The sequence below is a fragment of the Nyctereutes procyonoides genome, unplaced genomic scaffold, assembly GCF_905146905.1.
Source record: "Nyctereutes procyonoides isolate TBG_1078 unplaced genomic scaffold, NYPRO_anot_genome, whole genome shotgun sequence".
Lineage (NCBI taxonomy): Eukaryota > Metazoa > Chordata > Mammalia > Carnivora > Canidae > Nyctereutes > Nyctereutes procyonoides.
The window spans coordinates 23,106,472-23,394,829 of record NW_026575139.1 but is presented as its reverse complement, the minus strand read 5'-3'; the positions used below and the strand labels follow the sequence as shown (position 1 = coordinate 23,394,829).

The window sequence follows — 288,358 nt, the reverse complement described above, 5'->3', positions numbered from 1 at the left end:
GGGGGAAGGCAAGGGCTAAACTGATGAGCCACCTGGGCTGCCCCACTAATCCTCTTTGTGCAGGTGTTTAAATATTCCTGCAGGACTAATGCTATATGGTAAGAGTTAAAGACCTACTCCAAAGGAGCAACCACAGAGTGCAGCACTAGGTAGAACCAGGAGTATTAGCAATTGGATGAGTTTGATTGAGACTCTCAAGTGCCAAGGATATTGTGGTGGGGGCTAGGGGTGGGTGTTGGAGGTGGCTGAGGTTGGGAAAGGCCAGGTCAATACATTGTTTTATTATATTTAGTCTTCTCTTTTACTACAGAAAGATTTTCAATCACCCCCTACAGCTTATATATACACGTGTCAGATAATTTCCCTAAAAAGTAATCAGTAAACCAGAAATTGATTTATAGCTGAAGTCAGTTTCTATGTATGTTGCTTGGTTCCAAATATATATTTCAAAGCTCTGTGTGATATATAGAACCATACAGAGATCAGAAAACATACAAAGATCAGATCTTGTCATTTGTGAATTTGGTGATTTATGCCATTTGAATCACCACTTGAAGGTATGTTGTCCTACAACTCTTAAGCACTTCTCAAAATAATGGTGGTCTTTACCTTTATTTTGAACAGTGAGCTCCAAAGTGTCCAATTGCCCCTTCATTTTAGCTACCTCATATAGTTTGTACTAGTCTCCACTTTGCCTTTCTTAATCCTCGGTAGCTAAGCATTACTCTAACCGAAGTCCCAGTTGATTATTTTTTAAACAAGTGTGCTTGTGAAGGTTGCTTATAAAGCTAGTTGCACATCCTGAGCTCCTGCAGGGCATCATAAGATAGAATTAGACATGAGCCTCCCCTTCTGTGCTCACCATGAAAATATTAAATAGGGTAGAGGCATGAGGAAGGCACAAGAACACACACCTTTGTAGTTGGGTTTTTCCACTGGAACCTGCAGATCAGTGTTCATTTTGTGGAATATTTTTACAAATGTGTTTATTGACTGAGTTTTAGAAAGGTAGGTATGCCTGTGGTTTATCCTATGTGAGCTACCAGTAGGTTTAGGATTTCCTGCCTAATGTGTTAAACTAGGTGTCATGAACCTGTCATGCCCAATAAGCAATAAAAGGCCACCAGAACCTGAGGAAATGCCTAGTGCATAAATCATAATTGACATATCTAGTTTGGGTTTGGATGAAAAGTAGACAAATTTAGAAATTCCGCTTTATTTCTGTGGTTGGTATGTCTTTATTCTTTACTCTAAACTGCTAAAGAATCTTCTACCAAACAACAATTTTTAGCATTCCAACGTGTGGTAGTGGCATTAGAAATCGTGCAAATATTCTTTCTACCCCTATGAATGGAACTTTTCAACAGAGCCACTTTCTATACTGGCAAGGGGAAATGTGAACTTGGCTATAATTACTGCTCTAATATCTTCTACCCTCCTCAATGTTTGGGGTCACCCAAAGCCTGATTGAAATATACACTTGGTGAATATGGGAGTCTACCAGGAATGACAAGTGGGAATGAGAATTTTGGAGAAGGAAGACAGAGAATTGAATAGAGAATATAGCTGTCTCAATGATGGATTCAAGTCCTCAGAAAACTGGAGAAAGACCAGATCAGAGAACAAGCAGTGATGTAGTGACACACCTTGAGGCAGGAGGAACACTGGGACTAAGAGCCTTTGGTAAAAGCCTTCCCCTTACTGTGCATAATGTCACATACCCAGTAGCCAGGGTGCTTTTGCAGTCTAGGGAAAGGAGAGATCACCAGATAAGCAACCAGAGACACTGTCTCCTTCTCCAGAGACTTTTGTACCTGAAGGAAGATGACTCTCTTTATAGGTTCTTGGAGCTCACTGCTCAGAGTTGGTTATGGTTGGAGAAAGAGCAGGAGGGGAAGGAAATGTTGCTGTCTCTATATTCACCCCAAATGTCCTGTTACCATCTCTGTTTCCGTCATCTGAGTGACTCCTTTTGTTTTTATAAAGTGTGTTTGTTTCACGGAAGGTCTTTATCTTCATGCTCCTTGCAGATAGAGCTTCCTACTTGTTTCTAACCACACTTTAGTGGCAAAGAATCCAAGAAAGATGATGAATTAATTAGTGTTATTGACTTCCTAAAAGGGTGAGCAGTTCATCTTAGAGTCCAGTAATTTTCTAAAGTGAGAGGAAAGGGTTTGTGCACATAGAGATGTGCATATATAATGAACTTTCAGATGTATAAAGTGTTAACACACACTAGAACCATTCTTAAAAAATTAAACAGATCCTCATTTGGTTTTGTCACATATCCAACCAAGCCTGGAAAATGGCTGATATGACTGGTCAGTTAAGCAAGCACTAGTTCTGGTTCCAAAGTCAGCGTAATGGTAGGCTTTTAACTGTGTGAAACAAACACACAAATAGTCCAACAACACACATCGTTTTACGGAACAGATTGAACCTCATCTTCTCCGGCCAACATCTCTATCTCAGGCACTATCTCCCAATTCTTCAATTCAAGTCACTGCAATAACATTAATACAGTTTGGCCTCATTTCCTCTCTCTTTTTTCTATCTATTCTTTTTTTTTTAAGATTTGATTTATTTATTTATTTATTTATTTATTTATTTATTTATTTATTTATTTATTTATTTATGAGAGACACACACAGAGAGAGGCAGAGACACAGGCAGAGGGAAAAGCAAGCTCCACGCAGGGAGCCCGATGTGAGACTTGATCCTGGGACTCCAGGGTCATGCCCCAGGCTGAAGGCAGGCGCTAAACCACTGAGCTACCCAGGGATCCCCTTTTCTATCTATTCTTAAATGGATATTCTGGGGAGTGGGGAAGCAATCAAAAAATATCGTGAGTGATTTTCGGAGAGAAAAAGATCTAAATAGAGTATGAGTGCCTTTTATATTGGGATTAGTTATGTGTACTCAGGAAGTATGAGGCCAATCTCTCATCTCCCTCCTTCTCCTTTCTCCCCTACATCCAATTCCCTTCTCCCAACACTACCCCCAGACTTATTCACCGTTGGTCATCTTAAAGTAGAAATTGTGGATGGGAGGAGAGAGTCCACCTGCGCACATAACTAGTCTTGACCTTGTTTGCTTATGGTGTATGTGCTAGTGCGTGTACCTGCATGTGCGTATTTCTTTATTCTCTTTGCATGTACCTCTAATTGATCTTGAAAAGAAGGGACAGTTAAAGAAGACGTTAAGGTGAAATGAAGCCATAACTGCAGCTGGAGACTTTTATTAAGTGTGGCAAAGTTCCCTGGGCTGCGCTGAAATTGTTTATTGATTTTGGTATGGCTGGGTGCTCGGGAGTAATCGCCCAGAATGCCGCTAGAGAGAGCGTCTTGTTAGCTCACGCTCGGCGTCTCCTCAGCACAGCGTTCACTCTGGAGCTTGCCTCTTTAACCTGTAAATAAATACCCCTGGTTAACTCCTGAGATGCCTCTGCCTGAGACCAGAGCCACTTCTGACCTGAACATGCACACCCCCAGCAGCATTTAAAGACCACGAGGGTTTAATTTCTTCTACTGGAAAGGGTTGTCTTGCCAAGGAGAGAAAACAGGATTCAGTTTGATGTTAAGGACGCATATCATTTTCCATTTTTTTGGTGCGTATTTGGTCTGTTTCTTCTCATTTGACTTTTAGTATTAAGGTGGGAAATTTGAAGAAACAAAGTAAATTGAGATTTTTTTCAGCAGGGGTTTCACTGTTCCATCCCTGTGTCTTTCCTTTGTGTTTGTCGGTTGCATGCCAGTGCCTGGGTCTTCCTGTTTTCCCGTCACTATAATTAAACTTTCCCCAGGGTCCCAGTAGGGTAGGGGTGCCAGAGCTGCTGTCCAAGCAAGCAATCCTGAGTTGGGCAGTTGTGTGGCATGAGTAAAGTGTGCACAAGGTCCCATGGTCCGTGCTCTCGAGCTAGCAAGGAGATGGGATGAGAAGCCTGGTTCCAGGATCATCCAAGGGAGGGATCGAATTGTGGGAGGAGTACAAGGGTGTCTGGGAGAGTTGGGAGAGGGTTGGCTTACCCTGAGGACATCCTGACTCCCGAGATAGGTAAGGTTAGTGTCTCTTGGGGTCCCCAGGTTGACTCTGAACAGAGTCACACTCCTAAAGATATTTTGCTTCAAAATTAGAGTTGGTGGTGATGGTGAGTTGCATTGGTGGATATTATTCCACACCATCCAAGGAAATACCCCCACAGTTGTTCTCTCCTGGCCTTTGCGATCCTTCTGCAATGCCCAGGCTCTATTTTTTGCAAGCTCTATGACCAAGCTACTTGCAGCATTATATAAATGACTCCAAAATAACAGACTTCCAGAGCACCTGGGACCTGGGACGTACAGTGGTAATCTTTGGAATGAGTAGCTATTAAAAAATTACACTGTGTGGATTCCTTCTTTCCTAGTTATCCTTAAGCAATCTCTCTCAAGAAGCTTATATAATGTCATCTCCTTTGTGAATCCCTCTGTATTTCTCTCGTCCCCCACTTAGCAATTATTTTTTTTCCTGAAGTCAAATAGTAGTGTATTTCCTCATTCCATTCTGACCACAATGAGTGTTTCCCGCCCCCTCTGAGTTATCAGTTACCTGTTCCTATCAGTTATCCTATCTATTCCTATCAGTTTTCTGAGAGAAACAGAGATTCTTCAGAAAGCACTACATTCTGAATATTTCTAGTTTGCCACTTTCCTCATCCTGAGTATTGTATTAGCTGTGTCCAGTGTCTGAGGGGATGACTCTGCTTCCAAGGAAAGGAGGCCCATGAAACACAAAGCATTAAAGACACGGGTTCTATCCTTAACTGCTATTGGTTATGCTTGTCATGGCTTTTTTTGCCTCTATGGAGTCCCCTGTAAGAAAGGGTTTATAATTATTCTCCATCCAACGTGTCAGTGTTGGTCAAGACAAAGGAGGAAATTGGAGCTGTGAAGATGAAATGCACCAAAAGTTAACTCGGTGACAAGGGCCATCACCCTAAAATCTCAGTATAACCCAAAGGTTTCTTAACCTAAGAGGATATCTCCCTTAACCTCAATAGCTACTCAACTAATGACATTCAAGTGATACAGTGGGATTTGAACAATCCTTGGGCCAAATTTAACTCGTATAGACATGTGACTTAGATATTTGACTTATACAGATGACATTATTCAGAGTAAACATAGTATTTTTCCCTTCTCCTAGCACACGTCCAAGGGAAGATTTTGTATATCAAGCAGACGTGTATTCAAATCCTAGCACTAATTTTAAATCTAATCCTGAGCAAGCTATTTTACCCTTAAGAATTAAAGATTACTGGGATCCCTGGGTGGCGCAGCGGTTTGGTGCCTGCCTTTGGCCCAGGGCGGGATCCTGGAGACCCGGGATCGAATCCCACGTCGGGCTCCCGGTGCATGGAGCCTGCTTCTCCCTCTGCTTGTGTCTCTGCCTCTGTCTCTCTCTGTGACTATCATAAATAAATAAAAATTAAAAAAAAAAAAGAATTAAAGATTACTAATATAAAATGGAGATGTGAGAATTAACTAAGAACCTAGAAACTGTTTCTGCAAAAGGCCAGATAGTAAGTACAGCTTTGCAGGCGACACAGTCCCTGAGGCCTCTACTCAGCTCTTCCACCATAGCAAGACAGTCATAGACAATACATAAATGAGTGGGAAAGCTTATGTTCTGGTAAAACTTTATTTACAAAAACAACCAGTGATTGGATTTGGTCATAGTTCACTGATCCCTGCAATAGGTGAAGTATTTGAGGGTGATCTGGTCTTCATAAATATGAAATGCCTTCCCTTTCACTGATCATAGAATAGTTAGCTGACACTTAAAGATTATATTCAGAAAACTGGTCTGGCCAGTACAAAAAACTGATTTTTAAAAATCTTCTACAAGCTTGTTCTGGGTGTCGATCCTGAGTTGTAATCCATTTTATCTTCCTAGTTAATTTTTTCTTGTCTCCCTAAGCTTGTGTGTCACAGACCTCATCCTGACCCTCCCTCCCCAAAGTCTCCAATTTGGCGTTGGGCTACCTCGGTCTTCCATTACTTCCCCAGCCCACACCTTTTAGAGAATTTAGAATTCCTGTTAGAATTCCTCAGTCTGTTGCCTCCATTGGAAAGAGTTATTTTTGACCTACCCTGACCCCGTCTTGAACAACAATAAAATGGGGATTGGGAGAAACGTGACACAAATCAATAGGTTATCCCAATAGACGTGATCTTTGAAACTGTTTTTTCTCGGACACTTGCAGCAGTAACAAAGATAAATAGCAACTCCCTCACATTGCCATCTGAGCAGTAGGTGGCTCGACAGATCACAACGTGACCTCTAGTCTGGGTGAGCAGCAGGTTTGAGCAGGATGAGGGATGGGAGAACAAAGATTTTGGTCACAAGGAGAGAAAGGGGGACAGCCAAAGGACAACTGGTACCTCAGTTTCTCATCACAGTTGTTGGTGCCCATGGGTTTCCCACCTGCTTTGCAGTTTTTCCTCTTCCCCTACTTTTTTCATTTACCCTCATCTCCTTATTTTACAGCCATTCAATAAACATTTATTGAGCACCTATTGTGTACAGGGCACTGACATGATAACTTGGGCATCATAGTAGCTGTAGTGTTTCTTTGCCTGATTCTGAGCAAAGTGAGGTTGAGAATTGATTGCTATGGCTGATTCCAGGATGCTGTGGGGAGTGAAGGGAAAATATGGGGAGTGAAGGGAAAATAACCCAATGCCTTCCTCTTCCACTTTTCTGGGTGTATTAGCTGGCTGGAGAATGGTCATGAGCACAGAGAACAGATGCAGGAAACTATTGCCTCTTGTTTGGGTTGTGTGCCCCCACGTGAGCTCCTGTGATACTAACAGTTGCGGTACCTGCAGTGATGGTAATAAGTGACAAAAATATGATCTATGACTCTATGCCGAGTGTACTCTAGCTTTATTACCTCTATTTACTCATCTAATTCTCACAACAACACCATGAGGCAAGTATGGTTATCATTCCCATTTTATATAAGAGAAAGAAGCCAACAGAATTGAAGGCACTTGTCATCGCATGGCTAGGTGATGGCAGTGCTGGGAAGGGAAGCCAGGCAGTCTGGCTTGCCATCACATTTATCTCATTGTGTCATAGCGCCTGTTTGTTTCTGCTTCTCCAACTTGACTGTGAGTTTGTTGGTGGTATGAGCATGAACATTTTTTTGAATTTTATTTTGTAAAGTAAAACACATATGCAGAAAATTGCATAAAACATGAAGTGTAAAGCTCAATAAGTGGCTATGAAACAAACATCTCTGTATTCACTGCCTATACATTACCACCACCCCAGGAAATCCCCCAGTCCTCCTCTTAATTGTTACACCTCCACTTTCCCCCCAAGTAACAGCTCCCCTGCTCTCTGGCACCACAGATAGTTTTGTCTGTGTCTGAATAAAGCTACATGGGGTATCATACAAATTCTCTTTTGTGTCTGGACTCTTTTACTCCACTTGATATTGTCACATGTGGCTGTAATTCATTTGTTTTCATTTTGGTATAGCGTTCCATTATAGGAGCACTATTGGGTCTATTGTTGAGGGACTTTGGGGGTGGTTTCTAGCTTTGGGGTGTTATGAAATCCTATGTCTTTTGGTACCCATGTACACATATGTACACATATTTTTCTTGGATGTAGATCTAAAAGTGAACTTTCTGAGTCAAAATGTATGTCTATGTTCACTGTAGTTTTACAAATTTCCTTTCCTCAGCAGCATATGAGTCCCTGTTGCTTCATGCCTCCTTAGCACTAAGGATGTCACATTTTTAAAGTTGATAGTGGTAACTTATTCTGACCTTAATTTGCATCTTTCTGATTTTTAATGAGATGAACATTTTCATATATTTATTGGCTCTTTTGAATCTTCTTTTTGAATTGCCTGTTCAAACCTCTTACCCATTTTTCTTTTTCATCTTTGCCTTTTTAAAAAAAACTGATTTTGAGGAGTTATATATTCTGAATTCAAGTCTTATGCTGGTTATATGTTTGGCACAGAAACTTCTCTTAATCCATTGCTTGCTTTTCACTCTCTTGATGGTGTCTTTTGATGCACTGAGGTTCTTAATTTTAGTAAAGTTAAATGCATTGATCTCTTCCTTTGTGGGTAGTGTTTTTTTGTCTTATCCTCTAGAAGCTTTATTGTTCTGTTTTCTTTATAGAGCTATAGTCTACTTGGAATTGATATTTGTGTATGGTATGGGATAGGGGTTGTCTTCTTTCTTTTTCTTTTCTTTATTGATATTGAATTGACTCAGCACCATTTATTCAAACAACCATCTTACCCCACTGCTTTTCAGTGTCACTTTTGTTGTGAATCAAGTGACCCTATATGTGTGGGTCTGTTTATGGACAATATTTTGTTCTAAAGTTCCATTTCCTATCCTTATGCCAATATTATACTATCTTAATTACCATAGATTCACACTAAGCCTTATATTCAGCAGAGGAACTCCCACCTAGATCTTACCTGAATTCTATCTTTGTGTCCCCAGAGCCAATCTCATTGCTTGCCACATTATAGATGCTCAATAAATACTCATTGGATGAAAGGGCCTCTGGTGCTGGTTTCTGTGGAGTTACAATTGCAGAAGGCAGTAGGAGGAGGATCCTGGGAGGATCCTCTCCCAGGATGGAGGTTGGATTTGGAGGGTGCTTTGAATGCATGGGTGGGGTTTTGGGAGTAGAAAGACCACCATGTCTACATTAGGCATATTCAAAGAGTGCATGGGGGTTAATGGAGCTGGGAAGCTCTGCCAGAGATTGGCATTAGAGATAGGGCAGAAATGGTGGAGTGGGTTAGCTGGATGCCCTTACCAGTGACAATGGCATCCAGCTGTGTCCCTGGCAAGAGGCAGAGGCTTCTGTAGGAAATGTAGGAAGCATTAGCAAACTAAAACTTCCACCAAATCTAAAACTTCAACCAAACCTAACCCCAATGCATTCCATCAGCCTCCCCACCACCCACAGAGACTGCTCCTATGCCTGGAACTAGACCTTGGTGTCAAGCAAATTGGTGGGTTGCTTCCCACTCTCTTCATCTCCTTGTGGGATTCTGGAAAGGTCCATATTTCAGAGATGCCTTCCCTGACTCTGGCCTCTCCCTGTTGCTGCAGGCAGCTAAGCTTCCTCAAACACCACCTTCAGGCTGTCACCTCTCCACCTCAAAACCAACAATGAACTCTGTCATTTGCAATATACATTTCAAACTCCTCAGTTTGGATTTTAAGACCCTCCATATTCTAACTTCTAAATACCCAGTCTTCCTTTTTTCTCCCACCCTGGTTAATTATCTTATTTCCCATACATAAAATGCTCATTCCCAGCTGAGTTGTTCCTTCCACTTAAATGCCTTTATCTTTTCTTCTATTTCTTCTAGTATTCTTTAAATTCAACCCATGTTTTGTCTTTTTCCTCCTCCAGTCCCTTCTGACTACTTTAGCACCCTATTCTCTCCCATCTCTGAAACTCCTGGCATATTCATATCTTGTTATTGAAAGGTTGCTATTTACAGTTCTCTTCATAGATTGTACGAAAGGAAAGCTGTATTAGTCAAGATTCTTCTGGTAGCTGTATTATTTTGCTAGGGCTACTGTATTAACCAGGGTTCTCCAGAGAAATAAAGCCAATAGAATAGATGATAGACAGATAAAGAGATTGGTTGCAGGAATTGATTCACGTTGTTATGGAGGCTGAGAAGCCCCACAATATGCCATCTGCAAACTGGAGAACCAGGAAAAACTCAGTCCAAGTCCACAGGCCTGAGAAGCAGGGGAACTGATGGTGTAACTCCCTATTCTAAGTCAAAGCCCTGGAGTCTGTATCCCAACTCAAGAAGACAGAGAGAATTCACCTTCCTTTGCCTTTTTGTTTCATTCAGACTTCCCAACATATTGGAATGTGCTGCCCACATTGGTGAGGGCAGATCCCTTTATGCAGTCCACTGAATAGAATGCTAATCTCTTCCAGAAACACCCTCAAGGACACACCCAGAAATAATGTTTTACAACTATCTGGGTATCCCATAGGCCAATCAAGTTGACACTAAAATTAACTATCATAGCTGCCATAACAAAATACCACAGACCGGTAGCTTAAATTACAGTAATTTATTTTCTTATGGTTCCAGAAGCTACAAGTCTTGGGTCAAGGTGTCAGCAGGTTTGGTTCTTCTGAGGCCTTCTCTCTGACTTGCAGATAATTGTTTTTCACTGTATTCTCACATGCCTTTTCTTTTGTGCATGTCTGTGGTGTCTCTCTGTATATCCAATTTTCTCTTATGAGGATACCAATCATATTGGCTTGGGGCCCATCCTAATGGCTCCATTTTAACTTTATTACCTCTTTAAAAGTCCTTATCTCTAAATATAGTCATATTCTGAGGTACTAGGGGTTAGGGCTTCAACATATGAATTTGGGAGAGACATATTTCAGTCTGTAACAGTAGCCAACTCACAGTGGATAAAGCCAAAAGAAAGAATTTTTCATCTTCAGTATCTGAAAAATTGAGGTTGATCAAATTGTTAAAGCTGGATCCTAGCCCCTTGTCTAGAACCTTGTGCTTTCCCTTTTTCATCTCCATTTTCTTCTGTGTTAAAATCATTCTCAAGCAGGCTTCCCTTCACTTGTGCCAAGGTGGCTGACATAGCTTTTGGCTTGTTATTATACCAACTTATAAACTCTAGGAAAAAGAAAGCTTCTATCCCAGTGGTACTGGAAAAAGTCCTGGAGCCAATTCTCATTGGCCCAGATTCAGTCATGTGCCCATCACTGAACCAATAGCTGAGATTCTAATTAGCTGGATTTCGGCCTATAACACCACCCCCCCGTGATTGCTCACTCTGGTCAAAAGGTAGAGTCAGGGGATCCCTGGGTGGCGCAGCGGTTTGGCGCCTGCCTTTGGCCCAGGGCGCGATCCTGGAGACCCGGGATCGAATCCCACGTCGGGCTCCTGGTGCATGGAGCCTGCTTCTCCCTCTGCCTGTGTCTCTGCTTCTCTCTCTCTCTGTGACTATCATAAATAAATAAAAAATTTTAAAAAAATCTCTTTAAAAAAAAAAAGGTAGAGTCAACTCAGTCAAATCACATAGACTAAGAGTGGGAAGAGTGACACCATACAGAAAACCCAAGGCATTGTTCTAGAAGAAGGGGGGACAGGATGCAGAGCAAGAAAAATAAATAACCATTCCAGGCTTTCCTATTCATCTTATTTTGATCCACACACTAACCCTAAGAGGTAGCTTTTGTTATTCTCATTTCATAATAAAGAAATGGAGGCAGAGAGAGGATACTTCGATCAAATAGTAAATTGAGAGCTAGATTTAAGTACTGATCTATGTGACTCCAAAACCCACATCCTTTCCCCTACTATACCGTTTCCTTCAGCTTCTAGGCAAGGATTTAGCTTCCAGCTTCATCAACAACTGGCCGAGTTGTAAGAAACCATAGGAGCTCGATAGGTGATAGAGGCCAGAGGTTAATTATAGTTGGTTGCACATTGGGCATGCTGCAAAGTGTGTTAAGCTTCAGGGTCTGAGGTGGGGGCAGGTAAGGCTCAGGGCTGAGTACAGAGGATGTGTGAACAAGGAATTCTGGAGTGAGAGAGTGAGGGGGATGGGGAGGAGAGAACTGGGAAGGACATATAGCTAGCAAGTTGGTGGATGAAAGAGGTACAATTTACTTCCCGTGGCTTTGCCTGTGTACATGTGGCTCTTTTGGGGGATTCCCCTGCTGTGTCCCATTTACCCATTTCTCCCCTCTAAGACTTGAGTTCTGCTGTATGAGTAAGTAAGGGTGGGTCTGCCTGGCTCCTTCAGATCTTTCCCTTTGTTCTTCTTTGCAGACACCTTTCCAGAATTCCAAACCCAAGAACATGAAATTCAGAGATTGCTTAGTTCATTGCACTGGAGTGGAGTGAGAGACCAGCCTGAAAATGATCTTCCTGACTCTCTGCCATTAGTTGTTGTGTGACCCTGGGGAAATTATTTGGCTCTCTGGGCTTCAGTTTCCTTATGTGTAAGATAGGGATAGGAAGAGGTTGGCCTTTTAGAGCAGAGACAAACTTCCAAAATTTCTCAGGATAGTGTCCTATTCACTCTACATGCTCAGAAATGAAAATATCAGGCATTACTGACTCAAGGCTGAGAAGCCTGGGTGGACAGGGGCTGCTAAGCCCAGAGCAAAGGCTCTGAGAAAGGTAAGCTGGCTCCTTGTTCAGAATGTTTCTGCAAACTCAACTCAGAGTTATAGTGTCCTTTGGGAGAGAGCTCATGGGCAGGCAAGCAGGGTTACATCTGAGTTTGCTTTCCTTGAAGAAGGCTTAGAATAGGCTTCTCAGAAGAAGTGAGTCATAGGGAGTGATTTTAAGAAAGGGGAGGGACAGGTGAATGGAGTGGCATGAAACTTCAAAAACTGACCTCCATAAAAATGTAGCCAGTAAAAACGGAGCAATTTTACACCCCCACCCATATCAATTGAGAGTTCCTTTGCCATGGAAATCTATATCCACTGATAATCCCAAATGCACCTTTGATTTCAGAATACATTTATGTATACGTATTTGACAGTAAATCTACTTCCTAATCATGTTTATAGCTTAAATTAGTATGGAAATTAACCCTGAAACCCCAAACCATTTCAAAGCACTGGATTTTACAGACCTTGAACTACTTTTCAATAAATGTTGAAAATGTGCACTGCATAAAAAAATAAAAGCTGATAGTATTAATTTAATTTCATTTCCATTAAAGATATCACAAAAGATTTATTGAGCTTTTAAAAGTAAAAAGGCATATGCTCTGTTATGGGCACGTGCCACTTAGAGATACAGGTTGTTTGAATGAAAAATAACTCTTTCGCCAGATGCTAGGTTATGGCTAGATCCCAACTGCAAATAAAATTCTGTGAGTTTCACCATAATGATGTCTATAACATATGTCTTTGTGCAGAAACATCTCATATCTTTAGCAATATATAGCTACATACCAGGTTTTATCACATTCCTGGTTCTGGAGAGATTAGATTAAGTTTCAAACTATCTTTCTGTGATTATGAATTTGTTCATTCGCAAATTGAACACTCACTATATGTCTTAAATTGTGTTATGTGCTTGCTGAAAATAGTGGGTAAAGAGAGCAGATTTGATCTTTGCCTTCATGGAACTCTAGTAGCCTGGGGACCAGAAAGCCATGAGATAAATGAGCCCAAAGGAATATATAATAATAGTTTGGGATAAGTGTACTTCAAATCAAATATGGAAGGGGCATTTAATTTAGTTTTTGAGGACTAGGAGGGCCTGGCATTTAGCCTGAGATGCAAAGGTGAGGACTGTGGTGTTCATATGTACACAGACCCCCTTTACACATGTGTTACTGGATATCTGTGGAAAGATAGAAGAAGGTCTGCAAGAACCCTTTGCATACCATGTATTAGCTCAGGGTGAGGGTGGGTAGGGACTTCATAGGTAGGTGTCTAAGTGGGCACCATTCCCAGCTCAGAGAGGCTGTCACCTACTCCCAGCCACACTCCTGGTAAGTGGCACAGCTGGCATCTGAGCCCATGTCTCTGCCTCAAAGCATGTATACTTTCTCTCACAAGACAAGGCCTCTTGGGAGAGACCAGTCCCCTCCACCCCCTCAAATTCCAAATACTTCATCAAGTGCTTCCCTGCAGGCGGTTGGAATTTCAGCTGCCTTCTTCAGTTTAGGCTGAGACAAATGGGTCTTTTTCCCAGAGGGCCGCCCTGGACCAGAAGACCCGAGCTGTGGCTTCACCCTCGGAGGCTGCATCTGTCGGCGCTGTCAGGATGGTTGGGCAGCCTACACAGAACAACTGTAACCAAAGCCGAGGAACTTCTTTGGATGTTGAGAGGTTTCTGTAGCTCTTCTCTTCCCAGCTAGAAGCCTGTGGAAATAATTAGATCATTCAGGGTGATAAGGCTGGAGGCTCAGTATCCCTGGACTTGCCTGAGGGTGGAGAGCAGGTCTGGGGAGCACCAGGTGTCACCTGTGGTTTGGCCACCCCTGTGGGGGAGGGGGAGATACATGGCCTCAGAGAAGAGCAGCTTCTGGACTTTTTCCTTCTTTTTTCTTAAATTGACATTTACAAAGAATAACAATTCAGTTATAATATATATATATAATAAAATGCATGATCAGCTCAGTTCCACAGATTATGACAAGGTATACACTTTTGCCACCCAAACAAGGTATGGAATATTTCCATCACCCCAGAAAATTCTCTTGTCCCTTTTTCCAGTCAGTCCTCTGTCCCCACCCCACCATAGACAACCAGTGTTCTGACTTCTTTCACCATAGATTAGTTTGGTCTGGTCTTGGATTTCACTTAAATGGAATCATACTCTATGTAGTCTTTAGTGGCCAGCTGCTATCACTCACCTAATGTTTATGGAGTTCATCCAACTTGCTGTCCATATCAGCAGCTTGTTCCTTTTTTATTGCCAAATAAAATTCCATGGTGTAGATCTACCATAATTTGTTTATCCAATTTTAGTTGGTGAATATTTAGATTGGTTTTGGTTTGGGGTTATTATGAGTAAAACTGCTGTGAACATTTGTGTTGAAATCTTTTTATAGACATATGTTTTTATTTCTTTTGGGTAATCTAGAAGTGGAATTGCTGGGTCATAGGGAAGTTGTATTTTATGTACCTTTACTCTAGCTTATATTGGAAAGAGCAGCAGCATGGAGATGGAGTCTCCTGTGCTCATGGCTTTGCTGTCTTCCCTGATAAACTTCAGTGGGTACAGCATATTTATGACCCAACTCCACTCAGATGCTGATTAGGCAGCCTTGAACAAATGCTGTGGACACTGGTCAGCAGGTGCCACTGACTGGAAGGGCTGGATTTCACCCTAAAATCATCTTTCTTTTGGCTCCACATTCTGTCCATTCTTGGTTCCTTAACCCCAATAAGTAGGTCCTTCTCCAGGTATCTGCTCTCCCTTCTATAGGAAGGCAGCGCTGTGTTATTGGAAAGCTCTGGAGTCAGGCAGATTTGGTCTGTCTCCTGGCTCTGCTATTTGCTAGCTGAGTGAAATGAGTAAGTTACTTAATGTCTCCAGGCCTTGGTTTCCTAGAAACTGTGGGAAACAAGTGTTTTGAAGAGTAGTTATAAGAATTGCATCAAGGCTGCCAGATATGCCTATGGAGGTTGTCCTTGCCCCAAGGACCCACCACATGTTCTGCTGCTGAGCCCTGTGCCTCCTTGCGCAGCTGTATCAGCATAGAAGAAGGGGCATCTTTTACAATTTATCTGCCAGAGGGGGAAAATTTTTCACATTTTTCCACCCAGATGAGATGTCTTGTAGCTGTAGTCCTACCATTAGATGTACAATGTTCCACATTCAGAAAGTACTAAATAAATGCTAGCTATTATAATGCAAATTGCATCAAGCAGGATTCTTGGTTGCAAGCAATAGAAATAGGCTCTGGCTCTCTTACAGATAAAAGGGAATTTTCTGAAGGAATACTAAGGGCTCACAAATGTATTAGGAGAGGGGGAAAGCCAGGCTTGGGAATGTCAGGAAGCAGTGACAGGAAGCTGTTTTGACGATTGAACAACAGGAATTTCAACCAGTCACCTAAGCAGGAACTGCCTGGTCTATAACCTGCAGTATTTGCTGAGATAAATATGGCCTCCAACTGTCCTACATCTTTGTCTTACTTGCTCTGGGGAGAGAGTATCTGATTGGCCAATTCAGATTCATATTCTTGCCTACTGTTGGGGATGAACTGGAAGAGTCAGTATTGAACTCCAGTTTCCTTAATAATGGACAGCCCCTCACTATCCAGAAGATATCACCCTATGGGAAATCCCCATAGGTTCTCACTATCCCCAAGATGTCACCCTCTGGAGGATTATCTGATTGGCCAATTCAGATTCACATTCTTGCCCACTGTTGGGATGAACTGGAAGAGTCAGTATTGAACTCCAGTTTCCTTAATAATGGACAGCCCCTCACTATCCAGAAGATATCACCCCATGGGAAATCCCCATAGGTTCTCACTATCCCCAAGATGTCACCCTCTGGAGGATTCTCCATTATGATGGGCAGGAACTCTCTTACCCAAGAAGGTACCCCATGGGTGATTCCCTGTAAATGATGGCAGATCCTCCTAAGAAGGCACCCAATGGAGACTTTCCACACTGGGATAGTAATGGTTAGGGAGATTTTATGCTGGACAGCCAACAAAATGATGAATCCACTATTTAGGTACATTTTGAGGAGTGAAAAATGTTCTGATTTATTGCCAGGAGTTGTCATCACTTGGTAAACCAAACCTTAAAAATGCAGGATACCATTAAGCCAAGTCTTCTCTTAAATTGATAGAGGGATAATGATCTCTCTGACAGAGCAGGGCACAATGCCTCAGCCTTTCCATTTTCATTTTTGGAAAACATACTCATTCATTGTTTTTTGTTTTTTTTTTTTTTTAAGGCGGAATCACCTGAAGAGATACCATTTGAGTTCTGGGAGAGCTGCCTGCTGACTTCCAGAAGATTTATTCCTCACATTAATGACAGCATAGCAGAGTGAAATGTGCTTGAGAAGCTGTGAAAATGTAATGATCATGGTGGTGATCAAGGCTGATAGGAAGATGCTCTTGGGGAGAGTTGAAGCTTTGATTTATAGCTTTAGTACCAAGGAATCACAGGAAGCAACAGGAAGCATCTCTGTTGCAAGCCACACTGGCACCTGATACTAAACCATGGGGCAAGGTAGGGTCTTGCATCTAGAAGGTTGCAAGATGACTAAGTGTTTGGAGGGGCACAGATGCCAAGGAGAATGTATTATACATTCTATGGTGGGGCGATAATGCAGTGGGGTAGGAGAATAAGGTAAGGTAAGCTTCATGGTCTCAGTTCCTAGAGAAAGAAAGCCAGCTTTGTGGAGCAGAGGAGAAGATGTGCATAATAGTTGGCCATTGGGGCACCTGGGTGGCTCAGTTGGTTAAGCATCTATTTTTGGTTCAGGTTATGATTCCAGGGGAGTCCCACACTGGGTTCCTTGCTCAGTGGTGAGCCTGCTTCTCCCTGTCCCTCTGATGCTCCCCCTACTTGTATGTGTGTTCTCTCTCTGTCAAATAGATAAAATAAAATCTTTAAAAAAAATAATAGTTGGCTATTGTGCCTGGAACTTCACCCATGTCAGCTTGTTTAACCCTCACCATAACTGGGAATAGTAGGTATTATTATTTCCATTATACACATGAAGGAACTGAGGCTCAGAGAGATTATGTAAATTGTATTATGGTCTGATTTATGTGGAGTGACTTGTGGCTAGAAGTTCTAAAGGAAGCCTTAGAACACTGCCACATGGTTTAGATCTTGAATCAGTGGGAGGAAAGAATATTCTAAACTGCCACATTGGCCAGAAGAGAAGACACCTTCATCACCTCATTTTGATGACTTTTCATGATCATTAACATGTCCTTAGTGGACCTCCACACACAAGTTCTCGAGGCAGATCTCCCCTGATGGCAGGAGAGGGCATAGAGCCTCATCCCCACCACTGAAGGCTGCTCCTACATGGAAGGTCCAGCTGCTGCTTGTCAAGGAGAGGTGGAAGATGGAGGAGGGAAGAAAGGTGAGAGCTGATTGGTACTCAAGCCACCCAGGCTCTTTTCTCTAAGCAAACAGCCCCAGCGGAGCCACAGAAAGGCCTGGATTTCAGTGATGCCCCTGGCCGCACTCCTACTTTTATCATTGGAGCTATAAACAGAAGTGGCTGATTCTTCCACCCCATACTTCCCATGTCTCATGTGCTCTGAAGAGACACCCTGTCCCAAAGATAGGACACCCCCAACTAGCTGGAGAGTAACCATAATTATTTGGTTAGTAACCGCCTCCACTGTTGAACTTCCAGGAACTTGCTCCTTGCAGAAGCTATCCAAATAATCATTCATTCCCTCACTGATACCGTCAACCCAGAAATACTTACTGAGCACCCACTATCTGTCACGTACTGTGAGGCCCCATGGGTGCGGCAAGCAGTCTTTGCTCTCAAGAAACTTACAGTTTGGTGGGGAAGACAAAGCATTCTCTTCTGTACCCTTCCCCACCCCACATCCATGCCGTTCTCTCCCACATGCCCCATGCTTACAGCTCCTGGGTCATCCCGGCAGGCCAGACACTATGATGACAAACACTGGGCTGCCCATCAAAGACTCCATTGAGAGCTGGTTACCACATGCAGAAAGCGGCAGTGTTAGTCCTGAACCTGACCCGGGAGGATCTCAGCTATGATCAGTAGCGTTTTGACAGCCCTTGACAGCCAGTGTCTGTCAGCAATCTAGTCCTCCCTGGACCCCCACGCCACTCCCCAGGCTCAAAGTGTCACTTCCATTTGGAAGGCATGGAAGAAGCAAGGTGGAGAGAGGAACCTGCTGACCAGGGACGGAGGCCCGAGGGCAAAGGCAGCTGTGCTGAAACATCCCAGAGTGTGATACAGCCCTCTGCCCTTGAGGATGAAGGCAGCTGAGGTCACAGTTGGGGTCAACCACAGCACTTCTCTCTGCCTGTGCTTTTAAGAAGGGGTTTTCTTCCATGCAGCTATCATCAAAGCACACCTTTTCAGTGTCTCACTCAGTGGAAATCACATTTCTCTGTGTAGGAAGAGGGTGATAAGTGGAAGGGAATGTTCTCGTTAAGGGTTTGAGTTGCCAGAGACTGATTTTAAAGGAAGAAGGCAAAAATGAGCATAGGGTAGTAAGTTAAAGACAGACCTAGACTCAAGTCCAAAATATGATCCAGCGGTATCCACTCCTAGGTATCAATCTACCCCAGGGAAATGAAAACATTTGTCCACACAAGGACACAGATGCAAGTATCCATAGAAGTGTTATTCGTAATAGCCAAAAAGCAGTAATAATCCAATGTCCATCAACTGATGAATGGCTACACGCAATCTGATAGATCCATACAGTAGACTACGATTCAACCATAAATAGGAATGAAGTCCTGATACACGCTATAAACATGGGCAAACCTTTCTGCTAAGCAAAAGAAGCCAGAATGCAAAAAGTTCACATGCTGTATGACTTCATGTATATCAAAAGTCCAGAAAAGGCAAATCTCTAGATACAGAAAGCACACGAGTGGTTGCCTCGGGCTGGGAATAGGGGGTAGGGGATGAACAGGGAGTGAGAACAAAGGAGCACAAAGGAGATCTTTTTAGGAGAGTGGAAATGTTCTAAAACTAGGTGGGGAGGGTTGCATAAAACTTATTAAAATCACTGGATTGTACACTTAAAATGGGTAAATCTTATGGTATGTATATATTTCAGAAACAGCTTTTAAAATCCTAATTATGCCACTCACTCCCTGACAGACTCAGGGCAAGTTACTTAACTACTGAATATCCTCACCTATAAAATGAGTATAAAGACATCTACTTAACAGGCCCATTGTGAAAGTTAAGGGCCTGATTCATAGTGAGCGCTAATGAATGAGAGCAGCTGTTGCTATAACTTCTGTTTTTGTTTTTTTTAAAGAAGTGATTTGACTTATAAAAAGAGAGAAACAGTTACCAAGACCCATAGGTAGCAGTGAAATTAGATGATAGGGTTTAAGGGTATAAGATGTGACCTCCTCTTCCTGTACCACATAGATTTTTTTTTTTAATGATCTGCCTCCATATACATCTCTGATTATTTCTCTGAATGCCAAGGAGTCTGGTTAGAAACAAAAACAAAAGCAAAGTCACCTCAGCTAGAAGCATACTGGAGATGCATGTGTTCTATTAATATTAACAGCAAGGGGAGTGAACTATGTAGAAGGGGTAGTGAGGGGAATCTTTGGGGTTCAAGTGGTGTCTAGGCTCTTCATTTTTGTTTATGAATTCAGGAATGTATTTAGCATCTACTAAGAGCCACAGGTGGGCTGAAAGATCTTTCTGGATCAAGACCCTTCTCATTGCAAGTGCTGAAACGCAACCCAGAGTGGCCAAGGGAAAAAAGAAAACAAGAAAAGAAGGAAGGAGAGACAGAGAGAAAGAGAACAAAATGTAGCCCCCAGATCTAGAGACAGAAAGGGCTTTACGTTTGCCTGAATCTAGGGTCCCAAGTGTAGTTGATTCTGACGCCTCTACCTCTTGGCTCTGCTTTCCTTGGATTCATTTCATTCCCAGGAAACTGCTCCCCTAGTGGTGACAATAGGGTTTTCAGCAACCCCAGCTCCTGTTCCTTCAGCTTAACGCCCAGGGAATCAACAGTTCTTTCCCAATAGTTTCAGTAAAGGCCCCAGGGGTTACTCTCCTAAAGTGTTCTCAGATCCCATGCTCATTCTGAACCAGTCACTGGCCTAGAGAACCAGCTGTGCTGATTGGCCAGACCCCGTCACTTGTCCGTGGGTAGCCAGGGTCAACCCCACATAACCCACACTGGTAGAAAGAAGGGAGGTCCTCAGAAGCAGCTTAAGAGACTCTTGCTATGGGAAGCGATGGGCAGATAAAACCCAGATGTCCACTGTGACCATCCATCTTGGGACCTCCACCTCCCTGTGCAGATCTCGGGGAAATGTTCAGACTGTCGTTTGATGAACACTTTGGCTCTGTTTGATGGGTTTCCTTAGTCTGCTGTTTTCTGTTCAAGCATGAGTACTGGTTTAGCAACTTCACTTCCAGAAGAGGTTGCTAATCCCACCTCCTGTCTGGCTCATTTTCAAAACATATGTTTCAACACTTAACTAGAAACACAATATCTGCATTATAAATTCTTGATAAGGAATATAACCTTAAAGATTTAACTGGCCAACGCTTACAAAAATAAAATGTAAATCTCATGGAGAACTGTTTGGAGCATTTACAGTCTGATAGTTTCTCCAGATATTCTAAAACTGCACCCATAGGTCAAGCCAGAACTACCCAAGAGCTATGTACTTTGATGGATGGCTTTGCAACCCGCACCCCTCCCCCCCCATACAACCATCCCTTGGGAATATGCCCGTGGCTTTAACTGCATATGCTATTAAAAAAAGCAGTTGTATTAGTCAGGATATTCCATGCCATGATGCAACAACAAATAAACCCTAAAGTCTTAGGAGTTTAACATGGTAAAACTTGACTTTGCATTTACCTTACAGTCTAATGTGGAGCAGATGGTTCCCCTCCAAAACAGACTCAGGGATCCAGGCTGCTTCTGCCTGGCTCCCCAGCTATCTCTGACTTCTTTCATTCTTGAGGATGAAGGTGCGGGGGGGCGGGAGGGTAGGGAACAAGTGAGCAGAATGCATTGAGCTTACATTTCCATTCCTGAAAACTTGGCTACTTAATCCCAAATGACGAGGGAGGCAGGGAAAGCTAGTCTCCGAGTGCCTAAGAAGAGAAGATAGGCTGGCAAAGGCACAAGCTCTGTCTGTCACATTGGTTGTAGGAAAAACACAAGCATATTTATTATAAGAAGGCTATTGAGATGCAGGACTAAGTACAGCAACCCAGAACACTTCTTTATTACCATTCCTCCCCACAACCCAGCTAAATGGGTAGTAAATGGATTTTCAAGAGGTGTGGATCCATAAGGATAAAGAGAATGAGGAGGACATGATAACAATTAAGTATTGAAAGTGGGAAAACAAATGAAAAGTGGTTCCTGACCACTTCAGGGAACCCTGAAGCCTAAAGTCCAGAGTGGTGGTCGAGGTAGGGGTTTTAGAGAGGAACCCAGGGCAGGTTAAGTGGAGCCCTCAAAGAGCTTAAGTATTAGAGGCACCAGGTATTTTGAAAATGAGAAGATAGTTGTTACTAAAAACAGAGGCCTGGGGTGCCTGTGTGGCTCAGTCAGTTGAGCGTCTACCTTCTGTTCAGGTCATGATCCTCAGGTCCTGGGATTGAGCCCCATGTTGGGCTTCCTGCTCAGAGGGAGTCTGTTTCTCCCTTTCCCCTTCCCCCCAGCTTGTGTGCGCACATTGTCTCTCTCCAATAAATAAATAAATATTTTTTAAAAAATAAAAAATAAAAATAGAGGACTGGCTTAAAGGTGGAACAGTACCTTTAGACAACCCATCCAGGTGGGTTGGACAAGGGATTTCTCTACCCCACCCCAGAGAAAGAAGAGAGATTCAATTTCTAGGGAAACTGAGCCAGAAAGGCTCTGAACTCACACGTCTGGAGCAGGAATCACAGCAATCGGTTGTAACCCAAGCTGGAGAGTGGAAAAGTTCCCTCTGAGGGATTCTGTGAAACCAAGAGAAAAGACCCACATGAGCTTGATATTTCCTTTATTGCTTGGTGCCCTCTTGATGGGCCTCAAAGTTAAAATTTCTCTCAAACTTTAGTTGTGCTTCTGTTGAACAGCTGAGGATCACTATCTTAGGAACATTGTGGACTTTATAATGAAGGAACTTTTCCTTCTTTGTTTCGTCTCTAGGGAACTTAACTCTAAATTTTCTACCCAGCTCAAACAGTTGTATGTGACATTCTGGTATATATTTTTGGGCCCTGAATTTATTCCAGACGTTACTCTCCCCCTTTATCTCAGTTTCACCCTGATTTCCATCCACTGCTCCACTGACTCACTAATTCAACAAAGATGGGTGGACTGAATGCATTTTGTGTGCCAGACAATAGGCTCAGTGTTGGGGCCTAGGGACCTGCTCCCAAGGACCTTACACACTGGCCTTGTATGCATTTTGGTAAATGTTCTCAAATCCATTTTGGAAGTATGTGTGGGTATATAATTGTTACAAATAAATACATATATGAAGAATAGAGCTGATCATTTCACCATGATGCTGGAAAATATGCCTCATTGCAGAGGCAAAATTCCACTGGGGTGGAATACATATATATATCTTCAGGGATGATATTTAGGCATGGAGGGGTCACGGTGTAGAGGGGAAGGCCTAGGAATGGAGTGCCTTCTCATGGAGGGACCCCATACTTCAAGGAATCTAAATAAGAGAGAGATGAAAGAATGAGCTCTTATCCTTACTGCTTGGGTAAATCTCCAAAGAGTCTTTATTCTGGATTTACACCTCTGAGTACCTAAGTAACCCCACAAGACCACGACATTGCAGAACATCCCTAGCTAATTTCAGGAACACCGCATTGGGTCCAGTTCCTGTTCTTTCCATATTGATCTCTGCTATGAATGGGGGTCTCGCTGCCCAGGTCTCCCCCTGTCCCACCACCCCTATTGGGTGAGGCCAGGGAGTGCAGAACTCAGGTGACCTGCCTCCAAGATGTACATGCCCTGGTCCAGACCAGTCTGAAGATCTGTGTCACTTCAGGGCACTGTTAACAGGATGCCCCCACCCATGCATGTGCACACACACACATGCTCACATATGTGCACACATTATAGGGAGGTTAATAGAGATCTACAACTGTTGTTACCATTTGCTTTCATAAATAAATATATTAAATAGGTAAGCCAAATTTATTTCCAGCAACAGCTTGCTGGCTACACCTCCCCCTCTTATTCACAGTTCCTGCAGCGACTCCAGCCTCTTCCACCCCACCCCCAGGCGTGACTTTCTCTCTTAAAATTTTATTTTTAATTTGTTGTGATGAATGAGTGACACCTCTGACAGCCGATTCGCGGAGATTAATAGAAACGACACAATATTTACGTCGGCGCTACGAACAATTATCCCGCCATCTATCTCTGAGATTATCTTCCTGATTGAAAACTACTCATCCGTGTAATCGGAATTATTTGGAATTAGAAGGGAATTTATAGCCTCCCTGGAGCACACTCTCTCCCCTCCTGTCTATACCGAGGTCTCCATCATTCTCTTGTCCCTCATCTGGGCCTTTGGCCTTCTCTTCCATCTTGGTGATGGGGCAGAGAAAATTCTCCTCTCCTCCAGGAGGGCTGCTCGTCAGGGCACCCAGCATCCCATTGATGTGGTGAAGGGTTGCATGATCAGGGGTCTAGACCTAGTGGTCAGTGGGAAGGAAGGTCTCAGTGATGTTCAAAGGATTCGAGGTCAGCAAGGCCAGCTCATGAGCTCAAGATAGATGAATATAATCTCAAGAAAGAGGTTTAATGTGAGGGTGGAGAAGAAAGGTGACTTTGGAAAGCGTGTGGAGTCAGATTGTGTCCACTTCAAGAAATCTAAAGGAGTAGAATAGGGTTTTCATAGCCATGTTGAGATTGCTTTTAAGACAAGTGATGTGAGGGGCTGAGGGGGCTGAGGCTGGTTGACCGGATCTGGACGTAAGGGACACATTTGGGTTGTGGGACTGGAAGAGAGGAGGCTAGGTAAGGGCATGTGCAGATCCGGAGAGGCCAGAGAACCTGCTTGTCACACTGAGAAGCCCAGGGCGTGGGATTCAATGCATTAGAGAATGGAGATACTGTGAGTGTGTTCTCTGTTCTCTGCTGCCTGTTAGTCCAGTGGATACTAGCTTTGAGTCAAACAGACCTCAATTTGACTCCTTACTATGCCACTTCAGAGCTGTGTGACCCCAGGCAAGTTTCTCAACCTCTCTGAGCTTCAATTTTCAAGCTCTAAATCTCTGATTTACAATCCTCCCCCAAAGGAGTATGCACCATGTATAAATTGAAGGTAGTAATAGTACCTACATGACAGGGATGTCATGAAGATTAAATGAGATAATTCCTGCAGGGCACTTTGCACAGTCCCTAGTACATAGGAAAGGCTCAAAGTACATAGATGCCACGAAGGAAATAAACTTGAACACTGGGCCTGTTTAGGAGGCAAAGACCTGGGCTCCAGGAGTAGCCCAGCTTGCCAAGTTCCTCCCTCTCCCAACTCCACTCCCCCCCACTCATCCCAACATCCTCATCCTGATGACCTGTCAACTTGCATCCCCCCACCCCCATGCTACTGGAAAGTCATCTGCAGCAGCAGCAGAGCAGGCAGGAACCTAGTTTGATGGGTGCACACCAGGATCTCAAAAACATTCTCTGTCGTTTCTCCTCTCCTCTCATATTTGCAACCGCTGGCATGTATTGAGCACATGCTCTTCCCAGGCACTGTTCTGAGTTCTTTACCTGTGTTCATATACTTAATCCACACAATATCTCCAGAGGCTAAGTGCTATAAATTATCAACATTTTACAGACAAAGAGACTGAGGCCCTAAGAGGTTGGATAACTTGCCGAAGTCAAATGACTAGTTGGGCAGGCCACCTCTAAGATGCCCTCACTGATTTTTACCTCTGGTATTCATACCCTTGCGCACTGTTGGGTGTAGGCTGGATCTAGTGATATTCTGTTCATCTAGCCTCTGATGAACAGAATATGGCAAAAGTAATGGGATGCCACTTTAGAAATCAGGTCACAGAAGACTGTACCCTTTGTCATGCTCACTCCCTCCATCCCCTCTCTTCCCAGCTCTTCTTGGGTCAGTTGCTCTGGCGAAGCAAGCTGCTACATTGTGAACTACTCAATGGAGAAGCCTCAGGGACTTAGGGTGGCCTCTGGCCAATAGCCCGCAAGGAACTGAAACCTGTCAACGACCAAGTGGGCAAGTTGGTAGATAACCCCAGTAGATACTCAAGATGACTACTACAGCTGGTTGGACATCTTCCCTATAGCTTTTTGAGTAATGCTGAGCCAGAGGACCCAGTGAGGTGGGTCCCAGACCCATACAGCTGTGAGATAAAAAGTGTTATTTGAAGCTGATGAATGTGATTATTGGTTATGCGGCAATAGATAACCTCTGCAAAAAGTAATAGCTGAGCCAGGATTTGGATCTAGGCCACTAGACTCTGGAGTCTACTCATGACCTCTTTGCTATGTGGCACCTAAGGGGTGATCCACTCAGGTTCTTAGGTCATCAAGTGAGCTTACATGTCTTTCTAACATCACCTCAGACATAGAGTCAGACTGAAACTAAAGTAACAACTTGGTGGTGGAAAGAGATTCTCAAATACCACCTGGAAAATGTCTCTCTCCCCCCTCGGAATAAGTTAGCTTTCTGTACAAGAGAACAATGGGAGCTATCCGTTCTTTAGGTCTGGAGGAGCTTTATTCTTTAGGTAGCTGGTAGCTAAGGAAAGCAGTGTCATCAAGAGAGTCGTGGACCCTGAGCAGGTGAAAATAATCTCTGATGGTGTTCTCAGGAAATGCTTCCAAGTCAAGGAAGCCTCATGTGGTATAGAACATGGTCCTGCCTGGAGGGTTGGCAGGACTTTGTCTACAGCAGGAAAATGATCCAGGCTTTACCTCACTAGCACTGGAAAGAAGTGGAACCAATCTGCATTTTATTAGAGTGTTCTTTAAATAAAGAAATTCTGCTGTGTCTCTTCTGGAAGTAAGGGTAACATAAAGTTGTTATTAGGAAATTATTCCTCCCTTTTAGTGAATCCTTCCTTCAGTTCTGGAAGAATTGGCAAAGCTCTCAGAAGGAGACTGTAGAACCTTTAGAATTTATTTATTTATTTTTAAAATATTTTATTTATTGATTCATGAGAGACACATAGAAAGAGGCAGAGACATAGGCAGAGAGAAGCAGGCTCCCTGCAGGGAGCCCAATGTGGGACTCGTTCCCAGGACTCCGGGGCCATGACCTGAGCCAAAGGCAGATGCTCAACCACTGAGCCACCCAAGCTATACCACCCTGAATGTGCCCAATCTCATCTGAACCTTTAGAATTTAGTGGAGTCCAGAACTCATCCTTGAGAACAGTGGAAGTCATGGTTAAGGCAGTGTAAGGCTTTTTTTTTTTTTTTAATAGGTGGAATCCAGATGGAGCAAGAAATGCTTCCAAGAAATGCAACCAAATGCTTCATTCAGATACTAGAAAGCACCACCTGAGGGAAGGGAAAGATAGCCTCATAACTGAGAAAACATTACTTTTTTCAAGTTGGCTTTAGACTGTGTTATCTCCCCCAAAGAATCCTTTGGGGAACTATGTGTCTACTTTAATGGGCCAGTGGATGAAGCAGCCACCTTTCCTGTAGCATATGCTGATTTAGCTACTAAGGAGGGGTTTCACCTAGAAAGATCCGCCCATCCACCATAGGGCCCAGAGTCCCTTTATCCTCCCAGTTTGCGTGGATAGCACTTGGGTAGAATCAAGTCCATCCTGACCATCTTGTCAGGTCTTGGTCTACTACTCCGGAATGATAGGCTCAGACTGGGGGACATTGCACAGGAATAGGAAGGATGGAGCCAGGAAAGAGAGCCCTTCCTGCGTGGGCTATGGTTCCCAAGGGAGGTGGAGAAACTTCCTGAGAAAGTTTCTAAAAAATACTCTGAGAAGAAAGAGACTCAGAGACATGATAAGGAAAAAGGAATGTTAATTTTCAACCGTCTATTTCATAATTTCCTTCTAAAATTGCCTGACATCTGAGTAAAGAACATTCCTACCAACTGGTCTTAGGAAATAAGAGGGAGGAGGGAGGTTTAGACTGTCCAGGTTATGTAGTCATCATCTCCATAGCTGTCTGGTTGCAAACAATAGAAAATGACCGAACAAACGTAAGCAAAACTGGAATATACTGGAAGGATAGAGGAGCTCACAGGAAGGGCCAAGCCTCAGGGAGGCCAAGAGCTACAGCAGCTAAAGATCTGGATGTGCTTAGCTGTTTTCAGACTTAGGGGCACCTGGTTCAAGACTCAGCACCATGGAGAGAGCATCCTGTTGGCCTAGCTTAAGTCCTATTGCTGATTGTACCAAGGTTGCAAGGAATGGGCATGGGACATCTCTCCAAAGCTAAATTGGAGTGAAGTTACCAGGAAAAGCGTATGCTGAGCAAACAAAAATAATAGGTCATCTGCTCTATTACAATACACACACATGTAAAATCTTTGTGTTTGTCTGAAAAGTTAATATTGGGCAAAGAGTGCTTTCTTTCAATCGATCCCAAGCTCATCCAACAGAAATGAATTCATCACCACCTCATTGTAGATGACCCTCCATCCCTTCACAGACACTCATCAACACCAAGTCTCCCTTCTCACTGCCCTTGTCTGGTGTGCATTCTGGAGACCTAAGTGGAAAGGGCAGAAGCTAATAGGGAGAAACATGTGTGAAATGATGTGTGTGGTTGCCCCTTTCTTAGGAACTTCTTTGGATGCAAATAGACAATCCTACAGAGGACCAGGGCAGGGCCCAGGGACAGAAGCTGAACCTTATTTAAAACGACAGTGAGATGTCTGTATTTGTTTGGGAGTGTGGATTGTGGGGGCAGGGGGCACTGCAGTGAGGTGTGTGCTATCCTGATGGGGCCTGGGAGCAGAACAGACAGGGCCACTGGTGTCTCATCCACCCAGAGCTGAGGGGCGTGAACTCGTCTATCCTTGGGCATCACCTGATGCTGGAGAAAAATCAACCCAAAGCAAGTCCTCAGAGAACAGCCTCTTCATGAGAGGGGCCACCGGAGGGCATGTGGGAAAGTCATCAGGGTAACCAGCCTTAATAAAGGTAGAAGATGAGATGCGAGAGGGGTGGGTTGGAGCAGGGGGAGTCAGGGGAAGGAAATGATTGCAGGGAAACAGATGCAATTGAACAAGACTCGTGGAGATGGATTTCCCTGCCTTGGTCCAAACTCAAATCCCTGTGCTCAGATTAATTAGCAAGGAAATATTTTCCTGTCTGCAGAAAAAGGCTGCTGGATTGCCAGTGGGACATGAGGGTGGGCAGTCTATCAAATAACTACTAATTAGGTTACTTCCCACTGCTGTTGACATGCTGGGGACACATTCCTGGGCCAAAATAAAGCAGGGAGGAGGGGAGAGGAACAGAAATGGAGAGAGAGGTACAGGCCAGGATCCTTTCTGCTCATTGTAGAAAATTGTTGGCTGGAATTCAGAAGGAGACCTAGGTCCAGAGTCCAAGGGGAGAGGACACAGGAGGAGCAACGTGCTGATTAGTAGACAGCCTATGGCCGGGACCCGCACTTGTGCTTGTTCTTCATGGCTGTCTACCAAAGCTTTGAAAATGTGCACAGTGTGGCCAGGCACAGATAAGCCCTGGGCGGGACTGACATCAGTGGGGTAGGAATTTGGGTGGTGGCAATAATCACAAGAGGCACTTTTGTAGTGTTTACTACCTGTCAATACCACCGCACTCATTCATTCCCTGCACAAATGTGAGAAAGGGATGAGGAGATTAACATACGTTTGCCTCATTGATTCTCATAACTATAGAAAAGGTATTTTAGCCCTTTTTTATAGATGAGGAGATTGGGTCCCGAAGAGGTTTAATAATTTGCCCATCGTTACACAGCAAGTAAAAAGTGGTAAAACTGAGTTTGGAACCCAAGGGTAGCCTGACTCCAGCCCTGCCCTTAACCACTGCTCAGGGGATAATGCACATTGGACAATTTATATTGTCTTCTTTTGTGTTCCTTTGCCTAAATTCCCTAATCCTGCCCTAAAGTTCTTAAGGCATATTCTTCGGTGTGTCATATGCAGGAATTTTAATTCTGCCATTTTTCCTGATATCTGAGACTCTGAGGTTATCACCTAGTTCCCTATCTTAGAGACCCCAAAGGAGGGTAAAACAACCCATCCCGGTGGCAACACCCCCAAGCCTGCTACATTGTGCCTGTGCGGGGTTTGCCCACTTCCTCACATCTGTCTTCACTAGAGACAGAGCAGTAAATCAGTCGCTGTGCAAAAGGGCCCATGCTTTTTCCTAGGCAGGTCCCCCCTCACCTCCCTCCACCCTTTCCTGGTAAGCAGAGTTGGACCACAGGGTACCCCACCTCCCTGGGTAAGCTCCTACCTACTGAGACCTGTTCTTCACTGTTGTTTCTTTTCTCTTCCTACTGTTTTTTTTTTTTTAAGATTTATTTATTTATTCATTCAGAGAGAGCAAGAGAGAGGCAGAGACACAGGCAGAGGGAGAAGCAGGCCCCATGCAGGAAGCCCGATGCGGGGCTCGATGCGGGGCTCGATCCTGGGTCTCCAGGATCACACCCCAGGCTGCAGGCACTAAACCGCTGCACCACCGGGGCTGCCCTGTTCTTCCTACTGTTTAAGTAGTTATCTATGGCCCACATATTGGCTTGTGAGTTTCTTGAGGCCAAGCACTCTGTCTTACTCATCTTTGTGTCACCTGCCCATAATAGTGTATCAGGGACCTAATGATGAATTTTCCACAAATATTTGCTGAATGGGGGAGTAAATGCCTGAACAACCCTATTTGGCTGGCATTCAGCCTGCCTCTAAATGTTTCTCTAATTTTTAGCAGTCCCCCAGACACCCCATGGGAGTACTGGCAGCCAGGGGCGGGAGTCTAAACATTCCCTGTTAAGTATGGCAGAAAGATGACAGTGCCCCCAAGAAGCCACTTGACCATGCATGTGTCCAGGTAGGTATTTAGACATTAAAACACCTACAGAAGGTGCTACTCTTGCTACAGATGGAGATTGGAGGTGAGATACTGCTGCTTTCCATCTCATATCTTTGAGAGCTAGACTGAGACCTGAGGGTCTGGTCATGGGGACACCACGGGGTTGTATGGGGACACACACCAGAGTGGCTGGGAAGGAAAGAGTGTACAAGAAACCTGCTTCCTTCAAGCGAGTCCTGTGCAAGCAGAAGGAAATCTATCCACAGAGGGGTGAGATAGCAGAGCAAGTGGGTTACCTAAAAATAGCAGTGCTGGTTTTCCCACGTTTAGAGATGGGTCCTCTGCGATTCATCTTGGCTAGTTTGTGCAAGTTTGCTTATTTGTCGAGAGTCAGAGAAAGGATCAAATCATTCACCCTAAGATGGAAATCTGCAACCCCTTCTACAATGAGCAAACATACAGGTGAGCTGAGTAAGAAGCTCCTGAAATCCTGGAGGCCTGGGGTTGGCTGTGGGGGATGTCAATATGTCTAGCAGCTTTCAGCTGGTCTCTGCCTTCATGGCACAGTGGATGGTAGGCAGAACCTCACCCTTGTCTTGGGGAACACCTCTGGAAAAGGCACACATTGCCATGCAAGTGCATATAGAGACATAGAAGTGTGTATCTCTCTGAGGAAGTAGATGAAATACTGTGCATAAATCACCTAGCTCTGCACCAAGCGCACATAATAGGGACTTGATAAATGTTAATTAGGGAGTCAGTTAGGTGGGAGTTGAAGTCAGGGCAAGAGGTGGCAGGGAATGAGGAATATGATGTAAAATAGCCTTCGTGTTTTTGAAGAAAAGGGATGGATTTTGAAAGCAAAAAATTGTATGTTCATATCCTAACTCTGCCACTTACTAACACTGTAACTTCAGGCCAGTTACTTTATATCTCAGAATCTCAGTTCTCAACTATGCAGTTAAAAAAATGAGGGTAATAATACATGCCTCATAAGATTTCTGGGATAATTAAGTCAAATTATATAGAGAGAGTATCTGTACAAGGCTGAGTTCAATAAATTATTGCTATTTTTCTTTTTTACCATTTGGTATAAATATCTTCAACAGCAAAGATCCTAAGATTAACAGTTAGGATGTTACTTTGAAAAAACATTCAAATTAAAGATGCCAGTTTCCCCAAATCTATCTATAGATTTAATGAAATTCCAAAGTTTCAGTAGTCTTACTTAAAATCAAAATAGACAAATGTATTCTAAAACTTATATGAAAATGCAAAGACCTCATAATAAACCAAAACAATTTTGAAAAAGAACAAAGTTGGAAGAGTTATACTACCATATTTCTTTTTTTAAAAAAGATTTTATTTATTTTTTCATGAGACACACAGAGAGAGGCAGAGACACAGGCAGAGGGAAAAGCAGGCTCCATGCAGGGAGCCCGATGTGGGACTCGATCCCAGGACTCTGGGATCATGCCCTGGGCCAAAGGCAGATGCTCAACTGCTGAGCCAACCAGGCCTCCCTATACTACCATATTTAAAGACTTAAAAGCTACAGCATAAAATACTGGCCTAAGGATAGGCATACAGATGAATGAAATAGAATGGAGAGTTCTTATACAGACCCATAGACATATGGTCAGTTAATTATTCTACAAAGGTGCTAAGTTTTTCAATGGAGAAAGCACAGTATTTTCAACAAATGGTGCTAGAATGGTTGGCTATCCATTTGGGAAAAAAAATAATAAAAACTCCATTCTTCTTACTTTACATCATACACAGAAATTAACTCAAAATGGACTATAGATCTGTGATGATTAATCTTATGTGTGAACTTGACTGGACCATAGGATGCCCAGATATTTGGCCAAACATTATTCTGCATGTTTCTATGAGAGTATTTCTGAATCAGATTAACACTTAAATCAGATGGACTGAATAAAGCAGATTTCTCTCCTCAACATGGGTGGGCCTCATCCAATCTGTTGAAGGCCTGAATAGAACAAAAAGGCTGATGGTCCCTTAAGAAAGAAGGGATTCCTCCTACTTGACTACCTCTGAGCTGGGGCACTGGCTTTTTCTTGCCTTCAGACTTGAAACCTCAGCTTTTCCTGAGTCTCAAGCCTGCCAGTTTTAGGACTAGAACTACACCACTGGCTCTTCTGGATCTCCAGCTCCCCAGCTCACCCTGAAGATCTGGGGACTTGTCATCTCCCATAATTGCTTGAGCCAATTCCTTATAAAAAAATCTCTTTCCATAAAGATTGATCTATCTATCAGCTATCATCTATCTATCTATCTATCTATCTATCTATCTATCTATCTATCATCTATTATCTATCATCTATCTATCATGTATCTATCTATCTCCTATTTTTTCTGTTTCTCTGGAGAAACCAGACTATTATAGACAAAAACTTTTGCTCATTGAAAAACACTGAGGGTTGAATAACGGCCTCCACAAGATGTCCATGTCTTAATCCTGAAATCTGCGAAGATGTCACCTGGCATGGCAACAAAGACTTTGCAGCTAGGATTAAATAAAGGATCTTGAGATGGGGATGTTTTCCTGGATTATCCAGTGGGTCTAATATAAAAAGGTCCTTTGTAAGAAGAAACCAGAAGAGTCAGAGTTGGAGAGGAGATATGATGATGGAAGCAGAAGTTAGAATTGTGCAGAGCCACCAGCCAAAAAATGCATGCAGCTGTCAGACACTAGAAGAGGCACAGAAATAAGTCCTGCTCTAGAGCCTCCAGAAGTAATGCTGCCCTGCCAACACCTTGATTTTAACCTAGTGAAATTGACTTCTGACCACCAGAACTACAAAATAATAAATTTTTGTTGCTTTTACCCCCTGTTTGTAATAATTAGTTACATCATCAAGAAAACTGATACATACACCATTAAGAAAATACACACACACACAGGACTTGTACCAAGAACACAGAAAAAAATCTTACAGATGAATAAACAAGCAAACCAATTTAAAAATTGAAAAAGATTTGAACAGACAAAAAGAAGATATACAAATGACCAATAAGCACACAAGAGGATGAATATGATTAATTATAAGGAAAATGCAAATTAAAACCACAAAGATACTATCTCATGCCCATTAGAAGGGCTAAAGTTAGGAAGATTGCCAGTACCAAGTGTTGTTGAGGATGTGGTCCAGTTAGAAGTCTCATACATTGCTGGTGGGAATAAAAAATGGTCAACCACTTTGGAAAATTATTTGCTGGTTAAACACACACAGGATTCAACTTTATTTACCCAAGATAAATGAAAACATATGTCACTGCGAAGGCTTGAGCATAAATGTTCATAGCAGCTTTACTTGTAATAGCTAAAAACTAGAAACAACCCCAAATGTCCATCAACCAGGGAATAGGTGAATTATGTTATAACAATATAATGGAATACTACTTGGCAATAAAAAGGACCAAACAAAAAAAATAAGGACCAAACGACAGATTCACGCAACAACATGGATGAGTCTTAAAAACAGTATGACAAATTAAGTCAGACACAGAAAAGTATGTACTCTATGGTTACATTTATATGAAATTTTAGGAAAGTCAAAACAAATGTAGAATATCAGAAAGTAGGTCAATGGTTGTCTGGGGTCCAGGGGGATTGGACAAAAAGGGAGGAGTTTTCTGGAGAAGACAGAAATATTCTATATCTTGATTGTAGTGGTGAGGGCTAAAGGTCAGCAAACTTTTTTCTATAAAGGGTCGGATAAGAAATATTTTGTTTTGAGGACTATATGGTCTCTATTACAACTACTCTGCTTTATCACTTAGCATAAAAGCAGACCTAAATAATAAGTAAGCAAATGGATGTGGCTGATTGGCTCAAGAGCCATAGTTTCCTGACCCCTGTTCAGACTCATCAAACTATCCTCTTAAAATGAATGCTGGGGTGCCTGGGAGTCTCAGTTGGTTAAGCCTCTGGCTCTTAGTTTCAGCTCAGGTCATGATCTCAGGGTTGTGAGATTAAGCCCCACCTGGGGTCTGCGTTCAGTGTGGAGTCTGCTTGAGATTTCTTCCCCCGTCCTCTCCCCTCTCCTGACTCCTCTGCTTCTCCCCCTGCTTGCATGCCTTCTCTCTCTAAAATAAATAAATAAATAAATAAAAATCTTATAAAATAGGTGCATTTTATTATATATAAATTTTACATTAATAAAGTTGATAAAAATAATTTTTAAAATGACTTGTAGCGGGATCCCTGGGTGGCGCAGCAGTTTGGGGCCTACCTTTGGCCCAGGGCGCGATCCTGGAGACCCAGGATCAAATCCCACATTGGGCTTCCGGTGCATGGCGGCTGCTTCTCCCTCTGCCTGTGTCTCTGCCTCTCTCTCTCTCTGTGACTATCATAAATAAAAAAAAAAAATAAAAAAATAAAAAAAATGACTTGTAGCTATTTTTGAAGTTGGTTTTTTTTGAAAGCTACATGCAGAAAATGTACAAAGCATATGTATATAGGTTGATGAATTTTAATTTTAGCCATTCTGATAGGTGTGGAGTGGTATCCCAATGCGACTAATTTGTATTTCCTGATGACAACTGATACTGAGCACTTTTTTTATAACACCTTTATATATTCTGGATATAAGTCTCTGTTGGATATGGGTATTGAAAATATATTCTTCTAATCTACAGCTGACTTCACAGTCTCTTAATGGTGACTTTTGATGTACAAATTTTAGCCCTTAAATTTAATGCAGTCCAATTTATCAATATTTTCCTTTATGGTTAGTTCTTTCTATGATCTGTTTAAGAAATATTTGCCTACTCCAAGGTTATAAAGATATTCCCCTGTTTTCTTGGAAAATCTTTATTATTTTACGTTTCACATTTAGTTATTCAATCTGGAAATGGTTTCTGTGAATGGATATCCAATTGACCCAGTCCCATATATTGAAAGGCAGCTGTGTCCTATTTCATGGAAGTTACATCATCATAAATCAAGTAACCCTATGTGTGTGGGTCTGTTTCTCTATATTCTTTCATTGGTCATAGAAATCTTATCTTCATCTCATAGAACCAATACCAATATCTTTTCTTGTAATATCTTTGATTTTGATATTAGGGTAGTGCTGACATCATAGAATGAGTTAGGGTGTATTCCCTCTGCTTCTATCTTCTGAAATGGATTTTAGAGAATTGGTACTATTTCTTCCTTAGATGTTTGGTAAAATTCATCAGTGAACTCATCTGGACCTGGTGTTTTCTGTTTTGGAAAGTTATTAATTTTTTATTAATTTTCCTTAATAGCTCTAGGCCTGTTTAGATTGTCTATTTCTTATTGTGTGGGTTTTGACAGATTGTGTTTTTCTAGCAGCTGGTGCATTTCATCTAGGCTATCAAATCTGTGGGCATAGATTTGTTTATAGCAGTCCTTGATTATTCTTTTAATGTCCATAGGACCTGTAGTAATGTATCCTTTTTTCATTTATGATTAGTAATTTGTATCCTCTCTTTCTCTTTTCTTGTTAGTTTGGCTAGACGGTTATTGATTTTATTGACTTTTCAAAGAAGCAGCTTTTGGTTTCATTTATTTTCTCCTGATTTCCTGTTTCCAAATGTCATTGATTTCTGCCCTAATCTTTATTATTTCTTTTATTCCACTTACTGTGCTTCTTTTTCTAGCTTCCTAAGGTGAAAACTTAGATTACTGATTTTAGATGTTTCTTTTTTTTTTAAATATGAGCTTTCAATCCTATACATTTCCCTCTGAGAGCAGCTTTCACTGCATCCCATGAATTATGATAAGTTGTGTCTTCATTTTCATTTCATTCAAAGTATTTTAAAGTTTCTTTTGAAGGATGCTTCAATGCTTAACAGTTGGTTAAGCATCTGAATTCAGCTCTTAGGTAATGATCTCAGGATCCTGGGATAGAGCCCCACATCAGGCTCCGCCCTAGACATCAGGCTCTGCCCTAGACATCAGGCTCCGCCCTGAGTGGGGAGTCTATTTGTCCCTCTCCCTTTGCCCTTCCCCCACTCATTCTCTCTCTCTCTCTCTCTCTCTCTCTCTCTCACCTCAAATAAATAAATAAAATCTTGAAAATATTTCTTTTGAGATTTCTTCTTTGACCCTGTGTTACTTGTAAGTGTGCATACTGTCTTAATTACTTGAAATTTATAAAAATTCTTGACACCCGCTCATTGGTCAAGTTTGGTTTTTCTTAATTCAATCCTGTGGCTTTTATTGAGCCTTTGTATTTCCATATAGATTTTAGAATAAATTTATCAATTTCTTTAAAAAAACTGCTGGGTATCTCCACCATTTGCTTTGACGTGGATGGAATTGGAGGGTATAATGCTGAGTGAAATAAGTCAATCAGAGAAGGGTTTCACTCATATGGGGAATATAAGAAATGGTGAAAGAGATTATAAGGAAGAAAGGAGGGAAAAACGAGTGGGAAAAATCACAGAGGTTAATAAAACATGAAAGACTCTTAGCTCTGAGAAACGAACAAAGAGTAGTGCAAGGGGAAGCAGGTGGGGGGATGGGGTAACTAGGTGATGGGCACTGAGAAAGGCACTTGATGGGATGAGCACTAGGTGTTATACTATATGCTGGCAAAGTGAACTTCAATTAAAAAAATAAATAAAAAATAAAAAAATAAACAACTGCTGGGTATCTGATTGGAAGTACACTGAAAATATAGATCATTTCATGAACAATTGATCTGTTTGAAATATTGACTCTTATAATTCATAAACATTGTATATCCCTCCGTTTGGATTTAATTTTCTCTCAATAACATTTTGTAATTTTCTATGTAAAAATTTTTTTCAAATCTTTTGTAATATTTATTAAGAATGTGATTTTTAAATGCTATTGTAAATTGATGTCTTTTTAGAAAGTACATTTTCAAAAAAAATTTTTTAAAATAAAAAGTACATTTTCTAATTTTTTGGTTCTAATATACAGAGGTAAAATTGGTTTGTATATTGACTTTATATCCAGAAATCTTCCTAAATTCACTTATTAGTTCTAATAGTTTATGAGCGTGTGTTTTGTATTTTCCACTTAGACAATCATGGTGCCTGCCAAAAGTGATGATATTATTTCATTTTTAATTTTTACATTTTTTATTTCTTTTTCATGCATTGTTACTCTCACCAGTACCTCAGTACAATATTCAACAGAAGTAATTTTAGTGGCTACTCTTGTTTCATTTCCGATTTTCCTCTCTCTTCCTCTTTCTCCTTGTCTTGAAGGAAAGTTTTCAATAATCTATGATTAAATACAAGAGTTTTTTGTAGGCTTCTTTCAGATACTCATTTTTATTTTATTTTAAATATTTATTTATTTGAGAGACAGAGAAAGAGAGAAAGCATGAAAATGGCAGGGAGGGGCAGAGGGAGAGAATCTTCAAGCAGACTCCCCACAGAGCACAGAGTTCAATGTGGAACTCCATCTCATGGCCCTGAGATCATGACCTGAGCCAAAACCAAGAGTTGAACACAACTGACTGAGCCACCCAGGTGCCCCTGCAGACACCATTTTTACAGTATAAGGAAGTTCCCATTTATTCTTAGTGTGCTAAGAGGTTGTTTTTTTTTTGTTTTTTTGTTTTTTGTTTTTTTTTAATTTATTTATTTATGATAGTCACAGAGAGAGAGAGAGGCAGAGACACAGGCAGAGGGAGAAGCAGGCTCCATGCACCGGGAACCCGATATGGGATTCGATCCCGGGTCTCCAGGATCGCGCCCTGAGCCAAAGGCAGGCGCCAAACCGCTGCGCCACCCAGGGGTCCCTGTTTTTTTTTTAAATCATAAGTTTTACCAAATTATTTTCCAGCATCTGTTAACATGACCATATGTTTCCTCTCTTTTGTTCTGAAAATATAGTGAATTACATTGATTTTTGAATGTTAAAGTAACCTTACTTTCCTATAATAATCCTAGCAAGTTGTGATGTGTTTCCCTTTTTTATATAGTTCTGGGTTCGATCAGCATGTATTTTATTTACGATTTTTTGCATCTGCGTTTTTGAGGGATATGGGCCTGTATTTTTCTTTTTTGTAATTTCCTTATTATTTTGTATCTGATTATGCTGGTCAAATTATGTCGCCCCCCCCCCCCCCCCACCGCAGATAACAATTTGGGCAGTGTTTCTTCTTTTCCTATTCCCTGGAAGACTTTAGGTAAGATTGGTGCTTTATTTCTTCTTTAATCTTTGGTAACATTCAACAATGAAGCCCTTTGGGCCTGGAAATTACAGGTTTAAATCCCTTAATATATAAAGAGAATTATTCAGATTTTTCATTATTTGTTGAGTTTTAAGTTTTATTTTTAAAGGAATTTGTCCATTTCATTTAAATTTTCTACTATATCAGCACGAAGTTATTATAATATTTTCATCTTTTAAAGTGTGTAGGATTTATAATGGTATTCCTCATTTTATTCCTGAAATTTATGTACATATTGGGGGGAGGGACAAGAAAAAAATATATATATATTAGCCTTTTCTGAGAGCCAATATTTGGCTTTGTGGTTTTTCTCCTATCCACATTTATTTCCTACTTTAAAAAATTTCTACTCTAATCACCACTCTCTCATTCCTCTACTTTGTTAGGACTTAATTTACTCTTGATTTTTAAAATCTTGAGATGAATTCTTAGGTCATTTGCTTTCAGTCCTTCTTATTTTATAATATATACAATCAGGATACAAATTTCTAGACATAGTTTTAAATTTACCTTATAATTTTTGATTTACTACATTTTTATTATCATTTAATTATCAATATTTTCTAATTTCCACCACAGTTTCTTCTTTCACTTATTGGTTGTTTAGTAGTGTTTTACTTAACATACTTGATTTCTAAACATGTGGGGGTTATCTATTTATATTTGTGTTATTGATTTCTGGTTTACAATGTGATCAGAGAAAATAGTCTGATTTATTTTAGTCTCAGAATTTGTTGTGAGTTGCTTTTATAGCTTAGCATATAATTCTGTAGACACTTCATGTATTTTAGAAAATGGTATATTCTGAAGTTGTTGGATAAACTCTCCAATATATGTCAATTAGTTCAAGTTTGTTAATCACGTTGGCAGAGCTTCTGTATCCTCATCGATTTTTTGTTTGCTTGTTCTATATAATTGTTGTTGAGTATAAAGTCAATTTTTTAGATTTGTCCATATTTGCATTGCATTTTTCATAATTCTTTCCTTCATTTCCATGTTTATATAGGGGCTCTTTGTCCTTCTTTTTGAGCTGCCTTAAGTTATTTTACTGTGGGTCTTATTGCAAAAATATGTATTTTCCTAAAAATACCTTTATTTTATCTTTACTTTGAAGGATATTTTCAAGAGTATCCTAGGTTGATTATTATAGTCTTTAAGAACTTTAAAGATGCCATTTATTGTCTTCTTGCTTCCATCATTTATGTTAGGAAGTCAGCTGTCAGAATTATTGGTGCTCTTCTAAGTGTAATGTCTCTTTTTACTCTGGTTGCTTTTAAGATATTCTCTTTGGTTTTAATTTTCAGAAGTTTGAATGCAATGTGCTTGGTTGTGATTTCCTTTGTGCTTATACTGCTTGGGGTTTGTAGTTCTTCTTGAATAGTTAGTTTGATGTTCACCAATTTTGAAAATTCTAGGCCATAATTTCTTCAAATAATTTTCTCTTTTCTCAACTCTGGGACTACAAGTCTCTAAACTTTTCACCACACTCATGACTCTTTGTTTTGTTGTTGTTTGATTTTTCATCCTGGGTCTCAGTCTGATTTTTTTTCTATTGCCCTATCTTCTAGTAAAATAATCCTCTTCTCATTTTCATTCATTATGCTGTTAATCCATGTGTTCAGTTTTTATTTGACATTATTTTTTTCATTGGTAGAATCATCAATGTTATTAACACATTCCAATTCTCAGATGAAATTCTCCACCTTGACAATTATTTTCTTGAACATTTTTATCACATTTATTTTAAAGTCCATGTCTAATAATGCTAATATCTGGCTCATCTGTGAATGTGTCTTTGTCCACTCCCTTTGTGTGTCAGGAAATTTTATTCAGTACCAGATTTGTGTAAGTACAATCATAGAGGCTCTGGACAAAGTTATTTTCCTGCAGAATGGTTTTAGTCTATTCTCTGGAGGGTAGTAAGGGCATGGCAGATCACCTCAGTCCAATTAGGGACTGAGACTCCTTAAAGGTAGCCTGAGAATTTTGAAGTCTTGATCTACTCCTGATGTTCTTACTCTTAGGGTGTAGCCCTTCAAAGGTTCTAACCGGTTTCAAGACATCCTCTTCATGTCTGACATTGAGTGCCCCCAGACAGAATTTTGTATTTTATCCAGATTTTCTTTTTGGTTTTGTGGGTACATAGGTCTGATACAAGTCACTTCACTGTAGACAGAAGCAGAATGTGGCAAGTATTCTTTTTATAATCTCTAGAACTGTCATTTAGGCTCTGAAACAGAACTAGAATATAAACATTTTCTGAAAAATATTTATTGAAGTTCCACTTATAATTTCAGGCATTGTTCAGCACTGGAGATACAACAGTAAGCAAAGAGCAAAAATCACTGTATGTGTGGTGCTTACATTTTAGTGGGAAAGATAGAAAATCGGCAAAATGATTAAGTAAAACATATAATGTGTTTAATAATGAAAACTGTCAGGGAAAATACATGGAGAAAGGAATAGAGAATATTTAGTGGAGAGAGTTATACTTTTATATATGACATCCAGTTAAAGTCTCAATGGGAAGATGACATATATATATATAAAGATTTGAAGGAGGTGAGAGAGCACGTCATACACATATCCAGAGGAAGAGCATTCTAAGTGGATGGAGCAGTAAATGCAAAGTCGTGAGGCAAGGGGCACACCCAGTATGTTTAAGGAGCAGGAAGGAGGCCAGTGCAGCTGAGGCAGATGAGTGATGGGAAGGTAGAAGATGAAGTCAGCGTTGAGATTGGGGCACTTTATATAAGGGCTTTAGCTTTTACTCTGAATAAGATGGGAAGCCATAGGAGGGTTTAAAACATAAGAGTGACATGACTGACTTATGATTTACCAACTTCACTCTAGTTACTATATGGTGAATAGATAGAAGAAGAACAGTGGAAGAAGCAAGGTGACTTGTTAGAAGGCAATGATCTAGGTAGGAAAGGATCAGCGTGTAATGGAGGAATTGCTGAGATGGAGCACAAAGGACCAGATATGGGGTGAGAAAGAGGAAGTCAAGGCTACTTGAAGGTTTTTGGCCTGAGCAGTTGGAAGAATGAAAAAACCATTTACTAAAATGTGAAGAGCAGGTTTGTAGAGGTAGGAAGGAGGCTTTAGAAGCTCAACTTTGAACATGATAAGTGGAAATGTTTAGTAGCTACTCAAACAGAATCAGATGATTGGATATAAAAATATGAAATTCAAGGGAGAGGGCTGGGCTGGAGATGTAAATTTAGGAAGCATCAGCACATTTAAAGCTATGAGAACTGAGGATATCTTCAGAGGCAATATAGGTAGAAAAAAGATGAGGACCAGAACTGATACCCCAGGCTTTTCCAACATTTTGAGATCCAAGAAATGTGGGAAAACCAGCAAAGAAGACTAGGAAGGAGCATCCAGGGATGTAGCAGGAAAATGAGAAGTGAGTGATGTCCAGGAGGGAGTAAAAACTATGTCAAGTATGTTGCAGAGAGGCCCCACTACACAAAGATGGGCAACTGACTGGTGGATTTAGTGATGTAAAGGCCATTGCTGATGATGATACGGGCCTTTTGGTGTCACAGTAGGAAGGAAGGTCTGTTATATGTGGGTTCAAGAGTATTGGCCGAAGAGAAATTACGGACAGTAGTAAGTATGGGCAATTCTTTCAAGGAACATCATAATAAAGCAGGACAAAGAGGGGCAGAAGATCTCTCTTCCTGCATTGAGAAGAAAGATCAGAGTATTTTCAAATCGGGACAACAACTGGAATAGTCCAGTGGAGGGCAAAAATTAATGATGTGGGAAAAGGATGGGGAGAATTACAGGAGCAACATCTTTGAATGGGTGAGAGGGACTGGGATACAGTGCAATGTGGGGGCTACCTCATAGTCACACCCACAGCTCAACAATAGCAATGTGGTCGGTGTGAGCCAAAGACTGTTTTAAACAGCAGATGTGCAAGAAGAGGCTAAGATTTCTGACCTGTTCATCCTAGGACTTCCACATTTTAAAAGCATTTCAATACTAGAGAGTTGACTCCTCCAACAAAGATTCAGCAGAGAGGGAAGACTAGTGCCAAGGGAAGGAGGCACTTTCAGAAACACAGAAAGCAGGTTTCTTCTCTCCTTCCCATGCCCTTTGGTTCAGGCTGTTTCCTAGGAACTGCAAGGTAGCCTGAGGGCAGACCAAAGTCTATGGTTAGGATCCAGCCCTGAAGGTTGGGTTATCACTTTGGCCTCACCCTAAGAAGGGATGCATCATCTCTGCCATGATTCAGGTTGTCATTATCCACTAGGATCCCAGGCCAGAACTCTCACAGCTACCTTGTCTCTTCTCCTTCTGTCACCTCCATCAACTGGTCAATGATCAAATCTTATAGTTGCTATTTTAGAAATGTTTCCCCAAATCCCCATTTCTCTCCATTTGCTTAGCATTACCTAAATTGATACCCACATCCTCTTCCTCTTAGCCTACCTCAAGGCCTTCTACTGGTCTCCTAGCCTCTTGCTCCCTCCTCCTCCATCATTGTATGACCATGAGAGTTATCATCTTAAAACTCAAAGCTGGATTTGTCATGCATCTATTTGAAAGCTTTTTCTGGTTTGCACATGTCTAGAAGTAGGAATTTTGAACCTGGGGTCTATACAGTCCCTGAAATCACAGGTATAATTTTATGTGTATCATTATATATGCATTTTTTTCTGGAGAAGGCAGTGGCTCATAACTTTGTTCAGATTCTCAGATATGTCCATGACCTCGATAGCCTAGGAATCACAGGCCCAAAGGGTAATGCATGAACTCCCTGCTTCAGACTATAAGGTTCCCCATTATTTTTCCTCAGTTGACCTGCTGTCACTCTTCAACATTTAACACAACATTTGGCATTGTTGTACTACTAAGTGCTAGGTATTGTGTGTGCTGGGGGAGACAGAGATAAAGAAGATATGGAGCTTATCTTTCATTAAGGGATGGGGTTGGAGAGGATCTAGACATAAATAAATAAAAATAATATTTAAATAAAAACAGTAAGTACCATTTGGGGAATTAAAATGAGATTATATGAATGCTAGTGGAAGCTACTTTAGGTAGCGTTGTAAGCTGGATTAGCCAATTTGGTCAATGTTAACTCCAAGGTTCTTTCTCGTTGACCATGGGAGTGGCTAAAGAAGTTTGACGAGGATGAATATTAGCTACCCACTGCGATTTTACAATGTTGTTATAAGAAATTCAACGGCAGACCAAAAGAGAAATTCAGCAACTAAACTTTTCCAAGAAGCAAACACAAAACCAGTTCATACACCTGTTCAGGTGTATTAAGGAAATCCCAGCTCTCTCTGTCCTTTTAAGTACTCCAACAAGCACCAAGATTCCAGAGGCAGGGTTCTTACTACCTTGATAACCCACCAGCAACCAGAATCTTCCAGAGTTTATAGCTGGCTGATGATAGCACCTCTTGGGAATTGGCTTAGAGCATCACCCCAGTGGGTAAAGCCTATGGAATCCATTGGTTTCTCATACTCTGTGCATACAAAGGGCAGGAGAATGTTTCCAACACATTTCAGCTGGCCCATCTAATGTCTCTCCTTGGGATCTCACACAGGCAGACCCTGAGACAAGACCATGGGTATAACTATGTTATTTCAGGGATGATTTCAGGAAGTACAAATGAAGGAGTAGAGAAAATGAAACAGGAAAGAAAGAAGACAGCAAAGGGAGAAATCAAAAGGTTTGCTAAGGAGAGTTATTGCTATGAGTGACTGTGCCTTAATGCATCTGGGAACCCTCTCAGACACCATGTGAAGCAAACTGTGGAATCTTTCCACCAACAGACTGGGAGACTGGGGTATTTGTCCAATGACTCCTATCTCCTATCAGTTGAAGATTGCCCCCGGGGGTATTAGCTCTCCCGGTTAGACCTGTTTTTTAGCAGAGCAAGCTCCAGTAGTGGCTGAGTAAAGTCAGGCAGAAAGAAAGAAAAGATGGATGCTTGAGGTGGGAGGTGGCCAAGGTGTTGAATACTGACCATCTCAGAAGCAGTTGAACCTAGATGGTGGAGGGATCTTGAGGTGGGGCACCCACATAGCACCATTTCACATAGATCTTGAAAATTTCACAGAACTTACCTCTAATTTACCAGTAATAATTCATTTCTGGCATTCACTAGGCTACTTAGCCAAGTGTTGCTCACTGATCTAGACACAAATACCAGTCGCTCCAGACACGGGCCTCCTGGCTAATTACCAAGCCTCACCCTGCGCTGTGCATTCTTGATTGAAATGCTAGCAGCCCCTGCGTTATAGCTTAACCTAAGCCACATACATAATCTCACACTTACATGCTGGTGTCTTTTAAGGTAAATTACAGACACTCTGACCGATTGGGTGGCCAGGGAAGGTCCCTCAGAGGTGACCATGAAGCTAAGATCTGAGTGACAAGAAGGAGCCTGCCAGGCAGGGTTGAACATTGTAGGCACAAGGACTACCTCCTGCCACACCTTCCTCTCCCCCCTTCCTTCTCCAGGCTTGCCAGGACCTTGTATGCTTCTTGTTTGTCTACATGGAAAACAGCTCTTGCCCACAACCTCCTCTTCAGGCTTCAAAGCCTCGCTCAAATATCCCATCTCATAAACTCTCTTTCCACAATTTTACTGGAGTCCTCTGAGCATCCAAGGCACTTGGTCCAACCTCTGCTATGTTGTATTAGATCTTGTCTTTCTATCTTTGCCTTCTTAGGAGGGCTTGTTCATCTCTGCATCCCTGGTCCTTAGTCCAATGCCTGGCTTATAGTAGTGGCTCAGTAAACATTTGCTCAGTGAATGATATCAGGGGGCTTGTCAGGGAAGGGCAGTTAGTCAGAATGTGAGCCAGGGTTGGCTCCTCTTTCCAAGTCACTTGCTACCAAGTCCTCACATCCCGCCCAAAGGCTCATCCCCTATAATACCAGGAAGGGATATGTTAGTAATGTCTGAAAGGGAGAAACTTTCATCTACATGCTGAGCACAAAGGCAGGTCTTTGGGGCTATGCCGTGGGGGAGGTTTGGCCCTCTCCCATTCCATGGTTTAATGTGTAACTTGTCACCTTTCCTGAATGTCAGTTTCTTTTATTTGTCCATAACACTTTCACCTTGCTTGATCTCCTTGGTTACAGTTCCAGTCCCACTGCAGACCTGTCACTGGCTTAGCCACCTGCGCTCCACTTTGACTGACAGGGGCTTTGACACCCTCGTCTCTAGCCCCAGGTGTCTGACCAGGGCTAGACCTCCCAAATCCACCAGACACACCCCTCAACCCACCCTCACCCCAAGAGCAGCTCTTAGTAGCACTGGGTGTCCCTTGAGAGTAAGATCCTTGGGGGCAGGACTTGTCCTGTGCTCTTGCAGAGTCTTGTACTTTGGAGATGCTCAGAGAGTATTTGCAGAGTTAAATCAAATCACTGTCCCTCCCTCTGCTGAGATTCCTTCCTCTGAAGACTGTTTTCATTTCCTTAGAAAAGTCCATGCTAACCTATCTGCTCTCCCTCCTTCCCTTCCCCCATTTCTTCTACAAATATGTATTGGGCACCTAATATATGTCAGTGATGGAGGAGCCCATGATAAACAAGACATCCGGTATCTCTTTTATGGAGATGACATTACAGTCGGGGGGCGAATCAACAAATCAACAGGGTGACCAAAAATTGTGGGAAATTCTTTAAGGGAAATAAGCAGAGACCCCTGACAGAGAGGAAAGGAGAGGGATCTGCTCTGGAAAGGGCAGCCAGGGAAAGCACCATCAGAGGAGGTGACAGATCACGTAATGAACAGAGTCAATGTCTTGATGTAAACTTTTGTTTCTTTAAAAAAAAAAATCTAGGGGGTACCTGGGTGGCTCTGTCGATTAGGCATCTGCCCTTGGCTCAGGTTATGATCTCAGGGTCCTAGGATGGAGCCCTTCATCGGGCTCCATGCTCAGTGGGGCGTCTGCTTCTCTCTCTCTCCCTCTGCCCCTACCTCTACTTGTACATGCTCTCTCTCAAATAAATAAATAGCTAATGACACAAGGTTACCATTGATTCGTTTTGGCAAGTACATGGGTATTTATTACCTTTTGCACTTTTCTGTATTAAAAATGTTTTCTGCATGAAGTCATCTAATTGGAAACTTCTACTCCAACAATTCATAATTTGTAACATGAGCCAGAGCACATATGAATGATGAATAGCCACTTTGGAACATCATCAAGGGACTCTGTGGCTCTTGTCTTGTGGCCATCCTTGCCTTTAACCTTTTCTCTTCCTGTCAGACTCTTATTCATCCCTCAAAACCCAGCTCAAATACCACCTTCCCCATGAAGCTTTCCTTTACTTCCTCCTAGGGAGAGTCAGTTGCTCCCGATTGTGGTGGCTCAACACCTTGCTTATATATTTCTAGTAAGTCTTCTCATATTCATAGTTTATTTGTTTGCATATATAGATTTCCAAGGCATCCTCTGGATCTTGTTTATCTCTTTATCCTTCACTTCTAGCACAGAGCACATAGCAGCACGTTGTAGATTCTCAATAATGATTCTCCATGATGCTTCTTGGACGAATGAATGAATGTTTAACCTTCAAACAACAAGCTCTCAAAAGAGTTTTAATAGAAGATATTTGTATACAAGGAATGTGCTAATTAAAATTAGTTTTATTTATTCATTCACACAAACTCAGCAAGAACTCCATTTGGCTGCTATTAATGTTTAGTGTGATTTACTGTAAGTACCAGAAATGTAAAAAATGTGGTTCTTCTAAAAGGAAAGCCACAGTTCCCTCTGGTTTTCCCCACCACTCCCCCTGTTTGTCTGAATTACTAAGGCTTTACTTCAGGTCTTTTCCTAAGACTTGGAGGCTGGTTGTGCAGTAATTTAATTACTTCTAAATCTACTGAAGGCAAATACCAAGCAATCTATGGGGAAAGATTATGGAGTTCCAGATTATTTATTAAGTAAGGCTTATGTAGCCCTCACGGTGTTGATGGTGACCCAACCCCTCACCTCCACCCTGTGGGTGTTAGCCCTGGGAGGGAAGCCCAATTAGAAAAGTTTTGATCTTGGAGGTATCCAGCCGAAGAACTGCAGAACCCTTAAATAAAGGCCAGCCAAGACACAGGGCTGCTCAGCAACTCCCAAAGCTTTAGGTTCTTCCTGGAAGGACACGGATTAATAAACATAGAACCACTTTCTTTTTTTTCAGGAGGGAGTTGCCACCATCATTGTGGCATCGTTGTTGGGGGCAAGTGTAGGTATAGAGTGGGACTGACTTGGTTCATATCCCAGCTCTGCCTCTTTCAGGGTGGGAATATTACAGGGTCTCCCTCTGCCTCAGTTTCTGTATCTGTAGAATAGGGATGAGGAAAGTATCTCCACTTCATAGGCTTGCTGTGAGAATTAGATGACTTAACACATACAAAATATTTAGAACAGGACACAAAGGAAGTGCTCAGGTGCACAAGGAGCTCTCAAGAAGCTCACAAGGTTCAGTTGATTTAGAGAAAGAAGGGTGATCTTTGTTGTTGTCCCCTATCCCTTGGCTGGTTTCCTCACCCCTGTCCCATCTGTCTGGGGGCTATTGTGACTTAACCAATGGAAAATCATTTTGTAAAGTGCTCCAAAAAATATGCAGGAGAGTTTTGCTTTATTTTTTATTTTTTCTGTCCCAAAGACTAAACATTTTTTAAGGGCAGGGCTCGGATTACAGCTAAGGGGAGATAGTGCCAATGTATCATATATAAGATGGAGAAATGGAATAACCAAAAATATGAAAGAGAGTTCACACCATTGACATTAGTCTACCAACGTTTGCATTTAGACTCTCTTAATCCAGGAGGTCTGATTTCCTACTGATTTACATTAGTTGGCTGGCTCCCAGCTTGGATTGTCATATTTGGCATGACCCCTACTCTCTAATACATTGGTTAGGATGCTTTGGAATGTAATTAATGGAAACATAACTAATAGTGAGGTAAGCATTGAACACACACATCATCTCCTACAACAAGAAGTATATGGGCGCAGGGCTGGTTTTAGTTCAGCAGCTCACCAATGCCCTCGAGGACCCATGCCTATTCCCTTCTTGTGCTCCGCCATCCTCTGCATATTGGCTTTTCTCCTCCAAGCTTCTTGTGTCATAGTTACCAGGTGGTTTCTGCAGCTCTTTCCTCAAGTCTATCTCTCTGCCATGGAGGACAACATTGCCCAAATGCCCTTCTCTCCTGGCAGACTGCTCCTTAAAATCTTGACCCCGCCCCACCCCCACTCCACTAACCCGCTGCCCAGTCTTGGGCAAGTCACTTCACCCCTCTGACTGCCAGCTTCCCAGAGGATGAATGGGGAAAAATAATCCTTGCCCACTAGGGTATTTGTAAGGATTAAATAAGGCAATGTAGATCATGGGCCTTACCCAGACTCTGACACAAGGTGGGTGCTCAGTACAATGTCACTTATTTCCCTTCTGACTGCCTCGTTGTAGCATGAGGCAAAGACACAAGAGAAGTCAGCACGTGACTGGGGGCAAAATGGGGTGTGTGTCAGTGGCTCAGGTGAGCTGTTCTATAGACAGCGGGGGAGCCCTACAGTCAGGGCCTCTGTGGGCAGGGAGCACCTGGGACGGGATCATGCTCGAGGTGACCCATGAAGAATGAGTAGAAAGTAGGGGAGAAAGAGGACAGGCAGTAGAGCCAGGAACGCACCCAGCAGGGCAGCTGGTTTATGGGGCTCTGTGTAGGCTGATTGGGCAGTAGGTGAGGTCTCTTGGGAGTAAAGGGATGGAAGAAATCAGGCTTGGGAGTCTGGGGCCTTTGATTTGCTGGCTTGGCCCCACCATAGGTCTCCTATAATTCCCATTTTCTGGCACTTCTCCTTCCCCTAAGAACAGTATAGGCTCCTCCCCTGGTGGGAGGGGGGAGTTGCAACAGGTGTCACACTACCGGACCTGGCAGTTCCCGGTAGACTGAGTTCCTGGTTGAGGGGGAGGGTGGTATTTGCTTTGGTAGGAACCTGCTTTTAGGCCCAACCACCTAGGATGGAGTTGGAGGGCCCCTCCTACCTCCTCTTCCCAAGCAAGATGTCACCACCTTTTGAGCAGTATTACACCACCCCTCCCCAATCCCTATAGGGTGCCCTCCTGACGGAAGAGCCAGCAGTGTCCCTGACTCCAGCTGGCCCTCCTGTGTAAAGCCAGTGCCCACGATGGCCACTCTCAGGTCTCCTGCATCCTGGCAGGAGATGATTAATGGCCTAGCTGCACCGATGTGTTGTATTTAGTTCTATTCCCAAGCAGATAGATTTTTCTTTACAGATAAAACGAACGCAAGCCCTTCCTGGCCTGTGCCCACCCCTCTCGGTTGCAGTCTGTTACGGAACTCTGAAAGGTAAGTGAGTTGATAAGCTAGTGGGGGCGGGGATGGCTGTACCTTCAGTGGCCCTTGTAAACACTGTAAAGTCACCTTGATGTGCGGCACTAATGACGCCGGAGCAAGCCGAGTGGAGTCTGGTGGCACCCAGCCAGTGCAGGAGCCGGTGTCCCTACGGCAGGGAGAGGGGCTGTCAGCACTTCACCTACCAAGGGCCGTCTTTTCCACGGTGACACTCACTCAGCTGTGGTTCGTACTGAGTGCAAGACCTCCCAAACGTTCAGTTGCCTCCCCTGTAAAAGGGGATGTTATGGGTGAATTGCGTCCCCCTTACCAAAGGATATTGAAATCCTAGCCCCCAGTACCTATGGATGTGAATTTATTTGGAAATAGGGTCTTTGCCAGTGGTCAACTTAAAAAGAGGTCATTAGGGTAGGCCCGAATCCAATATGACTGTGTTCTTATAAAGAGAGAAATTTAGACACACACACACACACACACACACACACGAGAACACCATGCAAAGTTGAAGGGCAGAGATTGGGGTGATGCTTCTATAAGCCAAGGGATACCAGTTTCCCAGAAAACCACCAAAACCCAGGAGAGAGGCCTGGAACAGATTCTCCCTCATTCCCTCAGGAGGAACCAACTCTGCCAACATCTTGGGCTTCTAGCTTCTCGCGCTGTGAGAAAACAAACTTGTGTTGTTCTAAGCCACCCAGTTCTTGGTACTTTGTTGTGGCAGTCCCAGCCAACGAGTACAGGGCAATGATAATCCTCCCATGGGTTTATGGAAGCAGCTGGCACACAAATGGGTGTGTGCTCACAAAGAGTCATCAAATCTTGAGGTCAGGAAGCTCTAGCTTTGGGGGAAGAACCAAAGCAAGCTCCAGTAGTGTGGCTAACTAAGGTGGGCAGTGAGGGGTGAGAGTAAGGGGTACCTGAGGATGAGTGCGGGGACACGCATGGGGGCTGGAGGACTCTCCATGTGCTAGGCACTGCTCTGAGCGTGGCTTTTTCTTTCTTTTCTTTTCTTTTTTTTTAAGATTTTATTTATTTATTCATGAGAGACAGAGAGAGAGAGAGGCAGAGACACAGGCAGAGGGAGAAGCAGGCTCCATGCAGGGAGCCTGACGCGGGACTCAATCCCAGGTCTCCAGGATCAGGTCCTGGGCCGAAGGCAGCGCTAAACCGCTGAGCCACCTGGGCTGCCCTGAGCATGGCTTTACATTGGGCCATTTTATCCTCCTGACACTCTTAGGAGGTAGACCCTGGGAATTTCCACATTGTAGATGGGCAATCTGCCACACAGAGAAGTTAGGGGGTTTTGCATTTCCCAGTGGTCCATGGAAGGGGCAAGATTCCAACCCAGGGAGACCCGGTCCAGAGTCTGTGCTTTAACTGCTAGGGATGTGTGTGGGCACGTCTCTGTGTTTCCAGGGGCCCTTGAAGGCTCCTGAAAACAAAGGCGTCTGTTCTCCCAAGATGATGACCAGCATTCCAAGGGAGGCCTGTGTGAGCAGAGGGATGCCCACTGGTGATTGGCTGGTCCCCACCACAGGCTCCCAGGGTCACTTACAGGGAACAAACACCAAGGCTTAGTTCAGTTGAAAGAATTGTGACTGAAGCTTTGAAGTGATTCAGAGATTGGCCGGGAGGTAAAAAGCCAACACCAAGCTCCCACCATGCTTTCTAGGGAAGGGTACCTTCCAGGAGAAGTGGCTTGGCTCATCCCATTCAATGAGCACTCACTGCAGACTCGACTCGTGCCTCTAGGAGAGGCCACAGCCATGGAGAAGAAGACCTTGCCGGAAATCAGGGAGGATAGGCTGGAGAATTTGAGGAGAAAGCAAATAATGAAGGGAAGTCCCCGTTTGCCTCAGAAGTGAAAGGTTTTTCCCTAACAAGGAGCCTAGTGGTGAATGTGTGCTGAAGGGGCTATCACCTCAACGGTGGCACAGGACTTTTCTGGAACCCTGAAGGCCCACCCTCCATTCTCTACCTTCCTAGGGACACTTCTATAAAACAGACATTCTACAGTGGGTGTCTTAGTCCAAAGGACTAAGGTGGGTGTCTTAGACATCACACATTCGTGCACTCATTCATTCATTCATTCAATAAGTCAGTCAGTCCCTACTCAGGAAGGTCTTACTATGTGTCAGGTTCCATGGCAGCACTTGGAGAATAATGGTGAATAAGACAAACACATGGTCTTTCCCCTCTTGGAGCTTATCTTCCAGTGGCAGGCTACTCGTGGGCATGTTTGAGGTCCTACATATTAAATGGGCTTTGACTTTAACCATCCTCAGTTTCTGTTATCTTGGAGAGTAAGGGATCAGATCTGACATTAAAAAGAAATTCAACTTTATTTAAAAAAAAAATAGGGATCAGGAAGTTTCAAGGATTATAAAGCACCGATTCCTTCTGGAAGCGGCAACCTCACCTAAGCAGATCATCCAGGCAGATGTGACCAAAGCAAGTGGGTCTGCACGTGGCACCATGGAAGTCCATCGGGTGATCGGGAACTCACCCGGTTAACTGTTGGACAGCCCACATTTCTGTCACCATGACTCTTCGTCTTCTGGAAACTTTGCCCCGTGGCCCCTCTCAGAGTTGAGCCGGCCCGCCCTGGAGAAGCCATCCACCTTTGCAGGACTTTGGCAGAGCTTTGTTTCTTAATAGACCCTTCCGCATCTCAAAGAGTGGGATTCATTTCCCCCAAGGAGAAATTTTTTCGATGTGTTCTCCTAGGAAATCTTTCTGGAAAAAGACACCAACACCCCCAAGGCCTTTCAACCTTGGGCAATTCTCATGTCAGGAATGTCGTTCCTTGGCCTTTTAAAAACCCATTATGTGCTGCAGCTGGGCCCGCTGGACATGGCCCACCAGGCACAGGTGACTCCATGCTCTGTCCCAACCCTTCACCTGGACATTGTCCCTCACCCTCCAGGCACCTTCTGCAGGTCCCCCAAGAAGCCAGTCTGGCCCCTGAGCTAGGAAAACTCTGTTCCCTCCCTTCCCTCTCATCTGGCGGCAGGAATGGAAACTTTCGTGGAAAGCACTTGCACTGACCAAAGCTCCCCAGTTGGGACTTTGACTTGGGCCCTGACAGGGCCTTGGGCTCAGGACAGGATGGGGCCTCTCCTTCCTACTTCCCAGGGTCAGGACCTCCAGCCGGGCTCCTCCCCTGGCTCTCCCTGCCGACCCTCATTCCTCAGCTCACTGTGACCCCAAGGGACTGCTCCACCCCTAGAGGAATAACTTTTACACTTTCCCCCTTTGTGTGTCCTCCCCCATTTCCGCCTCCCTTTTACTGTACATTTCTCTTCCCCACTTTCCAGCGCTCATCGGTGGCTGTGCCGCCTGCCTGGGGCTTGGTGGAGCTGGAAGCCCAGGGCTCTTGGCTGTTTTGTTTAAGACCTGGTTATGGTTGTGGGATTTTTTTTTTTTTTGTCAGCTGCCTGTTATATCAATCACGGAGTCGGGATCTATTTATAGGTTGGGAGTACTGTGTCCTTAGTCACAAAGAGACACAGACAGGGGACTGTCAGCTGGTGCCGGAGTCGCTGAGCACCGAGTCATCAGCCCGTGGAAACACCTGAGTGTAGACGGTCCTCTGCGCGCCCCGAGCATGTAAGTACCGCCACTGCTCCCTGGTCTCTGCCCCAGCGCTGCCCTGCACCGGCCTGTCCTTTGCCCTCCACACCCCCCTCCTTTCCCTCCTTTTCTCTCTCTCTCTCTCTCTCTCTCTCTCTCTTTTTATGGATAAAAATATCTCCCCGCGCCTGCTCTTTCATTCTGGTTTTGGGCACAGGAAAGCATCCCTGCGGGGCTGGTGGGGGCAAGGGTTGCCCTGGGCAGGCTGTCACGGGAAGGTCAGAGGGACCGAGCGGCTGGGTGGGACTGCTACCCAAACTCATTCGCAATCCCGTAGGTTCCCGGTTATTTTTATTTGTTTTCCCTGAGAAAAAGTAAGTAAATCAAAAGGGCAAGGGAAAGTTTACATGCGGCTCCGTGGGGGAGGTTATGTCTCCCAGCATGAAAACTTTTATTTGCTGGCAGCTCCAGCGTTGGGTGAGCTGAGAAGGTTACAGAGGCAGGACCCAGTTCACCCAGGACAGGTGATGATGGAGGGCTCCCGGCAGGTTCAGGGGCACTCGGAGCAGTCCTGGTGACCAGTTTTGCTAGAGCACCTCAAAAGAAAAGGACTTTATTCTTGTTTTCTTGCTTTCTTTCTCCCTCTCTCCCTCTTTTTTTTTTTTTTTTTTTTTCCTCCACGGAGTGAGTTTGCTTTGAGGAGTCCAGATGAGAGCTCATGATTGGTCTTGCCTTCCAGGCTTTTGTTGGCTCACACCTTTGGTGTTTAGTGTATTTTCTTCATCCTGAAAGGGGAACTGGGTGGGGGTGGGGGAGAAAGAGCCTCTCGAAAGGACAGACTCAGGTGTGGCTGTGCTGTTGATGCATGGTGCTCTGTCTGCATCCTTCCCCCAAAGAGAGAAACTTAATATCGCAATTCTTGTCAAAAATCTGCTTGTTTCAGACAGTCGGGGTGTAAGCTCTGTGAGCACATCAGTGGCTCCCAGGGCTGACAGTCCTCAGACATTGTCATGTGTCCACAGGGCCCACGTGCCACCAGCTTCCTGTGGAAGATTTGGGACTTTGGTTTTTGGATAATGCAGAGTATTAACTAAGAATCCTGAGTTGGGGAGGTTTGCTGTACGTTATTTACAAAGGAATAGTAGTCCTAAACTTTAGGGGGGAATGTGATGATGTTTAATGTGTATCATATACAAATTTTAGAATGAGTAGTCTCGTAACGCCTGGATTTCTACTTACTAATACAATGGCAACCATATAGTTTATTGCTAAGGACTACTAGATTTGTTCGGGAAAACAATATCCTAACAACAACAAAAAATAATCTTTCCAACAATTTAAAAGCATTAAACAAAACAGATGGGCCTGCATTATTTTTGATTAAAAATGAAATAGTTTTAACAACAAATCTAACTTGGCAAAAGTTAAATAATATGAGCACACATATGTTTAGAGAGCCAGTTTGATCTCCTTTTATTTCGGACCTTTCTCAAACTTCTACTTTTGGTTCTTTACTCTCCGCCGCATTTTATTTAGGGTTACTGATGTCTTTAATCCATTCATTTATTATTTTGGAGGGGAACATGGGAATCAGGAAAGAATAAGAAATTAGAAGGTCAGCTTCACATGTTCAGCTAGTAAGACCACATGTACTGGTGGGAAAATTCAGAATAAGGAGTTTGGTATAAAATAGGGCGAGTGGGTTGGAGAATTGGTCACTATTTAAAACCTAGTGTGGAAGGTAAAGCCCATGAATCAAGAAAAAAATAAACAGAAGTTGAATGTCCTCTGTCTGTAGCATGATCGCTTTTTTCTATTTCAAGGCTTCCATTTTGATAAATATATCCTGCTAAGGTTCCCCACAATAATGTCGAAGTGAGATTTGGTGGGTTGTTGTTAATTAAGGCTCAAGCGAATCAAGCAATTGAGACGTAGCATTCAGAAATCGCAGCAGTCAGCTGTTTGCACAACTGAACTTCTAGCCGAGGACTCTCAGATCTCAAAGGCTTTTTAGAGAAAGTGTGACATTTTTTAATCTTTTAATGCAAGAGTAAACCACCCCCAGTGCCCCCCACCCCCAACATGCACACCGAAGCCTGCTGGCCCACGATTACAGGCAGTAGGAGAGAGTCCGGCATTTCTGAACAAGTGCTGTGTTCTCATCAGCAGGAGTGGTTGAGAATGTTTGTTGGAACATTTGGGCAAGAACCAGTCCTTCCTTTTGCTACTTGTGGATGCTTTTAAGGGGAGATGGAAGCTTTGTTTGGCAGTGTGATGGAAGGCCTCACTTTGACCCCCAACTTCAGGAGGGTGAGGGTGGTTTTTCCCTTTGGGCTTAGTTCTGGAGATGCAGTTGGGGGAAACTTCAATGCATTTGCCTAAGGCAGCCTCTGATTACTTAGTTTCTGCTTCAATAACGATTAATTTTGTGTGGACCCAGCTCCCGTCAAACTCATTTTTTTTTCCACACTGATTTCTTAAATGCAATTGGTCACGGGGCTGTCTGTGACTTCATGTCTGCAAAATCTAACCCGTTCCATCTTTGTCATTGTTTTATTTCTCTGACTGTAAACGCGCAGTCGCCTGTGTGCCTGCACTGTTGTTTTATGTGTCCCCCCCCCTCCCTTGAGCATGGAAACCCAGCCCGATCTCCTCCCAAATTGGGGACAGTGGGGCCAATGAACAGGTGCTTTGGAATACAGCAGGCTCAGGTGCAGGACCATCAATCTCCAGGAAGAAGGAATTGCAAATACCTGGAAAGCGCTCCCCTAATTCAAACAATTTCACATAGCTCAGGCCTCTCCAAATACCCCGTAAATAAAAGACGGCAGCTGGCAGGATTTTTAAACCAGAGACCATGCACCACTCTTTCTCCCCATCCCTTCATTTCTACAGTGTATCTGTCCATCTTTTTCTTATCTCTATTTTTACATTTCATTACCCTCCTGCTCTCTCTCTCTCTCCCTCCCTCCTCCCTTACCTCCCCCTTCTCGCCTTCCCTGAAAAACACATTTCTATCTGGCACAGAAAATAAACTCAGATTGTGGGTAGTTATGTTAATCTAATTCAATCCTCAGCGGGTTAAGAGTGAAATTCTAATAGTGGAGCTGTTGAGGGCTTTTTTGTTAATGGCTTGGGGATTACATTGAGTTAAAGGCTCATTTCCTAATCAAACAGAGAGGGAGAGAGTGACTCCGAATATTTATGAGTCTCCCAGTGAGAGTTTAAACATTCAACTCCAAAAGCAGGGTTTCTGCAGGAGGAAAGAGTTAAAACCCCTCAGGGCTGCTGGGGAAAAAAAAATTAAACCAGTTAAGCCATCAGCATTTTCATGCTGCTGTACAACTTCAGCAAAGTGGAAGATGGGGAGAGGGGAATCGTTCTACAAAGCAAGAATGGAAACTATGGCAGGAGCTCTGAAGCCACAGTCAGCTGATGTGCTCAGAAAAAGTCCCCAGCAGCACAGCAGATGCAGGTCCTCCGTTAACCAAGGGTCTGGAGGGGATGTGCGCCTCCAACTCCCCAAATCAATTCTCCTCCACCAGTCCAGAGGTGAGAACATGGAGACAGGAGTACGGCTCAATTTTCCAGCAACTGGAGAGTTCCCCTGCTGCCTAGTGGAGCAGGTGGAGAGGATTCGCCCCCACTTCGGTCCTGAGGCTGAACCTCTGTGGGCTGTCCCCCCTTCTGGAGTAAATTCACAGCTCACCAGCCCCTCCTTTCCCTTTTGCTCTGTGGTTGGGTCCGAGTCCCTGGTCCCCGTGCCCTGCTCTCTGTATACCAGGACCTCAAAGCCCATCTGGTTCACTGTGCCCGGGAGAAAGCTAGGTGGAGATCTCAGGGATCTTCAGCCAGAGAAGGCGAGGAGCAACTTGGCCAAGGTCGAGCAATGTCAAGGCAAAGCTGAGGTCAGGAGTCTAAGTTCTCCACACATTCTGGCTGCCCTCTCCCCTCGTTCTCTGGGGTACAGCGGAGGAGAGGGGAAAGTCAGAGCCATATGGCTGCCCAAACGTGCCCTGGCTCTCCTGGAGTGTGTGGTCTCTTGCTTGGAAAGGAAAGGCAGGAACCCCTGATACAGAAGGATTCTGAATGCTCTGTGGACACTTGCCTTTCTTTTCTGCCACCAACCAAGTGAGCACTTTCTAGTCCTTTCACCTGGGCCTATTTTCCCCGCTTCATGAGATTAGCAGAGGCTCCAGACAGCGGACTTTCTATCAGTGGAGGCCCCTGGCTTTCTGTTTCCCCCTTTTCCCTGGGCACTGCTCCTTCTCTTAGTACTTCATGCTCAATAGCCCGTGAGTCCTGTGTACGTGCCCTTGCTGGAGTCAAGATGGCATTTATAAGGACGCCTGGGTGGCTCAGTCAGTTCAGCATCTGCCTTCAGTTCAGATCATTATCCCAGGGTCCCGGGATCAAGCCCCTAGTCGGGCTCTGCTCAACAGGGAGTCTGCTTTTCTTTCTCCTTCTGTCTGCCCCTCCCTCCTGTTTGTGCTCTTGCTCACTGTCTCTCTCTCTCTGTCAAATAAATTAAATCTTCTTTTTTAAGAAAAAATGTGATTTATAGCCCATCTACATCAGCTTTGCTGTGAAAACTACCTTACATAGGTGACATCCCCCTCTTCCTGGAGCACTCAACAGATCTCCCTCCAGTATTGCATTCATCTCTAGGGTGTGATTGTGGGTCTCCCTCATTGCACCAGACACTCCCCAAGGGCAGCTACAATGTCATTACGTCCAGCTCATCACTGATCATTCCCACCCCTCCCCTACCAGGTGCCTCTCATGGATGGCACAGAGCTGTGGTCGAGAGCACACACTCTGAGCAGGCAGCCAGGGTCTGAACCCTGGCACCACACCTCTTCTCAGCTCCCAGACTTGAGCTAATTAACCCCTTAAGGCCTTAGTTTTCCCATCTGCTAGCTGGGCATCATTATAGAGCCTACCTCATAGGGTTGTCATACCACTAAAGACAGGTTCCCACACCTCCCACTACGGAGCTACATCTTAATCAGCTTGGGCTGCAATGACAACGTACCATAGCCAGGTGGCTTAGATGACAGGAATGTAGTTCTCATAGTTCTGGAGCCAGGAAGCCCAAGATGAATGTGGTGGCATGATCAGGTTGGGTGAGGACCCTCTTTATAAGCCAATGGCATTCTCATTCATCTTCACAGGGTGGAGAGAGCAAAAGCACTGGTCTCTTCCTCTTCTTAGAAAGACACTGATCCCATCATGGGAGCCCCCACCCTCATGACCTCATCTAAACCTAAACACCTCCCCAACGCCCCACCTCCTAAGACCATCGCATTAGACATCAGAGCTTCAACATATGAACTTTGAGGGAATACAAACATTCAGTTTGTAACGGGCTATTTTCCTGAATGTTGGTGGGTGGAATCCTGCATCGGCAAGACTTCCAGTCTCAACCGCCAATGAACTATTCCACAGGTAAACCAGAGATCAAGGCCTATCAGGACACCCACCACCACCACCAATCTGGAAAGAACTAAGAGCCTTTAAACCACTGTGGGAGGGGGTCTCCGGGTGGCTAAGCAGTTTAGCGCCTGCCTTCAGCCCAGGGTGTGATCCTGGAGACCGGGGATCGAGTCCCACATCTGGCTCCCTGTGAGGAGCCTGCTTCTCGCTCTGCCTGTGTTTCTGCCTCTCTCTCTCTCTCTCTCTGTGTGTGTCTCTCATAAATAAATAAATTAAATTAAATTAAAAAAAAACCACACTGTGGGAGAACAGAGGATGGAAACTGGGCTTTGGACAGCAGTCCTAGGTGAGGGGAAGAAAGCCAGGCTCTTTTTTGCTCCATAGAACCAGAGTCTGGTCAGCTCTCCTGGCCCTGCACACATTCAGACAAGCAGTTTTGTTCTAAGGTCCCCAGGTCACTCCTGCACCCCTCTCTACCCTCCACTCTTAGAGAGCAGTTTGGGCTTTATCCACCAAGCAAGGCCAGGCCAGTCTTGATTGTGAAGTCAACAGGGCTGTGTTGTCAGGGCAGCAGGTGCCTTCTCTGTCCTCCTCTCAACACGATTGCTTGACAAGTGAATCCAATTGCTGAGTGGGCCCCACCGCAGTTCCTGAAGAGTTGTCCTCTCATGGATGCCCCCGGTTCCAAAGTCCTCAGCACTCCTTCTGTTTCTCTGTGTAGGGACTTCCTATGCTGCAAGACAATGAGCCCTACTCCTTTTCTTTCCCCACTGATCAACCATGTATTTCCTGATTGAAGCAGGGATCCAGACTGTGAATCCCAGTGCCACTCAAACTGACGAAGTGCCCACATTGTTCTCACTGCCCCCTTCTTTGGTCTCCCTCCTAGATTTGGGGGTACCACTACTAAAACCCTGGAATCATCACTGCCTCCCCTTTGCCTCCTCACTATGCATCTTTGAAATTCCTCGGTGCCTAGGACAGTGCCTGGCACATAGTGTGTGTTCCATCAACACATGCAAAGTGAGTTGCATGGAGTTGCTTGTCTCAAGGGGGCATCTCTGATCCCTTAATTGTGGGAGGAGTGATTGGAAGTTGCAAATGTCCAGCTGCCTTAACTACATTAAACTGTGACCCATGGATTGTGGTCCTTGCCTCAGCACCTCTCCCCTCTGTCCCTCCTGCTTTCATGTTCCTCTGGCCAGATAAAAAATAAAAATAAAAAAAGAGGGATGTCTTTTATTTAGATGTGCACAAACCTTCCTAGGAATTTTATTCTGTTCTGTAAAGAAGCTTTGTCTAAGCCGATGTCAGATTTAATTGCTAAACTGGTATCTCTCCTGTGACTGTTCCCCTCGTTTGTCATGCCCTGTCCTCTCCCCTTTCTGGGCTATACTTACCTGCCTCCTCTGGCTGCTCACACTCTGGGGGGCCCTCGTTCTCTTCCTGCTTTAACCACGCTGATCCCAGGTGGTATACATAAGAGGGAGGCCTGCCTTCTGAAGTGTTCCAGAGTGTCTGCTTCCATTAGCATAGACAAGGCTTTTGAAAGGTGGCAAGAGAGGAACATCATCTTAGGCACCAGATTCTTCCCAAAAGAGTATTTCTGCTCTCTTTTGGAAGACAGTAGATAAAAACTCAGGCTGCTAAGAGTTAAATGATAGCAATGAAAGGTCTAGGCATCTCCTGGGGGCTGGGAGCTGGCTAAGACAATTGATTAGCTTGGCTTAGTGATCTTTCCAGCAATATTCAGGAGTGAAACTATTGCTGATTAGGCCATGTGTGAGTGTGTGTCTGTGTGTGTGTGTGTTAGGGTTCAAGGCAGTGATGGGGTAAGATAAGATCTGAGAAAGAAGAATTGTTTGCTCCTAAGTCAGTCTCAGAACTGACCCATCACCCCACATACATCCACAGTTATATTGAGACTTCGTGTGTGTACAGGTCAGCCGGGGACAGACAACTTCTGGCAAATCTAGAATTGTTTTGAAATAAAAAGTTTGAAAAGGGGAGAGGGTGGCTCCTGAGTGGCTCGTTGATTAAACATCTGCTTTTGGCTCAGGTCACGATCCCATGGTCCTGGGATCAAGTCCTGTTTTGGGTTCCCTGCGCTGGGGGGTCTGCTTCTCCCTCTACCCCCCCCTACTCACGCTCTCTCTCTTTCTCTTAAATGAATAAATAAAATCTTTTTATAAAAAGCTAAAAAACAAAGTCTGTTGGAAGGAGGTCAAATGTTGAGGGCTGCTTGCATCTACAGCTTCAGTGGGCAGAGGGGCAGACAGGCAGGGACCAGGTGGGCCCAGCCCAGGTCCCGCCTCAGACCATTGATAATTAATATGCACATGCTCTCAGGACCTCAGTTCCCTGATCATAAAATGGTGGATTGGAAGAGGTCTCTTGGACCCTCCCACTCTAAACATTGACCCTTAAAACTGTGGTTCATGACGGAGCCAACATATTGTGCTCCTAACTGAACCACAGGTGGCCAGCCTATGTCCCTTTAATCCAAGGCCACAGGCCCATGGCTTTTCTCTGGCTTCATGCCTTGACCGACCTCACTCAGTTCCTATTATCTATCATTTTCCTCAGTTTGTTCTTTCTCCTCAACTCCCCCTGTCTGGAAGTACAACTGGGCAGTGAGTGGAAAACTGGTCAGGCCCACTTGCTCCACAACATTTTATAAACTCTGCCTTTTTTATTTTGTTTTTAATTTGTAGAGACTATTGTTTCACGCCTCTGAGGTCCTGACATTCTTCCCCACAATCCTCCTCCCCAGAAGGTCTGGAGAAGCCCCAGTATCAGGGTGCCTGCTCCTTAGGGTTTGCTCAAAGTCCTTCTGTAGCCTCAGAAGAGAGGAGCATGCTGGGATTTGGAAGAGGCTTCCTAGTCAGGGTGACCTCAGCAAGTACCTAACCCCTCCCTGCCTTCACCCACGGAGAAGGGGGCAGAAACCTGCTCTGAGTGCCTCAGGGACATTGGTGTGAAGCTAAAAAAAGAATCAGAGTGTAAACATTCCTTTGAAATGGGACATGGGAGCCCCTGGGTGGCTCAGTAGGCTAAGCATCTCCCTTCGGCTCAGGTCATGATCTCAGGGTTCTGGGATCAAGTCCCGTGTCGGGCTCCCTGCTTGGCAGGGGACAGAGGGGGGTCTGCTTCTCCCTCTCCCTCTGCCCCTGCCCCTACTCCCTGCTTGTGTTTTTTTTCTCTCTCTCTCTCAAATAAATAAGTAAAATCTAAAAAGAAAAAAAAAACATTGAAATAGAAAGTGCTTACCAGTCTTAGACTAACTTGGTCCCCTAAGATGATCTCCATGAAGTAGTCTGGGTGGTGACTACATAAGGCTTTAGAGCCACGCTGGACTCCCGTCCCCCTGTACTAGTTATGACCCTGAGCAATTTCCCCAGCCCCTCCACCCCACACCCGACTTCCTCATCTGTATAATGGGCATGATGAGAGCACCTTCCCCATGGGGTCATTGTGAGGATTAAAGACCCAGGCCTTCAGAGCGGTGGCTCCTAGGTGATAAGCTCTCAGAACCGTTATTGTTGATGTTGGTGCTGATGACGGCATTCTGGCCATGGTAATCATTTTCGAGGGCCCATGCCAAAAAGGCCAAGACAAGGGAAATTTCTAAGTCCCTACATTCCTCCCACTGGACGGCTTACAGATACAGCAGAAAGTGCTCCTCACAAGGTGGTTTAGAGACCCGCCCCAGCCCTCCACAATTCCCTACACTTCCATATCCCGGAACCAAGTAAGCATCCTCCCAGTGCCTGCCTGGGTCTGGAGAGATGTGGCCAAGCTTTCCAGCCTTCGTGGAGACCTGCTCTCCATACCCTCGCAGAGTCCAGGAGTGAAAGTTGGAAATGGTTTAGATGGTCTTGTGCGTCTCTAAGTGTTGTGGAGTCCGTCACTGGAGTGTAGTTTCTGCACAGGGTGAATTCCTCCTCTTCGTACAGTGTGACCAAGCATGGATGGCTTGTCTTCCACATATTTAGGGGTGCATCTCTAGGGGATACTCCTCAAGGAAAGAAGAATGCAAGTAGGTAAGGACAATTTCTGATGTCTCCGAGGCAGTCCGATTTGTATACTTCAGGGGACTTGTAGAACTGATATCACACTCTTAGGGGCAAATTCCGAATCCAGGCTTGTGACTGGCCTGTGTTTCTGTGCACACGTGTGCACATTAAGGGGACCGTGGTCAGCCATCCATGACTCTCTTCTTTCCCCCACCTCAGGCTGAGAGTAATCTTGAAGGAACATGTAATTACTATTTACCCTAGGGCACTCAACTGAGAACACCCTCATGTAATGACTCTTGAGTTAATTCTGCCTTCAGATGCCCATCTGCTGTTGCTCCTTCGGAAACCAGTGGCAACAAAGCACCACTCTTTAGCCCGGGGGAAAAGATCACGAGGTGGATCTTAGTCCCTGTGAGTTCAGGCTTTACTCTTGGGCAACAGAAATATAGTGGTAGCATCCTTCTCGGGCAAAATTTTCACGCAGATTTCTGCACTTAGTGATAGAAGCTTCAAAGCAGAAGCAACGGTTAGTCTAATGAGCAGCGTTGGTGGATTTGGACAGTCAGCAGCATTGATAAGGGAAGGGCATTCAGAAAGATTCTAGAGACAGGACTGTAGCATTTGTATAAAGTTGAAACGTGCAGAGAAGCTCGGCATTGCCTAGGGGTCAGACATTGCCATACACGAGAGTGAGAAACACCAACTCCAGGAGAGGAAGGCTGAGGGCCTATTAGAGTGCATTCTTGGGACGCCTGAGTGGCTCAGTGGCTGAGCGGCTGCCTTTGGCCCAGGGCGTGATCCTGGGATCTGGGATCAGGTCCCACATCAGGCTCCTTGCAGGGAGCCTGCTTCTCTCTCTCTTTCTCTCTCTCTCTCTGTCTCTCATGAGTGCATTCTCTATGCCCAGTTGCCAAGTGTGCGTGCTTGCTTTGGCTTCCTTAGCCTCCTCTCCTGCTTTCTTCCCCCATTTATTTTTGGGGATGATTCTGCCTCATCAATGACGGTCGGGAATGGGGGCAGAGGGAAGGCAAGCAGATGCGTGATAATGAAACCTGTGGAATCTATTTGCTAAAAATATCAGAAATATTACCTTGAAATAGGACACTCTACTGATGTAGTTGGACACTGTTGTGGAGGCTACCAAACTGTTTACGGAAACATAACTGATTTTTATGGCAGCATATTGAGCAAGCCTTTAGAAGAACTTCCAGAAGGCCCTTGTTCTGGTCCTAGCTCTCACACTGCCTGATAGCTTTGTCCAAGCCACTTGATCTCTCGCTGCCTCTGTTTCTCTTTACCTATGAAAGGAATGAGTAGACTAGCTGACCTCTTCTGGGTGCTGAACTTCTGTGTCCCACCCAGGCAGTGATCATCTTCACAACAGTCTCACAACTGTTTGCAGGGTGGTTTCGTGGTTTCCCCTCCAGAATGAAGGCTCTGAGCAGGGACTGGTGGTCCTATCCCCCAGGGCAATCCCTCAGCATGAGTCTCTCAACATGACTTTGAATGTTCTAATGAAATAAAGGACTTAAGTAAATGCCAGCCCCCCAACCCCCGCCCAACTCAGTATCGACTTGGCTGTTTCAGAAATGCCATTATCCTTAATGGCTCCAGTGTCTACTTTCTGTGTCCCCCTCACTGGTGGTTCATGCCTCCATGGTGTAAATTGGAAAATCTTTTTGCAATATGTAAATTGAGCTGCCTAAAACCAACCCACCGAAAACACCTTTTAGGAAGGACATTATTTCCCATCTGCCACAACTACTTCTCTACTTGACGATTCTACTGTCTGTTTCTGTTCTTTCCCCCCCCCCTCTATCATATCCTATTAATTTAAAAATATTACATTTGGAGGCTTGCTAAATAAAGAGATCTCGGAGCACAAAGTGTCCTTATCCATTTTCTGGGTCCCTATGTGCTTCCCTATAAAGATTTTTTTTTCTTATTTTTTACTAAATGGCCTTGATTTCTATCATTAATCACTGTGTGACAATTCTTTTTACTGCATCTAACTTATTTCTAGAATATTCTCCCATAAATCCTTACCTCTACTTCGATTGAGCCCTTGTGCCACTTCTCACTTCTGTCTTTGCCATTTCATAAACTTAGAAAGGGATTCCTTTATATGTTGGACCCTTGATCCTGGCCCTTTCCTAGCCCCCCCCCCCCCAATTTCCCAGAAGAACGGCTCTTACAATTGGACTTTCACTGCTCAGGTGGTCTTGGATCTCTATCATTTCCATACTGAGCCTGGGGACATGCTTTGTTCTCTACTGCCTAAAACCTCATATTTCCTTCAACCAGCACCTTTCACACTGCGGATGAACCACATTAGGAATTGAAAGCCTTAAAAATTCTTCAGTATCTCTCTTTTGTGCTCTGTTGTGAAAGATTCCACTTTTCTCCCCTGACAATAATCTCAGCGCACGTTAACCGTACTATTACCGGATACCTAAGCGTGATATCTCCTTGAGACATTGCTGCTTTATTTTTCAGTACTTCATTCTTTTTTATTGTTAAATAATATTCCACAACATCAATACAAAACATGTTTGGCTTGCAATTTTAAAAAACAATTTTTGTTTTGGACATATAGCTGACATATGATGTTGTGTTAGTTTCAGGTGCACGATGCAGTAATTCGACAATTCTATACACTCTGCGGTGCTCACCACGGTATGTGTAGCTACCATCTGTCACCAGACATCATTACAGTATTACCGACTGCATCCCCTGTGCTGGACTTTTCACCTCCTTCACTTATTTATTTTATAACCACAAGTTGGTACCTCCTAATCCCCTTCCCTCCTTTACCCATCCCTCACTGCCCTCCCCTCTAGCAGCCATCAGCTTGGTCTGTGTATTTATGGGTCGGCTTCTGTCGTTGGCTTATTTGTTTTGTTTTTTTAAGGTTTGATATGTGAAGTGAAATCCTACAGTATTTGTCTTTGTATTTCATTCAGCATATGAATACCCTCCTCGAGACATCTCTTTACCATCGTGTTTTATGTTGTTGCTTAGTGCTTGCCTAGTTTCATGATGTTTTCACGTGTCCTACCTCTGCAACTACTACTCTTCTGAGTGTGGGAAAAAGAGGGAGGCATGTATCAAGGTCATGTTATGTGCCGGAAATTTTACACAGTTTATCGTCCCTGATCCTTATAACAACCAAAATATTATTATTATTATTATTATTATTTTACAGAAAAAGAAAAAGAAAAAGAAATAGAGACACAGAGGTTAGGGACCTTGCTGAAGTCACCCAGGTGGTAGGTAGTATTATCATGACACCATCTTCCACAATATACTACAGAGCTAAGTGCAAGAAGGCAACCAATTAAAAAAAAAAAAAAACAGTGCTCTTTGGTAGCATTTACATAAACATTGACTTTGGCCCAACATTTTCAACTTTGGCCCAGCTTTACAGACCATAAGAGAGTTCCTACAGCTTTTGCTTCCATCCGCCAAGTCTCTGCATCCTTGTTAGGTACCACCACACACACTTCCAGGGAGCCTCCTGTTAATCAAATCTCTCCTTTGCCCCTGCTAACCGTCTTGGGCCTCCTAAATAAATATTTAAAATTCTCTCCAGAGGGACACCTGGGTGGCTCAGTTGGTTTAAGCATCTGACTTGGGTTCAGGTCATGATCCCAGGTCCTGGGATAGAACCCCACATCAGGCTCCCTGCTCAGCGGGGAGAATGCTTCTCCCTCTCCCTCTGCTGCTCCCCACCCTGCTCTTTCTCTTTGTCAAATAAATAAATAAAATCTTTTTTAAAAATTAAAAAAAAATAAAGTTCTCTTCAGAGGAGCCAGTGACCATATTGGTAAAATGGAGGCCCACGGCTAAAATGGGTAGACTTTAAGAGCTCCCAGAGTATAGGGTCCTCTTACAGAAGCACATCCCTGTTTTCTCCTGCTTTACTATGGCTGCTCCTTCCATTCCCCTTCTGATGTCCCATCCTCCCTTCACTCAACCAGTAGCACTGTTTTCTTCTTCCCTTTGTTTCTTATTTTGTGTTTCTCCACCAACCATAATCCACCACACGGTTTTCTTATTGAGGGAGCAAGGCGAGGAAGGAGTGGTTTCTTGCCAATGCCATTGCCTTTGACGGCTGGTCTCCTTGCCCAATCTCCTGTGACCTTTGTCTCCTCCTGATCCACCCATCTGGGCTCTTGGGATGCTAATCACATCCCTGAGGACAGTTGTAATATTTCCCCACCTTGGATGAAGTCCAGCATGCGCTCACTCTTTGGGAGAGTGTTTGTCATCTCCCTGTTCGTGACCTTCCCTGGGGAGAGGTTCCTCAGGTTTCTGTCTTTCCTCTGGCTTCCCTGACTCTTAGGGGGCCCTCACCGTTTGCAGTCTGCTTCCTGACTGCAGTGGTGGGGCAGCCCGGGCCCCTGGCCTGGCCTTTGCAGTGAAACACTAATATCTGATGGTAGCTGGTACAATTTCCAATGTTTTATCTTTCCCTCATATCCCTGAGCCACAGTGTGGCACGGACAACCTCTATCTGGTCATTGAAGTTCCTTACATCATTTAGCAGGGAGATTTTCTGTCTCTGAAGGACTCGTATTCCTTGGGGACTTTGTTTCCCACCACGTCTGAGATTCTTAGGGTCTCCGGTCTCCCATCTCTCTTTTTGTGGGGAGAATATGAAAACTCTCCACGGTGGGAGGGAAGGCCTGTTTGATGTGACTACGGGTGCTCTCAGTGGAGGCCACTGGGTCCACAGCAGCATTGGACAGGGGATTCAGGTGACCTGTAGGATCTGTTGGTTTCCTAGCTGTGGCCTTGACCCTGGCCCTTGTTCTGCAGATTGGAGTGACCCAGAGGAGACCAGATGTTCTCCCCCATTCTTGGGGCCTTTGTAGATAGAAGCAGACATGCCCCCCAGATTGAGTGAGCCTATGGCTAAATCTTTGCCTTTTCATCTGATGGGCATGCAAATGTCTCTGCTAGATGGTTTTGGCATTTCTCTCGTTTGTGTGTTTAATCCTGGCTGTTTCAGGGAGACTCCTGAGAGGTGGGGGAGGGAGTGGCCCTGGTCAATGTCCCTAGAAGCAGAGCCTGAAACAGGGTTTCTGGGTAAGAGACGCATCGAGGGAGTGCTGTCTGAAGAAACCTGTCAAGAGCAAGGAAAGAGGGACTGGGCAGGGGAGGGGGCTAAAGAAGGATGAGGATTCCCATGGGGAGCTCTGGAGCATAAATGCCATCGCAGAGTGGTCCCGCCTTGATGTGGGACAAGCATACTGGGCCACTGTACCCTCGTATCAATCAGTTATTGGCTGCAAACTGCCCTCAGTAACCTCCCAGGCTCTTCTGGACCAAAGGGGCTCCCACTGGTCAAGGAAAGTTCTCAGGAGAAGGCTGCAGCCCTTCAGAGCTGGGGATGGGTGGCAAAGGGAACTGAGCAGAGCACTACCAATAGCTACGACACAGAGGTTATAGGAGGCAGGGGCCTGGTGTGGGCTTCTATGTGAGCCACTCTGGAATTTGATGATGAGCTCCCATCACTCTCTGGGTTGAGCCCAGGGAAAAGCCATTATCAAGCATCAGGACCGTGGGTGCTGAAGATGGCAGGTTGCAAAGACAGGGCCTCTGAAGATGCCAATGCCCAAAGACTGCATTATTGCTTCTGAGGACCACTGCAAGCCCTGAGGGGCTTAGTATCTCTGATTTATGGCCAAGGGAACAGATGCTCCCGCATCAGTCTACCTGGGGGCATTTCACGCCTACAAAATGGTAAAAATGAGTTTTCAACTCCAGCCTTGTTGCCTCCATAACTCCATGTCATCTTAGCACAAATCCAGGAGGGTCTGGGTACTAAATTCTGGGAACACTCGGGGCAGGTCCCTGGGGGCATGCTGAACTGGTGTGTCCAGGTTACCACAGTCATCCCTGTGCCCCAGGGCTTGATACTTCTCCCAGATTCTGCTCCTCACCCTACTGAAGCCCCTCCTCCCATCCACCCACCTATAACGCCCAGCCGTCAAGCTCCCTTCCCTAGGCCCAGGCCAAACCACATCCTGACGCTGCCCTGGTGAGATACAGCCCCCATCCTGCATGTCCAGCACCCACGAGCCCCGAGAACACAGCCGTTCCCACCCGTGCCCCTGGAGCTGTGCAGTCAGGCTTGGTGTGCCAGCTGCTCAGAGCTTCCTCGCACACCCACTCGGGCTGCCACTCGCAGGTCTGTCCTCAACACCTGCCCTGCGCTCTGCACTGTCAAAATGAGCTACAGAGTGACTTCAAAGCACCATGCTGTCCCTGTGCTCAAAGAACCTACACGCGCACACGGGAGCCTTGTGGCCTGATGCGGGCGCAGGGACAGCAAACATCCTGACCTCAGACTAAGACAAATCTGCTTCAGATTCCGGCTCTGCTGCTTACCCGCTTCATGGTCCTGGGACGATAATCGGTCCCTCTACGCTCAGTATTCTCTCCTGTGCAAAGGGGGTGGTCACGTCCAGGCTCCCGGGTGGTTGTGAGGAGCAAGTGAGATGAGGCAGGAGGAAGCACAAGGTCGGGGCTGGGCTCAGGAACTCTGCTGTCCTTGCGACGGAGGTGTTTAAAACTCAGAGACAAGGAGCATCATGGAGTTTTTAGGAGTACAAACTCAGGGGGATGGGGGGCAGGGAGTGGGGTTCTGATGATGACAATATTAGTCTAATTTAAAACGTTTCTTGGGACGCCAGGGTGGCTCAGCGGTTGAGCGTCTGCCTTCCGCTCAGGGCGTGATCCCGGGGTCCTGGGATCGAGTCCCACATCAGGCTTCCTGAGAGGAGCCTGCTTCTCCCTCTGCCTGTGTCTCTGCGTCACTCTCTGTGTCTCTCATGAATAAATAACATCTTAAAAAAAAAGTTGCTGACTCAAGAATTTGACAGTAGGCATGGGAAGAGGGTGGAAATGAGGTTTGCTTTGGAAGACATTTGGTGCCACATAATTGTCCACTCCTCTTCCACATTCAGGACCCCGGGACACTCGAAAAAGCCACACTGCTTTCTTTTCTGGCTGTGGCAGGCACAGAGTGGTGAAGAAAGCACCTTCCTGCCAACAGCTTTTCCCGGTGTCTGGCATGTTTGCTTCCCTGGGTATAGGGAGGCTCTGGGGTGCCCAGGCCACCATCTGCTGGAGCCGCCATGCCTGGGCCCAGCACCAGCCCAGCCTCCGGGAGGACCCCATCCCCAGCTTTTGGCAGCTACCTGGGCCAGGGGAGCCCAGGCCTGGGCTGGATGACCTCGCAGCTGTGCCTTCAGCTCCCCGGGCCTTGTGTCTCTGTCTCTCTCAGGGGCCCATCCCGGCTGCCGGGCAGAGGGCCCACTGTCCTTCAATACCAGAGGCTCACATTGCCTGGCCTGTGCCAGCAGTTGGCAAAGGATTTTCAACCAAGAGGCCCTGTGTCTCTTGCATCCGTGGCCACCTGCTTGTCCCACCAGAGGCATGGGGACCCCAAATGGGGGTAGGGCTTTGCCAGCTTTTCCATTTCTCTTTGACAGGTCTGGAAACTCCTTGAAAGATATCTAGTTTCATATGAGACAAGGGGGAAAATCATGCAGGTGGTTCTGAAAACAGAGACACTTGTTAAATTGTAGTGAAAAGATACTGACACTAAGTAAGGTATGAATTCTCTACCCTGACTCTGTGGAAGAGTGAATGGCTTATAATGAAGGGGGGGAGGAGGGGGGGAGGAGGGGGAGGAGGGGGAGAGGGGGAGGAGGGGGAGAGGGGGAGGAGGAGGAGGAGGAAGAGGAGGAGCAAGAAGAGGAGGCAGCCCCATGCCCCAGCACACACAATGAAGCAGGCATCACGTTTGGTGCCCTGCTCCTGTCGTTCCTGCTCATACTCAGCAACCATAGGAAATAGGTGCTGTGATTTCCCCCATTTTACAGGTGAAAAAGCTGAGGGCCAGAAGGGTTAAATGATTTGCCCTAGGCCACACAACTGCTGAGTGGCCACAAGGGATTTGAACCTGGGTGTCTCTCTCTCTCTCTCTCTAATATACACTCTTTTCTTTACATACTTTTATATATATTTTAATATTTGAACCACAAATATATACTCAAAAACTTAAAGAATTTCTAAAAATTAAGTGGTTGACAGCTGATGTTGCAGGTTTTTGTTTTGTTTGCCAGGGTTTTTTATTGTAGTAAAACACACATAACACAAAATTTACCATCTTAACCATTTTTAAGGGTGGAGTTCAGTGGTACTAAGTTCCTTCGTACTGTGGTGCAGCTGTCATCAGCATCCATGGCCAGGATTCTTCTCGTCTCATGAAACAGAAACTCTGTCCCCATTAAACACTAACTCGCCATCTTGCCTGCCCGCAGCCTGGATAGTCATCATTCTACTCTCCGTCTCTATGAATTTGATGGCTCTAAGTACCCCATATGAGCGGAATCCTACAGTGTTCGCCTTATTATAACTGGCTTTTTTCACTGAGCGTAATGTCCTTAGGGCTCACCCATGTTGTAGCAGGGGTGAGAACTTCCTTCCTTTTTAGGGCTGGATAATATTCCATTGTGTGCATAATACCACATTTTGCTTAGCTAGTCATCTTTTTTTTTATTTTATAAATTAATTTTTATTGGTGTTCAATTTACCAACATACAGAATAACACCCAGTGCTCATCCCGTCAAGTGTCCCCCTCCGTGCCCGTCACCCATTCACCCCCACCCCCCGCCCTCCTCCCCTTCCACCACCCCTAGTTCATTTCCCAGAGTTAGAAGTCTTTATGTTCTGTGTCCCTTTCTGATATCTCCCACACATTTCTTCTCCCTTCCCTTATATTCCCCTTCACTATTATTCATATTCCCCAAATGAGTGAGAACATACACTGTTTGTCCTTCTCCGATTGACTTACTTCACTCACTTAGCTAGTCATCTGCCAACGAACAATTGGGTTGTGTGTACATTATAGCTTTTTGAATAATGCTGCTACGGACATGGGTGTGGAAGTATCTCTTCTTGACTCTGCTCTCAATTCTTTGCGGTTACATACAGTGGAATTGCTCGATTATATGATAAATCTATCCCTCATTTTTCAAGGAACCGCTGTACTGGTTTCCCACCATGGCTGCACCATGTTACATTCCTGCCAGCAGTGAACGAGGGTCCAATTTCTCCACATCCTCACCAATACTTGTTGTTTTCTAGTGTTTTGATGGTGGCCATCCTGATGGGTGTGAGGGGGTGTTTGTGGCTTTGTCTCATACTTCCCTGATGATCAGCGATATTGAGCATCTTTCCATGTGCTTATTGGCTATTCATTTATCTTCTTTGGGAAAATATCATTTCAAGTCCTTTGGCCACTTTCTAATCGGTTGTTTGATTTTTGAGGCTGTTGAGTTTTAGGAGTTTTCTCTAGATCCTAGATCGTAATCTCTTATCAGACGTATGATTTGCAAATAGTTCTTTCATTCCATAGGTTGCCTTTCACTCTGTTGATGGTGTCTTTTAACACACAGAAGTTTTTATAAAGTTTTTTCTCTTGTCTGTGCCCTCCCTTGGTGTCATAGTAAAGAGGTCAGTGCCAAACCCAATGTCATGAAGCTTTGCCCTATGTTTTCTTCTAAGAGTTTTATCGTTTTATTTTTTATTTAAGATTTTATCTACTTATTCATGAGAGATACACAGAGAGAGGCAGAGACTCAGGCAGAGGGAGAAGTAGGCTCCCCACAGGGAGCCCGATGCAGGACTCTATCCCAGGATCCTGGGACCATGACCTGAGCTAAAGGCAGATGCTCAACCACTAAGCCACCCAGGTGCCCTGAGTTTTATCATTTTGGTTCTTACACTTAGGACTTGACACATTTTGTGTAGTGCTAGGTAAGGGTCCAACTTCATTTTGCTGCCTATGGATATTCAGATTCCCCAACACCGTTTGTTGAAAAGACTGTACACTCCTTAATTGGTCTCAAAACCCTAGTCAAAAATCATGCAAGGGTTTATTTTTGGTAACACCCATACCTTTAATCGCTTTCTTGCATTGCATCTCAAAATTCTGCAATGCTCAGTAGACTTTTGGAATATCAAAGCTGCAGAAGACCCCAAACAAGTAAGGAGCACGTCCCCATCCTGTAGCTGGAAAAATGGAGGCCAGTGGGCAGAGCACTCTCAGTCCAGTGCTCATGCCCATACAGGATACTGTGAGGGTCCTCACCTCCTAGAGTGAACTGAGGGGTCAGTGGGGTGCTCTTCCCGCATTTTAGCAAATGTCCCATTCTGTGGGTGAATGCTCTCATGTGCTTTGGAAACCTAAAGTGTAGAAGATGAGAGGGAGTGAGGAAGCAACTGGAGCTGGCCCAGGAGTGAGCTGTGCTGGTTTGGGAGGCCAGTTAAATCCCTCGAGTCAGGCTCTGGGACCACCCTCTTCTGGGTGACTGTGGGTGATGCCTCTAATCCACATGCAAGTGCAGCGGGCAACTTTAAGAAGCACGTATGTGATCACAGACTGGCGCTTCTCCACAGCCAGGGCTCCCCCTGCGCTCCATGCCCACCTCTACTCTTCCCTGCCCTTCACTGTCCTTGCGTCCCATGCTCCAGCTATGCTGAGACACTCTGTTTTCCTGAACAAGGGCCAGGATGGGTGACACTCCTGTGTCCCGGCTCACACAGATGCCTTTATGACTCGCGAGGTTATCCGCTTCTCAGAGCCACCTTCACTGCACCCGCTCTTGTAGAACTCATCTCTCCTGCCCTGGTCTACCCATGTACTGTCAGTCCCCTCCACAGTGGCCCCCAAGTTACAGTCCTGTGTGTATCTTTCTCCCAGGACTGAGATCTCTTGAGCCAAGAATTGTGTTGCAAATATTCAAAAGAATGCCCTCAAGAACGTGTGTGTATGTGTGCACGTGTGTGTGTATAATCCTCAGTGCACATAATAGTTGCTCAATATACTTGTGAATCCAGTTCAGAAAGGGAACGGTGGCTAAAAAGTCAGGAGAGCTAAGCACTTAGCATGGGCTGAGGGTGGGAGAGTGAGGAATGGGCTCATCAGCCAGTACTTTTTGGTCTTTAGGAGAAAGCAATTGGGTATCTTTTTGGCCACCACGCCCCACTAACTCTAGTGTGAAATTAAATTTTCATTCTGGGAAAGGGGCCACTAACGAACTGGTTTTCCTAGGGCCCAGGAAGGAGTAGGGACAAGAGGGTGGTGTCTGGCCCAAGAATAAATAATCAAGTCAACCTCAGGTTTATTTCCCCTTTGACCTCATGTCCCTGACTGTCACTGCCACCAGGTGGTCCAGGTGCCAGGCAGGTCACCTCTGCATGCCAGCTCCCTATCCTGGGCCTCTGCAGGGAGCTGGAGGCTCTGTGCACCCCAACACTGGCTGGCCCAGCTGGAAACAGCTGTGCACAGCACAGATGCTTCACATCACAAGCCAGGCACTGACCTATGCAAACACAAGCAGAATTATAGCCACCCATAAACAAATTAGCATCCTTTAAAAGGTGAAAAGCTCCATAAAATGTCTGGGTTTTGTTTACGGCTTCTAGGTGGGGGTGACAGAGCCTTGGATTAAATCACTGGGGTGCCCATGTGGCGCTGGCTCTCCTTCCTTCCCCGGCCTGCCCCCAGCCTTGTGGGCGCGCTGACCAGGGCGCGCTCTCCCGCACAGGCCCCGCCTCAAATGGCCACTCAGTCCGTCCTGCCGTTGTTCCAGCCAGCCCGGGTCCCAGCAGGTGTTCCCTAATTAGCAATCTCTTCATTTCCAATCAAAGCACAAAGCGGCCCCAAAAGCCTGTCTTTATGAGGGAGCCAGCAGCGGCTAGGGATGTGCGGGGGGATAATTGTCTTCGCCAGTGGCGGCAGTAAGCGGGCTGGCTAATTCATTATTGTAATAACTTTGCTTGTCCTTGGGGAGGTGGGGGTGGGGGAGGGAAGGAGGGGAGGGGGAGGGGCCGAGTGGCTGAGGGTGGGGCGAGGTGAGAGTCTGGGGCAAAGGGGTGGGAAGCAGAGGAGCGAATGAATGGGCACCTGCTGGCTCCCCTCGCCGCCCCCTGGCTGCACCCACTCCCACCGCGGGTGAGTGACTGGCCTCGCCAGCCCTCTGCGGCAGCCGCCAAGTGGCAAGAAGTCCAGAATTTCCCTGGTGCGGAGGGGGGGGGGTGGGAGCCCTGAGTTCTGGAGGAGGCTCCTGGCTCTGGGCTCTGGGTTCTGGTTACCCTCGGGGGCCTGAGGGGCTGAGATCTAGAAGAAGTCAGGGACCCCCCCCCCTGTGGTGGGGTCCAAGGAGCCTGCCCTCTATCCTACCAAGGGCTCAAGTCCTGTCAACTCCTAGACCTTGCCTGTCATCCCACCTGGGCACAGTGGCAGAGGGTCACCAATTAGAATGCCTCAAGGGGCCACCTCGCACTTGCATTGGCAGAATGGTATGGATGACATCCCCAAGACCCATGGGCTGGGCCCTCAGGTGGCTCTGTGGAGGGTTGGGACTCCAGCTGAGCCTCCATCCAAAACTGAAATGCAGGTACAGAGGTGGGGAGGGAAATGTCTTGGGGTGGGGCTGAAGGGGCAAAGGTGGAGGGTGAATTCCGGGATTGGGGTGGAAGGAGGCAGGTCTTGGGGGCGGAGATGGGGGGCAGGGCTTGCCAAGGACTCATGGGTGATTTGGGAATGGACAGTGAGGCCAGCCCATGGACCGACTGATGGGCTGAGGGCTCAGTCTTTATTTCTTGTGCCCCCAAATCCATAGCCACAGCCCCTGCTGGAGAGCCCTTGATTGGCCTTGCTCTGCCCAGGAGGGAAGGCATTAGGGTAAACCCTGGACTTTCCACGGCAGTAGCCCTTGTTCAGGAAAGGCATGGACAGGGGGCACCTGGCTGGCTCAGTTGGTAGAACATGGGACTCTTGATCTTGGAGTCTTGAATTTGAGCCCCATGTTGGGCGTAGTTTACGTACAAAAGAAAAGGCCTGGACCCGAGCAGGGACTTCCAGAGGACCAGAGAGAAAGGGGTCAGTTCCCCAGCCTCTGCCCTCACCCTCTGCAGCTGCAATCTCCAATCCCTGCCATGGGGTACTTGCCATGGGACATGAGAGATGGATGGCCCTTGCCTGACTCCTCACAGCCTGGCTCTGAGCTCTGAACATTTCCTTGGGGCCTTAGTGCACGGTGGTTGGGATCGAGGGCTCTAGAATCAACAGACCTGTGATCAAATCCTGGCTTTAGCAGCTAACTCACCACTTTGCCTGGTGCCCTCATCTGTGAAATGGGGGTGATGAGTCCCTACCCCACCTGGGTTAACACACTGTGCTAGTTCCTGCTCTTAAAGACTCAGGACAGGGAGGGGAGTGCGTGTGAGGGGACTGGGAGGGGGGATTCACTGCTCCTTCTTCCACCTGTTGTTTTCCTCATCTCTGAGGTGGGACGAGGGAGGCTGAACTTGGATGCTCTAAGGTTCTCAGGTTGAAGAACGCTGGGAGGGGCCGCGCTGCAGCCTGTCCTCTGGTCTGGGGCTAACCTGGGGGTCTCTACATTGATCAGGGGTTGGGGGCTGAAGCCCAGCCCTGCCCCTGTCTGTGTTGTTCTGGGGTGGGGGTGGGGACGCCTGGGGCTGGTTCCTGAGCCCTGCACCTGTGAGTCATGGGGGGAAGAGGGTGGCTATGCTGACTTGGGGGGTCCTCCTGGCCCTGGCCTGAGTTTGGGAGGCCTGGTGCCCAGCCCCCAGCTCTCTCAAAGGACATTTCCTCAGGGCTTTGATCCCTGCCTGTCACACTAGCTTCAGAGTCCAGAAAACCAAGTCAGCTTTCTTCTTCATCCACCCCTCGATTTACAGATCTTTCTACAACAGCCTTTCAACAGTTATGTAGGGAGCGTCTATTATGTGGTGAGCAAGGAATCCAATGCGAACAAGTGAATGAGGGGACGAGTTGGTGATCCCCTTCTCCCTGGGGAGGGAGTGACACAGGAGCTTCAGCCTGAATGACTGGGAGAGAGCCGATTTAGGAGCCATAGGGGCCAGAGGAATGCCGCCCTGTGGAGCTATAATATAATGCAAGCCCCAAATGGGAACCACTTGGGTAATTTTACATTTTCCAGTAGCCACAATTTTAAAAAGTCAAAAGAAACAGGGAAAACTATCTTTAATAATATATTTAATTTAACCCAATGTATCAAAATATTATTTCAACCTGGACTCAATATAAAAAATTATTAAAATATTCTACGTTCTTTTTCTTTTACTAAATCTTTGAGCTGGTGTCTGTTTTACACTCAGCACTTTGCAACTCAGACTAGCAGCATTTCAAGTGCTCAGCGGCCACTGTATCTGACAGCGTGAGGCTAGAAGTTCAGAGCACCACCACTTGCTGTGTGACCTTGGGCAAGTTGCTGAACCACCCTGTGCCTTGGTTTCTTTTTTCCTTATTCTTTTTTTTTGTATATATTTTTATTGGAGTTCGATTTGCCAACATATAGCATAACACCCAGTGCTCATCCTGTCAAGTGTCCCCCTCCGTGCCCGTCACCCAGTCTCCCCATCCCCCTGTGCCTTAGTTTCTCTATCTGTAAAACGGGTAGCGATAGAACCCGCCACTTAGAGCTGTTATGAGAATGAAATAAACTCATAAATAGCTAAAATAGTGCCTGGCAGGCAGAAAGTGCTATTTAAATGTTAGCTATTAATAAGAAGAATTAGAAAATAAGAATAATACATCTCTGAAGGAAAAGCAGTCATGGCGGACGACAGAGAGCAGAAGGAAGAGCAGGAAAGTGGGGGGCACACAGAAGCAGGGGTGGTGAGGGGGCACAGAGGAGGCCTGTAGGGTGGCACCCATCATACCCAGCCTTGAAAAGGGTTCCTTTTCAGCTCCAAGAGCAGAACCTGAGAAACCAGAAAGGAAAATTCTAGGGGGCCAGGACTTTGTCTGACACCTGTTGCCCTCCCAAGGGATGGGGTGTGAGTCCTGGGTGGGGGGCCTGGGGCACCCCTCAGTCTTCCCCATCTTGCTCTGCCTCTGAAACTGTTGCTTTCCTCCCCCACACAGCCTACTGAGAGGCCAGGGCATCAGCTGGAGGGGGAATATTAATGATTCAATTTTCAACCGGGTTCCACTCCAGGGCCTCGCCTGCGACATGCATTTTTAATCATAACAAAACAGAATGACAAAGGGAGTCATTTGCAGTGAGGCAGCCCCTGCTGGCTGCCCCCCCCCCAAGGGTCTGCCTGGAGGGAGGGGGAGCTGCTTCCCAGCCCCTAAGACAGTCCTCATTCTGGCCCCCAACTTCAGAGAGAATCTCGGGGCCCTGCCACGGCCATGCAAGTCATTGTCTCTGAGCAGTGACTCTCTTCCAGAAGGGAGCTACCTACCAGGTTGGGGAACCACCCACCCATGGGTGTCCATAGGTCAGTACTGGTAAGCTGGGGGTAGCAGACACTTGACCATCCCCCTGAGGGTTTTGGCTGTTCCACAGCAGGGACGAAGAAGCCTGGCAGTGGCGAGGGGCCCCGTGGAGATGGTGGCCACGGAGGAGGCTTCTCCCTGCCCATCCCCCTGAGGCCTGGAGTCATTCTTCTTTCTTCCAGTCCTCTGTGCAGCTTGGGGTTGGGGTACCCCAGAGCCAGCCAGGTACTTCTGAGCTGACCTCACCTTGCTGGTCGCTGGTAATGAGCTGGCCTCTTCTGATGGAAGCGGCACCTTCATTCCCAATCGGATCACGTTCTGTGGGCTGCTGAGTCCTGGCCCATCCTGTTTTGGGACTGGCTTTGCACTGAGTCAACCTGGAATGTTCTCTTTTAATCTTCCTGATGTCTCTGAGGGCCCAGCTCGAATCCCATCTCTGGGAGCCTCCCCTAACCAGCCGATAGCAACAGCAAGCAATCTGTCTCCTTTCCAACCATGTCTGCACCACTCTTGGCGCCTCTGCTGCCCTCCAACCATCACTCTGTCCACTCTTCCAATCTCTGGGCACCCAGTATGTATCTGGGGCTATGTCTGCAGGCTCGGTATGGTGGGGAAGGCAAACAACCCACAAACCTTTACACTGTATGGAAAGTACTGTAGCAGGGGCCGTAAGAAGCTCTAGGAGCGCAGGGACCAGTACACGCAAACGCGTCATGCTGTTTGTTCCACTAACATTTATGAAGGACTTCCTGCCTGCCAGGCACTGTGCCAGGTGCTGCAGCAACAGTGGCGAAGACCACGGAGTCTCCACCTTCACAGAGCTCACAGTTAGGCGGAGATTAAACAAACCAACAGGTGCCCCGTGTTTCTTTTTACATCCCTCCCTTGGGTCTTACACACAGCAGGTGCTCCATAAATGCTTGCTGGCTGGTTGGTTCCAAGTTGGCTAATTCTCTGACTGTGCTGCTTTCTTTCCCCCTTGCTCTTTGTTTGTAAGGCCAGTTCCTAGGTTGGGCTTTTTAGCCATTTGCCACCAGGAAGTCCCTATCCTGATTCTGACTAGCTCTGATCTCAGGTGTAGTAAGTTAGTAGTAGCAACCACTAACCTTTATGAGGTGCCTGGTACGTGTCAGGGGCTAAACACTTGGCCACTACAGGTAATACAGGTTATACAACCTTTAATCTTTGCAACAACTCTGTGGAATAGGTACTATTATGTCATCTCTTCTATCAAAGAGGAGAATTGGGTGCAGAGAGGTTAAGTCACTTGCCTGAGGTTGCACAATAAGCAATGGGCAGAACTGGGATATAAACCCAAGCAGTCCGGCCTCAGAGTCTGTGCTCTGAACCACGCCGGAGGATTCTGCAGCTGCATCCTAGCGTGTAGAAAACAGGTCAGAAAGACCTATTTTCACCCCATTTACAGAAACTTGCTACCTTTTAGTTGATAGGGAGCCATTGCTGAGTACATGGCCCAGGAAAGCATGGAATTGCTGGGGCCCTCAGAGGTCCCCTCCTGCATCCCTCTCACGTTTCAGCCAAAGCAGCCAAGGCCCAGAGATGGGAAGGGACTGATCCAGGGTCTCCAAAGTAAGTCCTGACCGAGGGGCTTTCCCAACCAGGCTATCAACAGCCCCAGGCTGACCTCCCGAGCAAGGTTTCATGTGGGTTCGTAGTGACTGGGCAGCAGACAGCTGGTCTCATGTGAAGAGGGCAGAAAGGCTTAGAAGCGGCCCCCGACTTCCTGAGCCTGCACCTGCCTCCTGGCAGTCCTTGAAACTCCAGGGACCCTCATTCCTGGGCAATCTGGGACCCATGGCCTCCTGCCCTTCTGCACAGCAGGCACTTTCCCTTCCTTTCCATTGTCTTCTCCCCGAGGTGGCAGGTGGCAGCACCTGTGCTTCTCCCCAGAGCCACCCAGGGCAGGGGTGGGAATCGGGACAGCTGCCCCCACAAGCTGAGTCTGCCCCAAGGGCTCTCCTCACTCTCGCATTCATTCCGACGTATGTGCTAGCATGTTCTGGGTGTCAGGGGATTCAACAGTGGACGCCATAGACCAGTTTCTGGCCTCATGGAGCTTACATTCATTTGTGTGTTGGAGGGTGGCCGGCAGATAAAAATAAGACAAAACAAAACCTAGGATGATAATATGATGCTAATTTAGCATATTAGACGGGTAAGTGTCATGGAGAGATAAGAATAGGGAGCGGGGGAGCCTCACTACAGTTGAGGAAAGATGTGAAGGAAATGAGGGGGGAGCCCTGCAAAGGTCTGGAGAAGAGCCATTCAGGCATAGGGAATGCGCAGGAGGTGCAAAGGTCCTGAGGTAGAAACAGGTCCAGCGCGTCTCAAGGTGGACACGCTCTGATGCCACGGACCATAGGTGCCAGAGAGAAAGAGAAATCACTCGCCATGGCCCAGACTGCTGGGGCTGAGGCTCTGTGCCCCAGCGAGAGAGGAAGGCATCTGGCATCAAACCCGATGGAGGCAGAGGCCTTCCATCAAGTGTCCCTGAGCTGCCCTGCTTGGCTCAGGATCCATACGAGAGGTTTGTGGAAACTAGCTGGCAGCGAAAAAGCACGTACCGTGGAAGATGTTCCTATTCTTTCCAAGCCCTGCCTCGTCACCAAGGGAGTTCCAGAAACAGCCTGGTCCACTCACACCCCCTCATCCTCCTCTCGCTTGCCTTGGCTCTGCGGGGGAATCCATAGAACTTTCTAGAGAGTAGGTACTGTGTACATGACGGGGTGGGAGGCAGGTGCCTGGTGTTTCATCTGGCTGAAGCCCCATCACCCAGAACTCTTTACAGTGGGAATTACCTTTCTCTTTGCTCCAGAGAAGGACTTCCCAAAGCTCTTGTTCCCATAGCTGCTTCCCGAGGAAGGAGGGCCACAGTCGATCCCTGACTTTTCAAGGAATTTAGGAGGCCCCGGTCATTGTTCTGAGGTGGGGCTGACCGGAGGGACTCGCTCAGTGGACGCGGCCTCCTGCTCACAGCCTTGGTGGGAGTCCTAATGGCACTTCGGGTCTGGTGGGGACAAGCCACAGGGCTAAGGCTCTTTTGCCCGGAGCCTGAGGCTTCTCCTTTCTGGGCTTCTGCTCTCTCCTCCTTCCTGCCTGCAGCCGCCTGTCTCTGATTTAAGGGCAGGTTTTATTCCCGAGCTGCCTGAGGGCTCCTCTTTCTGATTGTATTAAAGTCTCCGTAATTCTCCCCTCATTAATGATTGGCATATTTTTACCTCTCACTAAAGGAGCTTCAAGGCGCCTCCCGGGGGGCCCTACTCTCCGAATGAAACAATTTCATCCTGCTCCAGAAACGCATTACAAAGGGTTTGTCAGGATCTTATCGCCAGTTAGAGAAAGCTAATCAAATTACTTCTATTTATTAGCTGGTACAGCAGTGTGTCATTCTATCAAGCCCTGGTCCCGGCTCTGGCTGGGGAGGGCGCGACCAGAGCATCTGCCCAGCCTCTCTGCTCCCCAACTGACATCTTTGCACCTGCCCTGCCCGCCAGCCGAGCAGGGAGGAGCTGTGGCTGCAGTCGTCCCTACGGCACCACACGGGGACCTGGGACCTGCGTGCTCTCCTAGCCACAGGGCGCATCTCAGCCCCGGCCTGCCTGTCCTCCGCAGAGCTGGCAAGGGATCGCGGTGGATTTTATAAGAACACGCACACTCTCCCTACCTGGGGAGAAAAAGAATATAGACTATTTTGTTTTCCTTTGGGAAATAGGTTGTTTGTTTGTTTGTTTGTTGTTTTAAAGATTATTATTCCAGGAGAATCAGTGAGAGAGGCAGAGACACAGGCAGAGGGAGAAGCAGGCTCCCCGCAGGGAGCCCGATGTGGGACTCGATCCCAGGTCTCCAGGATCAGGCCCTGGGCTGAAGGCAGCACCAAACCGCTGAGCCACCCGGGCTGCCCAAGAAAATAGTATTTTTAAGGAAAAAAACAACTACAGAGAATAGTATGTATCTATCATCCCAAACTGACAAGTGATGATACGTTGTTATGTCTGTTTCACGTTTTAATAACAGAGCTAATAGTGCCTGCAAGTTAGAGACTCCTTTGCGCCTGTTCCCCAGTTGCATTATTCCTCTCCCCTCTCCAGTGACAAGTATTATGAATTTATTGTGTATTTTTCTAGGCCCTGAAAAATTCTTTTTAAATAACATATATCCGAGGATGGTACAATCTATTGGGTACAGTTGCCCACCTCCACTCTGCAGCATCACAGGTATCAGTGGGGACTCTGGCATCAAGCTGCAGGTTGTAGCTCTGGGCCCTTGGGCAAGTGACCTAACTTCTCAATGCCTCAGTCTCCCTACCTCTGAAATGGGTGTAATAATAGCACTACCCCCTTAGGATGTGTTGCGAAGATGAAATGAGTAAAGCACATAGCAAAGCGCCTGGCACGGGTGACATGCACACACGGCCATCCTCTCTCCCCCCTCCACGTCAGGCGGGGAGTGTCCACGTGGCTCCTGGGCTCCGTGTCAACTGTACACGGTCATGCCTACCCAGCTGTAGGCTGCTAAGGATGCACGGTGTGCAATGTCCAGACAGACCCAGCTTGTCAAGGAGTCCTGGAATTCTACGATTCACCGTATGGAGAAAGCAGGCTGGGTGGGAGAAGCTGGCCAGTCTGGCCCCTCAGCCCAGCATCCCTTGGGCCGACCCAGGCTGGTGCAGAGGAGCAGCCCCCAGCTGCTGGCCAGCCTAAGGGAAGGGGCTCTTCCAGCTGCACAGCCGCCTCCGTGGCCCCAGGAAGGGTTCAAAAGGCTATGCCGCATGCCCCATCACGTCGCACAGAAGGACATATTGATTGGTTTGTAGGAGCATTTCCTGGGGTCCTTTATATCTCACTCCCTCGCTGCTGTAATGAAGAGGCTGGGAGCACAGAGGAGGGGCTAGGCCAGCACACATGCATCCGGGTGGGATTTCTTCATCTTATCAATCAGGACTTTAATTAGACACGTCCGAGAGGGCAGTTCCATCTTGGGGCAGGCGGCAATCTTTATCAAGCGTGCCACATCTCTAATTACTGTGTACTGACAGATAACAATTGGGGGGCAGGGTGGGGAGCCCAAGAGGCAGGGAAAGGACAGCAGGGCCCAGAGAGTGGCCATTCACCCAAGGAGCACGTCCTTCCTAAGCAACCTGGAAGGAATCGCTCTGGCTCTGATGCCCAGGGGCAGGGGATGAGGCCTCAGATAAGAGCCCTCAGAGTGATTGCAGGGATGCGGTGTGGAGAATGGTCAGGTCAGTAAGATGGACAGCTGTAGGACCCCCTGGCCCCAGTTCCTGACACGCACTTCTTTCTTTCCTTTAGCTCTGAATTTCAGTTTTGCTCAGTGTTATGAATGACATAGTAAAAGAGCAAGGCAATTCTAAGTTTGAATCCTATGGCTTGGCTCCCTGTCGACCAATTTGTGTGACCTTAGTTGGCTGGCTTAACCTCTCTGGGCTCAGTTGCCTTCCCTGGTAAAGGGGAACAGTCCCACCTACTCATAGGATTGCTGAGGCCATGGAGTGAAATGAGGTGTGTGCAGAAATGTATGTTCTCCTTCCCTGCCTTTCCCTCCATCCTGTCTAGCTGGTGAACAGTTTTATTTAGGGACTTAGGGGACAGTTTAGGTCATCAAACGCTAAAGACAATGGCTTCTGCCTTTCTGGGGTGAGTTTTCTGCTCAGCAGTGTGGACCAATCATGAGAGACAATGGGCCCAGGAGTGGCAAATGAGGCCCAGAGCAGCAGGTTGACAGACTTTGACTCGAGTGACATCCGCTGGCTTAGAGGTGACGGAGAGAGCACGTGCAGAGGCATGGGCCTGAACTGGAATGTGTGTGCTCTGTTAGGAACCCAATGAGTCGAGGCATTCACTCTGAGCCTCCGGCTCCTCACAGGCGGCAGGGGTGTGATCATCCCTCTCAGGGCCGGCACATGCAGGGGCACACGAAGTACACAGACCAGGCTCAGCCCTGCACCCAAGTGGCTGCTCAGTGGGTTAAGCAAGATGGGGCTGCCCCAGACGCAGCTCTAACGCACGTGCTCCAGCCTCCCGCACGTGGAATGTTCCCTTCTCTCTTTCTCCAGGGGTTGGGACCTGTCATTTCTCCCAGGGAAGCCTGCATGGTGCTAACCCTGTCTGGACGCCTTCCCTCTTGGGCAGGGGCCTTGTGTCCTGCTGTCCCCTCCCCGGCCCCCACACTACAACCTCTTGCAGAGATACCTCAGAAGCTTACCTGTTTGGCTGAGCCTCCAATAACCAGTTTCTGTGATGGCTCCCCATGGCTTCCTGGCCCCTAAAGCTTCCTGGCTCTTCTGACTCCATCAGAGCCCTTGGTCCCTGGCTTCAGAGGCCAGTGTTTCTCTTGAGGGAGGGACTTCACTTGAAGACTTCATTATTATTTTTTAAAGATTTATTTGTTTACTGGAGAGAGAAAGACAGAGACTGGGGGGCAGAGGGACAGAGGGAGAGAGAGGGTCCTAAGTAGACTCTGCACTGAGCACAGAGCTGGACATGGGGCTCAATGTCACAACCTTGAGATCACGACCTGAGCCCAAACCAAGAGTCAGATACTTAACCAACTGTGCCACCCAGGCGCCCTGGCTTGAAGGCTTTAAATGCTTCTGGCCTCTAGGGTCTCGCACCAAGTCCTAGCAAGGAAGCTCGGGCCGTGGGTTGGGGAAGGTGGGTGGGGTGGTAGGGTCCCAGGGGTAGAATGGGGAAATGAAGGCTAAGTGCTAGTTCTTTATGAATCATTGAATCTGTCAAAACAGCCTTGCTAGACAGAGATGTCCATCCCTACTTAGAGAGATAAACCAACTCACCCACTATCTCCCAGAGCCATAACTGGAACCTAGTTCTAGTGGTTAAGCTGGTATTCTTTAAACTACTTAGGAAAGTGAGAGCATTCAAACCAGAATGAGATTGGGCAGCATAGGCTAGAGGGGGAGTCGAGCATGTCCCTGGAGAACTCTCATGAGAAGCATTGATAAGCCCACGCTCACATGTCTCCAAGCTGACAGCACACGATCTGTTGGGAGAATGGTATGGGAACACAGTACTCTGGGAGGCAAGAGTTACCGTGTCCCTGAGAGTACCCCTGAGGCCACTGGCCTGGACGACCCTGGACTTGGGCCAATGGAGACCCCAGGGAGGAGTTTCAGAACGCCAGGCTGGTTGGGACATGGGAGGACAGGCAGTGGAGGTGGAGATGGGGGTGTACAGAAGGTTGGGAAACAGCCCGACTTTAAAGACATCAGGCTGTGGGTGGGGACACAGAGCTAACACACAAGACCCTGCAGGAGAACAACGAAGGGCTCATGGGTGGTATCATGAGAGCTCACAGGAAGGAGTGGGCACCGTGGGGTGGGTGCTGAGCTACCTTCTCTCCTCTGCCTGTCTAGATCGCACACCTTGCAGAAGAGGTGTCATTCTAGAAGGGAAGAGGGATCATGATGAACAAAGGTGGAGGGTCAGCAGGGAACCTGGTGAGAGCCCTGGGCAAGGCTGCAGGCAATGCCCCCCGAGCTCTGGGACCTTTCCAGGGAGATGCTGCTGATCCCTGTAAAGGTGTTCCTTCACCTGACACGTAACACATTACACATACTTCCACTTGCATTCTTCCCGAGGCACCAGCCACCCTAAGGGGTAGGTGGTAAGATCAACCCCATTAGTTCAGATTTGGAAACCGAGGCAAGTGAAGAGGCTTCTGTAGGAGCAGGGGAGACTGGGTGTGGGGTGGGGTGGGGGTTGCAAGGAAGAACATGAGCTGTGGAGCCTATGAGTTCTGGTTTGAATTCGGTCCACCTGAGCCTTGATTTTCTCATCTTTAAAATGGGAATAGTGATACTTAATCGACAGAGTTGTCAGACGGCCATCACTAAGTGTGTTTCCTGGCACAGAGTAAAAACTTGATGAATAGTAACTGCTTGGATTCCTCATCCATCCATCCATTCATTCACTTGTTTGTTCATTTGTTCATTCATGGAGAAAAATACTTGTCAAGCACCTACCCCATGCCAGGCATGGTGCCACATCCTGGGATCACAGCAGCAGATGACAGCCAAGTCCGACTCTTGAGGCACTTATGTGCTAGTGGGGAGATGGGCGGTGACCAAGTAAACAAAGAATGAGATCATTACAAAGTGGAATAAGCAGTGATGAAGGAAAGACAGGGTGGTGGAGAGGGTGGTGGGGGTGGTGATGATGAGGGAATCTTCTAGATGAGATGCTCAGGGAAGGCCTCTCAGATCTTCCTGACCTCAGGCCTGAAGTGTAAGAATGACTCAGTCATACCAAGAGCAGCTCAGATAGGAGAAAGAGCAAGTGCAAAGCTGGGGATCTTTAGAGTATTCGAGGAACAGAAATGAGGGAGCCCAGTAAGGAGGAGGGTGGTCTCAGGGAAAGATGGTCCTGGGAGAAGTTGGACAGACAGACCAGGCAGGGCCTAGTAAGTCATAGTTTACTCTAAGCATGACGCAAAGTCCTTGCATGGTTTTGAGTAGTGCAGTGAGGGCATTTTGCAGGTGCTTGAGGGCATGGGACCTGGAGCCAGGTTGTCTGGATTTGAGTCCTGTGGAAACATACCTGCCCAGAATTTGTGTCTTAAAGCAACAAAAATCATTAATTTTGCTCACAAATCTGGAATGTGGGGGCAGCTTGGGGAGGGTGGTCCATCTCTGCTCAGTTAGCGTCAGGCTGGGACAGAGCAGGAGTCCGTGGCTGACCCCTACGTCTGGCAGGTGGTGCTGGTATAACCGGGAGCTCGGGCGAGGGGGGCTGGCAGCCACGGGCCTCCTTCCTCCCCAGGTGGGCTTGGGCTTTCTCATAGCCTAGTGGCTGGGTTCCAAAGGTGAATGTTCCAGGCTGCATGGCTTCTTCTGGTCCAGCCTTAGAAATCCTGCCTCATCCCTTCTGCCTCTATCGATTTAAGCTAGTTGCCAGGGCCAGCCCAAATTCAAGGGCACAGCAATAGGTACCATTTCAAAACAGGAGACGTAGTAAAGAATTTGTAGCCACATACTAAGGAGTTGGGAGAGGTAGGTCAGAGGTTAGGTCAGAGACAGGTCACGCAGAACCTCGTCGGGCGTGCCAAGGAGTTTTTAGCAGTGGGAAGTTATTGGATGATTTTATTTATTTTTTTTAAAGATTTTATTTATTTATTCATGAGAGAGAGAGAGAGGGGCAGAGACACAGGCAGAGGGAGAAGCAGGCTCCATGCAAGGAGCCCGATGTGGGACTCGATCCCGGGTCCCCAGGATCAGGCCCTGGGCTGAAGATGGTGCTAAATCACTGAGCCACCCGGGCTGCCCTGGATGAGTTTAAATAGGAGGTGATGGCGAGTGTAGTGGGTGATAACGCGGATTCTTGAATTAGGCTGCCTGGGTTTCGGTGGCGCCTGTGCTGCTTGTGAGCTGTGTGACTTTGGATTAGTGATGGTACCTGCCTCACAGGGTTGTAGTGAGGAAATCCATTTAATTCTCATAAAGGACTGGAACTGTGCCTGGCACATCTCACGTGCTCGAAACCTTCTCTGTTGCTATTAGATTAGTGCTTGGGAGTGCTTGTGCCGGCTGCCCAGTAGGGGAGGCATCATAGGGCCACTAGGGTAGGACCAGGGAGGCCGGCTTAGATGGTAGGGCCAAGACCTCAACGCAGACCTTCCGGGTGCTCTGCACACTTTGATTTGACTACCTGTTTACGAAGTGCAAGATACTTGCCAGTGTGAGTCTCCTGGGGCCGCTGTGACAAACGACCACCAGTTGGGTGTCTTAAAACATCAGAAATGAATTCTCCCGCCATCCTGGAGGCTAGAGTCCCAAATCAAGCTGTGTGGCGGGGCCGTGCTCCCTCCAAAGGCTTTAAGGAAGGATGGGTTCCGGGCCTCTTCTCTTAGCTTCCCGAGGCTGTGGGAAAGCCTTGGTACACCTTGGCTCGCCGATGCGCCCCTCGGGTCTCTGCCTGTGTGTCTAGGTGGCCTTCATCTCTGTGTGTCTGTGTGTCTGTGCCCAAGGTTCCCTCCTCTTCTAAGGACATCCCCAAGTCCGGGATGACTTCACCCTACCTTGGTTACGTCTGCAATGGTCGCATTCACAGGGTGGACGTGAACTTGGGTGGGAGAGGATCCAATCCAGCTCACTGGCAACGCCGTCCTTGGGGCCAAGGAGATTGAATCGCTGCAGGTCCTGCCCTTAAGGTTCAGGAAAACAACGACATCGGCTGCTGTCAGAACTAGTAGGAAAGGATGTGCCCCGTGGGGAAGTGAACAGCCCTCACCCGCTGAGCTGCCCAGAACCTGGCCTTCTCTAAACACCTCAAGACCCTTCAGACCCTGAAGTGACCCTCCCCAGCCAGGGCGGCACACCTGGTTTCCTGGGTTCAAAACCAGGAGATAGAGAGGATGGGAGTGTTTTGTCAGCCAGGGGGACCTCCTGTGGGGCTAGGCCTCCAGACCCCCAGCAGGAAGGCCCAGGGGGCCTGGTGGCAGGTGCGCTGGCAGGAGCCTGGCGGAGTGGGTGGCCGGCCGCTCCTTCCTGTTTCCCGGGCAGCCCCCTTTGCCCGCACACCCCTGCTGGCCCACCACCTCTGGGGCCCTGTGCCCACACAGCCCTGGGGGGTGTCGGCCCCCAGATGCTTCCGACAGGCTGTCTCTAGCCGGGCTGAGCCAAGACCCTGCAACATCTGAGGAGTATGCCCAGGATCAACCAGGATCCCATAATTGGACTGTTGTTCTTTCATTTTGCCACGTCGTAGCGTGTGGATTATAGACACCACATGCTATAGATTTCCTGTCAGACCTCATGAATCAAGCCCCACTGTCTTATTTACTGTTGGCCAGCGGCTGTGAATAACATCGCCCCAACACACACGCGCACAGGCACGTGCTGGTGCAAACACTGCCCGCAGAGCGGGGCCCTGCTGGGTCTGCAGACCCTGCTGCTGGGAGGTAGCGTGGGATGAGGCTCCCCACATGCCTTTCTCCCCCGCCCTGACCTCTGGAATGACCAAGGGGCCTAGTCGTCTGGGCTGCTGCCCCACTCTGTAGGGAGATTGCTTCACTGAGCCTTCGTTTTTCTGCATCCAACTTGGAGTTACTCTCTGTGGGCTTACAGGGGAGTCCCCGACCCCAGACTAGCCCATCGCCGGCCTATACCTACGCACATAGGCAGTGAGGAAAGGTTAGTATTGTGCATGGGCTCTGCCGCCAGAGAGATGTGGCTCAAATCCCAGCAACGTCGCTTGATACCTATGGACCCTGGGCTGGTTATGTGTTCCCTGTCTGAGTTTCCTTATCTGTAGGATGAAGTAATAACAGCATTCATGAATGCACACGTGGGGGGGATCTGTAATGGGAGAATTCACTGAGAACTCTTGAGAGCACCCAGTATGGTGTGGAAGGCCAGCCGCCATCAGCTATCCCCGTGGTGCTACGGGTCACGGCCTGAGTGCCGCCGACCATAGATGCTGAGCTGGCCCACCAGCCTGCCTGATTACTGTTCCAGGTGGGTATGGCTCCGTTTTGCCTATAAAGAACTCCAGGCTCAGAGGGGGTGAAGCAATTTGTTCAAGTTGCACAACTATGCAGTGATGGAGCCTACACTCAAATCCAGCTCTGTCTGGTCCTAAGGTCCAGGGTATCTCCAGTAGACCCACTTGGAGGTCAAGGACTCGAGGCAAACAATTCAAAAGGAGCTTCTTCCCCTTCCATTGAGCCACCAAACAGTCCAGTTGCTAAGGCAGCAGCCCCTTCCTTTCTCTCTCCTGCCCTTGCAGGGGCTGCTCGGATGGACATTTATCCTCCTTGTAGAGCTTAAACCCTTATCCTGTTGCTCAGCACTGGTGGGGGTCGAGGGTGGAGCTTAGGAGATGTTTGTCTTTTTGTATAGAGCATCTTTATCACTTATAGCACACACCCCAGACTGAGGTTCTGAGGGTGTGCAGCATGTGTGCCCAGCTCGCTGTTCTTTCTATACCTGATAATTGGACAAGGAAGTACCTGGATGGATGGATGGATGGATGGATGAATGGATGGATGGAAGGAGGGATATATCCCTACCGGCTTCATAAGAAAACTGTCTGGGTGCATTTTAAAATATATGCCACATTTCCCATTGAACCTCTCTTGTCCAGTTTCCTAATAATAGCCACTTCAAGGTGGCACAAACCTAGGAAAATCATCATTAAAATACACATTCTTTTGCTTCAATTGAAACAGAGATGCTGGCTCCCAGAAGAGGCAACACCATGACCTTTTATCCCTGGGTTCAGGGCCGGACCCAGCCCAGGAGTGGGTGGCTGAGGCTTGATGCCACTGCCCCTTTCCCATGAGACTTGCCAGGGGCTGGACTCAGCAGATGGCAGGCCTTTCCCCACTCGGGTACTGCTGCATCACAGCCACCATTGGCTGATTCCTTACTCCCCTCTCCTTGTATTTTCAAAACATAGGTCAGGAAAGGGGACCGAGTCTTCCATCTTTTCTGGGCTGTTCCCCAGGCTCCTATGCGAGACCTCAGCATCACTTTTGACTAATTCCATTCTTTTTTTGTTTTAGGTTTTATTTTTTTATATTTATTTGACAGAGAGAGCATGAGCAGGTGGAGGGTCAGAGGGAGAGGGAGAAGCAAACTCCCCACTGAACAGGGATCCTAACATGGGGCTCCATCCTAGGACTCTGGGATCATGACCTGAGCTGAAGGCAGATCCTTAATGGACTGAGCCACCCAGGCACCTGACTAATTTCATTCTAGAAGGCAGTGTGTTTCCTGAGAAAGCAGGTCGCTGTGATTTCCTGATCCATAAAATGAGACTAAGAACATCTGTCTCACAGGGACATTATGGGGCTTGGGGGTCTTTGAGTTCCCCCCAAGGCTAGGATAAAGGGTCATATTTCATTTCTTCTGTGTCTTGACAGGCACATAGAGTGTGTTAAATGCATGTACGTGATCGATTGTAAAGCTTTGGGTTGCCACCTGGAGCTTCCAGAATTCTAAGCATGGGTGCTTTCACCAGGGCCTGATGTGCCCCATGTCGATGCATGTATTAGGCTCCTTTTCTCTGGGAGGTGGGCACATTTTCTTCCTTCCCCAAGAAGAGAAACATCACAGGGTAATAAGGCCCAGGGACAGATAAGGGTTGAGGGAGCCGCACCTGCCCTTGGGGAACCACCAACCTCAAGGCCTATTCCATGAGTCATCTCCAAACCAGGCCCCTCCCTGCTCCCCCAGAAAAGCTTTCATTGGCTTGTTCTGTGCCCAGAGGAAATGCTTCATCCTCAAATGTAATTGTGTCTGAGGAGGTGTCCTCTGCAACCAGGCGGGTCACGGAGCCCACGAGTGAGTCAGCGCATCCGGGCTGAGTTAATTAAAGTGCAAGGGCTGGCGGGGCAGCTGGAGTCTGGGGCGGCCTGGCCGCTGGTCAGGAGATGACTCCCATTGGGAAAGGGGTCCAGTGCGGGCCAGGGCTTCTGGCTGGGGTCTGCTGGGCTGCAAAGGGCACAGGAGGGGCTGTGGTCATGAGAGGGGTGGTCTGGGTCTAGGCGGGTAGGTGGAAAGAAGGAGAGAGGTAGCTTTCCAGACAAGCTCAACACTTTGGCTTCATATTGGCTATTTCCATTTTCCTTTGGATTCTCTATACAGTATTCACAAACAATCAAAAGTTTTCTATGATTTCTCTATGCCCAGTGAGATAGACTAGTCTGGTGGCCAGGGGTAATTCTCTTAGACTTGCTATTCACCCAGGAAGGCATGCCCTCATGATAGGTCCTGAGATGTCCAGAGGCTAGAATGTGTCCAGCACATTGTAGGCACCTAATTGACTGCTTTGAATGAATGATTGAGATTTAGACTCTCTATTTGGTTTATTTTAGCTATCGACAGCTGGGCGGGTGGCTAGAGAAGAGCAGAAAGAAATGAGGTATTAAAAGGCAAGAGCGAAATGGGTCTACTGGACTGTAAGTCCACAAAGGAGGGCTTCGGTGTGTTTTCTCCCTGCTAGGTCCCTCGCATCTAGAACAACACCGGCTCAGTAGAGCTCATTAAAGATTTGTTAAATGAAGGACGCCTGGGTGGCTCAGCAGTTGAGCATCTGCCTTAAGCTCAGGTCATGATCCTGTGCTTCTGGGATCGAGTCCCACATCGGGCTCCCTGCATGAAGCCTGCTTCTCCCTCTGCCTGTGTCTCTGCCTTTCTCTCTGTGTGTCTCTCATGAATAAATAAATAAAATCTTTAAAAAAAAAAGATTTGTTAAATGCTAAGAGAATGGAGAAAAAAGAGAGGGAGGAAGGGAGGGAGGAGAGTGGGGTGGGGTGGGGACCCATGCACCTGGGGCAGATCTAATGTAAACCAGGGAAGCTTAGTGAGAGCGACACTGTTCTCTCTACCACCCTTCCCTTCTCACCCATTTCTCAGGCGCCTGTTCACGGGGAAGACAGATATTCTCTTTGTGAATGATACCGGAGGTTTCTTTTCTTCCCCCACACCCTTACTGCCACCTACCAACCTGCTCCAGTTTCTGAAATATCCACTCCAAAAGAGATTTCTGTCGAGAGTTGTCTCCAATCCCAGACGGGGCATCTAAATGGAATCTGCTTTTTTCCCTCCTTTGTAAAACTGGGCCGGACAATCCAGAAGGAACGTCTGCTTCTCCCAAAAGCCTGTCCCCCTTCAAGCCAGCTGAGGCTGCGGGGAGGGCAGGCCATGTGCCCAGCTTCCTTGATTGCATGGAAGGCTCTGTGCTAGACCGAGAGCTAATCCAGAAGAGCCCCTGCCCCGGCAAAGTTTGCTTGTCTTCCTAGAGAGACAGGGGACCTGCATATGAAAGCCCGGATGCCCAGAATTCCAGTTAGCTAGCTGAGGGGCTTACAGAGAGGCTTGCAAGCCTGCTCAGGATATTCAAAGTGAGCACGGCAGGGATCGTAGAAGCCACCAGCCATATGTATCCGCAGCTCCACAGTGAAGGACTGGGTCATTCCACAGTGCCACAGATTTGGCACTTTGTGTACTTCCAAACTGGAATATCCTAAGCCAAGTGAGTCAGTAGTCTGCCTTCCAGAACCTGGAGCCCTCAGATGAACCAGGCACGATGACAGATGTATCAAGGCACTTTTTAGGGGTAACTGCTGAGTGAGAGAGACCAGGCCAAGCATGACTCCCCGTGGGGCTGATGCCCTCTGTTTGCCACTGTGGTGGGCCACCTGGACACAGCTGGATGGACTGGCATGATACTGCCTCTCCCTCTGCCCCTCCCCTCTCCAGGAACCCACGAACAGTACATCAGTGACACGGGGCTTTGGCAATGCCGAGTGAGGCTGGCAAAGGGAAACTGACAGGTGAGGTGGGGGGGCCTGGGCACACCTGCCTGCTGGCTGCCCTGCTTCTGCCAACTAGATGCACCTTTGTCATCCTGATGGGGAACCATGGGCTAGTTCAGACAGGTAGAGGACAGCGATGAGACCACAGGCTTGGGACGGATGCCATCGCAGCCAGTGAGCTTTGTACTGGCTTTGCCACTTTGGCGTGGCAATCCCCTTGACCATGACCACTGCGGCCATGGGGTGAGAGAAACCATGGGTGGATAGGCGAGGTTCTTCCTCATTCATGAGAAAAAAAATTAAAGTTAATACTATTATGGTAGTTTCCTAGGGCAGCTCTAACAAAGTGCCACACACTGGGTGTTTTAAAATGACAGAAACTTGTTGTCTCCAAGCTCTGGAGCCTAGAAGTCTGAAATCAAGGTATCAGCAGGGCCATGCTTTCTCTGGAAACAGTAGGGGAAAATCCTTCCTTGCTTCTTCCTAGCTTCACACAGTAGCTGGAAATCCCTGGAGTTCCTTGGCTTACAGATGCAGCTCTCCAATTTCTGCTTCCATGGTCACATGATGTTCCCTCCCCTACACACACACACACACGTGTGTGTGTGTGTGTATGTGTGTTCTGTTCTTATAAGGACGCTAGTCACATTGGATTAGGGCCCACCCTACTCTCTATGACCTCATCTTAACTCGATTACATCTGCAAAGACCATATTTCCTAAAGGGGTCACATCCACAGTACGAGGGGTTAAGACTTCACAAATTTTAGGGGACACAATCCTACCCATAACGACTATATCTTATCTTCCAGGTGAAGGACAGGAATGTTATCTCCTGTATGGAGTCATATGCACAACGCTGGTTTTCCTTTCTGCTCTGTACACACGGCCTCTTCTCATAAGCTATCCAGAAACAGGACTAGGGCTAAAGTCAGCAGGGCCCTCCCTCTAAACCGACGAAGAATATAAGCTCTAAGAAAGGAAGGGTTTTCAGCTGTCCTGTCAATTGTGAATCCCCAGCATCTAACCAGTGCCCGGCACAAAGGTTTGCTGAGTGAATGAATGAATGAATGAATGGGTTTGGTGCTGGGAGCTCCAGAAGCTGTCAGGTTATAACTGTGCGACCCAAGGAAAATCACTTGCCTCCCTGACTTTGTCTCCTCCTGTGTAAAATGGAAATCGGAAGGAGCACACATAACTGACGCGTCATTGGGAGTATTGCGGGAGAAACTTTGTAAATGCACCAGCTCAGTGCGTGGCACACAGTAAGTAGTCCGCAAATGCTGATCGAATGGGGATCTGTCAGAGGCTGCGGTTTGGTCTTTGAGTTTTACAGCTGGAGTGATGCCAACCTGCTGAGTGAAAATGTAGCTGCACACTTTTCTGCAGGGAAGGGCTGAGCTGCTTTAACCAGAGAGGTCTGCTAGTGAGAGGTGATTAACCCTCCGGAGGAAGGAAGAGAATGCATCCCTGGAGAGGGATTATCATAGAGGGCGGGACCAGGGCACAGGCTCCGGGGTTCAGACCCCAGCGCCGGCTCTTGCCAGCTGCGTGGCCTTGGGCACACTGAGGCTCAGTTCCTCCGACTGTAAAATGGGGCAATAATAGCCGACCTGGTGGCGCTGTGGTGAGGACCAACTCCAGTGCGTGGCACGTGGTGACAAATGGGTAAGGTTAGTATTTTATTAGGATCACTGGCGAGTCCCCCGCCCTGCTTGCTCGGGGCGGGATGGTTGGAAACCCCTCCCCCTCGTGTTGCGCTGACTCCGAGGATGCAGGCGCTCGCTCGGGTCCGCGCACCTGCCCACCCGCCCCGCGCACCTGCGCGCCCGCCCCGCGCCCGCCGAGCTCCGCGCTCTCCGAGACCCAGCGCGCCCTCTGGTGGCGCTCGGCCCGGCGGCGGCCGCGCGGGCGGGGGCGGGGGCGGGGGCGGGGCGGGGCGGGGGGCACTGCCGCCAGGCGGCCCGCCCAGGTCGCACCCGGGCTCCGAGGCGCCCTCGGCCGTGGGCCTGCTCCCTGCGTGCGGTCCGGGGGAGAAGCTGCCTCCCTCGGCGGCCTTCCCGGCGAGCGTGCCGCGGTCCCGGAGAGAGCGCCGGGCAGGGAGCACCTGCTCGCCTGCCCCCGGGGATGCCAGGGTCGGCCCCCGGTGCCCGCTGCAAGGAGGAGGAGGGGTCAGGGCGGACGGAGAGCGGCTCTCTGCGCAGCCCCCACCCTGCTACTGTTCTCCCTCGCGTGATGCTGAAGCCGCGTGGGCCCCTGGAGGGCCTAGGATCCGCGCTCGCTGGGCCTGTTTGAAGGTTCGCACGGTGTATCCTGGGCTCACCAGCTATTTCCATCCGTGAGGCTGGAGGAGGGGGTTCGGGCTGCCTCTGCGGCTGGGGCTGGAGGACGGGTTTGGCATCTTGAGCAGCAGCGTCTCTAACGGTATTCGGCACCTCGCCCCGGCCAGATACTGCTCTAAGTGCTGGATGTGGGTGCCTTCTTTTGCTCCCACCGCAGTAGGACCCAGAGGTACAGTGGCCCCTCGGGGGAATGGAGGTTCAGAGAGGTACCTCACTTGTGCAGAGTGCGGCAGTCTGGCTCCAAGCTGATGTCTCTACCCCCCTGACCGTCCCCCCCGGGGGGCGAATTCTCCGTAGTTGGTCCTGCTCCCCTGCCCGTGTATCTGGGTGCCCTGATCTCCCATCGAAAGTGCCCCTTCCTCGTGCCCAGGATGCCTGCTTGGCAAGCTCCTCTGTGACTTCTCTCCTGCCTCTCTGTGGCCTCCAGGACCCCCATTCCCACCCCATCTCTCCATGCACCTGTCACCTTTGGTACTTTGCTAGCCTCTGCTATGAGGCCATGGGCTTGCTGACAGCCGGTCGTTTGCTAGGTGTCTTTGCTCCCCCACTGCTGAGCGCAGCAGCGGGCACACAGCAGGTGCTCACTGGGTGGAGCCAGGTTCCGGCAGCAGCAGGCTTTTCCCAGGGACATACCCTGCCTTCTGAAGTGGGGAGGTAAAGTGCATCAGTCCCACCTTAGAGATGGGAATGCCAAGGTCACGGGGGTGAGGGGTTCCGCCCACTGCACAGAGTGGAGCAAACAGGAGATGTTCTCACACGGTCCCTTGTTCTGTGCTCAGCTGCCTCAGGCCGGAGACCCCTGGGGGACGCCCCATGAGGACCTGCGGCATGGGTCATGGGGGTGGAAGCGTAGGGGTGTCTGTGCAGGGAGATCCTGTGCTTTATCTGCAGAGGCCACGGAGGAGAGAATTTGAAAGCAACATTTGTATTATTCTGCAGGGCCTCCCCTCGAAGGACCTGATCCTGGGGGCACCTCTTCTTTCTGGGTGTGTCTCCTTCCCAGGCAGCCTTCTCTGCAGTCTGAGGCAGTAGAGACCCTACCAGGCGCGGAGTTGCTGCTCCCCAGAGGCGGCTGGCGACCCAGAAGGCAGAGTGTGTGCCTGGGCAGGGCCTGGTGTGCCCTCACCCCTTCCCCCTTAGTGACTGTGATGTTTGCCTCACTCCCCACTACCCCCCCACCACGGTTGCCAGCCCTCGTAGTCCAGTCCAAGCCTCCCACTCCCCTTCTGGCCCACTCGCACTGCACCCCACCTAGCCCACTAGCCAGCTCACAGGGCACTCGGGTCTGTGTCAGTCTGGAGCACTGCAGGCAATTCTCACACCAGCCCTCTCGCTCCTGCCGGAGCGAGCTCTTCTTAGGGAGTATGATCAAGTCTTCTGTTCTGTCTGCCAACCCCTCAGTGGCCAGCACAATGCCAGGAGCTAATAGATGCTCCAGTGGGGGCTTCTCAGAGTCTCAGTATCCTCCTCCATAAAATGGGGACATATTTCTGCAAGTATGAGACCATGTGTCCGAGTACCTAGTACAGGGGCCAGCACCCGGGAGGCAATTACTCAGTGTTAGTTCCATGTCTTCCCCATCAGCACAGGCCCCCCTCAGCCCCCGACCTCCTGTTTGGACTGGGAATGACCCATGGTGAGTAGCAAGTGTGCTCTTTCCCTCCTCCCTAGACCCAGACGACGGAACAACCGTGTTCAGAGGTCCAAGGCCCTCTCCTCTGGATGCCGGTCCCCCACCTCAGAGGACTGACAGGAACAGGCCAGGACCTCAGTGGCTCTTGGTGGTTCCCCCAAGGCCCAGCTGTAGCCCTAGGAGCCAGAAGTCCAAGTTGTGGGAGTGGCTGTTATTGACTTGACCCATTCCAGAGTCTCTTGCCACCTTCTCCACAGGCGACAGATGAACAAACAGGTGGCGGAGTTGGGGACAGGGATTTCCGATGGGGCACTCGCTATATTTGTGAGCAATGGCACAAGGGCACGAGCAGACCCTTTGTACCCTTTCTCCACCTGGCTGTGTCTTCAAGCCAAAGCACTGGTTCCCGCCATGTATGCAGGAGCAGGTTTATTGAATGTGATTCTCTTAAGTGTTTCCTTGTATTAACTCACTTAATCTGTACAATAATCCTAGGAGCTAGGTACAGTATTTCTCACATTTTATAGACAAGATAACTGAGACAAACTAACTCTGGAACCTGTGCCCCCTACCATGGCTAGAACATGTCTCCAGGATGCAGACAAAACATTTTTGTGTAAACCCCACAGCCTGATTTCTTCTAGCCCCAGCCTGCTTTTCTGGCCCATGTCCAAGTGGGCCTGCCAGTCTCAGACAGCCCCATGCGAGTGCTCCCACCCCAGACCTCCCAGCTCTGAGCTCGCTGCAGACTCATCTTACCCTCCTGGCCCTGCCCAGCTTTCAAGGGGAAATGGCAAGTCCCCTGGAGAATGGAGAACAAGCAGTGCATGAATAAATAGCCACTCCTGTCCTGCCCCATCAGCGCATGGCCTCTCGATGGCTCTGGACAGCTGGACTCTCTGCAGGTTTGAACTCACTCTTACTCTCTTATCCACACTGCACCCCTCCACCACAATTCTCATTTCTCCTGGAGACTAGAGGGGCTTTGTTGAGCCTTTGGCTGGCCATTAAGAGCTCTTCTGGGGATCTCTGGGGAAGGTTTACATTCTCCTCGAACCACCCCCAACCCCAGGGGAAAGTTGTCCCAACTCCTGGCTCCTTCCTGTTGTCTGGCCATGCTGCAGCCCAGCTCATGTGGCTAATTTACTAGCATTCTCCACCTCTACCCAAAGAAGCCAGAAGTATTTTTCTGGGCTCACAGGAGGATGGGATTCCAGGATTCTAAGATGCTGGGAAGAGCTCAGAGATGCACAAAATATTAACAAGATGTGATGGCAGATGAGTTTGAAAAACAGTGTAAGTAATAAAGAGGTCTAATAAACCGTGCAGGGCCGTTGACTCAGGAATTTCACTTCCGAGAACTGATTCTAAGGAGATCATTCCAGGGAAGAAGAAGGAAGCATGAGGTCCAGAGAGGTTCACTGCAGAGGTGGACAATGAGAAGCAGCATAAATATGGGGGCAGAGTGAAATAGGTGGGCGCTTTGGTGCAATGGTGTGATGTGGGGTCCTTTTATTTTATTTTTATTTTTTTAAAGATTTTATTTATTTATTCATGAGAGACACAGACAGAGAGAGAGGCAGAGACACAGGCAGAAGGAGAAGCAGGCTCCATGCGGGGAGCCTGACGTGGGACTCGATCCCGGGTCTTCAGGACCTGGCCCTGGACTGAAGGTGACACTAAACTGCTGAGCCACCTGAGCTGCCTTGTGGGGTCCTTTTAAATGATGCTTATGAAAAGTATTAACCACATGGAATCTGTGTACATATAACTACATAATACATACATGTATGCAAAAGTACATAAAATATATGTGCAGAAGGGAATGAGCACAATTAAAATAATAGTGTAAGCAAGGTGATTGTGGACTCCTTCCTTAAAATAATTTTCTTTGTTTAAGTATCCCTACAATAAAAAATAAATAAAAGCAGGAGGGCGCGGATAGTGACAGGAAGGGGGACATCAGATTGCCAGCAGTGTTTGTTGTCTTGATCTGGGTGCTGGGTACGTAGATGTGTTCATTTTATGAAAATTCAGTGAACTGTACCCTTAGATACATGAGCATTTCTGTATGTGTACTTCAATGAGAAGTTGAAAGATAAAAGGAAAAAAAATGAAATCTTAAACAGAAAGGTGATCTCCTTGTGTTCAATAAGACACACTGTGAAATGCAGCCTATATGATCAGTAAAGGGTTTTTTGCCCCTAAAATGTATTCTTATTAAAAATTAGTTATGACTGTTTTCAAAAGTCCTTTTGTCTGGGCTTGTTTGAAGACAAGGGTCTGGAGACAGGGTCTGCAAGAAGATAGACTTATAATACTTAATATTTGAGAAACCTTTAAAGTAGTGGTTTCAAAACTGTGCAGCATCCAGACTTTCTGGATGACTTGACTCCTTGTTAAAATACAGATTGCTACCCCTGTCACCCCTAGTCTGGCCTGGGCCCAAGACTTAGCATTTTCAACAAGTTCCCAGGCAATGACGATACTGTTGGTCTGTGGAACCCAGTTTGAGAACCACTGCTCTGAAACAACCCCCTAGAATCCCACACATGATGGTAGAGGATAGGACCATTGCTGATGGATATCGAGGCACAGTCTTCCTTCTGCAAAGCCGAAACAGGTGCTAGGTCTTGATAATAATAATTCTATCATCCAAGAAGATGTAAGTGCCCATGATCATCGGGCACTCTGCTCTGTGCAGAACAAATTGATTTAGACCGGCCCTGTTGATGCCCTCCGAAACTGTTGCCGAGGCTGGTACTGGTGCTGCCAGGTGTGAAAGGGACATAGAGGCAACATTCTTCCAGCGTGGGGAACGTACAGAGTAAAACTCTGGCATTATACCTTTAAACACAAGCGAGTGCTTTTTGAGGGGTGAAGAAATAATAAACATTTATTGGGCGATTACTCTAGGCCAGGCATGAGACCGAGAGTTCCATATACCTTGTCTAGTTGTAGACAACATCCTCAGAGCCACCCCCGGAGAGTCCATACAGCCATTATCTCCATGGCCCAGAGACTCCGAGGTTTGAGTAGCTCATACACGGATGGAAAGCCACGTCCAGAGCCTGGGGCCCAACCCAGGCAGAGCTGATGGACGCACAATCACCCTCTCTTGGAACCACTTGTGGAAGTGGCCAGAGGAGGAGGGAGGCCAGGCCTGTCTACGTGGGCAGACTGGGGAAGGGATGGCTTCCCTGGGAGAGATGGTGAGGAGGTAGGCCAGGGGCACGGTAGGCATGAGGAGGGAGGAGGAGGAAAGGTGTGAGAAAAGATCCAGGAAGCAAGGTAGCATGGGCTGTATTTGCCGAGGCCCTGGGAGCGCAAGACAAGCATCTCACAGAAGCAGAAGCCCCAAAGCCTCACTTGTCTGCAGATCCTATCCTCAGCTGCGGCTGGATCCGGGGCCTTCAGAACTCTGCAGCTCCTTATTTTCTGACTGTCTACAAGGGGCTTCATAGAAAAAGAGAAATGAAGAGGGTAAAGGTGCCCCTCAGGTGGCCCTGTGGGCAGGATGGGGGCGGGGCTAGTTTTTAGCCACCTGAGGGTCCTGCTGCCCTGCCTCAAGGCCTCCAGAGGTTGCTCCTGTTCCCTTCCCTGAGGGAGCACGCCAGGTCGAGAGTGCCCTGCTGGCAGCTCGCAGCCCAGTTGCACCATCCCGTTGCTATGCTCCGTGTTTGGGATCACGTGCGAGGGTGCCAGTCCTGTCCCGTGGGCACATCTCGAAGCTCGTGTACCTTTGTAGGGCTCCTGTGGACCCCTGGGTTTCCTCCTGTGCCTGCTGCTCTTCACTCCTGCTCCCTGCTTCCTCCCCCACTGACTCCAAGATGCGCTGACCTTTGCAGCAGACCCCGCCCTGCTCGGTTGCAGACAGAGCAAGTCGAAGAATAAAGAGGGAGAGCTGCCTGTAAGAGGCCGGAAGCTCTGGAGATGGAGAGGGCAGCAGAGGGTCCTGGGCAGGCGTGCCTAGCTTTAACACGGAGCGGCCCTGCCTCTGGGAGAGCATGGCCCGGAGCATGTCCTGGGCGCTGACCACGGGATTAACAACTCTCCTGAGGGCAGAGGTGACAATGTGGGGCAGGGGGTTGAAAGTCTCCCTTTCTTTTTTGCCGATATCGCTGTGTTAGGCACCTCACCAAGCTCACTGCTCTGCCACTGCTTTATCCTGGGGCTCTGTTGTGTTCGTGGACACTGAAGATAACAAGACTTAACAGATGATAAAGATGTGCTATTGCCCTGTCCCACTGAGACCAGGCCCTTGCTTACCTTTTGGGGCTGTTCCATCTCAAACTCCAAGGATGTGCTATTAATCTTCACTATCTTTTCATTCCATAAGCCCCCCCACTAAGAAGGGACCCAGGAGTGTCACACAGAGGGTGGATTGACTTTATTTATTTCCCCCTTGCCAGATGGAAGGCACTATTCTGCCTCTGATCCTGAGCTAACAAGATCCCTGAGACAATATCCAGCGAGGGCTTTGAAATGGCAAAATGGCAAGGCAACTTACAGACAGCTTCCACCCGCGCTTAGAGAGGCTGCCACCTGGTTCCTCTTGCAGACATTGGGCAGGGAGCTCTCTCACGCTGTTGGTCGTAGAATCATAAAAGGACACATTAGGGAAGCCAACCCTGTGTTTTCATTGCACTGTACGTTCCTATAAGCAGAGATGGTCCCAACACATCCCAGATGTCTTAGCTGCCCAGCGGCCAGACAGGTGGGCTCAGGGCTTGTATGCCGCTCTGCTTGGGCTGTTGTCTGATGCTATTCAATGTGGCTGCATTAAAGGGTCCCCAGAGAGAGGAGGCTGGGGTGTAAAGGGGACCTCAAGGTAGTTAGCTTCCTCTCTGCCACAGCAGTGAAGTGAGGTGATCTCCCACCAGCTGTGGGAGATTAAAAACTCCTTGTCTCTCCATTACCCCCGAAAGATTCTTTGAGGGAAAAAATGGCCAGTGTTTGGATTTTTACATATTGATGACTCTAACGCCAAGATTAAGAAATGGAAGTAACATGCATACTTCCGAGGGGTGTCTGGGCAACACCTGATGTTATTAATAGGTGTGTAGCAGAAGGGAGGATTTCCAAGGATGGAATAAGCCTGAAGCTGCAGGAATGGCCATTCTTCTAAGCCCTCTTGAAGAACTCAGATCCCAGTGAGCTGTTAGGTCAGCATGGGGTTCCATGGTGTTCCATGTTTAAATCACAACAAGGACTCAGAGCACGCCCAAGCGAATCTCTCATGAGTGGTCCTGTGTGGCTTGACCATAATCTTGCACGAGCATCTGCAGCTCACCATGATGGGCCAGGCATTCGGCACTTGGGTTATGAGGTTAGGGAGTTAATGGTGAGGTGAGCAGAGGGTGGCTGGACCCTAAGGAGCCATGCTGCAATTATCACTAAGAAGATGCTGCTCCACATCCACGGGGATTTGGAGATAAGATGGGATAGAGAAGGAGCAGGAAAATTGAACATATATGGGTTGTCACAGTGGACAAAGTCAGCCACTGGCTGATGCCTCGGTTGTACTCTCCCCTCCAGGGGCTGAGCACAATGTGGATGATATGTCATGGGAAGATCACCGTGGGAGGCAGCTTTCCCCTTCTCAGAGTTGAGGTCAGGATCTCAGTTTACGAAAGCATGGAGTGGGACCAGAGTCTGCTGACCAAATACTATGTATGTGCCAGGCATGACGCACAGTACTGTATACACACTACCCTGCAACAAACCATTGTAAAGATTTAAGGAAACTGAACAGGGAGGAAACGTGTCCCAGAGTCATGAAGCTGATTATAGGCAGAGTGAGGATTTGAGCGCGTCCGCTCTTCCTTATTTTGCCAAAGCCTCTCAATTGCTCCCCACCCCCAGGTACTTGCAACAGGACACGTTTACCTAGAGACATTCTCCCATTGGCACACAGAGTGTTCCTTATAATTCACGAAGCATTAGTTAGTGTCTTGATTCACCCCTTGTGCTCCCACTCAAGAAAGCATGTCCTACACAAGCGAATGAAAGTGACATTATTAAATACTGTTTAATATCATCGAGTAGTTCAGGAGAGAGACCACTTTACCAATGTTAATACTCTCAGTAACTGTCTTCATCCTTGACAAGAAATCCACTTGTGTACATCCTGGTGCTGAGAACCCCATGCAGCACTGGCCGTGGTGAGGACTTTGGTTCTCGGTCACAGGGGTGCTGCAAGACCAGCCACCTAAGTAGGGTTGGCCTCTCATTCCGAATGGCAAAGGATGTGGATACAAAAAGCAGGAGTGTTTGGGCAGGTTGCTACTTTTTAACCATCACTTCTTCCCACATGGTCCTGGGGACTCCAAAAAGAGTTGTTGCCCAGACAACCCTCAGAAATGTATCTATTGCTCCCATTTCTTAATCTTGGAGGCTTGGTCAAGTTGGTTGCCTCCATACTGTTTAGAGAACACTGATTTTGGAGAAACCCTTTTGATTTTCAAAGTATGCTCCAGGGAGAACTAGGGATTCTATAGAGGTGGCCAGTGGATTTCCTATGGTGGGGGTGAAGGACCCGCTTGCCTAAACCAGAAAAGCTACTCTTTGGCTGTTTCATATGACAAAACTTCTGTGTACGTTTCCACCTGAAGAAAGACTCTTTGGGGCTCTTTTTGTAAAGTTTGAAAACCATTGCTTTAAAATGATGCTTTTGTGATCCCATAGGTAAAAAACATTCTTGCTTGTGGATGAGTCTCTCTGGTGGACCAGCTGGTTGGCTTTCATTAAGGAGTTAAGGAATAGAGTCTCTGGAAAGACCCATCCTTTGCTCCTGGGGCAAGAAATGAGTCTCTTTGCTTGAATGGCTAGTTTAGCTAGGATCCAAGGAATGAAAGGAAATGTGCATTTGTTGATGTTGGAAGAAACAGGGAAACAAAACCAACTCTTTGGTCTCACCATGGCCTTCAAACCACCAGGAGCAGAGAGGGAGAAAGTTAATAGGAAGTTATGGGAGCTCGTTATGCTCCCTCACCTCCCACCTATGGGGAGGACCCTCAGATTTCTTGGGTGTGACTGCAGAAATCATTGAAGCTCATCCAGCTAGTTTCAAAATTGCTGCCCATTTGAATCTGCTCCAACTAAGCAAATTGGCCCTAATGAGGAAATTTTGCTTGGCAGTAGATGGTCTTCCTTTTCGTCACCTCCTCCTCCTTCCGGCTGCCCTTCACCTTCTCCGAGTCATAGAAAGTTACAATTTACCCCTTGGCCTCATTCCGTAAAATCAGTTGGTTTCTTCCCCAATGTTACACTCCTCACATTTTCTCACTCCGGCACTGTGAGCACAGTCATCCTTATTTGAAAGAACTTCTCTATTAGGAATGAACATGTGGGGATCCCTGGGTGGCTCAGAGGTTTAGCGCCTGTCTTTGGCCCGGAGTGTGATCCTGAAGTTCTGGGATCGAGTCCCACTTCAGGCTCCCTGCATGGAGCCTGCTTCTCCCCCTGCCTGTGTCTCTGCCTTTCTCCCTCTCTATGTCTCTCATAAATAAATAAATAAAATCTTAAAAAAAAAAAGGAATGAACATGTGTTGGCTAAATATATAAACGTGGGGATAGGCTGGCCTTTAGTGACTTCCCAGAGGCTGTGTTCCTAAAGTCCTCTTACCGATCAGTTGATTGTACCTAAGCACTATTTTCCCAGTTACCCACTGCACCTTGGTTCTCAGGCTGACTTATGAAAGCCTCTTCTTTTGTCATAGGATGCAGCATTGGTATGGACGCCGTGAAGGGACATGGAATAGACAGAGAGCACAGGTTTTGGGGTGAGCCAGAATTGAGTTCTTTTTTTTTTTTATGATAGTCACACACACACACACAGAGAGAGAGAGAGAGAGAGAGAGAGGCAGAGACATAGGCAGAGGGAGAAGCAGGCTCCATGCACTGGGAGCCCGATGTGGGATTCGATCCCGGGTCTCCAGGATCGCGCCCTGGGCCAAAGGCAGGCGCTAAACCGCTGCGCCACCCAGGGATCCCCAGAATTGAGTTCTAATCTCAGATTGTATTCTGGCTTTTCACACTTTCAGAGCTTCAGTTTTTCTCTTCAATAGATAAAATGAGACAGATGATACACACTGCAGGTGTAAGGTGGGCTCGATGGCCATATGTGAGGGCAAGGTGGCAGGCCAATGCTGAGCACCTGGCACAGAGTGGGTGCTCAGTACCTGTCCAACCGCATCGCCCTGTTCACCCCTGGTCGTTGAGCCTAGAGCCTCCTAGTAGAGTTGGCATTCTCCAATGAACTATGAAAGAGAGGGAAAGAATTAAAATGTTACAATACTAGTGACAAAACAGGGCATCAACCAGGGAATAATGAATAAGAAATAGAATTTCTGTCTTCATTGCTGGGATTTGGTAAAAGGCAGAACTATTCAACTGGAGAGGAATGAAGTAGATGGGGGCATGGTGAAGATGCTGAGGGGATTTGGGAGCTCCGGGATGGTTGTCACTGATCTGTTTGGATATGATTTCCCTTAAAACTATCTTAAGGAAATGCGGACTTTGGTCTTTTTCTGTTTCTCAGGATGGCTAGCCCAGCAGAGGATGGGCTGAAACAAGGAACAATCAGACAAAAGGAAGGATGGTGGGCAGACCTTGAATATTTGACACCTGAACCCACTCTTCTCTGTGCAACAAAATTATCCTTAGTATAATCATGGAATAACTAATAGCATTATTTTCCAGATTTGTTAACTTTAAAAACAAACCATAACACTATAGAACACCAAAGATGTTCTACACCAAAGATATGATGCAAACCCAGTGAAACTTGTCACATGAGGACTATTCTTGAACTAACAAATATCACAACGCATAGTTCCCTTACACGCCTTCAAATGTTAGATGCAAATGAAAACTCCAAGTGGTCACATAGAAGAAAAGGACTGAAGCACTTCAAGTGACTTCTCAGTCTTTTTTTTTTTTAAGATTTTTATTTATTTATTTATTTGATAGAGAAAGAGCACAAGCAGGGGAAGCAGCAGAAGCAGACTCCCTGCAGAGTAGGGAGACTGCCGTGCCTGGGTGGGGGGGATCGTGACCTGAGCCAAAGGTGGATGCTTAACTGACTGAGGCACCCAGGTGCCCCCCTCCTCTTTTTAAACTTTCTCTGTCTTTAGAATCTCTGCCACTGTCATCATTTCTTTTAAATCCACCCGTCGAAAACAGGATTGGCATAGCACCACAGACACTCAGACACCCTTGCACTTTCTGTGACTGTGAAAAATTGTGAACCCCACTAGGAACTTACTCTTGAGGACCACCCACCTGCTGCCGCAGCCAAGTACAGCTAAGTTAGTGTGTGTGTGGCTGACTTTGTAACTTCCACACGGAATACAATTTGTATTGAAAACTAGGTAAAGAAAACATGCTAATTTGGAATTTACATATATTATTAAAATGCAACAGCAATCACAACTCAGACCAACAAGAAATTTTCTCAGGGAGAAGAATTTTTCACAGACATTATTTTGACTTGCTGGAGTAAGGTGATGACACAAAGGAGCTTTTACTCAGCTTTAGTCTTGTTTTTACATCTCTACAGATGATGACCCTCTTACTGTTTGCATTCAAGGTGGCCTGTTGCCATTGGTCTACCACGTTGCTAACCCAACAGCCATTCCTGCTGCCTCTTCTAACAGAAGTGGATTCGTTTGTCGCTGAATACTAATGTAGCCAGGAAAAGTGAGCCTCCCCTCAGCTTCAGGGAGTGAATGTATTTGAAACCAATCATGGTGATCCATTCCTTCTCTGACAGTGATGGGTTTGGGGTGAGCACATGCCTGGATTCTGGCCAAGAAGATGTGAGGCCAAGTCGGCTGGCCTAGGGATGAGGAATTCTTAGGAGAGATTTTCCTCTGGGCTAAAAGCAAATCAAAACCACCAAGGGAAAAACAAACTAATGACATCAAGATTTTTAAAAGTCATAAAGGTCAATATTTCCCCCCCAACATAAGCACACATATGCACACCCTCCCTTCCTGGATTTGGACACAGTTAGATGAGAAAGGGATACTGACACCCCAAGAAATATCCTTCCACTGTGAGGGAATGAGGCGAGGGTAAAAGCCAATATGTCAAAGGTGGCAGACCAAAAAGGCGAAACCACCTGCCCCTGGAATTTTGCTGTGTGAGATTGTAGACCTCGTCCGCCTGAAGCCATTGGACTCTTCTGGTGCTTGAAGCCAAAAGTCCCTTAGAGTTGGGGGGGTGGTTTATGAGGGGTGAGGATGGTCACCTGACAAGTAGCTGAGCTCAGTATGAAGAAAACCAGGGAAAGGGAGAGCATCATATGTGCTGGGTCTCCTGAGTATGGAAGGAGAAGAAAGAAAGGTGAGTGGGGGAGGGGAAAGGTTGGTTAGCTCCAGATGACACCATTCACCTGAACATTTTGGCAGCCGAATCAGAAGCATAATGTCTAAGTGGATGGTGAGTGGGTGGGTGTAACAGAGTCCATGTGGGCCTTTGTAACCTGGAGGGTCTGTAACTCATGTAGAGACGGGCCATAGCAATCCAGGGATCATTGTGCTTGATATGCTCCCTCTCCTCTCACCAAGGAAAGGGGTAGTAGATAATAAAATAATTTAAATTGAGAGAAAGTCAGTGACCCTAAACCATTTGCTGACTGTCTTTATCTGAGCCCCAGTCCCTGGAAAACAGAGCCTGAGGCAAGCATTAAAATGCTGACACTTCATTTGGAAGGCGCAAGCCCAGGAAGCTAGAAGGAGGAAGTAAGGTGAAGGCTGATGCCAAGCAGTGTGGCCTGGTGTCCTGCTATGCTGGCTGCCATTCCCTACCCAGCCTCCGAGAGACTTTGCGGGTTGCTTGGCACTCCTGTCTTTTGTAGAAGGTTTAAACAAAGAAATTACAGCATGAAACAGCAGACAGCATAAAAAGTGAGGAATTCACAGAGCTACCCCCTGTACTTCTAGGGTGCATTAGGTGGCCCCTCAGTGGGCCAGGTTTCATGCACTGGAAGTAGAGAGGGAACAGCCTGAGTGGGCTGCTGACCAAGAGAGAGAAAGGGAGGTGGTTGAGGAAATGGAGACAGCCCCTACAGAAAGAGAGAGAGAGAGAGAGAGAGAGAGAGAGAGAGAGAGAGAGATGGTGTCTGGACCCAAGCCTTTGCCCTGCAAACCCATCCCTCCTCATCCCGAGCTTGTCCCTCTTCGTGCGGGGCTCAGACACCTGCAGGAGGCCTTTGACACCTTCTCCAGCCCTCTCCAAGTCCTTTCCATATCACCTTTCCAGTCTGCCTTCGAAGCAAGTCCCTGAAGGCTGAGCATAAAATTCCATTTGTGCTTTTAGTAAAGGAGAGTAAAGAGGAATTATTGCTGCTCCTTGCTCGGCTGGGTTTTGTAGAATTACCCCAAAGCAGTGTTTGTCATGCCATTGAGCTGGAGGCCCATGCTTAATATGCTATCTGTTCTGACCCCAGATGTCTCTCTGCATCGCTGCCCTCCCTCCAGCTCTCCTGTGGGCTGGCTCACTCTAGGGTCACTGCTGACAAGTGTGTTACCGGTGTTTATCCATATTAAATCTTGTATCGTTGACTGCCTTTTACCCACCCCTGTAAACTCAATTTGGTTCTTCTGCAGTTTCCCTTCTTGCCTTGTCTTGTCCTTCTCTGGAAGGCAAACCCTCCTAAGTCAGGAGTTCTACCGAAGCTTCACATTCCCAACTGTTGATGAAGAATAAAGATGTTAGCGAATGTCCTGCTACAGAGCTCGGGCCTTCCTCTGGAATTGCTACTGACCCGTTTGTAATTACGCCATTCAGAGTTCACCAATGGGACTGGTTTCATTACGGTATACATTTGTGAAGGTAGTGGTTGGGTGGCACTTTCTCATATAAGAACACAGGTAAAAGCTATCATCTCAATCATGTTTTATACAGCGAGAGCACTTTACAGTTTATAAACCATGTACATTTGATTTTTTTCCTCAAACCTAAAAGCATTTGCTGTTTTTTCCCCTCTCCATAGAGCATTTTATTAGAGCAAAAATAAAATGCATTTTATTCTGAAAAAATAATGAAATCAGAAGCTCCACCTTAATTGAGCCATTAGGAAATGAAAACACATTTGAATGTTCCCAGTTTTGAATTTGGTGTCGTTAATGCTGGGGAGACAAGCTTAGCCAACATGTTTCTTTGTTCCCCCTTAATACTAACCCTTGACATGTGTGTGGTACTTTAGAATTCATTTTCCCAAAGTTTCATGTACCTTATGATTTCTCTAGGAAAATTATTCTTGAGAATAGAAATATACATGGAAGCATAATTTGTGAGTTGCAAAGCAAACTGTTCATTCTTTCTGTGGCCCGTGTTGACCAGGAGGTTTTTGCAGTTAAAACTACCAACAACCACAGAAGGTGTCTTTTTTTCCCAACAATGGGACCCTAGAAACAAACCGTGGATTCGACTATTCAAAACCAATTCTGTTGTATACTTACATTGATGAAAAAGTCACAAGAAATTGGATGATAAATTAATATGTGACACAGATGAAAATAAGGTCAAAGTTCTTTGTTATAAGTAAAAACCCCACATGCACTGTAATGGAAAATATTTAATTAGATCATTCATTCAATCAATAGCTAGTTATTCAATGCCTCTTAGGTCTCAGGTACTATCAAGGCATATTCTCTGTGTCTGCCCCCCACTCCTCCTCCTCCTCCTTCTTTTCCCCCAGAAATTTGGCAGAGGACAAAGCTATTACATTCCTGATGTGTTCCTATTCTCCTGCCAGTCAGAAGGGAAAAAGATCTTTGTTTCTTTGGAGAGACCTATCTCACCTTTCTCATCTCCCCAACTTGCCTGTTCGCTGTAGTTGCCATCTCACATAGGACCTGCGGGAAGAAGGAATCTTTTTGGTAGGCAGAGAACTTTAATATACTATTCAGCTGTGTTGGTGAGAATGGGATCTTGAGACTTAGAGAAAAAAAATGAATACGGGAGCTTCGAAATATCTGGAAGCAATTCCAAGATCCCCGGTAGGGATTTCTGATCATGAAATGGATGGTGGTGGTGAGAGGAAACCCAAGCATTACTCATCCAAGACATCTCCTTCATACTTTATCTTTGGTGTCATGGCGGCAGCGCTAATATACACGAGCCTTCTTGCCCCAATAATGGGCCATTACAGCTTCAGGAAAAGCCATCATGTTTCCGCAGCATTTATCTGTCAGCAGGAGACTATTATGGGAGCACAAGCCCACATTGTATTAGCGTTATCAGTTAATTATGATCCTTGGGACATGTGCCAGCCAATGGGCTGACGGTCTGCTGACCACCACTCAGGAATATAACCCCACACCCCAAATTCAGGCATGTGAGAAGAGAGGGGGCCCAAAGAGGTATGTGGCTGGGGACATTTTCCCTGGCCAGGAGTCCATGATCAGTGGAAATGGCCTGATCAGTGATGTACCCAGGGATGCACAGGCTAGGCTCACGGTCTAGGCCAGGCCCCCCTTAGTCACCGTGGATGGTCAATGGATGCACTTCCTGGACTCGCCTCCCCCAGCCCTTACTCTGGGGTGGATCAGAAACAGGCTTGGATTGTGACTCAGACACTTCTACGGAGACATCTTCTCCTTTCCGGGCCATTGGTAAGGCGTGGCTACCTGCCTTGTGTGTTTCCCAAGGTATCATCTCACCTGGAAATGTGGGTTCGGGGAATATGAGGGTGAAGCACTAGGGTGGCATCACCAAACAACCAGTGTCCTACATTCACTCCACTTAAGGAGTCTGTGGCCCACTCTTCAAATATTCTTGTTGGTTCTTATCTTTTAGTAATGAAGCCATCAGGTCCTCCACTCTCCCGGGGCCCATGCTGAGCTCACCAGCTCCTGCTAAGTCACCCCGCCTAAAAGATGGGGAAAGCCTCTGCTTGTGGTGGGTACAGGACAGCACACCACAGGGAGGGGGTTCAAGAATCTGAGAGACACTGCTTGCTGCTGCCTTATGTGTGTAGAAATGACTGATGTCAGGGGAGGCTGCCACGAGAGGGGGAAGGTACCACCAAGCCTAGGTTCTGCTAACGGTGGAGATTTTCACCAGGCCAGTGGCAAGGGCTCCTGGGAGGGGTGGGGGGACAGCTGCGGAGATTTTGGCAAGGCCACTCCGGTGGCTATCAAGGTCCAGGTATAGGCACAAGGACAGCCCATTTTAAGGACTCAGCCAGACTGGGGTGGAAGAGAGCCGATGATCAGTGTGGATCCGTGTTCAGCTATCCATGACACACTTGGTTGTTTTTTGTACCTGGAGGAGCAGAGTGGGCCAGGCTGTGTCTGGGTATGTTTTCCCACTTATCTGCCAGCTGGAGCGTTTCTCATGGTGGGACAGCAGGTCAGGAAATTGGTGTCCACCAACCAAGCAGTGCTTCCTTTTTCTCCCAGGAAACCATGTGGGGACACAGCAGCCTGGTCCCCATCATCTATCAGGTGGAAGTATGTATGGAGGGTGTTGCCGATGGCAATGTCCTTGTTTGGCTTCATATTCCTTAGCAAAGAGCAAGGAATATGAAGGGAGGAATGGGGAGGGAAAGTGAAGGGAGGGAGAGGAATGGGAGGGAAAGTGAAGGGACATGTGTACAAAGGTTTGAGAGTTGATAAGGAGAAATCCAGGCATCAAAGATAGGATACCTTGCCAGTTATTCACTGGGTGACCTTGTGTAGGTCAGTTCTCCACGCAGGGAAATTTCTAAGTTTCCTTATTCGTAAAGTCCGATGATGGTTCTCAATGATTCTCCAAGCCCCTCCCAGCTGTAAGGTTCTGTAAATGTAATAAATATCTATTTAAAGGAGTTTGTTGCAAGAACAAAGTGATTGCTGTCCCCATACACCATTCACAATTACTTTGTCTAATACCTTTCGTCCCAGTTCCCCTTGGCTGGCATGCCTATCTGGGGGTGCCAGTATTGAGACACAAGATAGTAAAGGGATGGGTGGCTTAGAGCTTGGGGCTCAGGGTGGATTACAAACGGCACCTGCTCTGGGTGAGCGGTGCCACTAAGAAATAACTGGTTGAATGAATTTCAGGGTTGGAGGCACCCAAGTGCCTCACCCACTCATTCTACCTCCACCCCTACCCCACCACCCCCACCTTCATGTTCTGGAGAAGAGACACCTTGGTAAGATCACACAGAGACGTCAGGAACAGATCGTGGGGTCTTTTGCACTCCGGATGGCACTGCCATCTCTCCAGGTAGAGGCATGGGACCAGCCTCTGGCGTGGGGGAAGGAACCCCATCCTCTGTGAGCTGGGTGAGGACAGAGTGGAGAAAGACTGGTCCCATGAACAATGTGGGACCCCATGGGGTTTGCCTGGAGAACCACAGGAAAAGCTGGCCCTGCCAGGCTAGATCAGGTCACCAGGGTCCCCTAGCTGGCCGGCCCTCTTCTCCCCTCCAGCTGGGTCTACCCGGCTCTCTTGCCAAGAAGGGAGAGAGAAAGAACTCTGCCCCTAGGCTATAGGTGAGGCAGCTGGACAAGCCCTATGGAGAAGGAAGCAAGTCTCAGGACCTCATTCCCTCCCTGGAGCCCAGTCAGCAATACCCAGAGAGAAGCCCTCAGGTACTTTCCTCCTTCTGCCTTGGACGCGGGCAGTGATTGTGTGTGAGCGGTAGCCTAGCTTTGAAAGCAACAAAACCTCCTATTTTCCCTCATTTGCCCCCAGCGGCTCTGAATCCACTGACCCGGGCTGTGAAGTTGTCTTTCTTTTCAGGTTCTATCAAGTGTGTTCTGTCTCTAGTTAAAAATGGTGCACCCACACAGAGCAAGGAGCCACGGACCCCATACAACCTAAGCCCCTTCTGGGGCGGCCAGCCTGTCCCCCAGCAGGCCCTACCATGCCGCCTCAAATTGCCACGCTTCTATTCATTCAACAAAATAGTCATCAAGCAGCTGCTCTGTACCCAACACCATTAAGCACTGGGGATTCTCTGGGAAACAAAAAGAGACATGGTCCCTTACCCTCATAGGGCTTCTAATCTAGTGGGGGGTGGGTGTTTCTCATACGGATCCATATATATAATCGCGCCTGAATAGCAGGGCTGGCCAGGAGGCAGCGAGTTCTAGGTAGCAGGTACAAACACTGAGGGAAGTAGTATGGCACGGGCTGAGGAGGGGCACAGAGGGACACACAGCCGTCTGTCCCGCAAGGCCTTCCCTGGGGGGCCTCTTTCCCAACTGCAACAAAGGCACACTTGGGTGCTGTGTGCTTGGAGAAGGGGTTTCAGGAGGCTGGACAGGATCCAGAGAAAGCAGTCACTGAGGTCTTGGCAAGACGCGGTGGTTGTGTAGAGGCCACAGTTAATGAAAGAGTCTCCGCACCCTGTTTCCGTCTCTAATACAACCAAGTACCTATGTGATTCAAAAAAAAAAAATCTGGGGCTGCTGGGGGTTCTGCTGACAGAGCAGACATCTTCATCCATCTCTCTGTGAGATGCCTGCCTGAGCCCCGAGCCTGGAGAATCCCATGCGTTCGTTCCTCCACTTCAGCACATATGAAAAATCTCAGCTCCGTTTCCCAGCCTGCACGCGCTTGCATTTATCCAAGTCAACTATCATCTGTGGCCCTGCTGCCCAAGCCCCAGCCCCTCCGGGTGCCTGGCCCCTCTCGGGCTTTCTCACCAGCCTCCCTGCTTTTTATTCCTGAAATGCTTGAATACTGCCTGCAGTTACACTCCATTTAGACCTTATTTTGATGATAAAATTATGTCTCCCCCCCCCCCACCGCTCATTATCTTCTGTAGAATGTAGGAGAATAAGGTGGTGGTCTCTCCTGAGGGCATCCCGCCTCGCGGCCACACACCCCCTCCCCCACCCCCCACCCCCGCTTTAAATAATTCTATACCTATCTGCTCCCCACACTCATTTGAGCCATCAAATTATTATCTCTGGGGCTGGCACATCTCAAAAGATGAAAAGCCCCAGAAGAAGGACTGGGGCATAACTTACAGCTTGTTTTGGTACCGGTGGCAGCCCGTCACATTCAGGTTCCTGGAGGGAGCAGCAGACAGGGACACAGGTGTGTTTGTAGCTGGGGATTCAGGTGTGTATGCTGAAGCGTCTGGTTGCGGGGCCTCCAAGTTCATGTGGCAGGTAAGTTGGTTGTTTTAACCACAACTGTATTTCCCTAAGCAGACAGGGATTTATTTGCCCATGTCTGCGTCCTCAGTACATTTCTGAGAGTTGCCAACGACGAGCGTCATTTTCTACATCTAGAGAGCAGTTTTATGGATGCACGTCCTGCATCCAGCCGTAGGAGCGCAGTTCAGGACCAACTGGCCCAGGTGACGCGGTGGGAAGGGAATCTGTGCCTCTCCTGCTCTGACTACGCCTCACCTGCCGCTCTGACCCTTTGCACTTCTGTGCACCAGGCACAGGGCTTGAGGCCGGGAATTCCCAAGGCCCTGGCCTCCACCGGGTGTGACAGTGGAGGAATGTGACTCCTTTTTAATTTGCAAGACAGACCCATTCTAAACGGCTGGGAGAGACAGAGAGAGAGAGAGAGGGAGAGAGAGAGAGGTGAGTTTGCTAGGCCTGCCGGTTAAAGGACAGGATGCAGGTGGGGGGAATATGTCAACAGCACATCTGTCAACCCCCCAGTCCCACTAGCCAGTTGGACAATTTTTTTTTTTCTTCCACGGCGAGAGGACAGGCCTTGTGGCTCTCCGGCTCAGTCCTCTTACTCCTCACTCAGGAGGTGGGGACCTCGCCCGAGCGTCTGATTCCACTGAAGTCTCCCCGGCTCCCCCCCTCCCCCCACCCCTGCTCGAGTCTGTCACTTTAAGTCCAGCCCCTGAGAGATAGCCAATAGGAGCCAAACCATACATCAGTCTCCCAGCCTTAAAGCTACAGTAGGGTTAGCGGGCTCCAAGTCGGTGGTGCCCGAGCCGCCTCCACGGCTTCGCGGCCCCTCTGCCCGCCCGCGCGTGTGCATGAGTGGGAGCGCGGGGCTGTGCGCAGCTCAGGCTCGGCCGCCTGCCGCCCTCGCGCCCCGCCACGGCGCTTGCTCCCACTCTGCCTTCTGCCGCTCCCGGTGCCCCTGCCCGGGCTCGCACCTCGCCCGTGCCCTTCACTCGCTCTTCCTCCGCCTCATTTCCCCGCCGCCTTTCTCCACCAGCTGGGAATGCTAAAACGGGACTGATGGACGTGTCAGAACTCTGCATCCCGGACCCCCTCGGCTACCACAACCAGTAGGTGCTCAGTTTTGCGGTCCGGGGGGCGGGGGTGTCGGTCCGTCTGCCCTTCTTGCCTGTCCGGCTGTCTCCGTCCTGGGTGTCGCAGTCCTCCTTCTAGGCATTTTGGAAGTGGCAGCAATCCCGGGGGCGCCTGGGGGGGACGTCGCGGGAGGGAGAGGAGAGGGGGCCGCACGCTTCCTGGGGTTCCTTCTCGCGGTGGGGGTGGGGGTGGGGGTGGGGATGGGGATGGGGGGTAAACCCGCCACTAACTTTTCCCGCACCCCCTTTTACTAAACCCTTACTTTTGGGTAAGAGCCGCGCCTTCCCATTCGCTCTTTCTCTCCGCTCTTCCCCCGCGGCGAGAAAAATATTTGAGTTTCTGTGGAATAGGGAGGAGCTGGCCCGGCACAGGTGCGCGGATGTCCAAGGATGTCCTGTCCCGTCCGAGAAAGCCTCCTCGGGGAAGTCCTTAGGACTTTAATGCCGATTTCCGTACTGGGAAACCAAAAATGGTCGGGGCGAAGGGGGCGAGCTCGAACGGGCGGCGCGGGCTGGGGAACCGCGGGCTGCGCGCGCTGCCCGGCGCCGCGGTCCCGGTGGGGCGCCCCGAGGGCGCGCACGCGGCGCAGAGGAGCGGGGCCCCCCGAGGTGCGCACGGTCCGGCCCCGGGCGCAGCGCGCTCCGCACGCCCCGCCAGGGGGCCCCGCATGCCGCCGGGGCGGGGGGGGGGGGCCGCCGGAGCGGGGCTGCGGGCGGAGGCCAAGTTGGCTCCCGGCTTTGGGGAGGCTGCGTGCGGCGGACCTGGCGGGGTGGTGTCCGCGCCCCCCGGGGCACCGTAGCGCTCGCGGCGCGGGAGCCCCGGGTTGTCCGAGCGCCGTGGGCGTGGGCGGCGGCGGCGGGAGCTGCGGGACCTCGACTCCCAGGCCCCGCGGGTGGTGGGGTCCGGCGGCGCGCCGGGCGCTCACACGGGGGAAAGTGGAGAACCGATCCCGCGCCCGGCGCGTCCAGCCCGGGCTCCCCGGGGTCCTGCCCGGGCCCCCCGCGGTTTCCCCGGCGAGGGGCCCCCGCGCGCGTCGCCGCACCTGCTCGGGGACCCGCCTCGCTTTCCCCGCCGGCTCCCCGCGTGCCGCCGCGCTCGGGGCTGGGTCCCGCGTCCGTGTGCCGGCGCGCGCGCGGAGGGGACGCTCGGAAGGCTTGCAGGGGTAAGAAAAGGGAAACCCCGGGTCTCCCGGACCTGCTTAACTTCGTGCTCTTCTTCCTCTTTTTGTTTTTTTTCCCCCTTTTTCCTGAAGCAGAACTAAACTACCAAAGTCAGTGCTGGCTCCACCATCCTTTCATTTTGGTACCCTACCCCCCCCCCCCCAAGGAACCACGACATCCCTGAAATAAACGCTCTGGATAATGTGGGGTTCCAGCAAGTGTGCTTAAACCCCTCCTGGCTGCACAGACTGCCTCCGCCCCGGTGGACCCCGCGCGAGAGCGGAGGCAACTTCACGGCAGCGGCTCCTGCCGATGACCCGATGCCCCAGCCTCCGCGCTGACCTCTTTGGTTGTAGTTTTCGGATTTCCCCGGGGCAGAGGGTCCTTTGGGCGCCGCCAGAGTGTCGGAAGGAGGATAGGACTTGGGATGGGCGATAAGGGGAATCTTTAATTATAATGAATTCAGCTTGCCATCAGCCTGAAAAGTGCCTTTTCGTTCTCTTTTAAAGGTTACGCTGATCCCGGCTACTGTGGCAGGTGGGGGTGGGGTGGGGACCGGGGTAGTGCCCCGCGGTGCTCCTCCTAACTAAGCAGGGAAGCGGGTGCCGCCTACGAAGCCTCCGGGCGGGTGGGTGCATGGGGCTGGGAACCGTGTTGGATGCTTGTGGGGGCATTTTCTCACATTAACATTAGCAAGTACCACAAATATTGGATATTTAAATTATTTAGGCTCCCTCTCTTCAGAGGTGACTTCTTTAGCCGAGCTTGAGATATCTATGTATTTGTCCCTGGCTCGCGTCACAGCCAATAAATATGAAAATTCGTATGGGGGAAGTACATCCTTGGGTTATGTTGACCAGAAAAGCAAGGAGAGATGGAGGATTTAGCAGCTGGGTAATCCATCGAGGTGACGGCAACCCTGGCTTGAGTTTGAGGAGAAATATGGGCAAAGAGGGAATGTCAGGGAAGCAGCCAAAGGGGAACGACGGGGCCGAGGTCCTGGGTGTCTGGGAAGGGTCTGAAGTGGAAATCATTTGTGAAGTAAGCCTGACAGTGCTTTGAATTCTCTAGCCTCCCGGGTTTCTTTGCAAAGAATTCACTTCTCACTCCACAGGACACAGGAAAAGCCAGAATTATACCCGCCAACTCTTCGGAGGAACTAAGCGTCCCTGTGAGATCCCATTTCTCAAAAGCCCGGGCAGGACATGCTGGACGGCAGCAGCTTTGGGGAGCTGGTCCCGTGCAGAGATGTGCGCCTCCCGGTGAGGGTTTGCATCTGCTGTGGTGCAGGGGTGCAGAATTTCCAAGGACGAGCGTGTGTGGAGGTCAGAGGCTGGAGTGTGGGGGAGGCGTCTTTCTGACCTCAGCCCCTATCCACCGCTGCCCCCCCCACCGTGGGGGGCTTCACGACATGTAGCTTTAGAGCCCTTGGTAGCAAAGTACCAAACCGGGGAGACTGCATTCTTTGGTTTGTTGGAAGGACAGGAGGAGGAACCATCCATTACCCTTGGTGATGATTGTTCTGGGGGAACATAGACATGAGTGGGTTCCTGTGCTCTCTACACACAGTTTCCACCCATGTGGCTTAGTTGACATTCCTGGACTTGAGAAAAGCCAAGAGCACAGGGACCACAGCTCAGCCAGAAAGAACTCTCTAGCCCTCTTCTCACTTGCTAACACACAGGGAACATTTTTTTTGATGCTTTAGTGTTATTCTCACTATCCCAGGTGAGAAATTAACACACACGCATGTGCACACACGCGCACACACGCACCCCACACAGATGCATCATACCTTCATACCTTTCTCTCCTTCATTTTCATTTTCCTGTAGCCAATCCTGTAGGTGACTCCATTACCATTTCTAATCAATATTTTATGTACATATATAATCAGCCAGGGTAGGAGTGAGTGTGCTGGCCTGCGTGTGCCTGTGTACAAATGTGTCCGGGACGCGACCAGCTGGAGACCTCTCGGTGTCGGCAAAACCAAGGGAGAGGGGGTGGGGGGGGCTGCCTCACCTACCCTCTGTCCATCCGTCCGATGACCACTTTGCTGTGGTTAAAGAAACAAAGAACAAACTGTCCTGAAGGAAAAATATGTGGGTTCACACGTAGGAAGAAATGCCACATGGTAATTCAGAATCAGTGACCCAGAGAAAAACAAAGGGGAAATTAATTTTTAATGGTACATTTAAAAATAAATCAGAATGAGGACATTAGTCTTGGTTTTCCAAGGGAGGGGCTCTAGGAAATAAACCTTTATGTGCCTGCCACCCTTCTGGAGGTGTGGGCTGCCGCAGAAGAGGATGGGGTGATGGGAGGCTGGACTTGTTCGTGCCCCAAGGCAATGAGCTAGGAGGAAACGGGTCAGCTTGGAGGGCCCCAGTCCCAGGGAAGGCCCTTTCCAGCTCAGTGAGATCCTGACATCAACTGGAAATTTCCTCTTGGAGCTTATTAGTTTCCAACTCCGTGTTAGAAACAGTCCTCTATTATACCAACAATCAGGAACTATGAAAAGATGTTTCGTAAAAGATAGAGAGAGATGAGGAAACACCTTGGCCCACCAAACAGGAACCTTTTCATTCTCCTGATTGGGAGTAATCAATAAATATTCCATTTAGGCTGTGAGAGGAGGGACAGAGGGGACCTTTTGGGGAGGTGCCAGGGAGGTGGCCGTGATAGAGATTTCGTGTTTTGTGGTCCACCCCTACCTTCTTGGGGTGCCTCCCGTCCTCCCTTCGGGGGCCCTTGTAACTTTGGAGTGTTTGAGTTCCTGATCACTGTACCTTTGGCCAAATGTTTTTTTTTTTTTTTTTAAAGATAATCTAAACTCATGGAAAACGTTTGTCTCCTTCTCTTTGGTCCTCTGCAAAATGCCGTGTGTCTTTGGAGCGCTTGGCACTGGAAAGATCTGCGGGAGTCGGGCAGGCCACAGGACAGGGTGTGTGAGGGAGAGCCAGACGGTGTGTGCGTCGGGGTGGGCCGTGGAGTTAGCTGTGGGAACCTGCCGATTCAGGAAACAATTCAGAAGACAGTCAAGCAGTTACACAAGACACAGGACGCTTTTGACGCAGTCCTGCAGTGCCCTTCTCTAGAACTTGTCTTCCCAGATGCCTGAAGTGGCTTCCTTAACATGACTGAAATTATTTGTGGTTCAATCTTCAGGGGAAGGAACAGCATCACTTAGACCATAACCTACTCCTTCCAAGCGATGTCCAGCCCTGAACACCTGAACCCCCCAAGCTGTCACCTTCCCACACCTACCTGCCAGCATAGGTCTCTGTCCATCCCTCCCCCTCCCCAAGTGAGAGACCCTTTGAGGGCTGGACCTGGGTTGGGGGGCGGGGAAGTTCTGCACAGAATCTGCCAGAACAACTCACAGCTCCACTGGGAGCTTGTCTGGGGGTCTGGTGGCTCTTGACTGAATGTTCCTGTGGGAGACACCGGCACGGCTTGAGCATTCCACCCCTGGTGTCCTGTGCAGCCACTCTCAATCCTAGAGGGTGTGCGGCCAACGAGGGAGCTGGGCCTGGAGAGTCAACACACTGTGCCAGGATGCCCTCGAGGGTGCAACCTGGGGACCGGCAGGGACCCAACGAATCTGAGCCTGTGTCCTGCCATTTGCCGATTTCTAGGCATAATCATATGTCTTTGTAAAAGCAAGTGCTGATGACCCCTGACTGGACTTCGGCTCCGGTGAGTTTCCCTTTCCCAGTCCCTGTGGCCTCATACCTCCTGGGAACTGTCATATTCCTGGCCATTCGGCGGAGGAGGGGCCCACAGGCTTCAGTGGTTGGTGCTGGTGTCCCCTGTCTGGCTGGGGTGGCCTGGGGTGGGATTATATCCTGGTGGCCCCATTGGTTGGTGTGGTCTGGTCTCTGTGCAGGGAGGTTGTGGTGTTTATAATTGCAAATGTAATTAGCAGACCAGCTCTGGGGGACTGGGATGCTCAACTTCTCTGCGTATCACGGTGACCCCTGTGATGGCTGGCCGGGTGGATTAACCCTAACCGGGCCAGCCTGTCCCTTCCTTCTGGTGGGGCCGCTGACCTTTCACTGATAATGGCAGAGCATCCTGGGTAACTGGTGGCAGAGCCAGACCCCTTCCTCAGAAGGGAAGTCAAGGCAATGACTGGGGAAGGTCCCTAGTTGCGGGGTTATTTCCTCCCAAGGCCACCGGGCAAGTGATCCTTGCCTCTTGTGACAAGCATGACCCTGTATAGTGAACCGCTCTGGAACATTCTCTCCCTCACTTTCCTGACCATACTAGCAAGATGTGCTCGGAAGACTTTGGGTCCACGCTGGTCGGTGGCTCTGGGGGCTTTGTGGGAGGAAGCAGGGCTGCAAAGGGGACACGTGGTGACTTTCAGCAGTGTTCCTGGCACTCAGTGGGCAGGGGAGAGGTGACTGCCTGCTGGCTCTCCTTTTCTGCTTGGGCATTCCACAGAACTGGACAGCCACGGCCGGGCCTGCTCGGGCCATGTGGGGAGCCAGGCCATAAGTGAGGGCACGGGTTTTAGTTTGGCCCAGAGACCCCCAGCCCATCATCTGACAAAAGACATCGGAAAACCAGACCAGTAGGGAGACAGGGAGCCACACGGCCTTTTTTGGTACTTGCCCATCTAGATCACCTTTCTGTACGGATCAGGATTAGAATAGAAAGGATCTTAACTGCACCTTTTTTATAAGCAATGGCTTACAGGAGTGTCAGGCCCTTTCCTGTTGCTGTCAATGCTTCTCTTGTAGAAGATAGCGCTGAACCCCAAAATATCGAAGGCTGCGTCCGTTCCTAGAAGAGCTTCCACTGTGTGCATATGTGAAAGTGTGTGTTACGGTGGAATTCCCCATGAAGATGGGAGTAACAGGGGGCAAGGGGCTCTGCTCTTGAAACACAGCCCCTGCTGCCTGCCACTGTACCCCTTGCCTGGGCTGAGGTCAGGCTGTGGCCACATTCCAGTGGGGGCTGCCAAGCCTTGGGGTTTTTCCATGGAGTGAAAGGCAACTCCATAGAACCCAAGGGCGGCTGTCCCTGCAGCTGGAGGAGTTCACTCTTTCTTAAGATCCTGTCTTCAGTTTTCCGGCCCCGGGTGAGGTGGGGAGACTCCAGAGAGGGTGGAAAGGCAGTGCTGTCCTTCTCTGGAATAACAGACTGGCCACACTCAAAGGAGCATTTGGGCAGTTCTGTTCCAGGTTCCCAACTTCCCCTTCTCTTCCTGCAGATAGCCACAAAGCACTGATAGCCTAATGAATCAAATGTTTTTCTAAATCGAGGAAAATCATACCCATTAGTGTGCACATGGGATTTTCAGTATGGAATTGGACAAGGTGAAAAAAATCTATTGGCTAAATGTCTTAAATTCAGAGTTCTGTGAGCTTGAGTAAAAACAAACCCCAAACAAAAGTTTTCCTGGGGGTCAGAGCCATTCATTTGTTTATCATCATTTTGCTGTGCTTTTTAACTATACATATTTTAGTCCCAAAGAAATTCCTCTCTCTCTCTCTCTCTCTCACTCACTCACTCTCATTCTCTCTCTAAATTTCTCTCTTCTGTTCCTTAGGACTTTAAAATATTCTATTCAATATTGTCATTTAGCATCCCTGGGATTGAGCCTTTTTTTCTGGGAATGGTTTTCTGGATAATGTTATTTTATTTTCAATGTCATTTCATCCAGAGGTCAAAAGGCAGTTAAACAAACTCCGACAAGGTTTTGTTTTTATCTTCTGATTTCAAATGTGATCAATTTTCATTTAAAACTGTATCAGGGTCCTCTTGTGCCAGTGACGGCAGTGGTCAGCCGCACGCCTGGCTGTCCGTGTTTACTGAAACACTGCATTGAAAATTGCACGAATATGAAGTGCCCAATTGAAGTCAACTTTTCTGTGCTAAGTGTAATTTTTGACTTGGCTCTTCTTTTTTTTTTAATTGCTTGAATTAACTTGAATTCATAAATCATTTTTTTCTTGTTAATTTTTTAACATTTTGTGATATTTATTTTGATTTGCGTTTTAGGTATTTTCACCGGGTTTGTAGTTTTAAAAAGATCCCTGGAAAGGGAATTGTGAGCCTCGCAGGTCTTTTCATGTGTTCTTGGTTTCCGAAGGGCAAAGAACAAATGCAGGGCTGTGGGGCAGGGTGGAGGATGCGAAAGCTGGTGTTTTAGGCATGATCTCTCTCATGTCTTATCATGTAACATGTTCCTTTGTCTTTAATTCTTTTTCCCCTCTATTTTCATTCCAGTTTGCTCTGGTCTGCTCATGTCCTTTTATCGCTCTGTGATTTTATGTGTTTCGGAGGAAGGAATGTAGGATCTGTGTGTCTGTCTACCTGCGTGAATGTGTGTGTCCGCTTGCGTGTGTGCACACAGGGAGTGTGTGGGTATGTTCCTGCAGTTTGGAGGTGCTGAACCTGATTAGTCAGGGGGAGTCCCAAAGCGGAATGCCTGTTGTCCACCCTGTTCTGATTCAGCCATCAATACCCTTAACCCACCTTAACCCCTTAACATGTCTCCTGCTCCCATGTTTTGGGGGAGACAGCAGGAAGGGTCACAGACCCCCTGTTCACCCGAAGATCCCCCAGGGTAGAGGTGTCTGTTGCCTGAGAACAAGGCGATAGGGACTGGAGGTGTGGGTGAGGGTATCAGGAAGCTCTAAACTTTATTCAAAACCAATTTTTCTGTCTCTCATCTCATCTCACTGCCCAGCGCTTTGAGCTGGAGTTTGGTATCTTAGCGATGCAGAGTGAATGAGCTGGCGTATGCTTTTGTTTTTGCCTCCGTAATCGATCAGCAGAAAACATTCCCTTTTGATGGTGAAACATCCCCTCAGCACACATGCAGAGTGCGGTATTTATCCCTTCCTTTTCGCCTCACTCTTTGTCATCTGTCTCTTGGGTGTGTTGACATTGTCTACCTAAGCAGTCAAGCTAACAAGCTTTGCCAGAAACAACACCGCTTTTACAGAAATAATAGCAATAATGCGATGGTTGCAATAATTATGACAACGGTAATAACAGCTTGCAGCTTTTTCTTCCCCAAAAGCGCACAGCAATTCTCATAACGGGTTTTTCTCATAGTAACCCGGTGAGGCTTGCTGTGTCTTGCCCCCACTGTCCCCCCCTCCCCCGAACATAAATGTTTTGCTGCAAACAAAAATATGCAAAGGCTTCAGGTTTGCACGTCTACATTCATTCAGGAGTTAAAGCTGCCTGGTCTCTGAAATATGAGCAGACGGGTAGAAGAGAATAGGGTGTTAGGCACACGGCCCCCCTGAGAAATGCTGGGTGTGTTGCCTTTGAACTAGGGAGGGAGAAATGTTTCTGTTTCTTGTAAGGGATGCGGTGTCAGGTCTGACCCCACTGCCACGAGCTTCTGAGGTCCATGCCATGCTCTGCCTCTCGGTCCCCCCACCTTCCTCAGTTCTTCTGGCGGCAACCTCGGGAGAGGTTTTAGACCAAAGGCACACAGAGGACAAGGGGGGTTATGGCTTGGCACGTGTGAATAGATGGGAAAAGGACTGTGTGGAAAGAGGCAGAGTCACCTCGCCACCCTTGATCGCCTTCCTGGCCATTCAGTTTCTTGGAGGCTGTCTCTCCCTGCTCCTGGGCACCTGGACCTGCCCTCTGGAGGCAGAGATTAGAGGGAGGGCACCAGGGAGCTGACCCGCTGGATCCCTGTGACCCCTCTTGTGACTCCTCGTGCTCACTCCCAGACCCGGACCAGCTCATCTGCACACTCTGCTCATCTGTGCGTTACTTTTGAAGTAGGCGCTGCCTTTGTTATGTCCTCTCCCTTTCCTTTTTTTTTTTTTTTTGTATGTGTGCCTTGGAAAGAGGAGACAGCCTAATACACCAGCCTAATATAATAGGGAGTGCCTAATAAACCAGAGTCCCGCGGCTGGCTCTGGGTTTTTTTTTTTTTTTTTTTTTTTTACTTTAATATTCTTACTTGTGTCCTTACTCAATTTTTTTTTTCTCTCTCCCTAAACAAAACAAACCAGACCCAAAGCTCTGGGCTTTGGGTTATTAATTGATTATTAACTGATTTAACAAACAAAACATCCTACCCCTAAGGAATCCCGGCAAGAGTCTGGCTGTGCCGCTCAGGTCAAGAGCTGCCTTTTCCCCTCAATCGGTGAGAAACGTTACAGCTTCAATTCCCTTGCTGGACGCTGAGTAAAAAATTAATTCATGAATAATAAAAACCAATCAGTCTTGTTGAGTTTAAGAAGGATTAGGAGAAAGGGTGTTTTTTCTTACAGAGAACATTTGGAATCTGCGTGTCATTGTCACCGAGTGTTCGGAGTAGCTTGCGCGTGCCTTTCTTCACAGCAAATGAGCTATTTATTATCCCAAGGTGTAGCACATCTTTCTCAGTTGTAAGGCCAACTTGCTGAGGACTATTATGGGTTTCCCACCCACTTCTCTCCCACAGTCCCATAACCTGTGATAATTCATTGAAATTAAGACGGTTTCCTGTGTAAGTGGCACATAACCAAACAGCAACACTGCTGGCATTGCCTAGGAATAAGCCCCTCCATGAATGCGATGGGGTCTTTTTGGTTTCCCTCCCCTTCCTTTCCCTGGAAAGTAATTGACCAGAAATTTACATGCCTTTGCCAGAACTAGAGAAATTAAGACTTGTAGATTCTCTTTTTACTTTCTATTAATGGTATCTCCCTCCCAGGGTTGTTGTGAGGAGTAAACAGAGGTAATTCAAAAGTGCTGGGCAAGTAGTGGGTGTCTTAAAGGTTCCAGGCTCTCACTAATTTTTTGATGTCATCTTTTGGAAGTTACTTTTCATTCCTTTGACATAACCTTACAATGATAGTCCTCCTCAGCAGTGAGATTGGGGTGCGTGAACTGATTACTTCATTTAATGCGATCAATGTGGCTTGGGTTTCCATATGTAACACAAGGAGATTAGAGAAGGAATTATGATGTGGGCCTGGGATGATGAATAGGAACTATTCTCTGAATGAATCTCTGTATCTTCCACCCTGTAGGTAGAGTTGCCCAATAAAATACAAGACACCCAGTTAAATTTGGACTTTGGATAAACAACAAATTATTTTTTAGGGTTATGGCCCGTGCAATATTTGCCAAATCTGGCAATGCAATCATAGGTGTTTTTCTTAAGTCGGTCTGATTAAGAACTACATCTTCTTTATTTTTTCTGCTTTTGACAAAGTCCAAGAGAACAATTATGTGTTTAGTTGTTTTTCAGATTGTCTTTTAAATGACTTTTTTGCCCACACTAACTTGTTAGGTTGGCCACATCCTTAGAAGTTAGTGGGTACAAGTGTTTCCTGTCATCCAGCTATATCGGTACAATTGCAATCAGGTAAGTAAATCTGCCCAATGAGGTCTCCTAACATAGCAGCTCAGAGCTACTGAACTTTGCTTTAGGGGGCAGAGCAGGGTAAGCAGAGTCCTTTTGGAAACACGCCTTTGCATGAGGAGCAGGTCAAGGGCCTGGACGGCTAGGACCTGAGCTCCTGGCAACTGGAAGCTCCCCTCGCTGCACCTGGGAGGCCAAAAGCTGAGGTCTCTTGCTACCTTCCCACACAAGGGCAGGAGGCTGACCCTTTGGAGCCAGCCTCCTATGAGGCTGGGGGGTGGTGGTGATGGGGGCGGGGGTGGGGAGACCGCCCAAATGAGCATCAAGTGGTTTAGGGAGGACAATGGGTTGCACCTGAAACAGCCAACTGGAAACATGGAGAGACTGGGGCTCCCCAGTGGGGGGATGAACGAACCCCAGATGCTTTTGCCTCTCAGAGCAGCACAGTCCCAGAGCCTGGGTAAACACAACCATTGTTTTAAGCGTGCTACCCTCGCAGCCCAGAGTAGAGGAAATGGAAGAGCTCTAGAGCCCCCTACAGGCCCTCGGTGGCACTGCACCTCCTGGGTGACAGTCCCACTACGGAGCCTTCCCAGGGCAGGAGGGAGTGTGGAGGCTCCCACAGGGTGAGCCTGCAGAAACTTCCGGAGGAGTGAGCCCCTGACTTCAGCGTCAGGAAGCAGCTCTGGTTTTGCTCCTGCCTTTCGGAGCCGTGCTTCAGGCTCTTCAGCGCGCAGCTGCCTCCTAGTGAGGTGCTGCCCCGCCCAACACATCCACACGTGCGTGCACACCTGCACATGCACACATGCACAACACACTCGCTATGTCTGTGGCTTGCCTGGCCTCCGAACAGGCTGGAAAGGCTCAAGCCTCATTCAGCGTGAGGAAAGCCCTCCAGCTGCTGGATACGCAGAAGCAATGGGGCCGGCACTCCTTCAGAGCCTGATACTCATATTCAGATTCTCTTCTCCAAGACACCTAACTCCCTGGAGAATCATTGTAGGGTTTGCTGGAAGAAAAGTTTTGGTGGAGATGAGGGAGCCAAAAACAAACTGTCAGATCAGAGGCGGGCAATTGTAATACTAGTGATAGTAGCAGTCATCGCAATTTGTTAAGCACTTACTATGTGCTGGGCCTTGTCCTAAGAATATTTGATGTACTGTTAACTTACTGCCCTTCACAACAGCCCTGTGAAGGAGATCCTATTGCCCTCCTCAGTTTACTGGTAGGGAAACTAGGGAACAGAGACATTAGGTCACTTGCCTCAGGTCACACAGCTGGCCAAGCTGGGATTTACTCAGAAGCAACCTGGTTGCGTGCCTGCACTCCTCACTATGTTATGTGTCATTTGTGTCTAGAATTTCAGCTCTCTAGTTCCAGCTCCAGAACACCCCTTCTTACCCATGTGGGCCTGACACGTGAGTAAAGTGTAGGGTGGAGGTAGAAGGGGAAAATTGGGCTCCATGTCTTGGAAGAATTGGCCCTGGGGATTAGGTCCCTCTTCCCCCCTCAGCCCAGCACAGGGAAAGGCTGCAGAAAGGAGCTTTCGGTCCTCTTAATATCAATCTCCCAGGGCCCATGGCCAACCCTCAGGGGTCCCTGATGGTCTGATCCACCTCATGCCTCCCTCTAAGTGTGTCCTAATGCATTTGGTTGCTTAATCCTCTAATCTCATGCCTTCCCCTTGTTCTGTCCACCACTGGCCCTCCAACCCCTAGGTCTGGAATCTCAGTGATGGACAGTTGGGTCCAGCCTGGGCACCTGGGGGTACCACACACCAGCACCTGCAAAAGAGCATTCCAGCATTGCCCTCAAACCTACTTCTCCCCATATCCTCCTTAATCTCTCTCCCTCCCTTGATGCAGGGGCACCCAGCCAAGATAAAGGGCATCGCTTTGGTTCTGCTCTCTCTCCTCATTGACCAACGCCTGCCCCAGATGGACAGATTTTACCTAAATATACACCTCAATCTCGTCTTCCCTATTCGTACTGTCGCTTACTTACTCTCCAGCCCCCAGTCTGCCTGGCAGAGACTTCTGTTTATCCTTTCAACCCTGCTCATGTATTCCCCTCTGGTGGGGCCAGCCCTGAGCCCTCCTGGGGCAGTTGAACTCTCTCCTTCCAGCTGCAGACGGGTCCCGGCCCCGCACTGGGTCGTAATCTGCTGGATTTGAATGCATCTCTCCCCCCTGGATCATAAGCCCTGGGAGTAAAAGCTCATCTGTGTGTCTGTGTTGCCTATGACAGCACCTGCCTGGTACAGAGTAGGTGCTTGATGCATGTTGGTGGAGCTGACGTAGGGTGATCCGAGGTGGATGAAGGGGAATTCTGGGGCATGAGGAACAAGTAGAAGGCCATGGGAAAAGTGGCCAGGCGGGGCCCAGTTCTGTGGGTCCGTGGCCTGGCTGATCACTGGAGCAGATCTGGCCGGCTGGATGGGCATCCATGCCCTTCTTTGGGGCAGCACATATAGTGGTTAGGAGGAAAGGCTCTGGCCGCAGACTGAGTCTTAAGCCCTGGCCCCAGTGGGGTGCTGGAGCCAGCTCAAACTGGCCTGGGAGAGCCAGTGGCTTGGGAGAGGGGATCATTAACATTTACAGGAATTTTGTAAGCTGATCGTCAAACACAACTGTTACTAAAAATGAAATTATATGGGGACATCTGGGTGACTCAGTGGTTGAGCGTCTGCCTTTGGCTCAGGGCATCATCCCTGGTGTCCTGGGATGGAGTCCTGCGTCGACCTCCCTGAGAGGAGCCTGCTTCTCCCTCTGCCTGTGTCTCTGCCTCTGTGTGTGTGTGTGTGTGTTTGTGTCTCTCATGAAAAAATAAATTAAAAAAAAAAAGAAATTATATAAACTTGCAGCCAAATACATTGTATGAGCGACAAAGGTAATAAGTACTCAAAACTCATTACTCCCTAATATTTTGCTACCTTTTGCGTTCTTGAAGTAAATTTGCATCTAACAGATCTGCACAGTGGAGATGCCATGTGATGGGTCATTACTGACTGTGTCTTCACAGTAGTGCCATGTCAGTGGCGTCACATGGGTGGCTTGCAGCTGGCTCTGAGGGCAGTACGGACACCATGGAAATTGGCAGATGCTACAAATTGGTCCCCTTTTCCAGCCAGTAGGCAGGTATTTACCACCACCCCCACCCCCGCCCGCCTAGCTGCCAGACCTCTCAGCTCTGGGCCCCTGGATAAGTGACTTCATCTCTGAGCCTCAGACTTCTCATCCACAGTGATCCCCTTGTTGGACTCCTGTAAAGATGAAAAATTGACCCACGTCAACTGCTAAGAGTAGAGACTGGCACACAGTAGGTACCTACACACTTTGGCTCTCTTTAGTATTTCTTCCTCCCTGATCCAGGCATAGCCCTATCCAAATTCTGTCTGAATCTGAGAATCTTCACAGTGGAGTGTGAGCTATGTGCCTGGGGTGTGAGGGGATTGCTTTCCCGTGCTGGACCCTTACCCAAGGGATTTGACTGTTGTTGCTAAAGAGGGGAGCAGAAAACGCTAATTTTCTTTCCATGGGGAAGAGGCCCTGACGGAGAGGTTTGCTCAAGCCTCCAGCCAGGAGGGGTTTGTGCCCCAGACCCCGTGAGGAACTGGGTCTGCAGCAGCTGCCAACGTGGCCGACAGGTGAGGCCGGCACAGGTGAGGTCAGGAGAGAGATGGAGCAGGTGCCAAGAACAGCCAAGCTTCAGTGTGAAGGGAGGCTCCGCAGGGGCTGCAGCGGGTCCCAAAGACCGTGTGAGGGGCAGCTCCTCTCCCCGGAAATACTGGAGAGTGTAGCCATGCTCACAAAGGCAAGTGGGAGTTGAGGGACTATCTAGACCATTCCCAAGTTAGTGTCCCAAGTTGGAAACAGCTTGAGTTGAGGCTGCATTGGCTGTGCTGTAGTTTGTGGGGATGCCACAGGAAATTGGGGTGTTGAGAGCATCTAGTCTGTAGCTCCTAGGGCATCCGAGGCCCAGGAGAGGGCTGGAGTGCACTAGGGCTGTCCTAGACTCCTCCTTGCAGGTTCCTCAGGGTCCTGGAGGAGGGCATTGCCCCAGCAGTTACCTGGAAACATATTCAGGCTCAGATCTCTGGTCAGGAGGCCCAGCTCAGTGACTCAGTGACACACACAGCTCCTGGGCCGGCCCAGCCCACTTTCAATGGTAAGTGAACTGCAAGCCTATAGACACCAGGTAATGGCTAGGTCTACACAGCTTTATAGACTGGAAGGCTTGTCTCGTCACTGAGGTCTCATTTCATTCTTTGAATCCCTGGTCTGTAGAGAAATGCTCTTGGAAATGGTGGAGGAGCTTTCAGTAAATATAAGGTAAAGCTTGAGAAAATTTTGTGCATTGGCTGAATTGCTGGTGGGCCACCAGGACAGTTGTACATGTTGTTCACTGACAAAGAGTGCCTGGTTGAGGGGGTAGGTCTCAACCTAGTTTTCGTAATTCATGCCAGGGCACCCATAGCAGGGAGGAAAGAGGGTGAGTATCCAAGGGGTTCAAGGCCTAGAGGGGGATGAGGAGCCCCAGGCCCTGACTCATAGTGGGAGCAGCACCCCTGGCTAACACGTACCCTGGTTCTCTATAGGCCGCTGTTCCTGTCTGCCCAGCACCACCCCTGCAGCCTGAATTTAGAGCTTGATAACTCTTCAGAAAGCTTTCTTTTCTGTTTAACTATAGTTCCCAGTCAGTCCCCCGCAGCTCCCAGCAGGCAAGAGGCAGGAAGGGACACCCAGGCTCTGCTCTTCCTGCTGCACTTGATTCAGGATGCCCACGGGAGCAGAGACATACTGGGACCCTGCGCTGCCAGACTTAATGTGCCAGATATGTGTGGGCGTGGAGGTGGGCGAGCGGGGGGCCCTGGCCGGCAGGGCCACATTGGAGGGGAAGGGTCACTTGGTCCCTGGATTCCAAAAGTAGATTCTGGGCTGTGCTGGAGCTTGGCAACTTGGAGGGGACTGGAGGGGGAGGGAACTGCTATTTCTCTCACAGACCCCTGTGGTTCAGGACCAAGTTTCCTGACACTCTTCTTGGCACATTAATGTGGTCCCAAGCCAAACCTCTCTGCTGACCCAGGGCTCAGGAAAGAGGAGCACCACCCCTGAGAAGAGCATGTGGCTCAGGTGGCCGCCACCAGGTCCTTCTAACAGGACAGCTGTGCAAAGGGCAGGGCATCTGGAAGTGTCCATGCTGTGCTGGACTGAGGCCCCTTCCCAGGAAGGAAGGAGGAAGAGCCGAGTACAGCACCCCCTCACTGCTGCCCGGGTCAGCTGCCCTGGATGGCATTGGCCTTCGTGGAGAGGAGCTGCTAGAGAGAGGTTGGTGTGTTGGAGCTGGGACGTGGGGCCTGTGGTCGGCACCTCGGGGGGCCTCTGCGTGGGTCTACGGGGCAGGGACGCACCAGAGGCCACTTGCCTGCGTGTGGCAGAGAGAGCCCTGCTTTGGTCTGTGTGGTGCCGTGGCCAACATCTAGCAGGCCTGGACAGGGGGATTGAGATATTCATCTCCCCTGTACCCTGAGCCCCTCAGCTCCACACCTGACCAGCAGAGCGGTCCCAGGAGGAGACCCTGCAGGCTTGATGTGGGGCCACAGTCAGGGACCTTGCCTGCCCTCTCTAGGGACAGGCAACCCTCAGCAAAAAGGCTGTCATCACCCCGGGAAGCGCCTCCCACTTGGCTCTGTGAGACGTCCCTGTCCCTGTGTGCTTGTGGCCTTCAGCCTGGCTCACCCCTCCCCTACCCCTCGTAACCTCCTCAGACTAGGCCAGCTACTTTTCCTGCTGGTAATAGTAATAAAAATAGGTACATGTGGTCTGGGAGTGGATCTCTCTCTCTCTCTCTCTTTCTTTGGTCTTTACCTGCGTTTTAAAATTTTTACATTTTATGACCTCTAGACATTGTGTGCAATACCTTTATTGTGCAAAAGAAAAAGTTGCCTGGGCTAAGAGCAGTCCAAGAAATTAGGGATCCGTGGCAGCCCAGCCATGTCCACAGTGGGACCAGAGGTCAGGCCAGGAGGGGGGTCCCTGGACGGTGTCTGTGTTGGGGGTGTGGCCAGGTATGGGCTGCTGCACCTGGGTGAGTCTGAAGGGTTTCCCAGCAGGAACTGGGCTGGCGGCAGGTGCCCAGGTACCTGCAGGAGCCGAATCAGAAGCCTCCCCACAGAGGGCGGGAGAATCTGAGGGTGCCTCAGTGGGCTCAGGCTAGGGATCTATCTGTGCAGTCTTGCCCTGGGGGACACTTTAGATCCTGGCCTGTGCAGGTGAGGCCAGAGATCGTGCCCGGGACAGGTAGGCTTGGCCACACCAGGCTAAACCAGTTTCTCACTGATTCTGCACCTCTTTCCTTTTTCTCCATCGTACTTTCTTCCTCGCCCCCTGTTTCTGCCTCTGTCATCCTTGCCCGTATATTCCTCTGCCCCTGCCAAGGACAACAGTCGTGATTGCTAACATCGACTAGATGCCCGCTGTGAGCCAAGCACCTGCACACAGCTTCTCGCGGCTCCCCACACCTCTCCGTCTCTCTTTCTGGGAACTTCTGAAAGTCCTGCTTGGCTGGGGTGTGAGACTTCCTGCTTCCCTGAGGAAGGAGGCAGAATGTGGAGGCTGGGGGAGCCCCGCGAGGCTCACTGGCACCTAAGCTCTCATTTTACAGGTAGTAAAGCAAAGCCCGGAGTGTGTGAGGCCTTGTCTCAGGTTGAGCCTGGGCTGGATGTGTAGAACGAAAGACTGGGCCCCAGCCTTTTGGCCTCCCACCCCCACCCCTGCCCTCCAGCACTTTGTCCTCCACTGCCTGGCTCTCTGGATGGCCATTCTCTTTGACCCTCTGCTTCGCAAGGGCCTCCCTGGCCTCGTGGTTGTGAGGACTAGGAAGTGTGAGCCTCAGGACTAAGTAGTACAGATCCCCAACTCCACATTCCACTGCCATGCCATGGGCCTGCCCCAGGCCAGGCCACGAGATGGTAGGAGACAGAGAACCAGAGGAGGGCTGGACAGACGGACAGGAACAATTTTGAGTTTAAAAATATATATATCAAGGAATGGAAAGAGTTTTTTAATGGATGGAAACTGGTAGGATGAAAGATGACCTGGTCATTCTGGACAAGTTGACCTCCCTCCTCCTCCACCTGGTTCCTCTGCCCTACGTCTCCTGATGCAGGCCTGCGCCCCCTTCACACTCCCCTCCCTCTCCTTAGGCTGTGCTCGGTGCCTGCACGTGGTCAGGAGCTCTTCTCCCGGTGAGGGTGTGGAGGAGAGGGTAGGAGATTTGAGTCATGGGATAATCAAGACCATGTCCTCTGTCTGGCTCATGTTGGCCTTCCTGATGCCCCATCCCCTGCTTGGATGAAGAGAGGAGTGCACTGCCCTGCTGCCAATCCTGCGGCGCTCGCAGGCAGCACTCCAGCTACTGTAGCTCACGTCTACAGTCAGCACCTAACTGGCCATCCTCTATCTGAGCTCGTCTTCAGGGTCTGGCGATATTGGGTGTATATTGACAGCTGTGACCAAGCTGGCAAGGCTAGAGAAGGCCTCCGGGGAGGAGGGAGAGGGAGCCTCCTGCGTCATGACTCACACTAGGTGGACACATGGGGACAGACGAGCGCCATGTGGTTGTGGTGGACAGGGTGGGCCTTTGATGGTCCTACAGGCCTGAATTCACCTGGCTCCTCCTGCCCCCTTGCTAAGTAGCCTTGGGCAAGTCACCTAACCTCCCTGTGCCCAGCTGGACTCATCTGAAAAACGGATTACCAACTGTTCCCTTCTGGGGTGGTGGGAAGATCTGATCAAATCATTCTTATGAAATGTTCACACGAGGGTATCGTCAGGCCCTCTCCCCGTTGGCCCTGGCCCAAGCGATCTCTGGAAACATTGCTGTGGTCATCGAAGGGAAAAATGCAAATCCATTTAAAGGTATTACTGAATTGTGAGTTCATTATGTGTTTTTCCAACTAACAAAGAATAAGGGGACTTAAGATCATGATACGGGGGGGGAATCAACAAATGTTTTGATATTAAGAAGAGGCCCTCCCAGGTCCACATGAAGTGACAGGAAATTCAGGCAGCAGAGAGTTCAGTGGGGAAAGGTTGTGGCTGAACAAAATATACAGTTGACCCTCCAACAGCCTCGGGGTGAGGGCACCAGCACCCCCCCACTGTGCAGTAGAAGATCTAAGTGTAACTCCTGACTCCCCCCAAACTTAACTATTAACAGCCTGCTCATGACAGTATACTGACAGTATAAACTGTCAACTAACACGTATTTTATACATCTATACGTATTGTATACTATTTTCTTACAATAAAGTAAGCAGAGAAAAGAAAAATGTTATAAGAAAATCCCAAGGAAGAGAAAATACATTTTATGGTGTTGTACTGTGTTTATTGAAAAGTTTTGTATACGAGTGGACCCACACTGTTCAAACGCGTGGTGTTCAAGGGCCAACTGCGTAGAAAAGTCACATTTGTGGGTTTTTTTTTTTTGTTGTTGTTTTTTTTTAATTCCCAATGCTGGGCATCTGCCTTGAAAACTTCTGGAAAGAGACAGCCAAAGCCGTCTTTTGAGTTACCTCTGGGGAATCTGCTTGAGGATGCTGGAATTGGGAGAGATTTTTACTTTTTTTTTTTTTTCTTTTGAGATGTTTACTTTTGACATTGCCCTTTTGATTGTTTGCAAGTAAGTATTCTATGATGAAAACGACTTTTAATTAAAAGTTTATGGAAGCCAAAGCATGCAAGCAAACTAACGGACCCTCCTGAGAAAAACTTCCAAACAAGAGGGGCCCTCTGCAAACTCGGAAGGGAGTGCTCAGGACAGAGGACCTTCCAGAAGCCGGGCTCCTTGCCCCCGCTGCCTGCCCACCTGCTTCCCCTTGTCGCCTCGAGGGCACTGTGCACCTCTCCAGGTGGCACCTGTGCTAGAAGCAGCCCCAAAGACCCCCCGGGAGGGGGGGAGCCCGCAGGCAGGCAGGGCCGCAGGGCCTGCTGGCGAGGACAGCAGATGGGCGGCCGGGGCTCTGCCCGCTTGGCAAGGGTGGGCCTCTCCACCACAGTCTTCCTACACTTCACGCCTCACAGAGCCACTGGGGGATCGTGACTGGGCAAGTGGGCGGCTTCTCCCCTGCCTAGGAAGCCATTAATCTCGCGTCTCCGCAGCCACTTGTCCTCCCCACCCGCCCTCACCCCCCCAGCCGCCCTGGCATCGACCGACTCTCGAAAAGGACATGAAAGGGGGCCCTGGGCTTCTCTCCATGGTGGACCATGACCCTGGAAAATACCATCTGGCTTTTCTGTGTGTCTTCTGACACCAATTCCCCAGGTCGGGACACATCAAAGAGAGCTGTGTATGTCTGGGGACATTTCTCATTGTTATTCCTTTGGCAGGGCTTTTAGATTCAAGGTCACAGGCAAACTCAAGACTCAAGACTCCAGAGGCTGCGTGTGGGGCCTGGCACCTTCCAGTCGGATGGATGCCGGGGAGAGAGGGCTTGCAGGGGGCCACCTGGGGCCTCCCAGAGGGCAGGACCCTATTCACCGCACAGGGCAGGCCTGTCCCCCCCACCCTGCCCCCAGGCAAGGCCAGGCAGCAGAACTTCCTGGCGTTACCTGCTCTGCATTTACTTCTCTGCAACCCAACTGTAACCACACAAAACAGCCAGGGTGTCAGGTACCCAATCTGGGGTGCTAGCAAATGTGTAGAGTTTGACCTGGGCCCTAGGACCCTTGGCTTTGGCCTCAGATCTGTATTTTCTTTAAGAAGGCGGAGGTTGGGATGCCTGGGTGGCTCAGTGGTTGAGCGTCTGCCTTCAGCTCAGGGCGTGATCCTGGAGATCTGGAATCAAGTCCCACATTGGGGTCCCCACAGGGAGCCTGCTTCTCCCTCTGCCTATGTCTCTGCCTCTCTCTGTGTGTCTCTTATGAATAAATAAATAAAATCTTAAAAAAAAAAAAGAAGGCAGAGGTTGCTGGCTTTAGAGTAATTCCAAAATAGGGTTATCTGGGCTAAAGTACTTTTGTGCAAAAGGGAAGGTCTTCGATAGCCTGGGTATTTGGAATTAGAAGCAGACAACACTCTGAGTAGTGAGGAGTCCATCGCCAGAGGTATGGAAGTGGAAAGGGGGACTGTTTGGAAGTCTTTGGAGGCTACAGCCTTGGGCAGGGGATTGAGCTCTCTGTTGTACACTTTGCTTGTCTCAAATAAGACCCTGAATTTCCTATCAGTGGGGAGCAGATACTGGGCCTGAGAGGGGCTGCATCGGACATTGCCTCACTTTTCCCTTTTGATATTCCCAAAGCGGGGCAGGGCCTCCTAAACCAGCTTGCACATGTTGGAAAATTGGCTCAGTAACCCTAATAGCCAATGCACATCTGCATGTTTACTATGTGCCAGGCTCCACACTGCACGCTTCTACCTATTTTTTTTGGTCTTTGAATCTCAACTGTACTACAAAGTAGGCACATGTAATTCATTTTTAGGTGAAAAGACAGGGATTCAGAGCTGTTGAGTGGCATCCCCAAAGTCACAGAGCTAACAAAAGGCAAAACCAGAATTTGAACCCAGATCCGCCTTCCGAGTCCTCTCTGCTGGACACACTTGTGGATGACAGATGGTTCCCCGCGATATCCTTTCTTTCTTTGTTGGAAATTGTTTGGTTCTTTTTGCCACTGTTGATGCCCATCAGAGTTCAAAGGCAGTCAAGAGACTGGGTGGTCTCTGCTTTGCCGCTTACTGCCTTGGCAGATCTAGCAGGTGGCTGCAGGGGAGAGAGCTCTCAGCGGCACCACCCAAGGCAGGAAGGGGGCATTCATCTGGGGCAGGGAATGGTAGTGTCAGCTTCCCATTCAGAATTAGCTTTTCCAGGCGCCAGCTACATGTACTCACGGAGTCCTCATGACACCCCTTGGAGGTGGAAGCTCTTCTGTACTTATTTGTACAAATGTGGGAACAGAGAGGCTGTGCGGTTGCTCAGCCAGCTGACAGTGGGGTCAGGATCCAATCAGAGTCACACAGTCTCACCACTGCCATTCTGCCTTTTGTACAGTCCAGCCGCTGCTGTTTTGTGGAGGGGATGTAGGGGAAATAGAAAGGACTCAGTTGTATAGATGGGTTAGGGATTATTTTAATTCTCATTTTGTAAATGGAGAGCCTACGGCCCCCTAGTGTCTTGCTACAGTCAGAAGTTGAGGTGGAAGCTAGCGCTAGGCCCCTCCTTGCATGTCTGGCTCCATCCCAGCCTCAGTCTCCCTCCTTTCCGAATGGGCCCAAACAGCAGAAGCTGACCATTTAGGAGGAGATGGTGACGAAGCTGTGCACAGGGGAAAGAGGCTGGATAATTTGCTGGCTGGCTGGTAGCTTTTTAACATCAGCATCCCTATCTTTGTTTAAATAGCTAAAGCGCGGGATGCCTGGGTGGCTCACCGGTTGAGCCAGGACGTGACCTCGGAGTCCCAGGATTGAGTCCCACGTCGGGCTCCCTGCATTGAGCTTCATTCTCCCTCTGCCTGGGTCTCTGCCTCTCTCTCTCTCTCTGTGTCTCTCATGAATAAATAAATAAAATCTTAAAAAAAAAAAATAGCTGAAGTGCTGTGACCCACCCGACAAGAAGCTCTGTATTGTGGAGTCTGAGGCCCTCGCCTGGCCCCTTTGGTCAATCTGTGATCATAGACATGTGACTCAGCCCCTGAGCCTCCATTTTCTCATCTGCATGATGGGGATGATAGCACCCCATCTCATTGGGTACCTGTGAGGATTAGGTGAACTCTAGTCCAACACGGGTGAGATGTGACCCCCAGGAGGCCTGTCCCAGGAGCACTCCATCCCTCACTCCTCCTCAGTAGGCCGGTGGAGTCTGCATCACCTCTGAATGGGCTCGCTGGTGGCCAATCTTCTTCCTTTGAGGGTGGATTTAATTTTAATACCGCCAAGGTCATTTGGAGACAAGGGTAGGGAATTATTGGGTGATGAAGCTGAGCAAAGCGATTTTTGATTACAAAGAGAAGTGAAGATGGGACTCTATTTCTCATATAATCTGGCTCCAAAGGCAGGTCCCCAGAGGAGCTCCAGAAATGCTTTGACCAAAGACAGCATCCCGGGAGCTGGGGAGAGGTGCTCAAGGTGACCACGCTGAAGGGGACAGCACTCACCAGGGTATATAAATATCAGTTGGTCACAATTGGTCTCCCGACGTCACAGTCACACTCCACTGCTCCTGACCAGCTGCCATCACTTCGTGGAGCAAACTTGGTGGGAGCTCATGTAGGCATCCCAGGGAACCCGGGGAACTGTGGCCGCCACGGGTCAGGCTCAGTCCCTGCTCCATGCAGAATACGTAACGGCCCAGCAAGATACCTCTAACTTTCTTGTCTTACCAGCCAAAGCTGCAAACAACCCAGCAGAACCCATGCTGCTGCTTTGGCCAAGAGCTGCCAAATGAGCCAGAGCTTTCAAGAGACTAGCTGGAGGCAAAAGGGAAGAGGGACACATGCCCTATTGCAGACTGTCTCCCCTTTGCTGTCCTGCCCACTGCTCCCTTGTGGTGTGTTCAATACATTTCTATCTACCTTAAAAAAAAAAAAAAAAGGAAGAGGGACACACTCCCCCCCTTTTGCCTGGTATGTTGTTTACTCTTGAGAATTAGCCTGGCAATGAGAACCCTAAAAGTGGGCACTTAATTCCCCTTTACTTCCCCTTTACTTGTACTGCCATCCCCTGGCATTCTGCCTCTGGCAAAACACTCGGAGAAACTGTTCCAGAAAAGGTAGAGATTTACAAGTTTTGAGTAAGAAAACGGCAAACGGAGAACACAGCGTGGGGAGACGGGCAGCGCCTGGGGGCAGAGAACACTCAGCAGCGGCAGATGGACCGACTGGCCAGTCTGAAGTCTGCAGAAATGAGAGCAAAAGGAGGAAAGTGAGAGTGGCCCTGGGAGCCTTCCAGAAGGACCCTGCCCTTTATTCTGAGATTATGGCCTTCCTCATTTGGGGTGTTTGTTTGTTTTTAAAAAGATTTTATTATTATTCATGAGAGACACAGAGAGAGAGGCAGAGACATAGGCAGAGGGAGAAGCAGGCTCCCTGCAGGGAGCCCAATGAGGGACTCGATCCCTGGACCCAGGGTCACAACCTGGGCCAAAGGCAGATGCTCAACCACTGAGCCACCCAAGAGCCCCTCACTTGGGGTGTTAACATGGCTTTTCTTCTCTAAAATAATGGTTAGACTAGATTCTTTTTTTTTTTTTTTAATGTTCTTACTTGATAAAATAGTCAACCCTGTATTGGTTCCCAAATCCAGTGGTGTTGAGTAGAGTAGAGTTTGCCCTGTGAAGTTGAAAGATGGGAACCCCTGGCTTAGAACCCCGAACCCAGAACTACAGGCTCTGCCGGGAACCCGGGGAAGGAAAGTGCAGACACGAGAACCCAGCCTTCCCACCTGCTGTCCTAGAAGGAGAGGCTTCCACAAGATGGGGCTCGGTCCACCCAGGATGCCCCCCTTCTGTGGAGCCCTGCTCTTCATGCTCTTCACAGGGCAGCGAATTCAAAGTCGCAGAGAGAGGGCTTTTGTTTCTTCACCCCTTTGGCCGGGTACCACGTGGAGCGCTGTCCTCACCCTCCATGGATTCAGGGAGATGCCAGCTGCCCATCTGCGAAAAAAGGCCCCTCAGTCCCCTTGTGGCACCTGCACTTCAGGTCTGGGGTCCTCTTGAGACCACCACCATCCCAGATACTCACAGGGGAGAAGCAAGAGGAGAAAAGCCCTAACCTCCTGGTGGCAAAGCCGAAGAGAACAAGAAAGGAAAATCTCAGACAGACTGGGAGTTTCATTCATGAAAGAGCATGCCTTCTGAATCCCCATTCTGTTTTTTCCACCTGGAACATTTCAGATGAAGAGACCATGAGGAATGGAGACCCCAGTGATACATTACCTCAGAGAGCACCTTGAGGTTTAGGCAGGGGGTGGGAGCCCTGTTTTCTGAGCAGCGGTTGGGGCCGAGGCCTGCAGCCCTCTTAGATTCTCACCCTTGACGGCAGTGTCCCTTGAAGACTACATGGAACTTAGGGCCTACAAGGTGTTCTGGGGGTGGGGTGGGTGGAGAGGTTTCTGTGGTTAATTTGTCAGGGTCCCAGAGAAACAGCAAATAGAATGAGTGTGTGTGAGTGTGTGTGTGTACATGTATACAGAGAGAGAGAGCGAGAGGGAGATTTTTGAGGAATCCGCTCATGCTGACAAGTCCCAGGATCTGCAGGTGAGTCAGCAAGTCCAAAGGCCTAAACCCAGGAGAGCCAATGGTATAGAGCCAGAGGCCAGCCGGCTTGAGACCCCAGAGGAGGTGGAGTTTCAGTTTGAATCCAAAGGCAGGAAAAAGCCAATGTCCCAACTGGAAGGGGGTCAGGCAGGAGAAATTCTCTCTTACTTGGGACAGAGTTGGCCTTTTTGTTCTGTGTAGGCTTTCAGCAGATGCAACAAGGCGCACCCCCATTTGGGAGAGCAGTCTGCTTCCTTCAAGTCTGTCTATTAATTAATTAATTTTTAAAAGAACTTATTTATTTATTCATGAGAGACACAGAGAGAGAGGCAGAGACATAGGCAGAGGGAGAAGCAGGCTCCCCATGGAGAGCCCGATGCAGGACTCTATCCTAGGACCCCAAGGATCATACCTCGAGCCAAAGGCAAACACTCAACCACTGAGCCACCCAGGCATCCCCAAGTCTACCAATTTAAATGTTAGTGTCAGGAATCCTTGGGTGGCTCAGTGGTTTGGTGCCTGCCTTTGGCCCGGAGCGCGATCCTGGAGTCCTGGGATCGAGTCCCACATCAGGCTCCCTGCGTGGAGCCTGCTTCTTCCTCTGCCTGTGTCTCTGCCTCTCTCTCTCCTCTGTGTCTTTCATAAATAAATAAATAAATAAATAAATAAATAAATAAATAAATAAATAAATCTTTAAAAAAAAATGTCAGTGTCATCCAGAAACACCCTCACAGAAGCACCCAGAACAATGTTTGACTAAATATCTGGGCACCTCAGGGCCCAGTCAAGTTGACACATAAAATTAACCATCAGAGTGATCAAATGAATTTGGGGGAATTATGTATACTAATAGCCCTGTCTTAGACCTTCCAGTGTGTTAGCGTCTTAAAAGGTTCTGAGAAGGTCTGCGGTAAGAAACCTATTTGACTTGCTCACCTGAGTGGTTTGCTTATCTATTTGGCAACAGTATTTTTTTTAATTTTAATTTTTTGTGGAGGGGATGTAGTAATGGGGCAAGATATCTGTGATAATCCCATAGAACTGGATTCCATGGATAATATACTGGGTAACACTGCCCTGGAGACATCAAGTGAGACACCACCAGTGTCTCAGAGCTTCCTCTGTCGTAACCTCCATCCCTGCAAATACTTGATTTTGGCTTCTTGGGCCTCTGTCGTATCTGATGTCTGGTGTGCCACACTGGCTGCCAAGAAGGTGGCCGGCCCATGATGGGGGCTCTCATGCACTTTGAAATTGCTGTGCACTGTCATGGTCTAACTGCCTGCAAAAGTAAAAGGACTCAAGAGAGAACTTTCTGAGAGTTCTTTTTTTTTTTTAACAACAGATAATCAATTTATTTAAAAGGTTGATCTAAACATCTGCGATGGTGACTTCAACCTTGACTCTAGGCTCCATACTGATGGGGGTAATCTGCTTAACAATCTCAGAAGGACTGTGCAGACCAATGAGTCGCTTGTGGATCCTCAACTGAAAAGGATCCCAAGTCTTAGAATCTTCACCACAAGGAGTCTTTCTCGTAGTCCTTCCACTATGAGATTCTTTTCCTTCGCACCTCTGATCAAGTCAGCACAACCTTTTCCAAAGATTTTACATTGCGGCTGGTTAGAGTAATTCTAATTCGGTGAATCGACACCTCTGGTTCCACCGGTGTCTTCCCAGTGTCTTGAAGTGCCAAGGCTGCCGTGCAGCTTCCTGACCGACTTGTTCCTCAGCGAGCAGCGGTGAGTCAGGAGCAGGAGCGGGGCGTCCTGGGCTCCGCTGTGGCTGCCACCGCGTCTTCCTCAAAGAGCCTTTCTGAGAGTTCTTAATTAGGGTGCTTTATTGGGTGCTCACTCAGGGCTGGAATGGTGCTAAGTGATTCATCTGCGTGATCTCATTTAATCTTTCCAACCATCCTTTGAACTAGGAACTGGTATTTCATTTTATAGAGAAAGAAATAGGCACAGAGAGTTTCTGTCACTTTCTAGTAAGAGGGAAGGCAGGATTTGAACCCAGGCTCGGGTGCTTCAGTACCAGGCCCTTTATCGCTGCCAGACTCATTCCTGCTGTGTGGTGGGGGCCTCTTAGGAGCACAGGAAGCAGAGTCCTCACCAGGCACAGTCTGAAATCGAGCAGTTTATCTGAAAGCTCTTCATTGATAAGACCCCTTCTGATGGCAGAAGGGAAAATTAGAGATGTTAGGGAAAGGGTTCAGGAAGCACAATGCCAGCTGGGGAAGAGAGGCATGTGTTTGTAAAAGGTGTTCGTATTTTGGAGGGCAAGGCAGAAGAACATTGGCTTAGGATGCCCTGGGCCGGCATCCCCCGGCTGGGGACAGACAGACAGACCCTGCTCAGCTCTGTGTTTCACTCCAGTGCCTAAAGGGCCCAGTCCCCCCCACTGTCCCCCGAGGTGATCCAGGAGAGGGCCAGGTGGGTGGAGGCCGTAACAGGCTGCAGGACTGTGCTGATTTGGAGCAGGACTTCTGGACTGGCGACTGGCATGACTTGGACAAGTCCGGGTGCTCTCAAATACCTGGCCTGACGCCTGCCCCAGTGACGTTGCTGCGTCCTGTCTTGCATACAGGGGCTCCACAGGGGAAGAGTGGTGTGCGTGTGCGTGTGGCTGGGTCTGTCTTCAGCAGCCAGTGCCCCTCAGGGCCCTCGCCCCTGCCACAGAAGCAGGTTCCCGGGCAGTGTGTCTGCAGATGTGTGGATGTGCCTGCACATCACACCTGCACACCACACCGAGTGGATTCCTGCATGGCACGCTGCTGGCTCAGCGGTTTAGCGCCACCTTCAGCCCAGGGTGGGATCCTGGGGACCCGGGATGGGTCCGCCTCGGGCTCCCTGCGTGGAGCCTGCTTCTCCCTCTGCCTGTGTCTCTGCCTCTCTCTCTCTCTCTCTCTCTCTGTCTGTCATGAATAAATAAATAAAATCTATAAAAAAGAAAAAAAACTATTAAAATGAGATTACACTGTAAAACAATGTAGCCTAATATAATGCAGTGTAATATGATCTCCTTGTTCATCATCTCATCATCTATCTCTCCCGCTAAAATAAAAGCTGCCTTAGGTCATAGACCTTATTTTTAAAGCCACACAATGTCCCCAACATCCCCTTACCCAATGAGTGACTTGGAGTGATCTTTTCTTAAGTGCCCTGAAATTTACACCTGTATATAAACTGCTCTCCCTCGGTGGAGCCCCTCTGGGAACTGCCCCTAGCTACCCCACTAACCCTAACCCTCCATCCCTTCCCCTTCCTCCCCCTTCTCCCTACCTCCTCCAGCCTTGCATCCCCCCCTTCCCTTGGTCTCCCTCCTCTCATTCCTTTCCCCTCCCCCCTCCAGCATTCCCTTCTACCCCTCCCCTCCCTCCCTTTCTCCTCCTCCCCTCCCTTCTCCCTTTACCCCCTTCCTCTTCCCCTAGTTCCTCCTTCCTTTCCCTATCCCCTCCCTGTTTTCCAAACCTCCCCTCCCTCCTCCTTCCCCTGCTCTCTTGGTATCCCCTCTACACCCTGGTGCTCAGAGGCATCCGTGGGTCCAGCCCAGCCTCTTGACTCTGCTTAATGATGATTTTGACTATTTTTTTTTTCCTAAGAGACAGGAAGTCATTTGGAACCAAGCAGATGAGCTAGTTTGTTGGCCTAGTTGGTAACCAACCCAGAGATGATAAATGAAGTGTAGAAATCAGACTAATATTTTTTTAGGATTATTATCATTATTTTTTTTTTAGCTAGGCCCAGTGCCCGGAGAGTGGGGAGGACTACCTCCTACACTTCCTCGTGAGGTACTGTGAGAACTTCGCCTCGGACAGCTGTTCATGGGCACGATCACAAGAGGGTAGAATGTTCTGGGTAGTCTCTCCCAGTGAGCCTGAGGAGGGACAGAGCCTCTGCAAACCAGAGAGGGACATGGACAAAGCCTGGAGTCATCAGGTGCCTGCTATGGTCGGGTTGGCAAACCACCCTTGGGATGAGGCTCTTCTGGGCCATGCCTTCTCCAGCTTCACAGTGTCACAGTGGGACCATGGCAGGGACTACCCCCTCACACTATGAGCTCCCCTCTCCTGGGCTCAAGCCCAGCCCTGCCCTTGGCTGGGCATCTTACTCTATTCTGTGCCTATTGTCTGCCTGGGAGAGCAGTTGCCCTGGAGTGTGCTGGCCTCTCCCAGGGGTGTGGGTGGGGTAGGGGGAGCTGGCCGTGCTTTTCCCAGGTGTGGAGGTGGAACAGGATGGAATGACTGTGCCCTGCCTCCTGGTCTCCACATTGCCATCCAGGCCCCTTGTTCTGTCCATGGTGCTGGCCCTTGGGCCCCGTTGCAGCTTCCTGCCCAAGCGCCAGGAGAGCTGAGACTCCTTTAGAGCCATTGTGCCTGCTGAGGCCTCGTGGTTTAGCAGGGATCCACACACATTCCCAGCCAAGGCTGCCCTAAGATCCTTACAAATCCATAGCACGACATACATATAAGTTCTCGTTAATAGAATTTTTATTGCAAAAATTATTTGGAAGGATTAAAAATTAATTTGGAATATTTTGGATGCCATAACTCATTGAATTTAAAATAGGTTCTCATTTCTTGGAAATCATCGAGCCAACTTATTAAGATAATCTCACCTACCAATTCTTGTCAGATGTGACAAAATGTTATGACTAGATCATTAATAAAGCAAGTTGACATCATGGTATGCTTTGTGGACATTTAACTAAACATTAAAGTTTTTTTGATTTTGCATTTTTTTCTCTACATATTTGAGAATTAATAATTTTTTTTGCATATTTCATACATGTGAGGGTATTTTTTTTAATTCACTGGCCAGAGGCTCTGTGTATATAGAGCTGAATGGACACACCAACTTTGTTCATCTCCCCTGCAGGAAGGAGCTGAGGAGAGAGGTGGAGAAGGAGATGTTGGCTGGGGAAGTCAAGGGTCTCTGAGAACTGGTTGGGGTGGTGCATGGGGCTGGGACTAGGTTCTGGACTCTGCTCTGATATTAACTTAATCTGTAAAAGGGTTTTTGAACCTTGTACTGTTGCCTGGGGTGCCTCCATAGATCCATTCAACCCCCTCCCTCACTATATTCAAGACTCTCCTCAAGGGGCTCCAACCTTCTGTAACACTTGATATAGTGTAAAGCAATTAATACTAAAGATGAATAAAGACAATGGGGTAGGGAGTGTCCTCTGTCATGGATTAGTTTGTTTACTTGCAGGTGGTCTGTCTGGATCCTCTTCCTGGGGGCAGGGATTGTGTTTTGTTTGCAGCAGCATCTCCAGCACCTAGAGCAGTGTCTGGCACCCAACCTCATACAGTAAAGAACTTGGCTCCATGCATGAGTGAGTGAATGAATCTTTGCCCCACTGCCTCTCCCGCGGCTGTTGGGGGAATCAGGCAAGAGGAGGCACACTGTGCAAATGAGAAACTAATGTGGCAGCGGCCCCAGGAGTCAGAACATGTTTTCTGTTTGCAAAGGGCTGTCTAGGTGGCTCACAGAACACCACGGTTCTCAAACTTTCATCTGGGTGACAGTCACTTGGAAAGCATGTTAAAGTACAGATGGAAGCCTCGCGCCCAGAGATTCTGATTCTTTGGGTTTGGGGCAGAGCCTGGGTAATCTGAACTGCACACACCCTCTGGGAAGAACTGGTGCTGCTGGTCACCAGACTGCACTGGAAGAAGCCCTCATGGAGAACTAGCTGGAAATTTGGCTTCATTTTGCAGATAAAGACATGATGGGGACGGTGGGGGGGGGGCACCTGGAGCATGTGGGTGCCTCCAAGAGGGCACAGGTACTGGGTTACTGCCTGGTGATCCTGGAATGGGGCACAGAGGTGCTGGCATTGGAGACAGAGCAGCCCAAAGCTAGTGAGCTGTATGCGTGAAGGCAGCCACTTGCTGCTTCCCCAAAGCAGAAACATTCCTCCCAGCTTGATCTCCTTGTGCCAAGTGGCCTGAGAATTCCTCTGGTGCAGCCCTGGGGTGGTCCCTATTGACGCTGGACCGCAGGTCCTGGCTACCCAGGCCTCTGACAGGCACCAGGCAGTACACAGCAGGCAGGTCACATGTGCACCAGCAACCTGAGGAAGACAGGGAATAAGGCTGTGGAGACCTGTGAGTCACCAGGCAGATCTGAGGGGCCATCAGGCCTTGGCCCAGAAAGGGTGCAAAAAAACCAGGCTCGTAATTGCTTCTGGTCATCTGGCCCTAACCACAGATTCATTCCACAAAGACGTATTAGGCATTTTCTATGAGGACACAGAGATGAGTAAGGTGGCCCCCATCCTCAAGGACCTTAACTAGACAAAATGAGCCCCAAGGCACAAGATGTACATAGAGCGATAAGCAGCCCCCAAATAGACAGTAGGCCCTCTGTAAATCTCTGTTGAGCGAGCGAGGTGCTGGGAGAGCATGGAGGAGAGAATGAGAAACACACCAGGGGAGGAGTCTTCGGGAAGGAAAAAGGAAAAGGGATTCCACATAAAAGGTGTGAAAGTGAGGAGGGCACTTGATGGGATGAGCACTGGGTGTTCATGTTGGCAAATTATTTTTTTATTTAAAATAGAAAAACAGAAAGTCATAAAATATTTGGGGAGTGACAAGAAATTGGATGGGAGTGGCAGTGTAGAGAAGAGAAGTAAAGGATGCCTTTCATTGAGCAGATAGTGCCAACCAGGTGATGGTAAGCTTTTTACGCACATCTCCTTAATCCTTTGAGATGGGTCCTGTTGCCACCACTCCCATTTTACAGTGGCATAGCCTGAGGCCCAGAGACTAAATGAATGCTCCAGGCCATTGCAGGTGTACGTGGCAGGGTCAGGTTTAACACTATCACTTAACCAACAACGTGAGCCTCCGTGTCTTCATCTGTAAAATGAAAAACTTGAGCTTCTCTGGTAGATTTTTTGGAGAGATTAGGAAAATTAGGCCTTGAATGCACATGGAAAATCTATGAAAGGGTCATTGGTTTCACTAAAAACCTAGTAACAGTGGTTGCCTTTGGGGAGGCTGTCTAGGGAACCAAAGATGAGGGGAGAAAGAATAACACTAGTCTCTGGGTCACTTATTGGGTCTCGAGTGTGGAAAGGTAAAGTGACTTGGAACCTTAGGGGAAGGTGTTAGGAGGACAGGGGGTTGGGTTTGAAAGGAGGAAGTCGTTGAGGCTGCTATTGCGGAATAGGGATGGCATCTGTCTGTAGTGCGCCCCAGCCCTCTCTCCCTTTGAGGGGAAGGACACCCTGGCGACAGGCTTCCTCCTTCCTGCAGTCTGTACATTTTATCTCTGCAGACTTCTTGCAGACTTGGTTTAAAGATCTCAGCTCAATACCATTAGAGTATATCTGCAGAGGGCCTTTTGTAAAATTGATTAGAAAGTGGGCTTTTGCATGTGGGGTGGGGGGTGGGGGTGGGACCTAATCGGATTTGAGCACTAGATGGCATCTAATTCCCCCGCATCTAGCAACTGGCTGGGGGGACCTCCCTGGGAGCCAGGGCCCCTAATTTGGTTTGCGAATACATTAGCCAAACAAGCTACGGGGCTCCTTTGGGAAGAGGGTTTTTGGGGGATGGGGCAGGAAGCCCTTGGAAGGCTGAGCTAATGAAGAAGGGGGTCTCTCTGTGTAGGTCCTGGATGTTCACTGTACCTGTGATTCCTAAGGGTATGCATTTCTGAGGCGTTTACCCAGTCGGGGAGAATGAAGCAAACTTCTAAGGGGACTTGGTATGGTATTGCCTGCCATTTGTTGAGCCCCTATGTATGTATATTTTTTTCAGTTTTTTTTTACAAAGTAATATTCACATGTGTAATAAAAAAGTCCAACAGTATGGGGATATAGGCAGTGACTGGTGTGTTACTCTTTCTTCCCTAAACCTTGGTTCCCTATAATTTCCCCAAAGTAACCACTGTTACCTGATTTTCTGCCTATCTTGTATCTTTTATGCAGGGTTTCCATTTACATGCATAGTTCTCTTAATCCCTCCCAGAAACCTGCAAGGAAACCCTAAGTGTCCCATTTTACAGATGGAGAAATTGAGGCTAAGACTGATTAAATGCCAGTTGATGGGTGGCAGGGCCAGGACCTAAAATGTCAGTGGTCTGGCTTTAAATCCAAACAAAAGGGGCTGCTCAAAGCTAACTATGAAGTACTTAGATCTTTACTTCTCTAACCCTCGCCTTGGGTTCACTCATGCTGTCCACTTGTACCCAAGCATCCTCAAAACAAAAGGGAAACTTCCGAGGGCATCTAGGTTATTTACAGCCTCCTTCAATTTGACAGCCCTTCAAGAGAGTGAGCTGCTTGCCTGCTTTATTTAGTGGGATCTTGCAGCCAGGCTCTTTCTGCCCACTTCCCTACCAGGCACTTGTGTGTGTGTGTGTGTGTGTGTGTGTGTGTGTGTGTGGCGTGCACATGTGCCAGTGGTAGTGCATGCTGCAAAGTAAGTGTAGCATTGGAACCTAGAGTCAGTGTCCAGCTTTGTGACAGATACTAATGGTACCAACCGCATAAGGTTCTTGGGAGGTCTGAATGATATAATGGCATGGAACTTGGTATAATGATATATTAACAATTATTAGTAGGGGCACCTGGGTGGCTCAGTGGTTGAGAGTCTGCCTTCGGCTCAGGTAGTGATCCTGGGGTCCTGCGATCTAGTCCTGCATCGGGCTCCCTGCGAGGAGCCTGCTTCTGCCTCTGCCTATGTCTCTGCCTCTCTCTGTCTCTCATGAATAAATAAATAAATCTTTAAAAAAAAAACAAAACAAAAACAAACTCAATTATTAGTATTGCTAGCTAGATAACTTTTAACCCATTACTCATCCATTCTGTGCAAGTTACAATAGCAAGGATATAAGAACAGTATATTAAAAAAATAAGAACAGTATATCGTTCTTATTATATGTTATTTAATATCTGATATTACTTAAAATAGCATTGTTTTAAATAAAATTAGTGTAAAAAATAAATAAATAAAATTAGTGTGATGCCATGCATACAGGAGATGCCTGGTTAATGTGATTTCCCGTTTTTCTTCCCTTCCCTTCACCAGCTTTAAATCAAGATCTTGGTTCTTTTATCCCTATTCTGAATCTAATTTCTGTAAAGTGAACCAGCTTCATTCCCCTGCTCAACACTTTCCTGAGCACCTGCTATTCACTTGGTACTCTGTACTGGGGCACAACGGCAAATACGGGCCGTGGACCCTGCCAGCAAGAGGCTAATAATCAGATAGGGAGACTGACCCAGAACAGGGGAATCAATTGTAGTGTGAGCTGTCTGGGGGGTGGGAGGGTGGGGAGTACAGGTGGGATAAAGGGACAGACTTACGGACTTCAGGCTCCCCACTACCTCCATTTCCCCTTCTGAGAAGTGGAGCTACCTCCCCCTCTTGCTTCTTGGTATTTGGAAGGTATTTGGAACAACCTGACTCATGTGGTTTCAAGCCCCCCTCTTCTTCCCATCACCTCTCCCCGACGCCAGGTACCCCATTCCCCACCTGCCACGTCTGCTGGAAACATGGGGCTGGGGCTCATGTGCAGGGCTGCAGGAGTGCATGGGCTGCCAGCCTGAGACCTTCCATCCCCACTTCTCCTTTTGGTGGCTCCTACCCACGAATATAGCATGCCCCACGGGCTCCTGACAATCCTCTGCCCCTCCCCTACGAGCTGTACCTCCAGCACCTCCATATCCCAACCCCAACCTCTCCCCACAAGGAGGGTTCTGTAGGGACCAGAACACCTGAGCCCCAGGGCTGTGCCGTAAAAGCCAGAATTATGTACAACTGGATTACCAGCGATTATTAGCTTTGCTTAAAGATTTTCCCTTTACACAAGGATTAGCTGCGGGGTTCCTTTAAAGAGCTAGCTTTGCTAATGCATTTGTACTGCGAAGAAAGGGTGCGTGGGGGGAGAGGAGGGACCCCGACTCTGGAGCAGAAGGTCCGAGTTCTCAGCCATCTGCGTGATGGGCACTTTACCTCTTGGAGGTCTCCTTGGAGAAGGGGGGGGGCTGCCCTGCCCAGCCTGGGTGGGGGCGGGGGGCGGCGAGCGGTGCGCAGCCCCGCAGCTCCAGGGGGGCCGCTCCAACCCGGGCCGACCTGCACCGCCCGGGGTGGGGTGCGACGCCGCCAGCTCCGCAGACGCTCCCCGCGGAGGCTCCAGGGCTCACACCCCTTAATTTAGCACTCAGGGATTTGGGGGGACCTGGCCCCTGCTCACCTCTCCACCCGGATGGCTCTCCCGCTCTGCGCTCACCTGCGGCTTTCCTGGCCCCGCCCCCTGCCACACCCCTCCGGGCCCCGCGCACCTGGTACATCTTCCTGGATGTGTCCCCGCAGCTTCCCACCTCTGGGACTTGCCCGGTGCTTGCCCAGCGATGCCTGGAAGGTTATTCCACACCTGCTCCCCTACTGGCCAGGCTGACACCTTCCTTGTCCTATAAAACAGCTTCGATGGCTCCTCCTCCAAGAAGCCTTCCTTGACCCTCTTTCCCTCAGCAAACGTGTGGTAAAGGAAATTAAATAAATAAATGAGTCGTGACTACTACTGCTATGGGGTACATGGGGGAGGAGACCTGGCTGGCTCGAGCGTGTGACTCTTGATCTCAAGGTCATGGGTTCGAGCTCCACGTGGGAGGAAGAGATTATGTAAAAAAAATTAAATATAATTTAATTATATTTAATATAAATGTGCTTCATCCTCAGGGACATGAAGCCTCTCTCCTGCCCACCCCAGGAAGCATACAGCTTGTCCTTCAGGGCAAAACCCTGGTTTTAGACAACAGGACTCGAGATAAATCCTGGCTCTACCCCAGCTGTATGACCAAATGCCTTTGCCCCTCAGATTTCCCATCTGTGAAATGGGATCGTAGCAGTTCTGACCCCTTAGGGTTGCTGCAAAGAGGAAGCAAGTCACTATGTGTGCTGCACTTAGAATAATAGTGCCTGGATGTAGCTCCGAGTTTGACGGTAGATTTTAGCATCTGGCCCTGGAATCAGAATTCCAAATTCTGGAACCTCGCTGGATCCCTCTGGGTCCTCCCCCGGCCCCCAGCATCCCCAGGTTGCTGAGCTTGTTGTTTATCTGACTTTTTCCTCACTCCAGTGAACTTTCTCACTTCCCTACCCACCCCAACCAGTCAGCACAGAAATAATCCAATTTAACTTGATTATTAGTCATTACTTTCTGCTGCTGTTTTTGTTTATTACTTTTTTTTCTAAACCATTCTAGATTTAATTGAGTTGATTGATTAGCACAATCACCGACTAGAAGGAGATACTCTGTAACCCTCTCCTCCCCCAGCCCATCTGTCCCTTAGAGGGGACCAGGGCTGAATGCTGGGGTCTGGGGTTCAGCCCTTCTCGGAGCCCCTACCCAGACTTGCGGTGGTGTAATTGGTGGGCTGGGAGCCAAGCACCTGACCTTGTCCATCCGAGTGACCTGGGGCCCAGTTCTTACCTCTCTGAGCCTGAAGTTCTTCATCTTTAAAAAGGGGATTGAACTAAAACGGGCCTCTGATCCCTTCCTACCCTCAAATTCTATGAAAGCTCTCCATCTGAGCTCCCCACTCATCCCCAGTCTGTGAATCATTCTTTCATGTGTGTGCCAGGTACTGTCCTAACACGTTCCTCTCCTTTTCTCCTTAATCCTCACGCCAGCCCTCTGAATAAGGGATTGCCATAGCAGTTTTACAGATGAAACACCTGAAGCTCAGAGACACTAAGTGGCTCACCTGAAGTCACACAGTGAGTGGGAGAAGTAGACATTGGAATGAGTCTGAACAACATCAAAGAGTGTCCTCTTCGTACAGTTTCACACCATGTTATAATATGCAATATTTTGAGAAAAGTTTTAAAAAAGTTCAGCTGATTTCCCCAAATTGCACTTCTCTTTTCGCTTTTGCACACTATTTTCCATGTATGCCCTTTATATATTGTGTATATGTGTAGCTGGTGCAAAGGCCCTGGGGTAGTAATGCCCTTGGAGTACTTGGGGAAGAGAAAGAGGCCTATGTGGCTGGAACAAGGGGAGAAGAGGGGAAAGTGATGTTGGAAAGGCAGCCAGGGCTAGTGCCCCCGGGGCTTTGCAGACCAGAGTTGGGACTGGATTCTATTCTCAAAGTGTTCTTCCATTGTCTTCCAATTCCTCTGGTATCAACACCTCGGCAGTTCACCCCCAGTGGATGTGGCATTATTCACCAACGTTGAGACTGTTTCCAGTGGTGTTTGCATGTGTGTGCACGTGTGTACACACGTGTCTGTGTGTGTTTGAAGTAAATACTACAGGCTACACTTCAAGCATGTGACTTTTTATGTCTGATGAACAATCTCAGTCTAAATCAGTAGGAATGAGGTAAGGGGTTCAGTGTTTGATCATATGTATGACTCTAGGCCACACCGTGACCTCTGATGGAGCAAGGACAAGGTGTTCTAGGCAGTGGACTCATGTGCACAGAGGGGCAGAGCTAAGGAAGAGCAAGCCTCAGTTCAGAGACTTCTGGCTGAGAAGGAGGCACCTAGGGGGTCAGAATGTAAATGCCTCCTGCAAACAGGTCAGCACGCATGGCTTTTTCACCTTCTTTTCAAAAGGCAAAGGGGGAGCTTTTTGCTTTTGTTTTTTTTCCAATTTTTAAAAACTTTTTATTGGAGTAGTTTTGCATTTACAGAATAACCACAGGGATGGCACAGTGAGTCCCTGTGCGCACCTGTGCGATTTTCCCTTTCACCGATCGCTTATGTGACCGTGGTGCATTTGCCACAATGGAGAGACCTGACATTGGTACATTACTTTCCTCTAAACTCTGTGCTGGGGGATCCCTGGGTGGCTCGGCGGTTTGGCGCCTGCCTTTGGCCCAGGGCGCGATCCTGGAGTCCCTGGATCGAGTCCCGCGTCAGGCTCCCGGCATGGAGCCTGCTTCTCCCTCTGCCTGTCTCTCTCTCTCTTTCTCTCTCTCTCTGTCATGAATAAATAAATAAATCTTAAAAAAAAAGAAAAAACTCTGTGCTGGATCCAGATTTGATTCCCGTTCCCACTGCTGTCCTTCTCGATCTCCCAGGATCCAGCCCACAATCCTGCATTGTTCTGGGTTGTCCTGCGTCTTTTTTTTTTTTTTAAAGAATGTCTTTTTTTTTTATTTATTTATGATAGTCACACAGAGAGAGAGAGAGAGAGAGGCAGAGACATAGGCAGAGGGAGAAGCAGGCTCCGTGCACCGGGAGCCCGACGTGGGATTTGATCCCGGGTCTCCAGGATTGCGCCCTGGGCCAAAGGCAGGCGCCAAACCTCTGCGCCACCCAGGGATCCCTGTCCTGCGTCTTTAATCTCCTCTGGTCTGTGACAGTTTCTTAGACCTTCCTTAGTTTCCGTGACCTTGACAGTTGGGATGCATGCTGGTCAGATATTCTGCTTTTGCATTTTTAAACTCTGTTTCCTTTTGGAATCCTGCTTTTGAGAAGCCATGAGATGGGGAGATCTAGCTCAGAACCTAGGAGTCCGAGGGGCCTGGGATTGGCCCCTGACCCCGGCCCACGAAACAACATTTCACAGGGAAACCTACCCTTACAGTGGGGGGTAAGAATACTTACCTCCCAGGGGCCCCCCCGAAGGTCAACTAGGTTTCAGGTCCAGTTTCATGTGTGGGTGGGCGCCTGGTGGCACTGATTATCCCAGAGACCTTGTTCACCTCCTCTCCAGGAGCCAGTTGTGAAAGGCCACAGGGTGTGACAACTTTGCAGGAGGCTGACACTTCGCAAAGCTTTTGAAAATGACATTCTTAATTTGATCCTTCTAATAACTCCATGAGCCTGCAAGGATGGGTTTTCCCTGCTCTGGAGATGCAGAAACCGAGGCCTAGAAATGGTCATCAGGAACCTGCTGAAGGTCATGGAGGAAGGAAGGGACAGAGCAGAGACTTGAATGTGGACTGGGGAGGGCCCAGGTGTGGTGCTTCTCCCAGCCTGGCCTGGCTGCGCTGGCCGGGCCGGCACCTGTCGGGTGCAGGGTGCATGTGCGAGCAGTAGCCCTGCTCTTCTGACCCTGGGCTGGAGGGGTTCTGTCGTGGGAGCCGGAGGCCTGGAGTTTGGCTAGGCAGACGCATCAGGGCGGGAGACTGGGGAGTTATGGATTCCCAGTCTTTACATGTCATATTGATCTCAGGCCATTGTATTATAGGCAGTGTTTCATTTTGTAATGTGGATTTTTTTTCTTTAGGTGATTTCATTTTTAACCCTTAAGTTACCTGTGAAACAGGCATCCAGCTTCCCAGGTAAATCTCAGGACCAAGTGTTCCGCTTTCTTCTACAGGGCCCACTGTGTCACCTCCTGTGTCATGTGTCTTCAGGCCTCTCTGGCAGATGGCTAAGGCTGTCTCCATTTTTCTGAAAGGGAAATAGAATGACTGAGACCAGAGAAGGCAAGTAACTATCTCAAGGACACACAGTCTCGGAGCTGGGGCACAAGCCAGACCAGTCGTTAGGCTTTTTCTACCAGATGTAGTAAGAACTCAGGAGACCCTTGTGCTGCTTGTTTAAAAACAAAAGCAAAACAAACAAACAAAAAAAATCCAGAAATGTAAACTATAAAAATGCAGTTCTGCCCTTTTGTGTGTGTGTGTGTGTGTGTGTGTGTGTGTGTGTGTGTGAGAGAGATAAGGTAAAAAAATATAAACAGTTTTGGCATCTAGACCAAAAAGCCAAAATTTATCCTTAATTCTATCAAGGCATGCAGAGGTTGGAAGGGTGGGTAGTCCTTTCCAGAAGGGGCTCCTGGGGCCTATAGCTGCCATTCCCTTGATATGGGGGGTTCTTATCCCATGTACGTTGAACTTTCTATATTCAGGGCTCACAGGCCACCCCCCTCCCCTACCCCCCTGACCTGCCCCACAGGTCTGCACACGGACGATGTGGCCCTGGGAATTCTTCTAGTTCTAGGTGACATCGTTTCTGCTGATCCTCCATCATCGGTCAGGTGTTCACATTTCTGAATAGCCGAGTATCTTCTGAGCAGGCTGTGTTCACCTGCTGGTCCTGATCAAGGTGGCTGGCCTTGATCTTTGTAGAGGTGGGTGGCACCCCGAGGGGCTAAATTCCTAGACATGGGTGTTAGGATGGATTAGAGATCAAGACGTGACCCTTCAATGGACCATAGAACCCGTGTGCCTCAACTTCAGTGGGCCTCAATAGATTTTTTCCCCCTCTGTAAAATAGGACTAAAAAATCCAGAGTTATTGTGAGGATTCACTAAGCTTCTATGTGTTAGCCAATTTGTACACAGTAAGTGCTTAGCAAGGAAGGAAATTCAGTGTTTTGATTCCATTAAATGATACAGCAGCATTACTGTCCTTTTTTTGTTCTCCAAAGGCTTTCATGTCTGTTTTCTCAGAGTCTTTACAACAAGCCAAACGAAGAGGGTAGTTTTTTTGGATCCCATATACCAGTATAGCTGCTGAGATGCAGACAAGAGTAGTGATATGGCCAAGGCCATTTAGTAAAGCAGTGGGGGCACCGAGGCCTGACCCTGAGGTCCCAGGGGGCTACCGGCTAGGTTAGGTGTGTCCCGCCTGACACACCTGCCGCCATCAGGGCCTTGTTGGCAGGCATGACAGCAGCCCGGCCCCTCCGATCTCCACTCACAAGGACATTTCTTTTCATTGTCCTCCCTCCCCTCCCCAAGAACAGCTGTGTTCCCCACGCCTGCTCAGACTTCCCAGGGAGGGAGGGCTCCCCAATCCCATTCTGCACTGTCAGAGGTTGGCTCCACCTCTCAAGCCAGTGGCAGGGCTGGTGTCATTGCCAGCAGCATCTTGGTGGGATGAAGGTTGCATTAGTGAGCAGTGATTGAAATGCAAAATAACATTTTGATCGAGCCAGCAGGCTGTTTATTTACCAGATCAATAGTCAGAATGCCCCATCTGGAGAAGTCCTGTGATAAGTGACAGCATTTCCAAGGGCAAGCCTGGTGAATCCATCCCGACCCCCACCAGCTCAGATTAGGAAAGGGCCAAGGAGCTTTCCCCTTTCTTCATTTTTCTTCTTCTATCCAGTCCACAGAGGAGATGCCTGAGACCCTGTGCGTTGTCAGACACCACTCCCCCACCCACCTCCCACCCCACTTGCTGTGCCTGGAAGGACCTGCTCCCAGGAGAGCTGAGGAACCACAGCATTGTGTTTATTGAGCACTCACTGCGTGTAGGTGCTCCAGTAGGGGCTTTGCATTGATTGTGTCATTTAACCCTCAGAGAAACTCTGAGGTGGGTATCTTGATGTGACCCATTTTGCAGACGAGGAAACAGGTATGGAGAGGCTGGTTGCACGACCAGTAAGAGACAAAGCCAGGATCCAAACCCAGGGGACCTGAGTGTGTGACCCTCACGCCTGAGCCCTGTGGTCGGGGAGTGGCAGTGAACCCTTCCCACTTGTATGGAGTCAGGGCTCTGGCTCTGATGTTGAGGCAAGATTTCCCAACCCTACTTTTTAAAGGTTTTTATAAATTACATAGATTTTTCTATTAAAATATCTTTTTAAACTTTTTTTTTTAAGATTTTGTTTATTTATTCATGAGAGACACAGAGAGAGAGGCAGAGACATAGGTAGAGAGAGCAGGCTCCATGCTGGGAGCCCGATGTGGGACTCGATCCCAGGACCCCAGGATCACACCCTGAGCCAAAGGCAGCTGCTCAACCGCTGAGCCACCCAGGCGTCCCCCCTTTTTTTTTTAAACATTTTGAACCCAGATGTGTTGATTAGTGCATCTGAGATGTTAGCTTCTTGAAGTTTCTTATAAACACATTACATGATTTTGAGTACTTAAACAAGAACAACAAAGTAAGAAAAATCCATACTTCCTTCCTAAAATCTTTAAACCAGGATTGGTGGAATTCAATGGGCACTGATGGTGAGGTTGATCCTTTAGGTTCCTTCATCAGGGATTGTTGGACTTGGGTCTCTGGGTTCTGCTCTTATAACACTGGCTGGATTCCTTGCTCTGACTGTGGTACTCTGCTATGGCTCAGGCCTGGGCCTGTCCCATTCTTATTGGGTGCAGGGCTTGGGGACTCCTATCCCACCCAACTCTCAGACCTCTTCGTTCATTTATTCACTCAATCAATGTTTATGGAGCCTGTGTGCCTGGAGTGTTCTAGACAGAGGGAACAGAAGGAAAGAGACACAGCCCCTGCCCTCGAGTACAAAGGGCAGAGGCCCTGCGGTGGGAACTCAGTGGTGCTGTCAAGAAACAGCGGGGGCAGGCAGCCCCCGTGGTGCAGCGGTTTAGCACCGCCTGCAGCCTGGGGTGTGATCCTGGAGACCCGGGATCGAGTCCCACGTCGGGCTCCCTGCATGGAGCCTGCTTCTCCCCCTGCCTGTGTCTCTGCCTCTCTGTCTCTCATGAATAAATAAATAAATAAAATCTTAAAAAAAAAAAAAAGAAAGAAAAGAAACAGCTAGGGGGCAAGTGTGGCTGCCACAGAGTGAGCACAGGGCAGAGCAAGCAGGTGACAGCATCTCTAGTGGTGGTGTTGGATCCTGGGGCCCTTCTGAGCTGTGGTGAGGACTCCTGCTTTCCTGGCAGTGGGATGGGAAGCCTCTGGCTGTTTTGAGCAGAGGAGTATTGTGACTTAATCCCTTTGGCCTTGTAACTCTGGCACTTTCTGGGCCTGGGACCCCTGGCAAGATATTTAGGCCCTCTGCAAAATGGGGAAATGATAGTACCTACCTCCACAGGTTGTTGCAAGGGACATAATGCATGTGGTCCCTTGCCTGGCAGGGAGCAGGGCCTTGGCAGGTGGGCACGCTCACCAGCATTACAGGGGTCAGAAGCAGGTTCCCAATTGGCTTTGGTGCCAGGTCCCCACCTGTCCAGTTGAGTTAAGATGTTTCTTTGCCATCTGCCCAGGCTGCTCATTGGTACAAGGACTAAAAAATTGAGTCTGGAAGACGAAAGGGTGCTGGGAGCCCCAGGCCTCCTGTGTCATCCCTGCAGTGCACAAAGCCACACAGGAAGGCCCCCTGCCAGGTGGTGTCTGGAAGCCTTGTCCCCCTCCCTGGGTCTGCACACTGCCCTACAGGCACACACGTGGGGAAGTGGGAGGTAAGCCTAGCCCCAGTAATGCACAAACGAGACCCAGGTGTGTGATTGTGTAAGGAGCAGCTGGGAGGTCAGCAGTGTGAGCCGCGCACCTTGCATGCTCCCTCAGTCTTAGGTTGCATCAACAGAAGTATAGTGTCAAAGATGAGAAGAATATGAGTACTGCTCTGCTCTGTACCTATCAGAATGGACCTGGAAGGCTGTGCTCTGTTGTTCCTCTTCGTGAAGAGCAGAGAGAACAGATGAGTTATTCTTCAAGGAGGACAAAGTGTAAGCAGGGGTGAGTGTGAGTCCAGGACTAGGGGATGCTGCTCCTCATGAGGACAGGCAGGGTTCCTCAGGGAGCAGGAAGCTGCCTTCAGCAATTAGGAGGACTGTCATATAGAGGGGTGAGGGGGGTCAGACTTGGTCTGTAGGTCCTGAGAGGATTGTATAAACCGTAATTGGAAGTTCCAAAGAGAAGTATTTTGGCTCTTGATAAAGAATTTTTTTTTTTTAAATACACTCCCAAGTGGTCGGAAGATGGGAACAGCTGCCTCTCGAATGAGGGATCTCCTCTTCCCTGGGATCTTTAGCAAAGGCAGGCAGCCAGGGACAGATCAGAGGCCTTTTGAGGTCCTGGTCTGCTCTGAATGCCTCTGGCTGGAAGAGGGCCCTGCCTTCCTCTCCCCACCTCCCTACTCTTCTTCCAACAGAGTGCTTTCCCTGAGCGCCTCTCTCCCTCTCGCTCTGCTTAACTGTCACCTCCTCTGTCTGGCCAGCCTATCTGGCGCTGCCCCATCCTCCCATCTGTCCCCTTCCCCTGCACCAATCACTAACTGAGTGTATACTATTTTGGTTGTTTACATGCTGTGTGAGGTCGGGTGGCTCACAGTAGCTATTATTACATGCAACCCCACTCTTTCAGTGGCTTAACACAGTAGATGTTTCCAGCTTGCCCATATGATATTTTGCTTGACAGGTAGCCTTTCATGAGGTTATTCAAGGGCCCAGGCTCCTTCCAGTTTGTGGCTCTGCCATCCCTCAGGGCCCCAGGGCCCCCTCCTGGACCATCTGCCTGGATCCTGCATGGCCCCCCAGTGGGGGAAGACAGAGCAGGGGGTGCAGGGTGGGGAGTACCGTGGGAGATTTTGATGGACCAGATAAGGAAGTGACTGACATCATTTTGCCCACATGCCATTGGCTGGGACCTACTTGATGTCCGCAGCTCATCGAAAAGAAGGCTGGGAAATGTAGTCTCCCTGATGTCTGGGAAGAAATGAAATTGCATTTGGTGAACTCATAGCAGTCTCAGCTATACTTATTTATCATTTTCCATTGAATCCATGTCATCATCTATTGTTACAGGCACCATTATTCTTGGAGCCACTAATCAAATTAAACTAGAGCATACCATCGATTCAAGATGCACTCAAGATGCATTCATGTTTGCCAGGATGTTAAAATATGAAAAGATGGTGTAGCTTAAGGTCAACGAGATACAGTAGTCACTCCTTGAGGGCAGGAAGTTGTCCACTTTGTGCAATAATCCATCCCCAGGGTTAGAAGAGTGGCTGGCACCCAGTAGATAGCCAAGGAATCATAATGGAATGGCCGAGAGAGGGAGGGAGTGGATGAATGGATGAGATGGTATGCGAATTCCTCTCTTGGTTAAGTATCAGAATGCCCCTCATGTGGGCTGTTGTGTCAGGGAGTCAGACTGTGCTTACCCTCCTGGGCAGAGGTGCCGCTGGGTTTTTGACCAGGACTCCCAGGACTCTGACCCTAGCCAGCACCCTTCTCTGCTGCCAGCTTCTATTTTCTTCCCCCTCACTGCACGTTGGTGCGAAGTGTGACCTGGTTCACTCTTGAGCTGTCCATCTTACTGGTTCTGTTCCTGGCAAGGCAACACAGCTCATGGGAGGAACCCATTGGCCCAACTCGGGTCAGGTGCACACCCCTGGGTCAGTCGGCTGGGCCAGTGGCGTAGAGGTCTGTAAGAACGTGGCAGTTCCTGTGGTAGGGAACTCTCTCTGTGTGTGGGTGTGTGTGTTTGTGCACGTGCGTGTGAGCATGGTCATGTTCATGCCAGTAAGAGACAGAGAATATTGGAGTTGGGTGTCAGCTCCTAGGAGAGAGGCTAGTTAGTTCTGATAGTTGGTTCTGATAGAGCCTGAATAAGGAGCCCCTTTGCCTGAAAAGGGACCTTCTGGGTGGAAGTTCGAGCATGCAGAGAGGCATACAAATGCATGATTAAGTGGTGGATACGTAGGTGCCCGGATGGATGAATGCTGGGAGGAGGAGAGACTAAGCAGCCTTGCTTGGAGTGGGATTGGGCATTTAAGGGACCCTAAGTGGAAGCCATCTCATCCCCAAAAGAGGGCTGCTGTAACTTCGGCTAGCATTTATTTATTGAGCACTTACTGTGTGCCAGGCACGATCCTAAGCTCTTTTCTATATTAATTCGCTCATCCTCGAGACCACCTTATGACATGACTATGATAATTCTCATCCCCATTTTACAGATGAAGAAACTGAAGCACAGAAGGGTTAAATACACCAGAAGGGACCGAGCCGGAATTCAAACTCAGGCAGTCCAGCTCCAACCACTAAGCTCCATGGCCCAGCACCATGGCTCCTGTGAGGATGAAGTGCCATCTGGAAGTTGCCAGATGTGTTTAGTGACCGTAGGTTTTTACCACATCGTGGCTTGACATAGGGCGAAAATAAAATCAGGCTCAAGCAGAGTTCAGATAAATTCAAAGATATCAGATCTCCAGTAGCTGTGGAAAGGAAGGATGCTGGTGGCTCGTTGGGGGGCATCCCCAAATTTGTGATGCTGTCCTTCCTCCAGACACTCCCTGTTGTGGTGTCTAGAGCCCAGAGCTAACGAGGAAGACCCAAGGAAGAGCCATCTCTGGGTCCTGCTTGGGGGCACTGCACTAAGAGGATCGTGGGGAAGGCTGAGGTTGAGAATTGGGCCTCCCCAGAGGGGTCCCCTGTGACTCATTTGCCCAGAGCTGCTGTCAGTGGGCCGAGCTCGGCCAGTGCAGGGACCCTCTGGGCTGTCCCAGGGCGGCTGCTCCATGTCCCCTCGTCTGTCCCTGCTTCGGCAGAGCGTCTCTCTTCTCATTATGATGGATGCAGCCTGGAAAATCAGGGATAAAAGGCTCCGATTGAAAGGCACTAATTACCCATCATTATTTTCCACACCGTAATTTGTGTGGAACGAGATTTCAATCAGTTGTCCGGGACCAGCCTGGTTTTGACTAATCTTTCTAAGACAAGATGCTTAATTACAGATTTCTGCCGTAGCTTCAGCAAACAGGGGGAGGCAGGCTCGCGCTGAAGCCACTTTGCCATTGGGTCATTTTGCGGTCCTGGGTCCCGGAGAGGGCTCCACGGGGAGGAAGGGATGAGGGGGGTTAGGAAAAGTCTCCCTGGAGGAGACCAGATCAAATCGAGGTGCCACCAGAGCGGTGCTGTGGTAGTGTCGTTGGCAGATGGAGGGTGGCAGGCGGGCCCCTGCCTGAGTCACCACTCACTGTGCCTCTCAACCCCAGGCAGCCCCCCAACCAGCCTAGCTCTTTCGTTAGTAACTTCGAGAATCACAGCTTCTTGGGGCTTCGGTTCCTCAGCTACCTGTCACCGGGTGGGCAGCAGAATCCTGGAGAACTTACAGCCCACTGACTCCTAGCTGTGCTGGTGTGTCTGTCCAGGAAAATGGGTCCACTGTTGGAAGAAGATACACGTATGCAAGATTTCGATCACCGGGAGCTGTGAAAATACTTTTTACTAAAAGAGGTGATTCAGACTACTCGGGGGAAAATGGTTTGAATTAAAGAAATATGTGAGTTTAAAAAAACGTATATAATTATTGGACCTCATATGTACAGGATTGGATTAATTATAATCCTTGATTCCTAATACATGTCACCATTGGCCACTTCTCCCTCCCTCCCTCTCCCCTTCTTCCCTCCCTCTCTTCTTTCCTTCCTTCCCTCCCTCGCATGTAATAAGTGCCCACAAATCCATATCCCAACAGGAAGCTGGGACAGTTATTCACATTCAGCCAAGCAGCCCTCCCCAGCCTCTCCCCCTGTTAAAGGCTCCTTCTGCATTCTGTAAAAAAAAATTTTTTTTTTGTATTCTTTAAAATTTTTAAAGGGAGTTTAGCTGTGCTACTTTCAGGTTCCTTGAGGGGCTGGTTCATAACAAGTAAAGCCTTGCTGGAGGGTCTGAGGGTCTGCTATAATGAATAGCTCGGTGGCCCCTGGTTAACGAATTAATTATGGAAATGTACATAAGAGTCTCTCAAGTGTTCAGAAACCATTTTTCTTCTGTATAGTGGATTCCCGTTTCAGGCTTATTTATTCTCTTAATTTGCCTAACAAACCACTCTCCAGTCCTGGCAAATGGCAAGTTCCTTATGGAATCTCTATCTGGGGACTTGGTTGGGGGAAGAGCTTTGCTGGTGGCCAGGTGCTGGGTTTTCTGGAAGGGGTTTCCTGGGAGAATCACAACAGTGGCCCGCGGCCCAGAGTACCTGCACAGCACCAGCTTGGGCCACGCGTGTTGCCTCCAATACTTCACACTCACACAACACAACCCTGTGAAGGAGGTGCTATGACTGAGCCCATTTTACAGATGAGCACTCAGGCTGAGAGACAGTGACAGCTGGGATCATCTGATGTCAGAGGGCAGGCTTCAACCCTTAAGTGACAGAGCTGCTGTTTTTGCTCTTACACGTGTGGTCTCAGCACAGAGCCAAGACAGCCTTGGGAGCACAGGCCCTCTGCACGTGACCCGGATCCTTGTGGGTAGGGGGATGGGCTCTATCTCACAGAGGAGAGCAGGCCCGGCCCAAGGCCAAGCAGGCCAGTCCAAACCCCTTCCCTCTATGAGCTTCTGTTTTTCTAGAAGCTTCCCTCCTGCTGCCTGCCCACCAGCAGGCCATTGCGAGGGGGCCAGACCTCTGAGATTCCAGCTTTGTCTCTTGCCGGCACACTGGGATTTCTCCAGCTCTACAGATCCGTAGCAAAATAGCTCAGCAGTTGGGGTTTCATTCAGAATCTCCAGGATTCTGTTGGTCTGGGTATGAGGAAAATCTTCAACCCACTTCGTTGTCCAGCAGAGTGTCTCCCACCACCCCCACACACCTGTCCTGCCTGGTGAGCTCAAGCAGCCAGGAGGGCAGGCCACTCTGGGGCACAGGGCTTCACACTGGGTGCTGGAGGGCCAGGGGCAGAGAGCTGGCTGGGGCGGGAGGGGGGCCGTGCCTAATCAGACAGTGGTGAAATTAAGGCCAGGACAGCTCTATCTGTGCTTCTGTTACCCATGGGTCACAGGGGCAGTGATGCCTCCAGGGCCTTCAACCACTGACTACTGCTCTTTCAAAGCCTGCTTAGATGGGGCCTCTGTCCCCTCCCATGAAGTCGATAGTCATCGACCCATTTGGGAACTGGGTCCCAGCCAACCACAGATGATGGACTCGATGTGACCCCTTCCTCCCCAGAGTGAAGTGTCAGCCACCTCCCCCCATCCCGAGACTGCACCCTCCCTGCAGGCCATCTGGGCACCCACCCTGCGCTGCATCCTCCTGGGCCTTGGTGACCAGGCTATACCTCTGACATCTTCCCTGACCCCCTCTCCAATCCCCTGGCTTTCTTGTTCCTTCCTTTGGTCTACCCTGGGCCTGCACCCCCAGAAGCCACCATGCTTCTCTTGGCTCCCCCCACCCAATCCTGTTTCCTTCTGGCCCTTCTGCTCTGATCCCCTCTGTCTCAGACCTGCACCATTCACTGGCCCAACCCTGTGCTCCCAGGTCCCCTGGCCCTCCTCCTTCCTCATAGATCTATGTCAGTGGTTCTCATCTGTGGGGGATTATCCCCCAGGGAACATTCAGCAATGTCTGGAGGTTTCGGTTGTTCTCTCTGGGGCAGGGAGCAGGGTGCTATGGGCATCTAGCGGGCAGAGGACATGGATGCTTGGAAACAACCTGCAGTGCAAGTGCAAAGCATGGCCCCACAGTGAAGAACTCCCCTGCCCCAAATGTCAGTAGGGCCAGATCAAAGCTGCTGGAGACGGGGCTTCCCCTGCAGAGTGGACTAAGAAGCCTGGTAAACCCTGCTCCGATTTCTCTCTCCTCCCTGCACAGTTGCTGTTGGAAGTTTCCTTTCTTTTCCTGGACTTCCTGCCCTCAGCCTTCACTGTGTGCCTCGGGCTTCATGGACTGAGTGGCGGGGGCAGGGAGCTGAGGGGTCTCAGCTCTCCTCTCTGCCCCCCCCCCCCACAAACTTCCCTCTCTCTCTTTTACTGCTTTATCTCATTTCTCTCATACCAGATTCATGTCAAGCTTCAGGCTGCATCATCCCCATGGTACTCAAACTTGATGCCCCCAAGAGTCACACATCTGGGCTGCTAAAGCAAACCCACCTGAAAATGCAGACTTGTGGGCCCCACTTGCAAGGTCTCTTCATTCTGTCTGCAAATATGAATGAATGAGTGAGTGAATGAATGTAGGAAGACCAGTGGGGCACAGCAGGGGAGCCCCGGTGAGCCTAGTACCCTCTGGCCCCGTCTGGTGCTCTGCACACTTGTGTATGTTTAGCATCTGCCCTTTCAGAGAGCCATCGAGCTTCTTGAGATGGTGGGCTGTGCTTATCATGACCTGTCTAGTCCTCTGGCCAGCAGTTGGCACATATTAGGTGCCTGAAATAGGCGTTGACTCTCCTTAGAAAAGACACTGTGGGCGGGGCACCAAAATAATGGTCATGGGAGAGATGACTGTAGGAGTGAAACCCTCAACAGCCTCCATCCCCACCCCAACTCCATGCATAGCTGGGATGCAGGTGACAAATTAGTGGCTGGATTTCCATGCAACTCAGAGGTCAGGGTCAAGTTTGCTTCCTTCAGCCCTGGAGTCTCTGAAGATGAGATGATAAAAGGCCTGTGTGAGGAGGCCAGGTGAGGTGAATGATGTAGGTATTGTGACGTAGTGCTACCGACCCGATGTTCCCGCGGGTCACTGAGACCGCAGATAAGGAACTGGGGGGACTGCTGTAGTTGCTGTAATTCCTGCTTATGTCAGGCATCCCGAAATCTCAAATTCTCTTGAGTTTGGGGAGAGGTGGGGATGAGGGCTGGGGTCTGGTTGCTCTCTACCCAGCAGGGCTTGTCACAGAGGGCCTGGGGTATTCCTGTGACCTGCAGAGCCTGGAGCAGTGAGCAGCAGGGGATTGCACGTAAAAGGGCCCCTGGTCGGCTCTTTTCTGTGGGGAGGTCACCCAAAAGTGCTCTTGTGCCTGCTCGGGTGGATTTTCTGTCTGGATGATGCCCTGCCAGGCTGATGGTGTTTTTCCTATGGTCATGCCAGGGACCTGCTGGGGGACGACGGAGGGGAGGCAGGTGGCCGTGTGGAACTCAGGAGAATAACGGGGCACCAGTCAGAGCTGTAAAAGGATCCAGAGGAGACCCTCAACCGGGGAACGCTCTGCCCATGTAAGGGAAACATGGGGCTTGTAGGAGAGGCGTCTCAGGGACTCAGATACATTTGGTTTGGAACAGAAGAGATGGAGAGCCTCTATCTTCAAACACTACATTCCAGTAGATAAACTTGAGAGTAGGAGCCTTATATGTATCTTTTATCTTTGTATCTGCAGCTCCCTGGTTCTGATTAGAACTGCCTATGGGGCAGTGAGTTCCCTGTCTCTGGACGTGTTCAACTGTAGATGGATGGGACAACCCCTCGGGAGGCGTGCTAAAGATGAAATCGTTAATGGCGAAGGCCCCTCCCCGCTATGAGATTGCATTTGGTGGTGTGGGGGTGCTTTGAGGGTGTGGCAAAGCAGCCCCTTCCCTTAGTGGTGACCAGTCCTTTCCTCAATAGACTGCTCAGGAAACAGGGGCTCCCTCTGAGCATTATTGGAGGTCGGACAGTGGCTGTTACCCAGTGGACCCTCCAGCATGAAGACCTTCCCTCCCAGCCGGAGCCATCTTTCCGCCAATGGGGCTGTAGCGCTGACCGGTTAGCCCTTTTCATTCTCCAGGAACTTTCTCTCTTTCCTTCCTCTGCTCTCTGAGCGTTAAGAGTTGGGCTCCTCTTTACCTCCACATGGCCAGACCAGGTCAGGGGCCGATGGACCCAGACGCAGCCTCCTGACTCCAGGTCCTGGCTGGCCCCAGGGGTCTTGAGTGTGAGCCACAGCTGGGTTTCCCTAAACATCCACCTTCATCACTCTGCTGTGAGCTTTTCTTGCCCCTTTGGAGAGAGGCTCTTCCCCTTGTCCTGGGACCCTGTGGGAGAGTCACACCTTGCCTGACTTCTTACCTACCCTGCATGGTTCTGGGAGGAGGGTCTTTCATTTTGGGAAACATTTGATCCTTTACAGGGATCCTGTCATGTTGGTAATGCTCCCTTGACTCTGGGAGTGAGGCAGGGACTCAGAGCTTGAGATTTAGGGTGAAGAAGCTGCCGGGGACACACGGAGCTGGGGTTGGAAGGCCCCCTCATGATGTCTCATGGAGACACAGTGTCTGGGGCCGGGTGGGGCTGGGAAGCCAGGCTGCTGAAGGGTTAGGAAGGGACATGAGGGAGGGGGCCTGGAGCCACTTTCCAAATGTGCCCTGGGCCAGAGGCCAACCCCAAGAGGGCAACCTTTGTCATCAGCCCTGCCTCTTGCCCTGGCCGGGTGCCTTGCTTGGCATCTCTAGGCCCAGTGTTGGTGATGGTGGCACACGGGGGTGGGGGGGGGGAGCGAGCTCCAAGCTTGGGCTTACCAGAAGCCCCAGTAGGGGCAGGATGAAATGGGTTATCGGGTCACAGTACTGAGGGTGTCTGGTCCAGGGCCCTGCACACCCAGCCTCTCAACTGTAGCCATCACGTATTCTCGTCGTGCAGGAAGGTGGGCCAAGGACTTTGAATGGTTACCGCTCTGTGTCACCCTCATGCCAGCAATCTGCAGAGAGCTGGGGTGTTTGATCTGAAGTTTATTGATCAAACATCAAGTTTCTTTTTCTTTGAGGACTCCCAACGTTCTGGGGGGTGGGGTGGGTGGTAATGCCAGACACTTGCCCTGGGCTGTGCGGTGTCCTGACCAATTGACCTTCGGGGCCAGCATTTTATCTCCCCATGCCTTCGCCTTGAGCCCCTCCCAGCCTCCCCGCCCACGCGGTGCCCGGAGCCCAGAGCTAATTCCTGGGGCGGGTGTCACACCCACCGCGCCCTCCGGAGCTCACTTGCCTGCTCTGTGTCCGCAGGCTGCTGAGCAGAATGTCCACCGACGACCGGCACCTGGGCTCCAGCTGCGGCTCCTTCATCAAGACCGAGCCGTCCAGCCCATCCTCGGGCATCGACGCCCTCAGCCACCACAGCCCCAGCGGCTCGTCCGACGCCAGCGGCGGCTTCGGCCTGGCCCTGGGCGCCCACGCCAACGGGCTGGACTCGCCGCCCATGTTCGCGGGCGCCGGGCTGGGCGGGACCCCCTGTCGCAAGGGCTACGAGGACTGTGCCGGCGGCCTCATGGAGGACTCGGCCATCAAGTGCGAGTACATGCTCAACGCCATCCCCAAGCGCCTGTGCCTCGTATGCGGGGACATCGCCTCCGGCTACCACTACGGCGTGGCCTCCTGCGAGGCTTGCAAGGCCTTCTTCAAGAGGACCATCCAAGGTGCGTGTGGGCAGGGCCCCCCGGGGGGCGCAGGGGGTGAGCCAGGGGCGCCCTGCCGGCAGGTGCAGCGGGCAACCAGGTGCCAGGTCGGGCCGCGCCTCTGCAGCGGTTGGGGGGGATCCGGAGGGTCCCGCCTCTGCGGGGTTCCAGTCCCCACTGCAGGTCAGACTCTCAGCTCGAGGGCTGTGGTCCAGTCGGCAGGTGCTCCCACCTGGTGCCCCAGAAAAGCCAAAGAGAAGCCACGCAAATGCCTCGCCGTGCGTGTCCCTCTCATCGGTAGCGTGTGTCCGGAGCATGTCCCTCAAAAGCTGATTTTTTTTCTAAAGATTTTATTTATTTATTCATGAGAGACGCAGAGACATAGGCAGAGGGAGAAGCAGGCTCCCTGCGGGGAGCCCTAGCAGGACTGGATCCTAGGACCCCTGGATCATGCCCTGAGCCAAAGGCAGGCAGATGCTCACCCACTGAGCTACCCAGGTGTCCCTTGAAAGCTGTTTTTGGAGGAGGAAGTAGTATTCTTTGTCCTGCAGTTCCAGACCCTTTGCAATAAAAAGGGTTTGTCATTTTGTTTTGATCTTATTTATTTATTTATTTATTTATTTATTTATTTATTTATTATTAAGAGAAAGAGTGAGGAAAGGGGCAGAGGGAGAGGGAGCATCTCCAGCAGACTCCCCACACAGTGCAGAGCCCCATGCAGGCCTTGATCTCATGAGCCTGAGATCACGACCTGAGTAGAAATCCAGAGTGGGCTGTTTAATGGGTGGACAAATAAAACACGGATATTTTAATTGTGAAAGGGGCCAACAGAGCAAGGGACAGCCACTCACCCTGTCTGATCTCAGCATGGCCTGTCTTCAAGGGCTTTTTATGGTGTTTCTATCAGTTGAATCATGTTCTGATGGCTATGAGGGTGGCTGCCTCTCTCAGCCGGTAACTGAAGTGATTTGTTCCTATGAAGATGTGCAAGAGCCTTGGTGGGTGCCCTCTGTAAAGTCACCCTAAGGGAAATGGGGGATGGTGATGGGTCCACCCTCAAAGAGCTCATATCAAGTTCATGGCCCAGGGGCCGGCCCAGAGGAATGGTCTGGCACATGGATAGCTGAGATTCTTACTGCAGCGGGGCGTGGGTAGAGCATTTGTGCCATTCATACAGTCAAGTTTCTATTGAGCACCTACTAAGCACCAGCTGTCGTCCTAGGCGCTATCTTATGGGATAAACAAAAAGCCCTCCTCATGCATGTAATTGAGATGAGCTGATGTCAGTTCACTGGGACAGAAATCACAAGCAGACTGGACAAAACCGGGGGGGGGGGCACCTGTCCTGTCCTTGGCCCTGCCTGGCTGTCCTGAGGGTGCCCTCCCTCCCCCCTTCCCCATTCACTTTTAAGAGTCAAGTTGAGCTTTCCTGGGATAACTTGACTTTATTCAATCAACAAATATTTGTTTAAATTTCTTATGACAATGTATTTATTAAATCAGTTGAGGGCCTTAGGATAGGCCATGTTTCCAAATCTACCTATTAGTTGAGACGTTGTGGTATAGTGACTATCCACCTGGGTTCCTGGGTCAGACGGCTCCATCCATTACCTTACAGCTGAATGTCCCTGGGCATGCTGCCTCAGTTTCTCCCTGCGCTCATGTCCTCCTCAGAAAGGTGAGATGCTGTCATTCCTTCCCCATTTAGAGATGTTGAAAGAAGAGTGTGTTAATATGTTTATAAAACACTTCGAATATTGCCAGGCGCTTTGTAAATGCTAAATAAATATTTCCAAGTATTATTTTCACTTTCACAGTATCACTTAGCATATTACTAAGACAACAGACACAATTTATCTTACCAAGCTGGCTTTTGTAATTACCTATATTTAAGTAAAGCGGTGTAATTATTTTGGCTTAGGATTTCAATTATTTTAGCTATTTTAGTTATATATAATATTTATTTTTTAAATGAACCCTCAAAAAAAAAAAAAAACAACCATGTTAAAAATTCAACCAGTACAAAAGAATAAAGCAGTAAAAAGTAGATTTTCCTAAAACTCGAGACTCTGGTTCCTTGTAACTTACCCAGAGGGAGTCATGATACACACTGTATTCAGCAAATATTTATTGAATGTATTCACATCAGGCACTGTCCTAGCCTCCAGCGTGGTGAATGAACACATCCTGGTCCCTGCCAGCTTCAGAGCCCTGAGTCTGGGGGAAGACCCTGGAGTCTCTGTATTTGGAAAGCACTGTGTGGTAATGCTAAGGTTCCTGCCTCAGCCAGGGTTGAAAACCTCCAGTTTGACAGCCAATCAGTATCATTGGATACTTGACAAATAAACATAAGATGTTTAAACCAATTTAAGTTATGGAGGTAGCAATGTATCTTTCTGCCCAAATAAGGAGGTAGTCTTGGTTAAGATTGCCATTATTTTAGATTCTTTGAAGTCAGTTTTTGAAAAATTGCTTTTTAGGAGGCAGCCACATTTTCTTCACTCCCTATTGTTCTTAAATGAGCTGGAGGGGTTCTGGAGCAACTTTTCTGAAAGTCAAGGCTGGTGTGGACTCAGAAACCCTTCTGTCCCTCAGCGGAGGCCTGGGTGCTGAGAATGTCCTCAGCATATCAAGAGCCCACATGAAGGATTTGTAAATAGCCTTAATTATTTGCTCCACGAAGAGGATAATGATCTTTTCCTAGAAGTCAGAGGACAAACAGCAGCCTTTAGTACAGTCAGAACTGAATTGCTCTTGCCTCTTTTCTTTGTCACAAGTCCTGATTCCTGTTTAGAACCAGGAAGAGGTTTCTATCCAGGACAGAGGAAAGGTATATTCTAAAGCTGATGACTTGCTTTGGTTATTTTATTAATAACTCTTTGGTTTTGGTCTAACATTGATTCTGACTTTGTTGTTTCTGAATGTTACGGCTGTAGAAAATTTGGAAACATAGTTAAAGCATAGAGAGGAAAACTGTGACTCTTGGATGACCTCAGAGACAAGTGGGAACTGTGTGGCGTGGTGTTCTGAGTGAGGTACTGGCCGGAAGCAGGAGAAAGAGAGACATGGCACCTGCCCTCAAGACACTGGCATCTAAGGCTTAGAGCATGTGAGTCTGTAGGCCTGGCCTTAGGCTCCAAAACAGGGCATGATCCCCTAAGCACCTACCCAATTAAGGAGGATATTCAGGCCTTTTTTTTTTTTTAAAGTCTGATCACCTGGACTGAAGGGCTTTTGTCACAGAATGATCCATTAGTGAATTTATGTAAATGCTTAGAAAGCTCTGAGAATCATGCTAGCTCCCTCCTTAGATGGCTTCAGTCTCTCATTTCCCATACCAGTATGGGAGGAAGTTTTATAGAAACAAGGATGTCATGATAAACAACTCTCAGCCATTTCTTTCTTTCTTTTTAGATTTTACTTTTCAGTAATCTTTACACCCAAAGTGGAGTTCGAACCCACAGCCTCAAGGTCAAGAGTCACATGCTTGACTGACTGAGCCGGTCAGGAGCAGTCCCCACCTCCACCCCCCCGCCCCGCCCAAGCCATTTATTTTCTATAAATATTTACTGGGCACTCTATATGTGCTGTGCTAGGTGCTGGCACTGAGGATGGGGGAAGGGGCCTGGAGAGGTGGCCTGAGTACAGCCTACAGGCTGAAGCCTGCTTTTGTTGATCAAGGTGGGTGAGGACACTGCCACACCTATTTGTTTACATTGAGTCTGGCTGCTTTGGTGCTGCAATAACAGGATTAAGTCCTTTCCATGGAGATCTTCTGGCTACAAAACCTAGAACATTTGCTGTCTGGCCCTTTGTAGGAAAAATTTGCACTCCCCTGCACTACAGCATCGAACAGGTAGGTGCAGGCCCTCTGCCCTCATGGGGCTTATAGTCAACGCCTCCTAGTGCGTGCTAAGTGTTTATTGCAACTTCGCCTGCCCAATTCTTTGTGAAAGGGAGTTGTCACTGTTGGAGGCGGTGATGACACCCAGAACAGATGAGCTTAGACACAAAAAAGGCACTTTACTGAAGGGATAGAGTGGCTCCATAGCAAAGGAGATAATCCTCAACCTGATTGAATTTGCTTAGCATATCTAAAGAAAAAAAATGTGCTCATCAAAGAGGATCGATCAGTCCCAGAGGCATAGAAAGAGTAGGCAGACTTTGGCAAAGGCACCACTCCTAGGGGCCCAGAGTCAGCCTGGGGACAGACTGATGTCATTAAACATGCAGTTGATGTGATTAACATCTTTCTGATTGTGATCTAGTTCCCCTGTAGGTCTTCTGCTTGGAGTGAACTTGCTGGTTAGGCACATCAGTTTTTCTTTGTACTTGGATGTGCATCCCTGGGCTTATACATCAGGTTTTTGAATTTGGGCGATGGGAGTCTGCCCCGAGAGATGGAGCCCCTTGCCTGGGTTATGATATTGACCTCATGGTAATGAAAACCTTTGTAATGAGTGCCCAAGTAATGACGTGGCCTTTGGGGGGAGGCACCTGGGGTATTTGACCCTGTCACCTGGCCTCCTGTTCCGTTGGGAAACTAGAAGATGCCCCCAGACCCGAGCACTCTCCCCTCCATCTGTGGTGCCTGTGGTCACTGATTGCACAGCGACCTATTGCCGTCCACTGCCGACTGCCCGCTGGAAGAGAGATCTCCCACCCCGGCTCTGTTCTACTCAGGCTTTGAGTCCCACCCCCTCCCCGCTTCCTAGAGACCCTCCTTCCCCCTATCTCTTTTATCTTCTCACTTTCTAGTCTCCTTCCTTCCACCTGCATTTAAATACCTCTAATATCTCCAGTCTAAAACAAAGAAAAAAAACCCACATCCCCTCACCCTTCCACTTCCAGCCCCTTGTTACCTTCCTCGGCTCAAATCATGACCCACCATGTGGGCCAGTATGTCCTGCCCATGCCCCAGTTGCTTCTGGAGTCCAGATGAGTCCCATAGCTCATGAGTGCAGCGGGATGAGTCCTATCCTGCTGCACTCCAATGCCTTTCACACCTAAAGAACATTTGCACTCGGGTGTCCCGGAAGCACCCCAGTACAAGTCCAAAACTGAACATTTTCCCCTTGGGCTCCCATTCCTCGCTCCCCGAGTGTGCTGGTCAGAACTGGGTGTTCCCCTTAACCATCTGAGCCACTCAGGCACCCCCAGAACTGGGTCTTACCCTTCACTCTGCTTCCTGCCCCTCATCCCAAACCAGCGTCCCCAGCAGCCACGTCCTGTGCAGTCTCCTTCCTTCATGTTCCCTGACCTGATGCTTCTCTCCACTTGCCCTGGTCCCTGCCAGGCCACCCCTGACCCCTGACCACAGCAGCTTCTAGTCCGGTCTCCCGGCTGCCAGGCTCACCCCTTTCCAGTCTGCTTTCTTCAGTGCTGCCAGGGAGACCTTTCTGAACACATATTTGAACATGGCACTCTCCTACCTTGCTTGTGGGTAAATCAAAGTTCCAGAATGTGATTGAGGATGTCCTTTGGGATTGTCCCACATTGACCTGGTTGCTTCATCCCCTGCCACTCTCCCTTGCAGACTGTGGGTCAGTCTGACTGCTCTATTTTCCAGGTTCCCAGAATTTGTTGCACGCTATCAATTTCTAGATTTTGCACATACTCTTCCCTTTACTCTGCCTCCCGGACCCAACCTCTAGTCCCTACTTGTGTCCATTAGGTCTCGGGTAGCTGGCATTTCCTTCGGGAAGTCTTCTCCCACTTCCTCATATCTGACACCTCTCCTGGGTGCTCCTGTGAACCTTCTAGCAGCACATCTACAACACTTACCACACCGTGTGGTTTTTGCTGACTTGACTGGTTCCCCAGGAAGATTGTAAGCTCCTAAGGAGTAGGGTTGCATTTACTTTGATGATTTGCTAAACCCCACATCCTCCAACAGTGCCTGGTGCGTAGGAAATTCTCAGTGTGTCTGCATAGAAGGTAATCCCCAGAGTAATCCAGATCCAATGAGGACAAACTGAGGAAGTTTGGCCAATTTGCATATGCGAACTTGCGGGGACCCAGATAAACTAGTTAAACGCCTACTTAAAACAATGAGTTGATGTTAGTTGGATTCATATTTCAAATCACCTTATGTAAAACATCACGTTTTTTTTTTTGAAAAACTTTTTCCTCTCACATTTTGCAAAGCGAGGTTTATTCAACTTTTCACACGGACCTTTGACTAAAGTGCCTTTGCCTTTCCTAGGGCCACTTTTTGAGTCACTTAATACAGTTTTTCAGAGTGTGCTTTCTTTACTTCCGTCGTCCTTACTGGAAATTTTATGAGTATATATGTGCTGCTGTCCCTAAAAATTTCACTTTGAGCTGAGAGTACAGTTCCTAGACCATTAAGATGGTTCTTTTTTAATTTGTGTCGATTTACAATAATGATTTTCACGATGTAGTAGGTGCCCTACTGCTTTTGGCTCTCAGCATTTGTAATCGTGAGGTCATATTCCCTGGGAATAACCACATTGATGTAAAATTTCTTTGCCCCCTTGTTCTGGATTCAGTCAGATGACTAGCAGTGATTGAGGTCTCCTTGGGGCAGTGGGGCTTCCATCATGATGGCCAGTCAGTATAAAGCGGTGCTGCACAGAGCACCTCTGTTAGGAGATGTCACAAAGTCTGGGATATTAAGCAATTTCTTTTCTAAAGGACAATGCTGGTGGGGGGCAGGGGGACACACACCTGCCTTACGTCAGAGCTTATGAAGCAACTATTCAGTTCTGTGTTGAATATTTATTGAGTCCCAACCACAGTGCTGGGAGCAGGGGCCCCTGCCCGGCAGGGCTGATGTCCTGGGGAAAGGCAGACAGGCAATAGGATAGCAGGTAAAGAAGCATCATGACACAGTTGAGAGATATGTTGTGAATGAGCAGAGCCAAGGATGAGACCAAAGGTGGCGGAGAAAGGGGTCTCATTTAGACAGAGGATTTAGGAAAGGCTGTGCTGAGAAGATGACTTTCAAGGTAAGGCAAAGCATGTGGAAGAACGAGCAGTCCAGGCAGAGGAAACAGCTGGTGTGCTTCAGGACCTGAAAGAGGGCAGAGTGGTTGGTGTGAGGGAGGGCAGTCCAGGGGAGGAGATGGGGCTGGGGAGGCTGGGGAGGACGCAGGGGACAGGGGTGGGGGGCATGGGGAATGCTGCACTCGGACTTTCTTCTAGATGGAGTGGAAGCTATTGATGAATAGATGAACACACTGCTGTGGGGAGGGTAAAACCACCCTGCATCCTCCTACATCCTCAGGGCATGTGGCCAACTTAGCAGGTCACCGAGAGGCCCTTAGAGCAGCTCCTTGCTCTGTGACTTCAGATGAGAGCAAGTAAGAGAGAAGGCCTGGCAGGCAGGCGCTGCTTCTGCTCACCAGGGGCCCAGATGCAGGCTTGGAAGGAAACTCCCCCCGGAAGGGGGCAGGGAGATGATTGATGGGTTATCCTGCCTTGGACTGCCTCCAGGCCTTTTGTCCTGGAGAATGAGGCTGGGGATCCCAGGGGACCCAAGACAAGGGGGCTGCAGAGACAGAGCCAGGAGAGAGTGGGAGTCAGGAGGGGGTTGCTGTCCCAGCCCTGCTCCTGACCAGCCCCCTGACCTTGGGCAGGGACTTGGGTTCTCTGGTCTGTCTCCTCATCTATACGAAGAGTCAATTAAATGCGCAGACGGCCCTGGGGCAGTGAAAGGAAAAGCACGTCACAGTTCCTCTTTTCAGAGACACAGCCAGAGTGCAGGTCAGGTGAGACGGAGCCCAGTCAGGGGAGGGACGGCATCTGGAAGGCCAGGCAAGCAGGAATGAAAGGTGAAGTGGCTGGCAGAGAGAGCAGCAGGAGTGGGGGCCAGGAGAGGGCTGGTTCAGGGGTGGGGGGCTCAGTGGCAGAGGACGGACTGAGAAAGCAGAGAAAGCAGCTCGAGGCTGGATGTCACCAGGGCTTTGTGGGCTTTGTGAAAGAAGAGTATATAGGGTATTCGAGGGCCGTTTTATCTGGCTTAGGATCCCAATTTGATGATTCCTTTCTTGATCAACTTGGCCAAGTTACTTATTTTTCTGGGCCTTAATTTCCCCGTCAATGAAATGAGACTAAGGGGCTGATAAACAGTTTCTGCTGTTGGGATCCAGTTCTTGCAGTTTGCAGAAAACAAATGAGTCCTGCATGTAAAGTTTTCAGTGTAGTGCCTGGTATATTATAACCAACCCATGATAACCCTTAAATGCATTTTGTTTTTGCTATTTATGCTCTGCAACAGGAAGCCACTGAAGAGATTTTTGAACAGGGGGTTAATCCCATCTTCTTCTTTTAGCGAGGTGATTCTGGCAAGATAATTCAGGGAAGATGGTCTGGAAGTGGGAGCATCTAGGGACAGGCAGTCTGGTCAGGAGGTGATTTTCATAGTTAAGAGATCTGGGTAACCATCCATCATCTGTGGCAGGAGGGTTAACAGAAGTTAGGCCAGAGAAACTTTTGGAAGTGGATTTAGTATTAATCCACTAATCTCAATCCGCTGGATTTTTTTTTAACTTTATTTTATTTAAATTATTTATGATAGTCTCACAGAGAGAGAGAAAGAGAGGCAGAGACACAGGCAGAGGGAGAAGCAGGCTCCATGCACCGGGAGCCCGGCGTGGGATTCGATCCCTGGTCTCCAGGATCGCGCCCTGGGCCAAAGGCAGACACCAAACCGCTGCGCCACCCAGGGATCCCTCAATCCGCTGGATTGAGACTGACCCTTAGGTTTCAAATTTAGGCTGTTGGGGGGTTGGTAAGGTTACTGGAGGCAAGGAAACCTGGAAAGAAGAATTTTCCAGGTGGTACTAAGGCTGGCTGGGAGCATGGGGTTGGGATCAGGGACAAAGTTTGGGACATTACTGAGTTTGCTCAGTTCACAGGCCTTACTTACCCTGGAGAGTTGGAAATCGGGTCTAGAGCTCTAAGAGAGTAATCTGAGTGAGGTTCGGGATCTCATGAGATCTAGGCAGTGGTTCTTAGAAGTGCGGTCCCCAGACCAGAAGCACCTGGGAGCTAGTTGGAAATGCAAATTTCTAGCCCCACCTAGGCCTCTAATCTGAGACTGGGGGGCAGGGCCCAGCCTTCTGATGTCTCATGCCCTCAGGGAGAGCTTATTTTAGAGAAGTTCTTCTGAAGGAGGGGCAGAGGGTGGGGAACAACAGGAGGAGCTGGTGAAAGGAAGGGAAGTAAGAGCCTTGGAAGGAGACCCGGCAGTCCCATCTCGCATGAGTTCCAACACACGCATTACCCCCCCAACCCCAACATCTCTGATTTGGGCAGAGTGCTGGTCACTCCAGGTGGCCGCCCCTGCCCTCATGTGCACATCAAAACTTGCAGAAAAGCGGTGGTGACCTGGGAGGACCACCCCCCACACCCTGTCCCCCGTCACTGACAACAATGGACATTCCTCAGAAGCACAGCGTGGTGGGCTTCCTTGTTAGCAGGGACCATGATTCTGTGGAAAACCACAAAAACAATGACTTTGATCAAAGATGAATCTGGAGTCACACTCAGAGAAGTGTTCAATTTGTTGTTCTTTTATTTCCTCTTCCATGTATGCTTAGGAAAACCGTAAGATCAAAATTCTATCTCAGTAAAGCTCAAAGAGATCTTTTCATAAGGAAATAAATGAAAATGATAGTGGCGAGGAAGCACAGTCCACTTGACGGGCACATTTCCTTTTTTTGATGCTACATAAAATAATGGTCTTACCATGCAGAGCCCCGTAGAGTCAATGTGATGAGCAGAGAAGTGATCAGAGACCTTGTAAGAGTCCCTGCAGAGGGAGGGGGGGATGAACTCTAACAGCAGAGTTTTAAGAGCTAGGTGTCCTCAGGACTTGGTGGGGTGGCTGGGGGTGGGGAGGACCTGGAGCTGGTGATTGCATTTGACAACTGACTATTCACTGCTGAATTCTAGAGTTTTCCAGGTGGAGGTTCTTGCTTTCAGTTTGTTTGCCTTTTTTTATTATTATTATTATTTTCTTTCTTTCTTTCTTTCTTTCTTTCTTTCTCTTTCTTTCTTTCTTTCTTTCTTTCTCTTTCTTTCTTTTTTTAATTAAGAGAGAGCACAAGCAGGGGGTAGGGGCAGAGGGAAAAGTAGAATCTCTGCTGAGCAGGGGAACCCAGCGTGGGGGACCTGATCCCAGGTCCTTGGAATCATGATGGGAGCTGAAGGCAGATGCTTAACCAACTGAGCCACCCAGGTGTCCATCAATTTATTTGCTTTGATCAACATATGTTTTCAGGCACTGGGCACTATACTTGAGAGAGAAAAATGAAAGATCCCAACAACTTGTATCCATAAATGCATAGAAAGAGGACAACACCTAAAATCCTGATTCTGAAACACTCAGTGGGTTGCTTTAAGTGGAGGGTGGTGGCTGTGGCCTTGGGGGGCAGGGCCTCTCGCAAGATCTCCGGATCATTTCTCTTGTATACCTCCCAGGGACAGAAGGGAGGATGGTGCCTGAGCTGAGATCCGAGCTGGTGGGGTGTTTCAGGTGGAGGCAGGTAGGAGAAGGAACTGAGAGTCCAGGTTGAGGAGGTTAGGATGGACAGTTCAGAGTTGGCCAGATCATAAAAAGTCTGGTTGGCTTTGCCCTGGAGGTTAGATTTCATTCTTTACAATAATAAGGAGCAGTTGGACAATTTCTTAAACTTAATTTCTAAGTTAATTTTTAACTTTTATCACACTAATGTGTGCACACAGTTTTAAAAAGTATAATAGAAGTGTAAATCTCATAATGAAAAGTAACAGTCCCTGGCCCTTCATATTGTCTTTCCTTCCTTCGTGATCCAGAGTTAGCCCTTTAAGAAAAATTTTCTTCTAGCATTTGTCGTCATAGTTATGAATATGATTTTACAGCTCTGTTTACTGAGTTGGTCATTTTCGCATTATTTCTTGACTTCCTGTTACGGACAATGATTAGTCCCAATTACACAACCCATCCCAACCACACACACATTTCCCATCTTTCCATTGTCTGAATATGGTTGCATCACAATTTTTGGTTAAATCTCTTTGCCTATTGTTAGTTCCTCCTCCACTTGTCCTTGACTCTTCTCCCGGGTTTGATCACCTTTCTTCTGGATCCTACCTTTCCCTCTTTCTGCTTCTACTAATTTGTGTGGAGCAGATGCTGGAAAGGCATGAGGAAAGTAAAACTGTTGACGTCTTGGAAGTGTGGAAATGTCTTTACTCATTCCTTCAACCCACACGTAAGATTTATATCTTGGCTTGGTATAAAATTTTGGCTGGAAGTAATTTCCCCCATATGACACCCTGCTGCTTTTCTTAGTTTCTGGTCCTGCCCTCAAGAAGCTTAAGTCGTCCTCTAGCAACTGACTGTATATTGAGATCTTACTCTTGCACACACGGTTCTCAGTGCTGGGGAAACTTCAGTGAACAGAGCAGATAAGAGACAAGATGAATAAATGAAGTCAGGTGATGAGTGCTAAGAAGAAAAAAAGTGGCGATGCGCACAAAGGGTGTGTGTGTTTCTCTTGGGCCTTTTTTTCCCTTGTGGTTTCAGATATGGTGACCAGTCTTATTCTCGATCTTCTATATTTGACTTGTTTTTTACTTTCTGAAAAATTTTAGAATCTTTTCTTTCTATGCCCTCTTGGATCGAAATTTTATGGTATAGTCTGTGTTGTATTTTTTTTTATTTCATATTTTTGTTTTGTGAGCATCGAAGAGTTACCACATGCAGTTTTAAGAAATAATCCAGACAGATCCCATACTCCTTTCACCCAGTTTCCCCCGAAGTTAACATCTTTTTCAGGTTTTGCCAGTTGTACATTCTGTGTGTGTGTTTAGTTCTTTGCAATTCTATGCAATTTTCTCACTCCATGGACACAATCAGATAGAGCTGCATGTACCCAGGATTCCTGGCTTTGCCCTATTATACCGTAACCACCTCCCTCTCTCTCTCCCTTCCCTGACCTTTGGCAGCTATTAATTTGTTCTCCACCTCTACAATTTTATCCAGGGCTTTTTTCATTCATTCTTTTGGGCTTTTACCTTTTGTCTGGAAACTCATACTCTTCAAGTCTTAGAAATTTCCACCACTCCCCTCCTACCTCTCTTCTTTGATATCTGCCCTTGTGACAACTTCGTCTTCACCCTTTCTCTTTTAAAAACTTCTGATGATTGGATACTGAGCTTCTAGGATCTGTCTGATTCTTACGTCTTCTCTAGCCTGTTGTCTATTTCTTCGTTGTTTGTTCTGTTCTAGAGTAGCTCCTCAGCTCCTGAATTGTGGCTTTCATATTTTTAATTTCTATGAGCTCCATTTTATACATTTTTTTCCTTTTTATTGCATGCTGTTCTTGTTTCATGAATGCAGTGGGCTTTTTTTTCTTCTCAGGGTGATAGTATGCTGATAATTGCTTTGTGAGCCTTGTTGCTACTTTATTGCTTTGTCCTGGTTTCTTCTCACACCCTTTTCCCTCATTTATTTGTTTTGTTTTGTCTTTCAGATTGAAGACTTTTTTTTTAATAAATATATTGGTAATTCTTGGCTGTCTGTCTTAAATACAAATAGGGATAAAAAGCATAGAAGGAGTATTCCCTTGGTTTATATTTATCTGCTGGTCTTCTCTATGATGCTGTACAGTCTCCCCAATAAGAATTCTATAAATTCCTTTCTTCAGGTGGGAGTGCTACCGACTGCTAGAATTCTGGGAGTGGGCCTGGGGTGGGCTGGGTGGTCTCATTGTTCAGTCATCCTGTTTTCAGCTTTAGCTTTCCCTCTGCTCACAGCAGAGTCTAGATTCTTGAGTCCAGAACTTAACTTGCTCATGTTAAGCTGGCTTCTCTTGGATGGGTCGTGGAGGACTCCTTGGTGGCCACATGGAATGGTAGCTAAGTATTCTCTACATACAGATTACCAGCGAATTTCCCTGTATTCAGCCCCACACTCCATTACGTCTTCCTCTGTATCTTGAGCCTTCCATGCCTGAGGCTTTCTGAGGTTCTACCGTACAAATGTCATGTCATCTAGACCTCCAGCCTCTTTGGTTACTTTTATTTGTTTGTTTGTTTTGTTTTGTTTTGTTTTTATTTATTCATAGAGATGCAGAGAGAGAGAGAGGCAGAAACACAGGCAGAGAGGCAGAAGCAGGCTTCATGCAGAGAGCCCCATGTGGGACTCGATCCCGGGACTCCAGGATCACGCCCTGGGCTGCAGGCGGCGCTAAACCGCTGAGCCACCAGGGCTGCCCTTGTTTTGTTTTTATATATATAGAGAGAGTACATTGTGGGGGGAGAGATGAGGGAGAGAGGGAGAGAGAGAGAGAGAGAGAGAGAGAATCTTGGGTAGGCTCCATGCTCAGCACAGAGCCTGACTCAGGGCTCAACACCAGGACCCCAAGATCGCACAACCTGAGCCGAAATCAAGAGTTGGACACTCAACCTCCTGAGCCACCCAGGCGCTCCTGGCTACTTTGATTTTTTACTTCATCCATTCTTCTGCAACAGTTCTCACTGTCATGCTGCCATTCAGTGTGCTGTGATAGAGGAGTTTTGCACAGGAAGGTTATTAGCATCACTCCAGGGGCGGTGTGGGTGCTACACTGAACAGAGGCTAGTGCATAGACGAGAGGCAAGAGGCCCTGAGTGTGGGGTCTAGCTGTGGCCAGAGGGGATGGAGGGGTGAAAAATAAACTGAATAGGATGAGAAGGACCTTCGGACTGATAGGGAAGGATTCCGGATGCCACCTCCGTTTCTGACCTAAGGCGGTGGGGTGGCTTAGTGGTCGTTCTGCTGAGACAAGGGACATGGTGAGAGGAGCATGTTGGGTGAAGATAGGTTCAGTGGAGGAAGTGTGAGGAACCCAGTGGACACATCCAGCAGGCAGAGGGAGACAAGGGTGCAGAGCACTGGCAGTGCCTCTTGCTGCTGATCCTTATCAAACAGGTGCTAGCGAGGGCTGGTGGCATGAATGAGCTCATCCAGCTGGCGGGTGAGGAGGAGGAAGGGTATGGAGTTGAGGACCATGGGCCACGTGGGGAAGACAGAGTCTGTGTCCCCCAGAGGTGAAATAGATAGGGGAGTGGAACCAGGTGACTGCCATCCCCGCCCTTGCACCACAGTGACCTAAAGCAGTGGCCATTCAGGCCTGGATGCTAGCCAGCAGCCTCTGACACATGCATCCCCCAGGAGCCCTCTGAGCCCCCCTGGTGCCACCCGTGAGCCCCGGGAGAGGATTGCCCACTGCCTGCAGCTGCCAGGGACAGCTGATGGGGATGCCCTTGGGCTTTCCTTCTGGGGCACAGCATCAAAGAGGGCTGCTGGTGGGGATTTCCCTTCTACCTTGAGGTCAGAGGTCATGCAGAAGTCCAGGTCAGGTCCTGGGCATTCCTGCCTCCCTGCCACACTACAGGGGCAGGTACACCAACTCTGAGGTCACTGGTGCTGATGTGTTTAAATGTCAGTGAGTGGCCAGCCTCACATCTGACACCTAGAAAAGGCTTACCCCAGAGACTTTTGCTGAATTGACCCTGACCGACAGGCCTGGATGTCAAAGTAAGCAGAGTTGCCTCCATCCCTTGCTTCCGTCCCCCACACTGACCTCACTGAGCCCTTTATGTGCTTTCCGTCCCAGTATCACACAACTTTAGATGATGAGAATGTGCCGGGCCCATTTTACAGATGAGGAAATGGACCCAGAGAGGTTTAGGTGACTTTGCCTGAAGTAACATCTGCCTGTGTCTCTGCAGGACACCCTCCTGTGTTAGAACCCCGAATGTATGCTTGCCATTGGCTGTGTCCTTGTCCTATGAGAGCCCACCTCCAAACCTGCCTCGCTGCAGCTGGTGGCGAGTATGTGTGTGTGCACCCCAGACGCCCCTCCCTGCTCCTGAGCCCTCCTAGACTGCCCTCCAGAGACCAAAGGAATTCTGATGAATTAATCTCATCACTTTATCGAGGAGGCACTTATAGAAATTACAAGGCAAGGCCACCAGCCTGGCTTTGCTGGCAGCTAGCCGCTTGGGCCATAAAACAAATTGAAAGGAACAAAAATAAATAAATAAAATTAGAATTCTCTCTCTCTTCTCTCTCTCTCTCTCTCTCTCTCTCTCACACACACACACACACACACACACACGAGGTCAAGAACATTGCTTGGGTTCTTGTTGTTAACGCTCAGTCCCCTTGTCCTGGGAGGGCACCGGTGCCAAATTGACAGACATTTATTGACCTCCTGCTCGAGCGACAACCCCGCAAAACCTGGGACCCATCTTCCTTCAAGAGATGACAGGCTGGCTGTGCAGCCGAGACCAGTGAAGGTGAAGGGCTGGCAGCATGCAAGTGGCCTCCCAAGGCAGCGTGAGTTACCTTGCCAGGTGAACGCGGGCCCGCAGCGGGCCCTGTGAGCTCACTGCACAGTGGTTCAGAGGCAGACTCGAGCCAGACCATCTGGGTTCAAGCCCTTGCTCTGCCTCTTCCTGGGCTCTGCTCACCTCTCTCAACTCTAAGATGGAGAAAAAAGATGTTCCCCTTCAGAGTTGTTGGGAAAATGAAACAGGCCCTGTATGAAAAGCAGAACGGTGGCTGCTTCATGATGAGCACTTGTCACTGTTGGTTCTGGGTGTGGATTGAGCACCTGCCGTGTGCAAGGCACCTGGTCTAGGGGTCAGACGGGCGAGAGGGAGGAGAAGCAGCGTCTACTTTCCGGGGGCCCTGGGGGTCTAAGCCGGGTGGTGGGGTGGTGGAGAGAGCTCACTGGGGTTGTTCTGGGCAGCTGGAACCAAGGCCTGGAAGCGTCGGTTATCACTGAGTTGCAGGAACTGATACTTATGGAAAGTGATGGGGATGTTGAGGCAGAAGAGAGAGGGGTGAGGTGGGAAGCAGCAGGGCCCAAATTCTACAGAGCCTTCAAAGCCAAGATGGCCTTGGATGAATTAGGTTCTGTTTGTGTTTCTCTCCTGTTTATCTTTTCAGTTTCTCACGCTTCTGGGAGTATTGAAATTATTTGCCAAGAAGTCACACAAGCCAGAGTGCCCTAGGAAATGGATAGCGTTGGGCAAAAGAGGGGAGGGGCACTCAGAATCTTCATCCCTTCCCCTTCCTGCCCTCTCCCACCCCCAGCACAGAGGGTGACTTCTAGAGCTCCCTAACCCGCAGGAACTGGGAGGGACAAAGGTGATAAGGTGAGGTAGCTAGAATTCAGAGACAAAGACAGGGAGAGAAGAGAAATGGGAAACCTAAGGTGCCCCAGGCAGATCTGCTCCCTTCCTCACCAGTACAAAAGGGGGCTAAGGATACCACAAAGCTCTTGTGAGCATTCACCTTGTGACTGGGGCCCAATAATTTTAGTACTCCAGAGCACTTTGTCAGGGGTAGGAGTTGGTTCCGGCCCGCTCTCAGAAAATCTGGCAGTTGCTGTTGTTCATAGGCCACCATGAGGAGGCTGAGGTACGCCCCCTCCCCACTGCTGGGTTAGCAGCAGAGAGGGGCCTGGCTGGTCTTCCCAAGCTTCTCGTGGGGTGCAAGGTGGTGCAGGGGATCTGTGTGGCTTTAATCACTCATTTCACTCCCCTAGTCTCAGTTTCTGGGTCTGTGAAATGAGGCCCTGAGAGGCCCACCTCCGAGGGTTCTTGTGAGGAGTGAGAGCCAGCAGGTGCATAGTAGAAGGGACTGTTGGAACCACTAAGATCGATGTGTGTGTGTGTGTGTGTGTGTGTGTGTGTGTGTGTGTAGAGGGGATTCAGAGGCCAGGCAGACCTGGAACTACCCTCTCAAGCCCTGTCTCAGGCTGGGAGTGACCCTTCGGGGGCTGCTCTTACTGGGCCAGGTGGACGGGACAGCACCCCTGCTCCAGGGGAGTGTCCCTGGGCCTCAGGAGGGGAGTCAGGTGGGCAGCCTTCTGGGAGTCACTTCTTGCTCCCTCAGCAGGTAGGCATCTGGATGGGGTGGGGACAGGAGGTTTACCCTAGTTCAAAGTCTGTTCTCCAAAAACCACAGGCTCTGGACCACCCCACAGATTTGGGACAGGGGCCAAGAAGACCAAATAAAAACAAAACAGCCCTGGGGTCGCTGCCTTGCATTTTACCTCCCAGTTGCCTCCCTACCCTCCCCACTCCACTGAGCCCCCTTTTCCTTCCCATTGGTTTGTTCTTCACATGTAGAGCTACATGGTCCATCTTTGTTAAGTAATTGTAGGCAGGTAAGAGTACAAAGGACAGAGGCTCTGTCCTGTGTTGCAAAGGCAACTGCAGCCTCTCTTGGCAAACGGAGACAGCATCAATTCCTACTCCATGGGATCACTATGAGGACTCAGTAGGTGATTCATTCAACGCGCTTTTCTTGCTTGGCTTCTCCATGGCAGGGGCTGATCTCCGTGTGGCCAGAGAGGTAAACGGAGGGAGCGTGGGTCAGGTTCAGGGTAGCCATTATAATTCATTAAAGGGGTGAGACAGAAAATGATCACAAATTCCTTCTCTAGTAATGAACTATGGTTATATAATCACCAGCTCAACGTTGAAGAGTGCTTTACAGTGTATATGTATTTTTTTAATTAACCTCTGCGCCCAATGTGAGGCCTGAACTCACCACCCTGAGATCGAGAGCCCGTGCTGCACCAACTGAGCCAGCCAGGCACCCCAGGGTTTTTATATAATTGTTAAAGCAATTTTATAACCATGATCTTGCTAATCTTTCATTTCGGAGACATCACACTGTTTTGCAGATGAGGCAACTAAGATTCAGGGAAAGTAAAATGATTTCAAGATCAACAGGCTGGAGAGGGCTGAGCCTCTAGTGGGGTGTGGAGCACAGGCCCAGGGCCATGTGGGGCCAGAGCTTCTGAGAGGCTTTTCCCGTGACTTGGGACCCCAGGCTGGAGGAAGGGCTTAGAATGACCAACATTCTGGTCAGTGCAGGGGGTGTTCTCTGCCTGGGATAAAATGCCAGCTCAGCGGTGTCTTCAAAGCTGAGGGTGACCATTCCTCAGAACTGTGGCTGCCCTGGCCCACTCAGACTGCTGGGACTGGGATCTCTGTATTGGAGAGAGTTGGAAGCATTTTGACAAGTGCCTCAGAGCACCTACTTGGAGAGCCACTGCCCTATGGGAAGCTTGGGATGAGGGGCAGTTGTGGGTCTGGCGGGTTAATCCCCATCCAGCCTCTGGTTGGCGGTGGGGGCCCTGGACACCACCTGGCAACCCTGTCTGTGTCTGGTTACAGGGAACATCGAGTACAGCTGCCCAGCCACCAACGAGTGTGAGATCACAAAACGGAGACGCAAGTCATGCCAGGCCTGCCGCTTCATGAAATGCCTCAAAGTGGGGATGCTGAAGGAAGGTAAGAGGCCTGCATACCCATGCTGTGCTCTGACTGGGGGTCTCAGGGTCCTGTGTTCCTGTCCCCAGGGCAATGCAGACCCTGGAAGTCTCTGCACACATCCCAGGTGAGGACCCTGCTCACATACACCCTGCCTACGGGTTTACAGTGGCCTTAGAGCTCCACTCCTAAGGGAGACATGGGGCGTCAGGAAGGCAGGTCTTAGACATTCCCCATTGAGGATCCTTTGGGAAACCCTGACCCCACTTGGACCCTAGAAAGCTAGCTTGGCCTCCCAGGGAAGGCCCTCCTCTTGGGTGGGACGAGGCCCTGGTTCAGATGCTGTTTGAGATGCTGCTCTACCTCGCAGCGGAGCCCAGAGTTTGGAAGTACAAGAAGCAGAGACATTAAGGGCCAGAATGACACGTAATGTCCTCTTCACCTGAGCAGAGCAGCCGTGCTCTCCTGCACATGGGCAGGACACCACTGTCACCTTGTGGAGGTTTTCTGCCTGCCATGTTCCCCGCCACCTTATCTTCTCACTTTCCTGTCTCCTCCTCCTCTGCGGCTGTGTCAGCCTGCCAGCCTGGAGGCACAGGCCTCGGGTTCTGAGGGTAGGACACACCCAGATTTCAAAGACTTGTTAGGATGACAAAAAGTATAGTAATTAAATAGTGCAGTCATTATTTTAAAAAACTGATTGCATGTTAAGGTGATAATATTCTGGATGTAGTGCGTTAAACAAAACATGATGATATTAAGATCTCCTGCTTCTGTTTTACCTTCTTTAAAGTGGCTACTTGCAAATTTAAAATGATAACGTGGCTCTCATTATGTGGACCTCGCTGCTCTGGGGCTCCTCTTCACCTCCCCTGTTGATCTGCTCAGATGGGTGACCCTCCTTCAAGACCATTTTGGGGGATGGGTAGTGTGTGTGTGTGTGTGTGTGTGTGTGTGTGTGTGTGTGTGTGTATTTCTCCCCTACCCCAGCTTTCGAGGGAGCTGGTGGAGGTTCTTTCATATCAATCATATCTTTTATGATTCTGGGCCCTAGGATCCTTCCAGAAGTGAAAGGAGGCAGGAAAAGAAAAGGGGTTTGTGCTGATGATCACATAATGGGGAAGGGCTAGGAGAGAAAGGGAAGAAGCCAGTTTGGAATGTAGTCCCTCACTGAGAGGGAAGTTTCTGGAAGTCAGGCCCAGCCTTTGAGGGCCCCAGAGCACTCCTCCCACTGTCCTCTTCTTGCATCCCCTGGAGAAAAGAAGGCACGAATTTAAGATAAGATGCTTTGTCAGTTGGACAACTTGGACCTCGTTGTTGCTGAAATCAGAAACCCCGTCCCCCAGTTCCCATCACCACCCCCCTGAGCCCAGCCCCGCCCTGTGTGTGCACTTCTAAAGCAGAAGGTCCTGAAGCAGCCTCAACTACCCCCGTATCATATAGATGTTGGCCTTTCAACTGCATTTCTCATTAGCCGCATCATTTACCACATCATTTACCGCCTTTGAGATGGTGAACCCACTGAGCTGTTAGAAACACGCCAGCTGCTTCATGGGTATGTGTGTGGGGGGTCAACTGAGGAACAGTTCTCTTTCTAGAAAAAAAAAAACAGGCTTTCTTAGACCTGCCAAAAGATTGTGCGTTAGTTCATTTTGATTCTACATGACTTTGGTCTTATCCTGGTTGTAGGTGTGACTCCAACTAGTGGCTGACCCGGGTCCACTGACTCCTACACCAGGCTCATTCTGCTTCCCCAGAGTATCCTGGGGTGCACAGAGAAGGAAACTGAGGCATAAGAACCTCAGCAGTCTGCTTTAGTGCTGACTTCCTCTTATATGCCCTGCTGGAAACCAACTTAAGGGTGTCTAGGTCTTAGAGATGCTCCCCACTCCTCAGTCCTGCCACCTTGTCCTGGGAAGCTGGGTGTGAGGGCGCTGGGTCAGGCTGGGGGCAGCTGTCCAGTGGCCTTTTCCTGGTTGGGGTTTGTGGCCTCTCTTTGCTTACTTCACAGCATCTGAGGATCTTAGAGCAGAAGGGAGCTGCCGTGCTACCAATACGCTCCTGAGTTTGAAGGATGACAGAGTTGAGTCTGCAGGGTTGGGGTTCGAGGCCACTCTCACCCTCGGCCATCTGCTGGTTTGTGATTCGTGGGGAGCTGGGCCCAGAGCCTGGAGCTTTCGCATGCTCTGTGCTGTGTCTGCCCCAAGCCCAGGCCACCCCACCCTCAGCCCAGGATTGTGAGCTGGAGAGCTGGGGAGGCAGAAGGAGAGTTGAGGACATGGGAGGACCACCACTTGACATCCCTGATGGTTTCTAAGGACAGCGTCTAAGGAAGACTCTCCTCGGGGACTACCCAGTGCTGGGAAGAGAGTGCAGGTGTCTCCTGGAGGCCCCCGCAAAACGGGGGAATGATGAGGGGAGCCCATTGATGGCAGAGAAGTGTGTGGCCAAGGGCACAGTGATGGCAAATGCAGCTAGGTACCCGGCAGGCCACTTCTGAGAAGCGAAGTAGATGCTGTGTGTCCCAGGACTCTGTGAGGGAGAGCTAGGGGTGTCTCAGAGGAGCTCTGCCTCCAGTGGGCCCCAACCTCAGCCTCCCTCTGCTCTAAACAGCTCTGTAGTTGGCCCAGGACCGGGATGTGGGAAAGGGTTGAGACTGTTGGCAGGAGCAGAGCAGGTGTGCTGAGGTAACCCAGCCTGGAGAGGCCCTTTCTGGAGCTCAGCCTGGAGGAGGAGGCGGCAGTCACCAGAACCCGCCCCGGTACTGGCAGTTCCAAATCCGGAGGGGGCAGGATGACACAAAGGCACTGAACGTGGACAAAGCCCAGCGGTTCCATTTCAGTTCTGTCCCCCGCAGGGCTGAGCCTTGGCGGGATCCTGCCATCAGAAGATCCACGGGGACCAGCCCCCCTAGGAGGAGCTTGCCTCATTGAGGAGCCTGGGTCCCCGCCAGGCAGGGACTCTTGGCAGCTGCCCTGGCTTCTGCTTTTGTTCGGTTGTCCCTCCACCACTTGGTGAGCAGGAGCCCAGGCCCCTGGGACAGGTGCGGGCTCCCTGCTCCCCTGCCTCCCTCTGCCTTCCCTCAGACTGACCTGACTCCAGGCTTCCTGGGAGCTGCTCCTCCTCCTTAAGGTTCCACAGTGGGGGCCTCACATGGGGGAACCGGGGACTGGGGTCCTGGGGCCCCTCCTCTGTGCAGGGGTGCGGGGTGGTGGGAGGCTGGAGAAAGGATGTGAATGCCTGCTCCCCTTCCTTCGCATCCCACCTACGCATCCGAAGGCTGTTTCCTACCTTCTGTCCAGCAGCCCTAGAGGTCTCTTAACAGTTTTGCTTTTCTCAAGTAAAACAGCGTGAGGGACTGCTTCATGATTCGGGCGGGGGCGGGGGGCAGCCACTACGGGGTGGCGGGGGGATGTCTGGTCCTGTGGCTTCCTTTGGCTCAGCCTCTTCCTTTTATTTATTCTTTCTTTCTTTCTTTTCTTTTCTTTTCTTTTCTTTCTTTCTTTCTTTCTTTCTTTTCTCTTTCTTCTTTCTTTCTTTCTTTCTTTCTTTCTTTCTTTCTTCTTTCATATTGGTGTTCAATTTGCCAACATATAGAATAACACCCAGTGCTCATCCCATCAAGTTCCCCCCTCAGTGCCTGTCACCCAGTCACCCCAACCCCCTGCTCACCTCCCCTTCCATCACCCCTTGTTCGTTTCCCAGATTTAGGAGTCGCTCATGTTCTGTCTCCCCCTCGGATATTTCCCACTCATTTTTTTCTCCTTTCCCCTTTATTCCCTTTCACTATATTTTATATTCCCCAAATGAATGAGACCATATAATGTTTGTCCTTCTCAATTGACTTACTTCACTCAGCATAATACCCTCCAGTTCCATCCATGTCGAAGCAAATGGTGGGTATTTGTCATTTCTAATGGCTGAGTAATATTCCATTGTATACACCAGCCTCTTCCTTGAGGCTGCCATAGGCTCTGGAATCATCGACTGAGCCATGTAGGCAATGCCCAAAGGTCTGCCCACTTTAAGCAAATCCAGTGTGTGAAAGTCTTTACTTTCAGGGAGGGGGAAAAAAGTGATTTTTCTCATCATAAAAAATTGAATACAAAATCCACACGTGGTTGGGAGTTGATGCCCGGGCCCTCCCCCAGCCCTGAGGGGAGCTCGCTGTGCTTTGCTACTTCTCCCTTACGCTCCTGGGCCTCTACCCTTCACCGGAACAGCAGGGGTGTTGAAACCTGCTCTCCCCATCAGCGGGTCAAGGTGGGGACCAGATGGAACATGACTTGGTGAAATCCAGTGTGGGATTGCTTCAGGATGTCACCTCTGTGGGCGTGTTATTCTAGTATTTGATTCAAAGGCAGTCAGGTTGGCACTGAGCTTTTTTAGCAGCCCACCCATTGTGGTGGGCGGGGCGTACTGCCCGCCCTGGTTTTCCTCCTGGATTCCCTGGTGGGCATCTCAGAGGTGGTATCCGTCTTGAGCTGGCCCCCTGTCTGGGGTCTAACGTCAGGATGAGCATCTCCCTTGGGACAACCGTGGAGAAGCTCTCCCTTGATAGGCGGGCTTCCCGGCCTGGCTAGGGTGTTGGCCTGACAGCCCCTGAGTGGAAGAGCCTGGAATACCATGTGCTGCATTTCTCAGGGAGCCCCCGTGCCTCGGCACAGCTCTGAGCTTTCAGCAGCTCTCTCTAGAAGGCTCGTCCTGCGAGCTTCGCCTTCCCTTCAGCTCCCCTCACCTCACATCACCTGCCTCAGGCCTGCGGCCTCCCTGTCCCGCTCCATTTCCTCCTCCCCTCGGCCCCTGCCTGCCTTTCCCCAAGTGTTTTCTAAAAGATATTTGATTTCAGTGAAAGCTGGGCCGACATCCATGCAATATGCTCTCACTGTCTTTGTGCTTGTTGGGCGGGCGGAGGGCTCCTCCGGGGATTCTGGGTAATTGGGTTAGTGGCCAGCTCATGTCAGGAAATTAAAAGGAGGCTCCGATCAGGTTCCCGCTGCATGGGATTTAATGGCTTTGTATTTATAGACTATTCTGCCTCTAGCCCCTGCCAGAAATACCACTTTTCTGGCCCTGCGAAGGAAGAAAGAGGATGAGAGATGACTTGCCTTTAAAAATTCCTTTTCTTTTCCAAAATACATTAGTGTTCTGAAACAAACCAACTCTCCGGCACTTCAGAGAATAGTTTTGAACTAGAGCCCAAGAACACTGGCGTATATTTGTAACCCTCACCCCCATCCCTGCCCTGCTGCACCACGTTCCATCTTACACGCGTGCGCACGCACTGATGCACACACATGCGCACGTGCGCATATGCACTCAAGTCTGACAGCCCACGAGAGCTTCCCATGGGGCCTGAAGCCTCGGGGCCACTCAGGCATGACAACCCGATGACCTTTGGTGGGGGAGATATTGACTGCATGAAGTCATAGGGGATGATCTTGTCTGTGCCGAATCCTTATTACTGTTCATGCAGGAATGGGTGTGCCAAAGCACAACATAACAGGCTCAGTGGTCATATAGACCCAGCGAGACCCCAGTGTCACCACTGATCACCTCTTCCGGTACTTTACTTAAGCCTCTGTAAGCCCCGTTTTCCTCCTCTGTAACATGGGAATCCTATTCCTAGCCATTTCCATCTTGCTCCCCCTCTTCAGGGAAAGTCCTGGAGTTGTGCCACAAAGTAGGGTGTCAGCCATTGATTTGAGATAGATATTCTTCATCATGTTATGTAATTGATTTTCTTCCATGATCCAGAAGGCAATGTTGAAGCTCCCAGAGCCTCTCTCCCCAATCCTTGGCCAATGACCTTGCTTTACATTGTCCTGAACAAATTAAAAATAGTCAAGTGGGGGAGTTTCTTACACACCTGTTATTGAAGCCATAAACCTACCTGTTGCTTCCTGTCTTCACCCCTGTTGGAGATTTCTCTGCTCCTATCAAAAGCCAGTCTCTCCACCTGTGCTCTCTCTTTCTTCCTCAGGGACTTCAGTCCTGTAGTATCCTGTAGTATCATTTCTGCTTCCAGCATCATCAAATGCTTCGTCACTCCTGGATCATTTTCTTTTTATTTTATTTTATTTTTTAAGATTTTATTTATTTATTCATGAGAGACACAGAGACAGAGAGAGAGGCAGAGGGAGAAGCAGGCTCCATCCAGGGAGCCTGACGTGGGACTCAATCCCGGGTCTCCAGGATCACACCCTGGGCTGAAGGCAGCGCTAAACCGCTGAGCCACCCAGTCTGCCCCTGGATCATTTTCATTAGCAGACAAACATACTTCTATTCTCCCCTTATAAAAACAAAATATTTAAATTAAAAAAAAAACCCACAACTGTATTTTGACCTTTGCCTTCATCTACCTACTGCTACCTTACCCTGCTCCTCTTTCCAACAAAAGTTCCCCTAAGAGTTGATAGCGTTTATTATATCCATTTTCTTACCCCATCCATTTTAAAAACAAAAGAAAATGGGAAGCCTGTGTGGCACAGTGGTTGAGTGTCTGCCTTTGGCTCAGGGCCATGATCCTGGTCCCGGGATCGAGTCTCACATTGGGCTCCCTTCTCCCTCTGCCTGTGTCTCTGCCTCTCTCTGTGTGTCTCTCATGAATAAATAAATAAAACCTTTTTAAACAAACAAACAAATAAATAAATATGGAACACCCAAAAACTTCCTTTAAAAGTAAACGTTGAGTAGATCCAGAAAAATAGTTATAGTTAGCTGAAGGCTAAGCTTCATTAAAAAAAAAAAATTTCCTTCCCCTCTCAAAACAAATAAATGAAAACCAGAAGCTTAAGCAGGATAGAAATGTGGTCCTCTCTCCTCTCTCAGTGTAACAGTCCAGAAGTCAAAGGTGATCCAGGACTGGTTGGCAGCTTGGCCAGCCTTAGCGGGTGGACCCAGTTATCATCATCTTTCAGGCAGCCAGAAGGAAGCCTAGCCCAGCCAGCTCGTTGGAAGGATGGGACCCAGTCGTTGGAAGGATGGGACCCAGAAGTGGCACATGTTCCTTCCATTCACAGCCCATGGATGGAACCTGGTCATGTAGCCATGCCTCTCCGAGGAAGTCTGGGAATTGTAGTCTGGATTTGGATGGGAGGCCATGGGAAAAGGGGAATGAATGATGTATTTCGTTGGGCAAGCACTGTTACATGCCAAAAATATACGTAAAGTTAATACTCTGAGATGAATGCTCCTGCCGTGTGGTGCTATAATTCAGGCACGTTCATTGCTGGATAGCAGGAGGCAGCCAGAGAATAAATATTTTAGGCTTTGAGACCCAGAGGGCCTCGGCTGCAGCTGCCCAACTCTGCCACTGTTGTGGTGTGAAAGCAGCCACAGACCATGTAGAAATGAATGAACAGCGGTGTGTTCTGACGAACAGGCAAAGCACCGGGTTTGGCTGAAAGCCCTTAGTTTGCAAACTCCTGCACTCTGGTATCACTGGATGAGCCCCGGAGAGTTTGTTCTTCTTTCCTACGGCTGAGGAAGCAGGGCCGCACACATCCTGGAGTCCCGGTGTCCATGCCTAAGGGATTTCGGGCCTGCGGGAGAAGTGCCAGGTATGTGCATCTTCAGCTTTCCGAGGTGATAGGAAACTGTTTTTGATTTGGTTGTACCGACCTATTACTTGTGTTCAAACATTCTGGTTGCTCCATATCCTCACCAACGCTTTTTAGGTTTTGCTTGTGTGCGTAAAGTGGTGTCGTCTTATTGCTTTAATATGTATTCTCTCCATTGTCAGAGAGAATGTGGCCACTTGATTCCTTTTCTGTGAGATGCAGAAACAGCCTTTTCCCTGTTTTTCTACTTTATTTTTTTCTCATGGGTCATGGAATTCTTTATATATTCTGGTCATTTTGTTAGTTCCAGTTTTTCAGTTGTTGGTGTTGTAAAAAGCTCCCCACTGGCTTTCTTCTCTTGGCAGAGCCCTTTGATGGTCAAGAGTTGGTAATTTTTTTATTTAAAGATTTGCAAGCGATCAGGGTAGGGGTGGGAGAGGGAGAGGGAGGGGCAGACTCCCCGCCCCCCCCTGCCCCCCAGGTCTCCATCCCAGGAACCCCAGGGTCATGACCTGAGCCAAAGGCAGATGCTTAACTGACTGAGCCAGCCAGGCGCCCCAGAAGTTAGTAATTTCAATAAATTGAATTTATCAATCTTTTCCTTTATGGTTTGCACTTTTATGTTATTAAAAAAGTTATTTTCCTAGCCTGCTTTTGTAAAGATGCTTTCCTCATGGGGCGCCTGAGCGGCTCAGTGGTTAAGCCATAGCCTGAGGTCATGGTCTCTGGGTCCTGGGATCGAGCCCTGTGTTCAACTCCCTGCTCAGCTGGGAGTCTGCTTCTCTCTCTCTCTCCCTGTATTCTCTCTCTCAAAAAAAAAATCTTTAAAAAGGCGAAATAAATGCTTTCCTCATGTGCCTTACTCTTTAGGTCTCTGATCCTGCTGGAATCTATTTTTGAGTACAATGAGCTTGTCCCCCGTCACGCCCCAGCACCCCCCCAACCCTGAGCCTGCACACTGCAACCTGCAGCCCCTGGGTCGCCAAATCGGGTACTCCTCTCTCTTCCCTCACTCAGCCTCTCAGCAATATTCCAAACAGCTGGCCAGCCTCCTTGTGCCTTTTTCTCTTGGCTTCTCGGATACCCTGCTGGCCAGGTTTCCCCCTTACCTCTCTCACTGTGCTCTTTATCAAGTCTTCTTCGCAAACGTATCTTTTTCCTGCTCTTTACGTGTTGCTGTTATGTGACTTGGAACTGGGCTCTTCACTCTCCATCCTAGACCTCTAGTTCTAGCTCATCCTGTCCATTCCAGATACCAGTGTCTAACTGCCCTGCTGGCACCTCCACTTGGGTGCCTTAGGAGGCATCACATTCTCCACACATCTAGAGGGTGCCTCCAACTGTGCCCCACCCCTCCCCTGCCACTCTAGCCTTTCCGTCTCAGGAATGGCACCCCTGTTTACTCTGTGCTCAAGCAAAATCTAGAAGTCATCCTGGACTCCTTCTGAGTCAATATCAAAAATGTATATCAGGATCCTCCTACATTTCTTCATCTCCATGGCCGTGAACTCTGGTTCTGGGAAGCACCATCTTCTTCCCAGACCTTCGCAACAGCTTCCTAATTGGACTTCTGATTCCAGTTCCTATTTAATCTGATTTCCACAGCAGTCCGAGTGATCTTTTTAAAACACTCATATGATTCAGTCACTTGGCTTCATAGTATTCGATGGCTTTCTGTTGTACTTAGTACGGAATCTGAGCACTGTACTCTGGTCTTCAAGACCCTGTGTGATCCAGCAGCCCCCTCCCTACCTTTTCAGTGTCATCTGGTCCCATTCCTCTCCTGCCCCCTCACTCCTGCTCACTTTTGCTCCAGTCTCACTGGTTTACTTTTGATCCTTAAACATGACAGACCCTTTTCTATCCTAGGAGCTTTGGCTCTCCCCGTGGCTGGCTCCTCATCCTTGAAGCCCTAACTTAAATGTCATCTCAGAAAGACCTCTCTTCCCACTTCCTTTCTTATCATATCCCTTTGTTTGCTTCTTCACTGAACTTCTCTCAGCTTGAAATTATTTATACAGTTGTTTGTTTGCATGCTTGTACTGTGACAGCCTCTAACCCAATTGTTATTGATTAAGAGTTTCATGAATTCCTGTGAAAATCCCGTGGAAATTCTGTCATAGAACACACACAAGAACTTGCACATAAAATTTTGCAGTTTTAGGGGCTACACAGAACCCCTGAAGCCCACCTAAGAGGTTCCCGAAGTCAGATTAAGATCTGTCATTACAGAATCAAAGTTTTAGAGGTACAAAGAACCTGATAAATATTTCAGGCTTCTGGGTGGTAAATTGCCTTTATTTGGACCATCAGCTGTAGAGTAGGGAGTGGCTGCCTAGATACAGGATCCAAAGGCTTACGCTCAGTTGGGATCAGTAGGCAAGAGTGCTGTAAGTGATGAGCAATGTCTGCCACAGACTAGGAAATGGGAGGCAGGCCTCATTCGTGAGTTTAATTTGCCCAAGGCCGCACTGCTAGTAAATAATAGCTGAGTGGTAGCTAGTCTCCTGGATTACATGAGGATTCCTTTAAGAAGCCCATTCCAACTCAGTGTAGATGGTTTCGCCTATAGCTTTTCCTCAAAGGGGAGAAGAGAGGAAGGGAAAGGAAGGGGAGACTGGGCCTGAATAGCTTTCCCCTATTAGCGTGTACAATGTAGGATGGAGACTTCTTGGCAGCTGGGAATGCAGGGACAACCCAGGCTTGCCGAAATGTCCTTGGGCACGTGATGGCCTAAGTGAGAAGGGTCCAGAGAAGAGAGCAGCTGATGGATACTCTAACAGACAAGAGGACAGGAACTCATCACTCAGGACCACTGTACCCACCCAGGAGCCATTGGCACAAGCCCCAGAATATAAGGTTTATCCACTCGCAAGGCTCTCTCTCTTCACCGTTATGATATGGCACCAGGGTTAGAGGCAGCCCCAAATAGCCATCCTGTCCTAGGCAGGAAGTTGAACTCTCCTGTCACCCAGATTCCCCCGCAGGATAAGTCACTAAAGGACAAGCCCCGCACATGCTGGGACACCCATCCGCATGCCCACATGACCTGCAGCCTCTTGGTACCCACATCACCTTCTGGGTGGTTTCCTCTTTCTAGAGATGAGTCAGCTGTAATTTGGTAGAACTTACCAACAGAGTCAATCGGAGTCCCCAAGGAAGAACACCGGTCAGATAAAGTACTGAGTAAAACAGGTTTAGTAAGTGCTCCCCAGACCTGGCAAGTAGTCAGAATCACTGGAGGAACGTTGAAAAGTTATCCATTCCTGGACATCACCCCATACCTACTGACTCAGAACCTCAAAGCAGCAAGTACTCAAAGTCTGTATCATTCAGAGGCTTTCCATGGCATGCCAGTGATCCCAGAGACTGGTGGTCTCAAGTTCCAAGAAGAGGAGATAGGACTCGGAAGTCAAGGTTCAGATCCACCCTCTGATGTTTCTTGGCTGTGTGTCCCTGAGCAAGTTTCCTGTCCTTTCTGAGCTTCAGTTTTCACAGGAGAATAATAACAATCCTGTATTCTCTCTCCCTCCATATTCTTATGTGGAACTAATGAGATAGAGAAATCGCTTTGTCAACTGTGAAGCACCGCACAGGTGTGAGCCTGCTCACATCATTCATAAACCGGGGACATTGAATTGAAGAGGAGCAGGGTGAGAGGGTGGGGTCTGTGGGTGAGGCAAAGGGAAGGGTCCTGACCCTGGAGACTTTGCAATGTCAGGAGGGATCCTGCCCTTAGACGCAGGCAGCAGCTCTGCAGAGGAGGCTGGGGAGGACACAGCTTCCGAGGCCTTTCCCTCTCCAGCCTTGTCTGGACGTTTCCTGTGGGAAGAGAAATGTGACAGGAGCAGCACTTGGGCCAGGCTCTGGGCCAGGTGCAGGGCCACGCTCTTCAGAGCCCTAGCTGGGTATTTTTAGTGCCTGGGTAGAAAAGAAAGAAACTTGAACTGCCCCGGCCACGGTGCCCCTGCACACTTGGCTATTTTTACTTCTGAAAGACTGGGATCTTGTCCAGCTTAGGGAGGGAAAATGAAGAAAGGAGGGAGGTGGAGGGAAGCAGGAATTATTTTACTTCCATTAAGAAAAAAAGTCAGAAGCCTGACCTTATCCAGTTGGCAAGTGGACATCTGATCCAGGATGTGTCATTTGCCACCTCTGGACAAAGACGTACCGCAGGGGGCTGGAGAGGTTAGCAGATAGGCGTGGGTGGAAACAGAGGTTTGGGGAACCTGGCACCCCTCCTTCCAGGGATTTTCTGCCCCCAGAGTGGCCCTGCTGCTTCTCTAATATTTCCTGTGTGGGAAGTGGGATGCACTCAGATGGAGGGCACCTCCCTGTGATGAGCCTGGCAGGGGCTGGGGGCCACACAGCTGCAGCCACAGCAGAGCCTCTGTCCCAGGGTCAGATGGAGGCAGCGCTCCGCCCTGTGAGCATGTTCCAGAAAGAAGCCATGTGCTCCTGGGCACAATGTTCAACCTCTCTGAGCCGTTGTTCCTTAAGAATTTTTTTTTTTAATTGTATCGGACTCATGTAGTTTTAACTAAGGGGATGTGTCTCTCTCTTCTAAGAAGGAGGCTCTCAGTTTCCTGCCAGACCCTACCACCTTCCATAGGCAGATGAACGGAAAGAAGTTACTATTAAGCACCTACTGTGTACTAGGCACTTGGCTACTTGCACACATTTTATGTTATTTATTTCCACCAACCTGAGAAAGGTGAAGTATTTTTAAGAGTTTTAATATTGGCTGAGATGCAGTTCACCTGCTTAAAGTACCCAGTTCAATGGTTTCAGGTATGTCATGTTATCAATCTTTTTAATTGTGGCAAAATATCTATAACAAAGCTGACCATTGTGAAGACCATCTATAAGTGTACAATTCAGCAGCACTAAAGCACATTGACAGTGATTCTGGTTCTCCAGCACCTTCATCATCCCAATCAGAAACCCTGTACTCATGAAACAAAAGTGACCCCTATTCTCTACCCTCCTACCCCTGGTAACCTCCAATCTACCCTCTCTCTATTCAAGATATTTCTTATAAATGGAATCATACAATATCTCTCCTTTTATATCTGGCTTCTTTCATGTAGTGTAATATTTTCAAGGTTGGTCCATGCAGGCTGGTCAGAATGTCATCCATTTTCGTGGCTGGATAATATTCCATTATGTATGGATACACCACATGTTTATCCTTTCATCTGTCAACAAACAGTTGGTTTGCTTCCGCCTTTTGGCTCTTGTGAGTATTACTGCCATGAGCATTAAAATACAAATACCTGTTAGAGTTCCTGACTTCAGTTCTTCTGGGATGTACCTAGGAATGAAATTGCTGCACTAGGTGATATATGGTTGATAATCCTGTTTAGCTTTTTGAGGAATTGCCAACCTGTTTTCCACAAGAGCTGCACCATTTTATATTTCCACAAATAGCTGATAGTTTTTTAAATTAATCTTTTTATTTTTTGAGGTAATTGGGAGATGCACATGTAGTTGTTAAGAAATAATACACAGAGATCCCATGTGCCCTTTACCCAGTTTCTCCCAATGGTAGCATCTTGCAAAACTTGCACAGTATCATAGCCAGGATGTTGATAGTGATACGGTCACAATAGAGAAGAGTATTTTTAATCATAATAATATTAACTGACACTTTCTGGTGCCATTTACAGTATTTCAAGTGCTTTACACGTACTAACTCATCCAGCCCTCACGACGAGCCAAGGCACATACTATTGTTTTCATACAGGTGCAGGAATCAGGGCACAGAAAGGTGAGGAAACTTGCTCAAGGTCACTCATGTACCAAGAGGTAGAGTCAGGGATGACATCCAGGTCTGACCTGAGGCTAGTGCTTCTCTCTTCTGCTTTGGAGGCACATACCTCTCTGGGAATCCGCACAGTTGATACCCACAGAACAAACACAGTCCCCAGATGAGCCTGGCAAGCCACAGCCAGGAGGGCCGTGGGTCTTTGCTTTCAGTCCTTTGTGATGGAGCATCTCAGCGTGGACTTGGCTACTCTTCCTGTTCACATTGCCTTTTCCCCCATTCCTGGCAAGGCTGACCAAGCACATATCACCTCCCCACTGTCCTGGTCAGGGCTGGGAAGGAACAGAGGTCCCCGGACACCAAAGAGCACTTCATGAAGGAACTATTTACAGAAGAGTGGGTGAGAACCAGTCAGAAGTGGTGATGTACCCCAGGACTAGCAAGAGTGGGGAACTTTTAACAACTGCCAGCCTGCAGAAACCTGGCAGGAATTGCCCCAGCAAGCAGGTGAGAACTATAACCGTTCTCAGAGGTCAAAGTCAGCCTTCATCCCTACCTGTGTGGTCTCGGCAAGTTACTCAGCCTCTCGTAGCTTCAATTTCTCCATTCTGTAAAACGGGCTCATAGAATCTCCCTCATAAGGATGTGGCAATCCCTGGGTGAAATAACATATGTACAATTCTTAGAGCAGAGGCTGGTACCAAGGAACAGCTGGGCAGTAGTTGTGAACTTCTCCTTATATGCGTTCGTGTCTACGAGATTTAGGGGTGTTATCATGTTGGTCTAGGAGGACAGCTCCCTACCCCATCCTGGGCTCAACCACAGGACCCAGTCTGCACAAGAACATGGATTCCAGAGATTACCAATCTTTTGTATTCTTAGCAAATTTATGAATACTTAAATTTTGGCCTGCACATGTTCAGGGATTCACAGTATTGAACGTTGATTAAAACAAAGGATATGTATTTATCACAGTACTTAGAGGTCTGAAATACTTTGCACGAAAGTACTATTAATGTTTTTAAATTCAAGAAGTATCAATGAGGTGATATAATCTAATAATCCCAGACAGTGATTATAAGTTAATTGTATTTTAATAGGCTCCTTGAGCCTGCTTTTTAGATATTTTGCTAAAACCATGAGAACACAAACAATAAGGCAACTCTCATTTCAAGTTCAAGTTGTCTTCCTTTTTTTTTTTTTTTGGCCCCCATTTGGTGTTTGTAAGACTTAAGCATCCTAATTTAGGAAATAATTGCCCGTTTTATCACTGAAAATTGCTTTCTGCTGCAAGTTACAGAGAACTTGACTGCTAGTGGCTTAAGCATCAATAAATGAGATCGATTTTCCCACCTACCAAGGACTCTGGAGATGGACGATTGCTGGCATTTTACAGGCTTCTCAGCTATAGCATTGAGGATGCAGGCTCTCTCTGTCTTTCTTTGGTGTTCTTTGGGGTCCTCACTTGGCTGCCTCATGGCTGCAGGTTGCTTGCCAAAGCTCTAACCTTCACCTTCCAGGTCAGGGCAGGAGAAAGGCAGAGCTGCACCAAACCTGTCTGTGTCTTGAAAAGCAAAACCATTCCCAGAAGCCCCCAGCATGGACTTCCCCTTACAACCCATTGCCCAGAACCAGGTCATATGACCAGCACTTGCTACCACGGAAACTGGGGAAGCAGGGAGGGACCTAAATTGGTAGGAGTGGCCCCGGGCACGTTGCCTCTACCAACAAAATCCCAGTTCCCTGAGCATGAAAGAGGGAATGGAAAGACAATTGTGTAGACAACTAATCATGTCTGCTAGACCCAGCCATTAGAATTTGATGTATTTTTAAGGGATTCATGATATAGCATCTTGGAGCAACATTCAGGATGAGAACGCAGTCTGGGCCATTATCTTATTTACTAAAATTGTGAGTGGTGTACTCTAGAAAATATAAAAACACATCGGCAGATAATAAATATAAACATAGTTGACCAATGTCTGTTTTGGCAGAATGCAGAGGAATTCAGACCTGTCCACTGTCTCTGCCCTTGAGATGCTGACTGTGCTCAGTTCAGAGCAGACTACATCAATAAAGACTAATGTGTAGAAGGCAAGGAGGTGACAGGCCTGAAAGCATTGTACAAATATAGAAAATGAAGAGTGCTTGGCCATCAAAAGAGAGTGCCCAAGGATATTAAAGTCCACAAAGGGTTGTCTTGTGAAAGGGGGGATGGTCTTCGTTGGATGGGACGGAAGGTGGAAAGTGATCTGGAGGCAGAATTTAGCTCAATATGAGGGGAAACTTTGATGAGGGATGGGCTGTCCTAAGAGAGTGCATTTCTGGAGGCTGGAAAAAGGACCAGACCCAACGATTCTTTTGTTTTCCTGAATGTGAAGGCTGCATTTGAGCTGGTGCATCAGATGCTTGGTGGCTCCCACGGGCTAGGTGCTGAGCTTGGGCGAGAAAGATGAAAGAGGTCCTTGCCCAGGAGATGCCCCTGGTCTACCAGGGGGATGAGCACACAGTGTGATGTGAAAAGTTGCTGTAATAGAGAATAAGCAAAGGGAGCTCAAGATAGGCATGGCCAGCTCTGGGCGGGGTGGGGGGGGGGTCAGGAAGGGCTTCTCAGTAGAGATGGTACTTGAACTGGGCCTTCCAGGGTGAATCCAGATTTTTTTTTTAATACTTCATTTATTCATGAGAGACAGAGAGGGAGGCATGGACATAGGCGGAGGGAGAAGCAGGCTTCCTGAGGGGAGCCTGATGCGGGACTCGATTCCAGGACCTGAGCTGAAGGCAGATGCTCAACCACTGAGCCACCCAGGTGTCCCAGAATCCAGATCTTAATTGCCTTTGGGAGCAGTGCGGACAAAAGGGACTTGGCTACATCACTTAGGTGGGGCCCAGCCTGTGGGGAGGGGTTCCCTGGGTTGGCAAGCACAGGCCTACACCTTGGGACCCCTCTACCCTAAATATAATGAAAAAAACCTGCCTGAGACAGTAGAGGAGGAAGGGAGCTCAGAAAGCAGTGCTGAAGTGGGCCCTTTCCCTTAAGAACCCACAGAATGTGGGCACTTAGGTGGCTCAGTGGTTGAGCATCTGCCTTTGGCTCAGGTCATGATCCCGGGATCCTAGGATCGAGTCCCTCATCGGGCCCCCTGCAGGGAGCCTGCTTCTCCCTCTGCCTCTGTCTCTGCCTTTCTCTGTGTGTCTCTCATGAATAAATTTAAAAATCTTAAAAAAATAAAAAAGAACCCACTGAATTTAAGAGTGGGTCACAACAGAGGGAAACAAGGACAAGGAGGCATGCATGTGAAGTTCCAGTGAATGCTGCCATGCGTGCTGCTGGGAGCGATGGCCTCCCCTGGCCTACTGGAACCACTGCCAGTTAACAGAGCATTTTCCCATAGTGATGTCATTCTGTTGTCCCAAAAGCCATATTCGGTGAGCAGAGTTGGTATTACCATGGCCTCCTCGCCCCTGTACCTGATGATGAGACTGAGGCTGTGAGAGCCACCTGGGCCAAGGCCGTATGAGCCATGAGGGGTCAGGACAGGCCTGGGCCCTTGCTCATGGGATCCTGTGGGCTGGAGCCCTCGTGGGTGTGTGGCTGGGATACGACCTGGGAAAGCAGGCAGGAAGCCAGGACGCAAGCCTGGCTCATGTCAGGTAGCAGTTGGGGGCATAATCAAACCCAACAGACTACTTTTCTTCAGAAAACAGAATAAGCTGGTAATTGATGCGTGTATTGATTGGAGCCATTGACCATCATGCTGTGAAGATATGAAGGAGAAAATTTAGAGGAAAGATTATACCCGCTGGGCCCTGGGGGACTGTACCCTGGAGTAACAAAGAGTGTGTACTGGCTCTTTTTGGGCACGTTACCCAGTTGCTGGAGTCTCAGTGGCTCTTATTTATAAAATGCGGATAATGGTGCCGTCGTATATGCTACAGGTTACAAAGGCAACACGTAGAGAAAGTCCTCGATAAGTTAGGCTGTTCTCCTGATTATTCTTACTGTGACTCGCCAGAGAGGTGTACACAGTGCTGGGGAAGAGTAGTAATAATAATGGTGATGATGTTAGTAATAGCTCTGGCTTTCTAAGCATCCGCTGGGCGTTGGACACCACGACAGACCCTGGAATGGGACGGAGAGCAGAACCGCTGGCTGTAGCGGCGTCTGGTCAGTAGGGGAAGCCAGGGTGCTGTTGGAACCCTGGAAGAAGCACCCAGCCCTCACGGGGGTCAGGGGAAGGAGGCCCATTGATGGATGCATCAAGACAGGTGCATCTTGAACACCCACTACGGGCCAGGCCCTGTATCAGGACAGAGAACATTCTAGATGGAGGTAGTGAGGGAGTGGCAACTGCCCATCCCCTTGCCTTGCTAAGGATCACCTGGCTCTTTCTGTGTTTTATTGAGCAGTTCCCACTCCAGTTGACAGCTGCCTGCGGTCAGATGGGCCGCCTGGAGGGGAGAGCAAGGCGTTGAAGTGGGGAAGGGGCTCATCCTGGACTCCAGGCAGACCCCGGCGTGGAGTAGGTGCGCAGGACATGGGTGTCCTCACCGTCCCGTGTGAATGAAGCCCGGCACTGTCACTTTCAGTCTTGCCAGCCTCCCAGGGCATGGGTGGGGGTGGGAGCTGAAGTCCTGCCAGCACTCGGGTCTGCGTCCTGCGCGGCGTGGGCCTCAGCTGCCCCCTTCACGGTCTGGGGCCCTGCTGGTCGGCACAGCTGCAGTAACCTGGAGTGGCCTTGGTAACAAGCTGACTCGGATTCCTAGGGGGCAGCCTGAGATTCTTGCATTGCAGACATTGTGTGCCATTGGATGAGGAGGCCATTTGAGGCCTGTCCACCCTGGGAAGAGTGCCAAATGGCACCAACACGTCTGTCTAGACAGCAGGGCCTGATGGGTGGGGTGGGTTTCTGGAAGCCATATAAAACCAGGGAAATAGCACATCTCTCTAGGATAGGGCCTCACTCCTGGAGAGGGATGTTAGTGTGAGCGGCCACGATTGCATTTGCACCTGCTCCTGGGAGACTTTGAGGTATTTATTTTCCTCGTATGGCCAGGACCACCTCACCTGCATCCCCATCTAGGAGCATGTGGCCCAGGACTGCGAACACTCCTGCTTTTTTTTTTTTTTTTTTAAGATTTTCTTTATTCAGAGGGAGAGGCAGAGACATAGGCAGAGGGAGAAGCAGGCCCCCTGTACGGGACTCGATCCCGGGACCCCAGGATCATGCCCTGAGCCGAAGGCAGATGCTCAACTGCTAAGCCACCCAGGTGCCCCCACACCCCTGCTTCTGCTGCCCTGACCAATCCTCACCTTCCCTCTGTTCTAGAAGACAGACTGTAGAACTCCATCCTATAATCTCTGAAGGTGGGATCCAGAAATTGATTATTTGTAGTGAACACCCATCAGGATGCTGCTTATGTGAAAAGTTTGAAAATCCTTGTTTTCATTCTTTTTGAGGTGCCTGCCAGTGGCACAGATTCCTTTTCTCTCTTGCAAGCTAATTCAACACTCCCTGGATTCACAGCAGATCTACGATAATGAGTCTTCCTTCCCCTACTCCTAGAGGAGTGCTTCTGTTGTGCTTTCCCTTTGGAAACAGAGGACTGGAGAGCTCAAGGTTGCTCGGGATAGGTTTCAGGAGGATGCCAAATCCAGAGACGGGGCCAGGCCCTGGCAGCTGGGATGGGCCATTACTATCAGACAGTTGTTTTAGGATTGTCTGACTGCCTGGCTTGAGACTGGCCAAGGAGCAATCCGAAAGGCATCTAGTCATGGGGTCCAAAGTCAGTGTTGACAAGTTAGTGGTAGCACCCAAATATTGGACAACCTGACACCTTTTCCCTTTCCTCCCCAACAGGTGTGCGCCTTGACCGAGTGCGTGGAGGCCGCCAGAAATACAAACGACGGCTGGACTCTGAGAGCAGCCCGTACCTGAGCTTACAGATTTCTCCACCCGCTAAAAAGCCATGTGAGTGCCTGGAACATCTGGCATCTCTTGGGGCAATGCCACCTTCCCACTGCTGGTTATGGGACAGTATGGATCTTAGGAAGGTCGCATTAGTGCCTGGCTTGGTGTTGGGTGCTTTGGGCTTCGTTCGGATGGCCTTTCCCTGGGGGATTTACAGAATATGGCTCTAAGTGAAGCATGATCCTAAGAAGACATGGGCCCCAGCATCCAGAACATAATAACCCCATGCCTCCCATTCAAAGCATGTTCCTCTCCAGAGAATTCACCAGCAGCTTCCCTTGGAGGGACATTTGTCAGTAGCCCAGCAAGTTTGTAGAGTCAGAGAAGGAAGGGAGATGACCTCCTAGGACTCCTCAGAACCTGAATTTTCTTTCTAAGCCATCTCAGGCTCCACCCCAGCCCCTTCCTCTTTTCTCCAACATTTACATTTCTTCTCTGGTCATTGGCAGTGACCAAGATTGTCTCCTACCTGCTGGTGGCCGAGCCGGACAAGCTGTATGCCATGCCTCCCCCTGGCATGCCCGAGGGTGACATCAAGGCCCTGACCACTCTTTGTGACCTGGCAGACAGGGAGCTTGTGGTCATCATTGGCTGGGCCAAGCACATCCCAGGTGAGTCACGTAGGGCGGGGGGAAGGTAGAGCCAGGGATGCTCAGCCACTGTCCCCACTGCTGTGGTTCTGATGCGTGGGAGCCAGGACCCAGGTGCCATGTTTTCTTCTGCACTCCTTTTCTCTCTCTGTGGGATTGGAGGTGAGCAGGTGTTGGAAGGTCCTGTAACATTCCTGAACTGCTAGCGGCTCTTCAGAACCAGTTATCATTCTAGAGGAGTGATGATTGCATCTACAATAGGTAAAGATTCAAAAACAAATTTTTTTGAATCCTTGAAGGCTGAAGGCATTTCATAGTAGACCTTATTGGAAATGTGCTGGAAAACAATGCAGGAGAGAGTTGAGTCTCTTGCTTCCTTTAGAGGCCAGGGGACTGGAGTGGTTAAGAACATGGGCCGGGGAATCAGACTGGGATTCAAGTTCTGGATCTGTAGCTTACTGGCTCTGTCACCCTGGGCAGGTCACCCGAGCCCTCTGTCTATAGAGAATACCAGCAGTGCCTCCTTCGTGGGCTTTGATGTGAGGATGAAATGTGAATAAGAGTATGATGCATGGAACACGCTAGTGTTCATTGCAGACTCACTATTGCCATGTGCCTGAGGATAAGGGAGGCCTAGCTTTTAATGGGCAGCATGGAAAGTACATGTAATAAATATGTTTCAGGTGATACAGACTTTATTTACTGTATGTGGCCCAAACCCATCTATCAGCTTCCTCCTTGTGCATAAATGGTGGAAACTGATTTTTAATTCTATTTTTGTAGACACCAACACCCGCATATTTTGCATTATACACTTGTTGGGGAGCTTTCTAAAGCCTGTGTGGTTTATTCCCTCTATGGTTCTAACAGCGTGTCTCATAGTGTGGTAGAGATATCCTGTTTTCCTCGGGGATTGATCACCATGGACTTGGATTCTCACTGGCTATGTGACATGGGGCAGTTTATCTTCCTGTCTGTAGATCCTTCTCGTGCTTGTCACCAGCTCTGAAAAATGAATATGGCATGCATGGTGATGTAGCAAAGGTGCCCTAGACTTTAGATGCCACAGTCCACAGTGGATTGGGGTGAGTCAAAATGTCCCTATATGAGATGTGCGTGCATAGCCTACAGGAAGGCTTCCTGCAGACGGGGGCTTGGGAGGCGATGCTCGTGTCACTCAGCCGGAAGAAAGCGTAGAATTCCTTCCGCAGGGACTCCCTGGTGGCCCCTGGCATTCTGACTCGGGGTGGACTCCCAGGGGATCTGAGCTGGCGCGCCCTTACTAAGGAGCTCAGGTTCTTGGGATTACACACTCAGTAGTTTTGAATCTGGCCTGTGCTGATTCAGCACAGATGTGGGGTCAGGCCACTGCTTAAGACACCTCAGCCTGGATTGCTCCACTAACCCAAGGCCAAATCTGGTACACGTCCTCCTGCCCCTCGCACCCTACCCTCCCTGTTATCCCACGCTCCTCCTCCACTGTATCCCAGCAATGGCTCAGGAGTGGCTCCTGGCGGCTCCCCACATCACTGCTTCCTTCTCCTGCCACCAATTCCTTCAACACCTCTGAGCAGAGGTGTAGAACCTGAAGGCACCTGTCTCCCATGCACCCATTCTTCTCCCATGTCCTCCCCCCACCCCCAGCTCCATCTCCCATTGGTGGCCACCAGAAGGGCAGTAGGCAGAGTGATTGTTAGGTTCACAGACTTTGTATTCAGGCGGACCTGAGAGCGGATTCCAGCTCTGTCCTTACGGGCCTTGCAAGGGATCTCATTTTCTGAGCTTTAGCATCCTTGCCTATGAATTGGGGATTATAATAGAGGGTACAGCACACTCATCCCGGCCCCCGCACGCGGTGGGTGCTTGATAAGTGGCAGGACCATGACCCTGTCATTGTCCTCTCTGCTAATAGTATGAAAAGCCTCCTTTCACGTCTTCATTTTTCCTTGTCCAAAGCTGAATTCTTTCTGATTAAAAAATAAAATAAACATAGGGCCTCATTTGTCTGTCTGAAACACTAATTTGCCCTATTTTGCATATATTTGCATGCTGAATTATTTGGGCCTGACCTTCTTGTGTTTAAGGTAAAATTAATTAAGAGTCTCCTGCCACTGCATGTAAACCTCATATTAGGGCTGATGACATATCAAGTGCCTAATATATTTAAACTAATCGACTTAATCCCGTCTCAGATTAGACAGAAAATTCACCTGAAGTCCTGCTCATTAGCCCTTAGATAAGAGACGGAGAGAGAGAGAGACAGAAAGGGAGCAGGTTTAGCAGAATAGGTGCAAGCCAGGGCCCCAGCCTGGGACTGGTGTCGGCTCCTGCTTGTCCTGGTTCCTGGACCGCAGGAGGACTCACTTAAGGCAGCTCAGGTTAGTGCCCAGGCCACTCTCCTTATGCACAGGAAACCGTATGTCATGGCTCAGGATGGGCTAGCCTTCAGTATCTGTCCAGAGCCTGGCCCACAGAGGGTCCTTCAATACTTGCCTTGGCACACATTGATTGAGGGTTTTTTTTTTTTTTTGATTGAGCATTAACTCTATGTAAGGTCTCTTGCTAGAAGTTGTGCTGATAGAAAGAATTTGATTAGTTTCTGCCCCAAGGATCTCATTTGGGAATAAGATGGATAATTTTTTAAGAAAACAAAATTATTTTTCACGGAAAATTCTAAACCTGCAAAAACAGACCGAATGATATCGGGAAGCTCCGTTAATGCCGCTGGGACCCCACAGCCCATCTCACTTCGCCTCTACCCCATGTCCTATCCCCTACCCTGAACACTTAGAATGTAGCAAGAACAACCGTGGGACAGAGTCCCCAGGCAGGAGGGACGCCAGGGGCTGCAGGGGCAGAGAGCAGAACCCGAGCAAGGTCATCAGGCCTGATGGGCAGTGACCATGGAGGGAAAGGCCAGAGGGGCATCAGGGCGCCATGAACACAAGTTTTCAGGCCAAGCCCAGAAGCTGACCTATGCACACAGGCACTGAGTGACCCACTTGGCCAGGAGGGAGGATCATTTGAGCACAAATTCATTTCCCAGCAGCCCCACTCCTTTCACTCCTGTTTTTGAGCACAGAGGACAGTCACACCGGTGAGTTCCATGGGGAACTGGGGCTGATGGCAAGTCACTCAGAATAATGGCCATTCTTTTTCTTTTTTAAAGATTTTATTTATTTATTCATGAGAGTCACAGAGAGAGAGACAGAGACACAGGCAGAGGGAGAAGCAGGCTCCCTATAGGGAGCCTGTTGCGGGACTCGATCCCAGGACTCAGGGATCATAACCTGAACCAAATGCAGATGTTCAGCTGCTGAGCCACTCAGGTGCCCCAGTGGCCGTTCTTTTGTTCGAGTCCATCTGCAGTTGCCCTATGCCACATGCAGTCCTGCATTGCTCAGGGGCCAGGCCCCAGTCTTTAGAGTGCCCACCTCTTGTTCCCAGTGAGTGACAGTTTGCAACCAGAGGCAGCAGCCTTTACGAGAGGGAGGGAATCCCTTGATGAATTGCAGCGTCCAGATGTTATTAGCTGGTTATCCCGCCACCCCGGGTGGCATGGAGGCTGTCCCAGCCAGGACAGCCCTGCCCGGCCCAGGCTGATAAGTGCACACCTCTGCATGGGACCCCCCAGAGGCCTCCTACGGAGGGGTTCCTCAGCCCGCTCCCAGGTAGCCACCGTCTGGCTCCCACTGGGGAGGGAATGCCAGCGGCCAATGAAATATGGGCTGCCGAGTGACAGCAGCTGTGTCTGGAGTGGCCTCAGATCCTATAATTACATCTCCCTTTATTACCTCTGCTAATGGCCCTCCAGGTCGACAGAAACGATAATAAATTAACAGATTATGAACTCCACTTGCCACAAATTATATGCTTTTTTTTTTTTCCTTTCTTAAATTCTAGGAGCTCATGCTGTCAAATCATAGGGGGATGGGGGCTCGGGAAGAGCCTGAATGTTATCAGATTAGTTGGTGCAGATAAAGCAACTTTGGGGCGGTGGCGGGGGGTGGGGGTGGGGGGGCAGCAGAGCTCCAGGTGGGGGCAGCCAGCTTGGGCGGGGCAGGACCTCAAGGGGGCAGTGTGTGGTGCCCAGGGGCCTGAGCCACACCAGCCTCCCCCAGCAGCAACCCCTGTGCCAGAATCACTAATTGCTGGATGGAGGAGGAGTCGTGGGCCCGGCATAGAAAAGCAGAAGTGGAGGGTGCTCGGCTGAAGGGCAGGGAGGAGTGCTTCAGCCCTTCGTTTGGGTTTAAGTAAAAGAGAGAATCTGTGCTTCTAGTAAAGATGTCAGAGTTGACAGAGGGATGGATATTAGGAGTTCCAAATCCCTCATCTTTCTTAAACATCCTTCTGGGAATTTCCTGTGCATGTATAGCCACTGTGTGCATGCCCGCGTGTATATCTGTGTGTGTGTGTGTGTGTGTGTTCTCCCCCCCCCACCATAGGACCATTCTTGAACACTGTTTTACATCCTGCTTCTTTCATTTAATTGTATCACATAGTAGCGCCTACCTTGCAGGAGGCATTGCACTGAGTGTTCCACACGTTAGCTCATTTAATCCCAACAGTGCCATGAGAGAAATAGTAGTAATATCCCCATTTTACAGAAGAAAAAATGGGTTCAGAGAAGTGGATGTGCCCAGGGTCACAGCCTGTGGCCAGCAGAGCTGGGATTCCAGCGGACAATCTGGTTCTAATGTCTGTGCCTTATTGTTACAACTTCCTTACACTTTTGTGTTATCTTTCTACACCTGCCAAAACAGTTCTACCTCATTCTTTCTAGTGGCTTCTAATATGCCATTCATTTAGCTAATAATTACATTTATATAGTGATTACATGTATCACATTAGTTATATTTAGGTTGTTTCCTGCTTGGGGTCATTACAGACCAATCTAACAAACACCGCTTCACATTTATCTCTGTGTATTTAGGGGGAGAAAATCCAAGCGGTGGAATTGCTGGGTTGAAAGGAGCATGCCTTTGGTTTAATGCTTGATTTGGTTTTATTTTGAGAACATCTTAAATCTGGACAGGTTCGAAAGCCAAAACTAGAGAAAAATGTGCACACAAAACCCTCCCTTCTATCCTTGTCGCTTCCCCCCTCCCTTTCCTCCTAGACCAGTTTTTATTTTTCATTTTCCCTTCCAGTGTTTTCTTTTTTCAAGTACTAGAAAACATCTGGGCTCTTTCAAAAATTAAAACATATCACCTATTCCCCCCTCCCTTGCACAAAATGAAGCAGCCTCTGTACTGCTCCATGCATTTTGATTTTCTTTTCTTTTCTTTTCTTTTCTTTTCTTTTCTTTTCTTTTCTTTTCTTTTCTTTTCTTCTTTCTTTCTTTCTTTTTCTTTTTTCTTTTTCTTTTTTTTTTTTTTTGCATTTGGATTTTCAAAGCCCCTTCCAGCTCCCCTTGAAGCCGTTCAAGGAGGAGGAGAGGAGTCAGGGCCCGGGCCCACTAGCAGAGAGGTCGAGCCTTGGATGGTGGCACAAACTCTCAGAGGCGCCGTCTCCCTTCCTCTGCATTTCCCCCAGAGGGCAGGCCAGTCTCTGACTCCAACACAACTGGGCAGAGGCGGTGAAATCTGAACTTGTGTCTAAAGAACGGAGAGGGTCTTCCTGAGTTCTTGGGGTCCATAGTCTTATCCCCTGGGAGTCAGGGCCCTGTGGCATTTGTTGATTCTACTGTGCTGGGGGATAGCTTTGTCCCAGGCTGGGTGGTCGGCAGTGGTCGGCGAGAAGATGGGTGCACACGGGGCAGCTCATCCCAGCACCCCTGGGTGCACTCACTGGCGGCGCTCTCACCACCCCCTCTGGAGCCCTTCTCACCCTTCAGGGCTCACTCAGCCTCCCACACTTCCCTGTGTGGGCCCAGTTCACCCGTGATGTGTTCTCGCAGCCCCCCACATCCCTCTGGCTCTTCTAACTGTCCTAACCTTGAGGTCATAGCGGAGCTCAGGGCTCAGGGCGTGCCTTTCCCTCTTTACTGCAGGCTCTTGCACCCGGGGCCTGGTTCTGGTTTGAGCTCGCCATTCTGTCCCCAGGGCCTGGCCCTTAGCAGGTGCCCAGGGAGGATTTGCTGAGTGAATGAAGAGAACCACACGGTTAATCCTAGTGGCGGTACCTGCATGATGGGCCTCACAGGGGTCTTTCCTCCTTCCTTGCCAGAAGCCTCCCTCTTTGCCACCTTCCGATTCAATTGTCCGTTAATTTTGCCCCGTCCACCTCCTACATCTTCCCTCCCGGTGTGTCTGCTGCCAGTACAGCCCCCCACGTCCCCGCACGCGCACACCCTCATGAGCCGGCTGATTGGGATCTGTTAATTAATGTTGCCCAAGGCCTCTCCCGCTCAGAGGCCCGATAAGGGAAATTGGATGTCCATTCTGTCTGCCTTTTATTACCTCCCGGCTGTCCCTGCCGCCCCAGGCTGCCACACATCCCCTCGCGCGCCAGGAGCCAGACGACACACGCGCCCGGCCCCTCGGTGCCACAGCCTCTCCCCGAGGAGGCACATCAGTCCAGGCCCGCCCCTGTCCATCGCTGTCATTGCCCAGCTATTTTGTCAGTCACCCGTGGATGCCACCAGCCGGGTGGTGAGCCCAGGCTGGGGTGTACAGATTGCACCCAGGAACTGTGAGGATGGGACTGAGAGGACGCTCATCAGCAGAGGACGACCCGCCCGGCAAACGGGCTTCCCTCCTGGGGGTGCCCCCTAAAGTTGAACACTCATGCACTGGTTGGAAAATGGAGGGGACAGTGGGTTTTAGAATCAGGAGACAGCAAGGGAGAGTAGGGGAGACTCCATGGAAGCCCAGAACGATGGGCCTGTCCAGAAACTCGGGACCACCCCAGGCCTCCAAACATGCCCAGAAGGGAGAGGAGAGCCCTGCCAACAGCATGCTAATAACAGCAAAAACAGTAATAGTAATGACCACCATCCTCACTCGGGCTCGCTGGGCACCAGCTGTGTGAGGAGTGGAGCTGGGTCCTGTCCGTGCACCACCTCTTTATCCTTGCAGCCCCCCACATCAGTGCTGCACCCTTGCAGGGTGAGGTGCCAGATCAGCAAGTGAAGTAGACGCTCACCCACACAAGCCGACTTACCCCCAGAAATCCCCCTCCTAGTTGCCTGTGACGCATGGTGCAAATGGCTTTGTGGATACGCTTTGCTCTTTCCATCACTCTGGCATGGTCAGCGTGGCAGCCAATCGCTGGGTCTCTGGTTGAAGTTAACACCTTGTGCTTAGTGACCGAGATGTTTAAAAATCAACTTGCTCCCCTCCACTTCCTCCTTCACTTCCTACCGCCCTTCTTCCTCCTTCACTTCCTCCCCCTGCGTCTTCTCTACTCTCCCTCTCAAGTCAGGATGTTAATTGTTCCATGCCTAAGTCAAGTGAACGTACAGTGCAATTCTAGACACTGTTCTCATCTCGTAGATGAAGACTTTTCATCTCCCCATTAATAACAATTGTATGAGCTCAGTGAACACGATGTATGTTCCACAATTATCTCATTTAGACCTCACGGCGAGTCTGACACAGATGCTACAGTTATACGCATTTCATAGAACTGGACCCTGAGGTTGGGGGAATTACACAGCTTTCAAATGGGAAAGTCAGGGTCCAGGCCCTGGCAATCTCCCGAGCACCTTAGACAAGACAGTGTCCCAATTCTGGTGCCATCCCCAGCACTGACCCCCTTTCACTCTGGAGTTAACCTCCTTGCTAGCAAGGAGGGGGAACTCCTCCCGGGATATTATGCTCCCAGAATGCAGGACAGTTTGAGTCATTGTTAGGTGAGAAGTGATGGCCAGGGCTGCAGGGGTCTGAGCTCTGGAGGACTGGCTGTCCTGTGAGAAAGTGCCCCCTGACCCTGGGGGCTCTTGAGCTCTTAGCAGCCCCAGGCTGTGGTCACTAGGGGTGGGGGGCCGGGTCGGTCACTGGCCAGGAACAGCTGAGTCGTCTTCTCCAGTTGGGCCCTTGGGTCAACACACACAGCTGAGACTGCACTAAGGATCAGCTGTCACTTTAAAACACCAGAACCTCCCCTGGTTGCGCAGGGAGAAAGGAATCTGGAAAGTCCCCAGAGCGAAGGGGACCCTGTATTGCTGCTTCTTGGTTCTATTATGAATTTAATAACTCCTTAAATTACAGATGCATTTAATTAATCGAAAAGCCTCTGCAGACATTTGAAAAATTGCATAGAACTAACAGTAATAGTGGTAACAACTGTCAACATTGACTGAAGTCTTTTTGTTGTCTAAGGCTTTTTTTTTGTTGTTGTTGTTGTTGTCTAAGTCTTTCCCATGAATTCCCTGACTCATTGACCAAGGGGAGGGGCTGGACCCAGAGGTGCCCAGGATCACTTCCTCCAGCCAGCCCACCTGACTGCTGCCACCCTCCTTGCCCCTTCTTCCCGCAGGCTTCTCGAACCTCTCTCTTGGGGATCAGATGAGCCTGCTGCAGAGTGCCTGGATGGAGATCCTCATCTTGGGCATCGTGTACCGCTCGCTGCCCTACGATGACAAGCTGGTGTATGCCGAGGACTACATCATGGATGAGGAGCACTCCCGCCTTGCAGGGCTGTTGGAGCTCTACCGGGCCATCCTGCAGCTGGTGCGCAGGTACAAGAAGCTCAAGGTGGAGAAGGAGGAGTTTGTGACACTCAAGGCCCTGGCTCTGGCCAACTCAGGTAAGGAAGGGCGGGTGTGGGGCCCGCAGCGGGAGCTTCAAGATGTCTTATTGGGCTGGGAGAGCACAGCTCTGGGGCCTGTGAGCCGGGCCACCACAGGGGCAGGATGGTGTGAAGATGCCACGACTTCTTACCACCAAAGATTGTGAGGGGTTGGCCTGGAGCAGAGAGGGTGGTGGTGAAGGCCAGCAATACGCACATCCTTCCTGAGCCCTGGGTTTGCAGGGCACTAGGCTTGGCCTCTTAGAGCTAGTCCGGCACACTGGTTAAGGACACAGACTCTATAGCTAAGTGGCTAAGAGTCAAAGCCCACTTCTACCATTTGGGCAAGTCGCTTCCCTCTGTGCCTCATTTCCTTTATCAATAAAATGGGAACAATAAAGAGTCCCTGCCCCACCAGATTATGAAAGGCATTTGTTTAAATATAATTATATTACACTCACAACATGCCCGGCACGTAATAAGTGCTCAACCTGTTAAATAAATTAGCCATGAACTTACTGAATTCTTACAACCCTATGAGCAAGGTGCTTTTTACAGATGTAGAAACTGAGGCTTGGGGAGGTGAAGAAAATTGCCCAGGGTGACGCTGTGAAGGGGTGTCAGGGCTAGGACTTAGACCAAAGTCCTCTGAATGCAAAATCAACCCCCAGCTTCTAACCACTCCTTAAATCTCCCAATCAAATTGCTCAGACACAAGAGAAAAACAAACCTTCCCAGCTGAGTTGTCTGTCTGTCATTAAAAAGGAGGGGCTTCATGGGGCACTTGGACGGCTCAGTCCGTTAAGCATCCGACTCATGATTTTGACTCAGGTCATGATCTCGGGGTTCTGGGATGGAGCCCTGCATCCAGCTTCATGCTCAGTGGGGAGTCTGCTCGAAGATTCTCTCTCTCCCTCTCCCCTTCCCTTACTCTCTCTGTCTAATAAATAAATACCCTCCTTTTTTTTTTTTTAATTCATGAGAGACAGAGAGAGGCAGAGACATAAGCAGAGGGAGAAGCAGGCCTCTCTGCAGGGAGCCTGATCAAATAAATAAATCATAAAAAAAACCCTTTTTAAAAAAAAAATTAAAAACATAAAAAGGAGGCTTCATTCCATTCCTTCGCCCCCTTCCAGCTTCTGGCTAGAATCTCTAGGGAGAGGGGCTGGGCATTGGCGATGCAGGTGAGCGAGCTAGAATATAATGTGTGTCCACAGTTAGGGAGCGCCCACCCTGTGCAGGGTACCATGCCAAGTAGTGCGCAGAGAAGGCAAGAGAAAGTCAGGCTGCTCCCTGTCCTCAAGAGTGTCAGGCAGATCGGCTGCAGGGCAGCGTGTGCTAGAGTTCATTGCTTAAGTCTGGGTCAGACGGACCCAAGTTCAGATTTTAGCTCTGCCACTTAGTAGCAGTGTGACCTTGGGCACGTTGGCCACCTTCCTTAGCCCTGTCCTTGTGTGTAAAATGGGGGTATCCCAGTACCTCCTCCAAGCATTTTGCTATTAAATGATCAGCTGAAGATAAAGCACTTAGCCTGGTGCCTGGCCTAGAGGAAATGTTCAATAAATATTAATTATTATCATTATTATTAATATTAGAGGAAACAAAGTGTTACCAGCATGGGGAAGCAGGGGGGCTGGTTCCCAGGTGGAGACGGTACAAATAGGGTTACCAACTGGTTTGCTTGATACTGTCATGCTTTTAGTAAAAGTCCTGTGTCCTGGGAAACCCCAGTCCCTGGTAAACCCAGACAGTTGGTCCCCCAGCAAATAGCTTCCTAAGGAATGCAGATGCCCTGCTCAGCCCCCCTTTACTGTGTTAGCGCGCCCATGGCCCAGCCGCTGAGCTTGGCTGCTAACAGCCCCCAGCTGCCTCCTTCACCAAGACCTACCGTCACCTGCCTTGCCTGGAGAGTTATGTACGTTGGCAATTGCAGCCCAATGCTGGGCTCCTGGCAGGGTGGGATCAGAGCTGTGCATGGATCAGGCCCAAGCCAAGGCCATGTCCTCACCTTCCTTGTTCCTGCCCTCACCCTGTCCTGCCTCCTTCACTTCCCTCCTCCTGAAAGCACACCCTCCAGAAATCTGTGCACCCGAACCCTGGTCTTGGGCTCTGCTTTTGAGGAACCTGATCTAATACAGAGAGGGAAGCCTTTTTTTTTTTTAGTTTAACTCCCTTTTATTAATAAACAAATGCAAAATAATAACTAAAAATTGAAATGCTTCTGTACCCACCATTTACATCTTAAGATTCCAGAATGGGAGTGTATTCTTTATGAGAGAATGCTAATCCTGTTGTTGTTTTTTTTAAGTGGTTTTAAACGTACAGAGTAATTGAGCAGGTGGTAGTACAATTCTGTGGCCCCCACCCCACCCACATCCACCACTGGCATCTACCCCCACTGTTCACATCTTGTATTGGTGTGGTGATTTGTTACAATTAATGAGCCAATATTGATACATTATTATTAACAAAAGTCCCTAGTTGCCATCAAGGTTGACTCCTTGTGTTGTGTGGGTCTATAGATGGGACAAATGGGTAGTGACAGAGTGCCCCCATCACCCACCATACAGAACAGCTTCGCCCCTGGTGAGCCTGCGCTCACCTACTGAGAGGGAAGCGCCGTACTGGCCCTGGCAGAGGGGCTGGAGTTTGTGTGGTGGAGGGAACGAGGTGGAAGGAGAGGACACGGAGCGGGAACCGTGAGACCAGCAAGGCTGCCAGGCCTTGGAGGGCACATGCTGGATTTTAGACTCTGCTGAGCGCTTCACACCTGACATAGAGCTCAAGCTGGCCTGTGCCAGGAGAGGAGAGTGAGGAGGCGAGAGGCCCTTTAATTGTCACCTCTTCCCCACTCCTGAACGTCAGGCTGTGACAGCTTTCAGATGGCTTTTGGCTTAGCCTACCGCTGTTCTGATCTCACAGGCAAATGCGTGCACACACACATGCACATGAAGACATGTATGCACACAAATACAGACACGTGTGCACACACACATGCTCACAGACACATTCACGTGCATGCACACAGGTATGCATGTACGTGTACACACAGACATGCATGCTCACAAATACACGTACATGTACGGGCACACTTGCACTCATACAGACACGCATCCATGCATTCACACATATTTAAGAATATACATGTGTACCCATGCTCACGCACAAGCACTCATGCACGCATATACACACGCACACATATACACATGCAGACACACATATGCACACATGCACACACAGCACCTGAGGATTGCTCATGGTTTAGTAACACGAACCCATCAGGAGCTTTGCTGGTATCTAGCTTCGCCTGAGTACACACTTTGTTGTGCCAGACGAAGTTCCAGGAATCTGCACTTCTTACCCCAGTGGCATATCCCAAGCCATCCTGCAGCTTCTGTGCAGGTACACGTAGTTCAAAATGTAGGTGGAATTGGTGACACACAGGCCCTGGCTGCAAGGTGGAGCAATCAGCCTTGGGCAGGAAATGAGGAAGGAATAGGCCTGTCGCAGGTAAGGCCAGAAAAGCATGTTGAGCTCAGACCAGAGGCTCCAGGTCTGTGAAGGGGCTGGCTTGTGATAGGGTCGGTCCAGGGGGGCTATGAGAGGTGGTGCAGCGAGGTGGGAAAGTCTCCCAGTCAGACAGAGTGCCAACTAGAAGAGAGATAAGCTCCAGGAGGTCATCGGAGGAGTGGTCCTGGTGGCGGTCCCCAGGGCCACTGTGGGTGCCACTGCTGAGGTTGAACGCACGAGACAGGACCACTCACATGTGGCTTGGGGGGCTGATGCTCAGCAGAAGAATGAAGCACATCAGAGATGGGCTGTGGCCCCGAACCCCAGCCCCTCAGGAGCCTACTGGCCGTCTTTCACCCCAAATCCTGGCCATCTCCAAGGCTCCCTGACAGCAGAAAAAATTCATAGCCATTGATTTTGTAATTAACAGTTTATCAATGCCATCGATACAGACTCGCTGATGGATTGCAAAGAAATTAATCTTGCAATGTTATTTTATTTCATTTTTGGTCGAAGGCAGCTGCCAATTTTGGCCTCCTGGGGGAGGGTGGGGGTGGGGCAAGGAAGCTGGGGCAGGCAGGGAGTCTGGATGGCCATATCCCAGCCTCCCAGGGACCAGCACATCTTGGGTACACATTCTGGAAACAGCTGAGAGTGTAGGAATAGAGCCAGGCTCCATCTCCAAGCAGCAAAGGAGTCCTCACTGCTTTGGGAACAAGGGGAAGAACAGTGTGGAAGCGTCTTGACCGTGGGGCCAGTAATACCCCTGCGCACTAAAGGCATTTGCCCCAGGCTGGGTCCTCATCATAATGATAACATTCCATGTAGTAGGTGCTTACTAAGTGCCTGGCAATGTGCAATTTCTTTTAACCCTCGCCACTACCCTATGAGGTATGGAGGCATTTGTTTCGTTTTATGGGGGAGGAAACAATGGCCAAAATAATACAGCATCTAAGACTCCAGAATCCTGTCTTCCCCTTTCTGCTGCTCTTCTCCCAAGAGGAAGAGGAGGCATGGACTGAGTATGGATGCAGAAGGTCAGAAGGCGTCACTGGGGTCAGCCAGTTGGAACAGCTGCCCTTGGTCTGGTACCTAAACTAACCCAGCCTGCAAAGGCATTGTTCTGCTCCTCGCTCCACCTTCCTCGGCAGCCTACCCAGAGCTTTCAGTTGCCTGGATGCATCACACACCCTTAACTTCCCGCCTTTGGCAGGCGTTGGGCACTGCAGTTCTGGGTGGCAGCTCGAGATCTTTAAGGAATGTCAGAAGGCAAGTTATTATATCAGAGGCCAGGGATTGGGTTCTAGGAAACTGCCTTTGCTTCAGTTGAGACCCCACTGTAACCCAGCTGTCAGTGGGTTCCTGGCTGCCCTGCTGGGATTTAGGTAACTTCCATTTGAACCCCTAACTTGTGCCTGAATCCAAAGCCTTCCTCAGGATTTTTAGAGGACTCCCAGTAGCATGCTCCCTCACCGTGGCCCTTGCATCCAGCCATGCTGTCTCAGCCCCCCAGCAGACCCCTGCCACAGGGCCCCTAGGCACAGAGCTCAGCCCCTTTGTCTGGTTTGCATTCTGTAAACGGCATCCTGTCAGGCCAACAATGACATTGAAGACCAGCTGGTGCCTGGTGGCAGCAGCAACAACCAGATGATGCTGGTCATGATACCACCAGCTGGGCACTCACTTCAGGCCAAGTCCTGTTTTCAGCCCTTGACCCATATTAACTCATTTAACCTCTCTGAGGTAGGTGTGGCTATCATCTCATTTACCAAAGGAGAAAAATACGGCACAGAGAAGTTAGGTAATTTGCCTAAAGTCACACAGCTAGCAAGGGAGGGACGCAAGATTCCAGCTCCCCCCCAGGCTGGCTCCCATCCCACCCAGTACCTCTAGGGCAGTGACAGGTCTGCTCACGTCCAAGGCCTTCCGGGCCTCCGCTGCCACCTCTTGGTGGTTTCTCAAGAGATGACCTTCGTAGATACAGATGGCTCCCTGGCTCCAAGCCTCAGCTCTGCCATGGGCCTCTGTGCCCCAGGGTGGCAGCGTAGCCTCCATGGGCCTCCACTTCCTTCTCGGTCAGGGGAGGATTTGGAAGGCCCCAGGGCATCCCCGCTACACACACACACACACCCCAGGGCATCGGGCCACACCTGCTGACGCCGCCCTGTGCCCTCAGATTCCATGTACATCGAGGATCTGGAGGCGGTGCAGAAGCTGCAGGATCTGCTGCACGAGGCGCTTCAGGACTACGAGCTGAGCCAGCGCCACGAGGAGCCCCGGAGGACGGGCAAGCTGCTGCTGACCCTGCCCCTGCTGCGGCAGACGGCGGCCAAGGCGGTGCAGCACTTCTACAGCGTCAAACTGCAGGGCAAGGTGCCCATGCACAAACTCTTCCTGGAGATGCTGGAGGCCAAGGTCTGACGGCCGGCACGTGCACCCACTCCCGCCCGCACCGGCGGACGGCCAGAGCGACGCGGAGACCTCCACAGCCACCAGCCTCGCCCTTCAAGCCCTGTATCATGGCCGGAGCAGCCCCCGAGTCCCAGCGCCCCGCAGGAAGGAGCGTGCGGAGCCCCGGGGCGGCGGGGCGCGGCGGGGGCGGCGGGGGCTCGGCTGTAACCGGCTTTTTCTTTGGTATGTTTCTCCTCCCCGTGGGCGCTGCTGAGGCCCGGGCCAGGGCCCACTCCCCTGAGACTGGAGACCAGCGAGGAAGCACCCCCCCGCCCCCCAAACCAGCAAGAGGCCGCAGTGCAGATCCTAACCCGGCCCCCCCACCCCCCACCCCCGCACTGGGTGGGCGGTGCTCAGCGCCCCGGACCCCCACCCAGTTCCCGCTGGGCGCCACCTGGAAGTTTGCCCTTCCCACGGCGCAGGTGCTTGCTTCCAGAGGCCCCGCCTACTCTGAGGTTCTCTGGGACCCCGCAAGAGGCCCCACACCTTTTGGGGTCCAGAGGGCCCCCCCAGCCCTGCATCTTTTCAGCTTGGCACACACCCAGCTCCCGTGAGGGACTCATCATCAAGACAGCCGCTGCCAGCGCTCGTGCATCTCTGGGCACCTGCCCTCCGGGTCCTCCCACCGGCCTGTCACCACTGCGCAGGGGCCCACTGCCTTCCCCTCCTGCCTCTCCCAGGAAATCCCTGCCGCTTGCTGCCCCTACCTCAGAGCTTGCTCAGTGGGTTCGGCCAGCCCAGGAGACCTCAAGGTCCATAGCTGGGAAGGGGGCTGGCTCAGAGAAGGGCAGGGTGGAGGCACTGTTCCCCAGAGCTCCCCCTTCTGCTTGCTTCTCCCCTTCCCGCTGTCAGCCTTCAGGGCAGGTCTGCAGCAGGTGGGCCAGCGGGAGGTTGGGGAGTGAGGAGGCCCGCCCCCATCTGAGGGCACCTGGGCACTGGTCTCCAGGGTGGTGGTCCTGGGAGGATTGGGCCAAGATGGGGAGAGGCTCGACCCAATCTTTGCGGAGCACAGAAAGTCCCAGAAGTGAGATAAGCAGGTGGGGGATCCCTGAAGACGGGGAGCTCAGGGGAAGGTGCCAGCCTACTGGAGGGGCTGGCTACTGTGGACGGTGGACAGCAGGACACCCCACTCCCAACATTCCAGAAGGTTGGGCAAATCAGTGCCATGAGGGGCGGGGGTTGCTCTGCCACCTTTGGACTAAAGTGTGACATGGCTCCCTGAGTGCACGGAGAAGGCGCAGCTCTGTGGTGGGACCCCCTGTCTTCCTGGCTGCTGTGGAGGGTGACTGGCCACCCTGGTTTGCCCAGAATGTTCATGGTTTTAGCACTGAAAAGCCATGTCCTGGGAAATGCCTCAGTCCCACGCAAATGGGGACAGTCACCTGATTTCTGTGAATGACCTTGAAAGTCGGTTATAACGCACTTAGGGCAGCCCTTAGCAACCCGTCCACTGCACACAGGTTAGCTGATGGCAGCTCAGGATCCCCTGAAGATGAAGGAGGGTTAAGTGTGGTAAAAGCATCTTCTAAACAGCTGCCTTCTGAAGCAGGGATCAGGGTAGCCCTACCTGGGACACTTTTCTGGGGAATCCACACCCATCTACCCCAACCTCCTAGCATCTGGAGAAGCAGGTGGATGAGCCTGGACACCAGGGGGCCAGGTGCTGTCCCCCACAGCCCTGCAGCCTTCCATGTGAAGCAGCGGATGCTGGTTTCGCCTTGCTACCTCTCCACCCCAGATACCACTCCTCTGAACTCCTATGTTGGGACCTGCTGAGGTCACCCCAGACCCAAGGGTTGGCTGAGACCCAGTGGTTACTGAGTGTCTCTCTGATGTCCTCACATACAAAAGGTAAAGGGTTCCAGGAGGCCTCATAGCCCAGTGAAGTGTGCTCCTGTCCCGTTGGCCTGTGGGGAATCCGAGGCCAAAGCCACCTGACTGTCTGCATTGGAATCATTGGCCCAGATGCTTCATCCCTAGGTCTCTGGGCAGTCCCAATCGGGGTGGACACACAGGCACCTTAGCATCAAGGGACCTGAACACAGCCCCCAGTTTGACAGCTGTTAGGAGCCATGCCCCAAGGTCTGAACTAGAGGGTCCTCACGGTGATAGAAGTTGGAGTTTGCTCCTTGGGAGCCTTCCCCAGCCTTCTGTTGGGATGTGTGCTTGAGGAGGTGGGACTGGGGGTGGCATCTCCTCTGCCAAGTAGCACTTCCCTGCTCAAGCAGGGGGACCCGAGCTGTCGGGGGCCCATGCACGGCTGGCATTTGCAGCCCATCTTTTTTTAGGAGAAGCATCTCAGTTACTGGTAAAACTGGTTTGGGGTGGGTAGGTGTCCTGTACACAGTGTGTCAGTGGATCTGGTGCTTTGGCAACTGTCCTGCCAGTAGAGCCTCTAACAGTGGGGGGAGGTGGTGATCTTGGTGGCTCTGTGCCAGCGAGGTGGATGCTGCTTATACACATAAACCCCAGTGGCCACAGGAAATGGATCCGGCACGATGGGAACTCTGTCCGTGAGGAAGGCCCTGGTGTATACTCATGGAGCCATTGGACATTCAAAGAAAAAATTTAGGCCAACTTGTTAGTTGGAGGCGCCAGCTTTGGGGCCTCCCTGGGAAGAGGGGCCCTGACTTGTGGGGGATGGTGAAGTCAGGAGAGTTTAGGACGCCCCACCCCCCAAACAGGATGGAACTCATTTGCCCCCCCAAATCTGCTGTTCCTGGAAAATCTGTAAAGAGGAAATTGCCCTTCTCACTTGTACTCTCATGATACAGGTCATTGAAATGAACCGAGAAATAAAATGTAAAAATCCAACCATGGAGAAGGTAGTATTGGCTGGGTTTTATTTGGTCCCCATGTCCCCACCCTTTCTAAAGCTTCTAGACTGGTTTTGTCACATGTGAGGTTGTGGCCCCCAGGTTCTTTTTGCATACAGGAAACTTCGATTATTTCCCAGGCCACAAATGAAGAACCGAGTAGGAAAATCTCAAGACCGGAGCGGGGCATTGGTGGAGAGGCCAGGCAGGGCTTTAGAGGAGCCAGAATCGGCACCCAGCTCCGTGGCAGGGGCCACCCTTCCCTCCTGCAGACCCTCCCCAACCTTTGTGCAGGTGGGAGAAGTTGGGGTGGCAGGAAGGAGCAGGGGAGCGGTGACAAACGTGACAAGAAGACAGAGGGGCCCGTGCCCATGGAACAGCACCAAAGAAAAGCACGATGTGGAAAGATTGTTTTATTTTCTGATAATGATTAAATGGCTGGAATGGCTTCTTAAGATGTATATATTTTTTAAAATGGCAGTCCCTCATTGCATCCCCCATCTGTACGTATTTCTGCCTCTGTTATGTGTTCTCCCCCAAATCCCCCACCCCACCCCATGTAAATCAAATGCCCTAGGATTCTTCTGGTCCCATGTATCTGGAATCTAATAAATAAGGAACGGCCAGTTGGAGAGTTTGTTCACACGTTGCCTTTCCGGGCTCGCTGTCCCCTGGACAGCATTGCTCTCAGGCCTCAGGCTGGTGCTGGGCCTGGCCGCCAGGAGAACCAGCTCAGCCTCAGAATTCTCTGGACATTCAGGTAGGCATTTTAAAAGCATGTTCAGCAGCAAGACTTGAAGAATACAACATGAGAAGTATGATAATGGTGTGAGAAGCCCCCTGCTACTTTTTATACTTTTGACATTAGTGTGAGGCACTCAAATACTTTTCATTTATGCCAGAGAAATGGAGCGTCACATGTATGTGAACCAAAAACAGTTCACTGAATTAGGATTCTGAAGTGCATCCATGTATGCATGCCCACAATGCTGACTGCACAAAGGACGCATGTGTTAATCCACACCCAGGACCCACTGGGAAGCCTAGGGGATGGCCTGAAAAAAATCGAAGAGCACTGTATCAGGATGCCTTTCGTGGCAAGTAAAGACACCCCAGTTTATGTCAGCTTAATGGGTTTATTGTCTTGGATTTCTGTGAAGTCCAGAAGTGGGGCAAACATCAGGCAGGATTTGGTCCAGAGGTTCACAAAGTCAATAAGGCTATGACTCCACTTCTCTATGTCTCTCATTCTGCCCTCTTCTGTCTGCTTCGTCCTCAAGCTAGCCTCTTTCATGGTAGCAAGAAGGCTGCTAGCTTTTTATTTCACATTGTAAGAGAGAACATCTCTTCCTACTACCATGGAAACTATCTTGAGTGTCCTGAATCCCAATGGCTTTTGTGCTTATCTCAAGGGACCATTGGGACCAGCTTCAAGTAGGACTAGTCCCACTTAACTGTACAGATGTTACACAAAAAGGGTTGGGTTGCAAGCCTAGAAGACAACCAGCCAATAATGAGGCTCACAGAACACACATACATGGACAGTTCTGGCTCTGGTCAACCTTCAATGAGCTGTTTATAAGTTCCTTGAAGCTCTTGGAAGATCGCATTCACATAGCAGTCTTTGAACTTAATCCTTAGCAAGTCTTATGCATGGAATGTATTATGGGAATGAATGTACTCAGTTTTAGGTAATTTCCCAATGTACCCTCACTACCTCACATGTGTGTACACATATACACTTATGCACACACACACACACACACACACACACACAAACCTGGTATTCATGCTGCCATCTTAAGAAAAAATACTCAGGAAAGAGTCAACCATAACATCACATGATATAATCAAAATAGAAATACTTATTGGACTATCGGTATTTTAGGATTTTCCAAACTACCTCTCATCTGTATGGATAATTGTGATCAGACTACCTAATAGCTCATTTTCAAAAAGATTTAAGCCTCATTCTTCTCTAAATAATATTGTCCCTATTTTGTTATCAAAGAAGTGAAAGGGGAAAACACAACTAAGGGCCATTCATTCATTCAACAAATGTCTACTGAGGGTCTGCCCTGTGCCAGGCACTGTTCTGGGCATGGAAACTATCAGTAAAGAAAACAAGCACAATATCTATTTTCACGGAGCACAAGTCTAATGGAAAAAGGAGAGGGACAACGAGCATGGTAAATAACCAAATTACATAGTTTGTTAGATAAGTTCAATGAGTGGGAAAAGCAGAGTATGGATGATCAGGAATGGGGAGGTAGGATATAATTTTTAAAGGGATGGTCAGAGCAGCCTCAATGAGAATGCTACATTTAACAGTAAGGTGAAGAAAGAGCCGCGTGGGTATCTGGAGAAAAAGCTCCCCAAGCAGTAGGACCAGCACGTGCAGAGGCCCTGAGGTAGCAGTATGCCACGCGTATTCAGTGAACATCTAGGACACAAGCGTGGCTGAAGTGGAAGAGGTGAGGCAAGGGGGAGAGGGGCAAGTCATGGGGGGAAACATGAGGTCATCCTAAGTGAAGCTTTCACTCTTAAGTGGAAGACTTTGAATAAAGGAACTCTGTGATCACATGTCTCAACAGGAGACTTTGGTTTCTGTATTGATGACAAGCTGTAGGAGGAGCAGGGTGGAAGACCAATGAGGAGACCACTGATGAGGTGGCTGGCTTGGACCAGAGTCTGAGGACAGCAGGTGTTACGAAGCACTTGGGTCCTGGATCTAATTTGAAGCTACCAGAGTTGGCATCCACTGAGGTGGAAAGACGCAAGGAAGGCAATTCTGGGGGCCAGGTGGGAGGATCACCCATGTAAAGTCTGAGACGCTGTTGAATGTCCAGGAAGATGCCAGCAAGGCAGTAGGCCATAGGGTCAGTGAAATAGGGAACAGGGAATGAACTTCTCTGATAACAGGTTTCACACAGGATCGATATTCAGCCACGAATTATTCCTCACACCCAGCCAACGCCCCCTATTGCTCTCTATCTAGCCTCGAAGGCTGTAAAGTAAAAACTTGTCTTAGAAACACAGGTTTCTGGAGCGGAAGGGTCTTAGTGATTGCCTTTTTATGCCATTATTTGACAGTTGAGAGAACTGAGCCCAGACTCTAACCCTCTCGATTCTCAAAAACTGAGGGGTGCCGGACTGGAAGGGGCATGGCTGCTTTCTTGGTTTGGACCACCAGTTCTCAAATGGGGCGACTGTGCCCCTAAGGGCATACTTGGCACTGTCTGGAGATGTCTTTTATTGTCACACTAGAGGTGCTACTGGCATCTGGTGGGTAGAGGCCAGATGCTGCTACAGGGCACAGGGCAGCCCTCACCACACCAGATTCCCTGATCCACAATGTCAACGGCGCCAAGGCTGAGAAATCCTGATTTACACATATCCTGGGCATCATCAAGATAAAAACACGCAGGGTTCCACAGTTCAGGGTGTCAACTCATTACTAAGCTCTTCCTGCTACTAGATGCCACCTCTGCCTTGCCTGGTCTGGCTCTGACCCCAAAACATGCATCCAGGGCAAATATCCAAGCTCCCGTTCAGATCCAAGCGAACCAAAGGAGGGGAGCCCCTGGGTCCTACAGTCCTTCAATGGTGAGGTCGCGACCAATATCCTTTTACACAGAAACTTGAGGTTTGGGGAAGCACCTGTGGCTTCCTGTCTGGAGGAAGTGGGGTCCCCTCTGGCAGACCAAGGTGCCCCCTGTTGAGGGGTGCTAAGGACAAAGGTAACTCCACATCCACCACCTCCGAGCCCCACGTGGCACGTGCCCATGACTGTCCCCACGTTCTGCTCCATTTGTGGGTTTTCTCTTGTTCCCTACCCTGTGCTGGGCAGGAGAGCCTGTGTCCGGTGGTCAGAAGCCAGCCTTCTCTACGGGGGGAGTGGGGGGAGCTTAGGAATCTTCAGAGACCTTTTCTCTGGAAAATTGGTCTCACTTCTGCAGACGTCCCTCCCTCAGCCCATCTGTGCAAAGATCACTTTGGCAGCTGTCACGCGGCAAAGTGAAGGCACTGGGGCTCTCACTTGGGTACTGAAGAGCTTCTCCTCACTTCCCCTGTGGAGAATAGGGACAACCAGACCCTCCCGTCCCCTCTTCCCACAGGCAGACGTGACAAGCCCCCACAATCAAGCTTGGAGCAAGCCCAAAATAGGGCCAGCCTGGCTGGCCCTCAAGAAGACTTGAGAATGACCCAGTGGCCACATGAGCTGCACTTTTACCCCGGGGCCCATTGTCAAGGCCTCTCATTAAATGGAAGTCCTAGACAAAGCCCCAGCCAGTCACCACCAAAGAAACAACAACCCAGCAGGCCACCAAATAACCCAGAGTGACCCAAATCTCTACCCTCGGCACTGGCCACACTATCTATGGGGTGTCACATTATTGATGCACTGCAAAACTTCCCCAGGGACCTCTTTCTGGATCTCCCTGGCCCCCACAGAGCTGCTCCCATGGATCTCTCTGGTGCCCCTCCAAACTGCCCCAGCTTCCCCGTACAGTCCCCTCTGGTGCCCCTCCTCAGGCCTCCCCTGTAGGCCAGCCCCGGCATCTCGAGCTTCAGTCCATGCTCCTGCACAAGCTGAAGAGCCAGAGGCCGATCCGGGGAGCAAAATCTCCCGGCTCGCAGAGGGTATGGGGTGCAGTCAGTCGAGGAAGGCTGAAAACCTTACCACCTCGGGTACTTTATTGTGCCTCTGTTGTAAATTCACGGCGCTCCCAAAGATCAGCAGCCCCCAGAATCGCAGAGAGCTGTCCTTCCCCTGCCTGCAGGCCTTGCCATGCTCAAGGTAGTTCCACCCAACCACGACGTGCCCGTCCGGGGCCCCCCTCCAGGCTCACAGGCTGGCAGTTGCATTAAGTCCTGCCTGTCTTTGGAGGAAAAAAAAAGCCTAACATTATGGACCGATGTGATGGTGACATTTTTATCATGAACGTTAAAGGTCCCTGGGGGAAAGGCTTAGCCTCATGAACAGGCAATGTCTCAGCTGTGTGATGTCAGAGGTCAGAGCTTCCCGAAGATACCTGGTGCCCCCCTGGACAGAACACGTTAGGGACCACGGCTGACTTGCATCTTGGAAGGGGAAGGTGGACATGGATGTCTGGAGCGAGTATCTTGTATCCTTCAAACCGTGTCACACAGGTGGTTGGTCCTGGTGAAGGTGACTCTTTTAGTGGAGGGTCTCCTGCAGGGTGGGCCCGGGAGAGGGTGACCAGCACACATGGCGAGGCCAGGAGATCCCTGCCTGGCCCTTGCCGGGGACCTACGTCCTTCTTCATCCTGTGGAACATGCAACCCACCTTGGCTCCACACTAGGGTCGCTACTGTGGGGATGGGTGGGATGTGGGGAGTGCACAGGAGGCCAGCAGAGGGGCCGGCCTGGGGACAGATGTGGTGGTAAATGCTGGCCAAAAGGAAAGAGAATTTGGCTCCAAGGAAATGTTCCTGGAAGGAGACAAAGCTCTCCCAGCTTCCTCTGGAAATTGCTTTGTTTAAAATGCAAAGTGCAGATGTGTTTAGATGACATCTCTGCATCCATCACCCTATGCAAATGCCGACCCTGGGGAAGAGGAGCCCCTGTAAGTCACTCGGATCCCCTAATCGAGTGTGTGTGGTGATGGCAGGCCGAGGGAACAGCACAGGGGCGGGTGACAGCTCACCACCCAGGAGAAGGGCTTGATAAGGGGCAGCCGGTGGAGGAGGGAGCCCAGCCCTGGGGGGCAGGAACGGCTCGGCCACCTGCACCACCACCCCCTCCCCAGGCTAGCTGCTCAACAATGCAGATGTAGAGACTGATGGATGCGGGATGTGGGGTGTGGGATACAAGCCACTGAAGGACAGAGCTCTAAACAAGGAGCTGCCAGGCTCAGGGACAGTGAATTAAATCCTCTGGGGGAGTCAGGAGGACGCCCCTTGCCTGAACGCTCTGCCCCAGGGAGAGAGACTGCAGAAGTTGAATGCTGGTTGGGGGTGCGGTGGGGCCCTCGAACCTAAGCCCCCATCTGATGTCTCAATCCATCACCGTCTCAATCTGTGCGGTGTTCCAGACCCGGCTGGTACTTAGCATCCCAGTAGGATTCTCAGAGAAAAATCCAGGACACCCAGTTACATCTGAATGTCCAATAAACAAGGAATGATCTTGTAGCCTGAGCATGTCCCAAAAATTGCGTGGGAGTATTTGTTGTTGGTCTGAAACTTAAACTTAACTGGGGGCCCTGTATTTTCATTTGCTAAATCTGGCAAGCCTACATCCTGGCCAATCCATTCTATTTTCTGCAACCATCTTATCACCAACTCTTGAGGTTGAGCCTGCCTTTGCTTTCCTTTTGTTTCTACCCAGCTCCTTCCATCCCCACCCCCACCAGTTCCCTCCATCGCATGCCCTCCCACCCACTCACCCGGGTTCTGCCTTCTGGGCCACATGCTATGGTTTTTGCCTCCTTTTATCTTTCACAGGTCACCCCCAACCTCCCACCACCCATAAATGTCTTGCACTCCCATCTCCTTCTTAGCTTCTGCCTGCAGCCCTCAACCCTGGGAAGCGCTGCTCAGCCTGGCTGCTAGCTTGGCTAGTGACACACACGTTCTTCAATACTCATCCCTGGACTCAACAGGTATTCCTGGAGTTCCTGCTATGTGTCTGACCCATGGCTAGACACTGAGGATACAGTAGTAAAACCGAGCAGGCATGGTCTTGGCTCCCCTGGGGCTTACATACTAGTTGGGTGAGATAGATTAAGAAAAAGAAGTGGCAGCTTGTGAAGTAATATAAGTGTGAGCGCTAGAAAGGAATAAAGGAACTGGGATGGAGAATAATGGGATGTGGAGGGCTGCTCTGAAGAAACAACATCAAAGCCGCCACCTGAAAGATGAGATGATGCTAACCATATAAAGAGTGGGTGGCAGCATGCTCCTAGTAGGGGACGCAGCATGTGCAAAGGCCTGGGGGGTGAGAATGAGTCTCTGCAGCAGCCTTCATGTTAAACAACTCTCTCTCTTTCACATTTTACTTATTTATTTCAGAGAGAGAGAGAGAGGGCACGAGCAAGGGGAGGGGCAGAGGGAGAGGGAGAAGCAGACTCTGCACTGAGCAGGGAGCTCGATCCCAGGACCTCAGGATCATGACCTGAGCAGAAGGCAGACACTTAAGCAACTGAGCCACCCAGGCGCCCCTTAAACAGCTCTTTTATCCCTCGGACTCTTTTTAAAATATTTTCACCTGTATTTCTATTTTATCCTCAGTGGATATCCCAAATTCCAGCCTGCTAAGGTCTCAGACCAATCCTGTTCTTCAGCAGGTGAGGTCACCTCCCAATTCACTACGAAGATGGAGCTAATACAGCTCCCTTCTGTCACCAAGTGTCCCCCCACGGTCACATACCAGTGTCTTCCTTTCCTTTGCTCTTGAAATAAGATGCCTTCTTATTTCTTAAAATAAGTTGTTGTAGCCAGCCTGACTGGGCCCTGCCTCAGCAGACCCTATGGGGCCTTTGCACCATTGACCATGTCCTGTCTCTTGACTCCTCAACCTCATTCCTTCCGGTAGCCCCTGCTCCCCCAACCTTCAAACCAGCTCAGCCAAGACAGCTCCTCTTCCAGCTGTGACTTCATCCCCTTTGTGTTCTCAGCCATCTTTTCCAGAAGACTTCCCCATTCTGTCACCGTCCTCCACCCAGCTGCCTCCGCTATCTAAAAGGCTCTTCAAATGTGTGGTTCTTCTCCCCTGCTCCCTGCACACCCCTGTGTTGTGCCACCAGGGTCTTCATGGTTATTTCCTTACTGGAATGCAAGGTGCCTGAAGTCAGGGACTTGGCTTTTACCATCCAAAGTACATTAGTTTGCCCACAGGAATTGCTCAGCAAATGTTTCAGTTGAATTCAATTGGGGCATCTCTTGGGCTTCTGGAAACCGATGCGGGAGCACTCTCTTGGCGGTAAAATATGAGAGGGCTCCCCTCAGAGGCAGGGGTATGGGCAGAATGGGGAGGCTGGATTGGAGGTGGGGATTGGGAGACAGCGAGAAGGAAGACGGGGCAGGTGGAGGGTGCCAGCTTTTACAAAAGGATGATAAATGATAACAGCACTGGGAACAAAACCAAACATCCTTCATGCTGTCAGAGCGATGAAGCCAGCACATTCCAAGACGCGGGCACCAGGCAGTGCCTTGCTTTTGGAAGAGGCATAGGCTCTCAGTCTCCTTCTGCTCCGAGTCAACAGCCCAATTCATCTTCCTTGGGGTGTCTTCTGGAACTGCGGGGAGATGGGTGTCCTGGGGTAAGTGAGAAGGAGGGAAGTCAACCTGAGCCATCTGTCCTCAGTGTCCCCTTGCTGGGGCAGGAGCGGTCTCATGTGACCCTACTGGACCCTTTCATGCCTGGGGTCAACTAGATGGTGTTGCTTCCATTTATGTTGTGGGGCTTTTGTTCTGTCCTCTTTTAGGGAGCACTAAACTTAAAGTAAAGATGTTCTAAGAATAAGCAAATGGAAACACACCTGCTGGGAGTGATGAGAAGATCCCAGAGACTTAACCGCCACACATTTTCTTTCTTTGTCCACAGACAGAGTGTGAAGTAGAAGAAATCCTGTACTGAGAGTCAGGGAACTTGGCTGGATTTGGGGCCCAGCTTTGCTGTGGAAGAGCCAGGGACCCCAATTATTTCACCTCTCTGGGTCTTGATTTCCTAATCTCCAACTTTTTGGGTTGAGTAAAGGAACCCTAAGTTACCTTCCAGTTCTCTCATTCTGTTATTCCTTGTGCATCTCAGCAGTAGATATCTTGGTTTTCTCAAACTTAGCCTTCCTTTCTTCTTTTTATGACAACTGCACCCTACTCTTTCCTTCCCTTTCCGGAGACTTATCAATCATCCTATCCTGTCCGCCCCCCCATAAGGGGTGCGGCCAGGATCTGAGCTCAGCCAATCAAACTCTGAGATGGGGTCACATTACAGCAGCCCCCACGGATCCTGTTGTGGTTTCCAACTACCTGCTCAGGTTCCTGCCCCACCTGAAGTCCTATTGTCCATCTGCCCCCCCCCCCAGTTCTGCAAATTCTCCAGTGTTGCTCTCATAAAATCCCCTTTTCTCCAGAGTCAGTGCCTGGTGCTTGCAATCAATGACCTTAATGATCTGTTGTTAGAATCTTGAATCCAGGGTCACAGAGTGACTGCAAAAGACACAGGTCAAGTTGCCAGTAAAGCTGCCTCCTGACTAAAGAGGCTTTTAATAGAAAAAAACAGGGAAGAAACTGGCTGAGCTTCACTGCCTGTCTCCTGAGAAATAAAGGCACCCGTCCAGCAATCGGGAGCTCTTGGAGAACAGAACTTCGAGGACCCCTGAGAAGATGTAAACGTCAGTGATTCCTGGCATTTCACAGCAAGTGAATTCCTCCGTGCCCATGCCCAAGCACGGGTATCCCTGCGACCTGAATGATGGTTCCTGTCTCAGAATGGGGCCAGGTAAGCCAGCAGTGCACAAAACCTCAGAACTGCCCTTGACCAGACACTGCCTGGTAGTATTTAACAAGTCAGCAAGGAAGTAGCCACTGGTGCCCTCCATGGGCTTATGGAGTGGGCTTTGCCCACAGGAAGCCCTTAACATGTGTATTGTTGAATGTCTAAAGCTTGAGCATCTGGAAAGAACCAGAGCAAGAGTCAAGGTCAGGGATTGCATATTTGCCAAAAGGATTTGAATATAAAAATGCTAAAGAGAGGTCATTTGGCCACCTAGGGAGATAGTCTGAAAAAAAAAATCACAATTTTAGACTTATCTAAGTCCTTCCTTAAAGGACAGGGTTTCTCAGAGTGTGGTTGCAGGATGTCTTCTGGTGGCACTTGGGCATTTAAAAGATTTTATTTTTAAATTTCTTTTGTTTTCTTTTATTTCCGTGTGTATTGCATAAAATGTCACTAGTATGTCCCAACATATGCTCTACAGATACTTTGCTTAGGAGGAAGCTACAGTAGATACATAAGCTCATAAAAAAGTGAGTGGTTTCAATAAAGATATTAAGGAAATAGTAATAAAGTGGGATATGGGTTTGGTGAACTTTGTGAGGGTGGAGCTGGAATGAAGTTGGAAAGCACCTGTGCAAGGGGAGTGTAGAACCCCCCACTCCACTCCTATCCCTCTGCAGACGACTAGGTGAGGAACCTACCACGAGACTGTGAGATGCTCCAGCTGTGGGCCAGACTCCTTCATGTTGGATCCTCTGTAGTGCACCACCAAAACAGGAAGTACCAACGGATTGAATAATAGTTTTATGCCCTGCCTTGTTCTAGAAAACAGTTAAAGCAGACAACACAAAGCAGACTTGCACAGAAAGAAGACCAGGACACAACTTCTGGCCTCTCTTTCACCACGGGTGTACCCTGTCCAACTGGTCAATCAGTCCTATGTGCTGATAGGCAGCTTCAAGCTACACACTTCTGTCTGTTGCCATCCATCCCCATTTGCTGCTGCCTGGGCCAGGGCACCAACATCTCTTACTGGACATACTTTCTGCCACCATCTCCCAACCGTTCTTCCTGACTCCAGTCTTATCCCAGCTAAGTGATTTTTTTTTTTCACACAGCAGCCAAACAGTTGTCCAAAATGCAGCTCATCATCTGAGGTCTTTTTTCTTGTGTGCACAGGGTGAAGGACTCAGTCTTCAGGAAGGCAGGAAATGCCTTTCATGACCTGGCCTCTGCCTTCCTCTCCAATCTCATCTCTTACAATTGTATTCCATACCCTATGTGCCAGCTATATTTTAGTCTTTCCCGAAAGCATCTTGCTTCTGGGCCTTTGCATATACCATTCTCACTGCTTGAAATGCCCTTCCCTTTCTTCTGCTTCACTCCTCCTTAATCCTCAGGATCCACTCAAGCATCATCTCCTTCAAGAAGCCAGCCCAGACCTCTCAATCTGGATCTTATGTTCCCATAGCACCTGCATTTGCTTATCACAGCACTTAGTATAATGGGTCCCCATTGTTTGCTTACCTGTCTACTTGCCACATAAATCCTTACAGTCTTTGAGCCAGAGGCCACACTTTTTCACCTTTATATCCTCAGAACCTAGCTCAGTTATGGACTGAGAATAGGCTCTCAGCAAATATTTGAAGACTGAGTAGCTGACGGTCACAGGTCTGGGAAACTGCATGGACAATGGGCTTGGGACTATGGGCGTCTTAAACTCATTCATGCTCTTCACCAAATATTTCTAACTCCCCACCTTCTTGGCACACAGTAGGTTTACATTCCCTGACCTCCTTGTGGTTCGGTAGGGACCATGTGATCATTCTGGTCAATGAGTTATGAACAGAATTACCATGTGTCACTTTTAGACTGAAGCATTTAATTGCCAGAGTTCTCTTTCCCTCTGTTTTGACAACCTGTAATAATCCAGATGGCAGCTTCTCTATCAAGCGGGGTCCTGGAGTGACAACAACACTGAGTAGAGCCCCCAGCTGACCTGTGAATAGCATGTAAGGTAAATGAGACTAAGCCTTTGTTTTAAGAAGCTCCAGAATTTTTTTTTAACTGACATAATTTAGGCTGTCCCAACTGGCATACCCATGCAGCCCGCAGGGCTCTAAGGACCTAATCTAAACTACATTCTACCCTTCTGTCCTCGTTCTGGTCTGGATCATGGCCTATGTTGCCCTCAGTCTGAACAGTCCCCTTTTCATCCAAAACAAGAAGGAAAGAAGGAAGGAAGGGAAGAAAGGAGGGAGGAAAGGAGGGAGGGATTCGAGGTAAATAGGAATCCAGCTGAACAGCTTTTGGGAAACATGGCCTCAAAAACTACAAAGTCCATGGTGAGTTCATCATCATGGAGGCAGACGAGCCCTACCTCAGACAGCAAAGGGAGGGCTGGGTAGTTTCCCCTCTGTCTTCTCTGTAGCCAGTTATTTGGGGATCTTTAAACCTTCTAAGGCATTTACTCACTAAATCTGACCCTTGCTCCATTCCTAACTCATACATATCCTGATACCCTTTATACATAGGTATATACACCCAGTCAGGGGAGAGGATCAAACTCACACAATATCACACCTGTACCACCCATCTCTCTGCATGCCACAGCAAGAGTCCATACTACTCACAGCTCACAAAATGTCTTTTTACTAGTCCCCACCCCTCACCTGCCAAGGGCTGTCTATTCTTTGACAAACTGAGTAAGCATGGCTCCCTGGATACCAGTCCTGTCAACCACACCCATTAGAAGTTATGGTTGGACACCAGCTGGCCCAGGTTGCATCTTGCTCTAGCCTCTGAGCCTTGGGGTCCCGATGTGGGGTCCTTATACTTTCCTGCTGGGGGGTGTGAGGAAGTAGCACTTATACCATGTAAAACTGTATATGTTCCAGGCCTTCTCTCGCACCCATTACTCTTCATTAAGCCTAATTAGAATGCCACTGAATAATCGTATTATTCTAATGCGCCATGTAATGATTAAGAATAATGGTGATTTCCATTTCTCTTCCCGTCTCTCCCCCTACCTCCTTTTCCTTTCCTCCCACAGAAAAGCTACATGTTTGCTTCTTTATGATGTCTTCCTTGACTATTCTCCCACTGGGGACAGAGAGAATGTTGGCTAGGTAAGACCATGATGGTCATACCATTCTGGTATTTTTGTCACAGAATTCTTAGCCCCAGTTATGGAACATGGCATCAAATGTTGCCAATGGAGATGAGCATCAAACAGAGAGGAGGAGAATAACCATGATGGGGAGTATATATTGGGAGGTTCTCTCCTGGATGTTTGCTCACTTAGGTTTTATGACAACCATGTGGGGGTAAATATGACAACTATCATGGAAGGATTGTCCAAACTAGAGAGCATCAGGTCTGTAAGGTCCAGGTGGGTATAACAGGGCAAATCAGAGGTGTGCTCTTCCCACAACCTTGCCTCCATGGCATTGCGCAGGACATCACCATGTATAAAAAGGAGTATAAAAAGCTCCTCCTCCCTAAACCCTGATCCCTTATTTTCACAATCTTATCCAGATTTTCTGGATGGACGTGGCAAACTCTTGAGATCTGGGAGTTTGAAGCTACCTCTCCTCAAATGTGAGGTCTTGTCTTCAGAATATCCATCCTGAATCCAACCTTGAAATAGAAGGATCCTGGAAGATTCCACTGTCAATCTAAGATGCATCTCCATGATATAGGGTAAAGGGCATGGATTCTGAAATCAAAAGGATCTGGGCTAGTCCCTTAGTTTCTCTGAACCTCAGTTTTCCCATACACAAAATGGGAATTATGATGCTTACCTCATGATGGTTCATATAGCATGCTTAGCCTATAGTAGGCACTTAATAAAATATTTACTGGAGGTAAACTCAGTCATTAATCATGAGAAAATGTATTACTTAACTTTATATCTGAAAAGATAGTTTCACTGGGTATAGATTTTAGGTTGACATTTTGAAGATAGTATCATCACTGTCTTCTAGCTTCCATTATTGCTACTGGTAAGTGAACCATCACCCAGTTGCTGTTCTTCTGTAAGCAATCTGTCTTCTTGCTGGCCCTCTGAAAAGAATCTCTTTTTCTCTGATGTTTTGCAATGTTACGTGTGCTGCATTTGGTATGACTTTCTTTTAATTTATTGTACTTAGAGTTTGTTGGACCTCCAAGATGTAGGACTAATGTCTTTCAGCTTCAGGAAGTCCTCAGGCATGATCTCTACAAACATTTCTTCCCCATTCCCTTTTTCTCCTTTTTTGATTCTGAGCCAGGTTTATCTTAGACCCTCTCACTCTGCCCTCTGTGCCTCTATAACATCTTTTCCTATTTTCTATCTTTGTCTTTTTGAGCTAAATTCTAGGAAATTTTTGAATCTGTCTTTCATTTTACTAGTATTTTTCTCCTCTGTTGTATCTAATCTGTTTAATCTTCCCATGGAGATTTTATGTTTTCCATTTTTACAACTTACGTTTGTTTTCTCTTCATATTCCTTGGTCTTATTTTTAAATTATTTTTATTTTTAAAGAAAGGCAGACTGCCACATGCAGCACCTCATTTGGATGTGTCTAGAGTTTTGGAAACTTGACTACCTCATATTCTCCTACAAACGGACCTTGAGAGCCTATTTGCAGGTTCTAGCAGGGGAGCACAGCTACTCATATACCCTTGACCTAAGCCGGTCCTCCTCTATCAGGTAATGCTGTCTTTTTCAACCAGGCATGCTTCAGGAGGGATGCACATGGAGCCATGAGGGAGGAAGGGGACAACCAACCAGATCAGCCAAATCAACCCTGGCGATCAGTGGTGTGACAGATCTCATAGTCAAGTGGCCCCACATCCTCCTTGGTCTTATTTTAAAACTTTGATTTCTTTAGATATATTTGTGGCAGACAGAATAATGGCCCCCCAAAGATGTCTATATCCTAATCCTTGGAGCATAGAATATGTTAGAAATCACAACAAAGGGGAATTAAGGTTGGGCATGTTTGTGGGGATTCTATTTCTGGGTTTTTATATTCTTTTCTATGGATGTATGTGTCTCTCTGCCATCTCCACAGTTTTGATTACTATAGAATTGGTACTAATTCTTCTTTAAACATTTGGTAGAATTCTCCAGTGAAGCTATCTGGGCTTAGAGAGCTCTATTTTGGGAGTTTTTAAGTTACAGTGTCAATTTCCTCAAAAGTTATAGGACTGTTCAAATCTTGGCTATTGTAAATAATGCTGCAGTAAACATATGGATATATATATCTTTTTGAACTAGCATTTTTGTTTTCTTTGGGTAAAAATCCAGTAGTGAAATTACTGGATCATATGATAATTCTATTTTTAATTTTGTCATTTGCAACAATATGGATGGACCTAGAGAGCAAAATGGTAAGTGAAATAAGTCAGACAGAAAAAGACAAAAACCATATGACCTTACTCGTATGTGGAATTTAAAAAACAAAACAAAGAAACAAAAGTAAAAAGGCAGAACTACAGACGCTTAACTACAGAGAACAAACTGGTAATTGCCAGAAGAGAGGTGGGTGGGGGAATGGGTGAAATAGATACGGGGGATTAAAAGCACACTGAGGAAATGTATAGAATTGTTGAATTATTATATTGTACGCCTGAAACTAAGGTAACATTGCATGTTAATTATACTTCAATTAAAAAATAAGAGAAGAAAAGGTATATAGGCATTCAAATTATTTCATGTTGGGTGATTTGTGGTGGTTTGTGTTTTTTAAGGAACAGGTTCATTTAATCTAAATTGTCAAATTTATGTGTATAGTGTTGTTTGTCGTATTCACTTATTATTCTGTTGATATCTGCAATATCTATAGTGATATTCCTTGTTTCATTCCTGTAGTGGTAATATGCATTTTCTCTCTCTCTCTCTCTCTTTTTTTTTTTTGTCAGCCTTGCTAGATGTTTGTCAATTTTGTTGATATTTTTGAAGAATTAGCTCTTTTTCCCATTGCTTAATTTTTTTGTTTTCCATATCACTAATTAATGTTTTTATCTTTCTGATTTCCTTCTTTATACTTGCTTTGGGTTCATTTTGATCTTATTTTCCTAAGATCTTGAGGTGGGAGCTTAGATGGTTAATTTAACACTTTTCCTCTTTTCTAATATAAACATTAATGCTATGCATTTCCCTTTTGGCATGGCTTTAGGTACAAAATCACAAATTTTAATATGCTGCATTTTCATTTTAATTTAGTTCAATTTATTTTTAAAAATTTCTCTTGAAACTTTCCTCTTTGATTCATAGATTATGTGGAAGTGTACTGTTTAGTTTCCAAATTGTTGGAGATTTTTCTGTTATGTTTCTGTTTTGATTTCTAGCCTGATTCCATTTTTGTCAGATACCTTCAATTTGTTGAGATTTATTCTATGGTCCAAGATGATCCGTCTTGGTCTATGTTCCATGGGCACTTGAGAAGAATGTGTTTTCTGCTTTGTGAAGTATTCTATAAATGTTGATCAGACTCTGTGGGTTTAGATTTCTGTTTAGTTGTTCTATCAATTGTTGAGAGAGGGATATTGAAGTCCCCAAGCATATTATGAATTTCCCCATTCCTCTGCTCATTTTTGTCAGATTTTGCTTTATGCATTTTGCAGCTCTGTTGTCTGGTCTATATACATTTAGGATTCCCATGTCTTCCTTGTGGGTTGATATTTGTCATTTTGCAAGGTACTGCTTTTTGTCTGGTAATTTTCTTTGCTCTGAAATCTAATTTATCTGACATGAATATAGATACTTCTGTTTTCTTCAGATTAATATTTGTGAGGCATACCTTTTTCACTCTTTTACTTTCAACCTTCCTATAATATTATATATAAAGTGAATTTCTTATAGGTAACACTCAACTGGTGTTATGGACTGAATGTTTGTGTCCCTTCCCAAATTCATATGTTGAAATACTAATCCCAATGTGCTGATATTTGGTTTTTGTTTGTCTGTTTTGTTTTGGGCTTTTTGTTTGTTTGTTTGTTTGTTTAAGTAGGCTTCATGCCCAGCATGGAGCCCGATGTGAGACTTGAACTCAGGACCCTGAGATCAAGACCTGAGCTGAGATCAAGAGCTGCACACTTAACCAAGCCACCCAGATGCGCCTAATATGTTGGTATTTGGAGGTGGGGCCTTTGGAGGTGATTAGGTCATAGAATGGAGCCCTTTTGAATTTGATTAGCATCCTTAGGAGAAGCCAGACAGCTAGCTAGTTCTGTTTCCACCATGTGAAAATATAAAAAGTTATCTGTCTGTACTCAGAAAAGGATCTTCACTAGAACTGGACCATGCTGGTGCCTCATCTGGGACTTAAAACCTCCAGAACTGTGAGAAATAAATTTCTGTGATTTAAGCTGCCCAGTTTATGTCATTTTGTTATAGTAGCCTGAGCTAAGATAGGTCATTAAAAAACCTCTCTCCATCTTTTAAATGTGCTGTGGGCCATTTACATTTAATGTTATTATTGACATGTTGAGGGTTTAAGTTGTGTTTTGTTTGTTTTCTCTCTTTGTTGTGTTTCTCTGTTCTCTTTTTCCTGCTCTCCTGGGTTATTGACATATTTTAGAATTTTGGTTTTATTCCTTTGTAGATTTTTTTAAATGTATCTCTTGGTATAATTTTGTTAGTGGTTGCTCTAGTTATTACATTATATATACACATAACACAATTCACTGGTGTCATCATTTTATCGGTTCAAATGAAATATAAAAACTTTACCTCCCTTTCTATTCCTTTACCCTCCTCTATTTTTTATGTAATTGTCTTAAAATTTTTCTACACACATTTAGAGCCACATCAGAACATGTTACAAGTTTTGTTTCAACTATCAAACAGAATTTGGAAAATCCAAGAGGGGAAACAAAGTCTATGATGTTTACACATAATTCTGTGTACTGTGTTCTTTCTTCCTGGTATTCCAGAATTCCTTCTTTTATTCTTTCCTTTCGTTTAGAGAACTTTTCTTAGTCATTCTTTTAGGTTAGATCTAATAACCACAAGATATCTCAGTTTTCCTTCATCTTCAAATGCCTTGACTTCCCCTTTTATTTTTGCTGGAGATAGGATTCTAGGTCAACAGTTCTTTTCTTTGGGCACTTGAAAATTATTGTGTCATTTCCTCTGGCCCCATAGTTTCTGATGAGAAATCTGATTAAATGACAATTCAAGCTGGTTTTCCCTTATAAGGGGCCGTTCCTTTATTGTTGCCATTATTTGGTTTCAGAAGATGACTGTTTTATTGATGTGAATTTCTTTAGGTTCATCCCATTTGTGGTTCGGTCAACTTTGAATCTGTAGGTTTATGTCTTTTGCCAAATTGGGGGAACTTTTGGTGATTATTTCTTTGAGTACTTTTTACCTCCACCTCCCCTTCTTCTCTCCTTCTAAAACTCTGATGATGCAAATGCTAGCTCTTTCATTATTGTCCCGAAAGTCCTTGAGACTCTGTTCATCTTTTTTAAGCCTATTGTTCACACTGGGTGATTTTCACGGTTTTATCTTCAGGTTTATTGGTTTTTTCCTTTGTCCCCTTCATTCTATGTCCCCTCCCATCTGTTGAATATAGTTCATTGTTGCTACTGCTGTTGTACATTTTGGTTCTAAAATGTCTACTTTTTTTTCCTTGCTGTTTTTACTATTACTTTATTGAAACTTTCTATTTCTTAGCTAAGACTTGCTTCAACTGTTTTTTTCATTTGTTTCAAGCATATTTGTTGCTTGCTTAAGCCTTTTTTTTCTAATGGCTCCTTTAAAATCTTTGTCAGTTAATTCTAACATCTCTGTCATTTTGGTGCTGGCATCTATTGACTGTCTTTTTCTATTTAGTTTGAGATCTTCCTGGATCTTGGTATGATAAATTTAAAAATATTTAAAAAAATATTTGAGAGAGAGAGAGAGCAAGACAGCAAGTGGGAAGAGGAGCAGAGGGAGAGGGACAAGCAGATTCTGCACTGAATGTGAAGCCAATGTGGGGCTTAATCTCAGGACTCTGAGATTTTGATCAGAGCCAAAATTGAGAGCTCAAACGACTGAGCCACTGAGGCACCAAGTATGATAACTTTTTTTTGAAACCTGGACATTGTTGGTATTATAAGACTCTGGATCTTGTTTGTGCCTTCTCTAGTTACTTTTTTCTCACATCCTTCTGGCAGAGGAAGAGAGGATGCTGCTGCCTTATACTGCCAGATGTGGGTAGAAGATGGTGCTCTTTATCATTTTTGCGTGGGGATGAGAGTTTGATGTCCCAACAGTCCTCCACTGATACCTCTTTGGCTGGGAGGGGTAGGAGTGCCTCACTACTGTTCTCCACCTTGACTCTACTGACACTATGGAGTGAGAGGTCTCATTATCAACCAAGAGCTAGGGGATGAAATCCCTAGCTCCCTACATGGTCTCCTCTAAAAGCACCCTGGTGGAGAGGTTAGAGTCCATCCTTACCTTGTCATAACCTGGTAAGGATGGACATCTAGGCTCCCCACTTGGTCCTCATTGTTGGAGGGGGTATGTGTGGCCTCAGGGTTTTTTTGACAGCATCTGGATAGAATAGAATAGTTACAGTCTACAAAATTTCTGTCTTGCTAGGCTCCCTTCCTGATCCTTTGGCTAGAGAAAGCAGGCTTTTGTTTGGGCTTTTTAAAATCCATGCCTACTGGTATTTCCAGTTTCCAGCTGCTTTAGCTTCAAGTTGGGGGGATATGAGGCAAAAAGAAAACATGCCAAACTTACCACTATGTTATTCTTTGGGTTTTAACATCCTTACCAGTCTACTTCATTCTTCCACATTTCAGAATGCTTTTTATATATGATGTCCAGAATTTCTAATTGCTGTTGGAAGTAATAGGGAAATGTAAGCCTAGCCTATCTTCCCAGAAGCAAATGTCCTACTATAACTTGTATAATTAGGAAAAAAGTATAAGTGAGTGACTCTGTGTGTGTGTGTGTGTGTGTGTGTGAGAGAGAGAGAGAGAGAGAGAGAGAGAGAGAGAGAGAGAGAATTAAGATATAGGCATATTGTGGCTGTCAGCCTTTTGGTCAGGTGCCAGGCACTGTACTTGAACTGCAGAGACAAAACAAAATTAGGCACAAATCCAGCCTCCAGAAGCTAGAGAAGAGATAAAGCAGGTTTGTAGGTAAATAAGTGCAAGTATATTTATTTTACCCGTTACACTTGTGATACCTGGTCAGATGCTCCTGGAGTCCAGCTTCATGGAGAAGGAGATGAATCCACTGGAGTTCCCAATCCATTCTCAGAAAAGGTTCTTTTCTGGACTGCCAAGCTGAGGACATCAAGGTGGTAGGAATGGGGAGCAGAAGAGAATACAGCATGGTGGTTTAGAGTAGCTCTTCTTAAACTTGACTATGCTCAAGAATCACCTGGGTCTCTTGTTAAAAATGCAGATTTGATTCAGTAGGTCTGAGCTGGAACCCAGGATTCTGTATTTCCAATGAGCTCCCAGGTGATGCTCATGATGTTACTGGTCCATGGACCACACTTTGAGTAGCAAGAGTAGGGTGTGGACTTTGGAGTCAGACAGTGGTCAAATCCCAGCTCTGGCACAAGTGACTGGGAAAGTCACTTAACTACCCTTGGTTCTAAATTTGCAAAATGAAGACATTAATAGTTCCTGCCCCATCAGGGTGTGGAGAGGACAGAAGAGGCAATGTATGAACAGTGCCTGGATCACAGTGAAGTCATGCCTCTGCCTTTCTCCAGCTGCTCTCTGGCCCTGATCACTGACCGCACGTGGCTGCGAGGACCGTATGGGCCTGGTGATGGCATATGCAGGGTTAATGCTCCTGCTCTTGCCCAGAGACAAATGTTTTGTGTTGAGAAGTTGCTGCTGGGAAGGAAAAGGAGGGGGAAGAAGGCCCCTTTTTTATTATTCTGAGGTGCATTTTAATTTGCACAAGCGACGTTGTGTCTGTGATGGATGACACAGAGGGAAAAATTACAGCCCAGGAAGCCCAGCAAAGGGGGAAAAAAATAAAAGAGATCTAGCAAGGATTAAAAACAGCCCATTGTGATGCTGCCTCCTGGTCAGGGGCTGGGGGCTGGGGGCTGGGAGCCTGGGGAGGTTGGGAAGGGTTGCCTGCGAAGGAAGGTGCCAGCAGAGCCAGTCTTAGCCAGTCTTAGCAAACAGAATTTGTGGGAAGTTTGCTTTTCTTGCATCTGGCTTCTTCTTCCTGCATTTGATTCTCCCCTCCATGGCATCATCACCATCTCTGGGTCATCCAACTGGGGAACCTTTCTGGGAACTCCTTTGATCTCTTCTCCCATTAACAAAACTCAGGAGCCTTGGAGCTCCGCTCTCCTGGGGCTTCCTACATCATAGCAATCACGAAAGGGCAGAATCAGAGCAGCCAAGAGTTAGGGATCTAAATGAGGAAGCTCATGTCCTGATTGCTCAGGAGCAGATCACTGAAGGCCGCCAAGGGCATTACAGACATTCTTTGGCTACTGATCAGCAATAGTTCGGATCATGGGTTCTGGAATTGGATGCACAGACCTGGGTTTGCAGCCGGATTTTTCTAATTAATAGTTGTGTGACCTTGGGCAAGTTACTTAGCTTCTTTGTGCTTCTGTTTAACTGTAGAATAGAGATAAAATAGTACCCACCTCATGAGAAGTATTTTTTAATAAATTATTTTTTATTGGTGTTCAATTTACCAACATACAGAATAACACCCAGTGCTCATCCCGTCAAGTGTCCCCCTCCGTGCCCGTCACCCATTCACCCCCACCCCCCTGCCCTCCTCCCCTTCCACCACCCCTAGTTCATTTCCCAGAGTTAGGAGTCTTTATGTTCTGTCTCCCTTTCTGATATTTCCCACACATTTCTTCTCCCTTCCCTTATATTCCCTTTCACTATTATTTATATTCCCCAAATGAATGAGAACATACACTGTTTGTCCTTCTCCGACTGACTTATTTCACTCAGCATAATACCCTCCAGTTCCATCCACGTTGAAGCAAATGGTGGGTATTTGTCGTTTCTAATGGCTGAGTAATATTCCATTGTATACATAAACCACATCTTCTTTATCCATTCATCTTTCGATGGACACTGAGGCTCCTTCCACAGTTTGGCTGTTGTGGACATTGCTGCTAGAAACATCGGGATACAGGTGTCCCGGCGTTTCATTGCATCCGAATCTTTGGGGTAAATCCCCAACAGTGCAATTGCTGGGTCGTAGGGCAGGTCTATTTTTAACTCTTTGAGGAACCTCCATACAGTTTTCCAGAGTGGCTGCACCAGTTCACATTCCCACCAACAGTGTAAGAGGGTTCCCTTTTCTCATGAGAACTATTGTAAAGATCAAATAAAATAGATTATTCTGTCCTGAAAGAAAATAGGCCAAGCAAGGTTCAGAAGGATGGGTAGAGGTAGGAAGGACAATGACCCCCCCCCAAAAAAATAACTGGCTGTCCCCAGTGGAGGTAGGCGGCCTCCATGCTCATCCTCGGGACTCTCAGAGAGAAGACTCTAAAGCATGCCTGACCAATAGCTAACCCAATTCCTGCCCTCAGCCCAAAGGAGTTTCCTCTCCATAAGTTCTTAGAGATAGAGAAGCAGCTGGCTATTGTCTTCTGTTCAATGAGCACAGTCAAAATAAAGGAGGCTGCCCCCCTCTTCCTTTTGGGAGTGAAATTTAAGCAAATCTAAAACTTCTCGACACGAGACACTCATCTCTGAGCCACAGGAAAACTGCAATGAAATGATAATTCATTGCAGGAGGTCACCAAATGTTGATGGAATAAACCAACCAACAAGTCTCAAGGGGCCTCTGCTCTAGTGCTGGGCATCTTTCACACAATCTCTTGTTAATCATCCAAGTAGCTAACATTTATGGAATACTTCCTATGGGCCAGTTTTAAGCACTTTATATATATTCATTTAATTCTCAAAACCATCCAAGAGATAGGTACTGTTATTAATCTGCTTTTTACAGTTGAGTAAGCAAAGGCACAAGGGAGGTTAAGAGTCTTGCCTAAGATCATAAAACCTGGGAGTCCCAGAGCCAGGACTCATACTCACATAGCCTGGCTCCAGAGTCAGACTTTACCAGCCACTACAGCCAGATTGCAAGCCCTCGTGGGCATGTACAGGTGTTCTGAGTTCTTTCTCTCCCACTGCTGGGTATGGTTGTCCTCTGAACACCAACATTGGAGAATTAATTTGAGCTGACTGGGTGGTATGATTTAGGGTGGGAGGCACAGTTTGCTAGCATGAGTGCCCAGAGGTGCAGTTACCTAGGAAGGTCATGTTTCTGGGACATGTGGGAACTTTATCTTGCGCATTTATAAGAGGGCACAGAGCGGACAAAAATGCTCTATGGAGTGACTGCCGAGTCAGTAATTGGATGCTTTTAGAGATTCGGTGAGATATTTGTTGTCCTGTTTTCCCTAGTGAGTGGGTGGCCATTATTACTAAGTAGTGTTCTTTGGAACTTGGCTCCTGGGGCCCCATGCTTTCCTCCTACTCTACCCCTTAGCATTCTGACAGCAGCCCCCATGTGGGATCTGGACTTAGGCAAAGGCTTAGGGACATGGGGAAAGTCTTAAAGGAACATGCTCTGAATTGGAGGGATAAAGCCCCATGGCCAAGTACTACTTTCTCACCAATGCCTTTTGTCACCTGTGGGACAACAGGGAAACCTCGTTGTAGTTAAAGAAGCCGGATTAGAAGCTTGCCCTGCTGTGTGACCACTTTGAGTCCCAGCCTCTGCTTCTTTAAAGTGGGATGATACGTATTCATCCTGCCTTACAGATTATTTATTTAAAGATCCAAAGTTGGTAATGTTTCTTATTAGCTGTGGTCCCATCATCTTATATGTAATCAGTCAGAGAGGATGACTCTCTGTGGGGTGTCAAGGCCGGGTAAGATTCCTCCCAAGAATCTTTACCCTGGGAACCACTCCTGTGCAGCATGAGAATCTACCATTAGTGATTAGCGACTAGTGTTTGGATCTGTCATCATTCCTTATTAGCATGAATCATTCTACCTTATTTGGCTGTTCCTTAGAGAAATGGTTCTTAATATTTCCAGAATTAAGATCTGATCTTGGGATGCCTGGGTGGCTCAGTGGTTGAGCTTCTGCCTTCCACTCAGGTCATGACCCGGGGTCCTGGGATTGAGTCCCGCATCGGGCTCCCTGCAGGGATCCTGCTTCTCCCTCTGCCTCTCTCTCCCCCTCTGTGTGTGTGTGTGTGTGTGTCTCATGAATAAATAAAAAATAAATCTTTTAAAAAAAGAAAAAAGATCTGGTCTTGTCTGAGTGTCCAATGAAACCTCTGGACATTCATTTCAGAAGCATGCACAAATTTGGGAGGTGGTGTCAGAAATCAGCTTTTCTGTCTTGTCCAGGGCACATTCTGTCGGGAGCTTGGCAGCAGGAGACGACAGCTCTTCAGGCCTGCCCCGCATTCCTGCCCTCTGCCCTGGTAATAGCCTCTTATTTTCCACTGGGGATCCTCTACAGCAGGAGAGCGTCGATGCTCACAGTCTCCAGCACATCAACTTCCTCCCGTGAACACCTGCCATGAAGGCCTTCTCTAGCCACAGAAGCATCTCAGTCGGTGGCGCGTCATGAGGCCTTAATAAATAATATCTCTATCACTATCATTTTTTCACGGTTGCCTTTGGGTCAGGTCCTGTTCACTCTTACCTGGACTTTGGCAAACAGGCTTCTAAATTTGTCTGAGCACCTGTGTTCCGTCTGCTTCACATGCCAGCTGTACTGGAGAGCCACGGTCCCTCGCTGGCTGGGCCCCACTCTTCTTTCCAGCAATTTTTTCCTCATTCACAGCTACGCCTTTCCCAGAACCGGCTGCCCCCGGGTCTCTCATTCATGCAGTTCTGCTGGCCTGGACTGTCTCTCACGTCTTCCTGTCAAAATCCTGCCAGTCCTTCCGGATAACACAGTGATTTCCTCTGTATCAGTCAGGGAGGCCTCAGTAACAACCAGCCCCCGGATCTCAGCAGTGCCTGGGTACAGAGGAAGGGATCCCTTCTCACTCAGGTTGCATGTTTGCCATGGAGGCTGGTTGTCTCCACCCCACTTCTCCCTCACAGGGGTCATAGGCTGTGAGGCTCCACGACCTCCAAGGTACCACAGGCTGCCGCCCCATTCCACCCAGGTGATGAGTGGAAGCCACGCGATAGAGTCTCCATCCCCTTGCCTACGGCAGACTCGGGGGTGAGGCTGGGCTAATGTTAGTCAATGATATGTGATGAGAGGCTTGCTTGGGACTTATGGGGTAGTAAATTCTTCACTCTTACCAGAGAGCCACACAATGCTAGTGTGAGCACAAGGAAGCACACAGCTTCCTGGCAGGCATCATATTCATTTTCTGAAACTTCTGTAACATCATACCATGAGCTGGTGGGCTAATAGAAGAGAAATTTCTTCTCTTACAGTTCTGAGGCCCGAAGTCTGAAATCAAGGTGTTGGCAGGGTTATGTTGTCTCCGAAGTTTCTAGAGAGGAGCCCTTCTTGCTTCTTCCAGCTTCTGGTGGCTCCAGGTGCTGCCTAGCTTGCAGCTGCATGACTCCAATCTCTGTCTCTGCCATCACATGATCTCCTCTTCTATGCCTATGTCTTCTCCTCTTCTGTCTATCATGAGGACAGTTGTCATTGGATATAGGGCCCACACGGCCCATCCAGGATGATCTCATCTCAAGATCCTTAACTTCATTGCATCTGAAAAGAACTTCTTCCCAAATAAGATCATATTCACAAGTCCCAGGACAGGGACGTATCTTTTTGGGAACCATCACTCACCCCTTGCCATCTTGAGTGAAGCCAGCTTGAGAACAACACAACCCATGGGGGAGGGCAGACTCAGCAAGTGGCATAGAAACTTAAGTCAGAGCCCTGATCATTCTGTGCCTGAAACTAACCCCATGTCTCTGATTTCTACATGTGAGATAAATTTCTTCATTGCTCAAGGCAGATTTTTCTGTGAATTTGCACTTCTCTTTCCAGCCTTGACCACTTATGTGTGTCCTCAGCCCTTAAGAATCTTGCCAAAAACTTACCTAGATTCAGATTTCTCCTGCCAGGTGGACCTTGGGTCTTTCAGTCTCAGGCAACTGCTACCTAACACACACTGTTTCCTGGGAATAATTCTGTCCTTTCTGTGTCTCTCAGTGCCTCCTCCCTCCACCAACCCTGTTTGTGTCACCCTGGTTAAATTATACATGCAGATTTAATTGTTCAGTCATTAACCTCATCTTCAGGGAGACCATCAGTGTGATGGGGTACACACTTCTGCTCCACTCACCCTGCCAGTGATGGCCAGGCCCGCCCCTTCGCCCCTCCAGTTTGTGATTCCCATTCATCACACCTCTGTTTATAGCCTTTCAGCCGAACTATAGCCCCATCCCGAGACGGTCCCTGTCCATGCCAATTTAAATTAATTTTGCCAGTCAGATTTCATGAGACACTGAATCAAAGGCTTTTCTAAAAATCAAAAAGCACTAAATCTTCGGGGGACCCTCTTCCCACTAATATTACAAATTAGTTAGAATAAAACAGCGTTATGGTTTCCCGGCATGACTTCTGCGTAAACCTGCCAGTTCAGTTTATAGCTCAGGCCTCTGTTGCCCTCCAGCCGCTTACTGGATTTTCTACTCATAAGATTTATCGTAAATTTTTAATCATAAAATTTGTTCTATGGCTTGCCTACAAACGGAACTTATGACTTCCCTGGGGGGAAATTGCTGGAATCGGTTTTCTTCCTGTTTTTCAAGTCCGGTCCCACGTTTTCCTCCTCTGTGCCGGCCCCCGCGGTTCACTCTTACTTCTGAAAGTAGACGTCAAGGGTCCCTCAAGTTCATTAGCTAATTCTGGCCAGACCTTTCGGTTTGCACGCCATAGGACCCCCTGATTTATATATCTCCCTAGCATTTAATTTTTCTAAGTGACCCTTTACCTGTTTTTTATTATGACTTACTAATTGCACCCATTTCCTAACTTTATTTTTCTTATTAAAGACAGGTTTTAATAGGTAGTTCATTTCTTGGCCACTTAAGGACCCTGATTAATGTCACTCACCTCCTAGTCATTCAGGAATGGATCACCTTTCTTGCTAATATTTCTTTGTCTCTGACCTGACGGATCTGAGTTTGCACTTGAGAGGCAGGTGAATGCCTGGTTAAACCATTGGCTTCAGTTCAAATCCTGCCTCCTCCACATCCTGGTTGCATGATGTTACCTAAATTGCCAGTGCCTTGGTTTCCTCATCTAGAAGGAGGATGATAGAACCTACTGTAACACCCTGTGGTGGGACTCAGTGAGACAGTGCAAGTAGACTGGGTCCTGGCACGTAGCAAGCGCTCAGGAGACATTTACTACACTCAGTAAGCACTAGCTGTGCTCTTTTCCATCCAAGTGCTCTCAATTGATTATTTCCTGAGCAGCTCCTGTGTTTATAGCATTGCTCCAGGTCAAAGGGGACGGTCACAGGGCTGAGTACTATTATCTGGTCCCTGCCCCCACGGAACTCTCATCTTGGTGAAAGACAGCAAGCACACAACTGCCTATAATTCCAGGCAGAGTGAAAGAAATGCTAGAACAGATAAAAGCAAAGTGCTGGGGGACTCGGTGGAAAGAGTATCTCATTATCAGGAGAAGTTGGAGAGTAGGTCATGGAGAAGAAGGCTGAGCTTTCAAGGACAGGTGGGGTTTGGTTGTAGAAGAATGGGAAGAAGGGGCACTGCAAGATGAGGGACTGGTCTGGGCAAAGGCTTGGAGGGGTGAGCATTGGTGGGGGTGCTGGGGAAATTTTCCAGCCTGGTGCGACCGGAGAACAGGGCACTTTGGGGACGGAGAGGCAGGGAGTCAGAGATGGTGCTGGAGGAGCAGCTGGAGTCAGATTTTTTTTTTTAAACTCATGAGAGTCATACAGAGAGAGGCAGAGACACAGGCAGAGGGAGAAGCAGGCTCCCTGGGGGAAGTCTCATGAGGGACTTGATCCCAGGACCGTGGGATCACGCCCTGAGCCAAAGGCAGATGCTCAACCACTGAGCCACCCAGGCGTCCCTGGAGTCAGACTGCTAAGGGTTCTAAAGTAGTAGTTTGAGCCCCACTCTGTACGGTGGTGGTTCTCAAAGTATGGTTTTTGCACCAGTAGCACCAGCATCATCCAGGGGCTTGTTAGTGATGCAATGCAAATACCCCATCCTACTGAATCAGAATCCCTGGGGGTAGGGCCCAGCAACCAAGTTCTTCTAAGCCCACTCGGTGATTCTGCTGCATACTCCAGTTTAAGGACACTGCTGTTGGTAATAGTGAACTACTAGGACTGACCATTAAGGTGAGCCTATAAGGATGCATGATCCTCTGTGTTTATTAGGTACGGCATTTGGCTGCCTATAACAGAAGCCAAAATGCAGTTGCTCGACCAGTTAAAGCTTTTATCTTCCTCTTGTAACAAGTCCAGGGGAAGATAGTCCAGGGCTAGTGCAGCACCAAGGACATCATCAAAACCCAGGCTCTAATTCTCTTGACATGTGACTTTCATCCTCATGGTTGTAAAATGGCTGCTGCACCTCCATATTTCTCTACCATGTTCCATGGAGAAAGAATGAGAGAAGAGCTAAGGCAGAAAGGCTTGTGCCAACTGACTCTGTTCCCATTTAGTCTTGCTGGGCGTCTTTCTGCATAGGGATTGTCTCCCTCGAAGCCCTATCCTGTAGCTTATTTCTCATTACTTAGACACTGGTCATCTGATCATTCTAGAAATCTGGGAAAATGAGTATTTCTAATGTGATGAGTTGCAGTCCTAAATAAAATCAGGGTGCTAGTGGCAGGGATGAAATGCAGACCAGGTACCAGGTGAAGAACTATTAGTGTCTCCCACACCCCATTCCAAGTGTGCTGCCTGGTGGAAATGAAAGGATGGTTGAAGGAGGTTTATTTATTTATTTATTTTTTGAAGGAGGTTTAGTAGAGTGGTTAAAAACTAAGCTCCAAAGCTAGACAGTCTGAATTTGAATCTCTGCTCTGCCCAACTATGAAATCCTGAACAGTTATTTAATCTTTCTGTGTCTCAGTTTCTTTATCTATAAAAAGGAAATAGTAACAATACCTATGCACAAAGGTTTGTAAGGATTAAACAAATTAATACATGTAAAGCCAATAGAACAGAACCAGGCTTGTGGCGAATTCCTATAGCACAGAGATGATACTCACGAAGGCTATAAATAGGTCATTCAATGAATGATGAGACCCTGAACCTGACATCAGGAATGGGAATGGAAAGAGGGGGCAGGGAGCATAAGGCTCTCCCAACATTTCCCTTGGAAAGGCCCTTGGTAATGCCAATGGCCTGACTCTTTCCCCAGGTTCCACTGCCCTGAGCACCAAGAACCTGTGTGAAGGCCTCAGCCTCCTGAATCCCCCATGCCTAGAGTACCCCCCGAACCAGCAGGTCCTCTGTAGCTTTCCTGCACATTTCCAGTTTGCCTCCCATCTCTGAGGGAGAGCAGTTCCCTCCCAGATCACCCAAGACCTGGCACCTCCATTCTTTCCCAGCCATCATTTACACCTGCCAGGTTTAGAATAATTTTCACCAACTCTAATGAATCATAATGACTCACTTGGCAATTTGTATCCACATCCTAGGGTCTAGTTTTGCTAATGTTTTTAGGAAATGCCAAGGACATAGCCCAATATGGAGGAGTCAAGAAAACCTCCTGGTGGAGGTGAAGTTTGAGCAGACTCTTTAAAATGGCAGGAATCAATTGAAAGAAGAGGAAGGAATTAGTGCATGCGGTAGGAAGGCATAGCATGTGGATGAGATATCCTAAGCCAAAGCATAGAGATGGGAAGAGCATAGAATGAGCCAAGAATCCTGAGAAGTCTGAGGACCGGATTGTAATTTCCAAGGCAGATGGCGGGAGAGGATGGAGGTGGGCCTTGTGAGCTGGGCTCACAGTCACTGCACATGTTCATGGCTCAGCCAGGCTCCTACAGCATGGAGGAGCTTTGGAGGGAGCTACAGCTGGTCAGGGAGAAAGTGCCTGGGGCCAGAACACCAGCTAAGGGTCAGGTTGGCAGCAGGACTGTCTGTTGTGCAGCAGCTGACCATCTGAGCTGTGAGCCCCTGACATTAGCCAAAAGACAGTCTTATTCCCAGAGCTCAGGGCACAGTGAAGTGACCGCAGTGCAGGTGGGGCAGCCAAGGGTGCAGTCAGGTAGGGAGGACTTTTAGGCATGGGAGATTGAATCTCTTCATAGACGCATCAGTTGTAATAAAGAAGTAGGCAGGTTTGACTCTCAACCTCGCATCAGTTTGGAGGCCAAGCTCTGGCCTCCTAGGGGAAGGAGAGAGAGAATTCGAGAGAGAAGGGTTGAGTCAGGCTCAAAGGTAAGCCTGTTGAGAAACATCTCTTCACCCCAAACCAACCTAACAGGTGTGGTGGGCAAACTGAACCAAGGTTACAGTGTCACCTGCTAGTTCTGCAAATGCTCCCAAGGGCACAGGGCCTTGGCTGGGCTCCCGATACCATTGCCAGGAAGGTGTTGTTTTGCCCTCACTTGCAGACCAGAGCTTGGTCAAGAATTCTGGCTTGGCAGCTATGGGGTCCCATTCCTGGTCCCTGAGTCTTGCTAATAGCTCTCTTATATCTCAAGATGCAGACAGACCCTGGCTCCCTCCCACTGGGATCCCTACCCCCAGCGGGGACATCCCAACAGTCCCTTTGCAGGATCTTTGTCTTCCTGCAGGACACACATTTTCATACACTGCTTGTTGCTTAGTCTTGTCCCAAACCCTTACCACCAACAAGTGAGGCTAATTTCCAGGGGACCCCTTCTCTTCTGAACCCTTCTACCACCACAGGACAGACTTGAGGCTGCCTTCCCCTCATCATTTCCACTAGCCTCTTCCCTACTTGCAACATCATCATCATTCACTTTTCTCGTTTTCCCCGACCTTATGGGTCACATTGGAGCCCCCAACATTCATGATTCCCCTTGACCAGTTTCCATTTTTTAAAAACCATGTCTTCTATCTAATGAGTTACATCCCACCACCAGCCACAACCCTTGGTGCTTTATCAACAGTGGTGGAAACAAGTGTTAATCCCACTATTTTATAGATCAGGAATAGGCTGGAAGAGGTCATATAGCTAATCAGTGGTGGATGTCGGATTTGTACTAGGCTCCAAAGTCTTTCCAATTCTAGATTCTTTTCTCCATAGTATATTATCTCCTTACTCCCAGTCCCTTAAATCTAAACCTTCAAGCTGAGAAGAATTTCAGACCAAAGTGACAAGTCTGAACTCTTGACACCATGGGAACACCCCTCCATCCTGTCACTGGGGAGCATCAATCTGAGATGAAGTCTAGGATCATCTGACCTCTAAACCAAACCGGGGCTTTTCAACTTTGGCTGCACTCTAGAATCACCTGGGGAATGTAAGAAACTCTCAATGCCCAGACACATCCCACATCCTGGGGTAGGGTGACACAGGCACTAGTGTTTCTTAAAACTCTCCCGGGTGGCTCAGTGGCTGAGCATCTGCCTTCAGTTCAGGGTATGATCCTGGGTCCGGGGATCGAGTCCCGCATCGGGCTCCCGGCATGGAGCCTGCTTCTCCCTCTGCCTGTGTCTCTGCCTCTTTCTCTCTGGGTCTCTCATGAATAAATAAATAAATTCTTTTGAAAAAACAAACAAAAACAAAAACAAAAACCTCTCCAGGTGGTGCCAGTGCACAGCCACAGTTGAAAACGACTAATCACAGTTAAACCTCAAATTGTGGGGCCCCACCCCAGTTTTCAATTCAGTAGGTCTGGGATGGGACCTGAGGATTACAGATCTTCTGAGTTCCCAGGTGCTGCTGGACCACACTCGGAGAACTGCCACCCTAGACAGCCTCACTCAAACCCCGCCTAATCATGCAGACGCTCCCGGGCCCCTGAATATGCTGGGTCTCTCCCTTACTGTGTCCCCCTCCCGGGAAGGAGCTCTCCCCCCACAGCTCTGTGCAACCCAAATACACAGGAAGAGAGGACTTTAATACACTGGGGAGATGAAGAAATTCTGTCTTCCATAAACCGAGGTGGATCAGGAAATAAAAGGGCAGGGGGCGAAACAGTGAATTAACAATATCTGTATCATTTAATATTTCCCTTCAGTAGTAAAAGGTGATTTTCCTCCTGTGACCAGTCGCCTTGGCCTTATAGATGGAGTGGCTGAGGGAGACAGGCCACTTTGGAAAAACCCACTCTCCATCACTTCTGACCATGGGACTGTGCTGTTACAGGGCTACAATAATGCTCACTGTGAAGATTCAATTAAGTTGCATTTGGAAGTACCTATTCAATAAACGGTAGCCATAATAATTTTATTATTATTACTACTACTATATTATTATTTTTGGCTTTGCTGCTGTCAATGCCCCCTGTGCAAAGATTCTCAGCAACAAATTACGCTTACACTTTAGTGTAGAGAAAGCGCCTCTCATCTGATTTGCAGGGGGGGAGGTTGTTGGCTAACAACAGCAGCTCTATCAGGGAAGCTCAGGGTTAAATTCTGTTGTCTGTTGACAGTCATCTTCGGCCTGAGTTTTCTGGAATAAGTCTCTCTCCCATTGTTTATACATGAGACACTCCTTTCTTTACTTTCCTCGGTCTCATTTATTATCCCTAGCTAATTTTGTCTCCCAACTGGCTTCTCAGATTCCCCAAAAAGAAGCCCTGCAATTTTCTGCTGTGTCTGCGTGGATGCCTCTTCAGTCATGTTCGATGGGCAGATGGATGTGAGAGGTCCAAATGAGCACCGGTGATCTAAAACCCTATTGGGCAATGAGTGATTTGAAAGTGATAAATTATTAAATGCATAGAAAACATGAGGGGTCTGGGTCTTTGTCCGCCTCATCTGCGAGGTGGAATCAATTCTATTTTAACTAACTTAGGGCAAGAAAGGGAAAGTGGAAAGAACACAGGTAGTTCTGAGTTCGAATTCCAGATCTATGAGCTCCTTCCTTCCTCTCCTTTTTACTAGGCAGGTTCTTCTACTCGCTAAGCCTGGAGGTTCTTAGGTGTAAGATGAATTAATGATGCCCCTGAGAGATCAAAGGATAGGACATGCACGGACACACTAGCATAGTGCCTCTTCCCTTGGATGTTTAGTTAACTACGGTGCTTTCTCTTGACTTCACCCTGCCTTGCAAGGACTCCCATCCAGCAACACTGTGGCGTCTGCAGAGCCAGGCCTGGCGGGGAGGCAGACAGACACCAGGGCGCAGCATTTAAGGAAGCCTTCCCTCTCGGGTTTGTGCAAGAGCAGGGTCAGCCCCTGAGAGTGGTTGCCTCTTTAAATGTCATTCACTGGATCCTTGGATGGCAGCACCCTGGTGCCCACCCTGGACTTCTGGGTGACTTTTGATATCTCCATACCTCATATACAATTGTATTGAAATGACCATGATGAAACCAGCTTGGAGTCCACTTTTGGGGTCCTCAAGCCTGTAGGAATCTGTAGTTTTCAAAGCCAATCAAAAAAGATGGCAGGGCCACTGGGTGGCTCAGATGGTTAAGTGTCTGCTTTGGGCTCAGGTCATGATCTCAAGATCTTGGGATTGAGCCCCACATCAGGCTCCCGGCTCAGCGGGGAGTCTGCCTCTCCCTCTGTCTCCCCCTGCTCATGCACTCTCTCCCTCTGTTTCAAATGAATAAAAAAAAAAAAGGTGGCAAAGCGGGGTTGCAAGGCCAGCACACAGAAGCCCATGGGGTAGTGGGGCTAGGTCTCCCTCCCATGCAGCTGCTATAGGGGGCAAGCCACTCCTCCTTACCTCACCTGACCAGAGCTGGGCACCTTTCAGAATCCATCCCATACTGAGTTTGTCAAGTATGGGTCTTTTCTGACCTCCATAAGGTAGGAAGGACAGCTAGGGTTCTCCCAGCTTAAGCAATTAGGATATGGAGAAAGAAGTGATTTTCCTAAGGTCACAAAGCAAATTAGGCTTGAAGTACAGCTAGACTAGTGTTTGTAAAGGCAGGGGCAGAGGCCCCCAGGGGGACTTTTCCGACTCCAGGTTTCTGGACCTGTGCCATGCCTCCTGACTCAGGCTCTGGTGGGCCTGGAATGGGCAGTGACATTCTCGGAGGTCCCAGCTGTTCTGACTTCTGTCCCCTGTCGGTGATCAGGGCACATATCTGAGCGAACAGGGGAGAGTGAAGCTTTAACATGTAGCCTGCGTAAGGTGCTGCTTGATGTAGCTCTACTCGTTGGTTAGTAGCTAAGCATTTATTTCCACTGGTACTGGGGGAAATAGACCTACCACCTCAAACACACGAGTTCATGTATTTTTGCTCAGGTCAAAGGTAAGTCTCAAAATCAACTGACAGTTGGCTTTAAGAACACATGGTCCATGTGGCAAAGAACTTGAATATGCCACAGTTGTACTGAAGTCTGGGGATCGCAGCGCTGGGGACTTTTGTCGGGAGCAGAAGCTGAGCCAGAAGGCAGAGCTGCTTCGAAGGGATTTCAGAGCCCTGCAGAGACCCTACCTCTGTGCTCTCACATAGCCAGCAGCCCACACAGATCACCATAAACATTTACAGCGACCACTGTCATCATGGCAGGTGCCGGAGTGGGAATGGGGTGGGGCAGGGGTGGGGGTGTGTAATGCTGTTCCCGTAGGGACAATCAATAGCCCTTTCCAACAGGTTGTCAGAACTGTGGTCTCAAACTCCATCCAGGTCTGCAGACCAAGAACCAGGCCAGGGCTGAATGCCATATATCCCTCTCCTACACCTTTCCCAAGCCTCTCGAGGGCCACTGCTCCCCAGGGTGGCTTTCCCTCCCTTCCCAAGGGACAACTGCAGATGGCCAGGTGGGCAGGAGCCCCGGGGAGGAGGAGAGGCCTTATGCAGGTAAGAGATGGCTGAGGACAGGGAGAGAAGGAAGGGGGGGAGGGGAGAGACCAGAGGAGAAAGAAGAAAGAAAATGTGGGGGAAAAGAAGGCATTTGTAAAATTAAAAGGCAAGGCCCCATCAGATGGTGTTGGGCAAGGAATGCGTGTTACAGGCAGGAGTAATTGGTAATCGGAGCTGATGTGAAGAAGGGATGATTTATGGGAGCATGCAGACAGGGGTGGAATAATTTTTGGAGCAGAACGGGGAACTTACTGAACGTCTGAAACTCAGCTACTTATCCACTCGTTCTTGTGATGAATTAGCTCTTGTTTAAAGCAACCGCGGCTCCATTTTTCATTCTGATTACTACACTTGATATCTTTCTCTCCCTCTGTTTCCCTCTGACCACTGCCCCCTTACCAGGCTCTGGGTGCAGAGGCATTGGGTTTGCAGGAACTCCTCACCCCTCCTCACACCCCCCTCCCCCCAGAGCAACATTAACTCTAAATAGCCAAGTCTAAAGCCCAGCTGCTTGAAATATTGCTAAGATCAGGAACGCGCAGAATTAGTGAAGGCTACAGATGCAAGACCTGCCGGGCTTAGGCATCGGAATGGTTGCGATTCGATTAGTTTGCCAATCTGATGAGGGGACTCCCTCTCCAAGCCTGCCTCTGCATTCTTAAAGGTGGGGAGTAGGGGACATGCTTCCTACTGGGTTGTAGCATTCCTTTTTGAGATGGAAAGACATTTGAGGACACTGGCAAGCCCTGATGAGAGGTAAATTCAAGATAAATGATACCCTATATCATGCACCCCACCCCTTAGCAGCATTTTTTTAAAAAATCAATTTTGAATTTACATGATGCAGAGAGGGAGCCATACATAGTAGCTCCAGCAGCATCACGTCCTTTTATTATCTTTTATTTTTTTGTTGTTGATTTCAACTACAGCCCTTAAAAATGCAAGCTCCTGTGCGGTCTGGTCTTAACACAAATTTCCATTAAAAAAAAAAACAGTCTGACAAAAAAAAGTGATCAATACAAGTTAAATATTTATAACAGTTACTTGTGAAAATAACAAAGGGAAAATATTTATCTGATGCTCGGGAAAGACCTCTGAGATGCTCTGGATATCTTCTCCTTCCCTAACTCTCAACTTGAAACCAAGAAGCCCTCCAAGCCCCAGCCAAGGGTCTTAGTTTGCTGAGCAATGAAGCAATGAAGCAGTGAAGCAATGAAGCAATGAAGCTCCCCCTCAACCCCAACCCTTACCCCCCAGCTCACCACTCCTTGTAGCTGCCACTTATCCCTCCAACATCTTCTCCTGTAGTAACTAGGACACATGCCCCCTTTCATCACTGGGCCTTGCTGCTCCCAAATCTCTGCCTTTGGCCTGTTGACCTGTTTTCTCTTGGTGGTTCTAACTCAAGCCCGTTGGGATCATTCCTGTCTCAACAAACCCCTGGCTCCACCAGCTTCTACTCCAAAGTGTCCTCAACACACTGGCCTTATGGCAGCTGTGGCTGCCTTCATGGATTTCTTGAATCCTGACCTACCTGGGCCTTCTGGTCCCTATACACTCTTTAACTCCGGCTGCTCTTTTGGCTCCTGACTCTGGCTTCCGTCCTTCAAACCAGCTCCCTGAAGCTCCCAGGGGCTCCAGACAATGCCTATTGGTTAGTTTGGCAACATTTTGCTCATATCCCAACCTCAGCTCTCCTAGTTCTGAGTTCTTTCTCTGCCCTTATGATCCCCCTCAGCTGCAGAGGGACAGGGGAGAGGAAGGGAGAGCCGTTCCTAGTGAACAAGTGGTACAGTAGAGAAAAGCTCTGGATTTGGAATTAGGGTACTCAGAATCCAGTCCCTGCACTGCCAGATTCTAGGCAATGGGTTTCCCTCTCTGGAGAGTAAGGAAATAAACTCTCCTTGTGTAAGAGATGGAGTGGCTAGTCATGAAGATCCTTTCCAGGGTAGCGGTTAAGAGCATGTGGTCTAGAATGAGACTCAGGATCCAACCCCATTTCTGCCTCTCACTGTTGATCCCTCTGAGCCTCTGTAACTAACTTCCTGGGTTTTATGAAGAGTTAATTGAGAGACTGAACACAAAATGCTTATCACAGTGCCTGGCACATAGTGTATACTCGGTGTTAGCTGCTATTCTAATCATGATGACGATGATTGATTATCACTCTATCGTTGAGCTAATCTTAGAAGGTGTTTCTTTTCATTTCACTTTACACAATCTTCTTTTTAGAGCAGCATCTCAGCCTTTATTTTGCCTTGTCACACTTGTGAAATAAGACCCACTCTCAGCAGTATGCAGCAATGGCTCTCAGTTTGGCCAGTGGGGTATATCGCCTTGGGGAAGAGGAGGAAACAGCTCAGGACAGTGGTTGGGGATCACCGTTTCAGATTCATGTTTCCTTTACTAAGAAGACACCCATTGAGAAGGAGCTGGTTCAGCCTGACAACTAAATCCCCAAAGAAGCCAGACAGGTGGCGGCACTCATCCACCGTTGGGAGCCAGGCATCCTTCCTGGACTTTGGGAAGCATGGCTGGGTACCCGGGTGGGGCTGGTCCTGGTTGGCAAGGAATGGAATTGGGAGGTTGGATGGACAGCCAGCAAGGCTGAAGTCAAAAAGGAGAAGCAGTCAGATGGTCCTACCCAAGTTCAAGAGGGTGGGCTGGGGACCCAGAGAGACGGGAGAGGTGCCAGCCAGGCTTGTAGAGCATGACTACAGTGACATACCTCTCTCCAGGCCGCTTTCAGGACCCACCTGGCCTCTGCATTGAGCCACCCCCCCAGGTTGAGTGGAAAGCTGGGCCCAGAGGGACTGTGTGTCCTGGGGTGAACTTCTCCTCTTCCTCCTATTGGTAGGTAGGTACCATGGAGGTCTGGCCAACAGGCAGAAGTTCTGGAAAGAAGACGATCACTCTGGCTTCACCTGGCAGCTATAGGGACTTCAGTGCCTGGCTTACACCCAACAACAATGGCCAATTTCCTTTTTTGCTGGAGGTCATCTTGCCTGCCTGGGGCTCTGAGATGGCCTCTACCCTGAGCTGAGCTGGCAGCCTTTGTCTGCTAGAAAGCAGGGCTGACTATACCTTGGGCCCAGTGAGACTCAGCCAGCCTATGCCGGTCCACTTGGGCATTGGCGTTGGCCTCTTGGCCACCCACTCATCCATTGCAAGGATAGTTAGCGAGCACTGACTGTGTGCCACACACCTGATGAAGCTGACAGACCCAGGACTGGAAGGTCAGTGAGCCAGCCTATCCTTGGGGACACAGTCATCCCCACTTGCTTTTCCTGCTCTGGGGAACAGTAGGCCAATTCCAGCAGATGTGAACAGCTGGAGAACAGGAGCGAAGTCTGTTATGTTCCTTCCCGTCTAGTCCGCGCTTAATGCAGTGCTCGGAAAACAAACGCACTTGGCAAACAGCTCTAGAAGGAAGGCTTTTTCCAAAAGGGAATGTGGGTGGATGACCCCTGAGCACCCCAAACCAAATGGCCCATATTGGCTGCTGTGGCTCCACATGGCACAGCGGCCACCACGTACGTCCACCCACAACCTCACACCCACACACCCACAAGGCCCCACGGGGGTCCCCAACCAGGCCTGATGTGACCCTTTATCACGGTGACCCCGAGAGGTCGGCATTGCTATTACGCTCCCACTACAGCTGAGGACACAGAGACTCGGAAAGTTTAAATGACTGGCCTACGGTCAAACCAGATGCCAACGGCTGTCTTTTCCACGGACTGTTAGTACCAAGGACCCTATGCGTGTGGAGGTTGGAAAAGGGGAAGGAGTGGCAGGAGCAGATAACTCCTTTTTTGGGAACTCTGCAGCAGGTAGCATGGCCTCTGGGCACATGCTTCTGGTGTGTGTATTTTGGGAAGGGGCTGCAGGTGAAGACCCCCAAGCCTCCTATCCCTTCACAGAGCAAACACCCAGCAACTTTGACTGGTTGCCCACTGTCAGAATGGGTGGGGGGTGCCCAGGGGAGCCAGGCACTGGCTGTTCCAATTTCCTCCCAGGTGACGAGGGCAGGACAGGAACGGGGCCTTGAGTCAGGTTTACCAGGTGGGATCAAGGTGGGTCACTAACCAAGCTTCCCTCTTCCCCAGGAGCCCCTGCCCCTTTTAAGCTGAAGTGCATGTCTCTAGTTAATAATGAACTTGTCACAAGCCCACCAATACCCCCTGGAGGGAGAGACAGAGGGAGACGGAGGAGAGGTGGGGGAGGCACGGGGGCCGCACCCCTGCTGGCCGCAGTCCCATGCTCACCTGGCCCATAATAAATAAGATGAAAGGCACTCCTGATAAATGCCCGTGTCAGGGAGAGATTTTACCTTCACTCAGAAACAATGTAATATCTCGGCTATTACCCAAAATAATTTATCAATGTGTAATAGCTTTGTGCAGACCTCAGATAGGAGGGGAGCTGCGCTATCAGAGATGGATGTAGCCTACCTTCGGCTTTTAATTTTTAATGTTCGCAGCCAGCTTTGCATTAAAGGCCAGGTGTCATATAAAGACTTAATGTAAGAGGGGAGTTCATGAATTCTAATCAAGGGAGGAGCGCTCCCCGGCTGGCTGCTGTCACCTCCTGACGGTCCTTATTGATCTTTTGTTTTCTTCCCTCCTGTTTCTGGGCTCTTCTGCTTCCTCTCCACCCCCACATCAGCCTCACCCTCCACCCCATCCCACCGCACCTTCCAGCCCAGCCCAACCCTCTCCTGCCCCACCCAGTGCTCTCCCCTTCCCAAAGTACCTCCTTTTCTTCCCACCAGAAGAGGGAGGGTCTCTCCCTGGCTGGGCCAGGACACCACATGAGGCTCTGTGACATCTGGCCTAGACGCCCAAATTCGAGACAGCGGGATAGCAGGACTCTTTTTCTAGTTCTTTCATTCGGTCATTCCATTTCGGTTTATGTCATTTCTTACTCATCGATTCATCCAGAAAGCATTTTTGAATACTCACAAAAGGCCCAGCCCTGGGCTTGGTCGGTCCTGTGGACAGTGTGAGAGACAAGCATGGAGTTTATGGTGGCAAAAACCTACTCATACAAACAGGGCAAAAACTCAGGCAGACATACACGTGTAAACATGACTTGAGACAGGTGAAATTTCAAAGAGAAGCCTTCCCTGAGGAACTTCTAAAATTCATGCAGCTGGGGACACCTGGGTGGCCCAGTGGTTCAGTATCTGCCTTCAGCTCAGGGCATGATTCCGGGGTCCTGGGATCGAGTCCCGCATCAGGATCCCCACGGGGAGCCTGCTTCTCCCTCTACCTATGTCTCTGCCTCTCTCTGTGTCTCTCATGAACAAATAAATAAAAAATCTTAAAAAAAAAGGACCCACTTCGAAAGTCAGGCTCCTCCTTGAAGTCCTCAGGCACAGTGGGTCCCTCCCTCCCCTGTGCTCTCAAAGAATTTTAGCCCACCTTTGTCACAAGGCAGTTGAATTGCTAATTAGTTGCTAGTGGGTCCACCTGCCTTATTAGATCTTGAGGCCCCGAAGGTGGACTCTGTGTCTAACTCATCTCTTTAATGCTAAACACTTTGAATGTAAATGAACAAATGAATGAATGAATGAGTGCCCAGGGAATTCCCACAGATAGCTCCCAAAGCTGATGTAAATGTTTAAACTGGTTTCATCAGAATCACTTTCGCAATTTAACAAAACTACCCAGATTCCAGGACCCCACCCCCACCCTTGCTTAGAAAGCCCCCGGGGGATTCTGATAGCGACCTGGTAGGACCCAGCCCCCTAACCTGAGTTTTCATTAGATTCCCCTTGGGCGCTCCTTCTGGGCACATATTCTTGGGCCTCACCCTGAACCTACTGGGCGGGACTCCCCGGGGAGAGCCTGTGCATAACAAGTACCCCCCCCCAGTGGAGGAGTCATTTTGGAAACACCCTCGGTGCTCTGGCCTATCCTCCTCAAGGGATCCTAAGGTGGGGTGAGGACCCCTCCTCCAATCCCGTTCAAACAGGGAGTCCCTCCAGAAGTCCCCAGGAATTGTCAGGGCCCAAAGACACATTAGTGATCATTCTATTCCAGGGTTTCCAATCTTGACACTACTGATATTTTGGCTCTGATCATTCTTTGTTGTGGGGGCTGTCCTGCGTATATTATAGGATGTTGAGATCATGCTCTCAACACCCTTGGTTTCTACCCACTGGGTGCCTGCAGCTGCCTCTCCCTCCCCCAGCTATGACAACCAAAAATGTCTCTAGACGTTGCCAAATATTCCCTGAGGGACAGAATCACCCCTGGTTAGAACGGATTCCAGCCCTGCCTGGGGCTCAGAAAGGCTAAATTCTTTGCCCAAGGGAAGTTACACAGCTAAGATCTCAGGAAATAATTGTGGGGCAGGCAAGTTTTAGCTTTGCTTCAGGTTCTTTTTGGCAGGCCCTGAAGATCAGGTTGACAAAAGACCAGTCAAGAGGAGAAAAGCACACAGAGTTATTAATGCACATTTTACATGATGCGGGAGCTGTCACAAGGGATGAAGGCCCAAAGAAATGACGAATCCTACTTGCTTTTATATTAGTTGAACAACGAGAGGCGATTGCAGAAAAGTGACTTAACTATGTGAGCAGGCTAATGAAAGCTAAGAGTCATTTCAACAAGGACTGTTTGGATAGAATTCTCTCTCTGTCTCAACTTCTTGTCCTTGATGATAAGAATGTTACTTTCCTTTCCTGTAGTATAGGAAAGACGTATTTCTTTTTTTTAAAGATTTTATTTATTTATTCATGAGAGACACAGAGAGAGAGGCAGAGACACAGGCAGAGGGAGAAGCAGGCTCCCTGCAAGGATCCTGATGTGGGACTCCTGGGATCACGCCCTGAGCTGAAGACAGACGCTCAACTGCTGAGCCACCCAGGTGTCCTGAAAGACATCTTTCATACAAGAAAACATCTCCTGCTTTTAAGAAAAAGAGGGCAAGTTAGAATGTTTTTCTTGTATTTGTTGTTTTCTAAGTGGCTTTAATTCAAAATAGCTGACGTGCCGGAGTGGCATATTTTTGGAGTACTATGTTCTGAACTACTTCATAATCAAAAGTCAGGATGACCCATGAACAGCTGAGATGCATCACAATATTGTTTATAATAGCAAAACACGGGAAGCAGCCAAAGTGAATAAAAACACAAGAATAATTTTTCAAAACAGCACTTTGTACAATGGAATATTAGGCAACCTGGAAGATAGTGATATTGAAAATTAACTAATGGCACAGAAAAATCGTTCAGGGTCTAATGAGAAAAATCAGTCTCCATAGTGAAATGAAGAACATGATCTCAATACTGTCTTAAAAGTGAAAATAGCCGTAACTTTTTGCTATTTTCCAGTGGAAACATATTTAATTTATTTTCCCTGATAAAACATTACTATAGGAAAAAGTAAAAATGATACAAACAGTGGTGCCCAGCTGCCTCAGTTGGTAAAGCATGTGACTTGATCTCAGTTTTAATTTAAAAGACTTGCACACATGGGGCGCCTAGGTGGCTCAATCAGTTAAGCATCTGACTTTGGGTCAGGTCATGATTTCAGGGTCCTGGGATTGGGCTCCGAACTCTGCTCTTCCCTCTCCCTCCACCCACTCATACATTCTCTCTCTCTTTCTTTCCCTCTCTCTCAAATAAATAAATATAAATAAATATCTTAAAACAACAATAATAACAATACAGAGAAAGTGAAAGCTTCCTTTATGCCTCCTATTCCCCAATCCTACGGCCAAGCAAAGGTGTAAGGGCTCCCCAGTCAGAGAAAGAATTAACAGAGGTTATGCTGACAGTCTTTAAGTACACATTTCATGCTAGTTTAGGATGGGAACAACTGGTATTCACAGAACAAAATTACCCATTTCTATTCTGAAATAAAACATTTATTAAAAAGAAGGATTTTTTTAGTTTTCTTTTGCAAAATATTTGAAACATACAGAAAATTATAGAAAACAACATAAACAAATTCTTATGCATCTTAAATCCCTTGCTTTAGAACTTTTAGTTTTTAAGAAATTTTATAACATTATAGACATATTAGAAGCCTCACTCTCTTACCTTTTCTTCTCTTACTTGTACTCAGAGAAATCTCTGTCTTGAAGGTGATGTAAATCATCTCCATGCATTTGTTTTTCAGTAGGCTCCATGCCCTATGTAGGGCTCGAACTCATGGGGACCCTGAGATCAAGAATCACATGCTCTACCACCTGAGCCATCAGGTATGCTTCCCCATGCTTCTTTCTTTTCTTTTCTTTCTTTTCTTTCTTTTCTTTTCTTTCTTTTTTCTTTTCTTTCTTTCTTTCTTTCTTTTTTTTTTTTTTTTTTTTTGAGAGAGGGACAGAGAGCACATTTGCATGGTGGGGGCAGAGGGAAAGGGAGAAAGAATCTTAATCAGTTTCCACACCCAGCATGGAGCCCCACAGGGGTCTTGATCTCATGACCCTGAGATCACAACCTGAACCAAAATCAAGAGTTGGCTGCTTAACCAACTGAGCCACCCAGGGGCCCCACCATGCATATTTTTAATACATTTACTATATATGTCCCCATTAATAATTTTGTCTTGCAATTAAAAATTATATAAATAATATCAAATTGCTTTGATAGTCCCTTGCAACTTGCTTTTTAAACCTTGTGATTTTTTTTAACCTGCCCATGTTTATATATACAGATTTAATTCACTCATTTCAGCTGCTCATTCACATGCTATTATATCACTGGACCACAGTCTATTTATCCATTCTCCTACTGGGAGACAGGTTCTTTCCAGTTTTCCACTATATTAAGCAATGCCATGTGAACTTCCTTATACACTTTTTCTTGTACTAGTAGAAGAGATTGATTTCTAAGGTAGCACTTCTCAAACTTTTTGATCTCAGAACACCTTAATATTCTTAAAAATTTTTTTAAATGTATTCTTAAAAATTACTGAGGACCCCAATGACTTTCTGTTTAAGGGGGTTGTATCTATCAACAGGTATCATAGTTACCATTTTATAAATTAAAACAGAATTTTTAAAATAATTATTTATTTATCAATTTAAAACTATGATAACAAACCCATTGCATGTTAATACAAATAACATATTTTTATGAAAAATAACTGTTTTCCAGGATACATATGGTAAGATGAATAATGTTTTTCATTTTTACAAATCTCTTTGGCATCTGTTGTACTACATTGATTTGGTAGAAATCTATGAGGAAAACTTGTCCTCTTATAAACACATAATTGGAAAGGGGTAATACTGCTCCAATAATTGTAGATATCCTCTGATAATGCACCAAAATTCAACCAGTGATAATTTCTTAAAGATCAGCTGCAATGTGAAATCTCAAACTCTATCAGTGAACTTTTTTTGCATTCTTACATTAAGATGCATTGATCTATCTTACATTTTGAATGGATTTTTAACTCGTAATTTTTGTATCATACATGAATCATTTGGAAAATATTGATTCACTAGGCCCTATACATCTTACAAATGTTAGCACACTTCAGTAGACAATATCACAAATTATCATTCATTGATATCACCTCTGATCTTCGAAAAGCCTGAGTAGTGGGAAGTTGTCCTGCTCACAGTAGCAGGCATGAGTGTCCTAACATTTCAAAGTTCAAATGTTATTAGTGGCAACAAATATTATTACTTGTTTCTCCTCGACGTGACAGGCTCACTTCAGTTCTGGGAAAATATCTGCTAAATATCCCCAAACCCAAAGAACTGTAGTTTGTCGGTCAGCTGTTCTTTCAAGGAAGAATAGTGTTCTGCGGAAAAAGTAGCCAGTTCATCTTTCAACTCAGTCACACACATGCTTTCCTTGGGGACACACTTTCTATGGTTGTGCTTGAGCATTCAGCAGGAGGACTTTATGTGCAATTCCCATTTCATCACACGGACTATTATAAGGACAGGGACTGGGTCAAGATTTTTAAAAATTAAGAATTGTACTGCTCCCCACAAAGGGTATTCTTTAAGAAAACTCTTTTTCTCCCCACAAAGTGCATGACAATGTGGAATACAAGGACGGCTGGTACAGTTTAAAACTCCTGCCTCAGGCAGCCCGGGTGGCTTAGCAGTTTAGCGCTGCCTTCAGCCCAGGGCCTGATCCTGGGGACCCGGGATTGAGTCCCACGTTGGGCTCCCTGCATGGAGCCTGTTTCTCCCTCTGCCCGTGTCTCTGCCTCTCTCTCTCTCGTGAATAAATAAATAAAATCTTAAAAAAATCCTGCCTCATAAAAATAAAAAATAAAATAATAAAAACTCCTGCTTCGATCTGCGCTAACGTACCAGCAGTTTTATCCACCATTGCTTTTAAACTACCAGTGCCAATGTCAACACGGCAGAAAAGAGAACTTGCATCTTAGTGTTATTCTGAAAATACTTTTGACCTTGTAGGTCCCCTGGAAGTACCTCCAGGATCCCCAGGAGTCTGGGATCCCACTTTGAGAACCGCTGCTCTGGGGGGTTTAACCACAAGACAAATTGCCGAGTGGTCGGGTGGGCACATTTTACCTTTACTAGTCACTCCCAAATCGCTCCTCAGAGCGTCTATTAACTTTAATCCCACCAGTAACCTACAAGCATTCTCAACTCTCCACATCCTGGCCATCACTTGTAATCCAACGTATGTTTTGCCAGTCCAATGGGTATGAAATAGTGCCTTGTCACTGTATTAATCAGGGCACGGAATTTCAAACATATTTGGAATGGTCTCTCAAATCAGTTTTCTAATCACTCATAGTTAGTGTTTATTGCACTCACTAATAATCGAGGTAGTTTACAAAGATACGGATATAAAATATAAAGTCTCTTTCAACATATGTCTAAGAGGGCTTTTTCCCTAGCTTTCATGTTGGCAAAACATTTTCCACATCTCTTCAATTTCCTTTTGCAATTTTCCAAATGAGAGAGCTTCTGGGGAATGCCATTCTAGGGTTTTTAATCATTTATTCCCTGTAAACACTGCCAACCCATATGTGATTTGGTTTCAGAATTGCAGTTGATTACACTGCAGATTTGAGCCTGCTGGTCTCAGGGCTGGCGATGCTGCCTAGAGCAGCTCCATGCACCTTGTGTGCATTCGTTGTTGAAATGCTCCACGCAGATTTGTAGAGCCTGGTAAGACAGTCGGTGCTGGACTTTGTGGGCAAGAGTTGATCAGTCTCCAGCATAGCAACTTTCAAGAGACTTTCCAGGGTGAATTTGACTGTGTGTGATTTTCACTTCACATATTGACTTCACAAGCTGTCCCTCATGTAAGATGCAAGGCTGTTGTAAGTAGTTGCATGTGGGAGCCCAAATTCATAGGCATCAAGGTCCTCATTTATTTCAGCAATGTTTAGCTCTTCTTATTGGTTTGGATTCTCAACATCTGTTCATCTAGACCAGGGGTTGGGAAACAGTTTTTTAAAAGATTTTATTTATTTATTCATGAGAGACACAGAGAGAGAGAGGAAGAGACACAGGCAGAGGGAGAAGCAGGCTCCATGCAGGGAGCCCAATGTGGGACTCAATCCCGGGTCTCCAGGATCACGCCCTGGGCAGAAGGTGGTGCTAAACCACAGAGCCACCCGGGCTGCCCTGGGAAACATTTTTTGTAGAAACCCAGATAGTAAATATTTTAGGCTTTCTGGGCCACCCAGTCTATTGTAATTACTTTACTCTGTGGAGGAGGGTGAAAGTGGCCACAGATAATAGATAAACTGACAAGTATGGCTGTGTTGCAATAAAGCTTTATTTACAAAAAGAGGAGATGGTTGTAGTTTGCCAACCTTTGGTCTAGATTGGTTTTTCTTTTTTTTTTTTTTAATCTTTTTTTTTTTTTTTTTTTTTTATGATAGTCACAGAGAGAGAGAGAGAGGCAGAGACACAGGCAGAGTGAGAAGCAGGCTCCATGCACCGGGAGCCTGATATGGGATTCGATCCAGGGTCTCCAGGATCGCGCCCTGGGCCAAAGGCAGGCGCCAAACCGCTGCGCCACCCAGGGATCCCCTAGATTGGTTTTTCATCTGGTTCTCTGGAGGAAGACTTTGCTAATCTTTCAGTATCTATTCTTGCAGTATGATGGTCTGTAGTTTCATATCACTGTGTGTGTGTGTGTGTTTGAATCTTTAATGAAAAAAACACAAGAAATCAAAAATGAAAATAATGTAGACAATAAATAAGATATAATTATTACTATATATTATTAAACCACAAATACTGTGAGAGAGCTTAATACAACACATGCCACCTGGACCACTGTGACAATGACATATGCATGGCAATTGTTCTTTTGAGGCCCTCTACTGCTCTTCAGATAAGTGAACTCAAATAGGGCTTGGAAGCCTACTTGGAAAAAAAGCAGATTCTGTCTCTGCAACAGGGAAAGTACAAGAGGGTCCCAAAACATCTGGTTGTGCCAGATAGTAATGTATGCTCAAAGAATAATGGAAACACAGAAACCATCTTGAAGGGGTGGCCAAATCTGGGGTAATTAGATCATCAGAATTAATATTAATGGTAATAAATTATAGCTGCATGAATAAAATACTGATTTAAATAAATAAACAAGAAAATGAGAAAGAAGGAAAAGGTTTTCCTGTAGTAGAATGCCAAGTAATAAACACAGAAGGGGTGATGGAGTTGGGAAATCATCAATGGATGCTAAAATCCCACTGGTCAAAGTTTGAGGAGGAGCAGGATATATTCATAACCTCGAAGCATCTTCCCATAAATTATTGATTCACCCCAGAGGGAATCATAGTGACTTTACAATGGAGTCACCTGGTAGACGTCCCCTTATCAAATGATCACAGTTGATTTCACTACTATTGGGGCAAATCCACATCCAGTGAGAGGAACGCAGTATCACTTCCGTGAAATCCCTGTCCAAATGCAGCCACATCTAACCATGAAAAAAAACACCAGACAAACCCAAAATGAAGCACTACAAAACAACTGGCCTGCTCTCTTAAAAAAAATAATATCAAGATCAAGAAATGCAAGGAAAAGCTGAAGAAGTGTTCCAGATCAGAGGAGAGGGAAAGAAACATGACAGGGGATCCCTGGGTGGCGCAGCGGTTTAGCGCCTGCCTTTGGCCCAGGGCCCGATCCTGGAGACCTGGGATCGAGTCCCACATCGGGCTCCCGGTGCATGGAGCCTGCTTCTCCCTCTGCCTGTGTCTCTGCCAATCTCTCTCTCTCTCTCTCTCTCTCTGTGACTATCATAAATAAATAAAAATTTAAAAAAAAGGTGGCTTAAAAAAAAAGAAAGAAAGAAAGAAACATGACAGTTGAATGCACTATGTAATCCTGGTCCTGGGTCCTGGAAAAAGAAGGAAGGATAGCTAGAAAGGTACTAATGGGACCACGGATGAAATGTGAATATGAACTGGGAATTAGAGACTGGTGCCATATTGATGTTAAATGAACTGATAATTACGATATTATTGGATTTTAATTTTTATACTAAGGTTATTTAAGAAAATATCTTTGTTCTTAGGTAAAAAAGTCAGTACAGTATTTAGAATTAAAAAAACAAACAAACAGTTCTGATAACAGGAAATACCTCATAAGCCAAATTTGGACTTTAAATTCAAGTTCTTCAGAGGACTGAATTCTCAAGTAAGGCTATCTGGGGATGTGGGGGTGTTTTCTGGGTAATATCATGCCTTGGATTAATAGACCTCACAGATTTTATTGACTATTTGTTATAATTTCTATATATTTTATAATCAGAAAAAAAATAACTTTTTTAAAGCTTAGGAGGGTATTCCAGGTAGAAGGGGTGGGGAAATTAGCAAACTTATAGAGGTGAGATATGCAAGTGGTTTAAAGTTTAAAACATATCAACGTTGGGGCACCTGGGGGTCTCAGTGGTTGAGTGTCTGCCTTTGGCGCAGGACATTAACCCTGGGGTCCTGGGATCGAGTCCCGTTTTGGGTTCCCTGCATGGAGCCTGCTTCTCCCTCTGCCTGTGTCTCTGCCTCTCTCTCTCTGTCTCTCATGAATAAATAAATAAATATAAATAAATAAATAAAAATCTAAAAAAATAAAACATATCAAGGTTGTAGCGAATAAGTAGTGGAAAAATAAGACTGAGTAAATGCTGTAGTAAGGAGTGTTAATGTTGTTCAAGGGCAAAGGAAAGCGATTGAGAGCTACTGAGCAGGAAAAAGCGATTGAGAGCTACTGAGCAGGAAAAAGATATACAGCTGAACTTTGGGACAATGACTCTGGCTGCATGTTCAGGTTGGATTAGAAGCTGCAGTACCTGGATTTGGAGAGATTTTTGCAAAAGTAGAGTGCCAACACACGTATTTTATAAATCTAGAACCAGGAAAATAGGAAGTGATGGACATAGAATCATCTGCCTTGAGCTGCTCTTTGAGGCTGTGGGAGCAAAGTGCCCTTATGCTATGGACTGAACATTTGTACACACCCCCACCCCGAATTCAAATGTTGAAGCCCAAATCCTCAAAGCAATGGTGTGTGCAGGTGGAGACTTGGGGAGGTAACTAGGGTTAGATGCAGTCATGAAAGTACAGCCCCTAGGATGGGATTAGTGTCCTTATAAGAAGAGGACGAGCCCTCCCTCTCTGCACTTGTGGGGACATAGCAAGACGGTGGCCATCTGCAAACCAGATGGAGAACCCTCACCAGATGCCAAATCTGCTGGCACCTCGATTCTGGACTTCCAGCCTCTAGAACTGAGAGAAATGAGTGTTCATTGTTGAAGCCCCTGGTTTATGGTGCTTTGTTACAGCAGCCCCGGAAGATTGAGAAACTCCTCAAGGGGAAGAAGTAGAGGTGGTTGGGAAATAAACAAGAACTTTGATAAGTCCCTGAATCTAGGGGGCAGAAGGAGCAGGAAGAGCCAAGGAAGGAGACAAGGTCACAGAGACCTGTGGGGAGAAGTGTCACAAAGGATGAGCAGGAAGCAGCCAGCAGGTGTGCGTGCCGCTGGGAGGCTGGGTCTGGCTTTGGATGTGGTGGTTGTGTTCTGATTGATGCTGTTGCATCCTGTTCAGTGGAGCAGGAGAGGGGAAGCCAGACTGGAAGGAGGAAATCCAGGGCGTGGATGAAGGCTACGGAAGATGCTTGAAGAAATTTGGTGGTAGTATGAAAGAGGACGGTGAGAAAGTAAAACTAGGACAATGGGGCTGAAGGATATTTTAATTCCCTTTTGGGGCTCAAGCAGCCCCCTTCCTCGCTGCTCTGTAAGACTCTCAGAGGGCAGGCACGTCGCCCTGGGTTGGTGCAACCCCCGGGTGGGCATGGCCATCCTGCTCTCTGGCCTCCACAGCAGCTGCATTCTGACTGAGGGAATCCTGGAGTGGCACCATGGGCATGGCCGATGTCTCCTTGTCCTTGGTCACCAGGGTGGACACTTTAACTCACCAGAGCTCTCGATTATGGACAAAGAGATGATGCCTCCACAAGAAGACATTAATGAGAGAAGAAAATAATAGGTTTCTCAACCAGAAGCAGAAAAATGGTGACAAATACACATCATATATCAGCAGGGACAAGAAAGAAATTCAGTTTCTTCATCTCTTCACCCAGGACTCTCTTGGTCAGAGATGCCTTCCATTAGTCTAAAATTCTATGTTCCTTTAAAAATTCCACTACCAAGGAGTGCCTAGGTGGCTCAGTAGGTTAAATGTCTTCCTTCGGCTCAGGTCCTGATCCTAGGGTCCTGGGGTCAAACTCCATATCAGACTCTCTGCTCAGCGAGGAGCCTGCTTCTCCCTTTCCCTCTGCTGCTCCCCTTGCTCATACTCTCTCTCCCCATCAAATAAATAAATACAATTTAAAAAAAATTCTGCTACCTAATTGTGAAAATAATGACAACAGTAGCTAAATATGTATTGGGGCTGCGTGCCTGGATAGCATCTTACAAGACCTGCCTGGCTTTGTCTGCAGTTGCCTGAAACTACTTAGCTGAAAATAAGAGGCCTCATGACATAGGAAGCAGCACTATGTAGAGGTGGAGAGCACAGTTTTTGCAGCCACACAGACCTGGATTCAAGTTCCAGCCCTGCCACCTATAAGCCATGTGACTGTGGGCACCATGCATGGGAAACATCTATAAGCCTCAGTATCTCCATCTGAGAAATGGGAATGACAACACTAGAACCTATTATACAGGGTTGTTGAAAATGAGATAATCTGTCCAACAAAATTTAGCAATGCTCCCAGCCCATTGTACGTGCTTTATAGCAATTATTCTACTTTACAAGAGATTATAATTATTCCCAAGGCCCAATGAGGAGGAAAAGGCCTGAGGAAGATGCTTGAAGGTCAGGCACCGCACTCTTTCTTCTCTTTGAAAGCCAGAAGGTGTACACAGAGGGAATGAGGTGCTCTTCTGGGGTGATGAAAAAGGTTTGAAGCTAAAGAGAGGTGGTGTCTGCATGATACCGTGAATGTACTACACGCCACTAGACTGTACACTTCAAAATGGCCCAATTGTGTGTTACATGAGTTTCATCTCAATTAAAATAAAAAAAGAAAGAATCCTAACACACGGAGGGAGCAGAGGCTTCTGCCCTTCCCTGGTGCCCTAGGGTTTCCCTAAGCTGACCTGGGAAGAATGCCTCCTTGAAGAGACCCGGCCTCATCCAGCCAAATGAGTCCATAGGAGGCCCTGTTTGCAGAGAGAGAGAACAAGACCTCCCCGCCCCTCCCAGCTCCTGGCACCCTGGCCTCTGGTCTGGCAGTGTGCCAGTGGGGGCCCTCTTCCCCTGGGGGTGGGTGATGCAGCCCCCGACAGTGGACAGGCTGTGTGGTCCTAGGCTCAGCAAAGGTCCTTGATGTTCCTCTGACCCTTCCCAGGTCGGGCCCACAAGGAAGACACCTCCCAGGTACCCACAGGTGCCCAATGGTCCCGGCTCGTCTAATCAGGGTCTCTGGCTGTGGAGACTGTTGCTAACACCGTGACTCTAACTGCCGTGTACTACAAATTAATTCATTCCTTTAGGCCTTGCTGTTCAGTAACTGGCTGTCACAGCGATCGCCCCGGGAGCTAATTGAGAGTTGCGATCCGTGGCAGTATTTCCATTAGCAGCATAATGACAGCAGCCAGTGCGCACACACAAATACACAAGGAAGCAAAAAAAACACATAGGTATTTGTACACGCACACACACACAGAAGTGAAACACATCCACACGCACACACAAATGCCAGGCACACAGGCACTCAGTCATCTGATCAGCCCCAGTTTGTTAGCACAGAAGCAACCGGGAGATCACGCTGCCCATATTTTGGGAGCCCCTGGAAGAGGATGTGGTCATGAGATCCTGGAGGTCTGTCTGCAGGCCACTGCCAAGAATACAAGAGCTCTGCTCTGTTGACCCCAGCCCACGCTGCTGTGGCCAGTGCTAAGTTGCTCCATGGGCCACAGGGACCTGGTTCATCAGGTGGCTTCCTTTGATCGGGGGGGTGGGGTGGGCTGAGTGGTGACCACCCAGAGCCCCTGAGGGTATGTGCACAGGCGGAGAGTTTGGGTGGGTGGGTAAGTGACAGGATGAATGGTTTTTATTCCAATCAGAGTTCACTGGGCTGCCTCTTTGTGCCAGGGAGTGCAAATATATGAATTCGTGATTCCTTCAAAAAGCCATTTGGCCATAGGTAGGGCACCGTTATGGGCACTCAGCTGTCCTAGGCTGAATTCCCCCCCAGGCAGAGGGAAAGATAGGATGGGAGTGAGGTGGTTGGTAGAGGCATGACCAGCAGCCCCAGGGGAGTGGGCTCCTGAGAGTGGAAAGGGAGGTGAGGCAAAGCAGGAGTGTGAGCAAGTCTCCCCTTCCAGGGGCAGAGGAGCTGAGGTATTTGCCCTTAGCTCCCAGTGGTCATCGAGGAATGTCAAGGGTTGCTCCCAGGGATTCAGCTCCCTGGTCCTTCCAGCCTAACCCTGTGCAGACCAAGAATGCTTCCACGGCCAATCAGGTCCTTAGCGAGTACCAGCAGGGTGAGCACAAAGAGGGTGTAGAGGGGAGGGACAAGTGCACAGAGGGTAGGCCACACCAGCATCGTTCTCCTCAGGAGTGCACAAGAAAGACCCAGTTGCTTCCTTTAAGAAGCTTATTTCAGATGAATAAGACCAGGAAGTCAAGGTCAGAAGTGAGGACAGCAGTGGCTCAGAGCCAACCCTGGCATCCAGTGGAGCAGGGTAGAGGATGGCTCTGGCTGTGAGTCCCTCCTCCTGCTGGTGCTCTGCAAGTCCCCAACCCAAGGCCTCTGTGTCTCATGCGAAAGCATCTCCAGCCACTCCCCTGCACCCCGAGCTTCAGCGGCATCCGTGGGCAAGAGACTATTCAGGTAACTCTAGCCAAGCCTCTCCTCCAAGCCCTAGTGTTGTGTGTCTGGCTCCCTATCTGACACTCTCACTTGGAAGTTGGGAAGGCCTGAGACACGAAACACGGTTGAAACCAAACTCACCATGCCCCTCCTACCCAGGACCTGGTCATCTGTAATGTTCGCATCTCAGGCCATTCCATCCTCAAGCCAGGAGCCTAGGATCTAGCCAGGTCACCTCCTTTCCCACACCACTGGTAGTCAATCTGGATCAAGTTCTATCGGTTTTCCCTGCCATTGCCTTCTATTGTATCTCTACCACCACCACTCTGATCTAAGCCCCTCCCCAGTTGAACACAAGGTGGGCACTCAAAAACTATCTGATGAAAGCATCATGCAGATAGGCTTACACTTCCATCATGACTCTTGAGACTGTCTACTCTTACAGGGGCCTGCAGTGACACTCCCTCACCCACAGCCACGTTGATGGTCAGAGTAGGTGGACATATTGTGGGATCTCAGAGTCCATCTAGTGAGGAAACAGAGGCCCAAGAGAGGGACCTGCCTGGAGTCCCTAGCAGGTGGCAAAGCAGCTGAGACCAGAATGGGTTCTCTTGCCTCTTGGAGCCCAGGCTCCAGTGGTGAGAGATGGGAGCGGACACAGCAGACACTGCTTACAGTGCACAACAGGCGGTCCGGCTATTTCAAAAGCACTTTCTTGCCTGTTTGCTAAGGTTTTCTCAAAGTTCCCGGTTTAAATTTCATCTCAAACTATTTTCATAGGGCTCTGGTTAGAATGGACACACACTGCCTCAAAGGTAGCATATTGTCAGCATTTGGCAATATAATAACAGTTCCTTACCAGAATGACATCTTACACATTTAGACTTACAGAGTGCTTTTCCATATAATTCAACCAATGCCTATTTTGTCCCCCAGAGGGGGACATATTTGGCAATGCCTGAAAACATGTTTTGATTGTCACAAATGGGAATTGCTACTGGCATCTAGTGGGTGGAAGCTGGAGATACTGCTAAACATTCTACAAAGTATAGAAAGAACAACACCCATCACTAAGAACCATCTAGCTTAAAATAATAGTGCAGTGGTTAAGAAACACTGCCATGGATCATGTGTTTAGCTCTCCTTACAACCTTCCAAGGTGGAACTTTCCAGCCTGGGTGCCAGGGGCACAAATGGGTCACACAGAGTGGAACCCCCCTCTACCCCCTTGAGACAGACAGGGAAGGATGGGAGGGCCCCAGGGCTCACTTGTTTCTGGCCATTTAGAGACTCCTCCTGGGCTCTTGTCAAAGTGGCCAGAGCTGAGTGTAAAAGTGCTTAGTGAGCGCTTCACCAGTCTCTAAAATGGAGTGAAATATCTATTAGATAGGTAAACTGAGGCTTGTCAGTTACAAAGTCACACAATTAAGTGCTGGTTCCCGGATAAGGGAAAAATTAAAGCAAATCTTTTGATGCTCACCATATACTATAAATAATTAATGACAATTGCTATTTTATGAATGAAGAAATTAAGGTTAATTTTCCCAGGGTCATATGGCTAGTAAGTAGAAACACTGGATTCAAACTCAACACCTGTCTTGTTCCAAAGCTTAGGCTTCTTTTCCAACATATAATACGCCACTCCCAGGAGTCTCTCCCCTAGATAGGTGTTGGGTCTTATCCCTCTCGTGGCTGAGCTCAGTACAACACTCGGTACACAAGAGGCACTCAAAAAATACTTGTAGATGGAGCAGAACCATCACTCCTTCCATCCTTGGCTTAAGTATCCAGATAGAAGATTATTTGGAAACTCCTGAATAAACAGGTATTTGCCCCTGCTCTTCCTGCAAGGACTCTGTCCCCATCAAGCCTTGCCCCTCTTTTCCAGGGTAGTATGTAGGACAAAAGAGGATGAGGCTGCATGCCAGGAGACCTCCTTGGACCTCTGTCTCTATAATGTTAAGAAATTTGAAAAGATTATTTATAAGATCCCTTCTGATCTGAGGTAGGTTGAATAATCGTACCCTGAAGATATCCTGTTTTAATCCCCAGGGGATGACTAATTCCTCTAAGAGCTACTTATTGGACACCTACCAAAGCTGGCACTGAGATAGACACAGGAGGGCAGTGGTGAACAAAGTAAGACAAACCTCTGCTCTCAGGCAGCTTGTACCCTAGTGTGGAGGTGGCATTGGTAAAGCTTCATCGTCTTTGGCATTCCTCAATAACCACAGGTAGTGACTCCATAGGGTGGATGCTGGGGCCCAGGCGGGGGAGCCACCAATCCCCTCTCTGGACCCTGTGGATCAAGTCCCCACTCTGAAGGGACACATCTCTATCCAATCGATAGAGGATCTTCACACATCAACCCTTCAGCAAGATAAGCTCACAATCCAAAATCACAAAATGCACGAGGAAATAATCCACCATGCGGAAATAATGGCAGATATAAGAGAAGATAAGATCATATCCTCAAGAAATTCAGGTAAAGAGACTAGGGGCACAACTCTGTGAATATACTAAAATCCACTGAATTGTAGTCTTCTGATGGGTGAATCTTACGTCATGTGAATTATATCTCAATAAAGCTATTATGAAAGGAAAAGAGCAGTTTGGAGACTATAATATACACATGTTTAAAATGATTACATGATTAAAGTCACATTATCTACTTATGGGGATTATTTAAGAATTAGAGAAAATGTATAATCGGCATAAAATAAGCACCAGTAAGTAGTATCAATTATGATTATTCAGTGCTTATTTATCTTCATTCCTAAATTTCCTAAGCTCCTTACCATCTATCAAAATGTTGCTGTGCTGTGTGATCCCATTCAAGTAGAGCATTAGTGCCATAATCTCTCAACTCTAAGATGCCATCAATTATAATACACACCATCAATTCAATAAAAGTTTTTATTTAATTAAGCAATATAGGGATCCCTGGGTGGCGCAGCGGTTTAGCGCCTGCCTTTGGCCCAGGGCACGATCCTGGAGACCCGGGATCGAATCCCACTTCGGGCTCCCGGTGCATGGAGCCTGCTTCTCCCTCTGCCTGTGTCTCTGCCTCTCTCTCTCTCTCTCTCTCTCTCTCTCTGTGTGTGTGACTATCATAAATAAATAAAAATTTAAAAAAATAATAATTAAGCAATATATTAAATGTACTTATCTATTGTAAGTTGCACTCTAATTTTGGAAATACTAAAATATGAAAAACATATTTAAATGTATGATACTTGAATGTTATTTGTGGTAATTTGATAATGGATGCTATCAAGTAGGTGACATAATGTTTTTTGGCTCTAAATTCTACATCATTGAAAGGCTGGCAGCCAGAGGCCGGCAATGTTAGAGGCTGGAGCATGAAACTAGTGTCACAGTCATTCATGGTTGCCCCCAAGGCAGTGGAGCCCACAAGCCTGAAGCAGAAAAGGAGAAACAACACACAGGCCCAACAAGTGAAATTGTTTTTGTAGCATGTAGGCATTATCTGGCCCAGTGCTGCATCTTCCTATCAAGGACCTGATGGTATTCAGTGTTTCGTGTAATCAGTTTACATGGGACCTCTGCTTCCTCTCAGGTCTCAGTTTCCCAAGCTATATGACCCTGTTTTCCAATGAACTACAATAAGTAAAGTCTTATTTGGCTCAAAGTTTGGCAGGTAGAGTCCTCTCTCTTCCCCACCCTCTGTATTCTTCCCCACGAGAAAGGATCAACTCTTCAAGAGAGAGTAACATGGCCAAGGACAGTGCCCAGTCTGAAGGTTTCAAGGATCCACCGTTGGCAGGGTCACAAAGCTGGGACACATATGGAAGGACAGAGGGAGAAAAAGTAAAGGGACAGGGAGACAAAGAAAGAAAGGATTTGCAGATGCCCATCCATAGCTGATTTGGACCACCTCAAACGATCATATAATGGTGGTGATTTAACAATGGGATTTAATGATGCATGGCGTAAAGCACTATCACAGAAGTAAATGTGAAATTTAACCTCCCTTCACCCATGGTGATGAAGCAAGAAAGCTTGGGTCATCAAGACAAAGGGTCTTATATATATGCCAATGTCTCTCAAACACCAGCATGCATGTGAATCACCTGAGGAGCTTGTTGAAATGCAGATTCTGATTCAAGAGGTCTGGGGTGGTACCTGAGATCCTGCATTCCTAACAAGCACCAGGATGATGCCAATGCTACTAGTCTACGAACCATACTTTAGGTACCATATTGGACTGGACCAACAGTCATTCATTCAACCATTCAACAAATACTTATTGAGCACCTACTATATGCCAGACAATGAATGTTCCAAGTGCTAGAGGTACCAAATAGAAAAAAACCCAAACAGAACATAGAGCTTACATTCTAAATGAAACAATACAGATTGAGTTAATGACACAGCAGCTTATGGTTTGGCGCAACGTAGTCATGAAGATGCAACAAAACCAAATTTCTCCTGAGGCAATTCATCTTGCCAACCCAAACTCCAATATTTGTTCATTGAAGAAGAAGGCAGGAAGTGGTGGGAGGAGGGAGGAGATCCTGGCCACTCACCCGCAGTGTGACCCGAGGCGTGTTTCTTAACCCCTCTGGCCATCAGGTTCTTTTAAAGAAGGAGCCTATTTGAACTTTACATGATCATCATAAGACACTTGATATATGGTGGCTGCTCTCATTTTATTATTACCGGCCAAAGTGTGAAAGCGCAGCTGCTGGGGCCTCCCCCTGCCACCCCCACCTGGAGTTCTCCATCCCTCCCCCCCCACCACCACCCTTGCCTCCTGGAGCCACAAGGCTACTCTGATGAGCTGTGCAGCTTACTGTGAAATGCGTTGCATTTTCTCCCCAGCTGCCTCCTGATTGCAGTATTTACTTTTAATCTCCTGTGCCTCAATGCCCGATAAAAACTTTGTCACATTAGATGGTGACAGATGGGGGAGAGAAGGGGGGGTAGCCCTGCGAGGGAGCGTCGGGGCTGCGCGACAATCCTTCACCACGCCAATTACGTCCTTCGGTGCTCCCCGGCATGGGCACCCATGTCAGTGCAGAGGGAAATGGAAAAGCATAAATAAAGACAAAACCAGGCTCGGCGAGGCTTTAATCTGCAGAATAACATTTCTCATTTGTGTGAAATATCACTGGATCCTCTCCCTATGCTCGGGGGCACACATGAGTGCACACGCACACCCCCGGAGGGAGACAGGGGTTCCCAGCCCCCTGTGGGGAGTGGTAACTGTGCACTGCCTGCTGGGGAGCTGGGTTAACCCATCCGGTGTCCCTAACTGGGCTGTCGGGGATGATTGCTTCTTCCTGTTTGCAAGGCATTCGAGGGAAGAAGCGAGATAGAAACCGGCAGAGAGAGGAGTGTCAATGGTTAAGAAATTATCAGAAGCGGGTACAAGGGAGAAGAGAGGCCGGTGATCAGATTCGGCTCTGCTTTCACAATAATGGGATAATTATTTCATAAAATTATCTATGCTCGTTGCCTAACACTTTCCAGACCTCTTCTTTCACAGGTAAACTTCTTGGTCCTCAACAATGCCGTGAAGCCATTAAAAACACATCTTCCTACCTGTGGAGAACTTTTCTGTTTTCAAAATATGCCCATTTTTTTCTCTCTCTTTATGGATGCATAGTGTGGAGGAGTGCATTGGTTGTCCTAGGGCTGGGGGAGCAAAGGAGGGCTCCTAGGACTGTGCCCCTCTCTGTTTTCCATAACCTGGGAATGAGAAGTCTGCATGAGAAGGTAAAAGGCTGGTACCTCGGGGACTCATTCAGTTAAGCATCTGCCTTCGGCTCAGGTCATGATCCCGAAGCCCTGGGATCGAGTCCCACATTGGGCTCCCTGTTCAGCGGGGAGCCTGCTTCTCCATCTCCCTCTGCCTGCTGCTCTCTCTGCTTGTGCTCTCTCTGTGTCAAATAAATAAATAAAATCTGGAAGAAGAAAAGAAGAAGAGGAAGAAGAGGAAGAAGAAGAAGAAGAAGAAGAGAAGAAGAAAGAAGAAGAAGAAAGAAGAAGAAAGAAAAGAAAGAAGAAGAAAGAAGAAGAAGAAGAAGAAAGAAGAAGAAGAAGAAGAAGAAGAAAAAGAAGAAAGAAGAAGAAGAAGAAGAAGAAGAAGAAGAAGAAGAAGAAGAAGAAGAAGAAGGGCAGATATGGAAAGAGACAGAGAGAGCCTGGCTGACTATTTAGCTAGTTGACAAGACCTCAAGTAAATTGGGGTGACTCTATAATTACAATCCTCTTCATTAGCTAATCCTCTTCATTAGCTACATATTTCAATGTTTAACAAAACTACTCACAGTTTCTTCTCATGTAGATTCGAGTTTTCTCAGATAATCTTTTTCTTGCCTTCATAAGATCCTGGTTAAAAGTCACCTCCAGGACTGGTATTTGAGTCCACATGTATGGGGTTCAGGTTGAGATTCCAGACAAACACCACCCATGAGGTGTTTCTCGAAGTGGGACCGGTAGATGTGTAATATGATAAGTTGGAGCACTTGTTCCAAATTCAGGTTCCTGAGCCTCCTGGGAGAAGAGAGTCTCATTCTCAGGGGTTGTCCTCCCACCAAAATCCAAGAATTGAGTCTCACTGGTTCCAGTTTTTCTGGCAGAGTCGTGTGCTATCCTGACACCAGCAGCCCCTAGAGCCAGGGGTGGGGCAGGGATGGAATGCAAGACAGCTGGAAAGCAGGGGACATGTTTCCCAGACAAATGACACCTACGGGACAGAGATTTTGAGCCCACAAAGGAAGCTTTTTCCAAAATGATAGCTGACCAGTAACCAGGCTGTGTTCCTTTCTGGATGCTCTGCAAAGAGAATCTCCTGCCTTGCTTTTTTCCCCTTCTTGAGGCCACTTGCATTCTTTGACCTGTGTGATCTCCTTCCTCCCTCTTCAAAGCCAGCGTGGTGGGCTGAGTCCATTTCCCATCACCTCTCTCTTTCTCTTCTGCTTCCCACTTCCACATGGAAGGATTCTTGAGGTTATACTGGGCCATTCTGGATAAACCAGGAATCTGCTCATTTTAAGGTCAGCAACCTTCATTTCATCTACACCTCAATTCCATTTTGTTACATCATGTAACATGTTCCCAGGTTCAGGGGATTAAGGTGTGAACATCTTGGGGAGGCATTACTCTGCTTACCATGGGACACCCGCTCCTGTCCTGGCCAGGGGATACAGTGGTCCTAACTGGACCACCAGGTTTTTTCAAGCAGGGCAGAGCCTGGGCACCACGGCAACCCCCTTCAGATCTGCCCAAACATAGCACATGCGACTGCTTGCTTTGAAACCAGAAGGCTGATTACACTCTAAATACCTTTGTCCACTAAGCAGCAGTTACACTGAAGTCGATAGGGCATCTAGAATGACTATGGACACAACCTTTCTCAGGAAATTCTATTAAGTGTCTGTGTAACTAAGAAGTTATTCTACAGCACTTGAAATTATAGTGGCATCTGCCTTAAAGAATCCCTGCCATCTCCCAGAGAGGGGGGAGAGAGTGAGGCGGCAGGCAGGTAGTGGGGGAAGAGTCTTCTCCTCTTGAATCCTCAAGGTCCCATGAAAGTTGGAGCAATCTTGGGCCTTGGCAGTGCCCAAAGGTGGTGATATATAATAGTGGCTATTCATTGCTACTTCCTGGGTGACAGGCACAGAGCTGGGCCTCTGTTCACCCCAGAGCCAAGTTCCTGAGTGATGCTCACTCCTTAGGGTCTTCCCAGGCTGAGAGGAACGCACTGCATCCATGTTTCAAGGACAGAGTTGCTGAGGCCTCCAGGGATGGAGCCAAGAGGTCCAAGTCTGAGCTGGGAAAGGTGCTCTGGCTTCAGCCTGCCAGAACCATCCCAAGCTAGCCTCATGTCCTTGGCCAACCCGCAGTGTGAGACACAGTGCTGAGCTAGGAAATTAAAATAAGGAAGCTGACTTTCTAAAGCACACAGTTTGGAGATGAGTGAGGCTGGCTGGTGGCTGCGGCCATGCTGGGCAGCGCTCTCCTTTCCACGTTAAAGGTTTTCCTCTGTCATCATCAGGAACCACTGAAGGGGTGGGTAAAGACATGGTTGCACCCTTTAGATAGATCTTTCCACTGACTGTAGAGATCAGGGGTCAGCAAACTTTCTCAGTAAAGGACTACAAAATAAGTATTTCAGGCTTTGCAGGGCAGCTGCTCTCCGTCACCATCAATGAACTCTACTCTTGTGCAAAAACAGCCAAGACACAATGTAACTGAATGAGCATGGCTTTGTTCTGATAAAACTTTATTTACAAAAGCAGGCTGTGGGTCAGATTTTTGCCACAGGCCATGGTTTGTCAACCCCTGGTCTAGGTGATGGATTTGAAGAGCATGTGTTTTCTATATTCCTGTTATTCATGTGGATTCCCAACCATTGCTCTTTTATTCATTGGCATACTTTTTTTTTCATTTAAAGATTTTATGTATTTATTTACTGTGGAGATAAAAAGAGAGTGAGAGTGGGGAAAAGGGCAGAGGGAGAGGGAAAGAATCTCAAGTAGACTCTGCCCTGAGTCCAACATGAGGCTCAATCTCACAACCCTAAGATCTTGACCTGAGCCAAAACCAAGAGTCGGATACTTAATTGAGCCCACCCGGATGCCCCAATTCATTGGCATTGGATCATTGGATTGGTGCAAATAACAATTTATCACATTAATATAACTTTTACAGTTTGCAGAGCTCTTTCATATAAACTATTTCACATGGTCAGTACATAATTTGAGCACATAAAGACTCAGAGATGTTAAATGACTTGCTTAGAGTTGCACAGCTTGTAAGCAGTTTTGGTTCTGTTGGAGATCAGTTTTGCCAAGGGTAGCATAACCCAGTTCTGCACTTTCCTTTTTTTAGTAGGAAAATGTGAAGCCTGATTGGGCAGTTCATTCTCTGAGGATGTATTAGGATGGCAGGAAGTCCTACCTAGTTTCTAAATTCCAGAAAGCTGGTGGGAGAGCAGGGATGTGTGTCAGGCACGGGCTGGGCTGCACAATGGGGAGTGTCTTTGGGATTGTGAATAGGCCTCCTCTCTTTCTACACCAAGCTGAGAAGGATGCTTGTTGTCTCAGGAGGATGTTGTCTCAGGAGGATGGCAGCTATATCCAGGAATATAGCTCCTGGCACCTGGCTTCAGAAGGATGTTGATAGACGTGGGCCAGACTAAAGAAAGAGTTGAAGAAACATATGCAGGAAGGGGGTTGTGAGCCAGTTCCTAGAGTGGCAGGGAACTGGCTCACAACCAGTATAGGCCCAAATTCAGGACAATTAATATTAAATGAGCCTCCCTCCCCCACCTCATGTTAGGAACCCAGTTCATGATAATGGCTTTTCATGTATGAGGGGGAAGGTTGACTATTTCAGTGATGGGGTTTCCACAGCGACATTTTCTGGGTATGTCCAGGGACACTGGCATCCAAAACTACACAAGATAAGCCTGCACAACAAAGATTGTCTCCTGTTCCATGTGAATTTTCGGACATTCCTTTGGACTGTCATGTATGTAAAAAATTTAATTTGAGTGATCTGAGTCTGGACCTCACGGTTTTTTTTACATGTAAACACAAAGCAATTTTTTTACAAAAATTTAAGATAACCAAAATTTCCAGCCATTCATCTCTTGTAAATCAAGGTGAAACTGGACTTTGTTTTGTTCAGGACCTTGCCAAGAATTGCTCACTATTTCAGAAAATGAAATCACAAAATGGGGACACCACTCAGCATTTCACTTGTCTGGCAGGATGGATCTGTCTGTTTTTGAAGCTGTCAAATTCACAGTGAATCTACAAATAGGTGCAAGCTTCCAACTTCTTTTTTACAATTTTTAGCTCATATTTTGACATAATTATGGACTCATAATGAGCTGTAAAAATAGTACAGAGTAGTGCCATGTACCCATCACCCAGCTTCCCCCAAAGGAAACATCTCAGTTAACTATAGTTCATTATCAAAATCAGAAAATTCATTGGCACAACGTGATTAACTAGACTATAGACCTTACTCAGATTTCTGTGTCTGATTCTTCCCTTAGGTCGGCTAGGGTCATTGAACCTGCTCACAATATAAATGGTTTGGTTGTAAATTATTTGTATTTTATTTTTTCTTTAAATTATATCTGAAGTCACATTATTTTTTACATAAATGACTGTCATTTTATCTCTTCTTTGTATCACACTCAGGACCTACAATATTATTTTTTCATTATGCATTTAGGGAGGTTATATTATTTATGGAGTTCATGTTAGAGTGGTAAAGGAAACAGTAAAATATTTGGTGGAAGTGAGGACTGGGGGTGAAGAGCTGATAGAGTGAATGCCAACCACAGCTACCTAACTACCCCACGCTCTCACTTCATGCTGTTGGGTCCCTGCCTGGATGTTAGCCATATTTGTCCAAAAGTATCTTCGCCCTTTGCTTCTCCATTTCTATTGAGTCAGCACAGGCTGCTAGAACAAATACCATAGATTGAGTGGTTTATTTTTTTTTAATTTAATGGATTATATTTTATTTATTTATTTTTTTTATAAATTAATTTTTATTGGTGTTCAATTTACCAACATACAGAATAACACCCAGTGCTCATCCCGTCAAGTGTCCCCCTCCGTGCCCGTCACCCATTCACCCCCACCCCCCGCCCTCCTCCCCTTCCACCACCCCTAGTTCATTTCCCAGAGTTAGAAGATTGAGTGGTTTAAATGACAGACATTTATTTCTCATAGTTCTGGAGGTCAGAAGTCCACTGGGGTGCCAGTTTGGGGTTGATGAGGGCCCTCTTCCTGGCTTATAGGCAGCTGCCTTCTCACTGTGTCTTCCCGCAGAGGATAGTGCGTGAGCTCTGCTCTCTTCCTTTTCTTATAAAGACAAGAATCCCATCATGGGGCTCTACCCTCATAACCTCATCTAAACCTAATTACATCCTAAAGGCCCCACCTCCAAACACCATCACACTGGGGATTAGAGCTACAGCATATGAATAGGGGAGGGGTGGTACCAACATCCAGTCCATTAGCACTTTCATACCTTGCTTTAGATTAATTTATTCAATAAGCAGAGGAGCCACATGGATTGTAAGACAGTGTGGTACTTCTTGTGGGGAACACAGAACTGAATGGAGTATGGTTCCTGTCCTCCAGGAATTCACAGCCTAATGGGGGAGACCCGCTCCCTCCCATCTCCAGAATCTGGAGATTAAAATGCAGTAGAATCACCAGCAATGAGTAGTACTTCTCTGGCTCTCCTCGCCCCACCCGTTATTGGACAAAGTCCACCCTGGAGGTTTCTGGGAGTTCCTAGCAGGTATCTCTTCTGGTCTCATCAATAAGCCCTCTGGCCAGCAGGCAATGCCTTCCCACCTCCCTGGCTGGGTACAGCCCAGGTACCCGGGGACCACTCACCCCTTACCACCACCGCCCCTGTGGCTGCTGAGAGGGTGCCAGGTGGGCACAGAACCTACCTTTCCAGAGCCTGGCAGGGCTGGCAGGCAACACCCAGGCCTCCCAAGGCAACCAGCACCCCTCCTGCACCAGAAGCTTCCATAACTGCTGTTGCCAACACATCCTGCCCCCTCCTGGGGGGTGCTGCCAACACACTGTGCCCTGGGGATTCCCATGGTCTAGGGCCACCTCTGCTGCACAGAAAAGGACAGAGAAGTCCCCTCTTAGATTCCCCCCACCTGGCCCCACCCCCAACAGTGCTGACTTGGAGTGAAACAGCATCAGAATGCCAGCTTTCACATCCCAGATCTGCTGTTAACTCAATGACCTTGGGCAACAAGTTCTGAGCCTCAGTTTACACATCAGTAACACAGGTAAGACAATAGTAACTATCCCATAGGTCCCTTAAAGAGACTAATAACAACCATGAGAGACTCCTAACTCTGGGAAACGAACAAAGGGTTG

At 48.2% G+C, this 288,358-nt stretch overlaps 1 protein-coding gene and 1 pseudogene across 4 annotated transcripts; one reads left to right on the top strand and one right to left on the bottom strand.

Annotated features, from left to right (window-relative positions):
* Positions 1–115,664: 115,664 nt before the first annotated feature.
* Positions 115,665–224,197, top strand: ESRRB (estrogen related receptor beta). Of its 4 annotated transcripts, XM_055304156.1 has the most exons (7): positions 115,665–115,714; positions 167,795–168,204; positions 186,379–186,495; positions 205,665–205,775; positions 206,225–206,386; positions 214,787–215,056; positions 220,725–224,197. In XM_055304156.1, exons 1-7 carry the CDS (start codon positions 115,665–115,667, stop codon positions 220,967–220,969), a joined length of 1,365 nt encoding a protein of 454 aa, XP_055160131.1. In that variant the 3' UTR covers positions 220,970–224,197. The 4 variants fall into 4 exon arrangements, with proteins under 4 accessions (XP_055160131.1, XP_055160134.1, XP_055160132.1 ...); XM_055304159.1 differs by lacking the exon at positions 115,665–115,714 and having other exon boundaries at positions 167,796–168,204; positions 205,665–205,773; positions 206,205–206,386; XM_055304158.1 differs by lacking the exon at positions 115,665–115,714 and having other exon boundaries at positions 167,950–168,204; positions 205,665–205,734; positions 206,163–206,386.
* Positions 141,855–150,791, bottom strand: LOC129496296 (40S ribosomal protein S20-like; annotated as a pseudogene).
* Positions 224,198–288,358: the final 64,161 nt, after the last annotated feature.

Coding starts and splice junctions, on each gene's coding strand:
- ESRRB (XM_055304156.1), top strand. CDS start 115,665: ATGGACGTGTCAGAACTCTGCATCCCGGACCCCCTCGGCTACCACAAC. Junction 205,776..206,224: donor TCCACCCGCTAAAAAGCCAT/GTGAGTGCCTGG, acceptor GGTCATTGGCAG/TGACCAAGATTGTCTCCTAC. Junction 206,387..214,786: donor CTGGGCCAAGCACATCCCAG/GTGAGTCACGTA, acceptor TTCTTCCCGCAG/GCTTCTCGAACCTCTCTCTT.